Raw genomic sequence first — 288,358 nt, 5'->3', positions numbered from 1 at the left:
ATTTATATATGATGATATCAAGGTAAATACATTGTTTGTTCGCTATTAATATCTTTCATTTGCTAACTACCCCTATCAGTAGTTAGTGCCTTCAGTAGTTTGAATCTTTTATTTAGCTGGCAGTAGTGGCGCTCGCTGTATTGCAATAGCTTGAGCAGCGAAGATTTTTGTGAGGTAAGTGATTTGTGAAAGGTATAGTTTAATGTTAGTCAGGGCCATTCTTTTGTAGGGAATTTTGAAAGTCAGATTGCGTTGCGCTAACAAAGTATTGTGTGTCAGGTTAAGCACAGTCTCGTGTAGAATTGTTCAAAGGGGACGTTTCAGAGTCAAGACACATTTTCTGCTTGTCAAAATGTGAATGTTGCCGGTGCAAATGCAATGCCGAAAAGCGTAGAGAAACAGATTCCAGACACTAATGCGTTGTTATTACAGCTAATGCAACAAATGGAACAAAATCAGAGACAAACACAGCAAAAGCTTCAAAAGTTAGACACAATGGAACAACACCAGAGACAAACACAGCAAAAGCTTCAAAAGTTAGACACAATGGAAAAACACCAGAGACAAACACAGCAACAGTTAGACACAATGGAACAAAATCTTCAAAAGTTAGATACAATGGAACATAATCTTCGGAAGCTAGACACCACACTTGAACAAACACGTGAAGATTTAACTACTGAGTTACATAACATTGAATCGAAATGCCTAAAAGTCTGTAATGACGTAAAAACATAAATTTGTGAGCATTTCCAACCTATTTTTTCGCGTCATGAAAATGCATTACAGAATCACGAAGCAGCCATAAAAGAACTGCATATTATTGTTCATGAAAATCATGAGACCTTGCAAGCCAAAATTGACTCAGTTGCATCTACCGATTCGGTTACGCAACTTGCAAAAACTCAGGAAAACTTAAAGGACACAGTAGATACGATTTCAACACAAATGGACACTCTGAAACTTGGTTCAGAAAAACACACAGAGGAAATAATTTCACTATCGGATAAAGTAGCCGAACTTTCAGATCAGTTCACTAACTTATCTACAAAGGTAGATGATGATCTGAATGACACAAGACCTGTAGCTTTCACTGACACTGAAGAGTATGAACAAATTAGAAAATTCAAACAAAATCAAAATCAAATCAATATATAGTACAAAAGAGAAATCCGAAAAGTACAAGATCAGTTGGCACAAGTAATACAAGAATTACATATTTCAGAGGACACTCGCGCTTCAGTACAGGAAGAGAGACATAGAAATACGGAACAACCACAAAATAATAACACAGGACACTTCGGAAATTATGAAAGAAATTGGCAAGGCGCATTGGATTTTGAGATGGAACCGCCAAAACGAAGTAACAATGACCGAAATGTGACTTGCCGACATGATGATTTTGACTATAAGCTGTTCATTACTATACGTAAATTCAAAACATTCAAGAATTCCGGCAACGACATTCATCCACAAGCGTGGCTTCATCAGTTCACTCATTGTTTTCCTCCCAACTGGTCATTAGAGCACAGATTAGAATTGATGTGTGGCTATTTAGAGAATGAACCAGCTGTAAGAATGCGATCGGTCATTCACGATTGTCACAGTGAAGGAGAATTTTATCATGCCTTCCTCTCAGCATATTGGTCTCAAGCTACACAAGACCGAGTAAAACATAGCATCATAATGATGAAACATTTCGAACAATCTGAATTTTCCAGTCTTGTGAAATATTTTGAAGACATGTTGCACAAGAATCAATATCTTTCAAACCCATACAGCCCTTCAGAACTCATCTGCATTTGCTTAATGAAATTACCTGAACATTTAAGAAATATTATTTTGGCTGGACGTTGCAAAGACGACATTGAAGCTTTTCAGGGACTCTTACAAGAATTACAAATTGACAGTGGCAATCGCGGGACGCGAAAAAAGGAGCACAACAATTACAGGTCACATCCGTCACAATTCCGCTGTGAAATAAATAATAACTGGACACGACAAGGCTATTCTCACAACACAAATCGTGACCAAAACAGACACCATCCGTATGACAACCGTTGGCAGAATAATAGTTAGAGAGAAAGATCGCTTTTCCATAGTAATGAATGTGACAGAGACAACCATAGAATCAGACAATATGGGAACCAAAATAATTATTATCAAGGGAGACAAAATAACTTCAGATGCAACGGTCCACCACGGAGTCACGATTCCGGGAGAAATTCTCCACCACATGACCGACAAACAAGAAACTATGTAAACTACCGACAAAACGACAGACCTGAATTGCATCAGAACTGGCGAGCTTCAAACAGGGCAGGGCCTTCTCGTCAAGGTGAATTTGTAGAAGTTAGGTCTCCTAATCCCAATAACGACGCGTGCCAACAAAGGAACAGACAATGACTCGCACCGCAGGCAGCCGCGTGCGCCGGCTGGCTCAGAGAAAAATAACATAGACGCTAACCTTGAGAAAAATTTTAGCATTCCTCATCGGCGTATACCGCATGATAATTCCGGTCAAGTTGAAACTCTGCGTACTAGGAAGAGTAAAGGTTTACACCACATTTCACATGTAAAACCGTTTATTGAAAGATAATCTGCTTTTTTACTTTGTCTTTGCCATAAAAATTTTCACTTCACATTTCGAGTATGCTTTGTCAGACTTAAGAAATTGTTAACATACAACAATGTTTGAAGTTAAATGTCCAGTCTAGAACCTAGGGAACATTTTTAAACAGAAATTACAAATGCATTGTTATAGTGAACAGACAACACAGTGTTGTTATTTGTACATTCTTGCTTGTTAGTTGCACGATTACATAAAGACTTAAGGCTTACATACTTAGAACATATACTAGTACTGCTAATGAGATTTTAATGCAACATTTTGGTTTACTTGAAAATACATTCTGTATTTGAAGTACATTCTGTGAGATTAAAGATGACTTAGCATTTGGTTTCTTTGACAGCTACACTATTATATCACGACGCTACTAATATGTGACACAATTTACAATGTTGCTTTTGCGGCGTTTCTGTTTCATATCTGCACAGTTTTTCTGAATTATTCTGGAAAGTAAAACATGTTTTAGTAGTAACTTTTGTGGTATAGCTACAATGAGACAGCCTTTTTCATAGCACAACAATACGTTACATTATAGTACTTTCTTGATCACGGTAAGGTACGTAATAACTACGATATCTATACGCAAAGCATTTCACTTTCGTTTATGATGAGGTAAGTACATTGACTTCAGTAGAACTTTGCTTACAGAGGACGATAACTACGACACTTCCACAGAATTATCTTACAACAAGACACACAGTTTAGCGCTACAGTACACATATTTGAGTGGTTAATTTTGTACTTAAAACATTTATTTTGAAAGATATTTGAAGTACAATGATACAAAGGTTTTCCGTGATACATTTCATTCCATTGCTGTAATCTGTAACACCTGAGGGTATAATTACATCAATCCTCAGGGGGGTACATGACTACTTTGTGTACCATGTGTTTGGCAAGCACAAGGAGCCCTAGCTAATATGGTATTTGCTTATACAACTTTACACATTGGTACCATATTTCTCTAACACACAAATTACACAGCTATCTGATCATTTAACTGAGAACAAATATTTATTTTACTACATCAGTGACAGATGTTTACGTAATTACACAATTGGATAACTTCACACTTATGAATTTATATTTTGTCTGTACTTTGTGAAATGTTCATATTTTTTTGGAACCATTGTGATATTACAAGAGGTTTGAATGATGTATTTGGTATGGGATCATGATTTTAAAGTACGTTTGAGGTAGATGACACTATTGAAATGAGCAGAGAATTTTTTTTAGGTTTTGAAATTATTGGAGGAAGCTACGACGATTTTGAGAGTTGACTGAGGTGTTATGATGTTATTATTACGATGACTATGTGTATTATGCTGTTGCGGTATGTTTATGATCAATAAGCTGTTGCTATACGAGTTATTTGATTATGCTACGTATCTGTTATGATGAAATATTGAAGAAGTGTCGACGAATAAGGTAAGAACTAATGAGTAGTGGTTAGGGACTCTGACTTGTGAAAAAGGATGTTGGAAACCAAGAATCGTACTTTAAGAGTTATGAAATGTGTGTAAATGCGTGAATGTATCACAATGGCGGCGAAAATTTTTTGGACACTGTTATATTCATAAGATTTTGTATCTACACATTTGCAACGCAAATTCTCAACCCGTGAAATTTTGTGTATGAGACTGCCACAGTAGTGCAAACTGGTGTTGTAAATATTTCGGTAAGAAAGTTAAGTGACCACCTGCACGTAATGCATCGTGGGCACCCAGATGGGCGACAGTCGCCTGGAAAAAAGCCATTAGTGTGTGCCTTTCAGAGGCACAGGTGAAAAAAAAAAGGGAGGCCATTATCCTCGCTATTGACATTCCTTTGTAGAAAGCATCGCAAATATGACACGCTCAAACTTGAAAACATATGATTATACTGTGGAGCTCTTAATTTATGATATTTACTAAAATGCCTAATGAAACGATGAGAAACATTTCACGGCTATTGTCTTGCTAGTTGAGAGAAATACCTTATGGCTTGCTTTATGTATTTATTAACTCATTTTGTTTAATATCTAGTTTCTAGCTGCACTTCAGCGTTGGTTAAAATAAAATTTTATAGATGTACTAATATAAATATTTTCTGTCTACAGATCGAGTAAATAATAATTTTTTTCAAAAACATGAGGGAGCACAAAAAGACATTTACCTTCACAGGAACTGCATTCGTAATTTCCTTTTCAAGTACTTGGTAATTTTTTGTAGAATTAGTTTTTGTCGTGCACCACTTTAGTTACATAGACATTACGATGTAAATATACATTTCCCTTGTCTGTATTGTTGTCTTTAGTGTAATATTTTTTTCTGCTTGAGCATTGTCATGTTTAGATATAAGTTATTGCATTTGCTGCTGCTGTTTGCCAGGCATAGTGCTACTAAATTTCACTTTACATTACTCTGTTAAGCCAGTTTTACTACTGATTTATTTTTCTTGTTTGCTGCTCATTGCGTTATATTAGTTGTAATATTGCTGCTTGCTTGGCCAATTTGAATATTTTGTCATTGCTGTTTGTGTTAATTGTTTTGTACTGCTGCATTGCCTCGTTCCTTAGTTTAGCATCTGTGCTCAGTAGATTTAAGTTAGCTTAAGATGGGGTAGACTATATAAGAAACTAACTATGATGAATTGGAAGAAATGCATTGAGAAACTATACACAAAAAGTAGAGAAAGCAGGTATAGATAGGACTTTTGGGAATAATGATGAACGAAGAGAGATCTCCAAGGAAAAAAAGGTTTTGTTTGCAAAATACTGCAGTACCAAATGTTGCACTGAAAACAAATCCTGTCCTTTCCCCCTGTGTTATTCTGCTATGTGTTTGTGTACTCTTGTATATTTGTGTTTTTCCTGTCTTTATGTGTTTAGCTAATAAGAGTTATGTTGTAGAATTTTTCTAATAATATGTTATTTACTTTGTAAAGATGTTTAGACATTATTTATTCTGTTTTGTTTTAATGCTCATGTGTGAAGTTGATGTTTCAAAAGTTATTCTGGTCTTTTATGTATTTACTTATGTCATAATTCCTGTAACACTGATGTATATGTTATTTCGATTCCTTTGTAAAGCCTGTACTACAAATGTTATCTGTATTGTTATATCCTTTAATGATGTATTTTGTACCTTTGTAATTGTATTCTTATGTTATAAAATTGTAATTGATACTAGTTCATCATATTATTAACTTGTAAGTTACGTTTCACTGCACGCATTTCTGTTGATCATAGTATATGGACAATATGTGAGAAGCAGGGACTGTTAGTGTTTACACGTGTGTTAATAATTCAGCAAGGGACTGGATAACAGCATTGCTGGTTCTAAGGACTATTCCAAAAACTTTGTGAGTGCACAAGTGGTGGTTATGGACTTGCTATATTATCCGCAAGACTCTTCAATGGTGATTGTGCACCTTCACAGTCACAACAGATGGCTGCTGGCCGTCTCTACAAGGACTACAGTGGGTCTGCATCTTTGATGGCCCACCAATACCATTATTTCTACAAGGACTGCAGTGGGTCTGCACCTTTGGTGGCCCACCAATACCGTAATCTCTACCAGGACTACAGTGGGTCTACTCTGTGATGACCTACCTACCAATATTCTTCAAAACTTCGACTGACTCTGCTGTGAGTTTGCTCTGTTGTGGCCCATTACCTTTCTGCATGTCAAGAGTCAGCACTGTCTTTCCGTTGGAAGGACAACACTACTTCTTCAAGACTGCATGGAAATCCACTACCTCCGTGTGCATTTTCTTCTACTGCTCAGACTTTGAGAAAAACACTGCAATTTTACTGTGATAAATGATCAGGACTGTCTTTATGGACTGTGAGAAAATTTTAGCTTTTGACCAACATCGTATCAATAAGTGTGTGCATTTGATTTCTTTGTTATTGTAATTACGAAAAATTTTTTCAAATCAGTATCGGCCACTGCCCAAAACAATTTGTAAAATTTTTTGTGGGGAGCATGGGGGCTATGTACGTAGGCTGTTTAGGTTTTCTTATTGGTAACGCCACGTATCGCTCTGTATGAAAATCACTGGCTGTGCTGTGTGCAGTCTGTGGCTAGTTTGCATTGTTGTCTGCCATTGTAGTGTTGGGCAGCTGGATGCGAATAGCGCGTAGCATTGCGCAGTTGGAGGTGAGCCGCCACCAGTGGTGGATGTGGGGAAAGAAATGGCGGAGTTTTGGAATTTGTAAGACTGGACGTCATGAACTGCTATGTACATTATGATTTTGCAACACTATTAAGGTAAGTACATTGTTTGTTCTCTATTAAAAATCTTTCATTTGCTAACTATCCCTATCAGTAGTTAGTGCCTTCTGTAGTTTGAATCTTTCATTTAGCTGGCAGTAGTGGCGCTCGCTGTATTGCAGTAGTTCGAGTAACCAAGATTTTTGTGAGGTAAGCGATTTGTGAAACGTATAGGTTAATGTTAGTCAGGGCCATTCTTTTGTAGGGATTATTGAAAGTCAGATTGCGTTGCGCTAAAAATATTGTGTGTCAGTTTAAGCACAGTCATGTATAATTGTTCTAAGTAAGGGGACGCTTCAAGTTATGTTTAATTATGGTTCCGCGCCTTTATAAATATGACTGTGTGCAATTTTCTTAAGGTAACTTGTAAATATTTGTTCCATTATTGTAGCAGCACGTAAGTTTTGATTAGTTGTTACAAAGATCTTTTATGTGAAGTCAACCTAAAGAACAGTACTGAAAACCATGAAGATCGAGTAAAACCTTTCATGACTCGTTTTATGGTTACGTGATATTTCGTTTTATGGTCATATTTATTAATAAGTATAGTGATAACTACACATTCTGTATTCTACAGTGCTTCGTCATAGAAGTGGTACGAAGTTCTCTAGGAATTTTCCGTTTCGCAGGTCTTTTTATTCATTGAAAACTCTGTCTGACTGATGTTTTAGATAGATGTAAATATCAGTTTCTTCCATCACATTTTGATTTTATCTTTCTATGACTTATGTAATATTTGTAATGATTCGTCGATATTAGGTATTTTGTGGCTGGTGTCCTTTCAGTGCGCAGCGAAGGTGGATGGGCTGTTGTCGCTTATTATTATGTGTTCTTGAAATCGTGTGTTAACTTTCCCTCCTGTTTGTCCCATGTAAAGATATAAAAATAAAAAAAATGGAACACTCTCATGGCTTGATGTATCTAACATGTATACAAACATTCCAGTAACAGATGCTATAGAAATGATTAAAAACAACCTTCTAAAATATAAGGAAATCGCATAAGCAGAAGTTATTTTTTATTTATTGGCTTCAGGATGTGCCCATACAGCAATCTCAACAGTGTGATGTCAATTACGGCGATACGAACCGTAAGGCCAACACAACATCCAATCCCCAGGAGGAGAAAATCTCCGACCGGGCCAGGTATCGAACCCGAGCCCCTTCGGTTCGGAATCCGCCCCGTTGATCGCACAGCTACCGAGGCAGACCAAGCAGGGGTTTATGCAACAGTAGAACTTCTACAATTAAGCAATGCTTGCAGTTACTTCTCATTCTATAATAAAATTTACTTTCTAGGCGATTGGGTAGCAATGGGTTCATGTCTAGCGGGTACATTAGCTGATATTTTCGTTAACATTAAAGAATAAATTTTTTTAAATAAGTTTACTCAAACAGCCGAAAAAATTCTTTATTACTAGAGATATGACACTTTAATCCTATTCGATGTCACAAGAGAGAAGAGTAATGTCATGCATTAAAAATGCAGCAGTTTTCATCAGAAATTAAATTCACTATGAAAAGAGAAAAAAATAAGAGCCTCAACTTTTTGGATTTAAAAATCTTAAACTCGATGTTTTTCGTAAAGCAACGACATCATACATAACAATCCACAACTAATTGTGACACCCGAGAGTTCACAAGTTCGCATATTTTCATTCTATGATACACAGACTGATAGCTAACCATTAGAAAAATAAAAAATTGAGAAAGGAGCAGGTCTTCTTCGAAATGTGGCTATAAATAACGGTTATCCTAAAAACTTAATGGAGACATTATTCAAAAATAAAGCCAATCAAACGCACGCCGTGGATGAAATAACTTTAATCAGCGTCGCAAACGAAAAATAGAGTTTTTGTATGGCCATATCTAGGTATTGTTTCCGACAAATTACTCGATGTTTCATCATCATCATCATCATCATTTAAGACTGATTATGCCTTTCAGCGTTCAGTCTGGAGCATAGTCCCCTTTATAAAATTCCTCCATGATCCCCTATTCCGTGCTAACATTGGTGCCTCTTCTGATGTTAAGCCTATTACTTCAAAATCATTCTTAACCGAATCCAGGTACCTTCTCCTTGGTCTGCCCCGACTCCTCCTATCCTCTACTGCTGAACCCATGAGTCTCTTGGGTAACCTTGCTTCTCCCATGCGTGTAACATGACCCCACCGTCTAAGCCTGTTCGCCCTGACTGCTACATCTATAGAGTTCACTCCCAGTTTTTCTTTGATTTCCTCATTGTGGACACCCTCCTGCCATTGTTCCCATCTACTAGTACCTGCAATTATCCTAGCTACTTTCATATCCGTAACCGCAACCTTATTGATAAGGTACCCTGAATCCACCCAGCTTTCGCTCCCATACAACAAAGTTGGTCGAAAGATTGAATGGCGCACAGATAACTTAGTCTTGGTACTGACTTCCTTCTTGCAGAAGAGAGTCGATCGTAGCTGAGCACTCACTGCATTAGCTTTGCTACACCTCGCTTCCAATTCTTTCACTATGTTGCCATCCTGTGAGAATATGCATCCTAAGTACTTGAAACTGTCCACCTGTTCTAACTTTGTTCCTCCCATTTGGCACTCAGTCCGTTTATATCTCTTTCCCACTGACATTACTTTCGTTTTGGAGATGCTAATCTTCATACCATAGTCCTTACATTTCTGACCTAGCTCTGAAATATTACTTTGCAAACTTTCAATCGAATCTGCCATCACAACTAAGTCATCAGCATATGCAAGACTGCTTATTTTGTGTTCACACATCTTAATCTCACCCAGCCAGTCTACTGTTTTCAACATATGATCCATATATAATATGAACAACAGTGGAGACAGGTTGCAGCCTTGTCTTACCCCTGAAACTACTCTGAACCATGAACTCAATTTACCGTCAACTCTAACTGCTGCCTGACTATCCATGTAAAGACCTTTAATTGCTTGCAAAAGTTTGCCTCCTATTCCATAATCTCGTAGAACAGACAATAACTTCCTCCTAGGAACCCGGTCATATGTCTTTTCTGGATCTATAAAGCATAGTTACAATTCCCTGTTCCATTCATAACACTTCTCCATTATTTGCCGTTAGCTTAAGATCTGGTCCTGACAACCTCTAAGAGCCCTAAACCCACACTGATTTTCATCTAATTGGTCCTCAACTAATACTCGCACTTTCCTTTCAACAATACCTGAGAAGATTTTACCCACAACGCTGATTAAAGAGATACCTCTGTAGTTGTTACAATCTTTCCTGTTTCCATGTTTAAAGATTGGTGTGATTACTGCTTTTGTCCAGTCTGATGGAACCTGTCCCGACTCCCAGGCCATTTCAATTATCCTGTGTAGCCATTTAAGACCTGAGATTCCACTGTATTTGATGAGTTGTGACTTAGTTTCATCCACCCCAGCTGCTTTATTGTACTGCAATCTATTGACCATTTTCACCACTTCCTAAAATGTGATCCTATTTCCATCCTCATTCCTATCCCATTGTACATCGAAATCTGAAACATTACTGATCGTATTTTCACCTACATTGAGCAACTCTTCAAAATATTCCCTCCATCTGCCCAAGGAATCCACAGGATTCACAAGCAGTTTTCCCGACCTGTCCAAAATACTTGTCATTTCCTTCTTACCTCCCTTTCGAAGACTGCTAATTACACTCCAGAATGGTTTTCCAGCAGCTTGACCCAAAGTCTCCAACCTGTTTCCAAAGTCTTCCCAAGATTTCTTCTTGGATGCTGCAATTATCTGTTTGGCTTTGTTTCTTTCTTCAACATAACTTTCTCTGTCTACCTGAGTTCTAGTATGTAGCCATTTTTGATACGCCTTCTCTTTCCTTTTACAGGCTGCCTTGACTGTGTCGTTCCACCAAGCTGTTTGCTTCATCCTACCTTTACACACTACTGTTCCAAGACATTCTTTAGCCACTTATAGTACTGTGTCCCTGTACCTTGTCCATTCCTTTTCCAATGACTGTAATTGACTACATTCAACTAACTGGTACCTTTCTGAGATCATTGTTATGTACTTGTGCCTGATTTCCTTATCCTGAAGTTTCTCCACTCTTATCCTCCTACATATGGACCTGACCTCCTGCACTTTTGGTCTCACAATATCAATTTCGCTGCAGATTAAATAATGATCAGTGTCATCAAAGAATCCCCTGAATACACGTGTGTCCCTCACAGCCTTCCTGAATTCCTGATCTGTTATTATATAGTCAATGACAGATCTGCTTCCCCTGCCTTCCCAAGTATACCGGTGAATGTTTTTATGTTTAAAAAAGGAGTTTGTGATTACTAAGCCCATACTGGCACAGAAATCCAAGAGTTGTTTCCCGTTCCTGTTGGCCTCCATATCCTCTCCAAATTTACCCATAACCTTTCCATACCCTTCTGTTCGATTTCCAACCCTGGCGTTAAAATCACCCATGAGCAGAACACTGTCCTTGTCCTTTACTCTAACAACTACATCACTGAGTGCATCATAAAAACTATCCATCTTATCTTGATCTGTCCCTTCACAATGCGAATATACTGACACAATCCTAATTTTCTTACTAGACACTGTCAAATCTATCCACATCAGTCGTTCGTTTACATACTTTATTGCAACTACGCTGGGTTCCATTTCTTTCCTGACGTAAAGCCCTACATCCCATTGTGCTATTCCTGCTTTGAGTCCTGACAGGTAGACCTTGTATTCTCCCACTTCCTCTTCTTTCTCACACCTTACCCGAATGTCACTAACAGCTAAAACATCCAGCCCCATCTTACTTGCAGCCTCTGCCAGCTCTACCTTCTTTCCAGAGGAGCCCCCATTGATAGTAATAGCTCCCCATCTCATTACCATTTGTTTGCCGAGTCGTATCTTAGGAGTCCCTGGTTTGTCAGTTAGAGGTGGGACTCCGTCACCTCCAAAGGTCCGAGGCATTTTGCTCTGATTGTTGCCAGCATCATATTTAAAGTACCGGGGAAGCAGGTTGCTAGCCTTACTTGCCCCGAGTCCCATTGAGTTTTACCCCTAACGGTTGAGAGACTAACCGGTGGATTTGGTAGTCTTTGCCGTATGAGCACAAAGGTGACCACAACTCAGAATATGTCCGAGATGCTCAGCCTTATTCCAAAGTAACTGGTATCCCGACTGTCGGGACCACTTACTTGGCCACTCGATGTTTCAAGTATACAAAATTATACACTAACTATAGGAGCACTAACAATCTGTAATGATTATTGAGACATAAACCACGGAAATCAGAGGCCTTTTCGCAGTCAGGAATCTACAAAATTAACCGTGAACAACGCTCAAATTTTTACTTTGGACATAGGGTAAGGAAGGTTAGCACAAGATTTAAAGAACACATCCATCTTTGTTGAAAACTTAAAAGATACTAACCGCAAAATACCTTATATTGATGAATCACTACAAATATTATATGAGATAGAGAAAGGTAAAGTCATAATGTGAATGAAGAAACTGATATTTACATCCATCTAAAACATCAATCAGGCACAGTTTTCAATGACAAAAAAGATCTGTTAAATGGAAAGTTCCTAGAGAACTTTTTACCAGTTCTATGACGAAGCACTATAGAACATAGAATGTTAGTTATCGCTGTACTCATTAATAAACGTGCCTGTAATGCGAAATATCACGTAACCATAAAGCAAGCCATGAAAGGTTTTACTCGATTTTCACGATTTTCAGTACTGTCTCATTACAATACTGTGATCGACTTTGTAAATAAAAGCTTTGTAACAATTTATAACACTACTGGCTGCTATTACATTAGTGCTATGCCGATATTGTTAGATCTGTGAAAGAATTTTTGTGACCGTGACTGTGTGCAATGGAAACATATCGGACTATTTTTCGATTCTGGAAAGACTGTTACTGGGAGGAAATGATAGCATAACAAAAGGGAATCGAGCAAAGGTTATATTGTTGGATGAAAGGTCCGCCAGTTATGCAAAACACCAGAGACAGTTCTTTGCAGTACGGATAACAGACTGAGCACTACAATGTGACTGAAATGACGCGACAACGTTAAGCGTATTTCAAAGTAGAAGTGCACGGGGCAGTACGATTTTTGTGAGCAAAACGTCGAAATTGCACAGAGTTTCACCCTGAAATTCTGGTGATACACGAACGAAATGCAACAATGTAATGATGCCATCAGTTTGAGCAAGGCCGCACAGACGTTATTGATGCTGATCGGGAAGGTCAGATCTCCAACCATGTGATTTCAATCTTTTCGGCAAGCTGAAAGAACATATGGAAGAAAGGGGATTTTCCATTCGATGAGGACGTTTACAGAGGGGTTCTCTAATGGCCCCGTGACTATGCAGCGGATTAGAACGGAACTATTGGTAGAACGTTCCGACCGTTGTTTACAATTACTTGAAAACTGGTGTTATGTATCTATTTCACTTTGGAGTGTAGGGCGGCATTCAATAAAAGTTGTTTGGCCTTCCAGAATAATGTGTAACTTACTTTATCAAGTTTCGTCCTACCTATTACTGTGGAAGTATCCCCTGCTATGTACACTACAGGGCTTTGTTGGGTACAGATGTAGAACGTTAGTGCGCTAACCTTGAAAGTATATTACGGCCTTGCCGCAGTGGTAACACCGGTTCCAGTCAGATCACCGAAGTTAAGCGCAGTCGGGCTGGGCTAGCACTTGGATGGGTGACCGTCCGGTCTGCCGAGCGCTGTTGGCAAGTAGGGTGCACTCAGCCCTTGCGAGACAAACTGAGGAGCTACTTGACTGAGAAGTAGCGGCTCCGGTCTCGGAAACTGACATACGGCCTGGAGAGCGGTGTGCTGACCACATGCCCATCCATATCCGTATCGAGTGACGCCTATGAGCTGAGGATGACACGGCGGCCGGTCAGTGCCGTTGGGCCTTCATGGACTGTTCGGGAGGAATTTAGTTTTAGTTTTTCAAAGTATGTTGTTGAAAGGTATTCGTAGATTTATTTCTATTTTTAGAGTTTCGTACCACATTTGGTAAAAACGGAACCCTAATAGGATCATTTTGTTGTCCGTCTGTTAAGACCCCTTCTTCTCAGGAACGAGTAGAGATGTCGAGCTGAAATTTATGTCAAATACTTGGATCTGCAGTCCTTTGGCAGCGTACAAAAATTATTTCTAAGTTAGTGTAATCAAAAGATAGACGGCCATTACGTCGAAAATTTTGATGCTTGCAAACTCACTTATCGAAACCTATAGATGAACTGTCTATAGAGTGATTCTTATTAACGTTTCAAAACCCCAACGCTGGGACAAGTACATTAATAACAGACACCTGGGTCCGCAAATGTCGGGTAGTACCCCAAAAGTGGATGACGAAAATAATGTTGAACATGTGACGTCAACTGACGTATCTCGCTACACGTGCAGCGGATGAATGTAACGGTCTGTCGCACCTGGTCCCGACCGAAGAATTCACGTCGGTGTGGCTCCGGGCCCGTGTGCCCGACTTCAGCACGTAGGACTAAGGGTTCGACTCTTGCATCAGGCAGGCAGTATTTTATTCACTGCGTAGAACAGTTATGTGTTTACACTGAGGGAAGATTTACTATTTTATTTACCGGTTTCGTGGTCTTCACTGGTTAATCGCAAAATACAGTACAGCAAACACCTACTGTACTGCATCAGAAGTAAGTTAGGATTAGCTTCAGAATCGCGTCATTACCAGTAAATGACCCACGTTTTCTTTACTAAAGAATGACCGTAAACAAAAAAAGAAGCGAGAGAAGGAAAGAAACACATAATAAAAACAGATTTTGCGTGGTTACAGCGAGGACAATAATTCTGCAATTTGTACGTTTATAACAGGTCAATTCCATAAACTTCTGTATGTCTATCCTTTCAGAGATGGTTGCGGGACTCGGCTGTTCGATACAGAATGTCAAATTAAACACATTTCATCCGTCTAATTTCCAAACTTATTTTATTTGGCTAGTAGTTTCAGCGATTTACTACGCCATATTCATGTGCCGACTGTCGGCAGATGATGGTTCAAGGTATCGCTGTAGCAAGCAGAAATCTACTAATATCAGTATTGCTGGCCCCTGTTTTGATCAGAACTGAAGTGGAATGTTCCTACATGTCGGACAGGGGCCAGAAGATGGCTTAGTAAATCGCCGAAACTGTTAGCAAAATAAAATAAGTTTGGAAACTAGACGGCTGAAAGGTGTTTATCATTCACAAAAGGTTTTCGAAATTGCACCGTGGCTCGAATTGGAGTATTGGATCGCTCAGTCTTCGCTTCACGCCCAAGCACAGCAACTGCACGTGCGCCGAGGTAAGTCATCTGATGGTGTCACATGTTTAACATTTCTCATCCATTTTTGAGATACTTCCCGACATTTGCAGCCTCACGTGTCTCATATTAATTTGCTTGTCTCAGCGTCATCTAAGTCGCCTCGGGGGTTTTTAAACGTTAATATAAATCATCCTGTACCTACATAATCAAGATTGCACAGCATCCACAGAGCGCCTTTTCAGGTTTTTCAACCTAAGGCCCGTTTACATGCAACGATTTATCTGTGCAGGTATCTGCGTGAATGTTTGTGTTTGCAACAAAACGCTGATAATGTGGTGTGTTCAAACGATACAAGTTCCAGTCTATTGCTCGTCTCGAATCTATCTGTGTAGACAAGATATTTCAGCAACAAGCGGCTAGTCTATCGCAATCCCAAAGTTTATTTCATTTAGTCATAAAGTCGTAACGGGGGAAGTTTTATTATCGCCTGTTTTCGCAATCTGTGTTGCAAAAAGGAATGCAGACAAAATGAAAGAAACAGAAATAGCGATCAAAATGATCTAGAGAGTGATTACTTAAGCGAAGGCAATTTTCGCGAGTTGCAGGGCGAACCGAACGACGGGCAGAGTCATCTGCGGATGAATTTAGAAAGATATAATTATTTTTTGACGCCCATAATAATGAATGGCTGATCGTGACGTTAAAGATTCCTGGCAACGGGAAGATACTACAAGGATCTAGAATTTTCTACCGCTGTTTCGAAACAAGCATTGAATGAACTACCCAGCACATGTGAAGCTATTAACGCTGTCCTAAAGGAGGATATCATGAAGACAAGTAAGGCACCTCAGTTCTGTAATATGTCAGTTCTGACAAGTTACAAACACTATTTTTACAGCTTTAAATGTTTTGAAACCTAGTATATTATGAGAGATTATAGGCGTGGTCAATGATCTATAGTTGTTTTCCTTTCTGAGTCGGGATTTTCAGTTCCCTCTTTGAAAACAGAAGATGCCAAAGTACCACCAACTAGGCTTATACACTGACAGAAAATACGTCGCAACACCAAAAAATAATTAATGTGGAGCAATGAAATTTAGGGAATACATTTGCCTAGGAAACATAATTAAGTGATTAACTTTGCAAGACCACAGGTTAATGTAAGCACGAGAAGAGTCATAGCAAATGTGCAATTCTGGTACATTAATAACCGGTGTAACAGGCAGAATGTTGGATGCAAGCATGCAAATGCACGTGCATCGTGTTGTGCAAGTGTCGGATGTTAGTTTGTGGGGTGAAGTTTCATACCTGTTACACTTGGTCGATCAATACAGGGACGTCTAACGCTGTTTTTGGGTGTTGCTGCACTTGTCGTCCGATTGTAACACCGAAATTGCAGGATGCATGGCACCTGCTATCGATATATAACTTTTTTTAATTGTATGTAAATATTTGTAATTTAAATGCTTTCTTTTAATAAGTAAGGACATTGATTTGCTGTATGTGTACATTTAGGTAGAAGTCTGTTGACGTTTCATTGTATTTATCCGTGTTTTACTGTGAAACTTATAAGCTCTGGGAAAAAACCGAAGTAATTGTTAATTGTATCGACTAGCAACGATAATAGCAGTGCTTGTGCGTTGTAAAATCTTTGGGTAGGGGGTTGTTGCGCAGATCGCGCGGAGAGAGCGAGAGACGGATTCCAGCGCTTGTAGTGTGCGGAAGTGTGGTGTTAACGCTCTCGCAGTTGAGGGTACCATTTTCGACGGCATCATGTACGCGCGCTGGCCAGAAGTCTAGAGCAGGAGTACGGATAGTAGACGGGCGGAAGAGACTGTATTAATTACGATTGCCCGTTCCTATAATTAGCCGTGGCTCCACAAGATGCTACCGTCTTCAACAACAGCAGCAGTTCCAGGAACCCAGTTTCGTCGTCGGCTCAGAGTTTCGTCGTATGCACAGCTCTGAAGTAAGACTGTTCATTGGTAGAAAGTATTAACGGCTAACCCAGCAGCACAACTGAATGTGATTAGATTGATAAGATTCATTTCAATAATAATCAGTTAAACTCAGGGCGATTGTGTCCTCATTGCCCCCACACATTGTTACCAAGCAGGATCCTTGTTCCTTTTTTTCCTAATATACTAACCGAGTGTCATAAGAATCAAATTGAATAGTTACAGCCAGTTTATAATGAATAAATTCTCTTTTAAGAATTTTAGCCTCAGTGTACTTTCAATTAACTGTTGTACAACAGAGGGTTCAGTATATAACTGAAGTAAAGCAATTTCATTTTTCAAGTTTGAGAATCAGTCATTGGAAAAAATCCAAATCTAAAGAAATGCACAAATTAAGAGTGCGGAAGTTTTATTTATTTTACATATAGCTTGGAGCACATGGCTGTTTGGTTTGGTACGTATTCTAGTATTTAATTTTGTTCAAGTCAGTAAAAAAAGGCTCAGTTTTTCAGACAATAATATGAAATCCAATTTGCAAATTAAATACGGTAACGTAAAAAGTGCTTGCTTTTTTTCTAAATTTCTTTGATAACGTTATGCTGAGGTTACTGAAAGTCATTGTTCACGTAACGAAGTTCAGTACTAACATACAGTTTAATTGCATATTTTCAAATCATTACTCGATTGCCTTTTTCAAAATTTAATGCCAAACATAACGTAAGAGTGACTTCTCAGTTTTCTTTATCTTTACATACTCACTTGTAATTAGTGTTAAAAAAAAAGTGACAACCTTCAGTTGCCACGTCAGTGTTTAATAATGCATGTTTTTCTTTCCCATCGTCTTGTACAGGATTTTGAATGTAAATTGCCCTAGTGGGCTGGCTGCCGTTAATTGTTTCCTTTTCGTTCATTAGTGTAGCTTTTGGATTCATGATCAGTGGTATCCCTTTTCTGTCCAGTGTTGTCCGTGAGTGAATGCGCAAAATAACATTCATTTTCCAAATTATTGCCCTGTTCCGGTTAATTACTTTTTATTTTTAGTAGACTTTCCATCAGAAGGGTCGGTTGTACACTTTCCTCCTACTTATTGGTATCACTTCTTCGGGAAAGATAGCCTTATCCAATTAGAAAAAAATCCATTAGGCATACACGCGATCCACGGTCATATTTGACATCGCAAGCAGGATAGGTCGATTAGTAAGTAGGGAGGTTACACGATGATGTCCCATATGTGCTCGAGTGGAGACTGATCTGGTGATCAAGAAGACCAAGGCAGCATGTCGATACTCTGTAGGGCACGTTGGCTTACAATAACAGTCTGTGGGCGATAATTATCCTGATGGGAAAAACCCCCTGGAATGCTGCTCATCAATGGCAGCACAATAGGTCGAATCACCAGACTGATGCACAGTTTTGGAGTCAGGGTGCGTGGGATAAACACGAGAATGCTCCTGTGCGTGAGATAATCACGATAGGGCTCCTACTGTCATAAAAAATCGCACCCCAGATCATAACTCCAGTAGTAGGTTCAGTGTGTCTAGCAAGCAGACTGGTTGGTTGCAGGGTCTCATCTGGTCTCCTTGCAACCAACACACGCCCATCGTTAGCACCGAGGCAGAACCGGCTTTCATCTGAAGACACGACAGACCTCCACCCTTCCCTCCAATGAGCTCTCGCTTGAAACCACTGAAGTCGCAAATGGTGGCGGTCTGCGGTCAATGCAATGCACGCTACAGAGCGTCTGGGTCGCAGCGTCCTACAATTAACCGTTTTGTAAGAGTTCGTTTTATGGCCTGTGGTGGGTGCCAACTGCTGCAGATGCAATACGATGGTCGTCCCTCTCGGTAGTTCGCAGTGGTCGTCCGTGGCGCGGTCTTCTTGCGGCCGTACCTTCTCTTGACCACAGCTGCCAGCACTTGCCTACATTACTGCCAAGTCTTTCTGCAATATCGCAGGAGGAATATTCCACTTCTCGTTGCTCTGTTACACGATCCCGTTCAATCTCAGTGACGTCTTGATAATTACATCTTTGCTCTCTTAAAGGAATCTTTGACTAACAGTTCACCACGTCCAGTCTCAAAGGCAATTAACACTCACGACTGTTAACAGCACGTATCGAAGCAAACATGACTTGCATCCTCATAGTGGCTCTACTAGCGCCACTCTGTTATGCGACTGGCGCGAAATTTGAACAGACACCATCTTTCAGATGCAGAAACACGCTTGCCAACTTTCGATTATGACGCACAACTCCTTCTTGGTGCTGTGATTTTTTTTTTCCGTCAGTGTATACTGCGTCTTCTCGGGCACCAGACCGAACAGATTTTGTTACTTTGCGTAGCCCCTTGCGGTAAACGTCTACAACGATTTTTTTCAACACTGTTTCCCTATATGTCAGAAGGTCAACCGCAAGTGATTTCTCTATTAAAGAGTTATAACCAGCTGCCATCAAATTTCGATCGCTGTATTCCTTGCCCCTAATTTTCCAGAAACATGTGTGACTCTTATGGTAAATTCAATAATGGGCTCTCTAGAACACTGACACGTGTCTGCCATTACAGAATTCACTGTGTGCACACAGGCGAGAAAGACGTGACTGAACAAAGGGCTGACTGTAACACGTTTCGCGCACCAGAGTTGAGGTGAACTTCTGTCTACGCGCCACGATTTGTATGCGCAGAAATGGTTGGCGTCCACAGAGCTGAGCAATTTTGCTCGAGCCTCCACCTCCAACTTGCAGGTTTGCGCTCATCTGCCTGCGTAGACATTGGCACTGACAAATCGTTGTGTGTGGACGGGCCTTGAGAACAGTGTTGCCAGCTTAGCCACTTTATGGCTAGATCTAGCCTTCGTGAAGTGGCAAATGGCCACTGTTCTTGAAAAAAAAAACTGCTGGTGGCATGCCTAGTCATTTTTGTGATGTGATCTAGCTATTTCTAGCCATATTTCAAAATGTTCAAATGTGTGTGAGTTCTTAAGGGACCAAACTGCTGAGGTCATCAGTCGCTAGACTTACACACTACTTAAACTAATTTAAACTAATCTATGCTAAGAACAATACACACACACACCCATGCCCGAGGGAGGACTCGAACCTCCGGCGGGAGGGAGCCATTTGTATAAATCGATGATTTTCGGAATAAAAACGGAAAAAATACAACTTTGCATTTTATTATGAATATCTTTATTTTCTTTAAATGATCCTAGTCCTCCTTGGTACAACAGAATTTCTCATGCTACATAGGAAACTCTGCACAGAAACATTGAATTTCTTATCCGTGAAACCAATAAATGATTTTCGTCTTCTTCTCAGAGCCGCTTAGAATATAGACACATATACGGCACAATTAACTGTGAAGAAGGAGAACGCGATCCACAAATTATTCCAAAAATGTACAATATTCACTAGATTTCCAATGAGCCCACTGTCAGTAGAGTTTTGGAACAATATGTGGAACTAACATCACTTTTTGAACTAGACCGCTACAAAGCACATTGTTTTATTGTAGAATTTTTATACAATATTCACAATGATCCAGCCAATACAGATTACCGATGCTCCTTCACAATTTTCTGACTTAAGCACAAAAAACCAATAAACTTTTTGAATCCGACACTGTGGATCCCATCAAGTTGTTAGATAGATTGTATAATAGAGATCGGTCCAGAAAAGCCAGAGTAAAAAATTCCTACACTAAAATTGATCCCCTTAGAAGCAGCATTGATAATGTTATTGATTCACGTCCGTATTTCGACTGCAAAGTCGAAAATGAACTAAAACCCTCCAGCCTGTCTGATAATGTAAAGAAATCTTTAAGGAACAGATGTGTGAATTTCCCATAAGAACCGGTTCAGGAACTTCAAAATAGCCTTCCAGATAATTTTGAAGTACTTGTGATAAGTGTCAAGGAACACTGAAAACAACGTACTACTGATTTGGTGTTAAGTGAGGTTTTTGAGCAAAATGATTTTTTTTTTCGAGTCATCAAACTGGTTTGATGCGGCCCGCCACGAATTCCTCTACTGTGCCAACCTCTTCATCTCAGAGTAGCACTTGCAACCTGTGTCCTCAGTTATTCCAATCTCTGTCTTCCTCTACAGTTTTTACACTTTACACGTCACTCTAGGACTACGGAAGTTATCCGAAGCTATCCCCTGATGCCTTAACAGATGTCCTATCATTCTGTCTCTTCTTCTTGTCAGTGTTTTCCATACGTTCCTTTCCTCGCTGATTCTGCGGAGACCTCCTTCTTACCTTATCAGTCCACTTATTTTTCAACATTCTTCTGTAGCACCACATCTCAAAGGCTTAGATTCTCTCCTATACTTGTTTTCCCATGGTCCATGTCTCACTACCACACAATACTGTGTTCCAAACGTGCATTCTCAGAAATTTGTTCCTCATGATAAGACCTAGGTTTGATACTAGCAGACTTCTCTTGGCCAGGAATGCCTTTTTCGCCAATGCTAGTCTGCGTTTTACGTCCTTCTTGCTCTGTCAGTCATGGTTATTTTGCTGCCTAGATAGCAGAACTTCGTCTACTTCGTGTTTCTCAATTGTAATGTTAAGTTTCTCGCTGTTCGCATTTTTGCTACTTCTTATTATTTTCGCCTTCCTTCGATTTATTCTCAATTCATATTCTGTACTCTTCAGACTGTTCATTCCATTCAGCAGATCATGTAATTCTTCACTTCTACTGAGTATAGCAATGTCATCAGCGAACCGTATCGTTGACATCCCTTTACCTCGAATTTTAATTCCATTCCTGAACCTTTCTTTTATTTCCATCATTGCCTCTTCGGTGTACAGGTTGAACAGCTGGGGCGAAAGACTATATTCCTGTCTTACACCCTTTTGAATCCGCGCACATCGTTCTCGGTCTTCCAGTCTTATTATTCTTTCTTGGTTTTACATACCGTATATTATCCACCTTTCCCTATAGCTTACCCGTATTTCTCTCAGAATTTCGAATATCTTACACCATTTTACACTGTCGAATGCTATTTCCACGTCGACAAATCCTATGAACGTCTCATGATTTTTCTTCAGTCTTGCTTCCATTATGAGACGCAACATCAGAACTGCCTCTCTGGTGCCTTTACCTTTCCTAAAGCCAAACTGGTCGACATGTAACAGATCCTCAATTTTCTTTCCCATCCTTCTGTATACTATTCTTGTCAGCAACTTGGATGCGTGAGCTATTAAGCTGACAGCTTGTCGGCTCTTTCTATCCTCGGAATCCTATGGATGATGCTTTTCCGAAAGTCTGATGGTATATAGCCAGTCTCACACATTCTACACTCTAACGACAATAATGGTTTTGTTGCCACTTCACTCATCAATGATTTTAGAAATACTGATGGACTGATGGAACGTTATCCATCCCTTCTGCTTTATTTGATCTTAAATCTTCCAAAGCTCTTTTAAATTCTGGTTCTAATACTGAATTCCCTATCTCTTCTCTATCGAATCATGTCTCTTCTTATATCGCATCAGACAAGTCTCCTCCATCACAGAGGCCTTCAGTCTACTCTTTCCACCTATCCGCTCTCTCCTCTACATTTAACAGTGGAATTCCCACTGAACTCGTAATGTTACCGTCCCTGCTCTTAATTTCACCGAAGGTTGTTTTGACTTTCCCATATGCTGATCTGGCCTTCCGATAATCATTTTATTTTTCGATTTCTTCTTTTCATGTAGCCATTTTGCCTTAGCCTACCAGCACTTCCTATTTATTTCATTCCTTAATGACTTGTATTTCTGTATTTCCGAAATTCCCTGAACATATTTGTACTTCCTTCTTTCATCGATCAGCTGAAGTATTTCATCTGTTATATATGGTTCCGTCGCAGTTGTCTTCCTTGTACCTACGGTTTTCTTTCCGACTTCTGTGATTGCCCTCTTTAGAGATGTCCATTCTTCAGCTGTACCGGTTGTTTAGCTTTACTTCCATTATCGCAGTGTCTACAGCGTCTGAGAACTTCAAACGTATCTCTTCACTTCTTACTACTTTCGTATTCCACTTCTTTGCAAAGTGATTCTTCCTGACTAGTCTACTCTTCAACATTACTAACTGGTGATCTGAATCTATATCTGCTCCTGGGTAGGCCTTACAACGTAACGTCTGATTTCGGAATCTCTGCTTGACCATGATGTAATCTAACTGTAATCTTCCGGCCGTTCCCATGTATACCTCATTCTCTTGTGATTCTTGAACAAAGTATTCGCTATTACTAACTGAGATTTATTGCAGATCTTTATTAGTCTTTCTCATCTCTCGTTTCTATTACCAAGCCTATATTCTCCCGTAACCATTTCTTCTATGCCGCATTCCAGTCCCGCATGACCATTAGATTTTCATCTCCCTTTAAGCATTGTATAGCTCGTTCAACAGCTTCATACACTTTCTCTGTCTCTTCATATTCAGTCTGCGATGCCGTCGTGTATATCTGAACTATCGTTGTCGGTTTGCTGTCGATTCCTATGAGAACAACCCTATCACTGAACTGTTCACAGTAACTCACATTCTGCCCTACCTTCCAGTTCATAACGAATCCTACTCCAGTTATACCATTCTCTGCTGCTGCTGATATTACCTTATACTCGTCTGACCAAAAATCATTGCCTTTCTCCCATTTCACTTCACTGGCTCCTAGTGTATCTGGACTGAATCTTAGCATTTCCGTTTTCATGTTTTCTATCTTCCTCGCCACATTCAAACTTCTGACATTCCACACCCTGACTCGTAGAACGTTATCCTTTCGTCAGTTGTTCAATCTTTTCCTCATGTTGACCTCTCCCTTGGCATTCCCCTCCGGGAGATCTGAAAGGGGAACTATTCCGTAATCTTTTGCCGATGGAGACATCATCGTGATATTATTTCAACTACAGGGCACATATTCTGTGGATAACAATTATGTGTCTTTAATGGAATGGTTTTCATTGACTTCTGCATCCTCATGCCATTGATCATTGCTGATTCTTCCGCTTCTAGGGACAGATTCCCACCCGAAGAACAAGAGAGTGGCATCCGCTCCTCCGCTCTCTCAAGGTCGTTGGTTGAATGACGGTGACTTCTTATGCTGGAAGTCTTCGGCTGCCATTGCTTACGATGTTTGCTCAAAATTTAAATAGTGGCGGGGTTCGAGACCGAGGCCGAAGACGTATTACTAACCAAAGACGCTTACCCTAGACCACGAGTGCATGTTACAAAATGTCTACATCATTGGAAACAGTGGTGAACCATTTGCTATCGGAAACAAATCAAACACTCACTTGTGAATTCTGGCAAGAAGTTAGTCAGTACAGTGATTCTGGATGCGAAAATCCTCATTCGCATTTTCAGCGTTAAGTCTACCACACTTCAGTGCGGAATTTGAGATAATTTTAGCCAGGTAAACTTGGTGAAAAACACTCTCAGAGACATACTTAATACCAACACACACTCAGCTGTTATGAGTGCAAGGTACGGAGTGAGACTCCACCATAAGTTTTTTTTTTTTTTCACGTGAAGTCTCAGAGGAAATACTAAAGCTTTTTGGTACAAATGTCGCATACACAAGGGATACCAGGGAAATCTTCAGCAGCAGCAAAGAAAATAAGTCAGAGAAGGATGATATTAATTTTTGCTAGTTGAGTGTTTATTTCATGTTTTTAATTTTTTATGTACTAGACATATAAATTATGATGTAGCCATTTCTGGCCTATTTTACGACACTGTTTTGTTATCTTATCGAACAATACAGGGTGACGAGGTAAAAGTAGGCCGTGTAAGTGTAGAGAAAATACAATAAAATTACAGAAACAAAGAACTGAAAATGACTTAAGATTTATTTAAAATAAAAAAATACAGTGAAATATATTTTTATCGAAGATGTTGAAAGTGACCACCTGCAACATCAGTACACAGCTGTGCACGTTTAAGCATATTCAGATACACTCCGCATAAAGTTCGGATATCGACGTTGGCAACTTTAAGACTGATGTTGCCTTTCAGTTCCTGTATTGTGTGTGGATTTCTTTCATAGACATTGTTCTTAAAGTATCCCCACAAGAAATGAAATCAGACATTGTTAGAACCGGCGTACGTGATGGCTATAAATGTTTACTGACGGTTCGTCCTCAGTGAAGACATGATGGACTCGTTCCAGAGGTACATTAGACGTGTTGCACGCTGCCCCACCTTGCTGGAAGAAGCAGTGTTGCCTTTCATATTTAGTTAGTTTGGCACAAGAATTTCCATATATTTTGAGCATAAAATGTATCAAAAGTTTCCATATACGCAACCATGTTGAGGGTAGAGTCAAAAGCCAAAAAATATCGGTCCAATTAAATAACCTTATCCATGACGGGTGTTTTAGAACCCATGTCTGTTTATTCAATTTAAATACGTAAAACTGCAACCAGTCACTTTTTTTTGAAATAGTTAATTGTTCATTCAGTAAACCGGTTTTCTACATCTACATCTACATCTACATTGATACTCCGCAAGCCACCCAACGGTGTGTGGCGGAGGGCACTTTACGTGCCACTGTCATTACCTCCCTTTCCTGTTCCAGTCGCGTATGGTTCGCGGGAAGAACGGCTGTCTGAAAGCCTCCGTGCGCGCTCTAATCTCTCTAATTTTACATTCGTGATCTCCTCGGGAGGTATAAGTAGGGGGAAGCAATATATTCGATACCTCATCCAGAAACGCACCCTCTCGAAACCTGGCGAGCAAGCTACACCGCGATGCAGAGCGCCTCTCTTGCAGAGTCTGCCACTTGAGTTTATTAAACATCTCCGTAACGCTATCACGGTTACCAAATAACCCTGTGACGAAACGCGCCGCTCTTCTTTGGATCTTCTCTATCTCCTCCGTCAGACCGATCTGGTACGGATCCCACACTGATGAGCAATACTCAAGTATAGGTCGAACGAGTGTTTTGTAAGCCACCTCCTTTGTTGATGGACTACATTTTCTAAGCACTCTCCCAATGAATCTCAACCTGGTACCCGCCTTACCAACAATTAATTTTATATGATCATTCCACTTCAAATCGTTCCGCACGCATACTCCCAGATATTTTACTGGTAACTGCTACCAGTGTTCGTTCCGCTATCATATAATCATACAATAAAGGATCCTTCTTTCTATGCATTCGCAATACATTACATTTGTCTATGTTAAGGGTCAGTTGCCACTCCCTGCACCAAGTGCCTATCCGCTGCAGATCTTCCTGCATTTCGCTACAATTTTCTAATGGTGCAACTTCTCTGTATACTACAGCATCATCCGCGAAAAGCCGCATGGAACTTCCGACACTATCTACTAAGTCATTTATATATATTGTGAAAAGCAATGGTCCCATAACACTCCCCTGTGGCACGCCAGAGGTTACTTTAACGTCTGTAGACGTCTCTCCATTGATAACAACATGCTGTGTTCTGTTTGCTAAAAACTCTTCAATCCAGCCACACAGCTGGTCTGATATTCCGTAGGCTCTTACTTTGTTTATCAGGCGACAGTGCGGAACTGTATCGAACGCCTTCCGGAAGTCAAGAAAAATAGCATCTACCTGGGAGCCTGTATCTAATATTTTCTGGGTCTCATGAACAAATAAGACGAGTTGGGTCTCACACGATCGCTGTTTCCGGAATCCATGTTGATTCCTACATAGTAGATTCTGGGTTTCCAGAAATGACATGATACGCGAGCAAAAAACATGTTCTAAAATTCTACAAGAGATCGACGTAAGAGATATGGGTCTATAGTTTTGCGCATCTGCTCGACGACCCTTCTTGAAGACTGGGACTATCTGTGCTCTTTTCCAATCATTTGGAACCCTCCGTTCCTCTAGAGACTTGCGGTACACGGCTGTTAGAAGGGGGGCAAGTTCTTTCGCGTACTCTGTGTAGAATCGAATTGGTATCCCGTCAGGTCCAGTGGACTTTCCTCTATTGAGTGATTCCAGTTGCTTTTCTATTCCTATTTCGAGCCTTTTCAGACTCAGCTTCAGATGGTTTTCCAGAAGTTACATGGCTATTTCAAGCATTATGCCGGGTGCTAGGCTCTTGTCACAGAGCGACACCCAGCATTATGTTTGGAGTAGTTATGTCACTTCCGGAAAACCACCTGAAGATGACCCTGAAAAGGTCTGAAAACCGGTTCATAGAATGAACAAATAACTATCTGAAAAAAAGTGACTGCCTTCAGTTTTATGGATTTACATTTATATCGGCCCAATGATGCATGTTCCTGTTACACCACACCAAACAACAATTTGTTCATCATGGAGTGGTTGCTGACACATAATGATAGGATTCTCAGTTGTCCAGTACTTTGTGTTCTGTGAATTCATATAGCCAGAAAGATGAAACTGTTGGGAATGCAGGCGGATGGCAATTAGTAATACAATGATATTTATTAAGTATGAAGAAATATTCAACTTAAAATATGCGTCTTAAGACGTTTGAAATTATTACAGGTCCTCTTGTAAGTGGGCTGCTTCTGTGTTGGCAGCACTGTGTAGCGCTTTACATTGGATCTCTGACTGCGCTTTCTTCGTAAGAGACTCTGTGGCTGGTTGGACTCGTTATTGGAAGTTAATCGCCAGTAGTGTTGGGCAGTTGGAAGTTAGTCGCCAGCAGTGATGGAATTATTGCTGGGCAGTTGGAGGTGAACAGCCAGCAGTGATAGATGTTAAATGCGAGAAGTTAGCATTGATGGAGGGTAGAGGTCTGAAGTGTTAGCGTAGGCTAACGATCTGTACGTGTTCCAGTTGGAGACTGAATATTATTCATGATTATATATCTTTGTACTGGATGTCAATGACGATTTATATTCGTGTTTGAACTGGATGTCACATTAATAAGGTAAAAAATACATTATTTCGTTTGCAACAAAATCTTTCCTTTGCTACCACATGCCTAATAGTAGTTAGTGGCATTAGTAGTTAGAATATTTTATTTAGCTGGCAGAATTGACGCTCGCTGTATTGCAGTAGTTGGCGTAAGGAAGATTTTTGTGAGGCAAGTGGTTAATGAAATGTATAGGTTATTGTTAGGATTTCTTTTTAGTCAGGGCTATTCTTCTGAATTAATTATTTGAAGTCAGGTTATCTTTTTTTGAGTAGTCAGATTGCGTTGCGCTAGGATATTGTGGGTCTCAGTCATTCAGAAATTTAAGTACAGACACACGCATTTAAATAAAGAAGTTTCACACTGAAGTGTTAAAGTGTTTGAAATTATCACAGGTCCTCTAAAATACTAAAGTCCTGTCACCGTACCTCTGAATGATGCCTACAGAGAGTCCACAGCTGGCCTACGACGCCGACGGAGCCTAAGTCACGGAGACGACGGACCAAAACAGCAGCTTGTAGACTCGGCGGTAACTGGGGACTATATACGACTCGGTGCACTGAAGAGAACTGTTGAAGTGTCGGCAGAAGTGCCAACACCGTGTTGTTTGAGGAAGCCGAAATGCACGCTATAAGCTCACGCAGGATGGCGTGAGGTCTGAAACAGGATACTTAATGAATGCTATAAAGAAAAGTACGTAGCTTCTGGGATACTTAACTTTAATCCACAATTGGTGAACATTGGTCTTGTTACTGTACATGCTTCATTAGATACATAGCAAAGGATAAATGGCGCCTTGCTAGGTCGTAGCAATTGACTCAGCTGAAGGCTATGCTAACTATCGTCTCGGCAAATGAGAGCGTAATTCTCAGTGAACCTTTCCTAGCAACGTCGGCTGTACAACTGGGGCGAGTGCTAGGAAGTCTCTCCAGACCTGCCGTGTGGTGGCGCTCGGTCTGCAATCACTGATAGTGGCAACACGCGGGTCCGACGTATACTAATGGACCGCGGCCGATTTAAAGGCTACCACCTAGCAAGTGTGGTGTCTGGCGGTGACACCACATTCCTCCCCCGCAAATCGGCGAACGATTGTGTTATAAGGCTTCCGCCCGCCGTGGGGAGGACCCCATGTTGACGTATGCGACGAGGTGGGGAGCCTAACAACAGGCGAGGCTGTGCCACCCGCACCCTGCCATTCGGTCCGAGGGGAGCTAGGAAACGCCTGAAAACCTAGTCCAGGGTGCACGCCAACATGCGGGTTATGCGCCCGTAGATAGTCAGGAGGGGCCTAAGGGTCGACCTCCATCGAGTCGGAGCACCCGACGGGCGAAGATGACATCTGGTCCGGAGCGGGCAAGAGTTCCATGTCGGAGGTCAGCTGGTCACGGGAAGCGATCGGCGGCGAGTGACCCAGGGAGGCGCCCGGCGGTTGCAGCGACGCGTCCACTGCGGGCGGCGCAGGCGGGAGAACAGGCGGCGGCGGCGGCGCGTCGCCATGGGGCAAAATGGAAGGCAGCGTCGGTAACACCTGGGGATGAGGCGAGCCAGTAGATAGGTCCCCAGGGCGCTGACCGGACGGCACCGTCGCTGAAAGCAGACGGGGAGCGGCAGAACCCGTGTGACGACAGAGGCGCAGCTGATTGAGATGCCGACGCACCTCACCAGAGGCCCCCAAAACCAAATACATAGCGCGTGCGAGGCAGCGAAGAATGCGCCCTGCGAGCCAATGCTGTGAACCGCGATAGTTGCGATAATAGACAACGTCGCCTGGAGCAAAAGCAGGTGTCTGCCGCTGCACAATAACCTGATGCGGCGGATGCAGCAAAGACATCAAGGTTCGATGAGGACGACCGTGCAACAACTCAGCCGGCGAGCGACCATCTCGGGGCTGAGAGCGATACGAGGACAAGAAGAGCAATAAGCGTCCTCCCGAGAATGCGACTCTTTCAGCTTCAACATCTGTGATTTGAAGGTCCGGACCAATCGTTCAGCGGCACCGTTTGACTGAGGCGAAAACGGCGCGGATGTCAGATGTTGAATACCATTGGCCTTGCAGAATGACTGAAATTCTGCGGACATGAATTGTGGGCCATTGTTGGAAACAATAGTCTGTGGAAGACCTTCAATGCAAAAGATAGCGGATAACGCTTGGATGGTGGCAGATGACGTCGTGGAAGACATCCGGACAACAAAAGGAAAATTACTGAATGAATCGACCAGAACCAACCATCGAGCATTCCAGAATGGACCAGCAAAATCGATGTGCAAGCGTTGCCAAGGGGAAGTGGCTTTCGGCCATACAAAGAATTTCCACGGTGGTGCAGATTGTTGTTCGGCACACGCCATGCAAGAAGAGCACATATTCGTAATCGCAGCATCGATTCCGAACCAAGTACAGTGCTGACGAGCAAGTTCTTTCGTGCGCACTATACCCCAATGTCCTTGGTGGAGAAGCCGTAAGACAGAGGACTGTAACGAATGTGGGACCACGACTCTGGACTGATCATTATCAGAACGCAACAGCAAAACACCACGTCTAACAAAAAGTCTCTCCTTGTGAGCAAAAAATCGGCGAGCCAACGGATACTCGATCCGTGACTTCGACAAGGGCCATTGCATAGCAACAAAACGCAAAACGGTAGCAAGGACAGGGTCAGCAGCTGTGGCTGTAGCTACACGACGAAAATCAATCGGAAACGATTCGACCACGTCATCGGTTTCCGAATCAATGAACATGCAAGCAAGGTCGGAAGAATCGAATGCTCTATCCTCAGCAACAGGCAAACGGGACAACGCATCGGCGTTTCCGTGCTTAGCAGTGGACCGATACAAGATATCGTAGCATTACTGCGAGAGGAAAATAGACCAACAAATGAATTTCTGCGCTGTACGCGGAGGTACAGGCTTGGTCGGATGAAAAAGCGATGTCAAAGGTTTGTGGTCTGTGATGACGGTAAAGTGACGACCATACAAGAAATCATGAAACTTAGTAACACCAAAGACGAGAGCCAAAGCTTCTTTCTCGATCTGTGAATAATTTCTTTGCGCAGACGAGAGCAATTTGGACGCAAAGGCAATAGGGCGATCATGCGATCCATTTTTGTGCGCAAGCACAGCACCGATCCAGAAATCCGATGCATCTACCATCAACAAATGGGTTTCTGGGGATCGAATGGCGTAAGGCAAGTATTTGAAAGCAACGCCGATTTCAACTGGCGAAAGGCGCGTTCGCATTCCGTCGTCCAGACGAACGGAACACCCTTACGGCGTAAGCGATGAAGCGGAGCTGAAATGGAAGAGGCATGGGGAACATGACGATGATAGTAATTCATTTTTCCCAACACACTCTGTAGCTGCTTCAAATTCTGCGGCGAAGGCAAGTCCTGTATGACACGAAGGTGCTCTGGACTCGGATGTATGCCTTGGGCATTGATTACATGTCCCAAATATGGTAAGTCACGAGCAAAAAACACACATTTGTCCTTCCGCAAGCGAAGACCATTTTGTCGCAAGACCTGAAATAATGTTCGGAGGTTGGCTAAATGTTCTTCTTTTGTCTTTCCGGAGATCACAATATCGTCCAGATAGTTTGCTGCAGTAGGGACCGACACACAAACAGTTTGTAGATACTGCTGAAACAATGCAGGGGCGGATGCGCACCCGAATGGCAGTCTCTTGAATCGATACAAACCAAGATGCGTGTTAACCACCAATACGCGCTGGGATTCTTCGTCCACCGGTATTTGCAGGTACGCATCTGCTAGGTCCAACTTCGAAAAATAATTACCCGGGCACAGTTTGTCAAAAAGATCTTCCGGACGGGGTAAAGGAAAAGTTGCAGTCACTAGTTGTGGATTCACTGTTGCCTTGAAGTCCACACAAAGTCTCAATTTTCCGGAAGGTTTTGGCAAAATTACTAAGGGTGAGGCCCAGAGAGAAGCCTGCACATGTTCAAGCACACCTTGTGATTCTAAATCGTATAATGTTCTTGTGACCTCGTCACGCAATGCGTGGGGAACATAGCGTGCTCTGAAAAATTTCGGTTGCGCATTGACTTTCAGTTCCAAATGTGCTTTATAGTTCTTAGCGCAACCAAGGCCCGGTGCAAAAATGTCTGGAAATTCTGCACATAGACTAGAAACACTGGCTGAAGGCACATTCTGGTTCACTGATAGGACCTGATTTACTATAGACAAGTTAAACAACTGAAATAAATCTAAACCAAACAAGTTCACTGCAGAAGAAGAACGAAGTACATAAAATGACACAAGTTTTGTTTGTCCCTTGTATGTTACCAGAAGGCTACACTGTCCTAACACAGGGATAAGCTGTCCGGAATAACTATGTAACTTAACATTTGTGGCATGCAACGGAGGGTTGCCCAGTTGTTTGTACGTGTCTTTATTGATCAATGAAACTGCAGCTCCGGTATCGAGCTGGAATGAGATCACGTTGCCATTAATGTCCAAGTCTACAAAAAGTTTATTGTCCTGCTGACGACAAGAGCGACTGTCTCGTGCAATTTGAACAGACACTGGTACAGAATCACTTGCTAATTGACGTGATTTCCGTCGACGTCGACGCACACTTTTTGTGGGACGCACACAGTCACTTGTAGAGAGAGTGGCACTGGGCGGAGTGGAATTAACTACATGATGTCCATGGGCAAAGGTTCACGAGCCTGAGTATTCTTGGTTCGATCCCGGCGCGAAGCAAAGGGCCTGGAATGGTTTTTAGTGTCCGATCTGAGCTTTTTCTGGCAAACACTCTGAATATGTCCTTTTTTATTACAGAAAAAGCAAATAGCTTGGCGTGATGGGCAATTCTCACGCGAATGTCTAGTAGCACACCGCGGGCATGACTTCACTGCATTTGCACGCTGGCGCGGGACACGTGGCTGCGTGGACGTGCGGGAGGGCTGTTTACAGTTCCGTGCAGCTCGCCCGGCGGGCCGGTTAACGTGACACACGGCTGGCGAAGTTTCAAATGATTCCTGACCAAAGTCAAGTGTGTCTTGCCTATCCAATATGTCTATCACTTGTTGGAGGGAGGGATTGACCAGTTTCAACATCTGCTCCCGTATACGAACATCAGAAACGTTCTGTGCAATTGCATCACGTACCATAGTATCTGAATAAGGGAGTCCACATTCACACTCAAAAGCACAATCCCTCGTAAGGCCTTGCAAAGTCGCAACCCACTCCCGATTAGTTTGACTGGCCGTACGTTTTGTACGAAAGAACGTATACCGTTTTGCAACTACATTAACTGACTCCTTGAAATATGCATCTAATGCCGACAAAATTTCGTCGTAGGACAGAGTTGCTACGTCGCGTCGGGAAAATAATTTCACTATCACACAGTATGTTTGCACCCCTACACACGCCAATAAATGAGGCTGGCGCTCGTTACCTTGAATTCTGTAGGCGGCGAGATGAAATCCAAATTGGCGTGACCACTCCGTCCAGCTTTCCATCGCCGCATTGAATTGTCGAAACGGCGGTGCAACTGCGTGTTGTGGCTGCGGTAGCGGTGGAGCGGCGGCTGCCGCATCGTTTTGCATTGCGCGTTGACCCTGGACGAGCTGTCCAAGGGCATCCAATAAGGCCTGCGTCCGCTGATTCTGCAAGCGATAATATTCGGACAGTACATCTGGAGATTGTGGCGAATCCATGACACAAATAAATTAGAGCAATACGAACGCGAAATCCTCTTTTAAGCCTCGTCGCCAATATGAAGTGTCGGCAGAAGTGCCAACACCGTGTTGTTTGAGGAAGCCGAAATGCACGCTATAAGCTCACGCAGGATGGCGTGAGGTCTGAAACAGGATACGTAATGAATGCTATAAAGAAAAGTACGTAGCTTCTGGGATACTTAACTTTAATCCACAATTGGTGAACATGGTCTTCTTACTGTACATGCTTCATTAGATACATAGCAAAGGATAAATGGCGCCTTGCTAGGTCGTGGCAACTGACTTAGCTGAAGGCTATGCTAACTATCGTCTCGGCAAATGAGAGCGTAATACTCAGTGAACCTTTCCTAGCAACGTCGGCTGTACAACTGGGGCGAGTGCTAGTAAGTCTCTCTAGATCTGCCGTGTGGTGGCGCTCGGTCTGCAATCACTGATAGTGGCGACACGCGGGTCCGACGTATACTAATGGACCGCGGCCGATTTAAAGGCTACTACCTAGCAAGTGTGGTGTCTGGCGGTGACACCACAACTGTCTGCCATAGCTCAGTGCTCCGGTATTTAACGAGGCATCCACCAATTGTTATCCACATACGTGATGCCCATGGGTTGGCAGTTGCGGCGGCTGGCGGACCGCGGTGTAATTCTTACTGCCAACCCAAACAACTGCTGCGCTACGAGTGTTTCGAGCGCGCCTATCGATCGTGGTGCGGCATTCTTTGGAGTCGTGAGTACCGTCACCACAGAAACCATGCTCCATCACTCATGGTGTAATGGTAAGAGTCTAACAAACCATCGTTGATGTTATTCAAAAGCCACTTGCAGTAGTCTACACGTTTGCAACCGTCATCCAACCGTAATTGCTGCACAACCGTCACACGATATGTCTTCGAATTAAGACTTTTAAACATCCGCTGGCAACTGCTCCTACTTATACGAGCCTGTTGGACCAGTTTGCTTATAGACTTCTTTAGGCTCTGAATAATTCTTCGGTGAATGTCTGCAGTAACTTCTGGTGTTGGAGCTGAAGGAATTCTTTGTCGTTTTACATTTTGTACAGATCTGCAGGTGCGCCAGTTTTTATAAAGACTCTGTATTTCCCTCTTTGGTGGTAGTCCTCTATCCTGATACTTGATCCCGAAAATTTTGCTAGTTTCCTTAATTGAACCAGTTTCCATACACAGATGACCATTGTCCGCCGCGAGATTGATTGCCTCCTGGTGGTTTTGCGGGCTCGAGACGCAGTAAGGAAAGAATGTAGGCGGAAGATAGACGACCGGCAGCCATTAAGGCAAAGACATGGCCCGCAAATGCGGAAACCCACTGACATAAGTGGTTTTGACAAAGGGCACATTTTTATGGCCCTGTGGCTGGAAACGAGAATCTTTGAAACGGCGAAGCTGGTCGCCTGTTGGCGCACTTCTGTCTTGAGCATCCGTGGAAAGTGGTTGAAGGGTGGTGAAATAACAAGTAGGCCATATGGTATTGGACGACCACGTCACATCACAAAATGTAGCGGTCGGAGTGTATCCCCCCCCCCCACCCATCCCCCCATTGTGTAACCTAGTATAGAGAGCGATCTGTGGCAGATCTGACGACACGGTATAATGCTGGTGCAGGTACAAGTCTTTCATAGCACACCGTTCAAAAGCCATTGTTCAACGTGAAGCCCCATTATCACACGATCCCTACATGTTCCTCTGTTGACCCAACGAAATCGTCATTTATGACTGTAGTGGGTGCAGCATCATTGAGTTTTCACCGTGGATCAATAGAAACGTATCACCTGTCGAATGAATCGCATTTCTTGTTACACCAAGTCGATGGTTGTGTCCTTACACGCCGCCATCCAGGCGAATGACTGCACGAAACATGCACTGAGCCACAGATGCAGGCCGGTGAGGGCAGAATTATGCTGTGGGGTACATTGACTTGGGCTTCCATGGGATCTGCGGTTGTAATCGAAGGCATCATGACAGCAATAAACTACGTGAACATCATTGCGGGCCACCTGTATTGCTTCTTGCTTAAAGTGTCCCCCTATGGCGATGACATCTTCCACCAGGATAATCGTCCGTGTTGGAGGGTCAGAATTGTGCTGTGGTGCTTTGGGGGGCATTACAGCGAACTAACGTTAATGTTTCTATGTTGTTGTTGTTGTGGTCTTCAGTCCTGAGACTGGTTTGATGCAGCTCTCCATGCTACTCTATCCTGTGCAAGCTTTTTCATCTCCCAGTACTTACTGCAACCCACATCCTTCTGAATCTGCTTAGTGTATTCATCTCTTGGTCCCCCTCTACGATTTTTACCCTCCACGCTGCCCTCCAATGCTAAATTTGTGATCCCTTGATGCCTCAGAACATATCCTACCAACCGGTCCCTTCTTTTTGTCGAGTTGTGCCACATACTCCTCTTCTCCCCAATTCTATTCAATACTTCATCATTAGTTATGTGATCTACCCATCTAATCTTCAGCATTCTTCTGTAGCACCACAATTCGAAAGCTTCTATGCTCATCTTGTCCAAACTATTTATCGTCCATGTTTCACTTCCATACATGGCTACACTCCATACAAATACTTTCAGAAACGACTTCCTGACACTTAAATCTATACTCGATGTTAACAAATTTCTCTTTTTCAGAAACGCTTTCCTTGCCATTGCCAGTCTACATTTAATATCCTCTCTACGTCGACCATCATCAGTTATTTTGCTCCCCAAATAGCAAAACTCCTTTACTACTGTGTCTCATTTCCTAATCTAATTCCCTCAGCATCACCCGACTTAATTCCACCGCATTCCATTATCCTCGCTTTGCTTTTGTTGATGTTCATCTTATATCCTCCTTTCAAGACACTGTCCATTCCGTTCAACTGCTCTTTCAAGTCCTTTGCTGTCTCTGATAGAATTACAATGTCATCGGCGAACCTCAAAGTTTTTATTTCTTGTCCATGGATTTTAATACCTACTCCGAATTTTTCATTTGTTTCCTTTACTGCTTGCTCAATATACAGATTGAATAACATCGGGGAGAGGCTACAACCCTGTCTCACTCCCTTCCCAACCACTGCTTCCCTTTCATGCCCCTCGACTCTTATAACCGCCATCTGGTTTCTGTACAAATTGTAAATAGCCTTTCGTTCCCTGTATTTTACCCCTGCCACCTTTAGAATTTGAAAGAGAGTATTCCAGTCAACATTGTCAAAAGCTTTCTCTAAGTCTACAAATGCTAGAAACGTAGGTTTGCCTTTCCTTAATCTTTCAGTATTGCCTCACGTGTTCCAACATTTCTACGGAATCCAAACTGATCTTCCTCAAGGTCGGCTTCTACCAGTTTTTCCATTCGTCTGTAAAGAATTCGTGTTAGTATTTTGCAGCTGTGACTTATTAAACTGATAGTTCGGTAATTTTCACATCTGTCAACACCTGCTTTCTTTTGGATTGGAATTATTATATTCTTCTTGAAGTCTGAGGGTATTTCGCCTGTCTCATACATCTTGCTCATCAGATGGTAGAGTTTTGGCAGGACTGGCTCTCCCAAGGCCGTCAGTAGTTCTAATGGAATGTTGTCTACTCCCGGGGCTTTGTTTCGACTCAGGTTTTTTAGTGCTCTGTCAAACTCTTCACGCAGTAACGTATCTCCCATTTCATCTTCATCTACATCCTCTTCCATTTCCATAATATTGTCCTCAAGTACATCGCCCTTGTATAGACCCTCTATATACTCTTTCCGCCATTCTGCTTCCCTTCTTTGCTTAGAACTGGGTTTCCATCTGAGCTCTGGATATTCATACAAGTGGTTCCCTTTTCTCCAAAGGTCTCTTTAATTTTTCTGTAGACAGTATCTATCTTACCCCTCGTGAGATAAGCCTCTACATCCTTACATTTGTCCTCTAGCCATCCCTGCTTAGCCATTTTGCACTTTTTGTCGATCTCATTTTTGAGACGTTTGTATTCCTTTTTGCCTACTTCATTTACTGCATTTTTATATTTTCTCCTTTCATCAATTAAATTCAATATTTCTTCTGTTACCCAAGGATTCCTACTAGCCCTCGTCTTTTTACCTACTTGATCCTCTGCTGTTTTCACTACTCAGAGCTACCCATTCTTCTTCTACTGTACTTCTTTCCCCCACTGCTGTCAATTGTTCCCTTATGCTCTCCCTGAAACTCTGTACAACCTCTGATTCTTTCTGTTTACCCAGGTCCCATCTCCTTAAATTCCCACCTTTTTGCAGTTTCTTCAGTTTTAATCTGCACTTCATAACCAATAGATGATGGTCAGAGTCCACATCTGCCCCTAGAAAAGTCTTACAATTTAAAACCTGGTTCCTAAATCTCTGTCTTACCATTATATAATCTATCTGATACCTTTTAGTATCTCCGGGATTCTTCTATGTATACAACCTTCTATTATGATTCGTGAACCAAGTGTTAGCTATGATTAAGTTATGCTCTGTGCAAAATTCTACCAGACGGCTTCCTCTTTCATTTCTTATCCCCATCCATATTCACCTACTATGTTTGCTTCTCTCCCTTTTCCTACACTCGAATTCCAGTCACCCATGGCTATTAAATTTTCGTCTCCCTTCACTATCTGAATAATTTCGTTTATCTCATCATACATTTTATCAATTTCTTCATCATCTGCAGAGCTAGTTGGCATATAAACTTGTACTACTATAGTAGGCGTGGGCTTCGTGTCTATCTTGGCCACAATAATGCGTTTACAATGCTGTTTGTAGTAGCTTACCCGCACTCCTATTTTTTTTTATTCATTATTAAACCTACTCCTGCATTACCCCTATTTGATTTTGTGTTTATAACACTGTATTCACCTGACCAAAAGTCTTGTTCCTCCTGCCACCGAACTTCACTCATTCCCACTATATCTAACTTTAACCTGTCCATTTCCCTTTTTAAATTTTCAAATCTACCTGCCCGGTTAAGGGATCTGACGTTCCACGCTCCGATCCGTAGAACGCCAGTTTTCTTTTTTATGATGATGTTTCTATATCCCGACATAATTGTCGTAAAGGAGTGTGCCTATAATATAAGTTAAATGTTTATTTGACACTACAATAGTGAAGCCATAGTCGCACTACATAAAATATTTCTTTAAAAAAGGGGTTACACTACCGGATTAAACGAACTACGTCGTCATTTTCAAATGTAAAACATCAGTTGGAGAATATATAATGGGAACTGTTACCACACGTCTCACAACCATTACGATTGTTGTCAGATGTATTGTCACAATTCCCATTATACAGTGCGAGTCACGAAGATATGAAAATATTTTATTCTAAAAGTAAAACTAAAGAAAAAAGTTCACATAAATATAGGTCTGCAAATGGTTAGTTACGGAGTTACGGCTAATAAAAGATTTTGCCTAAAATTTAGCAACTTTGCCAATACGAAGCCATCGCAAAACTGTACGAGGTTAAAGTAAAGCACGATTCCCATTTATTTTGTTGTTATTGTTCTGGTGAATGTAATAAAACACGTCCCAGACGTGTATCTGCAGTAGTTTTCGAAAACATCAAGAGAAGCAAAGATTATTATACAAGTAAATTAGTTTAATTTCCATTAAGAATGTAGAAACGTTTACTTCATAGTTGGCAACCGTTAGTGAGCTGTTTCAGTCGTTTCTTAAATTTGAAACGAGTTAGTTTTCTGTAGTGTTCAGTGAAAGAACATAATAAAAACAGTGTATTTAAGTGAAACTACATAGTAACTGTTGTAGTTGGTAGATTATTTATGAAATAGGGATGCCTTTCAAATTTACGCCGGAGGAATACGCCGATATGGTGTTTATTTATGGCAAATGTGATGGTAATGCTACGGCTGCGGTTAACGAATATCGCGTACGTTATTCAACTCGGAGGATACCGAAAGCACGAACCATTAGCGGAGTATTTCGAATGTTATGGGTGACAGGTTCTCTAACTAGCGTTTATAAACTGTACGAGTGCTCGATACGTGAAGACGATGATGATTATTACCACCTTTTTTCTAAAATTAAATTCTCTACAACTTCTGTTGAAAACATTGTTCTATTGTCTGGAATTTAAAAAACAAATTGGGCCAAGTAGTTAATAAATTTAAAAAATTTACGAAATTACGCCTTCTGGAAAACTACTGCAGATACACATCTGGGACAGTATTATTAGATTCACCACATCAATAACAACGAAATAAATGGAAATCGTACTTTACCATCGAACAGTTCTGCGATTTCATTCATATTTGCGAAGTTGTGAAATTTCAGGCAAAATCTTTTATTAGTTGTAACTCTGTAACCAAACATTTGCGGACCTATGTTTAGATGAACTTTTTTCTTTAGTTTGACTTGTAGGATAACATTTTAAAATATTTGCATGTCTTCGTGAATCACCCTGTATGTTCTCCAACTGTTTTACATTTGAAAATGGCGACGTACTTCGTTGAAACCTGTAAAGCAACCCCTTTTTTAAAGAAAAGTTTTATGTGCTGTGACTATGGCTTCATTATTTTAGTGTCAAATAAACATTTAACTCACATTGATGTCATGACCAGCAAATGAACCTGATCTGTACCCACTGGAACAGATATCGATGCCAGCTGCGTACCCGTAATTTGCAGGAACTGCTTGACGTGTTAGTAGGCATCTGGTGCCACACACTTCTGAAAGCCTGTCAAGGACTTGTAGACTGTGTTTGAAAGGTGGAACAACACGCTATAAACCGGTGGTCATAATGTTTTGGCTCATCGATGTACACAGGGTAGTCCATTGATCGTGACCAGGCCAAATATCTCAAGAAAAAAGCGTCAAACGAAAAAACTACAACGAACGAAACTTATCTAGCTTGAAGGGGGTAACCAGATGGCACTATGGTTGCCCCCCTAGACGGCGCTGCCATAGGTCAAACGGATATCAATCACGTTTTTTAAAAAAGGAACCCCCATTTTTTATTACATATTCGTGTAGTAGGTAAAGAAATATGGATGTTGTAATATTAGTAATTTTCGCCTCACAAACATTAATATACGCTCAATAGTAAACGCCTGATGGCCTAAAGTTATCGAACAGTTGTAAAGTAAAAGAAATGAATCATCGCATAGCAGCGACAGAATCTATTATTCTTTATCTTTACCGTTCTTGCGCGGTGCCAGTAAATCTCTATGTACATGTATCGATTAATGGTGTAAAAAAGAATTCTGTTGTTTCAAGACAAATGAGGCTTTTGGCGCCTCACCTTTTACTGATTGTATTCCATGAGAGGCGGACGCGGACTTGCTGCGTTCCGCAACTGTATTTTATATTTTATGTGAAAATATTTAGTGAATATGCTAATTGTTATTTTTTCCAATCAGAAAACATGTAGTTTCTTGTAACTGATATCGAACAGACAGCGTCAAGAGGACATTTTGACTGTTATGTATAAAGTATTTAACCACAATGGTCATCTATTGTAATTTAATATGAAAAGGTACGTAGCATTAAAAAAAAACGTGTGTTAAAGATAAGTGTGCTTATTTTCGTAAATTAACCTTGATGAGTCCATCTCCTTATTTACTTAACTGTTAATTAATTTGTGTTACTTCATCATCAGAAATTACGATCACGCTGATGGGCCGAACGCAGCATGAGGCAGAAGGAACATTATCGTTTTCCTATTATTTCTGAACCAACTTTTTTTTTAATTGTGTAGTGTTGCATTTCTTTTAAAGTCTATAAATCTTCTGGTCCCTTAGTGTTGATCCGGGTATGACTACATCGCGACTATAAAAATGCACAGAAATGATAATGTTTCTTCCGAGCGATCTCAAATATATATATATATCAATATGCTGCTCTTATTCAGGTATTTAATGGTCAACGTATGTTATTATAATAGTGTAATAAATCCCTGATTCTGTTGCCAAGTGGCCCACCAAAATATTCACTTTTTCGACATTAAAAAAAAAAAGAGTAACAATTCTTTTTATTTTTGTCCCCCAAGAGCAACGCTACACTTGGCGCCCGAACAGGGACTTGATCAAAAAATCATTTCATGTATGTGTTTAAAAAAATTTTCTTTGCTTGTTCTAATAACTGTTTCATTTTTTCATGTGGATGCAATTCAACCGAGAAAGAGAAGTGGGAAAATCTTTTAATTAATTCAGAAGAACGATTGATGAAATTACCAAAAAAAGGCGAGTATCCAGCTGTATCATTATCAAGACAGCCATAGTAAGTCAAATTTTTATACGCAGTAGCCAAGCTTTCGTAGTGACGTAGCATCTTTCGAGTTGATCAGAACGTAAACCTGTCTTTCCTTGCCTTGAAACAGCTTTATTTCAATTTGTCCATAGTCCATTCCTATGTAGTTAAATTCAGTGAAAGTGTACCATTGTTGTCAGTGCATAAAAAAAAATTACGATATGGCGGATAACTACGCTCAAAACTGGTAAAACGTGTGATATTTCATTTGTTTGTAATTAGTAGGAACCATCTTGTCTTCTTGGCGTAAATGAACGTCAGTTGTTACCCAGAGTTAAAATTTTATCTTAGGTCCCAGTAAGCCATAGCACTACGTCACAGACAAACGACTGACGGCAGTGACAAACAATATCTGTAGCATTTTGACGTTTGACAAATAATTCATGAACATGGCTGACGGTAAACAGCGGACACAAACAAAACCAGACGACAGCGGTGATGCGAATGGACCTCACTATCCATTACGATCACGCGCGATAGGTACACGAGCGGAGGCAGAAGCAGCCTCGACCGAAGTTTTAGAAACTGGTCCTAGTGTGCAAACTATTCCCGCTTTTGAAAAAAATGACTTGGCTGCAATGATCGAAGCAATAATGGAACGCAAGTTCGAAAGTCAAAGACAGAGAGAGGCGCAAAGACAGGAACGTGAAAAGCAGGAAAAATTAGATGAAAAGGCCCGCGAAGAAAAAGAGAAGGCCGAAAGACGGCATAATAAAAATCAGGTCCTTACAAATCTGTGCAACTCAGTAAAAGAAGACATAAATTCAGTAAAAACAGAAATAAATTCGGTAAAAACAGACATAAATTCAGTAAAAACAGATCTGCAAACGGAGATAAATGACCTAAATACACGGTTAAATTCGGTAAAGGCCGAACTAAAGGCAGACATAACAGCTGATTTAAATACCCTGTTGGGTAATGTCCAAAGCCAAATCAGCAGTCAGATCACGATCATGAGGCTAGAAATTGACACACAAGTAGAGTCAAAAATAGAGGATATTTCAAAACGGTTAGATGAAAAAATCGAAGCAGCCAAGGGGGAGATAAATTCAAAAGTGATAGAATATCAAAAACAAGCTGCGACCTTAAAAGAAGATTATACTGCAATCTCTGATGAGGTCAAAGGAGTTAAAACCGCAGTAGACACGATCGAGAATGTTGTTGATGATCTTTCGAAACAGATTGAGACTCTTAATGTAGAGGACCAAATAAAGAATACTGTTAAGGCACATGCTGAAGCATTGTCTGATCACTACCAAGAGTGGATTAAAAACAAAGACGGATTCATAGAAAACAAGGTCAAGAACGAACTCAGGGAAACTGTCAAAAACATGACCTTTGAAATATTGGCAGCCCCTGGAAAAACAGGAGACACGGTGATGTCAGAATTAGGCCAGATAAGACGAGCGTTAGCTCAAGATTTACCTGAATGGCGTCAACAGATAGTTGATGAAGTTCGTACACTAAAATGTCAAGTTGAAAATTCCCCACCTCCCGTGTCAGGAAACTGGAATAATTCACCACGAAGTAATGAACAACAGCAGGTACATTACCGTTCACCATTTGATAACGCTCAAACTCATAGTTCTATAGAAGCACACGTTAACCAGACTACCAGCCCATCCACTTTTGTCAGTTTGATGCAGGAGGAAAGCGTGATCAAACATCGTATTTTTCCGACCTTTCACCCACAGAAAAGAGAAATTCATCCTATAGTGTTCCTCCGAAATTTTTCAGGAATTTTCCCGAGTAGCTGGAGTGACCGCCAGCGAATTCAATTTGTTAGTGGATTTATCGTAGGCGATGCTGCCTTATGGGGAACCGAAATGGTCGACTCTTGTAAAAGTTACAAAGAGTTTGAACAGATGTTTTTAGCTAAATTCTGGAGTTCTGGTGTGCAGCAGCGCCTGAGAAAAGAGGTTTACAACGCCGAAGTGTTTAACAGTAAGCGCGGTAGTTTGAGAAGATATTTTGAAAAGTATTTAGCGAAAATCAAGTTCTGGGATTCGCCGATCACCGCCCAAGACGTTATTATGATTCTAAAAACTAAGCTACCGATTGCGATCAGAGAAAAGTTAGTAAACGTGTCTGAGGACGATACGGACACTTTCCTATCTGTGTTAGACTCGTTAGATCTGATTTACGAGGACGCTAGAGTTGATGTTGGCAACGCCCACTTCAGTGCAGGCGGCCAGCACAATACAGAATACGCAGGCAACAATGGTGGCCGAGCGAAAGCGCGTCACAGCGACAGCCAGTACCAACCCCACAACGGTTTCAAAAATAAACACACTACGTACTCCAACAGCAAATACAAAAATAAGTACAATAACGGCCAGAGATACAATCCAATATATAATTCGTCACCACCTCAGTACGAAAATACACATTATAGCACACAGCCCCAGCAATATGGAAACACGCAACCGATCAACGGTAATTATCAAAACGATCAGTCTTACGATTCAAATCGTCAGTGGAAAAGAAATAAATGGCATAATCAAGGTAGAGACCAATGTACACCTTTCAGTGACGGTTACAATCAACACAAGCCACAGCAAAATACCTTTCAGCCACAAAATATACACTTCACGCAACAAGCGAACGGACCTTCGGGAACTCTGAAGCCTAAACGCCCGCATAATACGCAAATTTATTATGCGCAAGCGAATACGCCAGGACAACAAGATCCGTTTCCAACCGAGTTCGTACCACAAAACCAACACCAGTTCCAGACGGAAGAAACATTAAGAAATATAAATCAGCAGGAAAGTAAGCGTCGAGCGGAAAATTAAAAGCAGCACCTTTGAGCCTCCTAGAGGATGCTGCAGGTTTGAATGGGGGCACCCTGTCCGTTAGTCCACATGAAATTAAAGCAATTAGGTATGACAAAGAGACAAACTTACGGGATGATCTAGTAGCAGACACTGAGACGAAAGACAATGATGACGTATGGGACGAACAAGTTCAAGCTTCCATAAGGGTATCAATTGCCAACATACCTGTAACAGCTATTGTAGATACAGGAGCTAATATAAATGTCTTATCTTTATGTTTATTTAAGCAAATATCCTCTGTATGCAAAGTTTTATCACTTCCAATTCAAGGTTGCACCATATCGGGAGCAATTGGTCCACTAACACAACGTGTAAATCTTCAGACTCAGCTTCAAATCCAGATAGAGTCTATTTCAGTAACGTGCATTTTTCTTATTGTTAAAAACCTATCAGTGCCATGTATCCTGAGTATGGAATTCTTGAGGCAGACGAAAGCTAAAATTGACATCGAGTGTGGAATCTGTACTCTAGTAGCGAGCCAGCAACAAGTAACTGTAAATTTGTTAAGAAGTAAGGTGAAGACAAACTTTGGGGTGCTTCAAACAGCAGTACGGCCATGGACTAAAAGACAACAGTACAGTCAGACAGAAGACATGACAGATCTTGAAAGTGTTAATGACGATGAGTATAAAGACCTAATTCCCGGTCAGAATGAATTATACGGTAAAGCTAGTGAGTCCATTGAATTATCCAAACAACAGAAGAATGAGCTTTACAATTTGTTAACAGATTACGTTCAAGTATTTTCTAAGAAACCTGGACTAATAAAAGGCTTTGAATATCGAATGGATGTCCTGCCCCATTCAACCTACTGTAGAACAAGCTATTCCATTCCATATGCGAGACGCGAAGCTGTCAAGTGTGAGATCAAGAAAATGTTACGCTGGAATGTGATAGAAGTATCTCATTCACCCTATTCGAGTCCTTTATTGTCTGTGCTAAAATCAGATGGTAGCGTAAGGCTAGTCCTAGATGCAACATTAATCAATAAAATTATAGTACCCATAAGAACGAGACCAGAGGCTCTTGAAGAGCATCTGCAGAAGTTTCTTGGAGTTAGTTATTAGTCAGGACTCACTTTAAACCATCCCTGTTGTTAAAGAAGAATCGTAAGTGGCAACACATTTATGAAGGTCCCTTTGTGATAATGAGGAAACCACACATTGGTAGCTATTTGTTATCTGACCCTGCCACGAATAAAATCAAAGGATTGTTCCACCATCAGGATTTAAGAAAATTTTATAACGCCAGGAATTAAGTTAATTTAAGCTGTAAGAAAATTCTAAGGTATTGGAGATCAGGATTAACCAATGGGTAACAAGAACGGAACTGAACTGACTACGGACGTTAACCGGTGCTGAAAGGAGACCTTATGTATCAAAACAACGTGTCTGGAAAATAAAATACAGAATAAGTTGTAGACAAGTATTTACATGAATAATCTTTATGTAAACAGGAGGACATGTCCTAGAGGCGATTTTCAATTTTAGTTATAAGTTAGTATGTAAGGAAAATGATGTACTCGAGAGGTATTAATTAGCCCCGAGGTACTAAAATGAGGAAAGAGGAAGGAGCGAATAATGCACTTCTCTCGCTAAATAGTAATTTGAGAATGAGCAGGAAGGAGCGAATAATGCACTTCTCTCACTAAATAGTAATATGAAAATGATGATTATATGTGCTTAGTATTAGTAAGTGAAATTTAATCGAGGACAAATTAATTACCTGTTTTAAAAGGAAATACTTAAACGTCCAGACAAAAGAGGAAAGTTGTGAGAAAGATTCGATTCCATGAGGTTATTCCCTATTTTCAAATGTGACGTAAATAAGGCACCACCTGTTAGCGTAAAACAGTCGGTAGATTTAACTTGTAAATTCCAGCACAGTGCTGTGCCAGCGATAAAATAACATCTCTTTGAAGTGAACAGATACCTAGGATTAAGCATGAACAGATTGATGACGCAGTGCAATTGTTCTAAAAAGGCCTGACGTTAACCTTAAGTAAAAGCGTGATGGAATAAAAAGGAAGTTTATTGTATAACGCAAAGTAAGATGAGTCCAGACTATAAACAAGCTGAGTCAAAGAAGATATGAGTAACATGGTTTATTATGCCAACTTCACGGTACTATTGAGCATTAGCGATACTGCAAATTCACAAGCTAGCAGCACATATAATAAGGATCTCGCCCAAGCTTCACAGGTAGCGACAGCAGCAAACAACACTCTAGTGAGAGGCTTATATATACAAATGATAATTAATACCCAAATGCGTAATGCATAAACTTGACTTAGTCTAAGAAATGAGCAAAGAGTAGTAAGCAAGCTGCAGCAAGATACATATTAGATATACATGCTTGAAGTGATAGATTTTATTTTAAGTGTGCACTGCAATATTTATTGTTTTCTCTGTGATTATGTGATTATTGAATCCCTTTCCTAAGTGCAAATCCTTTAAGATCCTTGATCCTATCCACTCCTCAGGATCAAATTGTAAAGATGCACGTGTGCTTAGGAAGTGAGGCACTACTTATAAAAATGAGTAGGTTCGCGACGCGCATATTGCTTTTGTAATGCGCAAGGTAAATTAAATTTTCGACCTGGTTGAGGAGTAATTTAAATTCTGTCGACGATCAGCGAGTAGACCCGCTTTTCCCACCTTTCTTTTTTCGACTGTTTGTATTTCTACACGAAACTCAGAGGCGGAATTGCTATTTTCAAATCTGTCCTCGAACTTTCTTTAAAGACAAGCACATACGAGAAAAACTTTTGACACTAAACAAGACGAGCACTAAAAAAAAAAGTATTGGTCCTACAAAATGAATAAGCAAGCGTGATAAAGATTACTATGAATGAAATTAATTTGTAAAGGAGATTGGAATGGATTTGGTCAAAGAAAAAGTACTTACAATAGCCTACCTGTGACCGTAGGCATAAATAAAAAAAAAGACTAATTAAGAAACAATTGTTTTGATTCAAAGTGGTCAATTAGATTATTTCTCGATTTAAATGAACTCTTGTAAATATTAGTATGTAAATCAACTTGTAAACACCGTGTGATGTTATGACGCGAGAATTTCTGTTAATACACCGTTCACGCAGACGCTCACCACAGTGCAAGTGAAGTTTTAAAGTTCGACGATTGTCAGTGGCAGTATTCTACTGCACCATATGTGTGAACAATTTCGTTGATGTGTGCAGTGTGTAATAATCAGTGTCATTCCACACATGCAGTTGCAGCGGTAGCTACCACTTACCTGTGAATCCGTAACTGGATAGTGGACAGGAAGTGATGTGAGGCAGTTTCGGTGGCAGAAGCTCCCTCCAGCAATCTAAAAAAGCACAAAGCCACGATCCGCCGAACAAAAGCGACGCACGGCACCTCAAGCGCGAAATCAACGCTCTGCAAGAAAGCTCTGGTCACGTGCGCGCGCACAGACTGAATTTCAAGATTGCTCGCAACAGTGGAGGCGGACAGCCACCACGTGACGAAATAATGTAAACGTTCAACCGACAACACAGTTGCTGTGCGCTACATTCTGTAGCAAAAACATTCACACCCAGTACTGAAAACATTTTGTATGTATCATAAACCTTCCGAGAGACTCTAAGATAGAGAAGTTAACGTAATTATTATAATGACTGATTGTACACAGAGACAAGTCACAAGGTCACCTCTGAACACTGTTGAAATGTAAACTTTAACGAAAGGTCACGATACGAATGAAAATAAGCACACGAAAATACGTCAAAGGATCCGATCCTTCCTATATCCCATCCCAATTGTATATAAAATTAGTTTTGTAAGCTATTCTAATATAAGACATTTTATCTGTTTCATATGTGAAATAATTCGGAGAGCCACACTCGAACCCTGAAAGTGAAAGATATGGACTTCCTTTTCGAAGCCATCACCAGTAGCCGCTCTACAATCAAAGTCTATCATAAATAGTGTACGTACGACGAAAATAAATGTATAATTAAGTGCGACGACGGACAAGGCAATCAATCGACAAGACGATGACAATGTAATGAATACTGTCAAAACAGAAAGTTGTGTACCAGTAGTGATAGTCAAATTACTTTTGCAACGATGAAAAATGAAGTGTGACTCTATTTCCTTATAAATTTTGTAAATATGTGTACTTATAGCCTTAATTTTAAGAATCATCAAGATAGAATGAATCCATACAAACACTGATAGAAACACAGAACAAATTCACAATGATCCACCGTCAGTAATTACAAATTGAAACGTTAATTCTTTTATTATGGAATGAATATGAAATGAGACTTTTAATAACCTGTATGTTACACTCGAAAATTACAAATATTCCAATGTGCATGAGGATGAAAGCAATACCTTCGGTATTCCTTCCCTCCTCATGGGAGGCAGTGTAATATTAGTAATTTTCGCCTCACAAACATTAATATACGCTCAATAGTAAACGCCTGATGGCCTAAAGTTATCGAACAGTTGTAAAGTAAAAGAAATGAATCATCGCATAGCAGCGACAGAATCTATTATTCTTTATCTTTACCGTTCTTGCGCGGTGCCAGTAAATCTCTATGTACATGTATCGATTAATGGTGTAAAAAAGAATTCTGTTGTTTCAAGACAAATGAGGCTTTTGGCGCCTCACCTTTTACTGATTGTATTCCATGAGAGGCGGACGCGGACTTGCTGCGTTCCGCAACTGTATTTTATATTTTATGTGAAAATATTTAGTGAATATGCTAATTGTTATTTTTTCCAATCAGAAAACATGTAGTTTCTTGTAACTGATATCGAACAGACAGCGTCAAGAGGACATTTTGACTGTTATGTATAAAGTATTTAACCACAATGGTCATCTATTGTAATTTAATATGAAAAGGTACGTAGCATTAAAAAAAAAACGTGTGTTAAAGATAAGTGTGCTTATTTTCGTAAATTAACCTTGATGAGTCCATCTCCTTATTTACTTAACTGTTAATTATTTTGTGTTACTTCATCATCAGAAATTACGATCACGCTGATGGGCCGAACGCAGCATGAGGCAGAAGGAACATTATCGTTTTCCTATTATTTCTGAACCAACTTTTTTTTTAATTGTGTAGTGTTGCATTTCTTTTAAAGTCTATAAATCTTCTGGTCCCTTAGTGTTGATCCGGGTATGACTACATCGCGACTATAAAAATGCACAGAAATGATAATGTTTCTTCCGAGCGATCTCAAATATATATATATATATCAATATGCTGCTCTTATTCAGGTATTTAATGGTCAACGTATGTTATTATAATAGTGTAATAAATCCCTGATTCTGTTGCCAAGTGGCCCACCAAAATATTCACTTTTTCGACATTAAAAAAAAAAAAGTAACAATTCTTTTTATTTTTGTCCCCCAAGAGCAACGCTACAATGTTTTAGTTGGACCACATTTTAGGATTTGTGATAGATGGCGCTGTAATAGTCACAAACATATTGCTCACAATTTTAGACGAACAGTTGGTAACAGGTAGGTTTTTTAAATTCAAATACAGAACGTAGGTACGTTTGAACATTTTATTTCGGTTGTTCCAATGTGATACATGTACCTTTGTGAACTTATCATTTCTGAGAACGCATGCTGTTAGAGCGTGATTACCTGTAAATAACACATTAATGCAATAAATGCTCAAAATGATGTCCGTCAACCTCAATGCATTTGGCAATACGTATAACGACATTCCTCTCAACAGCGAGTAGTTTGCATTCCGTAATGTTCGCACATGCATTGACAATGCGCTGACGCATGTTGTCAGGCGTTGTCGGTGGATCACGACAGTAAATATCCTTCAACTTTCCCCACAGAAAGTAAGCCGGGGACGTCACATCCGGTGAACGTGCGGGCCATGGTATGGTGCTTCGACGACCAATCCACCTGTCATGAAATATGCTATTCAATACCGCTTCAACCGCACGCGAGCTATGTGCCGGACATCCATCATGTTGGAAGTACATCGCCATTCTGTCATGCAGTGCATTGAAACATCTTGTAGTAACATCGGTAGAACATTACATAGGAAATCAACATACATTGCACCATTTAGATTGCCATCGATAAAATGGGGGCCAATTATCCTTCGTCCCATAATGCCGCACCATACATTAGCGCGCAAAGGTAGCTGATGTTCCACTTGTCGCAGACTTCGTGGATTTTCCGTTGCCCAATTAGTGCGCATTATGCCGGCTTACGTTACCGCTGTTGGTGAATGACGCTTTGTCGCTAAATAGAACGCGTGCAAAAAATCTGTCATCGTCCCGTAATTTCTCTTGTGCGAATCAAATACCGTCCGCACTGGCGGAATGTTACGTGATACCACGTACTTATACGTTTGTGACTATTACAGCGCCATCTATCACAAAGCGAAAAATGTGGTCCAACTAAAACATACATATTTCTTTACGTACTACACGAATATGTAATAAAAAATGGGGGTTTCTTTAAAACAAAAAACGCAGTTGATATCCGTTTGACCTACGACGCCGCCACCTAGCGGGCCAACTATAGCGCCTTCTGGTTTCCCCCTTCAAGCTAGACGAGTTTCGTTCTTAGTAGTTTTTTCGTTTGATGCTGGTTTCGTGAGATATTTGGTCCGGTCACTATCAATGGACCACCATGTATATTTCCATAATTCTAATTCTACCTTCTATCTAGAAAGTCATTTTGTAGACCGCGAAGAGTAACGTCTAACTTCACTGATAAAATAAACTGAAATGCTGACAGAAGAATGCTAACAATGGATTACTGAATAAAACTATGTGTTGTTGTAACTGTTCACTCTATTTCAAAAGTTGAAATATTGCAATTGCATTCAAAGAGGAGGGAGGTGGGGGGGTACTTTTAATGCGCCCCCTATAATATGGCCATCAGTACAAGACGCAGACTGTCCAATATTATAATAGGACAATCTACCATTAGCCAAGTAAGTGCATTTAAATATCCTGGAAGCACAATAACTGAAGACTTGAGATGTCACCAGGAGGTGAAAACTCGAATTGCCATAGCGAAGGAGGCATTCTACAGAAAGAGGAGACTCTTATGTGGCAAATTAGATAAAGGAAAAGGCTTGGCAAGTGTTTTGTCTGGAGTGTGGCACTATATGGGGCAGAAACATGGACGCTGAGACGAGAGGATGAAAAAAGGTTAGAAGCATTTGAGATGTGGACGTGGAGGAGAATGGAGAGAATAAGCTGGATGGAAAGAGTGAGTAATGAAAGAGTATTGGAAAGGGTTGGTGAGAGAAGATGTCTGCTGAAGGTTGTAAGAGAAAGGAAAAAGAACTGGTTGGGACATTCATTGAGGATGGAGTATTTGCTAGCAGATGCTTTGGAAGGAATGGTTTGTGGGACAAGACTGAGAGGAAGGAAATACAAGAGGATAAAGGGAAGAGGAAATTATGCAGACCTGAAGAGGATGGCAGAAGACCGGACAGCCTGGAGAACTACCATGTGACAACCTGCCTTTTGGCAGAACACATGATGATGATGATGATGATGATGATGATACAGTTCGCAGTCCTGCTAGAGGACACCGTTGGTGGAGCTCCGCCGAGTGCTGCAGAGTTGCAGCCAGTGTTGGGACGCGGCGGCGCAGCTGCCCTCCAGCCGCTCATCATCGCCGGCCTTGAGAGTCAACACAATTCGCGGCCGGCAGGTGATGTCACGGCTTCCTCCGCCGCAAAAGGAACAGCGGGGCTCCCCCCACGTAAATACCAAGGCAGGCGGGCGAGGGCCGCGCGTCAGTCGCGCGCTGGCCGCCGTCGAGACCGCCTCGTGAGCCTGCGCTCCTCTGACTTCACACTGTCTCCTTCACCGTAGTAAGTACCGCGAATCGGCGCAGCGCCAGCAGCTCAGTGCGTCACAACGTGCCAACAATGACGTCAGTAGGGCCAGTGATCGTCATATTTACCGTTCGAAATTTTCACGTACAGCCACGTAGCACGCGGGGATCATTAGCAGACATTGAGCAGCTTTCGCTGCGAGGTGGATCGTTGGAAGACACGAGCAGCTTGCCGGACAAATGATTAACGTGTTATTACGAGGGCAAGATCGAGTGTTTCCAAGCCTTCAGGTGAACGGAGTTTATTTGTCGAAGTTATCGTGCCGTCTTCCGTCACAAGACCGGTTTGGTGCAGCGTTCCGTGCTAGTCTTTCCTGTGCAGGCCTCTTCATCTCTTAGCTGCCACCTGCATCAACTTGAACCTGCGTGCGGTAGTCAAGCCTCGCTCTCCCTCTACAGTTTTTACCCTCCGCAGTTCCGTCCACAAAGTGATCATTCCTTTGATCATTCAGGATATATCTTATCAATCGATATTTTCTTTTAGTCAAATAGTGCCGCGAATTCCTTTCTCCCCAGTTTCGATCCAGTAACCTTAACTAATTTATCGATCTAGTTATCTGATCTTCAGCAGTGTTCTGTAGAATCACGTTTCCAAAGTTTCTACCCTTTTTTTGTCTACACTGCTTATCGTCCACGTTTCGTGTAATGTCTCATTCTTCTTTCCAGTTTTTATATGACGGCAAAATTCTCAGGTGATCTAAGTGGTGTGCGGACATTTGCCACGCCGGACATTTGCCACAATTTTACCTGCTCGGAAGGGTTGGGTCCCTTGTCTCCCCCTCCACCTCATCGCTGTCGCGCAGTTAAGGTACTTACTGAGCCTTTCGGCTGGTTTGCTTAACATAGGAGCAGAATCTCTTTGGATTTACTGCCACATTTTTAAAGAGACTTTCGTTGTGGAAACTATTAAATGCATCTCGCATTGAAATCCGCACCAAATTTCGAGCCTCACTAATACTATTTCTTTGAATTTAAACCACATATGGTCTTCACTTACATAGTTTGGAAGGATTGGAGACTGTCTCTTAGAAAGACGTCAACCGAATTTTTAGCTGCTTTTATATGTATTTCGCGTTTAGTTTTGGTGAATTTCTTTGTTACGGAATTGAGCCTCGCTCGACTATGTGTTCACTAATCCCTGTATCCGTCGTGATGGTGAGGATTATTTGTGGCTACGAGGTCAAATGTGTTTTCGTAACCATTTGCAATTTGAATGGCTTCGTGAACTAATTGTTCAAAATAATTTAAAAAAAGCATTTAGAACAATTAGGCAAGTTGATTTCTATCTACAATAGGGTCTGAAAATGTATTTTTGTCAACATACGGAAGGCAGATTGAAGTCACTGCCAACTATAATTGTATGAGTAGCGAACTTATTTGTGATGAGACTCAAGTTTTCTTTGAACTGTTCAACAACTGTTTCATCTGAGGCCGGGGGTCGGTAAAAGGAGCCAGTTATTAATTTATTCCGGTTGTCGAATATAACCTCTGCCCATACTAAGTCACAGGAACTATTTGCTTCAATGTCGCTTGTGAGCTGAAACACACATTACATTATTTTTCCTTAAGTTGTGCTTTTCCTTAAGTTAGTGCAGATCACTACAATTACGGCTTTTCCTTCCGAAATCTAGGATGCTTTCTCTGTGACCCTGTAATTACCAGAGCTAAACAATGTAGAACAGCAACGTACGTTACAAGCATAGCATTCTGTATTACTTCGTTTCCTTATTTCTAGGCCGGCCGGAGTGGCCGAGCGGTTAAAGGCGCTACAGTCTGGAACCGCACGACCGCTACGGTCGCAGGTTCGAATCCTGCCTCGGGCATGGATGTGTGTGATGTCCTTAGGTTAGTTAGGTTTAAGTAGTTCTAAGTTCTAGGGGACTTATGACCACAGCAGTTGAGTCCCATAGTGCTCAGAGCCATTTGAACCATTTTTTTGAGCCTTATTTCTAACATTTTACAATTGTACGTCGACTTTAGATGACATGTCAATCATAGATGTTCTTATCTCTATTTAGTGAACGTATTTTCAGTCATGTTTCGAACATTGTCCCACTACACATTATTAACTATCGTTTCGCCGCAAGGGATATCGGATTTTAGAGAGTAAATTAATATGGAGTATGTCGTTCTTCTTTTCAAACGTTCACATTCCCATTTCTTCTTTCCTTACTGTCTTTTGGGCATGCAGTTGTAATTAAAGTAGGGACAAATGCAGCGATAAAAAAGAAATGATTAGCGTACATTCGCATTCTCTTTACATCGTTCCTTTCTTGTTGCTCCCATGCCGATCGACTGTTTCTATCGCAATCAGTAAGCGTGAAGGAAGCTACCCTACAGACAGAGGGACCTATATTTATACTTGGCAGAACTAATTACATACTGACATAATCGTAGGTATTGCTTTCGTTTCCGAAAAGTTATAAATATTTCGATTTCGGGAAAGAAGCTCTGTATTTGACCAAAACGTCGGAAAAGAAGGTCCCATACGTACTGGTTGTATCGAGTAAGATGTGGAGACGGCGGTTTGAAAACAGGGATTAGGAAGGAAGTATTTTACAGTTTTTCTTTTTACACTGGCGTAACAAATACTGCTACATGGAGTAGTATAGCTCTGCACATTGCGTTTACAACGTTATATTACGCCTTCTTGAAGCCTTTCTCCGTCCTTCGCGTCATTGGTAGATTAAAACTACCTACAAGCGTTTGCCAAAGGGTGTATCCCTAAAACATAATACAGCGAGTGTTTGGTGCAGGGAGAATAAAATAAGCTCTTCAAAGCGAGTGAAAATGTATATAAGCACCAATAAAATCGCACCGTAATATCATCTGGAGACGGTGTGGGCGTGGCCATAAGGAACATTGAACTAGCTAGAGCCCTATGCGAGCAGCCCTGAGGAAAACTACACTGGCCGTGGTATCCGAAAACACAGCGAGATGGCGCTAGAGAAAATGAGGCTAGTGCGCCGAAAGGCGAAGCGTGAAAGAGGGGGAGATGCTGTACATACAATAAATTACACTTTAAATCAGCAGTTGATATAGAAAAAAGACGACGCATGGATATAAAACTATATAGTAAATCTCTCTCCAGTCATTTTGATAGTTCAGTGTATAACGTGTGATGGGTTTCATATGAAATTCCTTTTAACACATGTACATTCCTTTTGTGATCCCATTTGGTGTAACCAGCTGAACGTCTCAAGAATTTGATTTCACAGGCTGTTAACCTTTTCGCGTCTTTTTCCTTCATTGTCCACGTTTCGCTACCACAGCACAGCGCAGGGCTTGCTAACGTTTTACAAAGGCGTATTCTGGAGTGCTTTTGAACTAGGGAAGGTTTTTAATACGTTAGTAATGACTCCCATTGCTTTTGTATAACTGGTGGCTTTTTCGGCCAGGTCCCTGTCTTCCAGAAAGGATAATTTGTAGCCTAAGCATGTGAACATGTTCACTCTTTCTAGAGTTTTCTTTTTCCAACATTTCGTACTTTGTGTTGGGTATTTTTCACAAAATGCCATAATTTGTTTTTCCGGTGTTGATGTCCATGCTGTATTTCACAGACACAATCCGAAAACTGTGTGTAGGTCGCAGCAAGTCATCCTCTGAAGATGCTACAAGAGCTGATTAGGCTGCAAAAATCAAAGTGTTTCTTTTCATTCGTGAAGCCGTGCTGCATTTGTCTCCACTCTTGGATGATTTTATTCATATAAATAATAAACAGTAGTGAAGAAAATATGCATCCATGCCCTACCTTAGTATGGTTGTGCCGTACTCTGACAATTTGCCATCTTTCTTGACACAGTTTAAATTTGTTCAGTAATGTCTGTACGTATTTTCGATAAGTTGCTGGAGAATATGGTCACCTGCCAGAATCTGTATTAATTTATTTCTGTTGACTTTATCAGAAGCTTTTTTTGAAGCCAACCAAGGCAATTTGTGTTTCTAGATTAAATTCTCTGCATTTTTCTGTTAGTAGTTTCAATCAAAAATAGCCATCACAGCACGATTTTCCTTTGCAAAGGCCGTTTTGTTCCACACCCATTATAGGTTCATCGTGACTGCACGATTTATTTTTGATGGTGTAGTCTAGCTCAGTAACCTTATTCCTCGGCAGTTATCACGATTTTTCAGTCTCCTTTTTTGAAGATAGGAATCACAATTCATTTAATCCAGCTCTCGGGTATATTATCTGCTGACCAGATCACTTTTCAGAAGTTTAGGACTCTGCCTATAAATGACTTGCTTTCGTATTTAAATAGCTCTAGATCGATTTAATCTTGTTCTGGGACTTTATTATTTTTTGTTTCGTTTTATATTTCTGTAAGTTCACATTTACAGATGGTTTCTCTTGTACAGTCCCCTGAGGGCTGGACTGTAAGAGGCATTGATGTTGGAGACCATGTAATGTTTAACTCCATGTAATTTCGAAAAAGATTTCCCAGCTTGTAAATTTGTATTCTGTCAGCGATTTTCTCTTTCTCAGAAATGATTTTCATACTACTGGCAGTCTGCGTTTTGTATCCTCTCTATTGCACCTATCAGCAGTTGTTCCCCAAAAGCTTTCTATATAACACTTTTAGTGTCTCATATCCAAATATTAGCCCCTCAATACCGCCTGACTTAATTTAATTACACTCCATTACATGTACTTTGCTTTTATTGTTGTTCATCTTATAACCTCTTTCCAAGGCACTATCAGCTACTTTCAACTAAACTACAACAGTCTACAATTACGAAGTCATATATTCACTTCATAGTTTTTTAACGTCAAAGTTATTATTTAATTCTCCCTGAACGTCAGTGCCATTTCAAGTTTCTCTTTAGTTTCCCAAATTGCTCGCCTATCTTGGCGGATAGCCTATAAGCCTGACTCACACTCCCTTCTCACAATCAGCTACAGCTTCCCTTTCAAGTCCTTCAACTCTTCAACCCTGTCTCATTCTCCCTTCTCAACTTTCACTTCCCTTTCATGTCCTTCAATTCTGTAACTGCTGTCTGGTTTCTGTACAAGCCGTAGATAGCCTTTCTCTCCATCGGCGCTATTTTTAGAATTTTAAAATGTATTCCAGTAAAAGTTTTCTGAAGCTTTTTCTAACTCTTCAGTAGTTGCAAACATACATTTGCGTTTCCATAGCCTATTGTCGAAGAAAAGTCGTAGGGTCAATATAGCCTCGTGTGTTCCTGTATATCTCTGGAACCACACCCCAAGCTCAACTTCCACCATTTCCATTCATCCGTAAATAATTCGTGTTACTATTTTGGAGTCTTTACTTGTTAAACTGATGGTTCGGAAGTACTCACACCTGTCGGTATCTGCCTTTAGAACTGGAACTGATTATAATCTTCCTGAAGTTTGAGAGGGTTTCGCCTAGCCATGTACCTTACATATTAAGTGGAAAGGTTTCAGCATGACTGTATTTCCCAAAGTCGTCAATAATTCTGAGGGACTATCGTCTAATATAGGTGCGTTTGTTTCGACTAGGCCTTTCAGTACTCTGTCAAATTATTTTTTATGTCGAAGAGCTTTTTTCCTACGTTTACCAATTAGCAGAATCGACTCTAAAAGTGACTCTTTGAATTTCTGTGAAATTCCCATCTATGGCCTCAATATCCATTTGACTCAAAACATTTGTCAACGATACCTACAGATGTATTTGCATATTGTAAATAAAAGTCAAAGGATGTCCATTGTTACGAACGCATTGTTTGTCCCAACAATTCGTGCGTGTTTCGTTTTCCGACTGACGCAACACCTTTGTAGACACCTGCAATTTTCTTTATGAAAGATTTTGATTCAAATTTCGTTTTTGCACTCCAGTCCTATAGGTTCATCTAGACGTGTAAAGTGACTTGCACAGTAGCCTATTCTCCGAATACTATTTTGTCTTTTTTGCGCAGTAATTAATTAAATGAATCACGTTTATTTCCTGAAGCACAATGGCCATAGCGCATTCCCAGGGAATGAAGTCGAGTTCGCCATTTTTTGGTTCTTATTCACTAGCTTCGACCCATTTCTTTGATTGATGTTTCGTTTCTGAAGTGGTGAACATCATCTCATCCACAGTAACAAATCGTTACACAAAATAATTTAGAGTCTCTGCGAATATATTTGGTAAATTCATTTGTACATTTCCTTGTGGTAACCATCCAAAAAATGTGGCATTCATTTTGCTGAAAACTATCTTGTAGTCAATCCCTCAAGTAAAATATAGCGTATTCTATCCGGCGTTGTACCTTCAGCCAGCGTTGTGCTGTATTATACCCCTTTAAATGCCGATTGTCTCTTACCATATTCTGATCTGTCTCTGAGTTCTCATCTCCAGTTGCCATTTTGGTACGTCTGTCATGTGGATCACCATCAAGAGACGTACCACTCCGTTCGAGTTGAAAATATAGGGTCAGGCTCACTATAAACGTTTTCCATCTTCAGAGAAAATTCCAATGGTTGTTAATCGTCCAAAATAAAGAATTCTGTAACGATACGGTATAAGTGTTTAACTATTTGCATGAAGTGCACACAACACTAATACTTGCAAAAGTTATCTGAACAAAAGTGTTTGGTAATTAAAGCTGACGCGACTTACGGTAGTACGAAACGCGTAGCAAAAATAAAAATTTATTGAAATCAACGCCTTGTCTATGACAGACTGAGATCCGTTGTCCATGCATTCGTTCAGCTATAAACCACTTGTCCGCAGCTCGTGGTCGTGCGGTAGCGTTCTCATTTCCCGCGCCCGGGTTCCCGGGTTCGATTCCTGGCGGGGTCAGGGATTTTCCCTGCCTCGTGATGACTGGGTGTTGTGTGATGTCCTTAGGAATAAGTAGTTCTAGGGGACTGATGACCGTAGATGTTAAGTCCCATAGTGCTCAGAGCCTATAAACCACTTCCAGTGACATTTACATACGCCATTAATATCACTAGCGAAGCAGCTCATGGTTAGAGTGTGTGCATGCGTACGAAGGAAGGTTGGATGATTTGCATCCACGGTCGGATTTAGGTAGGTCGGGGCGTCGGATGTAGCAAAAATTCTGGGACCCTCACAAAAAGGGGGCTTACATGAGTACATGCTAGTCATATTTTGAATGAAGCTAAATCATCACCTCCAATCTAATCTGAATATGATAAATTTAGTTAATTTGTGTTCTAAGTGCCTTAGCACTTAAAGCAGGTTCTGCATTTCGGTACATTACGGTCCATCTTGTGCGATCTTTAGCTCCTGCATTGGTAACTCCCACAGTGATCATGTCATTGTATAGTGTGCCAAGCCTCTACAGATATAATAAATTCTAGTGTAATAACAATTGCATAGTAAAGAAATAGTAGTTAAACATAAATGCATAGGGTTGCCGAATCCGTAAAGTCTACTTTTCATGAAACTTGAGCCCTTAGGTTCTATTTGCAGTTTATATACACTACTGGCCATTAAAATTGCTACACCAAGAAGAAATGCAGATGATAAACGGGTATTCATTGGACAAATATACCATACTAGAACTGACATGTGATGACATTTTCACGCAATTTGTGTGCATAGATCCAGGGAAATCAGTACCCAGAAGAACCACCTCTGGCTGTAATGACGGCCTTGATACGCCTGGGCATTGAGTCAAACAGAGCTTGGATGGTGTGTACAGGTACAGCAGCCCATGCAGCTTCAGCACGATACCACAGTTCATGAAGAGTAGTGACTGGCATATTGTAACGAGTCAGTTGCTCGGCCACCATTGACAGGCGTTTTCAATTGGTGAGATATCCGGAGAATATGCTGGCCAGGGCAGCAGTCGAACATTTTCTGTATCCGGAAAGGCCCGTACAGGACCTGCAACATGCGGTCGTGCATTATCCTGCTGAAATTTAGGGTTTCGCAGGGATTGAATGAAGGGTAGAGCCACGGGTCGTAACACATCTGAAATGTAACGTCCAATGTTCAAAGTGCCGTCAATGCGAACAAGAGGTGACCGAGACGTGTAACCAATGGCACCCCATACCATCCCGCCGAGTGATACGCCAGTATGGCGATGACGAATACACGCTTCCAATGTGCGTTCACCTCGATGTCGCCAAACACGGATGCGACCATCATGATGCTGTAAACAGAACCTGGATTCATCCGGAAAAATGACGTTTTGGCATTCGTGCACCCAGGTTCGTCGTCGAGTACACCACCGCAGGCGCTCCTGTCTGTGATGCAGCGTCAAGGGTAACCGCAGCCATGGTCTCCGAGCTGATAGTCCATGCTGCTGCAGACGTCGTCGAACTGTTCGTGCATGTGGTTGTTGTCTTGCAAACGTTCCCATCTGATGATTCAGGGATTGAGACGTGGCTGCACGATCCGTTATTTCCATGCGGATAAGATGCCTGTCATCTCGACTGCTAGTGATACGAGGCCGTTGGGATCCAGCACGGCGTTCCGTATTGCCCTACAGAACCCACCGATTCCATATTCTGCTAACAGTCAATGGATCTCGACCAACGCGAGCAGCAGTGTGGCGATACGATAAACCGCAATTGCGATAGTCTACAATCCGACCTTTATCAAAGTCGGAAACGTGATGGTACGCATTTCTCCTCCTTACACGAGGCATCACAATAACGTTTCAGCAGGCAACGCCGGTCAACTGCTGTTTGTGTACGAGAAATCGGTTGGAAACTTTCCTCTGTCAGCAAGTTGTAGGTGTCACCACCGGTGCCAACGTTGTGTGAATGCTCTGAAAAGCTAATCATTTGCATGTCACAGCATCTTCTTCCTGTCGGTTAAATTTCGCTTCTGTAGGACGTCATCTTCGTGGTGTAGCAATTTTAATAGCCAGTAGTGTAGTATACCCTTTTTTGTAACAAAAGAACTATTACTAAACTTATTTTCTCCCCGTGCGGGGGAAGCACAAAGTAAGGTGAAGAATCCAAAATCCATTTCATCCTGAAGTACTGATGCCAAAATCTAATTTATCGAAACTTGCGTCACAGCAACTGCAACGTTTGTCAACCAACAATTTATTAAAATGTTTGTGTAGTTCGGAGCTTGCGCCGGTAGTCCAGCAGAACAGCGATCTGCCTCTGTTTGCCTAGTTTGTATACAACGTTTAGTGTAGTCATTTTTTTTTTTTCGTTCTTCTGTGAAAAGGTGAACAGCAACTGCCTATCTGTATTGAATAGTTTTTCCCCTAAATGTTCGCGTATTTTGCGATCATTTTCATGCTGACTTCGCGGTGCAGTTGTGTAGTCGTCGGCTTGAGCAGTAACAAGCAGCAACGCCAGTGACATTTCTTAGTTTGTGTTAAGTGCCTGGTTTTTGATTACTTCATGACTTACTTCTTCTTCGAAGAGACGTGCATCTGCCTGTGTTAGGTAGGTAGCGCTTTTCATTTGTCTGTTTGAGTATTTTGCAAATGTTAAGAGTAACGTCATCTGGTTTTGTAATGTATTTTCACGACGCCAAAGCGCCACGGTCGCCAGACTCAATTTGAGCTAGTGGCCGTTGTAAACAGTACTGTAGCGTTCTAATGTTTAAAAAGCGAGTCGCAGCTAGGTGCAGTGCAGCAGCGGAATTTAATAGCCGCTGGTGATTGCATAGGTTAGGACTGCACTTGCTGTGTATGCAAGCAGAAGGAATTAGATTTTTTTCTTCGTATTAGTCTTCTTATTGGTTTGGTGCGACCCACCACGAATTCCTCTCCTGCGCCAACCTCTTCATCTCAGAATAGCACTTAACACCAAACGTCCTCAATTATTTGTTAGATGTATTACATTCTCTCTTCCTCCACAGTTTTTACCCTCTACAGCACCCTCTAGTACTATGGAAGTTATTCCCTAATGCCTTAACAAACGTCCTGTCATCCTGTCGCTTCTTCTTGTCATGTTCCTGTCCTAGGCGATTGTGTGTAAAGCCTCCTCGTACCTCACCTTACCAGCCCATCTAATTTTCAACATTCTTCTGTAACACCAAGTCTCAAACGCTTCGGTTCTCTTCTATTCCGGTTTTCTCACAGCCCATGTTTCACTTACAATACAATACTGTGCTCCAAACGTACATTCTCAGAAATTTATTTCTCAAATTAAGGCCTTATGTTTGTTACTAGTAGACATCTTATCGCTAAGAATGGCTTCTTGGCCTGTGTCTAGTCTGCTTTTTATGTCCTCCTTCTTCGTCCGTCTTGTGTTGCTTTCCTTCCTATGTTCCAGGAATCTTTCCATTTTTTTACATTAAATTTATCGCTAATCTCATTCCTAGCACCCCACAAAACTTTCATCTTTCTTCAGTTCACTCTCAGCCCAGACTGTGTGCTTTCATTTTATTGAAAGGATCCTACAGTTCTTCCTCCCTTTCACTGAGGATAGCAATGTTGATGTTGATACCCCTCCACTCTGAATTGTAATCTCAGTCCAGAACGTAATTTTTATTTCCTCACTGCTTCTTGGATGTATAGATCTAATAGTAGGGCCGGCCGAAGTGGCCGTGCGGTTAAAGGCGCTGCAGTCTGGAACCGCAAGACCGCTACGGTCGCAGGTTCGAATCCTGCCTCGGGCATGGATGTTTGTGATGTCCTTAGGTTAGTTAGGTTTAACTAGTTCTAAGTTCTCGGGGACTAATGACCTCAGCAGTTGAGTCCCATAGTGCTCAGAGCCATTTTCTAATAGTAGGGGCGAGAGATTCAATCTCTGTCTTATAACCTTTTTAATCCGAACATTTAGTTCTTGATCTTCCATTCTCATTTTTACTTCGTGATTCTAGTACATATGCTATATTATCCATCTTATACTCTATATTATCTATATTATCCATCTATAAGCTATACCTTACACCTATTTCCCAGAGAATTTTGAACATCTGGTTCCTGAAGTTTTCCCGGTGTAATGAATATTCTATGAGGATTCGGGACTGCAGCTGGATCATGTTGACTTCTTGCCACAATATTTCGGCTCGACCCGTCCAGCCATTTCCTGCCATGGGAAGGGCCGCACTACGAAAGCTACGAGAAGATCCTCACACGGTGGTCTTTACCAGCGGATAAGGGAAACGTCACCACGTTGTTGCCACGTGAGGTTTATGAACAGAAGATTTATAACTTGCTGAGTGAACCAATGTATCGTAAGATTGACAAAGACCCCACAGGGAAATTGGAAAGGAAAACATCAGCACTGCTGAATTCTTCTTCTGTTCCGCAAGAAGTGGCCAAGAGATTAAGATCTCATAGTTCTGTGTCAGCCAGGTTATATCGTCTTCAGAAGATTCATAAAGAAGAAGTTGCGTTACGGCCGATCGCCAGTCATATCGACGCCCCCACCTACGATTTGACGATACATCTCGCCACTCTACTGAGACCTTTTCTGGGGAAGTGTGCGCTTCGTGTTCGCAACTCTGATGACTTTATCAAAAGACTGACGTTCACTTCAACTCAGTGAAACTGATTTACTAGTGAGCTTTGATGTTATCTCACTTTTTACTAAGGTTCCTCTTATGCACTCTTTGTCACTCATCAGCAGTAAGTTCACGGCCGATATAACAGCACTTTTTCATGTCCTTTCCTCAACTTACTTTTTATTTAACAACGAATATTTTGAGCAGACAGTGTGTGTTGCCATGAGCAGTCCTCTCTCCCCTCTGGTAGCAAACTTTTTATGGAAGACTTTGAGGAAAGGACACTTGATTCGGCAGAACTTAAACCGAGAGTCTTTTGCTGATATGTGAATGACACTTTTGTAATGTGGCCCCCTGATGAAGAAGGCTTTTCACGCTTCTTCCAACACCTGAACTCAATCCACTAAAATATACGGTACAGTGGAATAGGGAAGGATGGTTACTTATCGTTTTTTTTTTTTTTTTTTTTTTTTTTTTTTTTTTTTTTTTCACGTCTTGGTTACTAGGAGAGTGAATGGGTCATTAGGGCATTCTATCTACCGTAAGCCCACACATACTGACTTTTATCTGCAAGTGACGAGCTGCCATCACCCTCCACAAACTACTGGCATCCTTTGACGGTTGGTGCACCGCGCCCCTCTTCTTTCTGATGGAGACTGCCTTACAAAGGAGCTAGAACATCCACAGTCGGTGTTCAACAATAACGGTTACTCTCTACATCAGAAAATTGCCGCGCTAAGGAGGAAGAAACGTGACCACCCACAACATCAAGAGGACAAGGAGCTGTTCAGCGAAGGTTGGTGCCCTTCTCGGTTCGGTAAAGGACGATCTGGGTCTGCTGAACGCCGGGATTTGCGAAGTTTGTTGCCGGTATGGCAAAAGGTAATGTGATGCGCGCAGTGCATGAAGGGTGTGGTGAGCGAGAGCGCTACGCTCGCCTTTCGCAGCCCAGTGGGACGGCCATAGCTGAGCATTGTATTTTTTTTCTTTATTGTTATTTCATGCCTTCGCACCATGTGGGCAAGGGGTGGGCTGTCAGTTCGCTGAGCATTTTATTACCACAGGACGCTCTATGAATTATTCTGCCACAAAAATTTGGCCCCGGCGAGATATGTTTGGGATACAGTAATTAAAGAATCTGTGGAAATAGGTCTAACATAAAAGTTTATAAGTCATGACGACGGCTTTCAACTGGACAAGGCTGATCTCTCTAATTTCTTCTGAGAGAAAGCTTTTTATTCATAATGACACATCTGGCGACATCAGACTTTTGTTTTTAGCGCATTCCGACAGAGGGCGGACATGTAGTTTCACCTTTACCATGCGCCTGCGCGCCACAGATGGAACTGTATTTGGAGAGGGCGTGGATTTCGATAGAGGACGCTCCTGTGACGGCCGCCAATGCGCATGCGTTTCCGCGCCAATTTTTGCTATAGAGCCGACATCGTGAACTAGCAGTCTCCAAGCGTTGTTCGATCATATCGAAGCGTTCTTACCGACGCGTGTCCTCGTTAGTCAGTTATCGTGTTATTCGGGTGCTCGCGGACGTAATGTATCTACGCGGTTGTGTTTTTCACGGACGCGTCGGCGAGCGTGTGAAGGCGACTGCAGGCTGCTGTCGGTTCCCCATCTGATGACGACATGGCTCACGCGTCGGACACTTCACTGGGTGACAATGTACCGCAACTACAGCATGACACCGCGAAAGAAAGCCTAAAGGCCACGTCTGTACCAGACACAAAGGCTGAATATCGGGAGGAGAAGTACGAAGAACACCGACGTCATCGCAAAGAAGCTTCGGAAGAAATACGTCGTATCAAACAGCTGCTTCAGGAGGATACAGACGATGATTCTGAGGAAATATCGTCCACTCACTCTAACCACGGAGCGACAGCAACATGTCCTCACAGGACAATCAGTCCAGATGGGACTCTATGGAATGCTGCAGACACTGTGACTACCGAGGGGTTTCAACCAATTCACAGCCACAGTGCTGCTCAGGCATTGGAACGAGCTGCGAAACCCAACCTTGTCACTACAGACAGGTATGACACCCCAGCTGGAGCGTCGGTGCAGGAGACTACAACCACCGACCTGCCACCCCCACCTCTGTAGGTCCCAAATGCGCCGAAGATACCACCCATAGTGATTTACAACTGTACCAGCCATGTTAAGCTATGCTGCGACCTTGAGAAATAGATTTCTCGTGCTTTACGAGCTGCGTATACGGGAGATGGTGTAAAATTCCGTTTTGACATCCTCAAGGATTACCAGAAGGTGTTCACTTTTGCAAGAATCGACAGTTACCACTTAACACGTACCAGCATGTCACCAGCAGGGATATGAAGGTGGTGGTCAAAGATTTGCTACTTTCAGTTACTGTGGAGGAAGTGAGTAACAAGTCTTTACCTTGAAGGATGTACCGAGTGATCAAAAAGTCAGTATAAATTTCAAAACTTAATAAACCACGGAATAATGTAGATAGAGAGGTAAAAATTGACACACATGCTTGGAATGACATGGGGTTTTATTAGAACAAAAAAAAAAAAAAAACGGCAAAGTAGTGCTAGACGCGTGAAAGATCTCTTGCTCGCGTCGTTTGGTGATGATCGTGTGCTCAGCCGCCACTTTCGTCATGCTTGGCCTCCCAGGTTCCCAGACCTCAGTCCGTGCGATTATTAGCTTTGGGGTTACCTGAAGTCGGAAGTGTATCGTGATCGACCGACATTTCTAGGGATGCTGGAAGACAACATCTGACGCCAATGCCTTACCATAACTCCGGACATGCTTTACAGTGCTGTTCACAACATTATTCCTCGACTTCAGCTATTGTTGAGGAATTATGGTGAACATATTGAGCATTTCCTGTAAAGAACATCATCGTTGCTTTGTCTTACTTTTTTATAGTAATTATTGCTATTCTGATCAGATGAAGCGCCATCTGTCGGACATTTTGTGAACGTTTGTATTTTTTTGGTTCTAATAAAACCCCATGTCATTCAAAGCATGTGTGTCAATTTGTACCTCTCTATCTACATTATTCCGTGATTTATTCAGTTTTCAAATTTATACTAACTTTTTGATCACCCGGTACATCTACATCTACATTTGTACTCCGCAAGCCACCCAACAGTGTGTGGCGGAGGGCACTTTACGTGCCACTGTCATTACCTCCCTTTCCTGTCCCAGTCGCGTATGGTTCGTGGGAAGAACGACTGCCGGAAAGCCTCCGTGCACACTCGAATGTCTCTAATTTTACTTTAGTGATCTCCTCGGGAGGTATAGGTAGGGGGAAGCAATGTATTCGATACCTCATCCAGAAACGCGCCCTCTCGAAACCTGGACAGCAAGCTACACCGCGATGCAGAGCGCCTGTCTTGCAGAGTCTGCCACTTGAGTTGGCTGAACATCTCCGCAACGCTATCACGCTTACCAAATAACCCTGTGACGAAACGCGCCGCTCTTCTTTGGATCTTCTGTATCTCCTCCGTCAACCCGACCTGGTACAGATCCCAGTTCAAGCATAAGAAGCAGGGAAAGCTCCACCCATGACCTATGTATGCTGTGATACTACCAAAGGGGGTTACATCTGATACTGTCTATGGAGTTCGCTTTGTGCTGTCGATGAGATTGTGGGTGTAGGAATACGGCTCTTGCAACGAACCAACCCAGTATAAATGTTTTCAAGTTGATCACTCACATCTAATTATCGTTGCCTACCGGCACTCTGTGTTAAATGTGGCATCAGGCATCCCAGTACTGAATGCATATTGCCTCCAGGCTCACCTCCTAAATGCCAGTGCCTGCATGTAACTTCTTGGAAGGGTTGTAGCGAATTTCAGAAAGCTCTAAAGAAGCTCTGGACAAAAGTGGGTACTGGCCGTAGGGCTGTTCTCGTACGCCTTAAAAACATGTTTGAGTTATTCCTCATTGCTGAAAGTACATTTGTGCCACAGCTGCCTCATCTCGACGTGCCGTTGGTCCTGAAAGGTCCGTAGAGGGCGTGTTTGACGGTAATTGAGAACTCAAATGGTTTGTGGGTAATGGAGCCCTTTAGGAACATTTATACACAGGTCGGGAAGGACGGCCATTGTCCACTTGTTTACTTGCCTTCCGGGGATAGGGGGGAGGGGTAGCTTAGGAATTGAGTAAGCAGCTCTGCCGACGGCTACAGAGGGCATTCGGTGCAGCCGGCTGCAAATCATGGCACATGTCTGCACGATAAGTCAGCTGCCGCCTGGGTTCAGAGGCCGTACTCGGTTCTTACACTTACCGTTAGCGACAGCTTGTACCGAAAAAACAATAACCATTGGCATTTCGGGTCGGGTCACTTAACATCGCTCGCATATCGTTTCGGAGACTCGATACTGGATTTCATCGCATTCTCTTGTTTTCTGCATTTTAACTTGCTTGTTATGACCGTATGCCGTTTCAAGTCAATGGCGCAACGAAAATTACAAACATCATTCTTGTTACGATTTATTATAATTAAATGCCTTTACGAGATCCTATATAAACAAAATGACAAGATACTAACTATAGCTTGGTGCTGCGGCTAGAAACGAGTCGTTGTGGTGCGGGAGGGATTATGTTCGTGTCCTGCTACAATAGGGTGACCAAATTATTTTCGGTGAAAACCGGGACACATTCACCCGGGTGCCAATGGACACCTCATTCCACATGTACCCAGGTTTCTTAATTTTAAATATTAATGTTTTGTTGATACATTTTGTTAACTAATAAGAGGATACAAAAGATTGATATAATCTAGATTATCTGTATAATTAATGACATTTAATAAACGTATGCAGTAATAAGGAAATGTATTACGATTTTACAAAATTTTACAGCCATTCAACTTTTAATCAATTAATATTAACATGAGCTTTAACATTACTGAGCACTTTTAGATGGAATTGACTGTCCTTGGAGAAAAGGGTATTCTTCACTGCCTCCAGTCTTCTTGATCATGTCTTTGTTCTTTGAGACACAGTGATAAAACTCGGCACAATCTATTTTGTAGTTGTACAGGATCTGCAGGATTGCTTCAAGAGAGTCCACCTCCATTCTGTTTCTTTCATCAGTCCACTGGATATTTGTGGTGTCACCACCAGTCACCACACTTGCTAGGTGGTAGCGTTTAAATCGGCCGCGGTCCGTTAGTATACGTCGGACCCGCGTGTCGCCACTATTAGTGATTGCAGACCGAGCGCCGCCACACGGCAGGTCTAGAGAGACTTCCTAGCACTCGCCCCAGTTGTACAACCGACTTTGCTAGCGATGGTTCACTGACAAAATACGTTCTCATTTGCCGAGACGATAGTTAGCATAGCCTTCAGCTACGTCATTTGCTACGGCCTAGCAAGGCGTCATTACCAGTTACTATTGATATTATGAATAATGTACCGTCAAGAGCGACGTTCACCATTTATGGATTAAAGTTAAGTATTCCACCAGCTACGTCCGTTTTTTCTCAATTCTAATTTCCTTGTCCTGTTCCAGACCTCACGCCAGCCTGCGTGAGCTAAAATGCGTGCCTTTCGGCTTCCTCTAGTAAAACGGTGTTGGCTCTCCTGCCAACCACAACAATATTCATGAACGAAAATATTCTTTCCACATTGGCATTATGGGCTGGGATCGCAAATAAATACCTTGCAATTATTACCAACTCAGAGTAATTCTGAAGACAGCTTTTAAAAAAACTCACCCACTTCTCATGACATTCCAATGGTGTTTTTTTTTTCATCATTCCACTTGTGAAGACTTTCTTCAACAAAATTTGTCAGTATGCCGAACTGATCAAAGAGAATGGAATCATCGATTTCAATCTCTTTACTCCTCAAATAAGAAACTGTATCTTCAACACTTTCCCATGTTTGCACTCTCTTCAGTAACATCCAATCAAACACCGGCGATGAGGGTAAGTATGAGGCGCTCCACTTGCTGAGATATTCTACACAAGTGTCATAAAACATGTTAACTTCTTCTCTAAAACTCCTTTCCGCTGCTTCTGATACTTCTGCTCTTTTAAGAGCACATTTAACATTAAAAGAAATGAACTGCTGTTCTCTCCTCTTAGTAACAGTTTCCAGAGTATTTTTCAAAACATCATTTACCTCTGTTACACTTTTCGTGCTTCCCTCAATTTCCTTTATCCCATGCTGCAAAGTGCTAAGCTGACTGTGAATGAACCATAAGTAGGCTTCATTTAAAGGGTTACTGAAAAACTGAACCAATGTTTTGGGGGCTTTGTCTTCATTTAGGAAAAAAATCTTTTAACGGTTCAAACAGGCGGATTACTCTTTCAAGTGCTGGAAACAGTGATAACCAGCGAGTTTTCGAGTGACACATTACATTCATATATTCAGTTCCCACATAATCACAGAACTCCTTGAGCCTCTCTGTTCTAACAGTATATATGTAAAAGTGTGAGTATACTTTCATGACGATAGTTTCAACATCACAGCTGAAACTGTCAGCAGATGTCTGCACGCTATTGTGTAAAACATGAGCAGGGCACCCTATGCCTTCAATGTTTTCATGCAATGTTGCCTTTAATTTGGTAAATACGTTGCATTTGCCTTGTCTTCTTAAACCAACAAAGTTTGTGTTGGTGTTGTCTCCACAAAATGCCACACATTTATTTTTCTCAAGATCAAACATTTCGATAGTATTCATACAAACTCTTGAAATTTCGTCAGATGTTTCATTAGGTAGGGAACTCACCTTATAAAGTTTGGTCTGAATTCCCTGATTAATATCGAAAAATTGAACAACAAACGGAAATATTTTAGTAGCCTTATGATTGCTGGCATCAATGGATATCCCGTAGAAAGAAGACTTTTGGATGTATTCAAGGCTTTCCTTTACACTCTGGGGAGCAATAACTCCTTTCACTAAGGCTGACCCTTTAGTTCTTGCTGAACTACACTTTTTTGCAATGGAAGACTCATCAAACACAATGCTGTTAAGCTTATTAGTACAATCACTAGATCTATAAGTTTGGTGATGTTTTACCGTGTGGTATGCTAGTGTAAGCTCGGCTGCTCGAACTTTCGTCTCTTCACTTGACTGATGTTTCTCAAAATAATTTTGTAGATTTTTACTGCAGCTCGGTGCACTGTATCTGTTAACGTGCTTCTTTGACCTGTTGTGATCAACTACGTCGGAACGTCCACCATGACTTATACTAATAAAACAGTTACATACGGAACACTCTGCTTCGTAATCAAAACGACCTTTCTTAATGAAATTCCATTCCTTGGAATAACAGTCACTGAACTTGCAGGCACGTTTCGGCATTGCGTTTCACAGTACTGCAGCAATAATACCACTAATATGAGAAAAAACTATTGCAGTTTGTCTGACAAAACATCAGCTACTACACTGTTCTGACAATGAGTGTGTGAGTAAGTGGCGCGACAGTCGGACGGTTTCATAGCTCTGTTACAATAATACAACTTCTACTTGTTGGCCAAAGTACCGCTCAAAGTAAATTATTGCCTGAGTGTATCAATACTGATACTGTGATTACTAGTGTGGGACAATGGAGGTTTTAGACAAATAAGCTAAAATATATTAATTTCTTGTGTTGTATTTGCTTTAATATAGCGAAATCCCAAAAATTTGAGGAAGTTTGACGAAATGTATTTAAAAACTTAATTCCGGGACTTTTGAGCGTCCCGAAACAAATTTTCGGGACACCGGAACACGGGGATGAAAACCGGGACAATCCCGGTTTTCCGGGACGTTTGATCACCCTATGCTACAAGCTAATACTTCTCTTTGCCTTCTTCGCGTTTGTAACAGATCCTGGTTCTTTCTTATTCATGTAATAAAAGTATGTTCTGCAATATACGATGTTATTTACATCTAAGAACGTGGTATCTCAGGAACGAGTTTCTTAGTTTTATGACTTCAGTCTGATTAAAAAACGAAAGATGAAACTCCGGCAAAGGAAACGACCAGCAAGGATGATATTTTGTACTCTAGGTTGTTACGAATACTTTGCTGTTTATACGTAGGAAGCTAAGAGGACAGCTCAAACTACTACGAGTGGAACGAGCAGCAATGACATTTATATACTTGCTTGTCACAAATATTTAGCTGCGATCGAATCGTTAATAACACTTCCGTAAATTCAGGGACCAGGCCACCAAAGAGTGATAGTGAACTTTGTGCAAAACAGAGAATGTTGATATGTGTCCGACTGTGATCTGTACCATAAATTCCGTACTCCAGGTTTTACGAGTCGCTAAATGCTCATTTAAGGACGAAATATACACTTAATTAGCAAGCAACACTAATCGCCAAGATAATTATTCAGCACTAATTGTGCTACGAATTACAAAAAAAGTTCTCGGTGAATCCCTAAAATACCATTGTTCCAGAAGCAGAAGCAACACTTATTGAAAACAAGTACCATGTTCTATTTCCCTCCCCTTTTTCACAAAAATAACGGTAGTGCTAAAATATAATATTCCGTGAATAATTTGTTGACAAATTGTTTGCGCAATGTTTCAAATGTAAACATTTAGCTTTCGTTAAGCTGTCAAAGTGCCCACAGAACACCAAAGATAAAAATGTCTCCGCCAGACTGCACACAAATTTATCCAAAACGAAGCAATCCTATTGCCTCTTGCTACCCGGAAGTGCAACTGGCTACTCATGTTTCGGGCCGAGCTGTCCCTGACAATAAGTTTTTGTATGCCCATCCTTCTGACTGAAGGTTTGAGGGGCTTCGGCGGTTCACTTACGTAATAAAACCCAAACCTACAGACGTCCTTACGGTGTTATTTATTATATTACTACCGGTTTTGGTGGTTCAGTACGCCATCTTCAGGCCTTAACTGGCGCTGAGGGTGTTAACTCCAGTCCCACGCACACTATTCTATCAGTGGCCAACATCTATGAACTGGTTTTCGCAGACTACCTGTAACAACAATGTCGTGTCTAGTTGATAGTTGGAGACTCAGCACCATTGTTATAGATAAAATATGACCTCTAGCCACCTACGAAGAATGGAAGCTGCGCTAGCGTTTGGCAGCACAGGTCCAAGAACCGATCGTAGTCTTGTGTTGTGGAACTAAGCGGAGAGATCAAACCAACGTCTGAGACGATTCTGTGATGATTTTGGATTCTAATTTCACGACCTCTGTTGTTGTTGGAGAATTGTTTGACGTTATAAAAACGTCTAAAGTGCACTAAACACAAAAAGGGGCTACTAGCATAGTGGAGCGTGTAGGTTATTTAGGACTGAAAAGCGCCTCTACGGGCCCGGTGAACTATTACGTACTGATTCGAGAGGGGAAAAAAAGAAACAGTAAAATGTCAACTGCACGAGTGTCCATGGAAACATAATAGAACTAGTTTCACTTATAAACGGCATTAACGCTCACAGAGGACAAAGAACAAAAAAATAGCTGAACCTAGGTGTGAAAAGCAAGTAAATTTTAAGTTACAGTTGCAACGTATGTCTCAGACATAATGCTGGATGCCGGCTCTGTTTAATGCCGTAAATTTTACGATACTGTTTAAGAGGATTAGCAGACGACCGAAGGTAAAAGTTAAATGTAGATCAAGCATGGTAATGGAATTTTTTATGACCCCTGCCTCTGGAGAATTTGTGGCGGAACATTTAGGGGAAACCTTAGGAAATCTCCCTTATATTTCCTGATCACGTTGTTGTGTTACGGGGAGATTTCAACTTACTAGCTATAGAACGGGAGTCTTATGTGATTAGAGTAAGCAGAAGGGATAGGAATTAGTGTCATTTCACTCTAAATGCCTTAAAGACCTACAGAAGATCGTTGCTTGCAGCTGGGATTGGCAGTTGATTCTCAACATAGAGAAACTACGCAGTCACATAAATAAATGTAACGTATAGCGCATACATAGGTGGAAAGCTACCTTATTGTATAATTACACAATTGTGGAACAATCGCTGCTAACATTCACATCCATTAACCATTTGTATGTATATGTACGGACTGTGTCCGTAGCTCTTGGTCGTGCGGTAGCGTTCTCGCTTCCCGCGCCCGGGTTCGATTCCCGGCGGGGTCAGGGATTTTCTCTGCCTCGTTATCTAATCAACGAGAGAAATACCAAATGAATTACGAATAATTAAACGAAAATTGATACCAAAAAATCCGTTCGATAACGTGTCAATTCTCGTTGACAAAGCAAGAATCTGCAAATAAAAAACCATAATAAACAAAAAAGTTTCATGTGTATGTAACTATATACCGTTGTTGTTGTTGTTGTTGTGGTCTTCAGTCCTGAGACTGGTTTGATGCAGCTCTCCATGCTACTCTATCCTGTGCAAGCTTCTTCATCTCCCAGTACCTACTGCAACCTACATCCTTCTGAATCTGTTTACTGTATTCATCTCTTTGTCTCCCTCTACGATTTTTACCCTTCACGCTGCTCTCCAATACTAAATTGGTGATCCCTTGATACCTCAGAACATTGATTTTATCTTGGAACTCTTCCATTTGGTCCGTGTTTGCGTAGGAAAACATTAATATCAGAAATTGAGTCTGCCTTGATGCAAAACACCTTGTTATTCGTTTATTTCTTTATTATCCCAAACTAGTTTCGGCGACAAATATCACCATCATCAGTGGGGTTTTTAAACCTAAAACATGCAGAAAATAGCATGGTTATACGAACACAGTAAAACATTATTACATTTTTACTATTCGTGTTTTGAAGTATAGTTTTCTATGGATACTTTCATACTATCTTATTTATTGTATGTTACAGCATGTTTTAAGCAGTTATTGGCGCTGTTTGCGACATCTTTTCTGTGCTCTTTTTCTGTTCCGTTTTTTTACTTAGCGAACATCATGTCATCTGCAACCATGTGAGCGGCTGTTAGTAAACAAAATACTAAAAGCTGAACTTCGTATGTCAGCAATATATACTTGGGGTTGTGGTAGTGTTGTGGAAGCCAGTTGTTTGGTGTGTACTGAGCTGTTACTTAGCAGATATACTTGTACTCACGTTCGTTGGATGGTATGTGGCTGCTTTTATACACAGAAAAACAAAACTTTCGCACTTTGTTTCTGATCCGAGATGGCGTATTAAGTGGCGCCACCAAGTCGGGTTAATGGAAAACAACAAAGCAATTCAGCAGCGAGCCGCTAGATTTGTTACCGGTGGGTTCGATCAATACACGAGTGTTGCAGAGATGCTTGGTTAACTCAAATGGGAATCCCTGGGGGAAGGTGACGTTCTTTTTATGAAGCATTATTGAGAAAGTTTGGGAAACCGGAATTTTCGATACACTGCAGAACCATTCTGCAGTCACCAACGTACATATCGCGTAAGGACCGCCAAGCCAAGATAATAGAAATCGGGTCTCATACGGAAACATAACGGTTCTTTTCCTTCGCTTCATTTGGAAGTGGAATGGAAAAGAGAATGACTGGCAGTGGTGCAAGCTGTCCGCCGCCATACACCGTATCGTGGCTTGCGGAGTGTGGATGTAGACGCAGGTGAGTCTGAAGAACAAGTGCATACATTTTCCATAAGAAAGCTTTGCGCACGTTGGTATTGTAGGTGTTGAATACTGACAACGACAAAATCGAAAACAAACCTTTTAGCAAATTTTATACCATTTTAAAAAGAATGCAACTAAAACTCTTCACCGATTTATTTCTGTGTATGAGATGAGTGTCCGGACCTTCACTCCAGAAACAAAACACTTATCAGAACTTACGGTGGAAGCCGATGGCCCGATATAATAATGATTAAGTCGATTACATGTGCCGGAGCGGTAACAGCGTTTGCTAGAAATAGAAAGGTATTCTTCTTACTGATATCCTCGAAAAAGGGCAAAACAATATTTGGTGAATAGTGTGAAAGTCCTCCCGCCAATAGGATGAAAGAACACACAGAAGAGAGGAAAAAATTCTTGCCTCTTTTAGAAGATTTAGATACATTTGTATCTGAAAAATGTTTTAAGTGCAATGAATATGTTATAGCAGTTACAGGTTGGTAACCTACAAACTTCCTTCAATCGCCTCTCTCCGACGGGAAATAGTTGTGCGAAGTGCATCGACCTGAAAGGGCATTACGTCGGAAAGTATATATATTGTTGACGCAAGGCTGGAACTCTCACCTTACCCTCGTGCAGTATCATATTTATATTGTCCACACTGTGAAGGTACCGCCACCAACAAGTACTAGTAGCTTTCGTCAGTCAATGGATGCAGGATGTTTTTCCTTCGTTTATCGTCCGGAACATCAGCTTCCTTCCGCTCGCTTTAACAGGAAACGGTTCTCGCAGGGAAAAAATCACTCCAGTCTTACATACATGGCCGACTTCGCTTATGTGTCACAAATATCCGGTATAGGGGTCTGTGTCAGCATCTTGTGTACGAGGTTGTCTTGCCAGATCTTATCGTAGGCGTTTTGCAAGTCCAGAAAAACGGCAGCTGTCGACTTGGCAGTGTTGAAGCCTTTGCTGTGATCCGTAGGACCTGAAGTTCAGCAGAGATGTGCGAAGTGAATCCAAACTGTCCTCACCAACACAGTTAGACCGCAATAGACCGGTGATGCTGTATTGTAACATATCACTAAAAAAAAATAAAAATAATTATGTGTCACTTCAGACTGCCTACCTACAGCATCCATTTATGTGTGACCCCGTTGTGGTGTAGATCCGTCGGTGCAACGCGTATCACTTCTCACATCCTTGGCACGCAGTGCACCCTAGGTTCCATGTATGTTGTTTTGCGCTATCAAGTTTTCTTAACACTGCCTGTGACGGAAAAGTATGACGTATCGAAACACTAACCTTCAATAACCATCAACATCTAACTGCATCTGTTGAACTGAATAGGTGATCCTTGCCGACGACCAATCGTAAGTAGTACTAATTTGATACAAGTGAATGGTACACTACCGTCCATTAAAATTGCTACACCGAGAAGAAATGAAGATGATAAACGGCTATTCATTGAACAAATATATTATATCAGAACTGACATGTGATTACATTTTCACGCAATTTGGGTGCATAGATCCTGAGAAATCAGTACCCAGAACAACGACCTCCGGCAGTAATAACGGCCTTGATACGCCTGGGCATTGAGCCAAACAGAGCTTGGATGACGTGTACAGGTACAGCTTGCCATGCAGCTTCAACAACATACCATAGTTCATCAAGAGTAGTGACTGGCGTATTGTGACGAGCCAGTTGCATGGCCACCATTGACCAGGTGTTTTCAATTGGTGATAGATCTGGAGAATGTGCTGGCCAGGGCAGCAATCGAACATTTTCTGTATCCAGAAAGGCCCGTACAGGACCTGCGATATGCGGTCGTGCATTATCCTGCTGAAATGTAGGGATTCCCAGGGATCGAATGAAGGGTAGAGCCACGGGTCGTAACACATCTGAAATGTAACGCCCACTGTTCAAAGTGCCGTCAATGCGAACAAGAGGTGACCGAGACGTGTAACCAATGGCACCCCATACCATCACGCCGGGTGATACGCCAGTATGGCGATCACGAATACACGCTTCCAATGAGCGTTCACCGCGATGTCGCCAAACACGTATGCGACCATCATGATGCTGTAAACAGAACCTGGATTCATCCGAAAAAAGTGATGTTTTGCCATTCGTGCACCCAGGTTCGTCGTTGAGTACAGCATCACAGGCGCTCCTCTCTGTGATGCAGCGTCAAGGGTAACCGCAGCCGTGGTCTCCGAACTGATAGTCCATGCTGCTGTAAACGTCGTCGAACTGTTCGTGCAGATGGTTGTTGTCTTGCAAACGTCCCCATCAGTTGACTCACGGATCGAGACGTGGCTGCACGATCCGTTATAGCCATGCGGATAAGATGGCTGTCATCTCGACTGCTAGTGATACGAGGCCGCTGGGATCCAGCACGGCGTTCCGTATTACTCTCCTGATCCCACCGATTCCATATTCTGCTAACAGTCATTGGATCTCGACCAACGCGAACAGTAATGTCGCGATACCACAAACCGCAGTCGCGATAGGCTACAATCCGACCTTTATCAAAGTCGGAAACCTGATGGTACGGAATTCTCCTCCTTACACGAGGCATCACAACAACGTTTCACCGGGCAACGCCGGTCAACTGCTGTTTGTGTATGAGAAATCGGTTGGAAACTTTCCTCAAGGCAAGCACGTTGTTGGTGTGAATGCTCTGAAAAGCTAATCATTTGCATATCACAGCATCTTCTTCCTGTTGGTTAAATTTCGCGTTTGTAGCTCGTCATCTTCGTGGTGTAGCAATTTTAATGGCCAGTAGTGTATAATAGCACCAAATAATATCAATCGAAAGTGTCATCTCTCATAAAATCTTCAAGAGAATTTTCTCTATTTAGCTAACTCAGGAGTTGCCTTTTGCCTAATCATTGATAGTATATTTTAAATCATTCACAATGACTTTTTTTAAAATGATCTGTCATATTCATGGCAGATTATTGATATTGGCAGTATATTTTACTTCTTTCACAATAACTTTTAAAAAAAAATGATATGTCATGTTCAGCGGCATATTTTTGGTCTTTATTATGAAACGCACTGTACTCAGAATCCTGTAGCACATCCCACTTTTCAGCAACCTGTCAATTTAAATTATCCCTATTTTTCTACACTGGAGGAGCATCTTTTTCTATGTGTTTACCTGATACTAAACGAGTGACTGATAAGTTTTTCGGCTAATTCCGTGAAGTTCGAACTCAGCACTGTGAAGTGTTGTTGTTAAATCAGGGAAGATACCGACTATCTCAGGCTTATTGTTTGCCAAAAAGCTATTCTGATCTGCGTGAAAACTGACCACACACAAATCAATGGCGCTTTCACACACGACCACAGCGCTAATGAACACTGAGATGACAAAAGTGATGGATATCATCTAATATCGTGTCGGACCTCTTCCTGACGCGTAGTACAGCAGCTCGACGTGGATTGGACCCAACAAGTCGTTTGGAAGACCTCTGCAGAAATACGGAGCCATGCTGCCTGTCTATTAGTGCAAAAGTGTTGCTGGTGCAAAATTTTATGAACGACTGGCCTCTCTATTATCTCCCATAAATATTCGGGGGGATCCACCTCGGGCGACCTGGGTGGAAAAATCAATCGCTCGAATTGTCCAGAATGTTGTTCAAACCAGTCGCGAAAAATTCTGGCCCGGTGACATGCCGCATTGCCATCCATAAAAGTTCGATCGTTATTTTGGAACAGGGAGTCCATGAAAGGCTGCACGTGATCTCCATGTAGTAGAACGTAACCATTTCCAATCACTGATCGGTTCAATCAGACCTAAGGACCCAGTCCATTACATGTAAACACAGTCCATATAACGGTACTTTGCGGGCAGGCGTGTCAATTAGCATCATGTTAATTAAAATCTGGGAAGAATTAAAAGGGCAAAGTAATACGAAACTTTAATAACTGCACAGTATTACTAAGAAGCAATATAATGAAAAGTAATAAAAAGCAAAGTAGCAAAGACCAAGCAGGACAGAAAGATATATGGGCGCGTTTGTTTTTTAATACATATAAAAGAACATGTAACACATTATTGAGCTCTCTACCTTCAGTTATTGCGATCGGGCTAGTCGATGAAAAAGTGGTACGCGACTGCAAAATTCGTTAAGGAGATTATTTAAAGACTCTTCAAGCACGTTTAAAATACATTACGCGTGACGAAGTGATCAGAGACGTTTATTGTCGGATGGAGTGAAAATGAATCCGACAATATAATTCGAACTTTGTGTTAGATGGGAAAAATACTCGTGGGAAACTACTATGGTTGTGGAACCCACGAAAGTTGTGCGCAACGGAAAGCTATAGTGTACGTAATTCTGCAATAAAAATGGTGAAACGCGGGTGCGCGGAACATTAATAAAATCTTATCCTTGGACGGTTGCGGGGGTAACTGATACAAACAACGCGCCAGCATAAAAATAGTTCGCTTATTAACTACCAGAGATTAATTAACGGGGACCTAAAATACTAAAAAAGAAGGCTAGGATCATCACCTCCAACCCCGATTCATATTTCATATTTAATTAGTGAAAAGAGAAGTGTTAATAAACAAACTACATTTCAATTTTATCCACGATTTTGGCTTCATTACGTAGTCTTGACTACTTGATAAACAATATCTGTGGAAGTTTTATGCAACGTATCGTCATAATATTTAGCCAACCAATATTGTGGGACACCAAAAAATGTAAATGCATGAAATTGTTGTTACAGCGGATGTATAATGTTTGAGTGCGACGAACTATATTGAGAAACTGAACATCCAGTACGTACTTGCATGTTTATCTGCGTAAATGGTCCTTATCGGTACATCAGCATAGAGTTCGAATAGAATCCCTGGAACATTGCAAACCATTCAGATCAATCGAACATCAAAATACGCATAATGCTGGTACCACCAGGATGTGTTCTTTCTCCTCACCTCCGTGGCAGTAATTGAATTAAGAGTCAGCCGGGAAATACATTTAAATCAATTGACGACCATTGAGCTAGCGTCACGAATTTTCAAACGTCCACTGCCATGTAGCGTCACGAATTTTCAAATGTCCACTGCCATGTATGAAGGCGAGTGACGCCACGAGTGTTAACGTCGATCGAGGGTTGTCGTCGTGATCGTATTCAATGGCATTGAGCGGTTACATCCACCCCACTACGGAGCCACCGCCACCTTGCCAGTGCTTTGATGACAACCTGGCTCCATGGCTTCCTGGGATCTGCGCTACACTCGAACCCTACTGTCGGCTCCTACTAACTAAAATCGGGTCGTATCAAAGCAGGCTACGTTTTTACAGTCGTCTAGGATGCAACTGATATGGTCACGAGCCCAGGAGATGCGCAGCAGTCGATGTCGTGGTGTTAGCAAAAGCACTCACGTCGGTCGTCTGTTGCCATAGCCCATTACCGCCAAATTTTGCCGCACTGTCCTACCGGATATGTACGTCGTGCGTCCCACATTGATTTCTGCGGTTATTTTACGCAGTGCTGCTTATCTCGTAGCACTGACAGCTCTACGCAAACGCCGCAGCTTTCGGCCGTTATGTGATGGCCATCGGCCACTGCAATATCCATGCTGAGTGGTAATGTCTGAAATTTGGTATTCTGGCCACACTCTTGACACAGTGCATCTCGGAATATTAAATTGCCTAAGAAAGGGAGTAAGACAGGGTTGTAGCCTCTCCCCAATGTTATTCAATCTGCATATTGAGCAAGCAGTAAACGAAACAAAAGAAAAATTCGGAGTAGGTATTAAAATCGATGGAGAAGAAATAAAAACTTTGAGGTTCGCCGATGACATTGTAATTCTGTCAGAGACAGCAAAGGACTTGGAAGAGCAGTTGCATGGAATGGACAGTGTCTTGAAAGGAGGATATAAGATGAACATCAACAAAAGCAAAACGAGGGTAATGGAATGTAGTCGAATTAAGTCGGGTGATGCTGAGAGAATAAAATTAGGAAATGAGACACTTAAAGTAGTAAAGGAGTTTTGCTATTTGGGGAGCAAAATAACTGATGATGGTCGAAGTAGAGAGGATATAAAATGTAGACTGGCAATGGCAAGGAAAGCGTTTCTGAAGAAGAGAAATTGGTTAACATCGAGTATAGATTTAAGTGTCAGGAAGTCATTTCTGAAAGTATTTGTATGGAGTGTAGCCATGTATGGAAGTGAAATATGGACGATAAATAGTTTAGACAAGAAGAGAACAGAAGCTTTCGAAATGTGGTGCTACAGAAGAATGCTGAAAATTAGATGGGTAGATCACATAACTAATGAGGAAGTATTGAATGGGATTTGGGAGAATAGAAGTTTGTGGCACAACTTGACCAGAAGAAGGGATCGGTTGGTAGGACATGTTCTGAGGCATCAAGGGATCACCAATTTAGTATTGGAGGGCAGCGTGGAGGGTAAGAATCGTAGAGGGAGACCAAGAGATGAATACACTAAGCAGATTCAGAAGGATGTAGGTTGCCGTAGGTACTGGGAGATGAAGAGGCTTGCACAGGATAGAGTAGCATGGAGAGCTGCATCAAACCAGTCTCAGGACTGAAGACCACAACAACAACAACAACAACAGAAAATTCCGAAATGGAATGTCCCATGCGTCTAGCTCTAACTACCATTCTGCATTCAAAGTCTTATAATTCTCGTCGTGCGACCATATTCACGTCTGGAACCTCTCTACATGAATCACCTGAGCACAAATGACAACTCAGCCGATGCACTGCCCTTTTATGCCTTGTGCACACGATACTACACCCGTATACGTGCATACCGCTGTGACTCGACTCTCTTCACCTCGTTGTATAATGCACTGGTCTTCATAAGTCTATTTGAGTTTTATTAAGCGATTCAGTTTTCCCGTTGCTTGTTCCGTGTCGCTATATGATACGGGGCTGAGGCTCCATCCGACTGCTACATCACGAGAAGGAAAGTTGGTGTTTCTTCCTGGTAACAGGGAAAGGTTATTTCTGTTTTTAATAAAAATAACACTCTCTGAGGTATTGGTTTGTATCACGTGTGCGACTGCTGACCGCTCTCTGCATCGTTTTCTCGGGGAGGAAACTACTGCCTTCGTCCCTGCAGCGCCACGAGACCACTCAAACGTTTAGCTGACGCGTACCTTTAAATGTCTCTCTCTAATGGGAGTGTTTTCGTGATAAAGCGCGCGCTATCGTGCTGCGGTTCGCCGTCAAGATGAAACAGAAACAAGACACGTAAGTTTGTTGTCATGCTGTCTGCGTCTGCTCTTAAATAACTGTTGCTCACTGAAGGGTGGTAATGCGAGCTACAACTAATACGTTTAATGTTTCCTTAAATACCTAAATAAATAGCTTTTGCACATATCATCATGAAAAAATGAATGGATTCCGCTTTGTATACTGTGTGCGTTCCAACAGGAGAGTGAACCAATGTACTCTTTCATATGTCAGTGTCCTTGAAACAAATGGTTCTTACGTGTGTTGTACAGATATTTCTCAAACGATGGCGAAGGTCACACGACTTACATGCGAGTTCCGACCAGAAGACAGTGAAGCAAGAAAGGCTTAAATGAGCGTCATTGTTGGCAATGCAAGACTGTATTGAAGAGATACAGGGGGAGGTACAGTGAAAACGATCGAATAGTGAAGAACTCAGCGTTCAGTACGCCGAAGAAATGCCGATATTCTTCTTCATTTCGGGTAACAGGCGTATGTCTGTTGCGGTGCCATTCGCTTGTTCGGTCGCGCTAAATTTTTTCTTCCTCTTGGCTCGTCTTTCATACTTCATTCTCGTTGTATTCAGTGTAATGTCTTTTAATATCTTCAGTTTTCTTTCTGTGCTTATGGGCGTCGAATTCTTTGCTAATGTCACTACTTCAAAGTTTGATATTTACATCATTCACCCTTTCAGAAACATCATCACTGTTGACTACATATGCCGTTCTTATTTACTTGTGACCTGTAATTCGCTTCTCTACAATGGTGTAGAAATTGGCAATCATTTGAGAAATTTCAGCTTTGGTAATTTCTAGGTTTCGTCTGTTTTTATAAGTTTCTGCTACCTGTCACGATTTTCTTTCGTTTATGTTTTGCACGTCGCGTTTCGCGAAATGATTCTCATTTTCAAGTGTGTATTTCTTTGTACTATGCCATTTTTTCGTACTGTTTTCGACGTGTGAGGTTCTGCTTTGTTTTGTTGACTTTACCGCAATACATAAAAAACACGCAACTTTTAGTAGGTTATGGAATTTTGTTCGTAGTTAGTGGCGAAATTTGGAAGAATTTGTACGAGGGCTGTTCAATAAAGAATGATCATAATTTTTTATGGTAATAATTTCTTGCGCTAAAATTTGAAGAGCAGGAAACGTAGTAGGTGAATATGGATTGGGGCTAAGAAATGCAACAGTAAGCCGTCTGGTAGAATTTTGCACAGAGCACAACTTAATCATAGCTAACACTTGGTTCAAGAATCATGAAACAAGGTTGTATACATGGAAGAACCCTGGAGATACTAGAAGGTATCAGATAGATTATATAATGGTAACACAGAGATTTAGGAACCAGATTTTAAATTGTAAGACATTTCCAGGGGCAGATGTGGACTATGACCACAATCTATTGGTTATGAACTGTAGATTAGAACTGAAGAAACTGCAAAAAGATGGGAATTTAAGGAGATGGGACCTGGATAAATTGAAAGAACCAGAGGTTGTACAGAGTGTCAGGGAGAGCATAAGGGAACAATTGACAGGAATGGGGGAAAGAAACACAGTAGAAGAAGAATGGGTAGCTCTGAGGGATGAAGTAGTGAAGGCAGCAGAGGATCAAGTAGGTAAAAAGACGAAGGCTAGTAGAGATCCTTGGGTAACAGAAGAAATATTGAAATTAATTGATGAAAGAAGAAAATATAAAAATGCAGTAAATGAAGCAGGCAAAACGGAATACAAACGTCTCAAAAATGAGATCGACAGGAAGTGCAAAATGGCTAAGCAGGGATAGCTAGAGGACAAATGTAAGGATGTAGAGGCTTATCTCAGTGGGGGTAAGATAGATGCTGCCTACAGGAAAGTTAAAGAGGCCTTTGGAGAAAAGAGAACCACTTGCTTGAATATCAAGAAGGGAAAGCAGAAAGGTGGAAGGAGTATATAGAAGGTCTATACAGGGGCGATGTTCTTGAGGACAATATTATGGAAATGGAAGAGGATGTAGATGAAGATGAAATAGGAGATATGATACTGTGTGAAAGGTTTGACAGAGCACTGAAAGACCTGAGTCGAAACAAGGCCCCGGGAGTAGACAACATTCCATTATAACGACTGACAGCCTTGGGAGAGCCAGTCCTGACAAAACTCTACCATCTGGTGAGCAAGATGTATGAGACAGGCGAAATTCCCTTAGACTTCAAGAAGAATATAATAATTCCAATCCCAAAGAAAGCAGGTGTTGACAGATGTGAAAATTACCGAACTATCAGTTTAATAAGTCACAGCTGCAAAATACTAACGCGAATTCCTTACAGACGGATGGAAAAACTGGTAGAAGCCGACCTCGGGGAAGATCAGTTTGGATTCCGTAGAAATGTTGGAACACGTGAGGCAATACTGACCCTACGACTTATCTTAGAAGAAAGATTAAGGAAAGGCAATCCTACGTTTCTAGCATTTGTAGACTTAGAGAAAGCTTTTGACAATGTTGACTGGAATACTCTCTTTCAAATTCTGAAGGTGGCAGGGGTAAAATACAGGGAGCGAAAGGCTATTTAGAATTTGTACAGAAAGTAGATGGCAGTTATAAGAGTCGAGGGGCATGAAAGGGAAGCAATGGTTGGAAAGGGAGTAAGACACGGTTGTAGCCTCTCCCTGATGCTATTCAATCTGTATATTGAGCAAGCACTAAAGGAAACAAAAGAAAAATTCGGAGTAGGTATTAAAATCCATGGAGAAGAAATAAAAACTTTGAGGTTCGCCGATGACATTGTGATTCTGTCAGAGACAGCAAAGGACTTGGAAGAACAGTTGAACGGAATGGACAGTGTCTTGGAAGGAGGGTATAGGATGAACATCAACAAAAGCAAAACAAGCATAATGGAATGTAGTCGAATTAAGTCGGATGATGCTGAGGGAATTAGATTAGGAAATGAGACACTTAAAGTAGTAAAGGAGTTTTGCTAGTTGGGGAGCAAAATAACTGATGATGGTCGTAGTAGAGAAGATATAAAATGTAGACTGGCAATGGCAAGGAAAGCGTTTCTGAAGAAGAGAAATTTGTTAACATCGAGTATAGATTTAAGTGTCAGGAAGTAGTTTCTGAAAGTATTTGTATGCTGTGTAGCCATGTGTGGAAGTGAAACATGGACGATAAATAGTTTAGACAAGAAGAGAATAGAAGCTTTCGAAATGTGGTGTTACAGAAGAATGCTGAAGATTAGATGGGTAGATCACATAACTAATGAGGAAGTATTGAATAGGATTGGGGAGAAAAGAAGTTTGTGGCACAACTTGACCAGAAGAAGGGATCGGTTGTTAGGACATGTTCTGAGGCATCAAGGGATCACCAATTTAGTATTGGAGGGCAGCGTGGAGGGTAAAAATCGTAGATGGAGAGCAAGAGATGAATACACTAAGCAGATTCAGAAGGATGTAGGCTGCAGTAGGTACTGGGAGATGAAGAAGCTTGCACAGGATAGAGTAGCATGGAGAGGTGCATCAAACCAGTCTCAGGACTGAAGACCACAACAACAACAACAACAAAATTTAATCTTATGATATTCTGTTAGCTTTTTAATGTGCAACAAACACGCCGTAGTAGTTTCATTGTTGGGACTCTTGGTTCCCGCCTCTGAGAGGCAGGCAAGGTCGGAAATGTTCAGTATCGCCTACCGCTGCAATGGGGATAAAACGCGATGACCAATATGCGGATTTGAAATTCTCCTTTCGTCTCAACAAATCTGAGGCCTATACAATGTTACAGGAGGTCTATGGAGAGTCTGTTCTTCCCTACAGCACAGCTCGAAGGTGGTTTAAAATTGTTAAAGAGGGGAGACAATCAATTTCAAAGGAATGTGGACCCGGTGCTCCAGTTACTGCTCTTACGGAAGAAAACATCAACATTGCTGCTGTCATTGTGAGAGAGGATCGACGAATTACATTAAGATCACTTTCTGAAATACTGAACATTTCATTGGGTGCCACCCACACGTTGGTGGCAGAAAAATTACACATGGCACGTATTTGTGCGCGATGGATTCCAAGACTGTTGATTCCCCAGCAAAAGGACATTCGCGTGCACGTCTGCATGCAGTTAAAGTTGATGTTGGAGGAAGATCCGGAGTTAATTTCAAATGAACTCCTGATGAAACTTTGCTACATCATTTCTAGCCTGAGAGCAAACAGCATAGCTCAGTGTGGAAATTCCCTCTTCACCAACCTCCAAAAAAGCAAAAGTGGTTGCTTTTGCTGGGAAAGTTATGGTCATCTCATTCTTTGATATTCATGGAATAGTTTATCAGCATATTGTACCTGCACATACATCAGTAACTGGACAATACTACAGGGATGTCCTCAAAACATTCCAAGTCCATATCAGGCGCAAAAGACCACATTTCCATGAAGCAGGCTGGATGTTACACCATGATAATGCGCCGCCGCATATTGCCAATGTTGTTGCTGAATGTCTTGCAAAAATCAACGTGAAGTGCATTCCTCACCGTCCCTATAGTCTGTATTTAGCCCCATGTGACTTTTTCCTATTCCCTAACGTGAAGATACGCCTTCATGGGAGGCATTATCAATCATGAGAAGTAGTTGTGAAGGCTGCGGAGGCGGTTTTGAAGGACCTCTCAAAAAATGGTTTCCAGTATGTATTTGAAGACTGGCAGTAACGCTGGGACAAGTGCATCGCATTCATGGGAGAGTACTTTGAGAAGGACCATCGAAATTATGATGATGAGTAGAGTTACGTTGTCAAAAAAAATTACGATCATTCTTTATTGAATAGCCCTCGTACTTAATTTTCTTTTGGTCCATTTGTGCAGTCAAACACATGTTAAACATCGCTCACAACTTTTAGTGCACAGTACACATCGAGAGTAACTTATGTAAACAAGCAGTTACAAAGATGTATTTAGATGTAATTGACAGAGATAGTGTTACAGGTCCTCCGCAGATATATTTTTCTACAGAAGGTATTTATCTTAACAATATGGATTTGCTTACATCTATTTTACAATGGTGTTTATTTCTATGTGTTACTACTTTTGTTTAAGTATACTGTCAAAGAATCTGAAGAAATTCTCGAATTCACTTTCAAGTTTTTCGATTTGCGTTTTGTCTTCGTATTTTCTGTAATGTGTATATATCTCTCGTTTTTCTAACAAATCCATTTCACACCCTTTATTAAGTCGGTGAAGTACTTTGACGTTTTGCTCTACTTTTCCAAATGGGTGTACTGTATCGTGTATCAGCTATTGCTGATGTGTGTATAGGCTTTAATGTGCTAAATGTACTTAGTGTTGAAATTTCGGACTGTTTGTCCTAGGTAGAACATGAAGCATTCCTGGCATGTTACTTTGTACATTCCAGAGTCTGAGTATGGGTCATGATTAGACTTTATATTATGTATTAATTTTTGTTGTAGTTTACTTGATGTAGAAAACCCAACTTTTACTTTGTGATTTTTGAGAATATTTGCTATCTCCTGTGATATATTGCCAATACATGGGATGCTAGATATATACATTTGTTTTTGTCTTTTTGTTCCGTGGATGCACTTTGTGTTTGGATCTTTCATCACTTTGGTTAGAACTGTGTCAACCATGGAAGCAATATAATCATTAACAACTGCAATCTGTTTCATTATATTTATTTCTTTTGGCACATTTCCTTGGTTAATAGCTACTTTATTTGTCCTATGTAGCACTGATTTGTATGCTGCCTGTTTATGGATGTCTGGGTGACATGAAGTTGCAGGGATGTGATGTCAGTCGTATTTTTCCTGTAAATCTTGAATCTGCATGTATTGTTGTTTCTTGTAATATTCAGTGCCAGGTAATTTATGCTTTTGTTTTGTTAATGTTCCACTGTAAATGTAATTTTCTCATGTGGATTACTGAAGCAATTCAGAATGTTTGTTATGTCTGTGACACCCCTTTGACTATCAGTAATCTGTCATCTGCATATCTCCTATAAAATTTACTTTCTTTAGACAGGGCTTTTGGCTGCTAAGTAACTTTTGCTCCAAGTGATTTATGTATATGTCAGCTGTGGTACGTGGTATACATGATCTCATTGCTAGCCCATTTGCTTGCTTATAAGCGTTGCCATTTAAGGTAATGTAGTTGTAACTTATAGTTAACTGGAAGAGTACCATAAATTCAGTGATCTCAGTGTATGAAAGTTTCTTATGTTTCATAGGGTTCTTTTGGATTACTGTTAGAGCTTCTTGAACGGGAGCATGGTAGAGTAAAGTTTGGTAATGCCACGTGATAAGAACTGAGCATCTTGGGGGAGTTTTTTGCCTTTTAATTCTTCAGCTAGCATCATGTTAGTTTTTACAGACTATGTTGTTCCATATGTATAATTTTTTCTCAGTGTGTATTCAGTTTCTGTGGTAGTTTTATGCTGGGCTATTTGTAGTGTTTACCGCAGGACGTATCGGATTACCTTCTTTGTGTACCTGTGGCTGTGTGCTTAGGTGTGGTGCCTTTGAATTCAGGCATATAAGATATTTCTTTTCAGTTTCTATGTGTATTATTTAGCGTTCCTTAATTTTACTTTGGAATTCTTTTGTTGGGTCTTTTTAATGTGTTGAATATTATTAGCATAAAAGAATTCATGTGTTTTGTTTTGTCTATGTATTCCTTCTCTTTCATTACAACTAATGTACTGCTTGTAGATGTGAGCAAATCCATTGTTAAGATTAATACTTTTTGTACAAAAGCATATCTGTGGAGGACCTGTAACATTATCTGTGTCAACTACATATAAAAACATCTTCCTGTTTGTTTATGTAAGTTACTCACGATGTGTACTGTGCACTGAAAGTTGTGGAGTCGGTATCATGCGGTTTGTAAAATGAGATCGATGTATATACAGCAATGAAAGATTTACATAGTCTGCAAAATGGTTCAAATGGCTCTGAGCACTATGGGACTTAACATCTGAGGTCATCAGTCCCCTAGAACTTACAACTACTTAAACCTAACTAACCTAAGGACATCACACACATCCATGCCCGAGGCAGGATTCGAACCTGCGACCGTAGCGGTCGCGCGGCTCCAGACTGTAGCGCCTGGAACCGCTCGGCAACTTCGGCCGGCTACATAGTCTGCAGTTTGCTGGATCGGTCGCGGATGAAGGAATTGTAACTCAGAGAAACTAGAAACCAGTATCCGTACCAGAGGATTACATAGTTACGTGGTTGGCCTGCAGTGAACATGAGCAGACTGGCAGAATTCACATTGAGGGTACAGAGCCACTAGGTGCCGCCACAGTACATTCATGCTGGCCACCAGAGCCACCCAAGGAGAACAAGAGCAACACGATTAATTCTGTCAGACTGCTCATGTCCGTTGGAAGTCAGCCACGTTACTGCATAATTCTCTGATTTTTGTCTGAACCAGGGTACGCATCTTCTGTGAAATTTTGGATGTTTCTAGTCTTCGTGTATAATATGGTTCCATTTTGCTACATGTGCAATGCTGTAATTATTTGATTTACCTTCTATGTGCTATATGCTAGCCTTAATTGCTTGCAAACATTTCTATTAAATATGTTATTAAAAATGTATCCATTTTTTATACACAGAGTCTTCTGACGGCTAATGCCGAAACGTGTAAAATGGATTAATAAAAGAAGGGGTACTGGTTTCTAGTTTCTCTGCATCACAATTCCTAATCTGCAAGCAGTTCAGCGAATTTCACCATGGTCGTCTCCCTCATGGGTGCCTTTATGGTACAGCTTTGAAGTACTGGAAGAGCTATAAAACGAGTAAAATCATGAATTCATATTAAAAGTACGTAAAGTTTACAGACACATAAGTACATGGATATCTAATCACAATTAACACGTCATATGGTAAAAATTTAGTGACTTGCCTAATCACTGTAAACAACACCCTTAAAATACGAATGTAACAGGCTCCAGAATCCTAAGTGTAAATTAAAGGTAAAGTACGTACTACAATCGCACATGACTGTACTACCATGCAACTGATGTGTTAATGTGAACATACCTAGCAAGTATTGACATCTTCAAATGAACAAACACACATCAGCACAGACTCCCTACTACACGTAATAAAGGAAATGATAACATAAAAAAAAACTCTTCCCCACACCATCTGGAGACACACACACATCCACGAACACAAAAAAAATTATATAACACCAAAATACACACTCACACACACACACACACACAGCACAAAAAATATATATCACACCAAAAAACACACACACACACACACACACACACACACACACACACACACAAACGCATACACGAACAGACCACAGATACTTCAATAGTTACACTCATAAGTTTGGCAATAACATTCGATCTTTGGCAAAAACATTTGACAGTCGGCAACAGAAACCAAAACATTGCTTTAGAACAAGCGTTCAGTGCATAGTGCTGTGGAATGTGGAAAAAACCGCAAATTGGCGTTCATAAGAAGAAGAACAACACCAAAAACGCAACAGGAGCGTAATATGTAAGAAATTGTCCACGCAACCTGTAAGTACAGTTCAAAACATTACTACTTAATAGGAAATACCAACCACCAGAACTGTTTATAACCTATAGGCACAATGACAAAAATGTAAATAAAATAACTAACATATATACATATTCCAGGCCACTGATGATGCCTTGCAGAAAATAAAGGCGAAACGCGTATGGCACTAAAATTGTGTTTTATTCAGTTGCTGTCAGACGGTCCATAAGTAAAAATTATCAATATACCGTAATATACCTAGCAAGGATTACAAGTAGTTAAAGTGCAAGCAATACGTTATGGTTTGACTGCGAAGCACTGGGTTAGTTCGGTTATAAAGTGAAAAGAGTTGATTACGGAAACTTGGTAGATAACACCGTGCGTCTCACTGTCTGCTAATAATATGGTATCTAACTTTTCTCTGTCCATGAACATAGGACCATCATATCATGGTTCAACGAAACCGAGATGGATTCATTGGATTCGCTTGCTAGAAGCCTTATTCTAAGGCCCACTAAACATCTTTGCAATGAAGAGCGTCGGTAAAAAGAATAAGTCTTCGATATGACGCATAGATCTTTTCGCTCGGATCCAACGGCTTGGCGCAATGACTAAATCACTGGACTCGAACTCAGGAGTGTGCTTCAAAAGTCATCCTACCACCAGGAATTAGGTTGTCCGTGGTTTCCCAATTTCGGAACGGTTTCCATCCAAAAGACACTACCTGTTGTCCTCAGCCTCCTTTTCAAATCCGAATCTGTGTTTCATATCTAACGATATCGTAGACGACAGGAAATTACAACATGAATGGGAAATATTCTACCTTCAGTATAACAGAATATAAGCATTCACAAAGATTAGACAGTGTAATAATCGTGAAAAAATCTGACCGACACTGTGTTGTTTTCAACGTCGTCTTTTGAAGTATCTTAAGTATATGTCCACAAACTTCTCGCCCTTAGCTTTCACTTAAAAGTCTTTCTTTTCTTTTGTAGCGTGTGATGTTTCAGTAACATCTTACTGAAACATCTTGAGATCATGGAAACAAGGATAGACTTACAATAGCCTTTCACAAACAGCTCATTTCCGAGGAATCCTACCTGCTAAAAATATATACGTAATAATTACACGTACTACGTACTAATTATACATAGTACACAAAGTGCTAGACATGGACAACATCAAAAGCATAAATAAATTGAATAAGACAATCTGAAAATGCAAGGGTAATGTAATCAAGTTTAAGTAAGAAAATACTGGTTCAGATAGATTTTCAATCCCAAATACAGAAGAATACTGAAGAACCTTGAAGTAAACAACTGTAAACTAACAATTAGTGAACTGAGCAATAAAATGGAATAGTGTTCTATTGGGACTCTGGGGCTGAACTTTGACTTGAAGGCGAGAAGATCAGACGAGAAAGGTACACTTACGTTTTGCATGGAAGGTCCGAACACGTTTTCTGCAGTATGCGTGCTACTGAGTGACATGAAGATGATCGGAAACTGGTCTGATGAACTGCAGAACGTTTGTTGTCTAAGGACTTTAGAATCATGTTGAAGGAAGGATAGAGTAGTTAAATTACACTGAAGACCACTTTCCTAAAGAGTAAAATGTTGTGGCATCTGTAGTTGCTTTACAGCATGAATAATTAGCGTAGGCTATCTTCTGGTGTCAGCTGCGATTCAACAACGAATGCATCGTTGTCTCTGCTGAAGAGCAGACCAATCATATGAAATGACCACAGGGAGAGGTGCTTAAAGGCCGACTGAGTAACGGAACTAATGAAACTTCCTACGTCAGGGTCGGCCATGGCTTGCCGAACTTCACACGTGCCCGAAGTGCGGGCCGCCAGTCTCGGCTTTGTTCGGTCCTTCTCGGAAGTGTTCGGCGCAGCGCGGCGTTTCATTTAGTATCTCGGTGTGACATTATTCGATCGGCACGACATACTTCAGTTCGGCAGAACCGTGGAATCAGAGCTGTTTACACTTCGCTATTTGTTCATGGTATAAAGTAAGTCACAGGTCCAGTGGCTGTTTGCACAAAAAGGGGTGGCCTAGCGATCTATAATCACAAGCCCTTAAAAATGAATGCAAATGACAAAAGTGAAGGATGACAATTCTCAGTATATATTATACAGTCGCATAATGGACGAGTACCGCAGATTTGCTATGGGACGACATTACATCACAATGCAGGAAAAATTTAAAAATGTAGTTGACGATGAAAGAGCAAAAACTTACAATGACAGACAGAAGGAATTCGTTGTTCTGTACATCAACAAGCATTTTATGCCCAATTTTTAGGCATGTAGCACGTTATGAAATTGAAGGTACGAATAGTACGTTTTCTGAAGTTGCACGCATTATTACACTAGTAGTTGCAACGGTTTTCGATGAATTCGAACGAAGAGCATGGTGACTTCACATATTACTGCATAGTACGTCGATTAAATCAACGGGCACGCCTGAAACGATTTTTCGATTTAAAGCCCAATATTGTTGAATTTATAAAGGAGAAAGGAAAGCAGGAACGAAAATTAGATCATCTGGAATGGATTGCTGACCTTACATTTTCAGTGGACTTGACTGCACACTACCCACAGTAAGACACTACAAAATGAGAAACAATTGATTTCTGATTGGAATGAAGATGTATATAAACAGAAAATCGCCCAAGAAAAACACTGTCCATTTTCTTCAGCTCACCGGTGTAGAATACATTAGGCCCCGAGATAATTACAAGGACAGTTTTCAGAAAGTTTTGACGATACTGACAATATTTCATCTGTTTTCGAGCTGTTTACGAGACCATATTGTTTCAATCGAAAGCGCACCTATGCATGTGCAAATAGAACGGATTGATCTGCAGTGTAATTCCCCGACAACCGACGATATTTCCACAGGAGCACAGCTTGCCATTTTGAATGCATAACTGCAGCAAGTAAAAGCTGTGCAAGGGAATTTAAAACCTTTGTTCTCGGAGAAACTCCCAAAAGATATGACACACACACACACACACACACACACACACACACACACACACACACACACTGTAAACACTAGCGCCATCACAAACCAAAGATGACCGACGCCAGACGTGTGTCCATATGCCGACAGTTTTTGTGCTAGATAAAAACTATCTGTGAACACTAGCGCCATCACAAACCAAAGATGACCGACACCAGACGGTGTCCATATGCCGACAGTTTTTGTCCTAGATAAAAACTACGTCGCGTCTTTAGCGCACAAAAAAACCTGCAAATTATTCTATTCGAGCTCTAAATTTTTGTGAAATATGAAACGAAGCCGTATGTAGTGTGACTGCATTGCCATTTGAATGCGGTACATTTGCAGTTTCTCTTTCTGACGTAGGCCATCTTTGGGTTGTGATAGTGCTAGTGTTTACAGTGTGTATGAGTTTTGTCTTTCCGTAGTTTCTCTGTGAAACAAGGTTCTAAATTCGCTTGCACAGCGTTTACTTGCCTTGAAAATGGCAGGGTGTGCTCCTGTCGAAATGTTGGCGGTTGTCGACGACGTCGGCGGGCTGCATTCCCGTAAGTTATTTGAACATCGTATACGATGGGAGAAACTCACGTCTCACAGCGTGATTCCAATTTAAATGACACATACCCTTACGGTAAAAGTGTCCGGGAAGTCTACATTGTTTTCCACGGAAAGAGTAACAAAGTTGCAAACGTAACAAAAGATTTTGATCAACATATGTGTTTCAAAAGCTTTTTTCGATCACGATACTAAGTAAGTAACAAATTCGTGGCAGCCTGAGTGAGAAAATCTGTGAAACTGTCTACGTCTGCCCACATGCCGACAGATTCTACCAGATAAAAACTATATATGTCTTTAGCGCGCCAAAAATAAATAATACCGCAAATTTGTTTTGGTTCAAAATGATTGAAATGGCTCCGAGCACTATGGGACTTAACTTCTGAGGTCATCAGTCCCCTAGAACTTAGAACTACTTAAACCTAACTAATTTAAAGACATCACACACACCCATGGCCGAGGCAGAATTCGAACCTGCGACCGTAGCGGTCGCGCGGTTCCAAACTGTAGCGCCTAGAACCGCTCGGCCACCCCGGCCGGCCAAATTTGTTTTGTCTATGATCTATCTTTTTGAGAAATCTGAAACCAGGTCGTATGCAGTGTGACTGCATTGCCATTTAAGTGCTGTGCATTTGCAGTTTTTCCTCCTTCCTGCTCGCCGCACCCAGACAGCGTGTGGCGTGGCGGTGGGGGAGTCACGTGACCAAGCTGTTGCACTTACGCCAGCGCACAGCTACTGTGCCGAAATCTTGACTGTCCCTCTCCTAAGTCAATACTTATATGGAGAGTGGTGTCGTAATACAGTTGAGTAAAGCATCAAAACTACAAGAGCAATATAAAAAGTATTGGTAAACAAATTTACACTGCAATGAAGACAGGTTGTGTTGCCCGCCTCATAGCTACCATCGGGCTGCTATACAGCTTTGAGTTTCCTACAGAGAAGAAGAATGGAGGCATCTCAATGACCCGAAAATAGCCCACCCAAATACTAATCTCAAAGAAAATGTGCAGGATATTGTTAAGAGAAAACTGTGGAAAATGTAGGACTTCACATGGAGTGTGGTGTTTTCCAACATTAATGAAATATATTTTAATGATGCAGACTTCAAAAATACGCGGCAAAACATTACAAACTAGATGTACAACCAAACTGTACCGCTTTTTCATTCAAATGCATGGCATATATAAATTAGCTAGGTGTTCGTGCGTTTTGGAAATGTATCTTCATTCTAATAAACTGGCCACACCTGTATGAGTCAGTTGGTCAAGGTTCGATATGTCTGAGAGTTTCGAGAAGGCTGAGCGTCTGCTACGCAGATGGGTCGCAAAGCGTCGGCTGTGTTTGGTCACGCACACAAATGCCTGGCGGCAGTAATGGCCTGAGTGGAAGAAGTTCCAGTCCGGAGACATGGACGGCAGGCAGCGGCCAGACCGAAACGGAAATCCCCGTTACGTCGCTTTCCCTGAAGGAGCCAGCACAGTGCTCGGTTGTGCTGCGGCGTCTTCTCTGAAGCGACAAGTTCGGAAACCTGTATTTATACCGCAGGAAAACACCGCTGACTGGGAGGCTAGAAGTGATTAGTAATGTCTTGAAGGCTGCGATGTCAGAAGTCTGTGGAAGGCGTACATGAAGGGCTGGCGCTTTGTTTCCTAAGATGCAAAACAATACAGAATGAAGGCTATTTTATTACATAATTCGGCCTCAGATCACCCTTGTGGTATCATTACCGTTTTCGACTAATTACCAAGTCATCATCAGATTGTTTGAGTACATTCCACAGTAACTCGTCGGTTCAAGAGGCTCTGAGAGGCACTCACAACGTAATTGTTTACACTGGGTGATCAGTTGAAACCGGTAGCGATACCACTTCTGTGACCTGAAGCTGGAACCTATATACGACTATGAGTTATAACTACCTCACGGCGTTTTTCTGTTTACTCACGTATGGCAACATTTGTTGATACGAAAAATGCTGAGCTACGCTGTAGTTCGGAATCTACGTTAAATCGTAGGTCCCTTTACAACTGCCTAGTCAGTTCAAAGGTCAGAGGAAGGCAACTGAATACCCCCTCCAACACGACCAGCCCGAGAAAAGCATCGTGGTTCAAATGGTTCAAATGGCTCTGAGCACTATGGGACTTAACTTCTGAGGTCATCAGTCCCCTAGTACTTAGAACTAATTAAACCTAACTAACCTAAGGACATCACACACATCAATGCCCGAGACAGGATTCGAACCTGCGACCGTACCGGTCGTGCGGCTCCAGACTGTAGCGCCTAGAGCCGAGCATCGTGGTGTTCAAATCAATATTCGAATTGATTTACCAATCTCGGGGACTGCTTTAGGGTTTTTGTTACGATTTTCGCTAATAGATGGTTTAATGAGGGAGGTTGGTGTATACACTGAGTTGACGAGTCAATGGATAGCGATAGGCACACGGCGACAATATCGGGTACACAAGGTATAAAAGGGCAATGCACTGGTGGAGTAATCATTTGAACTCAGGTGATTCATGTGAAAAGGTTTCGACCTGATTATGCCTACACGACGGAAATTAACAGACTTTGAACGCGGAATGGTAGTTGGGGCTAGACCCATGGAATATTCCAGTTCGGAAATCGTTAGAGAACTCATTATTCCGAGATCCACAGGAGTAAAAAAAAAATACTAAAGTTCAGGCATTACCTCTCACTGTGGACAACACAGTGGCCGCCAGCCTTCACTTAACGATCGGCGGCGTTTGCGTATAGAGTTGTCAGTGTTAACAGACAAGCAACACTGCGTGAAATAACGGCAGAGATCATTGTAGGACGTGCAACGGACGTATCCGTTAGGACAGTGCGGCGAAATGTGGCGTTAATGGGCTGTGGCAGCAGACGACCTACGCGAGTGCCTTTGTTAACAGCATGACATCGCCTGCGGCGCCTCTCCTGGGCTCGGGACTACATCTGTTGGACCCTAGACGACTGGAAAACAGTAGCCTGGTCAGATGAGTCCCGATTTCAGTTGGTAAGGGCTTATGGTAGGGTTCGAGTGTAGCGCAGACCCCACGAAGCCAAGGATCCCCATAATGGTGTTTACATGGGATGTTCTGGGTCCTCTGATCGAGCTGAACCGATCACTGACGGGAAATGGTTATCTTCAGCTACTTGGAGACCCTTTGCAGCCATTCGTGGACTTCATGTACCCGGACAACGGTGGAACTTTTATGGATGGCAATGCGCCATGTCATCGGACATGTTTGTGATTGATTTGAAGAACATTTTGGACAGTTCGAGCGAATGATTTGATCACCCAGATCGCACGACATGAATCCCACCAACGTTTATGGCACGTAATAGAGAGGTCAGTTCGTACATGAAATTCTGCACCGGTAACGCTTTCGCATTCATGGACGGCTACAAAAGGAAGCATAGCTCGATATTTCTGCAGGGAACGACATGCTGCGTTGAGTTTGTGCACTACGCCGAACAAAACGAGGGCCGTCACGATATTAGGAGTTATCCCAAGACTTTTCTCTCCACAGTGAATAATTTATTAAAGTTCAAATGGTTCAAATGGCTCTGAGCGCTATGGGACTTAACTGCTGTGGTCATCAGTCCCCTAGAACTTAGAGCTTCTTAAACCTAACTAACCTAAGGACATCACACACATCCATGCCCGAGACAGGACTCGAACCTGCGACCGTAGCGGTCTCTCGGGGGGGTTTCCACACTGTAGCGCCTAGAACCGCTTGGCCACTCTGGCCGGCATTTATTAAGGGAACACGAGACAAGTCATCTGGCTGTACATGGTTTGTGCACGTATGTGAAGCCGGGGCGAGTCGCTAGCATATAATACTCGTAAGAGAATCTATAAGACGGTCACTGTGTTTCCCAAAGGCTTTATGCTTAGTCCGTATAACACTGAGTGAAGCAAAAGCCACTAAAAACAAAATTGTACAGGTAACTGTTTCAGTAATTTCTTTCTTCATGGGAAAAAAAGACTTATTGCAAAGCACACAGTATCGTTGGTGACAGTGAAATGACAAGTGACAAACTGTCATATATCGGTAGCTGATAATATTTATAAATGCTGTTGGCTGCTAGATCATAAGGCACAATGTCGTTGCTGCATTCTTCAGAGTCGCAGAAAATAATGATAGAGATTATACCACGTGTCCCTCAGAAGAGTCGTAGGGTACCTATTACCCATTTTTTTAAAGATCCTTTTGTTTTTGTAGTGCGTTTGTGGAGTCAGCATTGTGGTAAGATGTTAAAGTCAAGGACATTTATATCGGAGGCTGCTGTAATGGAGTGATTAGACGGTAACTGGGATTATCAGCCGGCCGGTGTGGCCGTGCGGTTCTAAGCGCGACAGTTTGGAACCGCGTGACCGCTACGGTGGCAGGTTCGAATCCTGCCTCGGGCATGGATGTGTGTGATGTCCTTAGGTTAGTTAGGTTGAAGTAGTTCTAAGTTCTAGGGGACTGATGACCTCAGTAGTTAAGTCCCATAGTGCTCAGAGCCATTTGAACCGTTTTGGGATTATCAAGAAGAGAGAAAATATATAACGAATGCTTCGGTTACGGATGCATGTAGGAGGGTCATTAACAACTGACATCGAACAGAAAAAAAATGGTATGGTAATGCTCGAAGGATGGATGAACCCAGGTCCACACTACTTTATATGTAAGGCAATCACAATCGAAATATTCCATGATTTGAATGAACAAGACCGTTGCACCTGTTAGAAATCATTATTGGAGGACACGACCGGTTTGAATTTGCATCTTCAGGTGCTTCAAGTCAAAAGATTAAGGTTATATTTAAACCGGATAACGCCATTCCCAGCATTTATATCCAGGTATTTAAAACTTCTGACTCACGAACGTGCGAGCGTCTGTTAAAATATTGGTTGGTTGGTTGATTTGGGGCAGGGGACCAAACAGCGAGGTTATTGGTCCCATCGGATTAAGCAAGGCTGGGAAAGGAAGTCGGCCGTGCCCTTTCAAGGGAACCATCCCGGAATTTGCCTGAAGCGATTTAGGGAAATCACGGAAAATGTAAATCAGGATGGCCGGACGCGGGTTTGAATCGTCGTCCTCCCGAATGCTAGTCTAGTGTGCTAACCACTGCGTCACTTCGCTCGGTCTATGATAAAATTTATTGGGGGCTAAGGCCATCCCCAACCTTCGTTGTAGACAGCCTATCTGTGGCGGAGGACTACACGGAAAGCCGCGCATGCGCAGTGTCACAAACGTTAAGTAACCAGGCACCGTGACTGAAATCTTGGGGGCTGGCTGCACGTTGTAAATTACCAAACTCCAATAATCGGAAATAATACTGTCTCTTTATGAGTCGCGTAAGTCATAATTATTGTTATAGCTAATTTCAAAAGGCTTCCTGATGTTATGTGGGTTCCTCTATTGTTTAAAAAAATTAAACTCCGCCCGAACAGCCTACGAAGGCCCAAAGGTACCGACCGTCCGCCGTGTCATCCCCAGCCCACAGGTGTTACTGGGTGCGCCCCTTTTACGTTAATAAAAAACAATGGTAGGGCTGGAAAACGCCAGTCACTTAAATAATCAAAATTGGCTAGGACGTTTCTATGACGTAAATCTGTCTGAAAGTTGACGGTATTTTCTGGGTCTCTTTTCAATGCTCGGAAAATCTTCAGTTCTTCTAAAATATTTAGTACATTACCCTTTTTCTCACGATGAAGTATTTTAAGATTGGCGGCAACATCACATACTATGTGTCCCGGCTCCTGCAAGTGAGAACTCAAAGCTGACTTTGCACTGGAATTAGCAGTATGATCCCTAAATCTTACATAAAAACATCTCCCCGTTGGTATATGTATTTTGAAGGGCAACTGTCACAAGGCACACTGTACGGCCCTGGAGCTTTAAATAAGTCCCTTTTTGATTCCTCTCTATGCCTAAGTCTTTGGCCTTATTTTTGGGGATAAAATAGGCTGGTGTTTACCCTTTGCAGCCAGCCGTTTACCTGTTTTCTTGAATATGTTTCCATGGTAAGGAAACCTGTAGTAATCACTTTCTTTAACAACACTATCCCGTAGAAGGATCAGTGTAGTGCACTCGCCATGTAATCTCTGTGCTACTTTTTATAATACGACTACTAATTTTATGGGCGACATCTGCTTCATAGCGTAACTTACGTTCAAAAGCTACGGTGGACAGTGGAGCCCTGTGCAACATGGTGCGAAATGCGCCATCTTATGCTGCCATGGGTGGTTCGAAGAACTATGAATTACTGTGTCTGATGTTGGGGTCTCCTATAAATATCATCCCCCTTGTAGCGGAATTTATAAATCTAGGAACGGCAATGTTCCGAACACACTCTGTTCCATGGTGAACTGAATATTCACATTTTGTTTATTGAGCTCATGAAGAAATTTTTTTAAATCTTGGTGCGACTCATTATACAGCAAGAAGACGTCGTCTACATATCGACACTGTAGTAAGACTTTACTGAAAAAGTGACGTAGATCTTTCATAATACAGGAGTCTAGGCCTGTCGTGTAGATGTTTGCTAAATATTAAGAGAGGGGTGAGCCCATAGCCAAACCTTTCTTTACACTTAATATTTATCTCCGAACCTAACATAGTTAAACTGTAGAACCATTTTCAAGAGATCGATAACGTCATCAGTCTCGTCCTGTGGCGTGTTACTGAGTCTTCTGAGATGATCACTTACTGTGTCTTGCGGGGATGCTTGTATAGAACATTTTTACATAAAAGGAACCATACATGTGTTTCAGAAAACTGACACGTCGGAAAGTCTTAAATAAGCTCATCTCTGTTTGAAATGTTAAGCAGTACGGGATGCATAAAATTCTTATTTAAATAATCTGCTAGCATTTTTTTCAACCAAATAACCTGGTCTACTCTCTCGTGAGTCAGAAGTTTTAAATACCTGGATAGAAATGTTGGAAATGGCCGTTACCGATTTAAATAGAACCTTAATCTTTTGAGCTGAAGCACCTGAAAACGCAAATTTGATTTGGAAAACCGGTCGTGTTCTCGAATGAAGATTTCTAACAGTCGCAGCGGTATTGTTTATTCAAATCATGAAGCCAGATTACCTAAGTAGATTATGCTGTGGATGCCACCGAGCCGCAGAAAACGTAGAAGGCAGAGGAAACCTTGGAAAGACGGAATTGTAAAAGTAATGAGATGAGTAGAATTAAGAGAAGATCAGCTGGATGACAGAGAATCATGCAAAATGAGCGACGGATGACGCTGGAAGGTTTTCCAAATCCGATAAAATAATAACAGCATTTATTTGACGAAGACAGCAAAGCTCACAGACTGGCCAGTATTTCCAGCATTGCCGGAGTGCGAGAAGTAGCATACAGCCGCTGAGTCACGCCGCGCTGACAATTCTTCGTGATTTGCTGTAACGGGGGGTGAAACTCGTATAACCACACTTCTCTGTCGACTGAGCATACTGGCGGGTGTATAGTTCTCTCTCTACAACTTGATGGCTTGTCCTCATTCACGTCGACTACCGCTTGGAAATGGTATAACAGCCGAAACTGACTAACAGTGGATAATAACTTCGTTCCGCCTCTGAAAATCTTTATGCACTACTGGTCATTAAAATTGCTACACCACGAGGATGACGTGCTACGGGCGTGAAATTTAACCGACAGGAAGAAGATGCTGTGATATGCAAATGATTAGCTTTTCAGAGCATTCACACAAGGCTGGCGCCGGTGGCGACACCAACAACGTGCTGACACGAGGAAAGTTTCCAACCGATTTCTCATACAAAAACAGCAGTTGACCGGCGTTGCCTGGTGAAACGATGTTGTGATGCCTCGTGTAAGGAGGAGAAATGCGTACCATCACGTTTCCGACATTGATAAAGGTCGGATTGTAGCCTATCGCGATTGCGGTTTATCGTATCGCGACATTGCTGCTGGCGTTGGTCGAGATCCAATGACTGTTAGCAGAATATGGAATCGGTGTGTTCAGGAGGGTAATACGGAACGCCGTGCTGGATACCAATGGCATCGTATCACTAGTAGTCGAGATGACAGGATTCTTATCCGCATGGCTGTAACGGATCGTGCAGCCACGTCTCGATCCCTGAGTCAACAGATGGGAACGTTTGCAAGGCAAAAACCATCTGCACGAACAGTTCGACGACGTTTGCAGCAGCATGAACTGTCAGCTCGGAGACCATGGCAGCGGTTACCCTTGACGCTGCAGCACAGACAGGAGCACCTGCGATGGTTTTCTCAACGACGAACCTGGGTGCACGAATGGCAAAACGTCATTTTTTCGGATGAATCCAGCTTCTGTTTACAGCATCATGATGGTCGCATCCGTGTTTGGCGACATCGCGGTGAACGAACATTAGAAGCGTGTATTCGTCAACGCCATACTGGCGTATCACCCGGCGTGATGGTATGGGGTGCCATTGGTTACACGTCTCGGTCACCTCTTGTTCGCATTGACGGCACTTTGAACAGTGGACGTTACGTTTCAGATGTGTTACGACCGGTGGCTCTACCTTTCATTCGATCCCTGCGAAACCCAACATTTCAGCAGGATAATGCACGACCGCATGTTGCAGGTCCTGTACGGGATTCAGAAAATGTTCGACTGCTGCCCAGGCCAGCACATTCTCCAGATCTCTCACCAATTGAAAACGTCTGGTCAGTGGTGGCCGAGCAACTGGCTCGTCACAATACGCCAGTCGCTACTCTTGATGGACTGTGGTATCGTGTTGAAGCTGCATGGGCAGCTGTACCTGTACACGCCATCTGTTTGACTCAATGCCCAGGCGTATCAAGGCTGTTATTACGGCCAGAGGTGTTTGTTCTGGGTACTGATTTCTCAGGATCTATGCAACCAAATTGCGTGTAAATGTAATAACATGTCGGTTCTAGTATAATATATTTGTCCAATGAATACGCTTTTATCATCTGCATTTCTTCTTGGTGTAGCAATTTTAATGTCCAGTAGTGTATGTTATAGCTGACCTGGCAAACGTTGTTTTGCCATATAAATTATCTCTAATCTATAAGAATAATGTATACGTGTAACGCAATGTATACGTGTAACACAATAGCCGTTGTTGGCGGGAGCTCGTGACGCAAACAACAATAATGGCCGAAAACTGTCTATGGAGTGAGAAAAAGCTGAGTGGAAAGTCCGGCAGTATCGGCCACTATTAGTTCTAGCGTTTCTACGGTAGACCGCGCGGATTTAACAATTTCAGCTGATACACGACTCGTCCATGAGCAGACAATCATAGCGGCAATTTCGTGTCGAAACGTGTTCGCCAGTATTATGAATAAGGCCACGCGCACACGCAACGATTTTTATCGTACGGAAAAATATTGTACGATTAAATTATGTTAAAGGAACAAAGGAGAGCATAGGAACTTCTTTGTTCCACTAAAAGAATTTGATCGTACGATATATTTCCGTACGATAAAAATTGATGCGTGTGCGCTAGGCCTAAATGTCGGTTTGGTGATTGACGCATGCTACCTAGTTAAACTTCTCGGTCTAGTTACGTCGATTCAAAGAGGGATATTCGAGTCGTTGCTTTTGGTACGTTTTCTTCAGTTACCTATCGATCAAATAGTGGAAGACTATCACCGGTAGACACCTGGCGGGGATAACTGATCAAATGATAATTGATCAGTTATCGACCGGGGTTGCAAATTATTAAATTACTAAAATCGGTATTAAAAAATAGGGGTTGGTGGTAGGAGGGCGAAAATTTAGGGTTGTGTGTATTTTTTAATGCCACATCATAAAAAAATAAAAATAAAAAGTTTTGTCCAAAAAATAAGAAATTTTTTTTTTGGGGTGGACCTCCCTTATCACTCAGGGGTATGAAAAATAGATTACGACCGATTCTCAGACCTACCGAATTTACATGTAAAATTTCATCAGAATCGATCGAGCCGTTTTGGAGGAGTATGGCAACTAACACTGTGACACGAGAAATTTTTGTATAAGGATTACCGTAGAGAGCGAAAACATTGTCATTTACGACTGTGTTAAATGTAAAAAAAAGTGACAAAAAAGAATGTGGACATGACAAGGGACCATTGTGGCTATGAGTCCCCGTCCAGACACACTGGAGAGCGAACTTGAGGTTCGGTTAAAGCAGCCACACGTGTCACGCCTCTGCTATCGCCGTGTCGAGCTTTCCACCTACAGATTGGGGGAGCACAGTTTAACAGCCGGAACCCGTCGCAACTACAGACGTCACTACTAGCGCCAGAGAAACTTGTTATGGGTTCGTTTTCCGTACTATCGTGCACTCCATAATACCTTGGTGGCTGGGAATAACCAAGAACTTCGTATACCAAGCCTGAATTCCTTACTTTCCTGCTTTCTCATTTGGTTTTCAACTAATTACGCGAGGCAGCAACTCAGTACGGATAATTTCCTCCTTCCCAACCACCGCGGAGCGAACTCTCGTTTCGGCAACCCTTTTACCGATGTCTGATAGACCGAAACTCCAAGCAAATCGATGACATTGTAAGTAAAATGTGTGTGTGACTTACAAGACGTAGCGTAAAGACTTCGTTCCGTAGCCGGCCGGAGTGGCCGTACACTTCTAGGCGCTGCAATCTGGAACCGAGCGACCGCTACGGTCGCTGGTTCAAATCCTGCCTCGGGCATGGATGTGTGTTATGTCCTTTGGTTAGTTAGGTTTAATTAGTTCTAAGTTCTAGGCGACTGATGACCTCACAAGTTAAGTCGCATAGTGCTCAGAGCCACTTCGTTCCGATTGAAAATGCCCCTTTAAATTTCTTCGCCAACGGTATATAGTTATATACACATGAAACTTTTTTGTTTATTATGGTTTTTTATTTGTAGATTCTTGCTTTGTCAATGAGAATAGACACGTTATCGAACGGATTTTTTGGTATCAATTTTCGTAATTCATTTGGTATTTCTCTCGTTGATTAGATAACCAACGTTGTTATATTACAGCCTCGCAGCAACTTGTCTTACTCTCTCGATACAGACCAATTATTTTCAAATAAATTCGTTATTTTAAATATTAGTTCTCACCATGATTACTGTCCAGTACTGTCCAGGTAATTACCACAGTATCCACTGAGAAACAACTTATAGCCGGCCGGCGTGGCCGAGCGGTTCTAGGCGCTACAGTCAGGAACTGCGCGACCGCTACGGTCGCAGGTTCGAATCCTGCCTCGGGCATGGATGTGTGTGATGTCCTTAGGTTAGTTAGGTTTAAGTAGTACTAAGTTCTAGGGGACTGATGACCTCAGAAGTTAAGTCCCATAGTGCTGAGAGCCATTTTTGAAACAACTTATAGCTCCTTTCCTTTCAGAAATATGAAAACAATCTGTCATTAATTCACTTTTTCGTACAAGACCAAGAGACAATATACGGGGTGTTACAAAAAGGTACGGCCAAACTTTCAGGAAACATTCCTCACACACAAAGAAAGAAAATATGTCAAGTGGACATGTATCCGGAAACGCTTACTTTCCATGTTAGAGCTCATTTTATTACTTCTCTTCAAATCACATTAATCATGGAATGGAAACACACAGCAACAGAACGTACGAGCGTGACTTCAAACACTTTGTACAGGAAATGTTCAAAATGTCCTCCGTTAGCGAGGATACATGCATCCACCCTCCGTCGCATGGAATCCCTGATGCGCTGATGCAGCCCTGGAGAATGGCGTATTGTATCACAGCCGTTCACAATACGAGCACGAAGAGTCTCTACATTTGGTACCGGGGTTGCGTACACAAGAGCTTTCAAATGCCCCCATAAACGAGAGTCAAGAGGGTTGAGGTCAGGAGAGCGTGGAGGCCATGGAATTGGTCCGCCTCTAGCAATCCATCGGTCGCCGAATATGTTATTGAGAAGCGTACGAACACTTCGACTGAAATGTGCAGGAGCTCCATCGCGCATGAACCACATGTTGTGTCGTACTTGTAAAGGCACATGTTCTAGCAGCACAGGTAGAGTATCCCGTATGAAATCATGATAACGTGCTCCATTGAGCGTAGGTGGAAGAAACTAAAACGAGTTCTAGCATGGAAATTAAGTGTTTCCGGACACATGTCCACATAACATCTTTTCTTTATTTGTGTGTGAGGAATGTTTCCTGAAAGTTTGGCCGTACCTTTTTGTAACACCCTGTATTGATATACTTTGGGTTGTCGTCTGACCATTGGTGGGCTTAGTACTGGACGTTACGGAATCCAGTTGATTTTAACTCCGCTGCACTTGAGCTTGTTGGTGCGTATGCTGGCGTCACATGCTCAATAAGATGTACTGTTTCCATTTGAAGACTTCGTTGATGTTTGTCATTGTCACTCGTACGTTGATGTCAGATTACGCTTGGAGCCTGAATATGGCGCTTTTTCACGTCAAAACTTGTGGCATGTTTTGAATAAACCACGTTGAATTACAATACAGCTGCTGGTTTCAATTTTCATTATTCAAGCACTTCATGTCTGGCTGCTGCCCCACCGTCCTCGATGGATTACCAGATAAATAGTTTTAGATCTTAATTGCTTTTCAGTTTTAATTCTGGATGACTATTACTTCCTGAGTTAAAGTTCCCGTAGAAGTAGTGCAAAATAATTTCAAGGTGAACAACTGCAATAAAATTCACCGTGCGTACGAATTTTACCTCCAGCATTCAAGTAAATATATTGCACATCACAGTATACAAGTACCTGCCAAGTAATAAAACGTTACAGTGCTCAGCATATGTGTGAAAGCAATCATGGCGACATGAGAATTGAATAAACCATAAACATCAACTTTTCTTTTTACAAATTCTTTTTTTCGTTTTATAAATAGTCACCGCAGATTACGCTGCGTAGCCTCGGGCTTCTTCTTTCGGTAGATGGCCGTCGACCAAATGAAAATTTTATTCCAGTGCCGTGCGAAGAACAGACGTCAGCTGTCGCCCGATCTTTGGTTGGCTCATACAACTAAGAAAACACAAAATAAACCCCTCTGTAGTTACTATTAAATTGTTACTACTGTAAAAACAATAACCATGCATATATAACATCATTATACACCATATATGGTGAGGCGGAAAATTCCACAGTGGTAGACACCAAATCCTCTATCACTACGTAAGACATAAATGACCAACATGGATGACTATACAAATAAGTACAGTTATTCGATGTTGTCAGTGTGCATCACTATACGCACACTGTTGTCCAAAATTAAAGCAGCAAACGGCAATTTCCCCGCCCTGTGTCTGATTCACGATGTAATCATACCAACTGTCAACGGATGTCAGTACAATCATGTTCTGCACCGAAGATGGGATTTCGGGGCGGCCGCTGAGGTCGAGCGGTTCTAGGCGCTTCAGTCCGGAACCACGCGGCTGCTACGGTCGCAAATTCGAATCCTGCCTCGAGCATGGATGTGTGTGATGTCTTTAGGTTAGTTAGGTTTAAGTAGTTCTAAGTCTAGGGGACTGATAACCTCAGATGTTGAGTCCCATAGTGCTTAGAGCCATTTGAACCATTTTTTGGCGTTTGGGTCAACCGAAAAACACGCCAACGATTATGTCAGGGCACCTATCAAAGGGAGTAGTGTTTGCTAGGTAGTCCCACATCCACGACTGCTGTGTACACGGTCACAGACAGTGCGAAATGGCACATAAAAGACGCCTACCAGACCCTCTGCGGTGGAGAGCCATAGGAATAATGGAAGTGGGACAGTCGCAAACTCAGATGGCCCGATATCGTTCTCTTGTTTCTCGGATGTAGCGACAGTTTGTTATAAGAGGCCGAAACTGTATCACGAAGACTAGAGTAGGGCCGAACGTGTGTGACATCAGAAAGAAAGGACCGTTATTTGGCTGTAAGGGCACGACAGAACTGCCTTACTGCCACACGGCAACTGGCATCTGTCCTCGCGGCATCCACTGGACGTGTTTTATCGAGGCAAACGGTTTAGAGAAGGTTTCGACAGAGTGGCCTTTATTGGTGGAGACCTGCTGTACGTGTGCCTCAGATTCGTTTTCACCAAAGGGGGCATCAAATCAACATAATGGTTGGACAGTCGAAGAGTGGACCGATGTTCTTTTCACAGATGAGTCCCTATTTGGTTTGGAGAGTGGTTCTCGACGGTTTCGCGTTTGAAGGGAATGTGGAAGACGATTTCGAGACGCAAACATTGTGAAAAGAGACCGATTTCAAGGAGCATCGCTAATGGTGTGGACAGGAATTATATTCATTACTCGAACATCTCTTCATGAACCTACTGGTGAATCGGAAAGGTATAACTGCTGACAGGCATCGTGACGAGGTCTTGGGGCTGTGCACGGTTGCTGGGAGGTGCTGTGTGCTCAGACTTTGTACTGATGGATGATAATTATCGACTTCATAGAGCAGGAGTGGTTGATGTTTTCTTGGAAACGGAAGATACTGCACGCATGACGTGGCCTGCTCGTTCTCCCGATTTGAATCCCATAGAGCATATCTGGGATGTACTAGGGAGTCGGGTTGCATCACGTCAGCATCCACCAATGACTCTCCAAAACTTGCGAGCAGCTCCGCGGGAAGAATGGGCGTCATTGCCTCAACATGATTAACAGTATGCTCCGTTGTTGTCAGGCCTGTATTGCTGCCAGAGATGGTCACACTCCATGGTGAGCACATTAACCAATTGTCGGAATGTGTGCGCAAACCTGTTAAGTTGGGAAAAAAACGAAGAAATTTTCGTCTACTGTTATGAATTTTGCAGCTGTTTTTGTGGTGTCACCGCCAGACACCACACTTGCTAGGTGGTAGCCTTTAAATCGGCCGCGATCCGTTACTATACGTTACTATACGTCGGACCCGCGTGTCGCCATCAGTGATTGCAGACCGAACGCCGCCACACGGCAGGTCTAGTCTAGAGAGACTCCCTAGCACTCGCCCCAGTTGTACAGCCGACTTTGCTAGCCTTCAGCTACGTCATTTGCTACGACCTAGCAAGGCGCCATATTCAGTTACTATGTCTTCTGAACAGATAAAATTGTGACTCATGTACCGTCAAGAGCGACGTTCATCATTAATGGATTAAAGTTAAGTATCAAACTAATTACGTCGGCTTTCTGAATTCTAATTCCTTGTCATGTTCCAGACCTCACGTCAGTATAGCTCTTCCCTCCTCACGCCAGCCTGCGTGAGCTAAAACGCGTGCAATTCGGCCTCCTCTAGTAACACGGTGTTGGCTCTTCTGCCAACACAACAGTTAGCGTTCTGTGTTCTTTATATTGTTTCTACTTTGCTATCACCTGTTTATGCTGTTTTGTGGCAAAGTAAACGCCACCTTGCAAAATTTCCGTTTGTTGCTGTAATATTGAACACCAGTGAAGTGACGACTTCTGCCGGATTCAGAGTTTGTTCCAAAACAATATGTCGATTTCTCGAGTTCTAGGAAGCAAAAGTGTTATGTATGAAGGTAGACTTTCAAGCTTTCAAGGCCGGTGTTAGTACGAATAAAAGTTCTTCTGGGATCTCAAACATACGTACGGTTGGAGCAACACAAGCCATGGCTACTAATCACGTAAAAAGATCCGAAATGTCACATAAACTGCGCCGAAGCCTGCGTGACAACAAAACAACCAGCAATATTTCCACGCGAAAAATTACTCATCAAGTGGATGAGTAACGAGAATAGAGAGAAGACGGCTTTTGACTCTCGCTTTCGTGACCTCCGGCAGTTCCTGTCAGCCCTTCGCAAACCACAATGAGGCAGCAAGACCGCAACTAGCGTAAACAAGTGACACGACGGCCAAGTATTAGTCGACCACAATATTATTGCACCTGGGAGTGAGCGCGCTTCGGTCGGCTTATCGCGAGTTTTTATGATGATATTTCACCAGCACGCGCTGAACAATGTAATAGTATATGGCGCAATTGTCTTGACATCATTCACAGTGCGATGCGCTTTCCTTAGTCACCACTGTACTTGTTTACTCTAACGTCACTGCGTGTTTCTGGTAACGGCCATGGGAGGCAAAGTGCAATAATAGCTTGGTCGGCTGATACTGTCGCTGTATTTGCCAAATACACTGTATTACCCCTAACTGGGGATACTTTTCGTATGTCTCTGTCAACGCAAACGACACTGACGTACCAGTTACGGTCTATTAGGAGTTCTTGTCTTCGTTTCCCTTTTATTCCTCAGTTGTCATAATGCCAATGAATTTTGTAACACAGGTCTTTATGGTGGTTATGATTCTATGACGTTTTTAGAACCCAGAGGAATTTCATTCGTAAATTGGAATTTCTTTACATGTGCTGGTAGTTTGAAAGCGGCAAAGTCCGACTAATTACATACCTATATGTATCCATAGCCGCGCAAATTATAAAAAAAAGATGTTAGTATATACGTCTGTATGTACGTACGATCGTTTCTGTGCAAATATCTCTGGAAAAACAACAGACATTCAAAAACGACTTCCACGGGTGTGAATGTAAGGCAGGGGCTCATGAAAATAAATACTATGAGTCGTTTTGAAACGTAAGCAAATTTTTTTAATGGTCACCCACTAGTATTTTCTACGCAATCAATAGCGTAAAAAATCACAAAAAGAATGGCGTCGGTAGCGTCGCAATACGAGAATTACATCGCGAGAAATTGCAAAGCGAAACTTCCTGGCAGATTAAAACTGTGTGCCCGAGCGGGACTCGAACTCGGGACCTTTGCCTTTCGCGGGCAAGTGGTAGGCCACTTGCCCGCGAAAGGCAAAGGTCCCGAGTTCGAGTCTCGGACGGGCACACAGTTTTAATCTGCCAGGAAGTTTCATATCAGCGCACACTCCGCCTGCAGAGTGAAAATCTCATTCTTGCAAAGCGAAGTTGACGCTTGAAAGAAACGAAACGCGCTGGTATAGCACATCCCGAGATGCAAGAGCAAACCTCAAGTTGCTCCTAATCATGATGTGATTGATGTACTACCATGGAACAAACACTGTACTTATTGCTATTTACACTGTTATTATGCGGGCTACTGACGTCGTCTCACACAATGAGCAATTTGGAAAGGGTTTACTCTTCCACGCGTTATTGATCTTTGCTACTACTAGAATGGACACCACTCTAATGAAATATCGAATATCGTCGACCAGGGTGAACATCATTAATTACTGACAAAAGATCTAACAGATGGGTAAATGCTTGTTGTACGTAGTTGTACATCAATTACTTAATGGGACATGACATGTACAGGACATGTCACTCAACATTTTAATGACTACGTTACAAATGAACTTCTGCACATGGTAACATGATTACATAAACTTACAATAGTACCTATAAAACAAACACACGTCCGCCGGCCGGCGTGGCCGTGCGGTTAAAGGCGCTTCAGTCTGGAACCGCGTGACCGCTACGGTCGCAGGTTCGAATCCTGCCTCGGGCATGGATGTGTGTGATGTCCTTAGGTTAGTTAGGTTTAATTAGTTCTAAGTTCTAGGCGACTGTTGACCTCAGAAGTTAAGTCGCATAGTGCTCAGAGCCATTTTTTGAAACACACGTCCACGTCAATCACGTAGCGATTACGACGAACGTGGGATTCACTCTTGCATCTCAGGATGTACAACACCGGCGCGGTTCGTTTATTTCAAACGTGAACTTCGCTTTGCGATTTCTCTGGATGTAAATGACGTATTGCGATGCAACTAACACCATTATTTTTCTGGTTTTTCATGTTACTGATTGGGTAAGAAATAATACGTGTTCGGTTAAAAACAGAAGTTTGTGTTGAAAATAACATTTGCTTTCGTTTTAGAACGTCTCATAGTATTTAATTTAATGAGCCCTTGCCTTACATTCTTACCCATGAAAGTCGTTTTTCAGTATCCGTTGTTGTTACAGCGATATTTGCGCTGAAACGGTTAAGTGGGTCACCCTCTATACAGGGTGGTCCATTGATCGTGACCGGGCCAAATATCTCACGAAATAAGCGTCAAACGAAAAAAATTACAAAGAACGAAACTTGTCTAGCCTGAAGGGGGAAACCAGATGGCGCTATGGTTGGCCCGCTAGATGGCGCTGCCATAGATCAAACGGATATCAACTCCGTTTTTTAAAAATAGGAACCGCCGTTTTTTATTACATATTCGTGTAGTACGTAAAGAAATATGAATGTTATAATAGTTGGACCACTTTTTCGCTTTGTGATGGATGGCGCTGTAATAGTCACAAACATATGGCTCACAATTTTAGACGAACAGTTGGTAACAGGTAGGTTTTTTAAATTAAAATACAGAACGTAGGTACGTTTGAACATATTATTTCGGTTGTTCCAATGTGATACATGTACCTTTGTGAACTTATCATTTCTGAGAACGCATGCTGTTACAGCGTGATTATCTGTAAATACCACATTAATGCAATAAATGCTCAAAATGATGTCCGTCAATCTCAATGCATTTCGCAATACGTGTAACGAAATTCCTCTCAACAGCGAGTAGTTCGCCTTCCGTAATGTTTGCAATGCGCTGACGCATGTTGTCAGGCGTTGTCGGTGGATCACGATAGCAAATATCCTGCAACTTTCCCCACAGAAAGAAATCCGGGGAAGTCAGATCCGGTGAACGTGCGGGCCATGGTATGGTGCATCGACGACCAATCCACCTTTCATGAAATATGCTGTTCAATACCGCTTCAACCGCACGCGAGCTATGTGCCGGACATCCATCATGTTGGAAGTACGTCGCCATTCTATCATGCAGTGAAACATCTTGTAATAACATCGGTAGAAAATTACGTGGGAAATCAGCATACACTGCACCATTTAGATTGCCATCGATAAAATGGGGGCCAATTTTCCTTCCTCCCATATGGCCGCACCATACATTAACCCGCCAAGGTCGCTGATGTTCCACTTGTCGCAGCCATCGTGGATTTTCCGTTGCCCAATAGTGCATATTATGCCGGTTTATGTTACCGCTGTTGATGAATGACGCTTCGTCGCTAAATAGAAAGCGTGCAAACATCTGTCATCGTCCCGTAATTTCCCTTGTGCTCAGTGGTAGAACTGTACACGACGTTCAAAGTCGTCGCCATGTAATTCCTGGTGCATAGAAATATGGTACGGGTGCAATCGATGTTGATGTAGCATTCTCAACACCAATGTTTTTGAGATTCCCGATTCTCGCGCAATTTGTCTGTTACTGATGTGCGGATTAGCCGCGACAGCAGCTAAAACACCTACTTTGGCATCATTATTTGTTGCAGGTCGTGATTGACGTTTAACATGTGGCTGAACACTTCCTGTTTCCTTAAATAACGTAACTATCCGGCGAACGGTCCGGACATTTGGATGATGTCGTCCAGGATACCGAACAGCTTACATAGCACACGCCCGTAGGGCATTTTAATCACAATCGACCTTTTCCGCAATTGGTAAACGGTCCATTTTAACACGGGTAATGTATCACGAAGCAAACACCGTCCGCACTGTCGGAATGTTACGTGATACCACGTACTCATACGTTTGAGACTATTACAGCGCCATCTATCACAAAACGAAAAAAATTGGTCCAACTAGAACATTCAAATTTCTTTACGTACTACACGAATATGTAATAAAAAATGGGGGTTCCTATTTTAAAAAAACGCAGTCGGTATCCGTTTGACCAATAACAGCGCCATTTAGCGGGTCAACCATAGCACCATCTGGTTTCCCCCTTCAAGCTAGACAAGTTTCGTTCTTTGTAGTTTTTTCGTTTGACGCTTATTTCGTGAGATATTTGGCCCGGTCACCATCAATGGACCACCCTGTATATGCATCTCCTCCTAATTCTACCAAACGTGGTACACATATCTCAAACTATCTGGAAATGATCGGTGTGGGGATAAGAACCACCAAGCAATCAAAAGGGTGGGGGTGGGAGTGAAGAAGCAGTGTAGCCCACGACCCGTAAATACCCATACGTTGGTGAACCAGTATTTCAGAACGAGAGCACTTAGAGACTTGCAATAAACTTAACACATAATGTCAGCCCTTGGGAAATTTTTCTCGTTGATGGCCCCCACAAAATGATAAATGCACTCTCGTTGTTCATGAAGTAAAACTCTCGTATGAAGAATGACGTTTTAATTTGTTATTTCTTTAATACGAACTGTAATCGTGACAGAATTTGCAGACTATTTACATATAATGTACCTGAAAAATTGCGTTATACGACGTCATAAATACTTATGCAGTAGATACGGGGAAAACTGAACATCATGCAAGACATTTAAATTTGTTACTTCCTTGCTACTATCTCTATTCGCAAAAATTTTTGCAGCCAGTATCCGCTGGATGTGCCTACAAAAATACATGGTGTACTTAAAGTCCGGGAACACTTTCAATTATTTATTGCACAAGAACTAAACATTGTACAGATGTCATACATATTGTAATTTGAAGAGAAACTCTGAAAGTTTTTTCTTTTTTTCAAACATTCGGTATGCGAACCATGAGTGACCCGACAGACGACAATACGGTAATCGAATTCTAGCCATACCAGTCCCAGCATGGCATCGTCGAGTCGCTTCCCGTATTCTCTCCCGGAGCTCTGCTACGTCACATGGTAGAGGCGCTACATACACCAGGTCTTTAATGTGTCCCCACAGAAAAAAGTCACACGGAGTGAGATCTGGTGATCAGGGAGGCCATGTCATGAAACAGCTGTCCCCTTCTGCAGCACGTCTGATCTATCGAGGCGGCAGCTCCGTGTTCAGGTACCCACGAATGCTTTTGTCGTAAGTCTTTCCACACTGTCATTGGAACCATTTCGAGTTCACGGGATGCACGACGCACCGATTTCTTTGGACTCCTTATGAATGTCTCTCGTTCGCGCTCCGCATTCACTTCGCTCACACTGGGACGTCCGCTTCTCTTTGCCGGGCACAAACAACCAGTCGTAACGAATTTGTTGTGCCAGTGGTAAATGGCCTTCGTTGTTGGTGGATTCTTACCGTACTTGGTTCGAAACATCCGTTGAACAGCTGTAGCACACTGGCTTCTGTCGAACTCCAACACACAAAAAACTCGCTACTCACCTGAACTCGCCACGTTTGCGATTAGCGCTAGCGGCAAATTACCAAACTGCACTGTGGCGGTATACATGAAAAGAAAACTTTCGGGATTTCTCTTCAAAATGACATATGTACGATATCTTTACAAGGTTTGGTTCTTGTGCAATAAATTGGTTCAAATGGCTCTGAGCACTATGGGACTTAACATCTGTGGTCATTAGTCCCCTAGAACTTAGAACTACTTAAACCTAACTAACCTAAGGACATCACACACATCCATGCCCGAGGCAGGATTCGAACCTGCGACCGTAGCAGTCACGCGCTTCCGGACTGCGCGCCTAGAACCGCTAGACCACCGCGGCCGGCTTCTTGTGCAATAAATAATTACAAGTGTTCCCTGACTGTATGTCACTGTATGACAAACAGTTCTGGAGCTACGACGTTAAATACAGAGATGCGTGAAAGACTGCAGCATCATGCATGACGTTTTAATTTATTACTTCCTCACTACAAACTCTATTCACAACCCATATCGCAGATAGTACCCACGTATAACACTGGATGTAGCTGCAAAATTATATCATTGTACATCTCATAGTTCAGGAAATGCGACGTCATAAACATAGAGCTGCGTCAAAATGAAACTGCAAGGTGAAATCACTAGACATACATGTGAAGAAGCCTAGAGATACTGGAAGGTCTCAGATTATATAATGGTAAGATAGAGATTCGGGAAACAGGTTTTAAATTGTAAGATATTTCCAGGGGCAGATGTGAACTCTGACCATCATCTATTGGTTATGAACTGTAGATTAAAACTGAAGAAACCGCAAAAAGGTGGGAATTGAGGAGATGGGACCTGGATAAACTGAAAGAACCAGAGGTTGTACAGAATTTCAGGGAGAGCATAAGGGAACAATTTACAGGAATGGGGGAAAGAAACATAGTAGAAGAAGAATGGGTAGCTTTGAGAGATGAAATAGTGAAGGTAGCAGAGGACCAAGTAGGTAAAAAGACGATGGCTAGTAGAAATCCTTGGGTAACAGAAGAAATATTGAATTTAATTGATGAAAGGAGAAAATATAAAAATGCAGTAAATGAAGCAGGCAAAAAGGAATACAAACGTTTCAAAAATGAAATCGACAGGAAGTGCAAAATGGCTAAGCAGGGATAGTTAGAGGACAAATGTAAGGATGTAGAGGTGCATATCAATAGTGGTATCACTACCTACAGGTAAATTAAAGATGCCTTTGGAGAAAAGAGAACCACTTGCATGAATATCAAGAGCTCAGATGGAAACCCAATTCTAACCAAAGAAGGGAATGCAGAAAGGTGGAAGGAGTATACAGATGGTCTATACAAGGGCGATGTTCTTGAGGACAATATTATAGGAATGGAAGAGAATGTAGATGAAGATGAAATGGGAGATATGATACTGCGTGAAGAGTTTGACAGAGCACTAAAAGACCTAAGTCGAAACAAGGCCCCGGGAGTAGACAACATTCCATTAGAACTACTGACGGCCTTGCGAGAGCCAGTCCTAACAAAACTGTACCATCTGGTGAGCAAGATGTATGAGACAGGCGAAATACCCTCAGACTTCAAGAAGAATATAATAATTCCAATCCCAAAGAAAGCAGGTGTAGACAGATGTGAAAATTAACGAACTATCAGTTTAATAAGCCACGGCTGCAAAATACTGACACGAATTTCTTACAGACGAATGGAAAAACTGGTAGAAGCCGACCTCGGGGAAGACCAGTTTGGATTCCGTAGAAATGTTGGAACACGTGAGGCAATACTGACCCTACGACTTATCTTAGAAAATAGATTAAGAAAAGGCAAACCTACGTTTCTAGCATTTGTAGACTTAAAGAAAGCTTTGACAATGTTGACTGGAATACTCTTTCAAATTCTGAAGGTGGCGGGGGTAAAATACAGGGAGCGAAAGGCTATTTACAATTTGTACAGAAACTAGAAGGCAGTTATAAGAGTCGAGGGGCATGAAAGGGAAGCAGTGGTTGGGAAGGGAGTGAGACAGGGTTGTAGCCTATCCCCAATGTTATTCAATCTGTATATTGAACAAGCACGACAGGGAACAAAAGGAAAATTCGGAGTAGGAATTAAAATCCATGGAGAAGAAATAAAACTTTGAGGTTCGCCGATGACATTGTAATTCTGTCAGAGACAGCAAAGGACCTGGAAGAGCAGTTGAACGGAATGGACAGTGTCTTGAAAGGAGGATATAAGATGAACATCAACAAAATCAAAACGAGGATAATGGAATGTAGTCGAATTAAATCGGGTGATGCTGAGGGAATTAGATTAGGAAATGAGAGGCGTAAAGTAGTAAATGAGGTTTGCTATTTGGGGAGCAAAATAACTGATAATGGTCGAAGTAGAGAGGATATAAAATGCAGACTGGCAATAGCAAGGAAAGCGTTTCTGAAGGAGATAAATTTGTTAACATCGAGTATAGATTTAAGTGTCAGGAAGTCGTTTCTGAAAGTATGTGTATGGAGTGTAGCCATATATGGAAGTGAAACGTGGACGATAAATAGTTTAGACAAGAAGAGAATAGAAGCTTTTGAAATGTGGGCTACAGAAGAATGCTGAAGATTAGATGGGTAGATCACGTAACTAATGAGGAGGTATAGAATTGGAGAGAAGAGAAATTTGTGGCACAACATGACTAGGAGAATGGATCGGTTGGTGGGGCATATTCTGAGGCATCAAGGTATCACCAATTTAGAATTGGAGGGCAGCGTGGAGGGTAAAATCGTAGAGGGAGACCAAGAGATGAATACACTAAACAGATTCAGAAGGATGTAGGTTGCAGTAAGTACTGGGAGATGAAGAAGCTTGCACAGGATAGAGTAGCAAAGAGAGCTTCATCAAACCAGTCTCAGGACTGAAGACCACAACAACAAACAACATGTGAAGTATGTGTAAAAATACCTGTAAAATACGTTACATGTATGTGAGATATATTTTACATGTGCATATGCGGATTAAAAGCTCATACTAAACCCCTGGAACGATTTCAGGCAAATCTGGTTCACATTCAAATTCCAGTCTGAAAAGAAATACTGTAGGGGAAAGAACCATCAGCCTCCTATTGGGGGTGAGTCTGATACTGTGGAGAGAGAAGAGGAGATTAGAAAATGGACAGATAGTGAGGGTGAATGAGGAGACAGGCACAGGAGGAAGAGGAGATGGATAGAGATAGGAGAGGGGGAAATGGACAGAGAGAGCAGAGCAGAGGTGAAGGAAAGAAGGATATATGGAGAGATGGGTAGAGAGAGAGGGGAGGAGATTAATTGGTAAGGGAAGAGGATGATATGGACAGAGAGAGAATCGAGGAGAAGATGGACAGAGAGAGGGAAAAGAGGTGGTGGATTTAGAGGTGGAAGGAGGAGACAAACACTGGGGGAAGAAGCAGATGGACAGAGGGGGGGGGGGGGGAGGAGCAGATTGACGGAGAAAGGGGCAGGTGGGGATGAACATATAAGGCTCACGAGGAGGCGTACAGAAAGTGTGGGGGGGGGGGGGTGAAGGAAGAGACGGACAGAGAGAGGGGGAAGGAGGAGGCAGTCTACTAGAAGATTGGAATCAATACATACCTGGGCAATACCGAGTAAGCAGCTCGTCAGGTTATAAAATACTAGCGTCCTATGAGGATCACCTATGTAAAACCCGACCACCATACGCAGAACGTACACCTTGAAGTGGTGTTCGTGAGATATCCGTTACATATCTTCTTGGTGCACCTTAAGCTGCATTAATGATTATACTTTCCTTATCAAACCAGTATAGGCCATGGCCTATGTGCAAAGTTATCCAGTACAGAGAACGGGAAAACAGATACTTTATTCGGTTAAGCAACTAAATCAGTATACTACAAAAAGTTGCTATCACACAACATTTAACATAAAGGTGATGTCTTACGTAAACACGAAGGTCTACGCTAACCTTGTCCTTTCGCATTATAAGTGTCCCAGGGTTTTGTTTTAGTTCTGTACGAGAGTGACAGTTCTTCAAAAGTCTTGGTATTTTTATGTTATTACATACTACCACTGTATATGCACCACTGTATATGCACCACCCCGTTTTTTGTTTATCTATTTCGTACTGGTACCATTGTTGTCTGTACACAGGCCTCATGATGGAGAAGTAAATCGCCGAAACTGGTAGCCAAATAAAATAATTTTGGAAAGTAGACGGCTGAAAGATGTTTGATTTCACATCCTGTAGCGAACAGCTGAGTCCACGACCATCTCTGTAAAGTTGGACATACAGAGACCTTCAATTTCAAGTTATGCGGAAGAGTGGAGGTGGAAGTTTTACAACTTAGTTAGTACTTCTCTGGCACTGCTTGAAGTCATGCATTTTTTACCTACGGTGCAACTCTTTTTTTCTTAGGGATATACCGTTGCTAACCACTAGCTTACAATGGCTTTGCAACTCTTTGATTCCCAATTCCATTCCAGTTGTGTACTCTGTTGATGTCATGATGATTTGATTCCTTTTCTATCATGGTTGAAATTGTTACTTGTATGCCCATAAATTTTGTGGTCACCATTTCAATCAACTTGCCCTATGTAATGCTGGTGGTGAACCTTTATAAATAATTACTCAGAATTTAGTTATACCGTATTAATAATAACATATGCGAAAACGGAATATATTGAGCACATACAAAACTGGGAAAATGCACTAAGAGCCAAATAAACTGGTACACCTATTTAATATCGCGAAGGGCCCCCATGAGCACGCAGAAGTGCCGCAACCCGACCTGGCATGGACTCGACTAAAGTCTGCAGTAGTTCTGGTGAGAATTGACACCATGAATCCTGCAGCGCTGTCCATAAATCCGTATGAGTAAGGGGGGGGGGGGGGGGGGAGATCTCTTCTCAACAGCACGTGGCAAGGCATCCCAGATATGCACAATAATGTTCATGTCTGGCGAGTCTCGTGGGCAGCGGAAGTGTTTAAACTCAGAAGGGTGTTCTGGAGCCACTCTGTAGCAATTCTGGACGTTTAGGGTGTCGCATTGTTCTGCTGGAATTGTCTAAGTCCGCCGGAAGCACAATGGACATGAATAGATGCAGGTGATCAGACAGGGCGCTTACGTATGTGTCACCTGTCAAGAGTCGTATCTAGACATACCGGGGGTGCCATATCACTCCAATTGCACACGCCGCACACCATTACAGAGCGTCCACCAGCTTGAACAGTCTGATTTACGAAGTGAACCGATATCAGTATAAAATAATCGTCGCATCAACACAATACTTTAACGGAGTATTGTGAATATGGCAGCGATGGAGATAATCCTGTATGTAACCTGGAACTGTTGGTCAGAAAAACTGTAGGCACTCATGTTCACATCAGACGAAAAAATCCGTTTAGAACCTAGTTAAGCAGATTATATACAGGGTTTTCGGAAATTCCCGTTACAAACTTCTAGGACTTGTAGAACAGGGTGAGTACATAATATTTTGAATTCGAACCCATGTCTGGAAATGTATCGTCTCCGCTTTACGACGGTTTCAGTTCAGATGTGTATCGCGCCCACGTCTGCTGACAGAAAAGCCTCAGAGTTACTTGTGCTGGTATGCTGTAGAGTAGATACGATGATGAGCCCTAGGTCAGACCGTCACCTGATTCACTCAACTTGTGCCTCTGTGGGACTCCTGTAGAGACAGAGGAAGGTCTGCTGGCACGGGTTCTGGCCGGAGCACTAGAAACTCACGAGACATCAGGTGCGACGGAGAGAGTGAACCAGAGTATGCTTCGTAGGCACAGTGTCTGTAACAACGTTGGTTGTCGCCTCACCGAGCCGCGGTTGCAGTTCATCAGTACTCTTTTGTACTTACAGTTTGCTGGGTTCTTTTTCTGTTTTGGAATAATACAAAAACGTAATGTTTAACTGTTAATAGAAATACATGCGCTTAAGTGGCAAATGGATGCTTCGTTATGTTTCCTTTTGAATTGTTACCTAATGATTATACTACTGAATACAATTCCTCAAGCGGAAGTGGATGAGATAGAACTACGAATTGAAATCGTCGTAGAACGGAAACGTTTCCAAACATGGGTTCCTATTCAAAACATTATGTACTCATTCCCCTCTACGAGTCCCAGAAGCTTGTAACGGGAATTTCCGAACACACTGTATATTCCCACTACATGTTTTATCTGTCTTACACAAACTTCTTTGTTCATTACTTATTTTTACGTTCAAAGCGTTCCTCCATTTCCTTTACACTCCGATACATCTTTCTACAGAACTCGTAGAGAAATGAAGCCACATACTTGCAATCGCATCGTGAATATCGAGGACCTCAAAGCACACGGTCTGTTGCTGAGCCTTCTCTGATTTCTTCCCACAGACTTCTTCTTCATCCACATTCCAGTAAAAGAAATTCGTTCAAGAGAACTACGGTGATTTCTCAATAAGAAAAGCATTCTGTCGCTCTTTTGGTTGAAGTCATTGTACTACGAAACATCTCTTACACAATCAGCGGGAGATCGATCGTGCTGGAAATGTGATTATTCTTAAGTTGTCAGTATGCATCATAATACCTCACGTTGTCTAAGTATTCAAGAACAGATTTCCAGAGATGGTGTGTATAAATTTCAGCATCCTTGTATTATACATTGATTGTCAGCAAAATTAAAATGCACTCCCTTTTACAAGGAAAGACTCGAAGCAGCGACCTCCTCTATACGAGACTTTGATGCTAGTCCAAGACCATAGGTGCTGACACTAAGGGAGGAGAAATTTTACTAATAAACGAGCTACAAAAGTGTAGCCAGTATTGTCTGACATGAATGGAGAAGACATATCGTACGGTTTCTCCTGCATTCTACTATCGCACTATTTATGGGTTAGTTAAAACAAAAACTGAAGCAAAAGGAAGTGTTACCGACGCACCGCGTAGTGCGCAACGGACGACAGCATAGTCGTATACTGAGAAATGTCAACTACTATATCATTTCAACACAGTCCAAACATACCTGCAAGGCAAACGTGCAGAATATTCCATCTCAAATCGGCCTATCAATTGGGTATGAAAATCTTGTAAGCTGTGTACTCACATTAATCATTATTTAAACTTTATTTACCAAGCCGGTTCAGTGCTATTTAAGACAGAGGGAAGGAAACCAGAAACATTATCTGGTAAATAAACTACGTCAATGTTCCATAAAACACCGTTACAGCATTACTGTCGTCCGGTCTTCAGTAACAAGACTGCTATTCAGTACTTTTATCTCTGCATAAACAGTGCAACCTACATTAATTTGTACATGCTAGCTGCACTCGAACGTTGGTCTCCCTCTACAATGTTTACCGCCCCCCCCCAATTTCCTCCATAACCAAACTGACAATTTCTTTATACCTCAGGATGAATGGTATAAATCGATCCCTTCACTGTAAATATTGGTGGGTATCTACACTATGTGGTAAAAAGTATCCAGACACCCCCAAAAACATATGTTTTTAATATTTGGTGCGTTGTGCTGCCACGACCAACTAGTGCAGGAAATTACATGAAGTTACAGACGAATTAAGCAATAAAATAAGAGAGCAATTGCACTCTGTATTAACATAAAGCAATGAGCAAAGTATATACATCATATAATCGTAAAAAAGGAACCTACTAAACGGAGGTCAATTATTCATGCTATGCATAGATAATGCTAATGCAATGCCCGTGAAGTAACTGGAGTAAAACAATATAGTTGAGATTGTCGCGCATCACAATTCACAGTCTTGCCGTGGCCGCGTAATCGTCGCGGAAGGTGATGGCGCTCGCCCGGCTAGCCGCGCGGTCTAACGCGCTGCCTCCGGGGCGGGAAGGCGTGCCGCTCCCCGGCACGAATCCGCCCGGCGGATTAGTGTCGAGGTCCGGTGTGCCGGCCAGCCTGTGGATGGTTTTGAGGCGGTTTTCCATCTGCCTCGGTGAATGCGGGATGGTTCCCCATATTCCGCCTCAGTTACACTGTGTAGGCGATTGCTGCGCAAACACTGTCTCCATGTATGTGTACACCATAATTACTCTACCACGCAGACATTTGGGGTTAAACTCGTCTGGTGTGAGACGTTTCCGGGGGGGGGGGGGGGGTGTCCACGGGGGGCCGTACCGCACAATAACCCTGGGTTCGGTGTAGGGCGGCGGTGGGATGGGTGGACTGCTGTAGCCTGTTGTGGGATTGTGAATCACTGAGGGCTGCGACGGGACGAAGTCTCTCCGTCGTTTCTAGGTCCCCGGTTTAATACACACACAATACACAAGGTGGTGGCGCCGACCGCTGAGGCGTTAAGAGCTGCTAATGGAGAATGCGGCTGGCTGTAGCAGGACTGCCTGAAGCCGAAAACATCGTCTTGTCGATACCGACGCGGTTGAATAATCTTAAAATCACGAAAAGGTTAAAGTATGACTCCAGAATAACTTGGCAGAAGGCCAAAGTCCAACCATGTTCACTTAACTGGAGACGAACTTGACTGAACTGACTCTGGCACTTAAGACCTTCCTCGTCACCGTGGAACACCATGAAACCCCTCTCTGGCCAGCCAGTCAGCGAAAGGGCTTACGCGAACCGCAAGTCCCAGACGTGGCAGTTGGTTCCCTGTTTCCCACCATATAATTTAATATTCATCAGCCAATGAAAACTGTTGCTTCACCAGCCGGCAGGGACTGCGCGAAGATTCCCACATGCGGTTCTACACGATGGAAAGTTCCGAAAATCTTAGGAAGGCTACTAGCTTCGTTCCCAGGGAAGGAGCGCTGGGGGGGTTTCGAAATGAAAGTGTGGCAACATTCATGGTTGAGAAAAAAAAAAACAAAAAAAAAAAAAAAAAAAAAGTTCAAATGGCTCTGAGCACTATGATGGGACTTAACTGCTGTGGTCATCAGTCCCCTAGAACTTAGAACTACTTAAACCTAACTAACCTAAGGACATCACACACATCCATGCCCTAGGCAGGATTCGAACCTGCGACGTAGCGGTCGCGCGGTTCCAGACTAGCGCCTAGAACCGCTCAACAAGGCAGCACCACGCGAACAAACGTAGTAGGCAGTTTCGCTGTGGACAGCCGTTCGTCGATGGCTTTTAACGAGGGCCGGGTCTCAGCCTGACCGCCCTTGAGGTACCGGATGCTATTCTCCGAGCGCCTTCGGGTCTGTCTCCAATAACCAGAGGTGGCAAACGGATAATCCCCGCGCCTCCGTTCGCCACAGATCTGTCCTCTCGCGGCAGGGAAAAACTTCACTGACGTGTCGTTCTGCATTGCGTGGGGAGGTTGCTGTTCCACAGTAAGAGGCGATCCCCCGTGCCAAACCACGATGTTGTTGTTGTTGTGGTCTTCAGTCCTGAGACTGGTTTGATGCACCTCTCCATGCTACTCTATCCTGTGCAAGCTTCTTCATCTCCCAGTACCTACTGCAGCCTACACCCTTCTGAATCTGCTTAGTGTATTCATCTCTTGCTCTCCATCTACGATTTTTACCCTCCACGCTGCCCTCCAGTGCTAAATTGGTGAACCCTTGATGCCTCATAACATATCCTACCAACCGATCCCTTCTTCTAGTCAAGTTGTGCCACAAACTCCTACCCAATTCTATTCAATACTTCCTCATTAGTTATGTGATCTACCCATCTAACCTTCAGCATTCTTCTGTAGCGCCACATTTCGAAAGCTTCTATTCTCTTCTTGTCTAAACTATTTATCGTCCATGTTTCACTTCCATACATGGCTACTCTCCATACAAATACTTTCAGAAACGACTTCTTGACACTTAAATCAATACCCGATGTTAACAAATTTCTCTTCTTCAGAAACGCTTTCCTTGCCGTTTCCAGTCTACATTTTATATCCTCTACTTCGACCATCATCAGTTATTTTGCTCCCCAAATAGCAAAACTCCTTTACTAATTTAAGTGTCACATTTCCTAATCTAATTCCCTCAGCATCGCCCGACTTAATTCGACTACATTCCAATATCCTCGTTTTGCTTTTGTTGATGTTCATGTTATACCCTCCTTTCTAGACGCTGTCCATTCCGTTCAACTGCTCTTGCAAGTCCTTTGCTGTCTCTGACAGAATTACGATGTCATCGGCGTACCTCAAAGTTTTTATTTCTTCTCCATGGATTTTAATGCATACTCCGAACTTTTCTTTTGTTTCCTTTACTGCTTGCTCAATATACAGATTGAATAGCATCGGGAAGAGGATACAACCATGTCTTACTCCCTTCCCAACCACTGCTTCCCTTTCATGTCACTCGACTCTTATAACTGCCATCTGGTTTCTGTACAAATTGTAAATAGCGTTTCGCTCCCTGTATTTTCCCCTGCCACCTTCAGAAGTTGAAAGAGTATTCCAGTCAACATTGTCAAAAGCTTTCTCTAAGTCTACAAATCCTAGAAACATAGGTTTGCCTTTCCTTAATCTTTCTTCTAAGATAAGTCGTAGGGTCAGTATTGCCTCACGTGTTCCAACATTTCTACAGAATCCAAACTGATCTTCCCCGAGGTCTGCTTCTACCAGTTTTTCCATTCGTCTGCAAAGAATTCGCGTTAGTATTTTGCAGCTGTGACTTATTAAACTGATAGTTCGGTAATTTACACATCTGTCAACACCTGCTTTCTTTGGGACTGGAATTATTATATTCTTCACGATGTGAACAGAGAACTCTGAATGTCACCAGAAGCGAGCTTGATATTAAAATCCTGTATGATAACATATCTACAGTACTAGCAACTATAACCTAATCCCACTCACTAGTTACATGCGTGCAGTTGCGAATAAAACAGGTAAACACAGAACGATTCGGAAAAGAAAATGAAGAAATGAAAGTTTGGTATGCTAATCGAGTATGCAAAGGAGGATACTATGTGAAGTAAGGCGTGGAGCAGGCCGCTACCTCACAAGTCTTCTCAACGTGTAAGAAAGAAAAAGTAGACTGCTGAACACGAAACTTTTAATTATATTCGGAGACCACCATTTGCACACTCAGTGAGGCTTGTAATCTCTGATTACCAAGTTTTAAAGTTCTTTTATTATCACACGACCGGTTTCGGGCTCTTATAAGCCCATCTTCAGGTGTCGTAACTGGCTTCTGTGACTCCAGAGCGCCGCGGTGGACGTGTAGCAGGCGCGGTGTGCTACCTGATCTCTTTTTGTTGTAAATCAAACAATGTTAAATTCAGTATCAGTTATTTTGGTCTAAAATAAGACCAAACAGGCCTTGAAGGCCGGCCGGCCGAAGTGGCCGTGCGGCTAAAGGCGCTGCAGTCTGGAACCGCAAGACCGCTACGGTCGCAGGTTCGAATCCTGCCTCGGGCATGGATGTTTGTGATGTCCTTAGGTTAGTTAGGTTTAACTAGTTCTAAGTTCTAGGGGACTAATGACCTCAGCAGTTGAGTCCCATAGTACTCAGAGCCATTTGAACCATTTTGAACCTTGAAGGCCCAACATACCGACCGGCCGCCGTGTCATCCTCAGACCTTAGGCGTCACCGAATGCGAATGAGCATATGGTCAGCACATCGCTCTCCCGGCCATCGTCATCAGTTTTCGTGACCGGTGCCGCTACTTCTCCATCAAGTAGCTCCTCAGTTGGCCTCACAAGGACTGAGTGCACCCCGCTTGCCAGCAGCACCCGGTAGACCCGGACGTTGGCCGTTCAAGCCTGACAGCGCTTACATTCGGTTATATGGCGGGAACCGGTGTTACCACTGCCGGCAAGGCCTTTGATCTGGCGCAGCTAAAAGCATTACTTCAGTCATATATGAATACGATGCTAAGATTTACGTTATCAGTTTATTAAAAAATCTTCCTTAGCTCGCTGACAGTTTTTCAAGTTCTGTGCTGCGAGAATGATTATGGTCGAGCGAGGTGGCTCTGTGGTTAGCACAGTGTAATGACAGTTCAGACCCTCTTTCGGCCATCGTTATTTAGGTTTTCCGTGATAGCCCTAAATTGCTTAAGCAAATGACACGATGGTTTCTTTGAAAAGCACTGTTGTGTACATGGTTCCGCGTAGTCAGCGCGTACACAACTTTCCCACTAGAGCGCGCCCCGCTAAGCACAACAGCGCAGGCGCAGCGTTCGTCCGTCTCCGCACTACGAGATGGCGCTGTTTTAGAGACGGACCAAATTCTGCTTCCGCCGATCCGCGTATTAATATGTCACGCACTCAATGAGATTTCTGCTAACGTAGAACCTTTTCTCCTCGCGGATCGCACGCGCGCAGTGATACCTGAACGCTCGAGGTATTATAACGAGTGTACAGACCTCCGATTAGTCAGTCTGCATCAGTCTGTACCAGTCTGCATTAGTCTGTACCAGTCTATAGTCAAGTTTCAGTCTGCGCCTAATAAGATTATCATATTCCTGTACATTGCCATGAACATAAATGTATAGACATTTTGTCAAGTATCAGAGATATGTGAGAATAAGATAAACGTACCAAGACCAAAGGAACTTCAGATTGTCAGTTGTAAACAGCATCCAGAATCAAGTTACGTAATGTCTATGCTTTTTATTATTTTAATAAATGTGTGTGAAAATTAATCAAGTTCTGTTTAAAGTTGGTCATCGTCAATCTGGTACTCTAAGCGTGCAAGTGGCATTTCTATCGTCTGCCCTAACGGCAGAAGATAAACACGCCACGATAAGACCACGAGACATATTGCTGACACTCGCCTACTTCGTTAGAGCGACAAGTCAAATAATCTGATGGTGTGTGTACCGAAGGTCTTACAGTACGCACACCACAACCACACTGCCGATTTTCTTCCTCATCCTTTTCTACCCGAGCTTGTGCTACGTGTCTAATGACCTCGTCGTCGACGGGAGCTAAATTCTAATCTTTCGTCATCATCATCTTCTTTTTCTTCTTTTTATTCCGTGTCATTATTGTGTTGATGTCACCACTCACGTCCCCTCCTTTCCATGAAGGATTGAAACGTTGAAATACTGCTTGGTGGCTCCTGTCTGGACAAGAAACAGATTCTTAAAAGAATTAATAAAATGATTTTCTCCCACTTGCAGCCCTAATTCCGTCACTCAGAAAATACCTTTACTGCACCGATCTAGCTTTACTACATAAAGAGGGAAATAATAATGCTTACGTGCGGCTGATGCATTGTGAACTTTACGCTTTCAGCGTAAAATCACGTTAGTTTTCTCTGTTAAGTCAGTAGAGTCATATTACGAGAGTTAAGTCAATTATTATCGACAAAGTAGTTATAAAATTTTATTGTAATCAAATAGGAAACTTACAAGAACATCATTTTTCGACATAGTGTCCTTGTGTTACAACGCAGTTGGTCCATCGTTGTACAGGCTTCCTGATGTCCTCATAAAAGAAGGTTCTCGGTTGAGCTGCGAGCCAGGAATGCACCGCTTCTTTCGTCCGAGGCAAATCGACGGCCCCTTAATGTCTGTTTGAGTGGACGAAACAAGTGATAGTCAGAAGGGGCAAGATCGGGACTATATGGAGAATGACCCATTACTTCAAATTTGAATTTCTGTAGCGTTTCAGCAGTGTGGGTAACAGTATGCGAACGGGCATTGTCGTGCAACAACACAACATCTTTTGGCAGCAATCATCGGCGTTTGCTTCGAATTCCAGGCTTTAGCCTGGCAGTAAGCCTCTCACTGTAACGTACACTGTTTATTGTTGTGCCCCTGTCTCCATAATGTTCCAGTGCTGGACCTTGTGCGTCCCAAAAAACCCTACGATTCAGTTTTCCTGTGGACGGTTGGGTGTTGGACTCTTTCTTGTACTACGAATTTGGATGTCTCCATTCCATACTCTGCCGTTTACTCTCCGGCTCATAATGATGGATTCATGTTTCGTCACCAGTAATATCCTGTCTAAGAATTTGCCCCCTTCGTTACCATACCGATCGAAACATTTTTTGCAGATGCCCAAGCGCGTTTGTTTGTACAACTGTGTGAGTTGTTTTGGGGCCCATCTTGCACAAACTTTATGAAACCCAAGTCTGTTGTGGATGATTTCGTAGGCAGAACCGTGACTTATTTGCAGACGATGTGCCACTTCGTCAAAAGTTAATCGGCTGTCTAAGAGAATCATTTCACGTGAACGCTCAATGGCTTCTTCATTTGTGGCGGTAAACGGCCGTCCGGCTCCTTCATCGTGCGTAACACTTGTGCGACCATTTCGGAATTTCTCAATCCGTTCGTAGACACTCTGTTGTGGCAAAACACTGTTCGCGTACTATACCGAAAGTCTTTGATGAATTTCGGCCCCTGATACGCCTTCCAACCACAAAAAACGGATCACTGAATGTTTCTTCTTTGTTGCAAATAGACAGCGGAGCAGCCATTATTAACAGCACGGCAGCGATAACGAAACGAACATAGCAGCTTGAAAATTGCAGAGATATAACAACGAATAAACAAAGCATGCGTCATCAACATAAAACGAGAGTATTACCAAAATAAACAGAAATATAACTAAATTGCGGATAATAATTGACTTACCCTCGTATTACTATCATCGTCTGTCTGTAATGTCTACAGCGAAATTCTCGTCCTATGCTAGTTGCTGTGCGCTGGGCAAGTTGATCCACTACGACGTGTCCCTAAATTTTAGAATCAACGTTTTGCAGATGATAAATAGTCCTAAACCGAAAACTTTCAGATTGTGAACTAACAGCCTAAAGCGAATACATGAACTTCCACCTTGCAGTGACCACTCAAATTCATAACAGTTTATCAAAATGGCAACCGTTAGTTTAGGTGCAAGCCTTACAACAATCCACTGACAGAACTGAAATCTGGGTTTAAAAATCATTTGGTCCGATAGAACGATCCAACAGCATTTCGTGCGAACAGTTTTTTGTCGAGAACCGTGGCCAGCTCTCTGCGGCTTCATCATTACAGTTCCTCGAAAGTTTCTATTCATGGAGATGAATTTCTTCCAACTAGGACCACGCCTGTTGCGAAACTTTTTTCTGAACACATGAACACTAGGTCCAGCTGCACCACGCATTAAATTGCGTCTTAAGGTTCCTGTAGCGAGTAATGCTCCATTTTTAACAATTGCAAGCAATAGTGAACACTGCAGTGCACACTTCACAGACGTTTGTGTATTGTTTTGAAAGGTAGCGCCGCCAACGACGATGCGACAGGCGGTTGTTTGTTATGAAACATAACCAGTTTACAAATACGAAAATCAGACGAATTGCTCATTCGAGACACCGTATCCCCTGAAACATACATTTCCGACTGTTGGTTTCTTGTTTCCTACTACTTCTTCAGGCTCCTCTACAGCCCGTATTACTTTATGCCAAAGGGTTTCGGCATCATGTAGAAGTCGTCCCACTGGTTGTGTATGAACTTTTTCTTACCAGTGTCAAGAGTAAATACAGTGATTTTTCTACGTAGCAAGTAGTCCTGGTTCATTGCCTATCAACATAAGGCGGACAGTGTTTATGTACGGTGAAGTACGCAATTATAGAAAAATCACGTGGTAAATTCTACAGGGTTCAATTTTCGACCCACTGCTAATTCTTATGGACGTGAATTTTCTTCCGCTTAACATATATAAAAGAGAATAGGAAATTTTTCTTGCAGACGTCGTAAAAGAATCACGTAGGAGACACCATAACAAAAAATGGTTAAGTTTTTCGAAGAATTTTCAGTTAGTTCATTGCAGTCTGTCGAAGAATTGTATTGTATTCGGTTCTGTAGAACAGAAATAACGACAACGATCAGTGTAGCACATGGGCGGACGAGTTGTGAAAGTTTTTACGAGAAGAAACATGTTACGTAGTTTCCCAAATTTTCAGTCTCTGGTTTCTGAATCGGATACATGAACATCTTAATACACTTTGCGTATTTATGCTGTTGGTCGCTTTGGCACACATTTAAGGGTTCGCATTAACTAGAGAGAAATTATTAATTCCACAAAAATCGAGGAGAGAGAACAATATCTGGTGTTCATCTACTTTAAGCAGCTATGCGGGGAGTTTCTAGTGGGGTAATGCAGAGGCAGAAGACGAAAAGCTGGAACTGTGTGGAACGTTACGACGAGAGGACGCTGTTAGGCGACTGATAAACTCGGGAAGGTTTCCCCTTAGTCAGTAGACGCAACTTACAGCGGTCAGATAAGCAATGTTTTCTGACTTAAGTGTTTCCTGAGTTCTGTCTCCGTTTCGAGTTACGTCCGATATGACAGTACTTATCATTGGTACTGACAAGAGCATGAATGTCACTAAATGGTAGCACAGTGTCAGCGAGAAAACTATCTTTACACTACCAATGCTCCTCGTACATAACGTGAAAACTGACAATGGTATCATGCTTCGTTACAGGTCATTTAAGAATATTTAATACTCATTAAACTCACTTACGGCAGAAAAATACGTTTATCTACTTAAGGCTTTAATATTCTGCTAGAATTATAGCTAAAATCCCTCTCTGATACTATATTTGATCTGCATAGGTTCTCTCACATCTAACCAGTTATACATCAGATTTCATCTTTATATTCATTGTGACACATGTGTTCCAATATTTCCTAGTATGGAATCTAACTTTGAGAAAAAAGAATTCACAGAAAGACTAAAGACAGTAACGGCTAAAAAAATTCATTTCTTTGTGAAGTGCAGAACATGAAGACAATTTACTGGTAGGTAGAGTTAGACTTATAACCTTAACCAGCGATGGAAATAGGAGGGGGGGGGGGGGGGGAAATAACGTGAGGAAGCAAGTGGAGTATAGCACTGAACAGAGAAGGAAAACAGAGACGAATTTAAGGCAACTGGAAGAAAAATTGTGCGCTTGTTTTGCTGTTGCCAGAAGAATATTGTTGCAGTACAAAGCTTGTCGTGAACAGCACTTTGTTCATTAAAATTTGCAAGAACTGACCAGTATGTATATTACTTACCCAATAGCGCAATCGGTACGGGATGTATTGGGCAGTGTAGGTCAGAGGCTCAACTTCAAATAAAGAAAAATGCGAATGAAATTGATTATATCGTTTCTTGAGAATTCATTATGCTAGGACAACTAGCAGTACTAAACATCAAACAGTACGCAAAGTTATTTAATGTAACCAATGTTATTACTCTCAGCTTACTTAATTTTTTAAGTTACAATTATGTTGTTTTAATTCTCATTGTTACATCCTCCTTTTGTCTGCAGGATCGCGGAAAATGGCCGAAGAAGAAGCTGCTCTCGCACTGAACTCAATAACCCAGGCGAACAATCAGTTCACATTCGATCTCTACAATGTTGGTATTGTACATAATAAATCTGATTGCATGATTGATTTCATGTAAATATCTTTGTCATTAAAAGTTGTTACCCAGTAGCTCTCTCTCCGTCTTTCACACACACACACACACACACACACATACGCATAATCTTTTGACCACAGACATCACTTAAATGGATAGCGTCTATAAATTAGTTACACAGAAGTGACCTTTAATTGTGAAAAGGATAAATAACTTACAGAAACGTTTGACTAAGCACTGAATGCAGTATATTTCACGTTTTATTCCATCCTAACACTGTTAGTTCCTGACGTTCCCGCCAGGTGGGATGCGTGATTGCGTTATTCCAACAGTCATCATGGAGTCACATAACGGTGCAGAGTGAGGGCTGTGTTGTTTATGGTTTCATGAATCCAGATCCGCTACCACAGTACAGAGACAATTCAGGGCTAAATATCGCAAGCCACTACCTCAGAGACAAACTGTTATCATTTGGTACAATCGTTTCACAGAATCTGCCTGTGCATCACATAGGACGCCGGGTCAAGGTCGGCCAGCAGTCTCTGACGCAGCAACTGAACAAGTTTGGCAGTCATACGTTTATAACCCGAGTAAATCATTGAGACATGATAGCTAAGAATTGAATATCCCTACTGTTACAGTGCGGAAGGTATTACGGAAACGCTTGTCACTCAAACAGTACAAATTGGAATTGTTGCAAGATTTAAGAGAAAGTGATAAAGGAAAACGGTCTGACTTTTTTGTGTAGAAATGTTCGACAAACTGCATACATAAGATTTTTTCAGTGACGAAGCCACCTTCCACATCCGCGATAAAGTGAACCGCATAACACTCGCATTTTGGGTAATCTGAAACCATGTCACGTAATCGAACATGTACGGGACACACGTAAGGTTTGTGCTGTAAGCCGTAACAATATTGACGGTCCTTTCTTTTCTGCCGAGATAGCAATAACTGGCGTATAGTACCTGGACATGGTAGGAAATTATCTTTTACTTCAATTAGAATAGGATATGCACATAGAATTTATTTTCGAGCAAGATGGCGCCTCACCACATTATCAAATGGTTCAAATGGCTCTGAGCACTATGGGACTTAACTTCTGAGGACATCAGTCCCCTAGAACTGAGAACTATTTAAACCTGACTAACCTAAGGACATCATACACATCCATGCCAGAGGCAGGATTCGAACCTGCGACCGTAGTGGTCGCGCGGTTCCAGACTGTAGCGCCTAGAACCGCTCGACCACTCCGGCCGATACCACATTATCATCGTGAAATTGTCGCGAATCTCCGTAGAAATACGCCGACTCGAATTTAACGAGCTGTAATAATATGCTGGCCACCTCTCACACATGATTTAACTCCTACAGACTTCTGTGTTTGGGATTACATTAAAGACAAGAGTGTTTGTTTCTCCGCTTCCGGGAAATAGGAAGGAGCTGCAATAAGGAATAACAAAAACGGCCGCCACCATACTTCAAGATTTGCTTCGTAGAATTTGGCAGGAAACTGATTACAGATGGAAAATTTGTCGTGTTACAAAAACTAGCCAAACGGAAAATTTCTGAATAAAGCTTGAAGATGTACCGCTTTCAATGCTGCATCAAACATTTCTGTAAGTTATTTACCTTTTTCACAATTAAAATTTACTTTTGTATAAGTAATCCATAAACATCCTGTACATATGTATGCGCATTAGTTCGACCATTACGTGCTCTACAGTCAGTTGCGTGGTTCGAATTGATTAATAGTTGCACTCATGATAGTGTCTAAATCACACGCAACTCAAGGTGTGTTACTATTTCCACAAATGACTCCACTATTTTGTTTCCTGCTATCCTGTTGTTTGTTCACACGAATGGCTGTCCCTTAATGGCGATAGCTCAACGGTTCATTTCTGACTACGGTTATTTGGAAAATTTTTGGCACGTCCCTCTAACCTGCTCTGGCTTTATTATCAAATTATTTTTTTCCCACTTTTTACATTTTCATACGTGAAAACTTAACATTCAAAGTATATTTCTAATAATCTGAAATCTGGAATGTGCAATATAGTCTCTGGAACACATTCCCTATATTGTCTTCCATGATGACAAAGGTGTCCTAAAAGGTTCTTTTGTTTTTCGAAATATATATTACATACATTTATTTCTTCTACTTTAGTTTCTAATACATCTTAATTTGTGATTACTGTACTTATAATTCTGAATAGGTCAAAATATGTATCAATCTCCCTGTTTGATTATTCATGTAAAGTATATGTGATTAGTATGCTGGACGGACTTCTGCCTAATTTTAGTTGCAGTTGGTAAAATGTTCACTAGTTTCTTTGTAAACAATGCATGAAGTTACCATGCAACGGTAGTTTAGTATAATTTAAGATTAAACTCCGATTCTACGTTGGGTGCGACTGTAAATCTATCTTGTTCACGTTTGGCAAAAGAAACATGGGAAAGTGAGAACTTAATGATGTCGTCATACATTAAAAATTGAGAAGGTTCTGCCGGCCGCGGTGGTCTCGCGGTTCTAGGCGCGCAGTCCGGAACCGCGCGACTGCTACGGTCGCAGGTTCGAATCCTGCCTCGGGCATGGATGTGTGTGATGTCCTTAGGTTAGTTAGGTTTAAGTAGTTCTAAGTTCTAGGGGACTGATGACCACAGCTGTTAAGTCCCATAGTGCTCAGAGCCATTTTTTTGAGAAGGTTCTTGGCTGAAGGGCGACTGTGGCCTGTCGAAGGGTCAGTGAATTTTTTTTGTCTAGTTCATCACTCGTAAGCAGCGAGACCCGCTACTATATACAACTGGTATTCCCGATATGATTTTCTGCTATGATTTAGCAAATATATGTAGCCTGTGAGCTTGTACCCCATTCTTCTTTTCGTTAGTGTTTACCTCGTCTAAGTACGAGGTCTGTTGCAGTCAAATTTTGGTAAATTTGTTTTATTTGCTGATGCAGACGGATGCCACGAACGCGTACCCTCTGCGCTGAAAAATATCCATATCACGCAGATCATGTATTAAGCTGAACCTTCCTGGCAGATTAATACGGCAGGATGTTTCAAAACAGCGCATGTCACTGCAGAGTGAAAATTCATTCTGGAAATACCTGTTAAGTTTTTCGGCCGATTTTTTCTAAAATCTTAGGGACGCAGGTTCTCTATTACCCCAAAAAGTAAACAGTAAAAGTCCTTGCGCAAGCTGTACACCTGAGATGGAGAAGCTCATGCTACATTTAACTGATGAAGAACTAAAGAACAGCTCAACTCGAACCAAACAACTGACTGCAGACTAAGTAATCCCATTTTTGCACCAACTGCTTGAAATTTTTGCCTCCAACTTCGACGAAGAAATGATGGCGCATCCTTTCGGAAATTTCTAACGTGTTGCCAATGATTGTCACGGTTTCAAAAATGTCTGCAAACCGTTCTTCATGGGTGTTTGGTATATGTGCTCTTTCATAAAACCCTAAAAAAAAAAGGAAAAGAAAAAAAAGAAAGCCAAGCTATCCTTGAGGTTGGAGACCACCACGCCCAGCCCACGTGCGCCAAAACACTTTATCCAAATGTCACCTGACTACCCGACTGGAACGCGTCGGAGCACTATTCTGTTGAAACAACATCGTTCGGTGTATGCGGAGAAGAAAGTTTCCAAGTAGTATCGAAAATTCCACTTTCAAACGTTGTAAATCAAGCAACCATTTAATTCGAAAGGTAGACTGAAATGTCCAATCAAGTTGTCACCGACAGTTCATATCCAGACATTCACGTAAAGCGTTTCCTGGTGACCATGTTCTTGAATGTAACAGGAATTCTCATATGCGCACTAGTGAGAGTTGTGAATGTTAAATACTGTTTCTGGTAGATAGGACCAAGCAGGAAAAATACACGTTTTTGGGACGCTGGTGCTGGTGTAACGCCCAGGCACAAACTTGGAACTTTTATGCGTGGTAAGGGGGTAAACTGTTTTTCTTTGCCACATTCCAAACAAGCTGATTAATGACATTGATTTCGTGAGCTGTTGCTCTGATGCTGGTTGAAGGTGTCGTTTCGAAACACTGGAGTTCCTCGTTTTCAAATTCCAGAGTCCTCACTGTTCTTCGCCTAACTTTATTGGCCTCTTTGAACGCAAACATGTCCGTTTTCTCAACATGCCCATTTTCTTAACATGTGTCTTTCTCTTTCATCCACAGCAGTAAAGGTGCTTGGGAAATCTTCAGCACCCACAGCTCTGCATCCCACTGTTCCATAAGCAATATGGATATGGGTAGCTCGTTGCATGTGCAACTTTTCATGGTGACTCCAGCGGCAACAAATGGAGTGTAGCGAAGAGGCTATGTCTGATACGTCTCCAGAGGTACACTGACATTTAAGGTCTCCTCCCAGACGACCAGTTAGATTCTCGACCTGGCCACGCCACCATTCATCAGCTCCTGCGCCCAGCAGAATAAGCTATGCAAGCCATGGAACGCCTGGAGTATTGTGGCGATATCTTTCTTAATCACAGAATGCATTTTCCACTCCGCGCTGATTTGGAACTCCGTTGATTTTTCGTCGTCCTTGATATTTTATATTGTTATATTTAATGCACTTTATGGTTTTATAGACAAAATTAGTATGTATTCTTGGTTTTCAAATGGTATATTGAAAAGTCCATTGAAACTAAAACTCTCTGTCTATATTTTGCCGTGTTGCAATACGTTGGTAAAGAGCTATGGCAGTGTGGCGTCTTCTGTCATCGTCCAGCGCCGTGACATGCTGCGAAACTTTCCCGCTGGACGCCAGAGACGCTATACACAAGCAACATTTGTTCTATGTTTTATTCTTTGATTGTTGATTTCGGTTCCACGTTCTACTCCGTGGCGAAAGCGTGAATCCAAGTGTGTTAGATACGGAATAATTTACCGTACTGAACTTTTCTCACGCCTTCGCACGAGTTATCGGTTGCAGTGTAATATTTTCTGTTTCGACCGCAGGGTTTCGTAAATAAATTATTCCATCAAGCTGAGACAAGCCTACTTCCCTTATTCAGCCTACAAGTACACGCAGATGTTAAACCGTCGATCGCGGTAATTCAAACCGGTACCGACAGGCAGATTTGTTGTTGCGTGTTTGAAAGTCGCCGTGTTTATTTGATGGTTCGTTCGCCAATCACCCCAGCGTCTCTCCATCTCCACGTCGACGTAGTGTAGTTGCGACTTTCTATAGTAATGAGAATGACTAGAAAGAGCAATATTTACGTTAGAGTCTCACCTAATTATTTTTCAGAGATTATCATTCGTTCATCTCTTCCTTAAATACAACTTTTGCTCTTACTATCTAGTTGTAAGACGTAACATTCACAATTATAACTTCCCTTCGCCTGTATCAGAGCAAGAACAAAATCGGAGTCATTAACATTACATTCGACAACAGACAATAAAAATCAGAGATAACGCTTTTCTTATGCAAGGAGTAATGTCTTTGGTTTCTACAAACAATACAGTATCTGACACAGCTATATCCGTAATAAAATGTGTTATTACAATTTCACGAGCTTCCGATGCTGTATGGCACTAGGACCACTGACATAAATTACTCGTGGAAGGAGATTCCGCGTCACATGTCAAGATACCACAGAGTAACGTCCCATTCATACAGGTGTTCCCCAGGGGTCTGTTCTCGGCCCGCTGTTATACAGACTCTACACTGGAAACTTTCCTCAGACCTAGCGGCTGGAACTCGCCTTTTATGCTGACGACACTGTTGCGTTCAGGCGCAGTGTGAACGTCAAGTTGCGCTGACGACTGCAGCAAGCGACCGACATCCTCGCCGAGTGGGCAAGGAACTGGCGACTGTCACATAACGCCTCAGAAACCCGAAAGTGGCTCCCAAACAGTTACAAAAAGTAATGGTGCGGGGCAAACCTGTCGAATCACGTAAGTCAGGAGATGATACCCTAGTTCCGCTCGGAACTCCTCGGTACAGTTCGGAAGTTTTCGTGACGCTTGTCACTGCTGCCACTCCTTACGCGCTGACATCGAGTGGCACTGCCGTAATCACTGTGCGGAGAACTGCTTATTGTTTGTTTGGCCTTGATCTGTGGCCTCAGCTTCATTTCATATACATTGCTGAAGGTCGTTGTAACGCGCTTTCACGAAACCGTCTTACTTCCGTGCGTCATTACACCATAGCAAGTGGCCAGAATGTAGCACGAGATGCATATGGTATCAGTACAGTGCGATAGCTTCCCATCGCGACATTCGTCTCCACGCGCCGGCAATAGGGATTACTTGTTCGTTCCCTGCGATCACCGCTGACATGTTTCAATAAAAGTTGGACAGACTGTAGTTCATCGTACCAATATACCGAAGTGTTCAATTACGAGGAAATTTTCGTTTTAGGACTAGACGGTAATTGAGATGTCTATGGCACAGGGAACGGGGGTAGACTCCACTCCTTAGTTTCTGTTGCCACTTAATGGGCAAGTGTCCATGTCATTTCAGTGCTGCGGTGATAGCCGATGCAAGTTCGTGTTGATACGACTTCTTCTGGCAATGCTAAATCTTCAGTAATGACGTCTCCCAGAGACTAGAGAAGTTCTGTAGTACAGCACCATCCTGCGGATAGCGGCAACGTGTGCAATCTGAAAAACCGTGGGGCTGGCGTGTTTCGTGACTACAGTTTCTTATTGAAGATGCAGCATGTTTATCAGTGAGCATTTCGTTTAATGAAAATTGCCTTAAATATAACTCCAGTGCAATTCTTTACTTAGAACCGTTGCCCTTAATATTATTAATTGGCATCATTTTGATTTGCATTTACATCCGTTTTGTGTGGCTTTGTGTAAGTATTGAAAAGAAACGGGAGATAGATAGTGAGTGCAGAAATTTTAAAGAGCAATGGGAGCATAAATATTTCGCGATTCAGTTAAGTAATACAATTTACAATGAAATAATAGCACTTCTCAAAGAATACAGTGTAAGACGTCATTATGAGGCTAAACATTCTCAGAATTATTCAAAATTTACCGGAAACCAACGGTTAGAAATATACCTGTCTTTGAAACGCGATCTGAACTCTCAGCAAATGTTGTTTAAGAAAGGGAATGCTGAACAAGAAGAAGCAACTCGTACTAGTTTCCGCGTGGCTCACTCTATAGCAGAACATGGAAAACCATTTATTGACAGCAAATTAATAAAGGATTGCATGATTGGAGCATTGAAGAAATGTATTCCGAAAAAGCCTATTTATTTTTAAAAAAATCTGTTTCTCGGCAAACACTGTGGCTGAAGGAGTAAATGATACTGCTGAAAATATATTAACTCAATTGTACTAGAAAACTCGACACTTATGTGTCAACAGATGTTTCAGATACTGCACAGTGTTAATTTTTATTTGAGGGATAAACAGAAAGTGTATGAATAGCTTCTTGAAGATCATAGCATTCATGCACGGCCACGGAAGAAGAAATTATCTTCAATGGAAAAACTGACGGATGTGTCGCAACTGATGGTGTCAACAACATGTGTGGAAAAACAAAGATGTCGTTGCTCTCGTGTCAAAGGCGGTAGAAAATGAAGATGGATCAAAACCATTAATCACACAGTGCGTGATTTATCAACAGTATTTGTCAGGAAAATGCTTCAATGTGTCGGAAGTTTTGAAGCCTGTCATGTCAGCTGTTAATTAGATGAGAACACACGCTCTCAGTCCACCAGTTTATTGAAAATGATTGCAGAAAATGACTTAGCGTATTATAGAGCAGTAGTGAAGAAGCTATGACGTGATTTTTTGAGCTCAGAATAACAGTCGAAACTTTCTTCGACGAAAGGAATCATCCTCTGGCTGACTTACAAAACAATGATTGGTTATGGACATTATTATACAAATGTAACTAAACATATGAATGACCTTACTTTAAAATTACAAGGAGAAAACCAGCTACTGCCTGATTTGTACGGTCGTATTAAATCCTTTCACATAATTTTTTTTTATTTCAGTCTCAATTAAACAAAACATTTTTCACGTATTTTAATACGTACATGCCAATTATTCAGTCATTAATAGGAGACTCCATTGCCGGTGGATTTCGCAATTGAAACTTTGAGTGCCTTCAATCTAAATTTTGAGTCTCTCTTTCAGATTTCGACGCAATTCCACACGATATTAAGAGTTTTCAAAATTCTGTTAACGTCGAAACTCGTCCTCCGGAACTTCGAATCAAAATTGTGGATTTGGAATGTAGCGATTTTTGTAAAGAATATTTAAATACATCATTGCTGGAATTCTGTAACAGTCTTCCATTTACACAGTTTGGTCAGTTGCATTAGTTTTCTCGTTGCTTTTTTCCACTTTTGGCGCTACTATTCTCTCTAAGTGTCTTGGCAGGAGGATACAAGATGAACATCAACACAAGCAAAACGAGGATAATGGAATGTAGTCGAATTAAATCGGATGATGCTGAGAGAATTACACTACTGGCCATTAAAATTGCTACACCAAGAAAAAATGCAGATGATAACCGGGTATTCATTGAACAAAAATATTATACTAGAACTGACATGTGCTTACATTTTCACGCGATTTGGGTGCATAGATCCTGAGAAATCAGTACACAGAACAACCACCTCTGGCCGTAATAACGGCCTTGATACGCCTGCGCATTGAGTCAAACAGAGCTTGGATGGCGTATACAGGTACAGCTGCCCATGCAGCTTCAACATGATACCACAGTTCATCAAGAGTAGTGACTGGCGTATTGTGACGACAAGTTGCTCGGCCATCATTGACCAGACGTTTTCAATTGGTGAGAGATCTGGAGAATGTGCTGGCCAGGGCAGCAGTCGAACATTTTCTGATCCAGAAAGGCCCGTGCAGGACCTGCAACATGCGGTCGTGCATTATCCTGCTGAAATGTTGGGTTTCGGAGGGATCGAGTGAAGGGTAGAGCCACGGGTCGTAACACATCTGAAATGTAACGTCCACTGTTCAAAGTGCCGTTAATGCGAACAAGAGGTGACAGAGACGTGTAACCAATGGCACCCCACACCATCACGCCGGGTGATACGACAGTATGGCGATGACGAATACACGCTTTCAATGTGCATTCACCGCGATGTCGCCTAACACGGATGCGACTATCATGATGCTGTAAACAGAACCTGGATTCATCCGAAAAAAATGATGTTTTGCCATTCGTGCACCCAGGTTCGTCGTTGAGTACAGCATCACAGGCGCTCCTGACTGTGATGCAGCGTCAAGGGTAACCGCACCCATGGTCTCCGAGATGATAGTCCATGCTGCTGCAAACGTCGTCGAACTGTTCGTGCAGATGGTTTTTGTCTTGCAAACGTCCCCATCTGTTGACTCAGGGATCGAGACGTGGCTGCACGATCCGTTACAGCCATGCGGATAAGATGTCTGTCATCTCGACTACTAGTGATACGATGCCCTTGGGATTCAGCACGGCGTTCCGTATTACCCTCCTGAACCCACCCATTCCATATTATGCTAACAGTCATTGGATCTCAACCAACGCGAGCAGCAATGTCGCGATACGATAAACCGCAATCGCGGTAGGCTGCAATCCAACCTTTATCAAGGATGGAAACGTGATGGTACGCATTTCTCCTCCTTACACGAGGCATCACAACAACGTTTCACCAGGCAACGCCGGTCAACTGCTGTTTTTGTATGAGAAATCGGTTGGAAACTTTCCTCATGTCAGCATGTTGTAGGTGTCGCTACCGGCGCCAGCCTTGTGTGAATGCTCTGAAGAGCTAATCATTTGCATATCACAGCATCTTATTCCTGTCGGTTAAATTTCTCGTCTGTAGCACGTCATCTTCGCGGTGTAGCAATTTTAGTGGCCAGTAGTGTAGATTAGAAAATGAGACGCTTAAAGCAGTAAATGAGTTTTGCTATTTGGGGAGCAGAATAACTAATGATGGTCGAAGTAGAGAGGATATAAAATGTTGACTAGCAATGGCAAGGAAAGCGTTTCTGAAGAAGAGAAATTTGCTAATATCGAGTATAGATTTAAGTGTCAGGAAGTCGTTTCTGAAAGTGTTTGTATGGAGTATAGCCATGTATGGAAGTGAAACGTGGACGATAAATAGTTTAGACAAGAACGGTGCTGAAGATCGGATGGGTAGATCCCATAACTAATGAGGAGGTATTGAATAGAATTGGGGAGAAGAGAGATTTGTGGCACGTCTCGCCCAGAAGGGATCGGTTGGTCGGACATATTCTGAGGCATCAAGGGATCACCAGTTTAGGGCAGCGTGGAGGGTAAAAGTCGTAGAGGGAGACCAAGAGATGAATACGCCAAACAGATTCAGAAGGATGTAGGTTGCAATAGGTACTGGGAGATGAAGAAGCTTGCACGGGATAGAATAGCATGGAAAGCTGCATCAAACCTCTCTCTGGACTGAAGATCACAACAACAACAAAAACAATTCTCTGTAAAAAAAAAAAAAATTCTTTAAACTGAAATATACAAAGATTACTGACATATCGAAATTAACTGATGAGTAGCTTCTGATAAATTTCACTAGTAAAATTTATCCACAACTGCAAACAGTTGTAAGTGGAAAGTTACAGCTACGTAAATCTTATTTGTTATAATTACAATGCCTAATTACTTTATGTGAATTGCCTACAAAAGTGACTTAGGTACAATAAATTTTCAAGAAGTCTCATGTAATTAATTGAAGTTAAAACGTTGAGTTATATTATATATGCCAGTTAATGTGTATTTTAATTAGGCATAAAAGAAAAACAACTGATTATTGTACATATTTTGTATGGTGTATGAGATTTGTACATTTTACACTGGACAGTGTTACTTCGTTTAATAAGTATTCATTCCTGAATCTTACTTGCATTAACAACTCGTTAAGCGAAACACATTTTTCCGTAGGAATCCATGTAGAATATGTCAATGTGTTCCATCCCGCAAAAAACAGGTACTCGAACAAATTTATTACACAGTATTGTAATTTTTATTTATAGTACAGTACATACTAGTTTAGAAGAAAGTTATCTAAGGGTATTTGTTTATGCCTGTGTTTCAAAACTTGTCGAGAAAGAATCATAGCATTACCAATGGTTAAATTCGTAGTGTGCGTGGCTGCTGCCTTACCTGCATATTTAATGAAATCGTGTTAGTTAACGACGACAAATCAGAATTGTAATTCATAAACACATACTACAAGGGAAAGGGTTATCATGCGCCGGCGAAGATAAAGATCCTGCAACAATGTCGGGGAGGCCCGAGTTGTGGTACAGGTGACTACAATTGCGGCCCGAGGCGCAATGCGATCAGTACAGCTGACTGAATACACCATTGTCAGAGCTTCTACTTTGCAGAGCGGCAGTTTATAGGGGACCACGTGCCTTACTGTTCATTTATAGTAGCCAGAGACCGATCCAGTCCAGAAGGTGGATTTTGAACTGGTTGTCAAAGATTGAACTTTTTATGCGGAACGTCGTTCCTTACACGAGTCAGTTTCTTACAATTTCCTCTACTCGGGCGAATCACTCGTTATGAGTGGTGCTCGACGAGCAAGATTCGACTGTAAGAACAGAATTACGGTGGGCCATTCATGTCTGACCCGTTACCGTGGCCCGGATTGCTGGTGTTCGCAGACTGGTGTTGCCCCGCGAGCCGTAGTTCAGAAACACCTGCCTTATATAAAATTATGGCGTTGCCATTATTGGAATACGAAGAATGGAATTACGGATCCTGTAGACAGTGCAAAACCGCTCATTAAATCGTGCACTGGAAGTACCTTCGTTGTTATCCTACTAGAACAGTGGTCCCCAACCTTTTTTAGGACATTACCCCTGAGTGCAATCAGACATTAGCTAGTACCCCCGCCCTCGTCCTTCCTCTGCTGTCTGTTGCCTGCCCCCTCTCCCGCATTATTGCCAACTTTTAACACCTAACTAAAGAATTTTCTTGGAACAGTTATTTTTATAATGATGAAAGACGAATGCTGTTTAGTATACATGTGTGTGTGTGTGTGTGTGTGTGTGTGTGTGTGTGTGTGTGTGTGCGTGCGTACGTGCGTGCGGGAGGGAGAAGGGGTGTTAGAATGGATGACGAAGGATTTCGTGGTGCATCGCAAGTGCTACCGACAACACCTCAGATAAGTGACCATAGACACTTGTTACATACTGCCGGCCGGGGTGGCCAAGCGGTTCTAGGCGCTACAGTCTGGAACTGCGCGACCGCTACGGTCGCAGGTTCGAATCCTGCCTCGGGCATGGATGTGTGTGATGTCCTTAGGTTACTTAGATTTAGGGCTAAGTAGTTCTAAGTGCTAGGGGACTGATGACCTCAGCAGTTAAGTCCCATAGTGCTCAGAGCCATTTGAACCAATTTTGTTACATACTTCCCCTGCGTTACACTTCTACACTGCGGCGCTTTTTTGACCTGTACACTGCAACACCCTTTGTAATAAACCAAGTTAAAATGTGTGCACTATACCTACAGTTCATAAATCACTTGACTGATAGACTCCTTACTTCTAAAGTGGCAGATATTGGATGACTGCATGTTTTAATGCTTTCTATCTGACCACAGCCACTAATAATAATAGTAATTATTATTATTATTATTATTATTATACTGTGTACAGCTCTATAGTAGTCCTTATGTAATTGCTGCTGTGATGTGTTATCAATTAGTTCATTTATCTGAGTAATGGAGCAATTTCTAGATTACAGCAGGTACTACCTACAACCTGGAGAAAACATTTTCTTGAGACATTTAGCTTTTGTTACTTACGTATCTCAGTTTTATCATCAGCAAAGTATAAGACAAAGCACAACATATATATGTAGTGGGTGGACTATGTGAGGAACCCGTAACCTCCACCGCATTAATGCTACCAATCGAGAAAAAGTAATTATTGATAACTTATAAAATCAACATTAGAGTCTTACAGAATTGTGATAATACTAATGACACTTTGAAAATAATTTAGTTTCGTGACTGAAACAGAATCGAATCGTTATTTTTTACCCCTCAGAAAATTTTACCTCTCAGAGAGTAATTACCCCCCAGTTTGGGAAGCACTGTACTACAATAATTCACGAAATACTTGGGATGCCGCTCCCCACGAGAGCTTCAAGAGCCCGACCGACAATTCCAAGAAAAAGTTGCCCACGCTAGCGTTGTAAAAATTCGCGTTCTGGGTCACAAGGTCCACCCAAGCCAGATAACGAAATGGCCGCGGGGCGGCGCACGTAGAGCATTACTGCGCTACGTGCTCAGCCCTAAATGAAGGCGCCGACGGATAACATTAATGCCCACCAAAGCAGCTACTCCTGTTTTTCTGTAGTTATAGTTGCGATTAGAGGAACAGCACGACGCACTTGGCCTCTGTCCCACCTTGAAGTCTTGGAAATTTATGGTAAGTGCCTATGGGATCAAATTGTTGACGTCATCGGTCTCTAGGCTTACACACTACTTGATCTAACTTTAACTAACTTACGCTAAGGACAACACACACACCCATGCCCGAGGCCCGAGGGAGGACTCGTACCTCCGACGGAGGGGGGTGAGGGTGGTGGTGGTTGGGGGGGGGGGGGAGGAGCCCCGCGAACCGGGCCGGGGCGCCTAAGACGGTGCGGCTATCCCGCTCAGCCCCACCTGTAAGTTTAGCTTTTCCAGTCATGTTAGTCAGCAACAATGGAGCACAGCAATCACAGCGTAACACAGCAGCAGTTTAGTCGGACAGAACCGTACTACTAGGCACATCACAACTCGTTTTGTTAACCGAAACACTCCCATGCGCTCGTCGCAGATTGGCCGTCATTTTTATAGCATCAGTGACGCATTTCCGACATACAGTTATTAGGAAAATGTTGCTGTTCGTCCCCCCTTACCCTGTGCTGACTTTATTATCAGGTTGTTTTTCCACTTTTTATAGTCTCACAGTCATGCTTCACAACATTCTTAGTATGTCCCAACTAATCTGAAGTCTGTAATGCGCAAAATATCTGGAACCCATCCTCTATAATCTTCCCTTTCATGACAAAAGGTGTCCCAAAAACTTCTTTCACTGTCCGAAATATATATTACACACACTTATTTCTTCTACTTTTCTTTCTAATTTGTGATTACTGTACTTACAATTATGAACAGGCCAAGAGATGTATCAGTGTCGCTCTTTGAATATTTTTGTAAAGTATATGTGATCAACACGCTGGACGGCCTTCTGCTTAATTTTAGTTGCTGTTCGTAAAGAAGTGTTCACTAGTCTCTTTGAAAACAAGGCATAAAGTTATCACGCAACGGTAGTTTAGTGTAATTTAAATTTAAGCTGGGACTCTCGATATTTACGTCGTGTGCGACTGTAACTCTCTCTTGCTCCACGGTTGACCGCAAGGAATATGGGAGAGTTACACCTTAATAATGTCGTAAATGTAAAGTTCGTTAAAACGGAGAAGGTTGTTGGAGGAAGGGCTAGTGGCGTGTCGAAGCGACAAATCTATCCATAGTGCGTTTGGATCGCTGCAGTCTCTTTTTCCACCGTAACGTCTGCTTGATGCAGAAACCTAGACGTAGGTAGTTAATCACTTGAAAGGTCGAAGCGTGCATTTGAAGATGGAAAGATGCTACGCAGTTTTCACAATACGATTTTTCAATTCTGAGAATGACGTGAATGTAGGTTCACGTCCACACACACATACGCTGAGAAAGAGAGAGGATTAAGGGATAGAGGTTTTTTTTAGCACGGAGGAGGGGGGGGGGAGGAAAAAAGGTTAGTGGCCTATATACATGCAATCAGTCTGTACAGTAGCGTCCGACGTATATCTTGAGAGTCGTTTGTTCAATGTTTAGAAGTACTCAAGCTATTGCCTGAAAGATCTTTCTTTGTTTCCAGGTATTGGCACAAGACTCGGGCAATCTGTTTTTCTCTCCTGTCAGTATACACGTAATACTTGCGCTCATATTTCTTGGAGCGAGAGGTGATACAGCCAAGCAGATTGCGAAGGGACTTCACCTGCCTGAGGAAAGGAATCTAACTGAATATGGTGTCAACGCCTTGATGCACCGCTTGAAGGTTAGTGTACAGGAAACAAAAATCTCTATAATAACATAGTCCAGTGTCAAATAAACTCAACGGCCAGAAGCCAAGGGGAGAGTTGTCTCATTTGAAGAAGTTGACGTGTATAACGTCCGAATGTATCGCGTTGTATAGACACTGTATCTGAGCTGTCTATCACAAAGAGGCGTGGAATGTCTTGTGTTTAACGAGTCTGAATAGTTACTTGTTTAATGTTCCATGGGTCATTTTGTACGATAAATGGTAATGATGTTGAACGAGTCATTTTACATTCACATCGCAAATTGATTTGTAAATGTGCCACATGCTGAACATTTATAAGTTCTTTTTCTAAAAAGAAAATTAAGATATACAGATCTTGTGAGTTCTACCCACCAGCTCTTTTACATTACAGTAATAGAAATTCTTCTACGGAATAGACCTGAGAAAATTATTCCATATAACATTATTGAATGAAAATATGCAAAATATCAACTTATTAATTTGTCTTTCCCCAAGATTTGCAATGATTGTAAATGCAAATGTGTTTTACGAGTTCCAAAATGTGCTTCTTCCAGTTTAAATTCTCGTCAATGCTGACACCTAAAATTTTCAAGTTTCCTCCCTGTTTACTATTTCCTCGCTTTATGTTATACTTAACTTTGGTGTAGTACCCCTAGAAGTGCAGAACTGAATTATTTTGTGCTTCTTCTTCTTCTTTTTTTTAATTTGAGGGCGAGGCAATTAGCAGAAAACTAGTGAACGATACTTTTAAGAACTTTTTTACCATTTCTTCTATTTCTGTATGTATGCGTGGATTGGGTACAGCACTAATGTCATCCGCAAAAAGAGCTAATTCTGCTTAGTGTTTGTTACATGGAAGATTGTTTACATATTTGAGGACCAATAGTGGATCTAAGACTGAGCATTGGAGAACCCCCTATGTGATTTCTCCCCAATCTGAATTAAGTCCCCAGAGTATATTGGTTGAATTACTAAACATAAATTTCTGCATTCTTTTGGTTAGATGTAGCATTATCCATTGGTTATCTATCCCATCTATCCGATAAAACTTCAATTATCTAGGAGAGAATACTGTGATTCACGCAGTCATATGCCTTAGATAGGCCGCAGAAAATACCAACTGGCGCTATTTTATTATTTAATGTTTGTAAAATGTGATGAGTGAACATGTGAACTGCATTCCCAGTAGCGCAGCACTTCTGAAACCCAAAGTGTGATTTGCTAACTTTATTGTTGTTGCTTAGGTGAGATACTATTCTAGAATATATCACCTTGTGAAAATTTTTGGAAAATGACGTGAGCAATGAAACAGGTAGGTAGTTGTTGACATCTTTTTTAAAGAGGAGTTTAACAACAGCATATTTCATGATGCATTATGTATTTCAGATAAGATTGGGTATATTATATGGGAACAGATCTTTAGTGCTTTATTGGAAACACCATCAAAACCCGATGAGCTTTTACTTTTGAGAGCATTCATAATTTTCCTAATTTCAGAAGAAGAAGTTGGTATACATTCATATGATTGAATTTTATGAGAGTTGCTTTTTCAACATACTACTCTAATTTTTCTCTTCAACTTTTTGTCCCTATGCATTATACTGTATATAAAAATGATTGTTAAATATATTTATAACCCTTCCAGTCATTTCAATAGTGATGTTATCTTGCTGTGTGGCTGGTTGTCCTATCTCTCGTTTCAGTGCATTCTATATAGGCTTAAGTCTGTTGTCAAAATTACTGATTTCTGACATTACGTGTGTGTTCCTTGGTTATTTAATAAACTTTCGTAGTAATTCTGAGTGGTTACTGTAGTGCGCAACTACTGCAGGATACCTACTTGTTCTTGGCAAGAAATGTGCTTCCCTTTTCCCTTCACAAAATACCTTAAATCAAGTGATTCATGTCACTCAGTGCAGTGCTGATTACAAAAATTTCCCTAACTAGATACAATTACCTCAAGTGTTAACGCTTCGAACGCCGTTGTTAGCATTTGTAGTCATTCAGTCTTGTACTAAGACCATGCTTGCAGTTTCGTTTCTGTTATTTATTTGATTGAATCTGTAACAATAAGTGGTTCAACCACAGTGGGAACAAGATCATGGTTTCAGTTTCGTTTCTGTTATTTATTTGATTGAATCTGTAACAATAAGTGGTTCAACCACAGTGGAAACTGAACCTAATCTTATAAACTATTTAGTCAACAGTCTGCTCATTTTGTTGCCTGTTGCATCCACCTTAGATTCTCTGTATGCAATCTGATCTGTGTGTTTCCTTGTGTGTCACTTCTTTTACAGAGACTATAACATCATGACCGTGGTATATTTTATTTGTAATTAGCAATTTAGTTCTAATATTATTTCCCAATTTGTCTCCACGGAGCATAATACTGAATAGCAGTTAAAAATGTTCCTTAAATTTCTGTCAATGTGCACTCAGTTTCTAAATTTCATTTGCATTTAATATTTAAATCACGTTTTCAAAATTCTCTTTTCATCTTTGTACACAGTCCTAGTATGATATTTGTGACAAATCACGCAACTGAACAGTTATAATTTACTAACTGAACACCGATAAACTGCAGTTTAATTCTAGATCAGATTTTTATCCGCTTTACCAATGACAGTGCCTTTGTATATCAATATATAGCATAAGTAAATAACGATAAAATATTCATACGTTATGTGTGATTCTTGAATGTGAACGTTTTTCAGCAGCGAGCAAAGAACTGAGTCTATGTAATAAACTAATCGATTTTGCATCGATCACAAAAAGATGAATATAGAATTCTGCTAATCCTATAAAATTAACTGTTTATTTCGGTTTTAGATCGATAATTGGAGGCGTTTTGCCTCAAATGATGATTGCAGTCTTCCTGAGAATAAAGGTGGGGACCAGCTTGAAACTCTCAAAATTCGGAGGGTTCGTTTCCGGTTTCATGGCGTTTAGTCCTACTCTTCGCAGAACAAGGCAGTCCGCGTCACGTATGTTGCTTTGTTCAGATCTTTCCTGGTTAATTTTTCTTCTTCATCCTGAAAATTTTCACACTGAATCTCGTTCCATCAGAAGAAACCCACACCGTATCACGTTGACAACCTAGTGCTATACAGCAGGCGCCGACCGAGGTTCATGTCTGGCTATATTTTGGGGAAGCAAGTGACAGGCAGTTTAAACTGTATTGTGGGAAACTACATGCGTTGGTCAAACGGCAAACACGTAAAAAAGTAGTCTGTGTAACGAGTAGTACGGTCACAGTGAAAGCATTAGGTCGCTAGCGTGTGCAGAGGAAAGAGGAATCACATGTTCAGTAGAAGAGATGAGCTTCACAACAGTGGAGATGAACAAATCTTCATAGCTCTTAAGGTATGCACTTTAGATCCCATATTCAGTTGACACTTTTTTTTATTTTGGTGCATACTACCATCTCTCAAAACTTCGAAAGCAAAGGCCTTGTTGTAGAAGAGATTTGTTCCACAGTCTCGAAGATGAAGAAGTGTTTGCAGCTCTTAAGGTTTGCATTTTATTACCCATATTCACTAGACGTTTTTGCTTCGAATGAGCGTTCCTGTAATATCCGTGAATATCGACCATTCCTCCTGGGCCACCTTGCGTTTACCATTAGTTTCACCTTCTCTTAGTATTATAAATACAGGGTTATTACAAATTATTGAAGCGATTTCACAGCTCTACAATAACTTTATTATTTGAGATATTTTCACAATGCCTTGCAAACACATACAAAACTCAAAAAGTTTTTTTAGGCGTTCACAAATGTTCGATATGTGCCCCTTTAGTGATTCGGCAGGCATCAAGCCGATAATCAAGTTTCTCCCACACTCGTCGCAGCATGTCCCCATCAATGAGTTCGAAAGCATCGTTGATGCGAGCTCGCAGTTATGGCACGTTTCTTGGTAGAGGAGGTTTAAACACTGAATCTTTCACATAACCTCACAGAAAGAAATCGCATGGGGTTAAGTCGGGAGAGCGTGGAGGCCATGACATGAATTGCTGATCATGATCTCCACCACGACCGATCCATCGGTTTTCCAATCTCCTGTTTAAGAAATGCCGAACATCATGACAGAAGTGCGGTGGAGCACCATCCTGTTGAAAGATGAAGTCGGCACTGTCGGTCTCCAGTTGTGGCGTGAGCCAATTTTCCAGCATGTCCAGATACACGTGTCCTGTAACATTTTTTTCGCAGAAGAAAAAGGGGCCGTAAACTTTAAACCGTGAGATTGCACAAAACACGTTAACTTTTGGTGAATTGCGAATTTGCTGCACGAATGCGTGAGGATTCTCTACCGCCCAGATTTGCACATTGTGTCTGTTCACTTCACCATTAAGAAAAAATGTTGCTTCATCACTGAAAACAAGTTTCGCACTGAACGCATCCTCTTCCATGAGCTGTTGCAACCGCGCCGAAAATTCAAAGCGTTTGACTTTGTCATCGGTTGTCAGGGCTTGTAGCAATTGTAAACGGTAAGGCTTCTACTTTAGCCTTTTCCGTAAGATTTTCCAAACCGTCGGCTGTGGTACGTTTAGCTCCCTGCTTGCTTTATTCGTCGACTTCCGAGGGCTACGCGTGAAACTTGCCCGCACGCGTTCAACGGTTTCTTCGCTCACTGCAGGCCGACCCGTTGACTTCCCCTTACAGAGGCATCCAGAAGCTTTAAACTGCGCATACCATCGCCGAATGGAGTTAGCAGTTGGTGGATCTTTGTTGAACTTGGTCCTGAAGTGTCGTTGCACTGTTATGACTGACTGATGTGAGTGCATTTCAAGCACGACATACGCTTTCTCGGCTCCTGTCGCCATTTTGTCTCACTGCGCTCTCGAGCGCTCTGGCGGCAGAAACCTGAAGTGCGGCTTCAGCCGAACAAAACTTTATGAGTTTTTCTACGTATCTGTAGTGTGTCGTGACCATATGTCAATGAATGGAGCTACAGTGAATTTATGAAATCGCTTCAATCATTTGTAATAGCCCTGTATTATTGTAAGGTTTAAAGCCAATGTAAGCTGGAACTGACAGTAAAAAAAGCATTCCGTCTTCAGGCCACGAGTGGCCCACTGGGACCATCCGACCGCCGTATCATCCTCGGTGGAGGATGCAGTACACATTCATAATAGGAGAATAATCAGTAAAGTAACAAAAAAAAATATCTTGGAGATTTTGCGTTCGTTTAAATTTGGCATGTTTTGTTTCGTTGCTTCTGCAACAGTGTTCTGACTCGTTTTGATAGCAAGTTAACATGCGATGCAGTCATCATTTGGAAAAGGCGGGGCTTTCTCTCTGCGGCTTTCTCTCTCACTCTTTGTTGCAGCACAGAGGAGGCGGGCCCTGTGTGCTGGACGCATCCGCACTTCAGAGGAAACCGGTTGACGCCTGAGGCCTTTTTTAGGTGTACAGTTCTGTAGAGCTCTTCGTCAGTTTTGATGAGGATGAAATGGGCAATACTGTACTTGTTTCTAACAGACAGAGCGTCGAAAAAGAAAAGTCTCTACAGTTTTCGTAACCCACAAAAGGGTGCTGTTTGACCTATCATTCATATCCAGGCAGCTACCGAGTTCATGTCTGTTATCGGAGTCTCGTGTCACAAATACATTTATAGCTACATTCATCTTTACATGGCAGGTATCCCTCTTAGTTTGGCGAAACCTGCAGATACAGGTGAATGTCTCTTTGAGGAAGAAGCATTTGTTCTTTGTCACGTGTCATCACTGTAAATTTGACGTTGTTCCTGGATCTCCGGGAACAGGATAACGTAGTTCTTTTTCTTATCTCGTTTCATTGAGTAACTAGCCACCTGTTGGAAGTATGCTGGTAAAACCTTGTAGTCTGCTGATTTTGCTATCCTACTATACCTTCGTTATTTGTATAGAAACCGAATCTCCTGTCTGCTAAGATACCATTCTTTCGTTTTCCAACTGTTCAGCTATTATATGCCATTTAACAGCGCACCGTATTCTTTTATCACGTATCTGCTGATAGCTGCCAGTTCTTTCTCTCTTGGCTACCATAGTGACTTTCAACGATTTTTAACGAATTGCAATTCAGAGTTATAGGCACCATTTGCTGCCAGTTGTCTGACAACAATAACAATGACAGTCTTTAATACAGTTCACTGCTCTTTATGAACAAATGGTACCACAGTGACCCGGCCGGGGTGGCCGAGTGGTTCTAGGCGCTACAGTCTGGAACCGATGATCATGGTGACACACAATGTTAACGGAGAGATGTAAGCAAATATTGGAGTGAACTGTCCAAAGCCGGTCATCAATAAATGAATGTCTTTCCCATGACACTTAAGACGGTTTTCGTAATGGTTACTGCAATATTAAATTTGAGTGTTTTCTGAAATTACGTAGCTGAGTGTAGCCTTATATGGAAACGAAACGTCTGCGATAAGCAGTACAGAAACAACACGGAAGAAGCTTCTCAAATGTGTTGTTGCAGAAGAATGTTGAGGTTTAGACGGACAGAAGTAGAAGTAGATCGAATAATTGAAGAATAGGTACTCATTCGAATCGGGGAGGATAACTGATGAAGAGGTACCTCAATCGAATCGGAGACAAAATAAAATTCTGAATCCAGCTGACTAAAAGAAAGAGTATGTTAATAGGATACGGCCTGAGACATCAACTAATAGTTAATTTGCTAATAGAGAGCTTTGGGAGGAGAGCGGGAGTGGGGGGGGGGGGGGGGGGGGAACAATTGTAGAATGAGACAAAGGCTCGACAGCTAACAAACTGCTTCAAATGGGTGTAGGATGGAGCAGCTACGAAATGAATTGACTTGCACAGGATGCCTAGATGCCTAGCGTGGAGAGTTTCATCAACCAAGTCTTTGGCTTGACAGCAACTACAACAGCGACGACGACGACAGCGGTAGACAGCTATATGCACCCATGTTTTCTAATATAACTTACCCATCTTCCATCAGATCGTCATCTCAATCTTTTATTTCTTAAAATCCAACAAAGAATTTCCTTGGTCCATCTTTCATCCATTCACCTGGTTACATGGTCCGCCCACCAACATTCACCACCCCTTAGTCCTGTAAGGGATGCCCTGGATCATGCGTGGCATCCATTTTCACTATGGACATAATTACATCTTCCAGCCAAACTTGTTAGCTATTGCGTCTTTCATTTTCTTTTTTTCTAGTAATTCACAACATGCGTCGCTCTCTGAACAGTTTTCACATTAAAAAATCTCGTGTCTAACAGTCATGTCTCGAAACTGCTAATAAACACTAATATGTATTTTAAGTACTTGAAGAACGTTATGATCTACCAGCAGGAGCTGTTGATAAAATTTCGTTATTGAGCAACCCGTTTCAATTCGTAGACCACCATCAGGTTCACTTAAAACATCATTTTATGATGGACGATATCATTTTTTACTACGCACATCAAAAAAAGTTTTGCATCACCCCGGTTCCCAGAACTCCTGAAGATAGACGTTGACTATGGATATTGTATCACAGACACAGTCCCTCTGATTGTTCAGAGATGTCACTAAACCCACCCACAGATGTAAACAACCACTATTAGACGGTGGGGTTCCGACAGCCGATCAGTTCCAGTCATTCCACCAAGAAGGAGGTACACGGCTCGTGTTGTCTGTAGTTCAACCATGCCTAGACAGTCAATACCGCGGTTCGACTGCGTCCGCATTTTTACTTAATGCCAGGAAGAGCTCTCAACAAGGCAAGTGGCCAGGCGTCTCGGAGTGAACCAAAGCGATGTTCTTCGGACATGGAGGAGAAACAGAGAGACAGGAACTGTCGATGACATGCCTCGCTCAGGCCGCCCAAGGGCTACTACTGCAGTGGATGACCGCTACCTACGGCTTATGGCTCGGAGGAACCCTGACACCAACGCCACCATGTTGCATAATGCTTTTCGTGCAGCCACAGGACGTCATGTTACGACGCAAACTGTGCGCAATAGGCTGCATGATGCGCAACTTCACTCCCGACGTCCATGGCGAGGTGCATCTTTGCGACCACGACACCATGCAGCGCGGTACAGATGGGCCCAATAACATGCCGAATGGACCGCTCAGGATAGGCATCACGTTCTCTTCACGGAGGAGTGTCGCCTATGCCTTCAATCAGACAATCGTCGGAGACGTGTTTGGAGGCAACCCGGCCAGGGTGAACGCCTTAGACACTCTGTCCAGCAAGTGCAGCAAGGTGGAGGTTCCCTGTTGTTCTGGGGTGACACATTATGTGGGGCCGACGTACGCAGCTGGTGGTCATGGGAGGCGCCGTAACGGCTGTACGATACGGGAATACCATCCTCCGACGGATAGTGCAACCATATCGGCAACAAATTGGGGAGGCATTCGTCTTCATGGACGACAATTCGCGCCTACATCGTGCACATATTGTGAATGACCTCCTTCAGGATAACGACATCGCTCGACTAGAGTGGCCAGCATGTTCTACAGACATGAACCCTATCGAACATGCATGGGATAGATTGAAAAGGGTTGTTTATGGACGACGTGACCCACCAACCACTCTGAGGGATCTACGCCGAATCGCCGTTAAGGAGTGAAACAATCTGGACCAACACTGCCTTGATGAACTTGTGGATAGTATGCCATGACGAATACAGGTATGTATCAATGCAAGAGGACGTACTACTGGGTATTTGGGGTTCCCGTGTGTGTAAAGCAATCTGGACCACCGCCTCTGAAGGTCTCGCTGTATGGTGGTACAACACGCAGTGTGTGGTTTTCATGAGCAATAAAAAGGGCGGGCATGATATTTATGTTGAAATCTACTCCAATTTTCTGTACAGGTTCCTGAACTCTCGGAACCGAGGCGAGGCAAAACTGTTTTTGGTGTGTGTATTTGACAACAGTGTCGAATTTATGGGTCTTATTATTTGACGCCATTGATTTTATCGCCTAGTGTCTTGCAGATGGTTTTATGAAACTGACGGTCGTATGTGGACCGAAACTGTTTGTTGAGTAAAGAAATTTTATCAGCAGCTCTTGCCGGTAATTCAAGAATTTCTTCACTGATAATATACTTTTCATTTCAGAAAGGCTGGTATCTTCGCTTTGGAAACGCTATTTAGTGTATCATAAACACTCTAGGCCATTTCACTCTTCTGTTTACTTCTTTTGTTGTCCATCCTGTCATTGTTTGCTACTGCCCCAAGTACAAAAACTCACCACCTGATTCTACGACTACATTGTTAATTTGTGCTCTTTTCTTTTCGAATTGTTGGTCATACGTTTATTTTAGTCTTATTGACTCTTCTACATGATTTCAAAATTTCTCTGACACATTATTTTACTTGTTTATCTGCAATGGAGGCGAACAATTTAGTATCATCAGCAAGACGAAGGTTGGTCGAGTGTTTTCTGTTAACCCGTACTCCTTTATTTTTCCTCTTTTAAAGATTTGTCTTGGGCTGCCGACAACTGGGTTGGTGATGTGTAATCTCTCTGTTTCTCTTCTCTAATTCTGAATTTCTCGCCATCGTGACGAAGTCTAGAAAACTTTAACATTGACGTATAAAGGGTGATTTTTGATAAATCGCAGTGATCTCCGCTGTTTTATTGCAAAGAAGAGTGCAACAAAAACCTACCGGATTGCGTCACAGATAAATGAGTTTAAGCTTCGGAACTGCGGTGTTACCAGTAAATGATCTACATTTTGTTTACTAAAAAATGCCTGTGAACAAATCGCGCTGTACAAGAGTGGAATAGTGAAAGTGATTCGATGCAGGGGGCAGGGGATTGTCGAGATTGGGCAGTGAATCAATAGATACCGTGTCGCCTCACCGGGTGACTCACATTTCTAGTTGCACTTTGCGGCAGGGAATGTTGGTCTCTTACTGTTCATTAAACAATCTGTCCACCTGCCTGGATAGGCTTCAGGTTGTCTGCCCCTTCACTTTGCGATCGTAGATACGGGTTTAGCCGACAAAAGCAGCATTGACGGAAATTCGACTAAATACCTACCACGCAAGGGCCACGTAACTGCAGTCCATGGGTAGTCGTTGAAAGTTAGTTAAACTACCGAGCGCTCGGGATTCTTGCACAAACCGTATGAAAAAAGGTCAAAAATTTTCTTTTAGTTGGTTTATCGTCTTTAAAGCAAGGAAAATGGCAATCAAGTCCATATTTAATATCCCGACATCAATTATGCAATGTAACTCACTGTCTGTGTAACAAGTTCACACCCAACAGCAGCCAGAATACATTTAGTCCGACCTAATACACTCCTGGAAATGGAAAAAAGAACACATTGACACCGGTGTGTCAGACCCACCATACTTGCTCCGGACACTGCGGGAGGGCTGTACAAGCAATGATCACACGCACGGCACAGCGGACACACCAGGAACTGCGGTGTTGGCCATCGAATGGCGCTAGCTGCGCAGCATTTGTGCACCGCCGCCATCAGTGTCAGCCAGTTTGCCGTGGCATACGGAGCTCCATCGCAGTCTTTAACACTGGTAGCATGCCGCGACAGCATGGACGTGAACCGTATGTGCAGTTGACGGACTTTGAGCGAGGGCGTATAGTGGGCATGCGGGAGGCCGGCTGGACGTACCGCCGAATTGCTCAACACGTGGGGCGTGAGGTCTCCACAGTACATCGATGTTGTCGCCAGTGGTCGGCGGAAGGTGCACGTGCCAGTCGACCTGGGACCGGACCACAGCGACGCACGGATGCACGCCAAGACAGTAGGATCCTACGCAGTGCCGTAGGGGTCCGCACCGCCACTTCCCAGCAAATTAGGGACACTGTTGCTCCTGGGGTATCGGCGAGGACCATTCGCAACCGTCTCCATGAAGCTGGGCTACGGTCCCGCACACCGTTAGGCCGTCTTCCGCTCACGCCCCAACATCGTGCAGCCCGCCTCCAGTGGTGCCGCGACAGGCGTGAATGGAGGGACGAATGGAGACGTGTCGTCTTCAGCGATGAGATTCGCTTCTGCCTTGGTGCCAATGAGGGTCGTATGCGTGTTTGGCGCCGTGCAGGTGAGCGCCACAATCAGGACTGCATACGACCGAGGCACACAGGGCCAACACCCGGCATCATGGTGTGGGGAGCGATCTCCTACACTGGCCGTACACCACTGGTGATCGTCGAGGGGACACTGAATAGTGCACGGTACATCCAAACCGTCATCGAACCCATCGTTCTACCATTCCTAGACCGGCAAGGGAACTTGCTGTTCCAACAGGACAATGCATGTCCGCATGTATCCCGTGCCACCCAACGTGCTCTAGAAGGTGTAAGTCAACTACCCTGGCCAGCAAGATCTCCGGATCTGTCTCCCATTGAGCATGTTTGGGACTGGATGAAGCGTCGTCTCACGCGGTCTGCACGTCCAGCACGAACGCTGGTCCAACTGAGGCGCCAGGTGGAAATGGCATGGCAAGCCGTTCCACAGGACTACATCCAGCATCTCTACGATCGTCTCCATGGGAGAATAGCAGCCTGCATTGCTGCGAAAGGTGGATATACACTGTACTAGTGCCGACATTGTGCATGCTCTGTTGCCTGTGTCTATGTGCCTGTGGTTCTGTCAGTGTGATCATGTGATGTATCTGACCCCAGGAATGTGTCAATAAAGTTTCCCCTTCCTGGGACAATGAATTCACGGTGTTCTTATTTCAATTTCCAGGAGTGTATTTTAAACTTCTTAATCAGTCACTGACCCACGACTTCTTGCGAGTTAAAACACTCAGTCGTTCAGTAGGCTTCTTGTACAGACGCTCTTGCCATAATGTCTCGTAATCTGCACGAAACACGCCACGCGGAGTTTATGTACGACATGAAATGTTCACATGCGAATATCTCCTCAAATAACCCACTTTCAAGGCCCTAACTTTCACAAAATACTCACTGCTGCAGTCGCTTTTCGTCAACGACACGAGAGAAGATCAAGCGCACAAATTTCTTCATTTGGGTTCAAATTTGGTCCGCGAGGTTTAACATAGATATTTAACAGAAGACGGCCCCCGAGCGATTATCTTGACTCAAAGAGCGGACGCACAAAGCCCTACTCGAACGCGCGGGAAATGCTGAATTCCTATTGGCTAGCATGTTAAAGCAGCCAATCAGATCGTCTGGAGCACTTCTATACTCGCGGTATCTCTAATGTCAGCCAGTCAGATCACCACAATAAATTTAAACTACAAAATTCCGTAATTCCGAAACTAAATAAAATTTCCTGTCCATAAAATAAACTGCTAATAAATTTGAGACTTGAAACCCCTTCTGGCTGCCTTTTACAAAATAATGCTCACTCGGCAATACGTCAGAAATTCCCATATTGTACAAGAACTTTCTCAAGCATATATTTACATATTTTTAACGCAATATCACATTCCAATTTTACGGCCCTCCATTCACACTCTGTCTCTCCAAAACACTCACACAACCGCTATAAGACTTAACAGTTTATTTTTATATAGTTTTTTGATGTTTCTATATTTGATGATAATGTTTTGTTGGGATGACATGAAGAATAAATAAACTCTTCATTGTTATATCACTGATTTATGCTTGTTGTTTTGATAATAATAAGATGAAGTTACCTCAGACAACCAGAACACGATGAAATAATAATTGTCCAAAGCACTTTTAATTACGTCAGAAATTTGTGGTAATGAAACTAGAGAAAATTCCAGATAATTATTAATTTTATGAACCTGCGCTCTTGATTGTAGTTTCAATTGATGCTATAGATGAATACATTACAGCCCCTAATCCCGTTTCACAATGCCAGTACACTTATTATGTGTTTTTAGGTAAAATTTTTATCTCCGAAAGTACTGAAGTTATTGATTTGAAATTTTAACGGTGTGGTTGTGTTATCCATAGAATTTGGTATACTAAGTATGACAAGGATCAATTAATATTTAATAGTACTTATTCAGATTCATAGAGAGTATGTGTAACTTATTACAAGCACCCCAAGACAAGTAGACACCTCGCTCGGCCTAGTAGCCAGCGTTACGTGTGTAAAAAATAAAATAAAATAAAAGTTCAAATGTCTCTGAGCACTATGGGACTTAACATCTGAGGTCATCAGTCCCATAGAACTTAGAACTACACTACTGGTCATTAAAATTGCTACACCAAGAAGAAATGCAGTTAATAAACGGGTATTCATTGGACAAGCATATTATACTAGTACTGGCATGTGATTACGTTTTCACGCAATTTGGGTGCATAGATCCTGAGAAATCAGTACCCAGAACAACTACCTCTGGCCGTAATAACGGCGTTCATACGCCTGGGCATAGAGTCAAACAGAGCTTGGATGGCTTGTACAGGTACAGCTGCCCATGTAGCTGCACACGAGTTTATCAAGAGTAGTGATTGGCGTATTGTGACGAGCCAGTTGCTCGGACACCATTGACAAGACGTTTTCAGTTGGTGAGAGATCTGGGTCGTACCACATCTGAAATGTAACGTCCACTGTTCAAAGTGCCGTCAGTGCGAACAAGAGGTGACCGAGACGTGTAACCAATGGCACCCCATACCATCACGCCGGGTGATACGCCAGTATGGTGGCGACGAATACACGCTTCCAATGTGCGTTCACCGCGATGTCGACAAACACGGATGCGACCATTATGATGCTGTAAACAGAACCTGGATTCATAAAAAAAAATGACGTTTTGCTATTCGTGCACCCAGGTTCGTCGTTGAGTACACCATCGCAGGCGCTCCTGTCTGTGATGCAGCGTCAAGGGTAACAGCAGCCATGGTCTCCGAACTGATAGTCCATGCTGCTGCAAACGTCGTCGAACTCTTCGTGCAGATGGCAAACGTCCCCATCTACGGACTCAGCGATGGAGACGTGGCTGCACGATCTGTTACAGCCATGCGGATAAGATGTCTGTCATCTCGACTGCTAGTGATACGAGGCCGTTGGGATCCAGCACGGCGTTCCGTATTAACCTCCTGAACCCACCGATTCTATATTCTGCTAACAGTCATTGGATCTCGACTAATGCGAGCAGCAATGTCGCGATACGATAAACCGCAATCGCGATAGGCTGCAATCCGACCTTTAGCAAAGTCGGAAACGTGATGGTACGCATTCCTGCTCCTTACACGAGGCATCACAACACCGTTTCACCAGGCAACGGCGATCAAGTGCTGTTCGTGTATGAGAAATCAGTTGGAAACTTTCCTCATGTCAGGACGTTGTAGGTGTCGCCACCGGCGCCAACCTTGTGTGAATGCTCTGAAAAGCTAGTCGTTTGCATAAGCATCTTCTTTCTGCTGGTTAAATTTCGCGTCTGTAGCACGTCATCTTCGTGGTGTAGCAATTTCAATAGCCAGTAGTGTATTATGTGTTTTAGGTAAAATTTATATCTCCGAAAGTACTGAAGTTATTGATTTGAAATTTAACGGTGTGGTTGTGTTATCCATAGAATTTGGTATACTAAGGGAAAAAGGAATACAAACGTCTCAAAAGTGATATCGACAGGAACTGCAAAATGGCTAAGCAAGGATGGCTAGAGGATAAATGTAAGTATGTAGAGGCTATCTCACTAGGGGTAAGATAGATACTGCCTACAGGAAAATTAAAGAGACCTTTGAAGAAAAGAGAACCACTTGTATGAATATCAAGAGCTCAGATGGAAACCCAGTTCTAAGCAAAGAAGGGGAAGCAGAAAGGTGGAAGGCGTATATAGAGGATCTATACAAGGGCGATGTACTTGCAGACAATATTACGGAAATGGAAGAGGATGTAGATGAAGATGCAATGGGAGATATGATACTGTGTCAAGAGTTCGACAGAGCACTGAAAGACCAGAGTCGAAACAAGGCCCCTGGAGTAGACAACATTCCATTAGAACTACTGACGTCCTTGGGGGAGCCAGTCCTGACAAAACTCTACCATCTGGCGAGCAAGATGTATGAGACAGGCGAAATACCCTCCGACTTCAAGAAGAATATAATAATGCCAATCCCAAAGAAAGCAGGTGTTGACAGATGTGAAAATTACCGAACTATCAGTGTAATAAGTCACGGCTGCAAAATACTAACGCGAATTCTTTACAGACGAATGGAAAAACTAGTAGAAGCCGACCTCTGGGAAGATCAGTTTGGATTTCGTAGAAATATTGGAACACGTGAGGCAATACTGACCCTACGGCTTACGTTAGAAGCTAGATTAAGGAGAGGCAAACCTACGTTTCTAGCATTTGTATGTTGACTGGAATACTCTCTTTCAAATTCTGAAGGTGGCAGGGGTAAAATACAGGGAGCGAAAGGCTATTTACAATTTGTACAGAAAGAAGATGGCAGTTATAAGAGTCGAGGGACATGAAAGGGAAGCAGTGGTTGGAAAGGGAGTGAGACAGGGTTGTATTCCCTCCACGATGTTATTCAATCTGTATATTGAGCAAGCAGTGAAGGAAACAATAGAAAAATTCGGATTAGGTATTAAAATCCATGGAGAAGAAATAAAAACTTTGAGGTTTGCAGATGACATTGTAATTCTGTCAGAGACAGCAAAAGGACTTGGAAGAGCAGTTGAACGGAATGGATGGTGTCTTGAAAGGAGGATATAAGATGAACATCAACAAAAGCAAAACGAAGGTAATGGAATGTAGTCGAATTACGTCGGGTGATGCTGCGGGAATTAGATTAGGAAATGAGACACTTAAAGTAGTAACGGAGTTTTGCTATTTGGGGAGCAAAATAACTGATGATGGCCGAAGTAGAGAGGATATAAAATGTAGACTGGCAATGGCAAGGAAAGCGTTTCTGAAGAAGAGAAATTTGTTAACATCGAGTATAGAGTTAAGTGTCAGGAAGTCATTTTTGAAAGTATTTGTACGGAGTGTAGCCATATATGGAAGTGAAACATGGACGATAAATAGTTTGGACAAGAAGAGAATGGAAGCTATCGAAATGTGGTGCTACAGAAGAATGCTGAAGGTTAGATGGGTAGATCACATAACTAATGAGGAGGTGTTGAATAGGATTGGGGAGAAGAGAGGTTTGTGGCACAACTTGATAAGAAGAAGGGATCGGTTGGTAGGACATGTTCTGAGGCATCAAGGGATCACCAATTTAGTATTGGAGGGCAGCGTGGAGGGTAAAAATCGTAGAGGGAGACCAAGAGATGAATACACCAAGCAGATTCAGAAGGATGTAGGTTGCAGTAGGTACTGGGAGATGAAGAAGCTTGCACAGGATAGAGTAGCATGGAGAGCTGCATCAAACCAGTCTCAGGACTGAAGACCACAACAACAACAAGTATGACAAGGATCAATTAATACTTAATTAGTCTTATTCATATTCATGGAGAGTTTGTGTAACTTATTACAAGCAGCGTAAGACAAGTAGACGCCTCGCTCGGCCCAGTAGTCAGCATCAGCTGTGCCACCGTGAGAGAGAAAATCTGCTCTTCTCCCGGTTCCGCGGCAAGCTACACTTTCAATGCAAGATGACAACATGTAATAATTTGCTGCGTTACAACTTGGTCGATTGTCCTGTCTGGGTACTCCGTCACCCAGCCGAAAGGATGCTCGAAACACTGCCACGGATGCGGCCGGTGGGACCAATATTACGCTATGGAGGACATTCACCTGTACTTCCATCAGAAATGTGGCAGTAATAGAAGGTATCATAATACCTACGACCACGTGTACGTTTAGCGTACCACTTGCATCCTTTCATGCTTGATGGCTTCGCCCAAAGGTGATGGCATATTCCAGCACGATAACTGTCTGTGTCACAAGGCCAGAATCACGCTACTGCTGTTTGAAGAGCATGATACATACCTCGTGTTAATGTCGCGGCCACCAAATTCACACAGTGTGTACCATTCCTGTTAGGACTGTGGTTATGAAAAATAAAAGTCACGGATTACATTCTCAAAATCAACTTATCTGATCCCTATGGAATATATCAGCGGCGCTACCGAGCGGCAGGTTCGAGCCCACAAAGCACCGGCCCTTAATTTACGGAAATTACGTGACCTGGGCGTAGATATCTGTACCACATACCGGAAATCTACCAGGGACTTCTCGGACCAATTTCAAAAAGAATCGCTGCTGTGTTTCGTTTCAGAGGAGGAGCAACACGTTATTAAGCAGGTTGTCGTAACGTAATGGCATATCATGTGAACTGGGTGTAAACCTATCTCAAAATCTGTTTCCCATGAAACGGTAGTTCATGAACATTGATTGTTCGAAAATTTTGATCACGACTTGAAAATAGACCACTGCGCTGCAGCGATTTCCAAAGCCACTTTGTCCCTTAGCCTGACTGAATCGTAATGACTTCTCTGTGCGTTAGGTAATGGTTTTGGTTTTTATCTTGTACATTACAGTTAGGCAGATAATAACTCTACACTTTTTTTGACATGTTTATCTCAATTTTAGTGAGGGATTGTTTCGTTTAAGAGGAATTGTCTTCTTTTGTAAACCACTGCAAAATATTTTAAAATTTCGTAATGTTATGGACAACATCGTAAGCCCCAAAACACACACTGTTATGTACAACAGGACTGAAATAACGCCGCTTATTCGCTGTTAATATTGTAAAGAGCTTACCTCGCTGTGGTTGTTGTTGTTGTGGTCTTCAGTCCTGAGACTGGTTTGATGCGGCTCTCCATGCTACTCTATCCTGTGCAAGCTTCTTCATCTCCCAGTACCTACTGCAACCTTCATCCTTCTGAATCTGCTCAGTGTATTCATCTCTTGGTCTCCCTCTACGATTATTACCCTCCACGCGCCCTCAAATACTAAATTGGTGACCCCTTGGTGCCTCAGAATATGTCCTACCAACCTTCTAGTCAAGTTGTGCCACAAACTCCTCTTCTCCCCAATTCTATTCATTACTTCCTCATTAGATATGTGGTCTACCCACCTAATCTTGAGCATTCTTCTGTAGCACCACATTTTGAAAGCTTCTGTTATCGTCTTGTCCAAACTATTTATCGTCCATGTTTCACTTCCATACATGTCTACACTCCATACAAATACTTTCAGAAACGACTTCCTGACACTTAAATCTATGCACGATGTTAACAAATTTTTCTTCTTCAGAAACGCTTTCCTTGCCATTGCGAGTCTACATTTTATATCCTCTCTACTTCGACCATCATCAGTTACATTGCTCTCCAAATAGCAAAACTTCTTTACTACTTTAAGTGTCTCATTCCCTAATCTAATTCCCTCAGCATCACCCGTTACAGTTACGCAGATAATAAGTCTACACTTTTCATGCCAAGTTTATCTCAGTTTTTGTGAGGGATTGTTTCATTTAAGGGGAATTATCTTCTTTTGCAGACCACTGTAAATTATTTTAGCAGTTCATAATGTAATGGACAACAGAACTGAAATAACGCCTCCTATTCTCTGTCAATATTGTAAAGAGCTTACCTCGATTTGGTTACTGATCGATGAAATGTACGACTTGAGTTGTACCAAAGTCATCAACGCCTGGAATTTTCGTTTATACGTTTCCCATTTGCGTTTACTCTTTTAATCTTATAAATAATTTTTAAGGGCGGAGCCTATTTAGTAACTACTATCTATCACTGAAATCATAAATCACACTGCGTAAATTGCTATTAATACCCAGTGTGCACCATTTCCGTTAGGACTGTGGCTATGAAAAATAGAAGTCCTGGATTATTTTCACAGAATGACTGTATTTATTCGAAACAGTCTTCTTCTGAATCAGCACACAGCTAAAATCGTTTTAAAAGTGTTTTGAAACAGTCGCTGTAGTCCTTTTGTTGAATTGCATTCTATACTGTAGCACAATTTTCTCGCATCTCTTTAATTGCGCCTTGACGGTGTCCTTTCACTTCCAACTTTAATTCAGGGAACAGTCAGGAATCGGCTTGGGCAAAATCCGACGAATACAGCACGTGATCTAAGCCGGCGATCCATCTGCTGGCCAAAACTCGTGAACGGCCTTCGCTTTGTGGGCTGAGACATTGTCATGGAGGACCAACCAGGGATCTGCATCTCGATATTCGTGTCGAATTCGACGAATTCTCGCCCACAAACGGTGGAGGACTCAAAAAACTTGAAGTTGCCTCGCTGCTCCACCATCATTTTCAGACGAGTGTCACACACATACTGTTACGTTCGCACCCAGGACGGCTGCTAACACTTTGACCTTCTACATGGCTGATTCTGAAACTTCAAGGATTCTAACGTCGCTACTCACCATGAGATAGCAATGCAGTCTGTAATTTCGCATAAGCAGTCCTAACGGAACTGGACACACCGGGTAATTTCAACTTTCATGTTTCTTGTGTTTAATTTCGTTTGGGACTGTAAAACAGAATCACAGAACAGTATGTTATGTAATTGTTGTAACTGATAATGGATATACGGAAAAGGTGTTTTATGTTGTTAAGACAGTGTGTGAGTTATAAACAAAACTGTATTGTGTATCGCAAAGTTTGTGTCTAATGTAAACCAGATTTCGTACTTCAGAAAGAAGTGTTTTATTTAATGTTCAAACGAAACATTTATACTGATTTATACATAATGATAGCTCACAATTTGTGATTTATTGTTCTCCTAGGATTCTAGCTACGTAACACTTGACATAGCCAACAAGGTATATCTGAAACCAGGTTTCAATATTAAAGATGAGTTCAATCAGTCCTCAATCAATTTCATGGCTGGTTTGGAAGAAGTGGATTTTTCAAATGAAGACGAGGCCAGAAAAATAATAAACGGCTGGGTGGAAGAAGCGACACACCAAAAGATAAAGGATATGATTCCAAAAGGTAAGAATGAATTACATGGCGCTTCAAATTCCTGTGATGCGCAATAGATTGTTAATCCATTTGTTGTACAAACAGCAGAGAAGTTTATTACTCCTTGCCAGAAAATGACATCAAATTTCATTATTTACGTTATGATAATGTTTTGTAACGCTCTAACAATATATTACACTGCTATGCGTTTCATAAGATACTTCATTAAATCTAAGTGCACAAGACAGAAACGATATACAAAAAAATTGTCTACGAATTATCGGAGGCCGCTGAAAGTACAGCTGGCCATATGTGGATATCAAAAAGAGGAATTTTTTAAAATGTTTATATTAGATTCTCTTCCATTCACTGAGGATGTCGAATGTGATCCCGTTATGTATCAGATATGGGTGGAATATTGCCACCATGTGTTGCCCTCAGTGAGCATTAATGTTGCTTCGCGGCGTATATTTTCAACATAACTTTGCTGCTCAGTCATTTTGACACTGGCCATCCATGCTATGCATGATTACGTGTCACAAAAAAGGTATAAAAATCTGGATTTCAGTGCAAAGTTGTCTTAGATGCTACTCTGTACTTAATAAAAGAGAAAAATTAACTAACTACCTTTATTGTTCACAACACTTCCCTCACATATCTGAGGTCCACACTTGTGTGAATGTGTGTGAAATCTTATAGGACTCAACTGCTAAAGTCATCAGTCCCTAGGCTTACGCACTATTTAACCTAAATTGTTGTTGTTGTTGTGGTCTTCAGTCCTGAGACTGGTTTGATGCAGCTCTCCATGCTACTCTATCCTGTGCAAGCTTTTTCATCTCCCAGTACCTACTGCAACCTACATCCTTCTGAATCTGCTTAGTGTATTCATCTCTTGGTCTCCCTCTACGATTTTTACCCTCCACGCAGCCCTCCATTACTAAATTGGTGATCCCTTGATGCCTCAGAACATGTCCTACCAACCGATCCCTTCTTCTCGTCAAGTTGTGCCACAAACTTCTCTTCTCCCCAATCCTATTCAATACTTCCTCATTAGTTATGTGATCTACCCATCTAATCTTCAGCATTCTTCTGTAGCACCACGTTTCGAAAGCTTCTATTCTCTTCTTGTCCAAACTATTTATCGTCCATGTTTCACTTCCATACATGGCTACACTCCATACAAATACTTTCAGAAATGACTTCCTGACACTTAAATCTATACTCGATGTTAACAAATTTCTCTTCTTCAGAAACGCTTTCCTTGCCATTGCCAGTCTACATTTAATATCCTCTCTACTTCGTCCATCATCAGTTACATTGCTCCCCAAATAGCAAAACTCCTTTACTACTTTAAGTGTCACATTTCCTAATCTAATTCCCTCAGCATCACCCGACCTAATTCTTAATTCGACTTCATTCCATTATCCTCGTTTTGCTTTTGTTGATGTTCATCTTATATCATTCAAGACACCATCCATTCAGTTCAACTGCTCTTCCAAGTCCTTTGCTGTCTCTGACAGAATTACAATGTCATCGGCGAACCTCAAAGTTTTTATTTCTTCTCCATGAATTTTAATACCTACTCCGAATTTTTCTTTTGTTTCCTTTACTGCTTGCTCAATATAAAGATTGAACAACATCGGGGAGAGGCTACAACCCTGTCTTACTCCCTTCCCAACCACTGCTTCCCTTTCATGTCCCTCGACTCTTATAACTGCCATCTGGTTTCTGTACAAATTGTAAGTAGCCTTTCGCTCCCTGTATTTTACCCCTGCCACCTTTAGAATTTGAAAGAGAGTATTCCAGTCAACATTGTCAAAAGCTTTCTCCAAGTCTACAAATGCTAGAAACGTAGGTTTGCCTTTCCTTAATCTTTCTTCTAAGATAAGTCGTAAGGTCAGTATTGCCTCACGTGTTCCAGTGTTTCTACGGAATCCAAACTGATCTTCCCCGAGGTTGGCTTCTACTAGTTTTTCCATTCGTCTGTAAAGAATTCGTGTTAGTATTTTGCAGCTGTGACTTATTAAACTGATAGTTCGGTAATTTTCAAATATGTCAACACCTGCTTTCTTTGGGATTGGGATTATTATATTCTTCTTGAATTCTGAGGCTATTTCGCCTGTTTCATACATCTTGCTCACCAGATGGTAGAGTTTTGTCAGGATTGGCTCTCCCAAGGCCGTCAGTAGTTCCAATGGAATGTTGTCTACTCCGGGGGCCTTGTTTCGACTGAGGTCTTTCAGTGCTCTGTCAAACTCTTCACGCAGTATCATATCTCCCATTTCATCTTCATCTACATCCTCTTCCATTTCCATAATATTGTCCTCAAGTACATCGCCCCTGTATAGACCCTCTATATACTCCTTTCACCTTTCTGCTTTCCCTTCTTTGCTTAGAACTGGGTTTCCATCTGAGGTTTTGATATTCAATCAAGTCGTTCTCTTATCTCCAAAGGTCTCTTTAATTTTCCTGTAGGCAGTATCTATCTTACCCCTAGTGAGATAAGCCTCTACATCCTTACATTTCTCCTCTAGCCATCCCTGCTTAGCCATTTTACACTTCCTGTCGATCTCATTTTTGAGACGTTTGTATTCCTTTTTGCCTGCTTCATTTACTGCATTTTTATATTTTCTCCTTTCATCAATTAAATTCAATATTTCTTCTGTTACCCAAGGATTTCTACTAGCCCTCGTCTTTTTACCTACTTGATCCTCTGCTGCCTTCGTTACTTCATAGCCAAGATGGCCGCCGAGTAAGTGACGCCAGAAACCATTTCCAGAAAGTTAAGTGATTTAGACAGGAATATAATTTAGTTTAACGCCGACAACAAATTAAATACGTGCATTAGTGTATCGTTTAGTCTTGCCATTAAAGGTTTGACTTTTCTCTGCGTATTTTTTCAGAAAACACGAAAAGATCGTAACTTCGCGAAGTCGCGCATAGACTTAAATTTTGTAAACGTGTTTGTTTCTTGTTTCACGGTAATCTAACTAGTTTCTCGGTAACAAATAAGTAAACTACCGTAAATAGCGTATAACTTCATTGTTTTAATACAGATTTCAGATAAACAGCGTAACTTTATATCAGAAACTTGCCTATATACATTTGTTTATAGGCCTAATTCTCGTAACGTTTTTGGAGAATCAAAGTTAAATTATCTCGTTTAATTGTCCTTTTTTTCATTCCATCGAGTGAAATATATAATAAATAGCGTATACCTTCATTGTTTTAATACAGATCTCAGAAAAACAGCGGAATTTTAAATCAGAAACTTGCTTATATACATATGTGAATAGGCTTTATTCTTGTAACGTCTTTTTTGATTCTCGGTATTTTAATTGATTTATTCTAGCTAAAGTATTATTTTTGCCATGAGTGAGAAGTGCCTGACTTGCCGTAGAATTGTTAGTTCCGGGGTTTGGTGTGATGGATGTAGTAGTTTTTTTCACTGGGGGGACTGCAGTGGCGTGGGTGTTGGGAAAGTGGATCAGGCTCATCAGTGGTTATGTAGGATTTGCAGCAGAGATAGGAAGATAGTGGAACAGGAGGGGAAAATTGCTGCCCTTCAGGCTGAGCTAGATCAGGCTAGGGAAGATGTGGACAGGTTAAGGAGGGAGAAGGGCAAAGAGAGGTGGGAAGTGGCAACAGGTAGCAGAAGGAACAGGCCTAGAACTAAGTCTGACAGTTTTGTGGTGAATGTCGAAAATAAGTTTGACCTGTTGCTTCAGTTAGAAACTGATGAGCCTCAAGCAGAGGTAGGTGTAGACAGGACACAACAAACTTTCAATAGGAAATTGAAAAAGAATGTAGGAAAGTCATCGAAAAGGAAGAAAGTTTTGTTGTTAGGCAGTTCTCATGCCAGAGGTGTAGGCCAACTTCTGCAGGAGGAATTAGGACCAGAATATCAGGTCACAAATTTTTTCAAACCAAGTGCTAGTCTGGATCAGGTGACAGAGGATTTAGGTTCACTCTGTAAAGGATTTACCAGGGAAGACACCGTGGTTATTGTGGGAGGGCCAGGGAACAGCATCGACAGAGATCCTGGGTACAGTATAGAGTGTGACCTGGTAAAGATTGCGTCGGCATCGAGACACACCAATGTTGAATTTGTATCTGTCCTGAGACGCCATGACCGGCCTCATTTGAACTCTTCTGTTGGGAGAGTTAATTTGGAGTTGGAACAGCTGCTTGGGTCGGGTGCGGGGGTCATATTGGTGTGGTTCCTGTTGATTATCTCAGTAGGTGGGACTATACCAGGCATGGCCTACATCTCAACAGGAAAGGGAAGGGGAAACTGGCTGGGGTAATAGCAGGAAATTTAAGGGAGGGAGGCACTGCCATGAATGGTAAAATACCATTGGTTACAGGTGTTGGAGCAGCACCTTTTTTAGGATAGGTAAGACAGAAAGATGTCAAGTTCTACGAGAGGTCAGGATTGAAACAAATCTTCAGTTTAGGAAAGAAATTAAACAGCACAATTCTAGCACATTTGATCACCAATCACAGCTATCAATTATAAATTTTCACCAATCACCAGAAATTTTATCTCCGCCAAGTTATATCTCAGTCCTAGGTAATTGCATTGATGAATTAAAGTCACCCAACCCAGTTGACATAATCTGCCTCTCTGAACACCATGTGACCACTGGTATAGGAACTAGGCCTAAGCACAATGAGAAACTCAGACAGGAGAGTACTGCAAATGTTAGAATAAGGAAAGGTTCTCATAAAAGTATAATTAAAAATAATGTAAGTATATTTCATCAAAATATTGGGAGTTTAAAGAATAAAGTAGATGAGCTTCTGGTTTGTTTAGAAGATTTAGAAGCTGAGAATGAAATAGATATACTATGCCTGTCTGAGCATCACATTGTTACTGATATGGATAAGGTAAATGTAAGTGGATATAAGCTCTCTGCACATGTAATGAGAGAAAATATGGAGAAAGGAGGAGTTGCCATATATGTCAAAAGTTATCATTGTGCAAAAAGTATAGAAACAAAAAAGTTTTGTGTAGAGAAACATATAGAAGCATATGCCTGTGAGCTTAAATTAAATAAAGGCACATTTATAATTGTAACTGTATATAGGTCCCCATCAGGAAATTTTCATCTATTTCTGAAAAATTTCGACTCCTTGTTGTGCTATCTGTCAGACAGGGGGAAGCAAATTATTATTTGTGGGGACTTCAATGTAGATTCTCTGAAAGAGGGTAATAGGAAAAAATGACCTTGAAGTATTACTCGGTTCTTTCAATTAGACACCTGTTATTGATTTTCCTACTCGGGTGGTAAAGGATAGCAGCTCACTGATAGATAACTTCTTTATAGACCAAGATAAGTTTAACCAGATAAATGCTCAGCCTGTTGAGAATGGTCTTTCTGATCATGGTGCACAGCTAGTTACAATATATGACATAGCTCCATTCAGCAATACTAAACAGTCCTCCAAAGTAGTACATTCAGTCAACGATTTAACAATTGCAAATTTCAGGGAAAGCCTACAGCAGTTAGACTGGGATGAGGTGTACCGTGAACCTGATGCCAATTTAAAATATAATTTATTTCATGACATTTTTGTAAATGCATTTGAAAACTGCTTCCCCAAGAAAATAGTTAAATATACTCGTAAGAAACCTTGTAACAAACCATGGCTTACTAAGGGTATAAAAATATCTTGTAACCGGAAAAGGGAAATGTATCTGACAGCAAGAAAAAGTAGTGACCCAGAAACTATCAAAAATTATAAAAACTACTGTGTTATATTAAGAAAAGTTATTAAAAAATCCAGGAGTATGTGTATCATGTCTGAAATCAGCAATTCTGATAATAAAATTAAAACAAAAAAAAAATGGTTCAAATGGCTCTGATCACTATGGGACTCAACTGCTGTTGTCATAAGTCCCCTAGAACTTAGAACTACTTAAACCTAACTAACCTAAGGACAGCACACAACACCCAGCCATCACAAGGCAGAGAAAATCCCTGATCCCGAAAATTAAAACAATTTGGAATATTATTAAAAGAGAAACAGGTCAACCAAGAGCAGAGGAAGACAGTATCACCATCAAATTGAATGAAAACTTTACGAACAAAAAGTCAGAAGTTGAAAATATTTTTAATAATCATTTTCTAAATGTTGTGGATATAGTAGGATCCAGGTGTTCATTAGAAGATGCTAGGCTGTTAATGGAAGAGGCCATACCTATGCAATTTGATACAATTGAAATCTCACCCACTTCTCCCTCTGAAATTAGGAAAATAATAAACTTGCTTAAAAGCAAAAACTCACATGGAATTGATGGCATTTCCAGCAAAATACTAAAAGCTTGTTCTCAACAGATAAGTAAGATTCTCAGCCACCTGTGTAATAGCTCTCTGGAACAGGGCATTTTCCCTGATAGACTGAAATATGCTATTGTTATACCTTTGCATAAAAAGGGGGATAGATCTGATGTCAACAATTACCATTCAATCTCCCTTCTAACAGGTTTATCCAAAATTTTTGAGAAAGTAATGTATTCAAGAGTAGCTTCACATATCTGTAGAAATGAAGTACTAACAAAATGTCAGTTTGGTTTCCAGAAAGGTTTTTCAACAGAAAATGCCATATATGCTTTCACCAGTCAAATTTTGAATGATCTGAATAACCGAACACCACCCATTGGGATTTTTTGTGATCTCTCAAAGGCTTTTGATTGTGTAAATCATGAAATTCTGCTAGACAAGCTCAAGTATTGTGGCATGAGTGGGATAGTGCACAAATGGTTTAATTCGTACCTAACTGGAAGAGTGCAGAAAGTTGAAATAAGTAGTTCTTGTAACATGCAAAGATCAGCACATTCCTCAAACTGGGGAACTATCAAGAATGGGGTTCCACAAGGGTCAGTCTTGGGTCCTTTGTTGTTCTTATTATATATTAATGACTTGCCATTCTATATTCATGAAGAGGCAAAGTTAGTTCTCTTTGCTGATGATACAAGTATAGTAATCACACCTGAGAAACAAGAATTAACTGAGGAAATTGTCAATACTGTCTTTCAGAAAATTACTAAGTGGTTCCTTGTAAATGGACTCTCACTGAATTTTGAGAAGACACAGTACATACAGTTCCGTACAGTAAATGGTATGACGCCATTAATAAATATAGACCTTAATCAGAAGCATATAGCTAAGGTAGAATATTCCAAATTTTTAGGTATGTCCATTGATGAGAGATTAAATTGGAAGAAACACATTGATGATCTGCTGAAACGTTTGAGTTCAGCTACTTATGCAATAAGGGTCATTGCAAATTTTGGTGATAAACATCTTAGTAAATTAGCTTACTACGCCTATTTTCACTCATTGCTTTCATATGGCATCGTATTTTGGGGTAATTCATCACTGAGGAATAAAGTATTTATTGCACAAAAGCGTGTAATCAGAATAATAGCTGGAGTCCACCCAAGATCATCCTGCAGACATTTATTTAAGGATCTAGGGATATTCACAGTAGCTTCTCAGTATATAGACTCTCTTATGAAATTTGTTATTAACAACCAAACCCAATTCAAAAGTCATAGCAGTGTGCATAACTACAATACTAGGAGAAAGGACGATCTTCACTATTCAAGATTAAATCTAACTTTGGCACAGAAAGGGGTGAATTATACTGGCACTAAAGTCTTTGGTCACTTACCAAATAGTATCAAAAGTCTGACAGATAACCAACAAGTATTTAAGAAGAAATTAAAAGAATTTCTGAATGACAACTCCTTCTACTCCATAGAGGAATTTGTAGATATAAATTAAGAAAAAAAAGAAAAAAAATATAAAAAAAATAAAATAAAAAATAAAGAAAAACAAAAACACAAAAAAATAAAGTTGTTATATTAACTTAAGTATGTTGCTAAATTAACGTAATTATGTCATGTATTAAAAAATTCGACTCGTTCCACATCATTATGAAATATCGTATTCATGATCCATGGAACTAGTATTAATCTAATCTAATCATCCCTCAAAGCTGCCCATTCTTCTACTGTATTTCTTTCCCCCATTCCTGTCAATTGTTCCCTTATGCTCTCCCTGAAACTCTCTACAACCTCTGGTTCTTTCAGTTTATCCAGGTCCCATCTCCTTAAATTGCCGCCTTTTTGCAGTTTCTTCAGTTTTAATCTACAGGTCATAACCAATAGATTGTGGTCACAGTCCACATCTGCCCCTGGAAATGTCTTACAATTTAAAACCTGGTTCCTAAATCTCTGTCTTATCATTATGTAATCTATCTGATGTCTTTTAGTATCTCCAGGGTTCTTCCATGTATACAACCTTCTTTCATGATTCTTAAACCAAGTGTTAGCTATGATTATGTTGTGCTCTGTGCAAAATTCTACCAGGCGGCTTCCTCTTTCATTTCTTAGCCCCAATCCATATTCACCTACTATGTTTCCTTCTCTCCCTTTTCCTACACTCGAATTCCAGCCACCCATTACTATTAAATTTTCGTCTCCCTTCACAATCTCAATAATTTCTTTTATTTCATCATACATTTCTTCAATTTCTTCGTCATCTGCAGAGCTAGTTGGCATATAAACTTGTACTACTGTAGTAGGTGTGAGCTTCGTATCTATCTTGGCCACAATAATGCGTTCACTATGCTGTTTGTAGTAGCTTACCCGCATTCCTATTTTCCTATTCATTATTAAACCTACTCCTGCATTACCCCTATTTGATTTTGTGTTTATAACCCTGTAGTCACCTGACCAAGTCTTGTTCCTCCTGCCACCGAACTTCACTAATTCCCACTATATCTAACTTCAACCTATCCATTTCCCTTTTTAAATTTTCTAACCTACCTGCCCGATTAAGGGATCTGACATTCCACGCTCCGATCCTAAATTATCCTAAGGAAAAACACACACACCCATGCCCGAGGGATGACTTGAACCTCCGCCGGGACCAGCCACACAGTCCATGACTGCAGCGCCTTAGACCGCTCGGCTAATCCACACTTGTATTCACGAAGTTAATATAAGGAAAATGGGCCATGCAAAAAACTTTTTGCTAATAGACTTCTTCAGTTGCAATCTGCCATCAGTGGCCTGCAGTCATCTGACATATGCTATTTGTTGTGATGGGAATAGAAGGCAGGAGAAATGTAGTCAGATTTATTCTTTATAAATGAAACGTTTACAGTTTATATTTACAATACGAGAGAAGGAAAGTTGCTACTCACCATATAGCGGAGATGCTGAGCCGCGATAGACACAATAAAAAGATTCACACAAACATAGCTTTCGGCCATTAAGGCCTTTGTCAGCAGTAGACACACATACACACACGCGCACACCCACACCCACACACACACTCACGCAAGCGCAACTTGCACATACATCTGCAGTCTCAGAGAGCTGGCAGTGTTGTTTCAGCTCTCTGAGACTGCAGATGTGTGTGCAAGTTGCGCTTGTGTGAGTGTGTGTGTGTGTGTGTGTGTGTGTGTGTGTGTGTGTGTGTGTCTACTGCTGACAAAGGCCTTAATGGCCGAAAGCTATGTTTGTGTGAATCTTTTTATTGTGTCTATCGCGGCTCAGCATCTCCGCTATATGGTGAGTAGCAACTTTCCTTCACTCGTATTGTTATATTCCATCCTGGATTTTCCATTGTTTGATAATTTATATTTAGGGTGATTTATGTTGCGAGAGGATGTAATGCAATTGCTGAAAAACTGGCAGGCACTCGATTAAAGATGTCTTAATATCCTACCGCAATATACTTATAAAATTACAAGAACCGGTTCTTCATGGCCGCATCAACGAAAATGTGCCCTGTGTGAGCCCGCACACATCACTAACGTATAAATTAGGGTGATACCAAGTCGCACAAGTCAGGAAATCACTCTTTCAACGCCCCATCTTTTAACGAAGTGCGCTGTTTCACGACATCACTGACAAACTCGGAGGGATCACAAACAGCAATAGTCTCATTCACTGATAAGGCGCATGTTCTAATTAACTCGTCGTTTGTTAGTTGTCTGCATGAGTCGTCCATAAAGTTTGGAATAAATAACAACAATTGTACACAAATTAAAATTTATTGAAGGCGTCCAGAACGAATTTTTCACTCTGCAGCGGAATGTGCGCTGCTATGAAACTTCTTCTGTGCCGGGCTGGGAATCGAACCCAGTCCTGGCACACAGTGCTAATTATTGGTGTCAGGCTACCTTCCATTCAGAAAGCTGTTGCAATCTATAATTTACAAGTCAAATTATTGGTGTGTTCGAATTAGTTTTACCTTTGCAGTAATGACCTTCCAAGCCATGACAGGGTTTTGATTCAGGGGGAATGACAACTTGATGGACGAAAATATTGCTCAAATTGGGGAAAAAATTGCTCAGATTTAGGACTTTTTCCTCATTACTAGAAAGTAGTAGAGAATAAGGCATTCAATGAAGTTTTTATTGGTTTTTTGTTCAAAAATATTAAGATCTTCACTGTGTATTTGGGATTTTCCTGAGGCAGCTGTGAAAGGAGGTCGATCGATGGTTGACGTTGTAAAGCTGGTTGTGGTTATCTCAAAAACGAAATTAACATATCACCCTGATCCTTACAAATGTAATTTTAGTTCATCGTAGGGATTTGAAAAAAAATTTTTTTTGGGCGAAATTATAGATATTTGAAAAAATGGCCGTTTTTGGACCCCTCTTTTTCGGCCGAAAAAATGCTAAATATCAACATAAAAATCGGCCACGACGAACTGAAGAGAATTCGATTTGTTTCATGGGAGACCAAAAATCATTAAAATCGGATGAAAATTGTAGCGTGGCTGACGACAACCATGCCGAAAAACATGGTTTTGAGAAAAAAGCGTTTTAAGTTTGACAGATATTTATCATATACAAAAGGGTCAAAGCTTGAAACATACGGCCTATCATCGATGCATAGTCCATAATAACTATCGCCCAGCTAGCGGATGGCCGCTTTCTGCTACTTTGACCAGATAAGCCCGCATTTTCGTCCTCAAAGCTCTTTTCGTTGCTGAGCGCATAGGCGCATTTCATCGCCGATTTCGATTTTAAGGGCATTTGCCACGTGCATTAACGCAATATGGCCTGGCCTGAATAGACATATGGTCAAATTTGAAGCAATGTTGACGATTTCGCATCGGCTGGATGTTCTTTTTGGAGCGCATCTCCGATTGAGACTATTGAAACTTCCCTTCACATTTTGAGTAAAACCGTCCAAACAGCTCTCCAGCAAATCGTGTTTACTGAAATCTGTATAAGTAGGGGTGGTGGCATCGACAACGACTTAAGGCAATGGTGTTTTGTGTTATGCACGCTCGGCTTCAAACGCTCAAGAATCGTTACTTTTTGGAGTTCGCGCATAATATTTTGTGGAACAATTCTTCAATGTATATACATTCTAATTTCATAATAAAAAAAATCGAGTTTTTCGACCGTCATCCTCTCGTTCCCCCTCAATGTTGTAAAATTCTTAACTGGTTTGGTAAATCAGCTATGCAATTATAATTTTTAAAATAGCTAAATAGAACCTCGAAATGTTGGAAGTTTATTATGCAATATTCTTTTCTTCCATTCCCCAAGTACGTTCATAAATTATCGCTATCGGGAATCCATTCGTGGCAAACAATAGCTAACTGCCCTAAGATTAAAAAAATGTACAGGACAATACACAAGAAAATCGTGTCTGATTTTTGTCATCATTCTAGGGTTGTTTGGAAAAGCAAAATAGATGAATGCTGTGTAACTAAAAAAGAACCATTTATGACCAGTTTACCTTCCACTGCCAAAAGCCGTAAGCCACTTTTGAGTGCCACTCGTATAATCGTGTTCTTCTCTTAATGCGTTTCTTCAAATATCCTCAATGAGATGGCGGCTGTAGATATGACTGCTGTTTAAGTGACTTCCAGACTGTTTTCGTTCCCACAGAACGTTCTTAAATGGATGGTCCTTTTAAGGACCTAGAGCAGTGGTCGTTAGATTTTTCTACTCTGGAGCCAATGCTGACATTGTGGAGTGGCACCAAGGGCCGCATTTGTACCGATCTTATTATTAGTTGGTAACTTGTGTAAGTAGCCTGTTTAGGTTTTTATGTTGGTAACGCCATGTAGCGCTCTATATGAAAACCACAGACTGTGCTGTGTGCAGTCTGAGGGTGGTCGGCATTGTTGCAATATTCACTATTGTAGTGTTGGGCAGCTGGATGTGAACAGCGTGTAGCGTTGTGCAGTTGGAGGTGAGCCGCCAGCAGTGGTGGATGTGGGGAGAGAGATGGCGGAGTTTTGAGAGCGGATGATCTGGACGTGTGTCCATCAGAGACAGTAAATTTGTAAGACTGGATGTCATGAAATAATGACTTTTGAGCACTATTAAGGTAAATACATTGTTTGTTCTTTACCAAAATCTTTCATTTGCTATGTCTTATCAGTAGTTACTGCCTTCAGTAGTTAGAATCTTTTACTTAGCTGGCAGTAGTGGCGCTCGCTGTATTGCAGTAGTTCGAGTAACGAAGATTTTTGTGAGGTAAGTGATTTATGAAAGGTATATGTTATTGTTAGTCAGGGCCATTCTTTTGTAGGGATTATTGAAAGTCAGATTGCGTTGCGCTAAAAATATTGTGTGTCAGTTTAGTGATGATCAGAATAAGTAAAGAGAGTACGTTCAGTTTTGCTCAGCTGTTTGAAAATCAAATAACGTGAGGGGTTTACCAGCACAAACATTCACTAATTTTTCTAAGGGGACGTTTCACCTTTATAAATTAGCATGTTAGGAGCCCCAAGTGGACTAGCTGCCGTCTCCCAAGTACTGATCGTTAAAAGTCGGTACCTCTCGCAATACTTCGTGACGACTGTTGCCTGTTTCAGATTGCTGTCACCGTCAGCGACCCCAAAGTTGTGACATTGCAATTCGCTGACGAAGTCTTGGTGCGTGGTCTGTGTGAGCGGATGATTAAGTGATTAATAACAGTAACAGTGTAGGTGTCGGAATGGGTTAAGGAGCGTAAGTGGGCATCCAGGACCGATACTGTTCACTTTAGCACGTGAAATGAAAAAGAGAATCGCCGAAGAATGGAGATTTATTCTCCTCCTCCTATTCTACGGGGTACATTTGATCTGTCGTCTGCTACGGCCGCTGAGGGAACCATGCGTAGTGGCGGAGAGCATTTCGCCCTCAATGGGAGGAGCACGAGGATGCGTCCGTAGGACAGGAGCGCTGGTGGACAAGAGAGCGATCCGCTGCTGCAGCCAGTCTCGCCGGCCAGCCTGGATATCCCACGTGACCGGTCTCTGCTCTCCCACTGGCTGGCTTTGAACCTTCTGAAAGCGTTACTTGCTCAGCAGCCCCATGGATAGCGTCCCACTCAGTCCACGAGACTCAGAGGGCCATAGACACAGGTTCCCAGGTAGATGCCGTCTTTCTTGACTTCCGCAAGGCGTTCGATAGTGTTCCCCACAGTCGTTTAATGAACAAAGTAAGAGGATATGGACTATCAGACCAATTGTGTGATTGGATTGAAGAGTTCCTAGGTAACAGAACGCAGCATGTCATTCTCAATGGAGAGAAGTCTTCCGGAGTAAGAGTGATTTCAGTTGTGCCGCAGGGGAGTGTCGTAGGACCGTTGCTATTCACAATATACATAAATGACCTTGTGGATGACATCGGAAGTTCACTGAGGCTTTTTGCAGATGATGCTGTGGTGTATTGAGAGGTTGTAACAATGGAAAATTCTACTGAAATGCAGGAGGATCTGCAGCGAATTGACGCATGGTGCAGGGAATGGCAATTAGTCTCAATGTAGACAAGTGTAATGTGCTGCGAATACATAGAAATAAAGATCCCTTATCATTTAGCTACAATATAGCAGGTCAGCAACTGGAAGCAATTAATTCCTTAAATTATCTGGGAGTAGGCATTAGGAGTGATTTAAAATGGAATGATCATATAAAGTTGATCTTCGGTAAAGCAGATGCCAGACTGAGATTCATTGGAAGAATCCTAAGGAAATGCAATCCGAAAAAGAAGGAAGTAGGTTACAGTACGCTTGTTCGCCCACTGCTTGAATACTGCTCAGCAGTGTGGGATCCGTACCAGATAGGGTTGATAGAAGAGATAGAGCAGATCCAACGGAGAGCAGCGCGCTTCGTTACAGGATGATTCAGTAATCGCGAAAGCATTACGGAGATGATAGATAAACTCAAGTGGAAGATTCTGCAGGAGAGACGCTCAGTAGCTCGGTACGGGCTTTTGTTGAAGTGTCGAGAACATACCTTCACCGACGAGTCAAGCAGTATATAGCTCCCCCCTACGTATATCTCGCGAAGAGACCATGAGGATAAAATTAGAGAGATTAGAGCCCACACAGAGGCATACCGACAATTCTTCTTTCCACGAACAATACGAGACTGGAATAGAAGGGAGAACCGATAGACGGACTCAAGGTATCCGCCGCCACATACCGTCAGGTCGCTTGCGGAGTATGGATGTAGATGTAGATGTAGAAACGAGCATGCGATCCATCCCTGGTATTGCGGAGCTACTTATGTACCCTATATCATGCCACTTAGGCTCAGTGGTAGTCGCAAGAAAGATATTGCAGAATTTGGAGAAGAAAATAATGCTTTTTCCTCCTTAACACCACTTCGTGCTGCACAACTGTATTCGTAATTCATTGCGTTATGTAATACACTATGTGATCAAAAGCATCCGGACACCTGGCTGAAAATGACTTACAAGTTCGTGGCGCCCTCCATCGGTAACGTTGGAATTCAATATGGTGTCGGTCCACCCTTAGCCTTGATGACAGCTTCCACTCTCGCAGCCATACGTTCAATCAGGTGCTGGAAGGTTTCTTGGGGAATGGCAGCCCATTCTTCACAGGGTGCTGCACTTAGGAGAGGTATCGATGTCGGTTGATGAGGCCTGGCATGAACTCGGCGTTCCAAAACACCCCAAACGTGTTCAGGACTCTGTGGAGGTCAGTCCATTCATCATCATCAGTTATCTGCTATATTAGCAGGTCCTTTGCCTCTCCATTTTATGCGATCCATTGCTTCCTTCTTAAGGCTGCTGTATGTTGTACCGTCCATCATGTCATCCAGTATCTGGAATCTCTTCCTTCCTCGCTTCCTTTTCCCTTCTACATAACCTTCTAAAACTGTTTTTATCAGTCCGTCATTCTTTCTTAATATATGCCCAATCCAGTTTCTTTTTCTTCTCTTTATTACATCTAGTAACTGCCTTTTCTCTCCCACTCTTCTCAGTACCTCTTCATTTTTTACTCTGTCCATCCAACTTATTCCTTCCATCTTCCGCCATGTCCAGATCTCAAAAGCCTCCAGCCTTTCTCTGTCTTTTTTCCTCATAGTCCATGTTTCAGCGCCATATAGAAGAACACTCCATACAAGACATTTTATGAGTCTCTTTCTGAGTTCTCTGTCCATACCGCTGCAGAAGATTCTCCTTTTCTTATAAAACGCCTCTTTTGCCATTGCTATCCTTGTTTTAATTTCTGTGGTGCACTTCCAGTCGGTGTCTATCCTGCTTCCAAGATACTTAAAATTTTGCACCTGTTCTAGTTTTTCTCCATTCAGCACAATTTTTAGTTCCTTATTTCCTCCTATTGCCAATACTTTTGTTTTATTTGTGTTAATTTTCATTCCATATTTTTTTCCGTTAGTTGCAATGGTGTCCACCAAATCCTGTAATTCTTTTTCCCCTGTGGCTAGAAGGACCATGTCATCAGCAAATATCAAGCACCCTACTCTTCTTCCTCCAATTTCTACTCCTTTGTCATCTAATGAGCATTGGTCAATCATATTTTCCAAGTACAGGTTGAAAAGAGTAGGTGATAAACAGCATCCTTGTCTTACTCCTTTCCCTAGTCCGATCCAGTTTGTACTTTCTCCTCTCACTTTAACTGAAACTTTTTGATTAAGGTACAATGAGTTTATAAGTCTTCTGGCTTTCCAGTCCACTCTCTTTTCCCTCATAATAGTCGCCAGCTTGTCCCAAACCACATTGTCAAATGCCTTTTCTAAATCGATGAAGCACATATATAGGTCTCTTCCTTTTTCAATAAACCTTTCTCCTAAGATTCGTAGGAGCCCTATTGCATCTCTGGTGCCCGTATTCCGTCTAAAGCCAAACTGCTCCTCGCCGAGATTCTCCTCTATTACTTTTTCAAGTCCATTACAGGCATGTTATTGTCGTGTAACCACTCCGCCACAGGCCGCGCATTATGACGAGGTGCTCGATCGTGTTGAAAGATGCAATCGCCATCCCCGAGTTGCTCCTCAATAGTGGGAAGCAAGAAGCTGCTTAAAACATCAATGTAGGCCTGTGCTGTGATAGTGCCACGCAAAACAACAAGGGGTGCAAGCCTCCTGCATGAAAAACACCACACCATAACACCATCGCCTCCGAATTTTCCTGTTGGCACTGCACACGCTGGCAGATGACGTTCACCGGGCATTCACCATACCCACACCCAGCCATCGGATCGCCACATTGCGTACCGTGATTCGTCATTCCACACAACGTTTCTCCACTGTTCAATCGTCCATTGTTTACGCTCCATACATAAAACGAGGCGTCATTTGGCATTTACCGGCGTGATGTGTGGCTTATGAGCAGCCGCTCGACCGTGATATCCAAGTTTTCTCACCTCCTGCCTAAATGTCATAGTAGTTGCAGTGGATCCTGATGCAGTTTGGAATTCCTGTGTGATGGTCTGGATAGATGTCTGCCTATTGCACATTACGACCTTCTTCAACTGTTGGCGGTCTCTGTCAGTCAACATATGAGGTCGGCCTGTGTGCTTTTGTGCTGTACGTGTCCGTTTACGTTCTCACTTCACTATCACATCGGAAACAGTGGAGCTAGGGATGTTTAGGCGTGTGGAAATCTCGCGTACAGACATTTGTTACAAGTGACACCCAATCACCTGACCACGTTCGTAGTCCGTGAGTTCTGCAGAGCGTCCCATTCTGCTCTCTCACGAGGTCGCTGACATGGAGTAACTGGCAGTAGGTGGCACACAATGAGCCTAATATGAGAAACGTATGTTTTTGGGAGTGACCGGATGCCTTTGGTCACATAGTGTATGTGACGTGATCACAAATGTTTAGTACCTCTGCCAATGAGGTAAGCGGCTAAGTTTAGTTTGCTCATAGCCGAATCTACCAACCATCATATCTTGATATATTACTATCTGTATAAGCATTTTTATTTCTTGCTGGGCAGGAAAACTATACTCTTAAGAAGAACCTAACATTAGCTGACTTTTTTTGATTCGACTGTTAGTGTCTTGATTCATTTTACAAAAAATACGCTTGAAAACCGCGGACCACACGACCACTTATTTCAGGTTGACGACCACTGACCTAGCGGAAGATTATTAACGTACATAATGTCTCAAGACTTTCCTCGAAAATGAATGTGCTAAAGTATTCCTGTGAAATTGTTCGTTGAGAGTGCTACTATGGAAATTTCAGATTTATAATTATTGAGTAATGAAAACAGCCAAATAATTAGCACAGTTCTTACTGAATGACATTATTAATGTTAGTTACTGCAATAACAAATTGCGCAATGTTCGCAGAGATCTGATCATATATAACGCTTTTGTGTGATATCTAAGAAGAATAATCAACTTATTTTATCTGGTGTCTGCAACGAAATATCGGTGCAAGTTTTCCGCGGTGGTTGTTTTCTTGAATATTACAATATCATAATTATCAGGTTAACAAACTGAGAGTGTAGCCAAATTTGGATCGTTTTCCTATACCTTTTCTAATATGCTTCCGGTGGCTCAGAGGAAATTAAGTGACCTTAATCTCATAATAGATAACGTTGGCATTTTCGTATGAATATAATTTATAATGTACGTTTTGAAACTCTTTTCAGGTTACCTGGATGATCGTACTCTGATGGTGTTAATCAACGCCATTTATTTCAAGGGTGACTGGGCCAAGCAGTTTAACAAAGTTCGCACGAGACGGATGCCTTTCCACTTACTTTCAAGTGCAACAAAACAAGTGGACATGATGTACACTGAGGGCGATTTCAACTACGTGTATTTGAAAGAGTTGGACTCGCAAGCTCTTCTGCTTCCTTACAAGGTACTACAACAAATGCCTTTACTATCAAAGCACTTGTCTCAACGAGAAAAAGAAAACTGAAACTTGTCTTTTTGAAGGACATCATCTTTACGCCAGTGACTGTTATTAGTTTTTATTACACACTGTTGCGATTTCGACCTTAGGCCATTATCAAGTGCTGACTGTGTATCCCAGCTACAACAAGTACATTGATTGTTTGCCTGGGCAGGTATACGGGATGTTGCTGATCTTTCAAGGAACGAAGACGTGACTTAAAGCCGTAATATCGGCAGTTGATAATGGCCTAAGGCCGAAATTGCACTAGTGCGTAATAAAAATTTGTAACAGTCACTGGCGTAAAGATGATGTCCTTCAAAAAGTCTTTGATGACTGTGAATCCCAGCTACAACAAGTGAAACTTGTCTGACGTCTCTGAAATCAGTCTATCAATAATATTATCATTGTCACCATTACCAGTACCACTCTCTTTAGTTGTTAACTTCTACTAACGCCTGCTGACGTACTGCAGCAATAGAATTATGACATCAGCACTTCGCCAACATTCGGCTGTCTGCTGCCAAAGCCTATTAGTATGACATGTACTTGACCAAGAGGGAGCCAAGTATAATCCTTGTGGTGGAATGAATTTTCACTACCGGTATATCGCCAATAATGGGAGGAAAGGTGAAGAAGAGTACCCGATCAGTATACGACGCGCAAATATCCTGAGTTAAACCACAAATCATTCTGCAGTGTCTCATGGAGGATATGGAACACACTTGATGCTGATCCAATCGCCAGATAGGGATGGTAATACTGGAAGTTCACCCAATTCGATCCGATTGGAAAGTATGGCGGTAAGAAGTTTAACTTTCTGTCCTTGCAGTCACATACCCTCATACGTAATGCGTACGCTATTTTTTCTTGTAGCGTATTATGACTTTTGTGGAGACCAAAAATCTCCTGTGTAAGAATCAACAATGATGCTGCAAACAACGACAGTGTGAAACCCTACTCCCTCTGTTAGTCGGCGATCAGGTTGACGCTGGATTCCTTGACTGCCGCATGGCGTTGGACTGTCCCACACATCACCTAATGAGGGAAATACGAACTTGTACAATATCAGACGAGCTTTCTGATTGAATTAAAGAGTTACTGGCGAATAGAATACAACATGCAGTTGTTAACGGAGATAAATCTTGAGAAGTAAAAGTTACTTCCGGTATTGCCCAAGGGAGTGTTATATATTACTGCTAGTGTTCACAAAGCCTCGGCCACAATGCTGAAAGCTCCACGAGACTGTTTGCAGATAATGCTGTTGCATACTTAAAAGCTGTGTGCAATTTTTCATCTTCAATATTGTGAGGCGAATCTTTCCTACTGCAAACTCTTTGCCTTCCATGTTTCTAGACGTGATAGTATGGACCAAAATAAGAAAAAAAGTCAGTTTGCGTCTGCTATAAAGTGCATACCCTAAGAGTTATGAGCACTTGTTCACCTCCGCTACTATAGAACATATTTCTTTTACTAAACAAGTGCATTTTAGAGTACGTACTTACCGAAATTTTTTCTTGTTTTGTCCACATTACCTCCTACCAAAATATGGAAAGAAAAGAGCTTGCAGTAAGAGAGATTTGTTTCAGAGTATCGAAGACGAAAAAGTGCTCATAGCTCGTAAGGTATGCGTTTCAGAGCCCATGTTTACTTACTAGACTTTTTTTGCTTCGAATAATCGTTCCTCTCGTATCCACGAATACTGGCCATTCTTCTAGGGGCGCCCTGTATAGAGGACTCGCAACGCTAGAAAACGGTAGCGAAATGCAGGAATGTCTGCAAAGTATTGGCGCAATTATCGGCAGTTGATGGATAACAAAAATATATATAATGTAAATAGGTGGAAGGAACCATTATTGTATGATTATACGAATGTCGAACAATCACTGAAAACAGTCACATCTATTAAATATTTGGGAGCTGAAGTGGAACGACCACATGAAACTAAAGGCAAGGTAAGCCAGACGCCAGACTAAGATTCAGTGGAAGAAACCAAATGAAGTACAGTCCACCAACGAAGGAGGTAGCTTACGGAACCACCATTCGACCGCTATCTGAATCTTACCAGGTTCAAAGAAGAGAAGCGTCTTTCGTCACCGGTTCGTTTAGTAAGCGCGAACACGTCACAGAGGTGCTCAACCAACGCCCCCCCCCCCCCCCCCCCTCCATCCGTGGTAGACGCTACAACAGAAGTTTTGTGGATCACGATGTGTTTTAGTGTTGAAATTCCGAGGGCGTACACATTCTACGACGGAAAATACTGACGCCGGCCGTTGTCGCCGAGCGGTTCTATGCGCTTCAGTCTGGAACCGGGCGACCGCTACGGTCGCAGGTGCAAATCCTGCTTCGGGCATGGATGTATGTGATGTCCTTAGGTTAGTTAGGTTTAAGTAGTTCTAAATTGTAGGGGACTCATGACCTCAGATGTTAAGACGGATAGTGCTCAGAGCCATTTAAACCATTTGAAAAAACTGACGCACGACGAAGAAAACATCCAAATACGACTGAAATCGGTAGATGTGATGTACATGTACAGACAAACAAGGGACTAGAATTTCAGAAAGATTGGATGATTTATTCAAAAGAAAGAACTTCGTAAACAGAGCAAGCTGGTCCTCCTCTAGCCCTATGCAAGCAGTTATTCGGCTTCGCATTGACTGATAAGAGTCGTTGGATGTCTTCCTGAGGGATACCATGCAAATTTCGTCCAGTTGGCGCGTGAGATCGTTAAATTCCCGAGGTGTTGGGAGGGCCCTGTCCGTAATACTGTAGACCATCGCAATTGGAGAGAAACCCGGCGACCGTGCTGGCCAAGGTAGAGTATTGCAAGCATGAAGACAAGCAGGAGAAACTCTTCCTGTGTACAGGCGGGCATTACCTTGCTGACATGTAAGCCCTGGGTGGCTTGCCATGAAGGGGAACATAACGGATCGCAGAATATCGTTGACGGACTGCTGTGCGGTTAGTGTGTCGCGGATGACAACCAAAGAGGTCCTGCCGTGAAATGAAATGGGAGCTCAGTCCGTCACTCCCGATTGTTGGGCCGTATGGTGGGCGACAGCCACTTTGTATCCCACTGATGTCCGCGGTGTCTCCGGACACGTCTTCGGCCTGGATTCCCATTCACTGGAGTAGAATTGTCTTCAATTGCTGCTAGGCTGAATACCGTAACACCTACAACCATCAAAAAGAAACGCAAAGTGTAGTGGACTGACCCGACAGCCAATCCACTAGGACGGGTAGCCGAAAGGCACGCGTTTAAGCTCACGCAGGCTGGCGTGAGGTCTGGAAAATGACAAGGAATTATAGTAACCAAAAATAGTACATAGCTTCTGGAATACCTAACTTTAATTCATAATTGTAGAACATAGGTCTGACGGTACAGGCTTTATAAGATAACCAGCAAAAGATAAATGGCGCCTTGCTAGGTCGTAGCAATTGACGTAGCTGAAGGCTATGCTAACTATAGTCTGCCGTGTGGTGGCGCTCGGTCTGCTATCACTGACAGTGGCGACACGCGGGTCCGACGTATACTAATGGACCGCGGCCGATTTAAAAGCTACCACCTAGCAAGTGTGGTGTCTGGCCGTGACACCACACAAAGTATATCTATTTAGAAAAGCTGCCAAAATGCTCTTAACGCCATTTTAAGAGACAGTCTTCACTCCTTCCGATCTGATCATGTAAGTGTAGAAAAGTTGTGGAATGTTTTCAAAGAGATAGTACGGACAGCAATTGAGAGATATATACCAAATAAATTAATAAGTGACGGTACTGATCCCCCATGGTACACAAAACGGGTCAGATAGCTGTTGCAGAAGCAACAAAAAAAGCATGCCAAATTTAAAAGAACGCAAAATCCGCAAGATTGGCAAAGTTTTACAGAAGTTCGAAATATAGTGCATACTTCAATGCGAGATGCTTTCAGTAATTTCCACAACTAAATTCTGTCTCGAAATCTGGCAGAAAACCCAAAGAGATTCTGGTCATACATAAAGCACACCAGTGGCAAGACGCAGTCAATACTTTCACTGCGCGATAACAACGGTGAAGTCACTCATGACAGTGCCACTAAAGCAGAGTTCTTAAATACGGTTTTCCGAAACTCCTTCACCAAAGAAGACGAAGTAAATATTCCTGAACTGCAATCAAGAACAACTGCCAAGATGAGAAACATAGATGTAGATATCCTCGCCGGTCGGAGTGGCCGTGCGGTTCTAGGCGCTACAGTCTGGAACCGAGCAACCGCTACGGTCGCAGGTTCGAATCCTGCCTCGGGCATGGATGTGTGTGATGTCTTTAGGTTAGTTAGGTTTAATTAGTTCTAAGTTCTAGGCGACTGATGACCTCAGAAGTTAAGTCGCATAGTGCTCAGAGCCATTTGAACCATTTGAACCAGATATCCTCGGTGTAGCAAAGCAGCTTAAATCACTTAATAAAGGCAAGGCCTCCGGTCTAGGTTGTATACCAGTCAGGTTCCTCTTAGAGTATGCTGATAAAATAGCTCCGTGTTTAGTATTTATATACAACCACTCGCTCACAGAAAGATCCGTACTGGACAACTGCTCAAGTCACACCAATACCCAAGAAGGGAAGTAGGAGTAATCCGCTGAATTACAGGCCTATATGACTGACGTCGATTTGCGTAGTTACACCAATACCCAAGAAGGGAAGTAGGAGTAATCCGCTGAATTACAGGCCTATATCACTGACGTCGATTTGCATCAGGGTTTTGGAACATATACTGTATTCGAACATTATGAAGTACCTCGAAGAAAACGATTTATTGACACACGGTCAGCACGGATTCAGAAAGTATCGTTCTTGTGAAACACAACTAGCTCTTTATACTCATGAAGTAATAAGTACTATCGACAGGGGATGTCAAATTGATTCCATATTTTTTGATTTCCAGAAGGCTTTCGACACCGTTCCTCACAAGCGTCTTCTAACCAAACTGCGTGCCTACAGAGTATCGCCTCAGTTGTGCGACTGGATTCGTGATTTCCTGTCAGAATGGCCACAGTTCGTAGTAACACACGGAAAGTCATCGAGTAAAACAGAAGTTATATCCGGCGTTCCCCAAGGAAGTGTTATAGGCCCTCTATTGTTCCTGATCTATATTAACGACATAGGAGACAATCTGAGTAGCCGTCTTAGATTGTTTGCAGATGATGCTGTCATTTACCGTCTTGTAAAGTCATCAGACCCTGACCCTGAATAAAGAAAAGTGTGAAGTTATTCACATGAATACTAAAAGATATCAGCTAAATTCTGAAGGCTGTAAATTCAACTAAATACATAGGGATTACAATTACAAATAACTTAAATTGGAACGATCACGTAGATAATATTGTGGGTAGAGCAAACCATAGACTGCGATTCATTGGCAGAACACTTAGAAGGTGCAACAGGTCTACTAAAGAGACTGCTTACACCACGCTTGTCCGCCCTGTTCTGGAGTATTGCTGTGCGGTGTGGGATCCGCTTCAGGTGGGACTGACGGATGACATGGAAAAAGTACAAAGAAGTGCAGCTCATTTCGTATTATCGCGAAATAGGGGAGATAGTGTCACAGATGTGATACGTGAAATGGAGTGACAATCATTAAAACAAGGGCGTTTTTCGTTGCAACGGGATCTTCTCGTGAAATTTCAATCACCAGTTTTCTCCTCCGATTGCGAAAACATTCTGTTGACACCCACCTATATAGGGAGAAATGATCATCACGATAAAATAAGAGAAATCAGGGCTCGCACGGAAAAATTCAAGTGCTCGTTTTTTCCCGCGTGCCGTTCGAGAATGGAACGGTAGAGATACAGCTTGAAGGTGGTTCATTGAACCCTCTGCCAGGCACTTTATTATCAATACCAGAGTAATCACGTAGATGTAGATGTAGATGCAGATGAATGACGAGTCTCACTTCCCGATAATCAGCGAAGAGGTGTCTAGAGATGCCCTGGGCAGTTGTAGGATAAAAACCTGTGACCCGCTATACGACCGACAGCCAGGGGCGTCATTTAATTTCATTTCATAGCAGGACCCCTTTGGTTGCCATCTGTGGCACCCTTACAGAACAGCGGTACGTCGACTATACTCTACCATGCCCGTCATGGCAAGCCATCCTGGGATTACGTTTCAGGAAGACAATGCACGTCCGCATACGGCAAGAGAATCTGTGCTTGTCTTCATACTCGCCAAACCCTACGCTGGCCAGCTAGGTTGCCAGATCTGTCGCCAGTTGAGAACGTTCAGAGCATTATGGGCAGGGCCGTCCGACCAGCTCGGAAGTTTGACGATCTAACGCGTCAGATGGACAGAATTTGGCATGGTATTCCTCAGGAGGGCATCCAACAAACATATCAATCAGTGCCAGGCGGAATAACTGCTTGCATAAGGGCCAGAGGGGAACTAACGTGTTATTGACTTGCTCGATTTGTGAAGCTCTTCCTCTTGAGTAAATCATCCAGTCTTTCTGAAATTGTAAACATCTACCGATTTCCGTCCCCTTCGGATAATTGCTTCTTGCTGCGCGTCTTTTTTTGTCTTAGAATGCAATACAGGGTGTTTATAAATGAATAGCGGGGTTTTAACGCTTTATAATATGTATTATACGAAACTTACAGTTATAAATGAGTGTCAAATGAAAGAGCAACTCAAACAGTTTTACCAAGAACCTTATAAATGTTCAGTGTGAGCACCATTTGTCACAGGGCACACATAAAGTCCATATACATAGAAAGAAGGACCCTTTATTGTACGATTATATGATAGCGGAACAAACACTGGTAGCAGTTACTTCTGTAAAATATCTGGGAGTATTCGTACGGAACGATTTGAAGTGGAATGATCATATAAAATTAATTGTTGGTAAGGCAGGTGCCAGGTTGAGATTCATTGGGAGAGTCCTTAGAAAATGTAGTCCATCAACAAAGGAGGTGGCTTACAAAACACTCGTTCGACCTATACTCGAGTATTGCTCATCAGTGTGGGATCCGTACCAGGTCGGGTTGACAGAGGAGATAGAGAAGATCCAAAGAAGAGCGGCGCGTTTCGTCACATGGTTATTTGGTAAGCGTGATAGCGTTACGGAGATGTTTAGCAAACTCAAGTGGCAGACTCTGCAGGAGAGGCGCTCTGCATCGCGGTGTAGCTTGCTGTCCAGGTTTCGAGAGGGTGCGTTTCTGGATGAGGTATCGAATATATTGCTTCCCCCTACTTATACCTCCCGAGGAGATCACGAATGTAAAATCAGAGAGATTCGAGCGCGCACGGAGGCTTTCCGGCAGTCGTTCTTCCCGCGAACCATACGTGACTGGAACAGGAAAGAGAGGTAATGACAGTGGCACGTAATGTGCCCTCCGCCACACACCGTTGGGTGGCTTGCGTAGTAAAATGTAGATGTAGATGTAGATGAGTTCTTCCCAAACGTTGATAAGTGTGTCTTCAGTGATTGTAGCAACAGCTGCTTCAATCCGGTTTCTTAATTCAGGGAGGTCTGCTGGTAGCGGAGGCACGTACACACGATCCTTGATGAAGCCCCAAAGGAAAAATCGCATGGCGTTAGGTCGAGTGAACGTGGAGGCCATGCAAAGCAAGCCCTGTCATTGGGCCCCTTGCTATAGACTTGATGTGTGCCGTGCGACAAATGGTGCTCACAGTGAACATTCATAAGGTTCTTGGTAAAACTGTGTGAGTTGCTCTTTCATTTGACACATCATTTATAACTGTAAGTTTAATATAATACATATTGTAAAATGTTAAAACCCCGATATTCATTTATAAACACTCAGTATTTGGCTTTCTTCTTTGCATTTCTTGTGAGAAGACAATTAAGGTAAAATTAGACAGACTGGGATTCACACTGAGGGTTAGCAACAGTCGTTCTTCCCACATAGCATTCGCGGTTTAAACAGGAAAGGGGTAAGTGACAGTGGCACACGAAATACGTACTCACCGCCACTCACCGTATTCAACATAGGGTCCATGGACCCAAAGCGACTGGTTATCAGTTACAGATCTTGTACGTTCAATGACGTGGACTATATCGAAATTAGATGCTAGATTATGAACTTATCTCAGAAACGATGTTATAGCTGTTGTTCAGCAGATAGATTATGGAGCTGCTAAAAATGTTTCCTGAAACCTACCCAAAATATTCTCCTTTCTAGTATTTGATCACAAATGAATAAAATTCATTAAAAGAAATGCTTACTCATGCGCAAAATTTTAGTTTATATGTGGCAAACAACAACAGAACGACGAGCGTACAATTTCATGTTATCTACATCTACATCTATACACTGCATACCAGTGTCATTCCCCCGCTTTGCTGTTCTACGAGGGTCACTCCAAAAGAAATGCACACTATTTTTTTTAAATCCATCTTTTATTCTACATGTTTGAAAGTTTTAGTGTGTAGATACATCCCTTAGGAACAATATTTCCATTTCTCCACATAATTTCCATCCCTCTCAATTGCCTTACGCCATCTTGGAACCAGCGCCTGTATACACGCACGGTAAAATTCTGGACCAAGCTGTTGGAGCCACTGTTTGGCGGCGTGCACAAGGGAGTCATCATCTTCAAACCTTGTTCCACGAAGAGAGTCTTTCAGTTTCCCAAAGAGATGATAGTCACATGGAGCCTGGTCAGGGCTGTGAGGCGGGTGTTTCAGTGTTGTCCATCCGAGTTTTGTGATCGTTTCCATGGTTTTTTGACTGACATGTGGCCGTGCATTGTCGTGCAACAGCAAAACATCCTGCTTTTGCCGATATGGCAGTCGAGCTTGAAGTTTCTTGAGTGTCGTCACATATGCATCAGAATTTATGGTGGTTCCACTTGGCATGATGTCCACAAGCAGGAGTCCTTCGGAATCAAAAAACAACGTAGCCATAACTTTTCCAGCAGAAGGTGTGGTTTTGAATTTTTTTTTCTTGGGTGAATTTGCATGATGCCACTCCATTGACTGCCTCTTCGTCTCTGGTGAAAAATGGTGGAAACTGTCACAATTCTTCCAAGAAATTCATCCCCACCATTCTCGTACTGTTCCAAACGTTCGCTGCATACTGTTTTTCTTGTTTCTTTGTGATCCACTGTCAACATCCTGGGAACCCACCTGGCACAAACCTTTTTTAACGCCAACACTTTCAGTATTCTGCAAACACTTCCTTCCCCTATCCCAACGTAGCGTGACAATTGTAACGGCGCCACTCACGGGAATAGGTTGAACGAAGTTTGAAAACAAGCGGGAAGGATGTATCTACACACTGTAAAACTTTCACACATGCAGAATGAAAACTGTATCTTTACAAAAATAGTGTGCATTTGTTTTAGAGTGACCCTCGTAGTTGCCATCGGTTCTTGGGGAAGAGCGAATGTTGGTAGGCAAGTATATGAGCTTTAATATCTCTAATTTTTTTTCACGGTCTCTGTGCGAGGTATGCGCAGGGCGAAACAGTATATTGGTCGATTTTTCTATGTAGTCCGCTCTCAGAGTTGTAACAGGAAACCACATCGTGATGTAGATCGCCTCTTTTGCAGCGCCTGCCATTGCAGTCGGCTGAGCATCTCTGTGACGCCTTAGCGCTTACTGAATGAACCTGTAACGAAACGCGGTGCTTATCTGGGGATCTTCTATGTTTCCTCTGTCAGTCCTGTTTGTTACGGGTTCCACACTGACAAGCAGTATTCAAGTATCACTCGAGAAAAGGATTTATAAGCTACTTCCTTTGTTGATGGACTACATTTCTTGAAGATTCTTCCAATGAATCTCAGTCTGGTATCTGCCTTAAGCGCGATTAATTTTATGTGGTTTTTACGCCTTCGAATCGCCCCGTACGTATGTTCCTAAACATGTTATGGACGCAGCTGCTTCCAGTGCTTGGTCTGCAAATATGTAATCACACAATAAAGGGTCTTGCCGTCCGTGTATTCGCAAATTCGTTACAATATTTATAGTGAAGGTAAAAGGCCAATCCCTACACGAAAGGTCGATCCTCTACAGGTATTCCTGCATTTCGCTGCAGTTTTCTAGCGTTACAACTTCTCTATGTACGACAACATCGGTCGCTAAAATAATCAGGGAACTTCGAGCGCTATCCACGATATATACTGTGAAAAGTATTGTATATTGTAAAAAGTAATTGCCTTTTAACAATTCCTTGGAGTACACCCGATTTTACTTTTACATCAACACGTTATAGTGGAAGGGAAAAACGCAATAAATGAAAACACAACACTTTGCAACAACACACTCTTTATCGCTCTAAGAGAACTGACAAAGGACACATAACAGGAAAACACCCCCCCCCCCCCCCCCCCGCCCCCCCCCTCCCATCCCACACATACATTTCTCGCCACAGACGGGACAGCAATATGGCGTAATGTTTTAGATTACGAACAAGGTGCGCAAGTTATGTTTTTCTGTGTCTAAAAATAGCTGCAAGCCGTCCAACGAACGAGAGTACATGACAGACTACGTAACAACTTAGAACACACCAAAACTGTAACCAAAACAATCCCAATTGTGTAACGCTGGCATACTTGAGTTCCCGTTTTTGTATATGTCTGCCAACAGCCACTCTTACGGTTAGAGATGATATGATGTACGCCGAGAAAAACAGCAACAAAAAACCGTAGGAAATATCCCGGAAACAGCGGCAAAAATCGTAAAACGATGCTTTGACGTGTAGTAAATGAGATATAATGAAATTATTCACAGAGAACATTATTTGGAACCAAACAGTACACATGTAATAACGTTTTACAATGTTTTATAAGTACGCTATTTCTGCATGTTTTAGGATCAAGGAATCCACTGATGGCGATACCTATCGCTGAAACTAGTTTGGGCATAAATAAATAGCAAAAGCGTTTTGCATCAAGGCGGGCCCGCAATCCCATATTGCTGTTTTTGTATGCAAACACTGACCACTTTAAAAATAAAATTATTATTTACTTTTACATCTGAAGATTAACCTCCGTTGAGTACAACATGTCTGCTGTCTGCTGGAAACGCTTCAACCCAGTCGCATAACTGTTCTGATTGATATTCTCTAAGCTTGCGGCAGTGCGTAACTGTATAGATCTCCTTCTGGAAGTCAAGGAACACGCCATCAACCTGCGTGACGATATCTGCCGCTTTCTGGGTCTCGTGGTCGAACAGAGCGATCTAAGTTTCCCACGATCGTTGTTTTTGGAACTCATGTTCAACTCTACAGAGGACATTTTCGGTCTCTAGAAATCTGATAATACGCGAGCAGTGTTCTACGAGGGTCATTCAGTAATTGAAGAGACAAATTGGTCTGGGAAGAAAACTGTTAGTAGGGCGTGTTTGGTACTTTTATGGTTTTAAGTTGGAATCGTAGGGATGAGCCCTGATCAGCTGATATATCAACATTGTTTTGTTTATAACCTCAGAAATACGTTTCGAGATGACGAGTCAGCTTCAAAAGTCCACATTAATCTCACGAAATAAGCGCAAAAGAAAAGACTACAAAGAACGAAACTTGTCTAGCTTGAAGGGGAAAACCAGATGGCGCTATGGTTGGCCCTCTAGATGGCGCTGCTATAGGTCAAACGGATATCAACTGCTTTTATTTTTTTTTAAATAGGAACCCCAATTTATTACATATTCGTGTAGTACGTAAAGAAATATGAATATTTTACTTGGACCACTTTTTTCGCTTTGTGATACATGGCGCTCTAATAGTCACAAACATATGGCTCACAGTTTCAGACGAACAGATAGTAACAGGTAGGTTTTTTAAATTAAAAATACAGAACGTAGGTACGTTTGAACATTTTGTTTCGGTTGTTCCAATGTGATACATGAACCTTTGTGAACTTATCATTTCTGAGAACGCATGCTGTTACAGCGTGATTACCTGTAAATACCACATTAATGCAGTAAATGCTCAAAATGATATCCGTCAACCTCAATTCATTTGGCAATGCGTGTAACAACATTCCTCACAACAGCTAGTAGTTCGCCTTCCGTAATGTTCGCACATGCATTGACAATGCGCTGACGCATGTTGTAGGCGTTGTCGCTTCAACTTTCCCCACAGAAATAAATCCGGGGACGTCAGATCCGGTGAACGTGCGAGCCATGGTATGGTACTTCGACGACCAATCCACCTGTCTTGAAATACGCTATTCAATTTTGCTTCAACCGCACGCAAGCTATGTGCCGGACATCCATCATGTTGGAAGTACATCGCCATTTTGTGACGCAGTGAAACATCTTGTAGTAACATCGGTAGAATATTACGTAGGAAATCAGCATACATTGCACCATTTAGATTGCCATCAATAAAGTGGGGGCCAGTTATCCTTCCTCCCATAATGCCGCACCATACATTAACCTGCCAAGGTCGCTGTTGCTCCACTTCATTCTCGCTTCCCACGCCCGGTTCCCGGGTTCGATTCCCGGCGGGGTAAGGGATTTTCTCTGCCTCGTGATGACTGGGTGTTGTGTGATGTCCTTAGGTTAGGTAGGTTTAAGTAGTTCTAAGTTCTAGGGGACTGATGACCATAGATGTTAAGTCGCATAGTGCTCAGAGCCATTTGAACCATTTTTGATGCTCCACTTGTCGCAGCCATCGTGGATTTTCCGTTGCCCAATAGTGCATATTATGCCGGTTTACGTTACCGCTGTTGGTGAATGACGCTTCGTCGCTAAACAGAACGCGTGCAAAAAATCTGTCATCGTCCCGTAACTTCTTTTATCCCCAGTGGCAGAACTGCACGCGACGTTTAAAGTCGTCGCCATGCAATTCCTGGTGCATAGAAATATGGTACGGGTGCAATCGATGTTGATGTAGCATTCTCAACACCGGCGTTTTTGAGATTCCCAATTTTCACTCAATTTGTCTGCAACTGATGTGCGGATTAACTGCGACAGCATCTAAAACACCTACTTGGGCATCATCATTTGTTGCAGGTCGTGGTTGACGTTTCACATGTGGCTGAACACTTCCTGTGTTCCTTAAAGAACCTAAATATCCGTCGAAAGGTCCGGACACTTGGATGATGTCGTCCAGGATACCGAGCAGCATACAAAGCACACGCACGTTGGGCATTTTGATCGCAATAGCCATACATCAACACGATATCGACTATTTCCGCGATTGGGAAACGGTCCATTTTAAGCGGTCCACTTTAACACGGGTAATGTATCACGAAGCAAATACCGTCCGCACTGGCGGAATGTTACGTGATACCATGTACTTAAACGTTTGTGACTATTACTGCGCCATCTATCACAAAGCGAAAAAAGTGGTCTAACTAAAACATCCATACTTTTTTACGTACTACACGAATATGTAATAAAAAATAGGGGTTCCTATTTAAAGAAACGCAGGTGATATCCGTTTGACCTATGGCAGCGCCATCCAACCGTCCAACCATAGCGCCATCTGCTTTCCCTTTTCAAGCTAGAAGAGTTTCGTTATTTGTTGTTGTTTTTCGTTTGATGCTTATTTCGTGAGATATTTGGCCCAGTCACTAACAAATAGATCACCCTGCATACTGTAGAATGTCAGAAGTTTATGGTGAATGTTTTATGAATCGTGCAAATTTTTATAAACGGGTGGAGCAGTTGAAAAATGGTCGCGACTCAGTGACTGACGAGCACCATTCTGGCCGACTAGTTGCAGTTTCAACTCCCTCACTTGAAAGTCGAACTGATGACATTATTCGTGCCGACCGCCGTGTGACAGTCCATAACATTGTCTGTAGCAAGCTGAAGTACCGCAAAACATGTGCAAGATGGGTCCCAAAGAAGTTGACGCGACTACACAAGGAAACAAGATTGAGAGTGTGCACAGAGCTAAAGGAACGTTATGATAGAGAAAGTGAGCACTTCCTCAACAAAATTTTAATGTGTGATGAAACTTGGGTTCACTATTATGACCCAGCATCAAAAAGATAAAGCATAAAGTGGAAGCACACCAGCTCACCTGTCAAGAAAGAATTCAAAACCCAAGCATCTGCAGGGAAAGTAATGTCGACGGCGTTTGGGATGCTGAAGATCCAGTTTTTTGTGATTATCTCGAAGAGCAGCGTACAATGAACAGCCAATACTACTCGTATTTGCTCTTAAACAAGGTGAAGCCAGCCATGAGAAGGAGACGTCGTGAATCTCAGAGGAGAGGTGTGATACTTCAGCAATACAACACACGTCCTCATATTGCTCAACTAGCCCGTCAAATCATCGAAAAAAAGGACTGGGAAGTACTGCCTCATCTCCCTTACAGTCCTGATTTAGCACCTAGTTATTTCCATTTGTTTGGTGGACTGAAGTAGGCATTACGTGGGAAAAGGTTCCAGGACAACGAGGACATGAAAAGTTTGTTGGAAATTGGTTAGAACATCAAGATAAAGAGTTCTTTGCAGCGTGAATAAAAAAGCTTGTAGCCCGTTGGAACAAGCTTATAAATATTCAAGGGGATTATGTCGAAAAGTAGAAAAAGTATTGTTTTGTAAAAATAAACGCTTTTTTTCAGACCAATTTGTTTCTTTAATTACTAAATGACCCTCGTAGATGGGAAGATGTAGATAAGGATAGTCCCGACAGGCTCGTAACCACATCTATGTGTGTGCTTTTTTGCTTTTTTCTAACTTTTCCTCCATATCTGTTTTCCTTTATATTGCATAATAATGATAATGCGGTTATGCGGTTTTCTTTTTAGTCGTGCGCGTATTTTCTTTCTATCCTATGGCCATATGTAGGGAATTATCGTGCAGGAGAGTGAGCTTGACTTTTACCTATCCTTTTTTCAGTGCTGTTGTTGAATTTTACCTTTCAGGAAGTTGATTACTCCGGGTGGGAGCGAGCTACCACTGATGAGAAACGCGAGTTGGAGCCCACTGTCGAGACATTACTACTATGTGGTGGGATGATACGACGTAATCACTAAATTTTACGAAGAAATCAACTTTGGTCGTAATGGCCTGCAGATTAATTCGAAAAAGCTAACACTGACACGAGTAGAGGGAAAAATCTGTACGTCAGTTTAGCTATACTGGAAGAAGCCAATCGTTTGACGCCAAATAAATAAAACAAATATCGAAGGAATATTGTAGTTTAACGTCTACTCGACGGAAAGGACGCAAGAAACGGATACAAGTTGCGACAGGACGTAAATACGGAAGGGAATCGACTCTGAAGGACTATTATTTTTAAAGTTTTTGCTGATGCTGGAAAGGCTACTGCTAACTTCCTCCTATGCGCATTGCGTATAAATGATAAGCTCACCGAACAAATTTGTCATCCCCTTCAAAGAGCTCACTGGTCTTTGGAGAGCTGTTGATGGTGGTCATGTGACCCTTAAGTAAGTCATGGCAGCGAAGTATATGTGCCTGTCAGTTTTGTGGAAACAGTGCAGTAACATGAGTCAACGTGGAGATGTGACAAAGTGAAAGAAGGGAGCTATCGCTTTTGGACGTGCCGATAATCGCACAGTGAAAAAATTTGAATGATTTGTTGGTTTATGTAAGCGGATTGCCCAGTTTCTTTGCGAGGAACATTACAGTATTTGCAGTGGTCGACAGGGAGCAGAGATGAACGTCACACATTATTGGTGGCATCCGATTTCAAAATTGACAGGAATTGCTGCAGTCAGCGAATATAGGCCAAACTCGACCAATTTTCGAGCGAACATTGCTAAGAGAACCGCATATAAAGGACATATGGAGCTGGGTAGCTCGCAGAAGGCCATTTCTCACAGCGTCCAATGACCCAAAAAGACATGTAGGCAGCAGCATAGTGGACAGTAGCTGAATGGAAGTATGTTCACCGAGTTACTGTTTACTTTTTTCTTTTCAAATCATGCAAGCCGTGGAATGCGCCGACTAGTCAATGAAACTTTAACATGCAGTGTGTGAAAGATGTCGTCCGGGCTGGGAGTAGTTCACGTTACCGTTAACATGAACCGGAGCGTGTATTTCAACGTTCTCACAGTCCATCTGTTGTCATTTCTCCTGGATCCTCCCGGTGAGTAGGCTGTGGACATTCCCGTTTTCCAAGAGGATAGCAGCCGTATTCAAAGGACTGCAAACGTACAGTCTTGCTTTGACGGGTACTCACTATCCCTGTTGCAGATATCCAAATCTTAATCTTGTACAAAATATCTGGGAGTATTTGCAACAGCAGGAGAAACGTGACAATCAACATTCCTGCAATTAGGCAGTGGTACAGGATCAAATCATCAATCAGTCACTTCAGTTGCACACTGCACACCTGAAAAAAAAAAAAAAATCTTTTGGAGTCCCTTTCTCTCCGAATTGAGGCCTGTATCAAGGCTAGAGACGGTGTTACATGGTATAAGCGTGATGTCTTCTGGAATGACTAATTCTTTGTCCGATGTCAGTATTTCGTGAAAATTTCATAGCACCTTATCACCTACTATTTTATTTTGCGTTTATTAGCTTTCTGGATATGTTGGTTGCCGTCCCGCCATCCAGGCTTACGTCTTCAGTGGTTTCCTTGATTAAGGCGAACACTGGGATTGTTACTTGCAAAAAAAAAAAAAAAAAAAAAAAAAAAAAAAAAAAAAAAAAAAAAATCTGCCCTGTTAAATTGTTTCCCCTCTTCTTTCTTTCTGCTTTTATGGCTCAGTTCATGGGACTCGCCATCCGCGATACTAGAATTAAAATAATCTTCATTACTGCTAATTAAAATCGCCTTCGAGCCAGAAAGGAAAAACAGGATCAATAAGCTTTTAATGTGACCACCAATAAAGTGAACTAAAAGAATTGTCACATAGCACGTATATTGTTACTAGAAAGCTAACATTGTTCCTTCTCAACAAATAAGTCAGTTTCGTGTATATACCTTAACTTAAATCGTAATATATAAGTTATAATTGACTACTGTGTTTATATCTAATACTAAGCTGAGAGATCTCATTGCTGATTTCTTTGCAATGATCTTATGCCTAAGCAGCCCTAATTATCTGTGCTCTACGCTATAGTATTTATAGGGGACAACCATAAGAAATCCTCTATTGAATATGCTCATATACAATGTTTCTGCATTACTAGAAAACCCAGTATTAGAAAATACTGCTTATTAACTTGACTAGTTACGCCAAAATCTGCATTATGAATTACTTGTGGAGACTATTGATAACTTAAGCAATTATAGATCAAGTACAGCGCTTATAGAATCTTGATTTCCATATGTTTTTGTTAAAAAACCTTGTTCTAATATCTCTGACCCATTTCTTTCCTAGTATTGTGATACTAACAGAACTGAAACTATTATTAGCTACTGATGAAAACTGATCAAACTATTTTAAATATGACTGTGATCTTACTCTGTTCGTACTATCACTTCTTATTGTTTTCTATGTCTAGGATTGCCTTTCTTTTTCTTTTTAGTTTTGGTTGGAATGTCTTTTCTGTGATATTTGATAACTTTTTTTCTTCCTTATATAGCATCCAGACACATGAACCATGGACTAAATCCACTTTCCTGTATTCTCGGCTCACTCTTCAACATAGGAAAAATGAAACAAAAAAACTGTTTGCAACCGGAACTTAATTTTACTAAAAACATACTTCATTGCTAGATGGTTTAGCTTTCTAATTACCCAGATTTCTAACCTACATAATGCAATACGTTGGTGACTTCACAAGCTACTTATTAAAAGTGATGAAATGGCTGTGTAAGAGGTGCATCACCTCAATTATAACTTCTAAATTGTATTCTGTCAGCTAATAAATTTTTCCTGTTTCGAGCTACAGGTGCGGAATTAACTGAGCATTAATAGTTATGTTTATTAATGAATATCACTACGCAATTTCAAACTCTGAACCAAATTACATCAATATTGTTTTCTTACTCTTCTGAATCTTTTTAAATTTTTATACCTACTGTTCCGAATCCTATCAGAACTATATAAACATGAAATGAAAGTTGTCAAATAATCATCTGCCCAACAGTAGATATGAAGTTCTCACTGAAAAAGGTTACTTATTTAAACTACATTTCAAACTGCTCCAGACAAGCTCTCAGTATCAAGCAACTAAAATGCCATTCCTTGCAAAATGAACAACGCTTCCATTGTCCTGTAACATTATTGCGTAAATGCAGGTAATTAAGTATACTGATTCCAGGCGCCAGTTTTTTCTGTTTATTAAAAATTCAGTAAAATAGTCTGGATGACAACAGGCATTTATTTTGGTTAGCAACCAGTTTTGGTCTATGATTTAGATCATCTTCAGGCCATAAGCGCTGCAATACAACAGTAACACATATCCAGAGAGATCTATGTAGTAAACGCTACAGTAATTAAAAAATAAAATGACATATCTATGACGGTGGCTGGTGGTGGTGAACAGATAGTAATGTGGATAAAAACATAAAAAATAAAAGTCAGAGTAATTATAAAATAAAATGTTATACCCATGATGGCAGTTGGTGGTGGTGAACAGAGAACCAGCCGCTATCATGGGTATAACATTTTATTTTGTTATTATTGTAGCTTTTATTTTAGATGTTTTTAGCCATGCTACCATTCCTTTTTATAGCAATCGCTCTGAATATATATTACTACCATATTGCAATGATTGCAGCCTGAAGATGGTCTAAATCATAGACTGAAACTGTTTGCCACCCAAAGCAAACATCTGGTGCAGCCAAGATTGTTTTACTGAATTTTAATATTTTACACTGATTGCTGTTTACTTTCGATTGAATGAATTCTTTCAAAAATTTTAAATTCTTTTGTATCTATTATGATGCCAGCTCCATTTCTCTGTAGAACTGAGAGCTGATTATACTTTTCTTAGCACAATGCAGGTAGTCTGTAAGTTATCGAAGGCACCACCCTTCTTCCAACACATTGACATACCAGTACAATTTTCAATAAATATTACAATACAATAATGCAAGAATTGACATTATGACATTCTATGTTAGCCTATGCATGTAAGATAGTGCAACTCATAAACCCACGATTTGCTCTGGAATTTTTTGGAGTGTCACAGTCTGCTACACATAACATAGTATTTCTTAACATGTTGCCAATAATCTGTGACACTAAATAGTAAAATAGTTTTTGGTAATAAAATCTGTCAGTGATGGCAGAACTTCTCATATTTCTACAGAAATTAAAGTAAGAGGATTAAATATTGTGCACTCATTTTCTTTATTAATAATGAAAAATGAATTCGTTAAAATATCATTGGCTGGTCTTTTAGTTATTTCTCAATATGATACATTAGTAAAAACTTAAGATGTTTCTTTTTGGTTGTTTGCAGTTATTTATTGTTCTTTTTTAGTACAAAACCGAAGGTAAATGTAATCTCATGTCTTGACTATTTCATATGTTGTGTCTCAGTAAATTACTTAGATGTTTGTCTCACTGTTCCTTATGTGTCACTGTTCCTTTAGTTACCTCTGATAATAATAAGCTAAGTTCAGATGTCAGGCAGTTTCCATAGGGTCAGAGAACGTGACAAAAGCATTGATTAGTAAGTGCATTTGTACATGTTTTTCTTGGGTAATTACAAGACTTTCACTATGCCAAATGCCTACATGTGACTATTGGTTGTAATATGTTTTTACTGAACAGGGACAGAGAATCAGTATGATGATACTGTTACCCAAAGAAGTAAATGGCTTGCCAAATCTGGAAAAAAACCTTCTTAGTATAGATCTGCATCATATTCTGCGTCAAGTGTACGAAACAGAAGTACATGTCTATTTGCCGAAATTCAAGCTAGAATACGAGAAGGAGCTTCAGGAAACGCTAAGGAAAGTAAGTGAAATGAAAACTATTTAGTTCATAAAAATTGACACAATTTGTAGATTAGTTTTAGTACTTAGCTTCTGTTAAACAATCTTAGAAACTGTTTGATAACTATTTATACTGGACAAATGAGCTGTGCATCCTGGTTTTAGTTTTTATCCTTCGCTTTTATCAGCCATTACACACTGCTATATAGGCAATTCGATATTGTCATTGTATTGATAAACTAAAAAAAGTCATTTTTGGTAACTGAGTTAATAACGAGCATCAAAACCGATTCAGGGGTTAGTGAACACAGGGTTGTCATAGCGAGATTGAATACTGTAATCCCCAAATCCTCGAAAAATAAGCGAAAAGTATACCTATTCAAAAAAGCAGATAAAAATTCACTTGACGCCTTCCTGAGAGACAATCTCCACTCACTCCAAATTAATAATATAAGTGTATACCAGATGTGGCTTAAATTCAGAGAAATAGTATCGGCAGCAATTGAGAGATTTATACCAAATAAATTAACAAACGACGGAGCTGATTCTCCTTGGTACACAAGACAGGTTAGAACACTGCTGCAGAAACAACGAAACAAACATGCCAAATTTAAACAGACTCAAAATCCCCAAGATTGGCTATCTTTTACAGAAGCTCGAAATTTAGCACGGACTTCAATGCGAGATGCCCATAACAGTTTCCACAACGAACCGTGTCTCGAAACCTGGCAGAAAATCCAAAGAGATTCTGGTCGTATGTGAAGTATATTCGCGGCAAGAAACAATCAATGCCTATCGAAGATAGTGTTGCCAAAGCAGAGTTACTAAACACAGTTTTCCGAAATGCCTTCACAAAAGAAAACGAAGTAAATATCCCAGAATTCGAATCAAGAACAGCTGCCAACAAGAGTAACGTAGAAGTAAATATCCGCGGAGTAGTGAAGCAACTTAAGCAAGTCTTCTGGTCCAGACAGTATACCATTCAGGTTCGTTTCGGAGTATGCTGATGCATTAGCTCCATACTTAACAATCATACACAACCGTTTGCTCGACGAAAGATCCGTACCCAAAGACTGGAAAGTTGCACAGGTCACAACAATATTCAAGAAAGGTAGTAGGAGTAAATTACAGGCCCATATCGTTAACGTCGATATGCAGCAGGATTTTAGAACATATATTGTGTTCGAACATTATGAATTACCTCGAAGAAAACTGTCTATTGACACACAGTCAACACGGGTTTAGAAAACATCATTCCTGTGAAACACAACTAGCTCTTTATTCACAAGAAGTGTTGAGTGCTATTGACAAGGGATTTCAGATCGATTCCGTATTTCTGGATTTCCGGAAGGCTTTTGACACTGTACTACACAAGCGACTCGTAGTGAAATTGTGTGCTTATGGAATATCGTCTCAGTTATGTGACTGGATTTGTGATTTCCAATCAGAGAGGTCACAGTTCGTTGTAACTGACGGAAAGTCATCGAGTAAAACAGAAGTGATTTCTGGCGTTCCCCAAGGTAGTGTTATAGGCCCTTTGCTGTTCCTTATCTATATAAACGATTTTGGAGACAATCTGAGCAGTCGTCTTCGGTTGTCTGCAGATGACGCTGTCGTTTATCGACTAATAAAGTCATCAGAAGATCAAAACAAGCTGCAAAACAATTCAGAAAAAATATCTGAATGGTGCGAAAAGTGGCAGTTGACCCTCAATAACGAAAAGTGTGAGGTCATCCACATGAGTGCTAAAAGGAACTCGTTAAACTTCGGTTACACGATAAATCAGTCTAATCTAAAAGCCGTAAATTCAACTAAATACGTAGGTATTACAATTACGAACAACTTAAATTGGAAGAAACACATAGAAAATGTTGTGGGGAAGGCTTTGGTTTATTGGCAGGACACTTAGAAAATGTAACAGACCTACTAAGGAGACTGCCAACATTACGCTTGTCCGCCCTCTTTTAGAATACTGCTGCGCGGTGTGGGATCCTTACCAGATAGGACTGACGGAGTACATCGAAAAAGTTCAAAGAAAGGCAGCACGTTTTGTATTATCGCGAAATATGGGAGAGAATGTCACAGAAATGATACAGGATTTGGGCTGGAGATCGTTAAAAGAAAGGCGTTTTTCGCTGCGACGGAATCTTCTCACGAAATTCCAATCACCAACTTTCTCATCCGAATGCGAAAATATTTTGTTGACACCGACCTACATAGGGAGGAATGATCACCACGATAAAATAAGAGAAATCAGAGCTCGTACGGAAAGGTCTAGATGTTCATTATTTCTGCGCGCTATGCGAGATTGGAATAACAGAGAATTGTGAAGGTGGTTGGATGAACCCTCTGCCAGGCACTTGAATGTGATTTGCAGAGTATCCATGTAGATGTAGATGAAGAAAACTTCACAAGCCATACATTGCAGATCGCCCCCATTACAGACAATGTCAGGATTATACAAAAGCAATCTTTGTACCTTCTCAAGTTTTTACACGACGTTCCCTAAGATTTCCATGTCTATAGTTGAAAATTTCCACCTTACAGTCAATATGTGCTGTTTTGTTGTATCACATGCAGAAGCCCAGTCGGTTAACTTGTTCAGTGATATTCTAGGACTTAATTTATATGACACTGCTAACGATTTTACTGTGGTTTTAGATATGTATATTTTTAGTATTACATTTTAAAATCTCTTGTAATTTGCTGTAAAATTTCTTACTGGTCTAATAAACGGAATTAGCTATCTTCAAATAATGGAGGATACAATAAAATTATTACAGAAATTTGTCTTGAAGGCATAATCTTCGTTCTGTAATGGTAATGACAAGATACACTATACATATTTCCACCCTCATGCTAATTTTTGTTGTTAATAATGTTTTATTTCCTCTCTGGATAGATATTCCTGTGTTCCCATGTCTGCATCCCACAATTCCTCAATCCAGCTTACATAACTGTTACCTTCATTACTTGTTATATTTTTCAGTCCACTCTGACAAATGTCTTCAAATAATCTACGAAAATGATATACGTTTACCACTGCAGTGTTCAGCAGCTATTGTCATCTCCACTAAAACTTTTCTGCTTACGTGACTGAGTTTTTATGTTTTCAGCTAGTGCAGGAACCTTCTATTATGCTTCGAACTGTAGTCATTATCCACAAATATACCAGTGGAAGATACTGTCAGGGTTTAACAAGAATGTGTGGCACCTGTCGTTTGTGAGCCATTGCATCGCCTTCTTCAGCTGAAAATGAAAATTCAACGAATATATTTATAGCTTAGCTATAGGGTTCCCAATGCCACTCTTTAGAACAGAAGTCTTTAAGGAAATCGTAGCTACAGTACAGTACAGTTGTTTTCCAAACACTGCCTCCGCTACGTAGATGACACCATTGTCTTCTGGCCCCACGATGAAGAAGAACTGCATAACTTCCATTACAGTCCTAATCAGCAATATACTAACATCCGACAGTTTAAACTGGAAACATTGATGTACGATCGTTGGTATATGTAAAAACATACAGCCAATCGTAGATGGTACACGGGATCTACCAGCACACATACGTACTTGTGCACCACTTGCCACTGTCACTTTAAGCTCAGGAATTTCGTCCTATACGCGTTAACGAAGTGTACACACCAGATCTATGACGCAGGACACTGAAGCAGAACTGCATAAACTGCGATCGTCTTTCAGAGTAAATGGCTCGATGTACGGACAGTACATTATGACAACGCAAAATAACGTCAAAAGGAAGGAGGAAATAGATAGAGAACACAAGTGTTGGGCAAAGTTCTGTACTGAGAGCGCATTGTACTGATCTACCGAAGTAGGAGCAAAATCAGAGTTGTGCTTCGCTCTACGAAGGATACTTAAGACTGACGTCACGCTTCTGGAGTCTATGACGTCCGCTGAAAGTGCTGGATGGTACACATTGGTGAGAAAGGGCGACCTATTAGCACTCTCTTACAAGGGAACTTCCCCATCGCACCCCCCTCAGATTTAGTTATAAGTTGGCACAGTGGATAGGCCTTGAAAAGCTGAACACAGATCAATCGAGAAAACAGGAAGAAGTTGTGTGGAAGTATGAAAAAAATAAGCAAAATATACTAACTGAGTAGTCCATGTGCAAGATAGGCAACAACAGGCAGCGTGTGAGCTCAGGAGCGCCGTGGTCCCGTGGTTAGCGTGAGCAGCTGCGGAACGAGAGGTTCTTGTTTCAAGTCCTCCCTCGAGTGAAAAGTTTACTTTCTCTATTTTCGCAAAGTTATGATCTGTCCGTTCGTTCATTGACGTCTCTGTTCACTGTAATAAGTTTAGTGTCTGTTTCGCGAAACCGTGCGATTAGTAGACGAAAGGACGTGCCTCTCCAATGGGAACCGGAAACATTTGATCGCAAAGTCATAGGTCAACCGATTCCTCCACAGGAAAACACGTCTGATATATTCTATACGACACTGGTGACGGCATGTGCGTCACATGACAGGAATATGTTGTCGACCCACCTAACTTGTACACTTGGCGAATGGGTAAAAAGATTCTTCTACCTTGCCTGATTTAGGTTTTCTTGTAGATGTGATAATCACTCCGAAAAAAGTGATGAAAACATAAGAGTTTGTCACATAAACTGCAACAAATGACTGCAACAGTTTCACAGTCGAACAGTTTTCCCTGTGCTCTGTCAAAACATATGTTTTTATCTCGCATCGGACGCACGGACGGACAGATAATAATTGTCTGAAAATAAAAAATTAAACTTTTCACTCGAGAGAAGGCTTGAACTAAGGACCTCTCGTTCAGCAGCTGCTCACGCTAACCACGGGACCACGGCGCTCCTTAGCTCACACGCTCCTTGATGTTGCCTATCTTGCACATGGACTACTCAGTTTGTATAATTTGCTTATTTTTTCATGCTTCCACACAACTTCTTCCTGTTTTCTCGATTGATCTGTGTTCAGTTTTTCAAGGCCTATCCACTGTGCCAACTTGTAACTAAATCTGAGGAGGGTGCGATGGGGAGGTTCCCTTGTTAGCAGAGCACGGGAGAAACATAGGAAGTTAGCGGCGGCAGAACTTGGCGACAACTGAGACTAAAAAACTATACGGTTCTGGGAAGTTTGCGTACTAGCTTGGCAGCAACTTACCTCCAAGAGAAAGACACGGGAAGTGGTTGGGGGTGTGAAGCAGCTAGGTGACACGAGTCTCGAAGATGGACACAGTCTCATATAGACTTGGCTACCAGCAACAGGTAGCCCACATATGGCTGATAGCGATTGCCCATCCGGCGAGGCAGTTAACAACGGCACGTCATGCACAGAGTTGTCTCTGCCGCCATCCGGCCACCGCGGGCGCAATACTAAACCATGGGTTGCTCCACATTCGTCAATACCCGCTAATAGAAACACAAACAAAAAAGTTGCAAAAGGAGGACGCTAGTACAGTTTCGATGGAATTGCCATACGCGCTTATCAAAAGTTCGTTCTTTTTTGGTGTAAGGAAATCCAATTCAGTTTCAGGAGAAAAACTTTTGTTTTTCCAAGAGGCTGTATTTAACTGCATGGATAATACAGGGTGTATTAAGAAGAATCATCCGATTTGGCACGTCTATATTTCTGAAACTAATAAACATATACGATGACTTTTATTGTTTGATGAAAGGTAAACTGAAGAAGTTTTTTTCACACCTTCTCATACATGCTCAATATGCCCCCCCCTTGAGATGCACAGCATATGTCAATGTGGTATTCAAATTGTTACCACACTGCAGCGAGCTTGTCTTGAGCTACAGCTTCCACAGCTGCTGTTATTCGATGTCTCAATTCATTCACTGCTGCTGGTAACGGAGGCACATAAACAGCGTTTTTCATAAATCCCCACAAGAAATAATCACATACAGTCAGGTCCGGTAACCTTGCAGGCCAGTAATGTAAGGCTGAATCATTTGACTCACTACGACCCATCCATCGTTCAGTAATCCTTTGATTTAAAAATTCCCGCACTTCCAGATTCCAGTGTGGCGGTGCCCCATTCCGTTGGTAAATGAAGTCGTTCGAATCAGTCTCCAACTGTGGGTAAAGAAAGCTCTCAAGCATACCGAGATTTGTGCTTCCTGTAACACTGGTAAAGAAAAATGGACCATACACCTTTTCCCGTGAAACTACACGAAATACATTAAATTTTGGAGAGTTCCTCTCATGTAGTACAACTTCCTGTAGCTGTTCCGTACCCCATATACTCACATTACGACGGTTCACCTTTCCATTGGAATGGATGTTGCCTCGTCACTAAACACTAAGCGTGGAAGGAAACTGCCGTCCTCCATCTTGCCAAGAAAGAAATCACAGGACTCCACACGTTGTTGTTTGTCACCTTCACGAAGAGCTTGCAGTAGCTGAATTTTGTGTGGTTTCATGTGTAAACGTCGACGCAACACGTGCCAGACGGACAATGGGGGCACGTTGAGCTGTCGAACTGAACGGCGAACGGATTTCTGCGGACTCCTTGTGAGACGTCTGTGTCAGACACTTGGGGACAGTCTGGCGATTTGTCTTTACGCAAACAACCTTTTTCTCGCAATTGTTCATGTCATTGATTAATTCTCTGTTCTGTAGGAGGATCCACACCATACGTAGTAAGAAAGTCACGTTGAACAGTTATTACTGACACGCACTGCGCAAAACATAGAACAGAAAACGTTTTCTGTTGTCCCGATACCATTTTTATTAGAACTGAAGTGGGCGCACGCTGCTGCTACCTGGCGGGAACCACGTAATATTCGAGAGTTTGCTCTTTCCAACGGTGCGTTGTTCACGCACATATCTCAAATAACATAACAAAACTTACGTTGGAAGGCCTCTGGAAAGTATGGGGTGGGCTGCAATCTCAAAGGGTGCATGGCAAATACAGGACGTGCGTGGATCAAGGAACAGTCGGAATTGTAGTTGTAAATTGTTGTAATTGTGCTGGGAAAGACCCCGAGCTTCAAGCGCTAATAGAAAGCACAGAAGCTGAAGTCGTTATAGGTACAGAAAGCTGGCTAAAGCCTGAAATAAGTTCTGCAGAAATTTTTACGAAGTTTCAGACGGTGTTCAGGAAAGATAGATTAGGCAGAATTGGTGGTGGAGTGTTTGTGTCTGTCAGTAGTGGTTTATCTTGCAGTGAAGTCGAAGTAGATACTCCGCGCGAATTGGTATGGGTGGAGGTTATACTTAACAGCCGAATTAAGTTAATAATTGGGTCCTTCTACCGACCCCCAGACTCCGATGATATAGTTGCTGAACAATTAAGAGAAAATTTGAGTCTCGTAACAAATAAATACCCTACTCATACGGTTATAGTTGGTGGGGACTTCAACCTTCCCTCGATATGCTGGCAAAAATACTTGTTCAAAACCGGTGGTAGGCAGAAAACATCTTCCGAGATTGTCTTAAATGCTTTCTCCGAAAATTATTTCGAGCAGTTAGTCCACGAACCCACGCGAATTGTAAATGGTTGCGAAAACACACTTGACCTCTTAGCCACAAACAATCCAGAGCTAATAGAGAGCATCATGACTGATACAGGGATTAGTGATCACAAGGTCGTTGTAGCTAGGCTCAATACCGTTTCTTCCAAATCCACCAGAAACAAACGCAAAATAATTTTATTTAAAAAAGCGGATAAAGTGTCACTAGAAGCCTTCCTAAGAGACAATCTCCATTCCTTCCGAACTGACTATGCAAATGTAGACGAGAAGTGGCTCAATCAAATTCAAAGATGTAGTAGCAACAGCAATTGTGATATTCATACCTCATAAATTGGTAAGAGATGGAACTGATCCCCCATGGTACACAAAACAGGCCCGAACGCTGTTGCAGAGGCAACGGAAAAAGCATGCGAAGTTCAGAAGAACGTGAAATCCCGAAAATTGGCTAAAATTTACAGACGCGCGAAATTTGGCATGGACTACAATGCGAGATGCCTTTAATAGGTTCCACAACGAAACATTGTCTCGAAATTTGGTAGAAAATCCGAAGAAATTTTGGGCGTATGTAAAGTACACAAGCGGCAAGACGCAGTCAATACCTTCGCTGCACAGTGCCGATGGTACTGTTACCGACGACTGTGCCACTAAAGCGGACTTATTGAACGCAGTTTTCCGAAATTCCTTCACCAGGGACGACGAATGGAATATTCCAGAATTTGAGACACGAACAGCTGGTAGCATGAGTTTCCTAGAAGTAGATACCTTAGGGGTTGCGAAGCAAATCAAATCGCTTGATACGGGCAAGTCTTGAGGTCCAGATTGTATACCGATTAGGTTCCTTTCAGATTACGCTGATACAATAGCTCCCTACTTAGCAATCATATATAACCGCTCGCTCACCGATAGATCTGTACCTACAGATTGGAAAATTGCGCAGGTCGCACCAGTGTTTAAGAAGGGTAGTAAGAGTAATCCATCGAACTACAGGCCTATATCATTGACGTCGGTTTGCAGTAGGGTTTTGGAGCATATATTGTATTCAAACATTATGAATCACCTCGAAGGGAACGATCTATTGATACGTAATCAGCATGGTTTCAGAAAACATCGTTCTTGTGCAACGCAGCTAGCTCTTTATTCGCACGAAGTAATGGCCGCTATCGACAGGAGATCTCAAGTTGATTCCGTATTTCTAGATTTCCGGAAAGCTTTTGACACCGTTCCTCACAAGCGACTTCTAATCAAGCTGCGGGCCTATGGGGTATAGTCTCAGTTGTGCTACTGGATTCGTGATTTCCTGTCAGGAAGGTCGCAGTTCGTAGTAATAGACGGCAAATCATCGAGTAAAACTGAAGTGATATCAGGTGTTCCCCAGGGAAGCGTCCTGGGACCTCTGCTGTTCCTGATCTATATAAATGACCTGGGTGACAATCTGAGCAGTTCTCTTAGGTTGTTCGCAGATGATGCTGTAATTTACCGTCTAGTAAGGTCATCCGAAGACCAGTATCAATTGCAAAGCGATTTAGAGAAGATTGCTGCATGGTGTGGCAAGTGGCAGCTGACGCTGAATAACGAAAATTGTGAGGTGATCCACATAAGTTCCAAAAGAAATCCGTTGGAATTCGATTACTCGATAAATAGTACAATTCTCAAGGCTGTCAATTCAACTAAGTACCTGGGTGTTAGAATGACGAACAACTTCAGTTGGAAAGACCATATAGATAATATTGTGGGGAAGGCGAGCCAAAGGTTGCGTTTCATTGGCAGAACACTTAGAAGATGCAACAAGTCCACTAGAGAGACAGCTTACACTACACTCGTTCGTCCTCTGTTAGAATATTGCTGCGCAGAGTGGGATCCTTACCAGGTGGGATTGACGGAGGACGTCGAAAGGGTGCAAAAAAGGGCAGTTCGTTTTGTATTATCACGTAATAGGGGAGAGAGTGTGGCAGGTATGATACGCGAGTTGGGATGGAAGTCATTAGAGCAAAGATGTTTTTCGTCGCGGCGAGATCTATTTAGGAAATTTCAGTCACCAACTTTCTCTTCCGAATGCGACAATATTTTGTTGTGCCCAACCTACATAGGTAGGAATGATCATCAAAATAAAATAAGAGAAATCAGAGCTCGAACAGAAAGGTTTAGGTATTCGTTTTTCCCGCGCGCTGTTCGGGAGTGGAATGGTAGAGAGATAGTATGATTGTGGTTCGATGAACCTTCTGCCAATCACTTAAATGTGAATTGCGGATAATCATGTAGATGTAGATGTTAAGATTTTTTTAAAAATTTGATGATTCTTTTTGATGCACCTTGTAGTTTACAGACCTTTTATGTACTACCTGTTGCAATCCTATTTGTGTTTACGACCGGTTTCTGTGTGTCAAACGGTTATCTTTAGATGAATATGCTGCACTGTGGTCTTTATCATTGTCAGCAATGAAGTTTTTGACAAATAAGGCAGTCATGAGTGACTCCTTACGGTTACAGTGTTGTTCGTAATAAAGCAATAGGTCTGCTAATGTGCAGCTCTTATCATTTGGCATATCAGATATGTGTTGCTCCTCGAGGAAAGAAATTTACCCCTTGAATCAACTGTCGGCGACTTTTTCTCTCTAGAAATGGCTTGTTCTAATAGTACAGATTCGTTCGGCAATCCTAGTTGGACGGCCTCATCGTTGTTTGAAATGTTACCGATACGGGTTCCCAATAGCTGAAACAAAAACTTGTCCGCTGTGAGCTCCTTCAACGACGAACGCAGTTCAGAGCATTTACGAACAACTTACAGCAGGCTCTAAGCTGCCAGAGAAAGTAATGATGTTCGGAAGGCTTTTAAGATAGTCCCTACGAGCGATCGGAAACAGCCCTGGCGGTTTGTCTGGAAAAAATGACTCCAGGAGCTTTCCCGACAGTATATGCAGTACATTGGGAAACATCTCTGTTTAATTTTATGTGTGTCAAGCACTATGCCTATGGCTAGAGGACACTGAGTTTCCGAAATGATTCACTACAGTGATATTGTTACCTTCTCTGAGACACATGCGCGAACGGGAGTACAGTTTTATTGCAATGACAAGGACATGGCTTCGCGCAGTAGAAGAGGAGTCAGAATAAACGAACAAGCATCTCAGCTTATCCGTAGATACCCACCGTTCCTGAAAAAAAGGTGGTCAAAGTTTTCAACGTAATTTAGATGACTTTTAGCGCACGAAAGTGTCAGCCGTAGTTGCGGCGCAGTGGTTAGCGTTTGTGGCCTCTTACTTTTGCACCCAATGTTCGAAACCCGTATATTGTTTTATATATTTTATTTTATTTTGCATTTATCTACCTATGTGCATAGAAGATTACTACAGAGAATCTCTTTTCAAGTTAGGGGATACAAGGGTAGTGTATTAATTGTAAAAGTACAAGTGCATTTCACAATAAATGTCATAATTTATTAAAAAATGTGTGTGTCCGTGTGTGTGTGTGTGTGTGTGTGTGTGTGTGTGTGTGTGGTATTTTGAAGGATAACAATCTCATTAAATTGTCATTTTCTTTTATTTAATTCTTATATCAATTCTTATATTCATTATGTTAACAGAATCTGAAAAACACCAGTCTGCTTTTGTTCTACAATATTAATTTTATTGTGTTAACCGGTTTTCGGCTTACAAGGCCGTCTTCAGGCATTTACTGAGTATTGTTATCAAAGAAGTTACAATGTTTGCAAACAACATTGGAAGAGAAGTAACATGCCTAGACTGAAGCAGAAACATACAGTAAGTAACATCTTTGACAGTGTGGTGGTAATGCAATGAAAACTTTTTCTTTTGCTTTAACTTTTTCTTTTTCTTTTACTTTTTCATTTCGACTTACAAGGCCATCTTCTGACATTTACTGAGTATTGTTACCAAAGAAGTTACAACGTTTGCAAACAACACTGGAAGAGAAGTAACACGTCTAGACTGCAGCAGAAACATACAGTAACATCTTTGAGAGTGTGGTGGTAATGCAATGAAAACTTTTACTTTTACTTTTTCTTTTTTCTTTTACTTTTTCATTGCATTACCACCACACTGTTAAAGATGTTACATACTGTATGTTTCTGCTGCAGTCTAGGCGTGTTACTTCTCTTCCTAGTGTTGTTTGCAAACGCTGTAACTTCTTTCGTAACAATACTCAGTAAATGTCTGAAGATGACCTTGTACGCCGAAAACTGGTTAACACAATAAAAGTAATATTGTAGAACAAAAGCAGACTGGTGCTTTCATTTATTATTCTTATATTCATTGATATATTTTATTCTTATTTTTATTCTTCAGGAAGATTTGGTGCATTTCCACGGATTATACCGATCGTAGGAACATTCGAATCACACATGTTTCCACCGAGCGAGGTGACGCGCTGGTTAGCACACTGGACTTGCATTCGAGAGGACAATGGTTCAAACCCCCATCTGGTCAACCTGATTTAGGTTTTCCGTGATTTTCCCAAATCGCTTCAGGCTAATGCCAGAATGGCTCCTTTGAAAGGGCACGGCCGACTTCCTTCCCTAATCCGACGGGATCGATGATCTCGCTGTTTGGTCCCTTTCCCCCCCCCCCCCCCCCCCCCCACACACACACACACACACTCACCACATCAACCAACCAACACAAGTTTTGAACACGACGAGCATCGCGTGAAGGCAGGTTTGCCACCGAGACATTTCTTCATAAGGATATATCACTCGGGACTGAAACGTCGTTCAGAGTGCTGAAGATTTCACGCATTGGCAATAATGTCGCTGCAAATCACACATAACGAATCACTTTACAAAATACTGGCGCTTGCAATTGTTTATGAACCGAGGAACTTAACTGAAAAAATTTCAAACAATTTTCTCATATATTTAGTGATTTTTAAAATTTTCTTTTAACTTGTTCATTAGGAGGACAACTACTAGACGAATGAGGACAATGTTCCATAAAATTTCAGGCGTGCAGCCGCATAAATTCAGTTTCTTCTGAATTTATGCGGCTGCACGCCCGAAATTTTATGGAACTGTCTTTACGCCGCGAAAACATGAAGATGCACAGCAAGGACAACGTTATTTCAATATGCATTGGAAAACATTAGTGTAGTGAACTTCAACGGACATGGGTAGAGGAATGAAAAACTAAAATAAAAATTTAATTTTATACATATTTCGCAGTTTGAAACGTGACTGTATTCAATACACTGGAAGTATGAATTAAAATACGCCTTCAGTCACAACTTTTTGTGTTTTATAAAGTACACGATACATTTCGGACCCTGTGGATCCATCATCAGGTGTAATTTGTCTTAATACATGCTTTATTTTTTTTCTCTTGAATGAGGTGAAGTGCATATTCCTGTCACGAAAAGGTTTGATGTTAGGTTATGAATTTCGCAAGTCAAACGCGGAAATATTTGACAAGTATTTGAAAAAGTGAACAGTCTAAACTTACCACATAATCCAAGTTTACACTGTTCATCTTTCCCAATATTACGCACATATTTCCGCGATAGACTTGCGAAATTCATAACCTAACATCAAACCTTTTCGTGACAGGAATATGCATTTCACCTCATTCAAGAGAAAAAATAAATCAAGTATTTAGACAAATTACACCTGATGATGGACCCACAGGGTCCGAAATGCATCGTGTACTTAATAAAACACGAAAAGTTATGACTGAAGGCGTTTTGAAATTAATACCTCCAGTGTATAACATAAAAATAATAATCGGGTTTCGAACACGGGGCCAAAGTGTGAAGCCTGGATGCTAGCCAATGTGCCACCGTTTCGGATGAATTGTGCTCTCGCCAAAAGGCACTGCAGTAATCTCAAAACTTCGAACGTCGTTTTCTCTGAAACACGTGTTCACTTATTTTTATCCCGTCTTACGCTGACCGAAGTTTCTGAGAAATCGGCTTATGGCGTTAGTCATGTTCTCGCCGTGAGAGTAGTCAGAAACAATGCATTGACCGTAGCACACTTCTACAGCAACGTGATGTGAAAAACTCTGTTAACACTAACATAAGATTTGGATGACTATTAAATTTAAAATAAGACATGATGATGATGATGATGATTAGTGTTTTAGGGCGCACAAAAATAAGACATCACGTAAGAACACAATCTTCATCGGAACCGTAACATGTTCTTCTCTGTGTAATACACGAGGTGTGGCTAGAAAAAAACCGGACTAGTACTGGTGAAACAATAAAACGAATGCAATAAGGCTGAAAGTCGCGTGGTCTGTCACGTGACTCTCGCTCCGCCTACTGCTCGAGTTTCATCTGCCTCCTGCACTCAGTCTGCCCGTGGCGTCTGTTTTAAGTAGTTGACGTTTTGTCTGTGCGTCGGAAAATGTTGAGTGTACAGAAAGAACAGCGTGTTAACATCAAATTTTGTTTCAAACTAGGAAAATCTGCAAGTGAAACGTTTGTAATGTTACAACAAGTGTACGGCGATGATTGTTTATCGCGAACACAAGTGTTTGAGTGGTTTAAACGATTTAAAGATGGCCGCGAAGACACCAGTGATGACACTCGCACTGGCAGACCATTGTCAGCAAAAACTGATGCAAACATTGAAAAAATCGGTAAACTTGTTCGAGAAGATCGCCGTTTAACAATCAGAGCAGTGTCTGAGTTAACAGGAGTTGACAAGGAAAGTGTTAGGCAGATTCTTCATGAAAGTTTCAACATGAACAAAGTGTGTTCAAAAGTGGTTCCAAAGTGTCTCACAATTGAACAGAAGGAACGCCGAAGAATGATTTGTTCTGACATCCTGGAAAACATTGAAAGTGATCCCACCTTCATACAAAATGTTATTACTTGCGATGAATCGTGGTTTTTTATTTACGATCCCGAAACTAAACGCCAATCGATGCATTGGAAAACTCCTGGTTCTCCACGACAAAAAAAAGCACGAATCTCAAAATCGAAATTCAAGGCAATGATGATTGATTTTTTTTTTGACATCAAAGGGATTGTGCACATTGATTGGGTACCAGAGGGACAAACAGGGAATCAGCATTACTACATTAGCGTCCTGGCTACCCAACGTGAGCGAGTACGGAGAAAACGGAACGATTTGTGGAGAAAAAAGTCATAGATCCTTCACCAAGACAATGACCCAGCTCACAGTGCGTTGTCAGTGAAGACGTTTTTGGCAAAACACAACATATCCATCTTAGATCATCCACCCTACTCACCTGATTTGGCCCCCTGTGACTTTTTTCTTTTCCCTAAAGTCAAGTCAGCTTTGAAAGGAACTAGATTTGAGACTGTTGAAGCAATAAAAGAAAAAGCGACGGAAGTAATGTATGCACTTACCGAAAATGATCTGCAGCATTGCTATGAACAGTGGAAAATTCGTATGGAGCGGTGTAGAGACCGAGGAGGAGAGTACATTGAAGGAGATAACATGATATTGTAAATAATTGTAAATAAATGTTTTTTCCAGCATCAGTCCGGTTTTTTTCTAGCCGCACCTCGTAGAGCAACTGCAATGGCTCCGCGGGGTAGCCTCGCGGTCTTGGACGCCTTGCCACGGTTCGCGGGCATCGGTGTGTGTTTCGTCCTTAGCGTAAAGTTAGATTAAGTAGTGTGTAAGCCTAGTGACCGATGACCTCAGGAGTTTGCTTCCATAGGAACTTACCACAAAAAAAAGCCTGTAGTGCATGGTGTTAGCTGTACTCTTTTCCTGTTTAAGTTTTTCTTTATTCGTTTGTTTTCTTTTTTTGAAAGCTGTTACAATGACTTTGTTTATTATTAATTAATTTGTTGATCTATATTCCGCTGATCTGGCGAAACGAGAAGTGATAATTGGACTACCTTTCACATGCTTTAGCGCTCAAAGTCTGTAGCGTGGTATGTCAGCTTTCATTTTCACTCTTTTGCAGCTTGGCATAACGTCCGTCTTCGAACCTACGGCAGACCTGGGTGGTATCAGTGATTTGCCCCTAGAAGTGAGCAAAGCTCTGCACAAGGCGTTTATTGAGGTTAACGAAGAAGGCACAGAAGCAGCAGCTGCAACAGGCAAGTATTTACAGTCAGACGAGGCAGCAACTCGTTGTCCACAAGTCATCAGACAGTGGCCGGTGAGCAATAAGTCGCTGCCAGGGGCACCTGGGCCGTCTGCTATCACCTATCATTTACTACTAGAAACGGATGAATATGAAACTTTTAGCTTCTGAAATTACTTGCTTGGCAAAATCTACGCAATTTTAGTGTATTCGGATTTATCTTCACCCAGCATCAAGCAATATCAAAAGTTTACTTTTAATATGGTGAATGCAACCAAGCATGAGCTCTATGAATATTCTTGCTGTAAAAGTTTTCGTAGCCACTGTAAATTTGAGATGACACATTAGCTGGAGCGGACGAGTCAGCAGCATTTATTGAGTTGCGTGGTTGTTCTGCCGTATGCATTCACGTATAATCATGTTTTGAGCTAAACAGTGTAACCTTTCATGATAAACGAGTACTATGGTGCTCTTCTGGGAATTTGTCATCTTATCAACGACTAGCAGAGAAACCTCGGGTTGACCACGTATTTATTTATAGCTGGGCATCCACGTCCATACTACGCAGCGTCTGGCTTTGTGCGTAATGGTTATGACGTCATATCTCCTGAAACGAGGCCCACAAGAAAGACAAGGCCGCGGCGCGTACGTCACGGAGGTAGGCCTGAACTCGCTCGTTCGCTCAACTTAGCAGACAAAATGAGTTTCTACACCTGTTAACTCGCAGCTGGGCGTGTACATACTAACGAGAATTACATCTTCTACTGAAATCTTAGAGAAAGCTTTTGACAACGTTAACTGGAATACTCTCTTTCAAATTCTGAAGGTGGCAGGGGTAAAATACAGGGAGCGAAAGGCTATTTACAATTTGTACAGAAACCAGATGGCAGTTGTAAGAGTCGAGGGGCATGAAAAGGAAGCAGTGGTTAGGAAAGGAGTGAGACAGGGTTGTAGCCTCTCCCCGATGTTATTCAATCTGTATATTGAGCAAGCAGTAAAGGAAACAAAAGAAAATTCATGGAGAAGAAAAAAACTTAAAGGTTCGCCGATGACATTGTAATTCTGTCAGAGACAGCAAAGGACTTGGAAGAGCAGTTGAACGGAATGGACAGTGTCTTGAAAGGAGGATATAAGATGAACATCAACAAAAGCAAAACGAGGATAATGGAATGTAGTCAAATTAAATCGGGTGATGCTGGGGGGATTAGATTAGGAAATGAGACACTTAAAGTAGTAAAGGAGTTTTGCTATTTAGGGAGCAAAATGACTGATGATGGTCGAAGTAGAGAGGATATAAAATGTAGACTGGCAATGGCAAGGAAATCGTTTCTGAAGAAGAGAAATTTGTTAACATCGAGTATAGATTTAAGTGTCAGGAAGTCGTTTCTGAAAGTATTTGTATGGAGTGTAGCCATGTACGGAAGTGAAACATGGACGATAACCAGTTTGGACAAGAGGAGAATAGAAGCTTTCGAAATGTGGTGCTACAGAAGAATGCTGAAGATAAGGTGGGTAGATCACGTAACTAATGAGGAGGTATTGAATAGGATTGGGGAGAAGAGAAGTTTGTGGCACAACTTGACTAGGAAGAAGGGATCGGTTGGTAGGACATGTTTTGAGGCATCAAGGGATCACAAATTTAGCATTGGAGGGCAGCGTGAAGGGTAAAAATCGTAGAGGGAGACCAAGAGATGAATACACTAAGCAGATTCAGAAGGATGTAGGTTGCAGTAGGTACTGGGAGATGAAGAAGCTTGCACAGGATATAGTAGCATGGAGAGCTGCATCAAACCAGTCTCAGGACTGAAGACCACAACAACAACAACAACAACAACAACAACAACTGAAATCTGGTATTATGAAGTCTTATCGATTAACAGGACTACAACAAAATTTAATTTAAAATCAATACTCGATAAAAATGCTGTAATGGCTTGTTTATAGCATTTAGTTTCTTATGCTTAACATTCGTCACTTCATACAAGAAGTGGTGCCTTACGCAACTGATAATCATTTCGGCATGATTTTAATTTTATTGTACCCCAGCACAGCCGTAACAAATTATAGGTGGGGCTATGGACTCCCAATCAAATAACAGTCCATAATAGAGGATACCAGTAGAAGATGAAATTCTCGTTTGTACGTACACACCTAGTTACGAGTTAACAGGTCTAGAAACTTAGTTTGTCTTCTGAGTTGAGCGAGCGAGTGCAGGCCTTACCTTCGTGACGTACGCGCCGTGGCCTGTCTTTCCCGTAGGCCTCGTCCTGAAATATGTGTCGTACAATGATATAATTTTGGAGGTACATTCAGCGCTATACGTGGATGCTGTCTGCAAACTGCGTACGGAAAGAGTCCGTAGCAACAAAGTAATAAATTCAAACGTCATGCATGATGCTGCAGTTTTTCACGCATTTCATTGTTTATGACGTCTTATGTCCTTAACTATGTGTCATACAGTGATATAATTTTGCAGTTAGATTCAGTGCTATATGTGCACACTGAGTCCAAAATGTGTCGTGAATAAAGTTACTATAAAGAAGTAATACAATGGTGTCCAAAGTTAAAGCAACAAACGGAACGCGACCGCTACGGTCGCAGTTTCGAATCCTGCCTCGGACATGGATGTGTGTGATTCCCTTAGGGCCGGCCGGAGTGGCTGTGCAGTTCTAGGCGCTAAACTCTGGAACCGAGCGACCGCTACGGTCGCAGGTTCGAATCCTGCCTCGGGCATGGATGTGTGTGATGTCCTTAGGTTAGTTACGTTTAAGTAGTTCTAAGTTCTAGGGGACTGATGACCTCAGATGTTAAGTCGCATAGTGCTCAGAGCCATTTGAACCATTTGATGTCCTTAGGTTAGTTACGTTTAAGTAGTTCTAAGTTCTAGGGGACTGATGACCTCAGAAGTTAAGTCCCATAGTGGCTCTGAGCACTATGGGACTTAACATCTGAGGTCATCAGTCCCCTAGAACTTAGAACTACTGAAATCTAACTAACCTAAGGATGTCAGACACATCCATGCCCGAGGTAGGATTCGAACCTGCGACCGTAGGGTCCCACAGTGCTCAGCGTTATTTGAACCATTTTGAACAAACGGAAATTTTGCAATATTCCGTTTAATTCGCCGCACAACAGTATAAACAGGTGGTAGTATTTAAGTAGAAACAATGTAAAGAAAGTACGTAAAGAACTGCGATATGCATAGCCGTAGACAATCATGTGACAATCACGTTCTTCGTTTCTTTTCCGACTTGGCGGATTTGCACACTCATTCTGACAACTGGTTAACATGCTTAGTATGGGCTGTGACTACATGTGGCAGCAATACAGACCTGACAGCGGCGGGGCATGGTGCAAATGATGTCGTCGTCTCATGTTGAGGCAATAGTGACCAAGACATCTTGGGTTGTCGGATGTTCTGCCGGATATCAGCGTCGTACTTGCACGATATTTCGGTAGCATAGCTCGTTACCTTCATCAGGGGCGAACTGAGACTACTCCTCGAGTGTACCTGGTCCAGTATTTATGCCTGTGTCCTTCCCCCTTCACCAGGCGCTGCCTCTGCGGTCCGCGCCCGCTCGCTGCAATCTTCTGGAGCATCCGGGCGAGAACACCCAGGACTGCAGCGGACGGGAAAGGGAACGGCAGTGCTCCAGAAGATCCAGGGTCGGACGATATCACCGGCAGAGTACTGGAGCAACTATCTTGGTCGGCGATCTGGATACTTACGACAGCCACGTTTCCTGCTGCATTGTTGCAGTACCAAAACCGGGCAAGAATAAGAAGTATCCCAACAGTTGTCGACCGATCAGTTTGCTTCCTCACGTTAGCAAACTCTTTGAGAGACTTCTTCTCCAACGCCTTAAACATCTGGCCGCGCAACTCGACATCGTACCACCGGAGCAATTCGATTTTCGAAGTGGACATTCAACTACTCAACAAATCCTTTGAGCAGTAGAATATATTAAGGACGCCTTCAATCGACGAGAATTCTGCGGTGCAGTCCTGCTCGACGTCACAAAAGCGTTCGACAGCGTCTGGCACTACGGACTAGTATTGAAACTGCGCACCCTTCGACTGCCAAGAGTGTACGTGAAGCTAATCGCCTCCTACCTGAAGAATCTGACGTTCGTGGTACGACTTGACAAAGCACTCTCTCGCGCACGCAACATCAACGCCGGAGTACCCCAAGGATCGGTCCTTGGACCGGTTCTGTACATAATGTACACTTCGGACATGCCTACAGTACCAAGGGTGGAGAAGGCAATCTATGCCGACGATACTATGCTGTATTCCAGTAGCCGATGGAGAGAAGTTCTTGTACCAAGATTGCAGAGTGCCCTTAATAGATTAGAAGACTGGGCAGCTCGCTGGAGGATCGGCTTTAATCCCACGAAGACGCAGACCATCATCTTCACATGGAAGAGAACCATGCCAAAACGTCAACTGCGCCTCCACGGAACGCAACTTCCTTGGCTGTCATCAGTACGATACCTGGGAGTTATCATGGACAAAAAGCCCACGTGGTACCAGCACATTAAAGACCTTCGCAAGAAGATCCACCAGCGTCTAGGAGCCTTATATCCTACTATACTCAATGAGCGGTCCGAGTTATCCATCGCAAATGGCCTCCTTATTCATCGCATGTATCTTCACCCTCTGTTTGACTACGCTTGCGAAGTCTGGGGCGTTGCTGCCGAGACCCATATTCAGCGATTGGAATCGCTACAAAATAAAATACTCCCCAGGGTCTACCATGTACACTGCCAGTTTCCGTATCAGTACGTCCATGAAGCCGCCGAAGAGTTGGAAGCTCTAGAAAGACGTAAGAAGATCGCAAGACACTTTTATGAGAAGACACAGACGTCCACCAATCATCTCATCAGGGGCCTAGGAGCACCACCACGGCCACGGGAACGACACAGACGACCTGTTGCAATGCTCGACCGATAAAGCACTGCAGCCTTAAGAAACCAACGCAGTGAAGTAAGAAGAAACCAAAACAAATTAAGTTCCTAACCCCGCCCACGCCCTTGCCGTAAAACACACAAAAATAAAGATAAACAAATTTCCGCACAAACCTTAAGATAAAGGCAATGCCTAAAGGTAAATACTTCGAAAATAGCTGTCATCAGCCTTCAGAAGTGGAAGTAACTCGAGGAGCAGTCTCAGGTCGCACCTGATGAAGGTAACGAGTTACGCTACCGAAATATCGTGCAAGCACTACCCTGATATCCGGCAGAACACCCGACAACCCAAGATGTCCTTAGATCGCCGGGAAAGCCTGAAGAATTACAATAATGCCCATTCTTCCTGCAGAGCTGTTCGCAAGTCTTGAGGAGTGGTTGGTGGATGCTGACGTGCTGCAATCCGCCTCCCTAGTGCATTCCAGCCATGCTCTGTGGGATTCAAATTGGGAGAGCGAGCAGGTCACACGGTCTGTGCAATATCTTCCCTTCCCAAGGGGAGCATCAGCCACCTGTGCTGTATGAGGTCGAGCATTATTGTCCATCAGTAGTCTGGGCCCACAGCTTCTTGCAACAACCACACATGAGGTTCCAAGATCCCGTCACGATATCTGATAGCAGTTAAGCCTTGCTGTATTACCCGTACAGTTTCATGGAGAGGTGTTCGACTGGTCAACGTAATCTCTACCCATACCATTAGGGATCCTCTTCGATATCGGTCTGTTACTGTGACCGTACAGGTGGCATGTTGACGGCTCCACTCTAGACGTTCCTCTCTGTGAAGACGCGGCAGAGGTACACATACAGCAACTCTCCGACAATAAAGGGTACTCTGTCGAAGCTTTCTGTACGCCTTTTGTCTCGATACAACACGTCGAGTAGATACTGCGAGGTCAGATGCCGGTTGCCATGCAGTACTAAGGCGGTACCATCGTGTCCTTACAGTCAGAAATGGCCCTTTCTCTCTGACGTACACACGTGGTCGGACCTGTCCTGGTCCTTGAGGTACAGATTCGGTCTCTATAAATTCTCTCCACGCCCGAGAAACAACAGAATGATTCGTATTAAGCCATAGGGCAACACCAAATGGTTCAAATGCCTCTGAGCACTATGGGACTTAACATCTGAGGTCATCAGTCCCCTAGAACTTAGAACCACTTAAACCTAACTAACCTAAGGACATCACACACATCCAGGCCCAAGGCAGGATTCGAACCTGCTACCGTAGCGGTCGCGCGGTTCCAGACTGAAGCGCCTAGAACCGCTCGGTCACTCCGGCCGTAAGCCACCGGGCAACATAAGTTGGCGACTGTCCTGCTTCCATTCTTCCTGTGGCCCTCCACCACAGAGAGTCTGAAGGCGTCTTCTCTGTGCCATACTGCACCGTTTGTGACTGTGAACACTGATATTGTGGATGTGGGACTACCAAGCAAACACTAACCCTTTTGAGATGTGCCCTAACGCCGTTGCTGACGTGGTTGTCCGTTGACTGGGATGCCGTCCTCCGTGCAGAACACAATTGTAAGGACACCTGTTGAGAGTTTGTATGATTGTATCGTGAATTAAATATAGGACGGGGAAATGGCGGTTTGTTGCTTTAATTTTGGACACCAGTGTAAACTGTAACATCATGCCTCATGCTGTACTTTTACTGCATGAAAAGCGGGAAAGTAAGGAAAGGATAAACGTTTTTCCTTTCACCATTTTTCAGGGGTTGTCAGTGAGAAAAAATTTGTGTAGGTTGAAATTATGTGTAAAGTTTGTTGCAAGTCTCTAAGTGCTCATTCTCAAATGCGGGCAGAACGAATTCTTTGAATTCACGCCTCGCGGGCTACGTTTCTTTTTCAATCCCACCCTCATCCCTTTGATAGGAAGGAAGGTGATTCTAACCCCCCATTCGATAGTTGCGTGACAGTAAGGTATATGTGTACGGAGTTTGATTGAAATCGCTCCAGTGGTTTAGGAGGTGATGTGAAATGCGCGTGCACACACACACACACACACACACACACACACACACACACACACACACATTTTTATAACATGTATGGTTGTTCCTTTAATACTGATTTAGTAGCAGTTGTTCAGTAGGCTGCTGGGTATGTTGTTATTTGTTAAATGACATGGCTGTCAACAACTAAATCGCAATAGGTAAAGGAATATATCAAAATTCGGACCCCCATTCTGTTTTTGATTTTAAAAAAATTTAACATAGTAAAAAATTATAATTTAAAAACATGTAATATTTACTTTTACTGTTACACGGCATTTCAATTCAACTCTTACAAAATATAATTAAAATTTATTATGAAAACTATTATTTTAAAAATCTTACTTGTGGAAAATGGTTGCCAAAATGGGACCTCTTGTAAAAATAACAAAAATAACATTAAGCTAAATTAGAAGACTTAAATCAGGGAAGTCATAATCTTCTTCCATAAGGACATAGCATTTTTCAGTGTTTTCTTTGCTGGACCCAAAATCCTTGCAATGGGGCACTCCTGCATGTTTTATTTGTAACTGTTCGTCTTTGTCCCGTTTAAGAAAAAGACTAACTCACTTTCCCAGCAATTTCGTCTCCTAAAGAGTGTTGGATGTTATTCCTCTTTGCCAATTGTACGGCCGTTCTTTACAAGTAATTACGATTAGGGGCAAAGAAACGAACTTCCTTAGTAAGACAGTACCAAACCAGCTCTTCTGCAAGAACGTTACCCAAAATTGTGGTTCTGTCTCTTTTTGATTTTGCTGCTTCCTGAGGTGTACCGTACTTCACATTGGACAACCTTATCAATGGCAAGTTTATAGGACAGCCTCAAGGCGCAATTAATGTTTTTTATTGGCCGCTTTCGCTAATTCTAACAAGAGGTCACATTAAACTGTGCGAAACTGGCCAATAAAAATATTAACTGCGACTTGTGGCTGCCCTACAAACTTAATATCAACAGTCGCCGTTTCCTCTGCAAGCAACGCCTGCTCTCACTCACAAACGCTGTTTTTGGAACATTAAAACTGATTACTGGCTTTCTTCCAATCCATCTTCTTCTTCCAAACTGTATCAGTAGCTTTAGTCACTTCAGAAGGACCCAATTTTATTTCCTCAACTTTCTTCGTTTTCCTCTTGGAAATTTCAAGAGAAAATGGGACCAAATATAGGCAGATTTTAAAAATGAAAAAGTAAGGGGTCTGGTTCAAGCAACTAACAGAGGTACAGTTCACACAACTACAGCCCACATTTGTCAATCCATGAGAAATCTTTTACATTGTCAAAATATGTAAAGTCGAACTGAAAAGTGACAAATGAAGCTGGCGCCATGTGTATTCTGCTAGAGCATGGTAGGAGCCTAAACTATTATTGACCCATTTACACTTGATGCCACTAGACTTCAGGAGCATGTAGAGCCAAGAGACCAGAGGGTCTACTTAAGGGAGCGGGTGGTGGAGGGTAGGGGGGGGGGGGGAGGAGTCCAGTTAAGGGCACATTCTATTAATTGCAAGTGCCTAACATCAACTACTACCACGTTACATATGAAGTAGATATTTTACTTTTCAAACAACAGAAAATCCAGGATGGAATGTAACAATATTATGAATGAGTGGTCAGCGTGACAGACTGTCAATCCTAAGGGCCCGGGTTCGATTCCCGGCTGGGTCGGAGATTTTCTCTGCTCAGGGACTGGGTGTTGTGTTGTCCTAATCATCATCATTTCATCCCCATCGACGCGCAGGTCGCCGAAGTGGCGTCAAATTGAAAGACCTGTACCAGGCGAACGGTCTACCCGACGGGAGGCCTTAGCCACACGACATTTCCATTTATGAAGACGAAAGTTGCTACTCACCATATAGTGGAGGTGCTGAGTCGCAGATAGGCACAACAAAGAGACTGTCACAAATAAGCTATCGACCATTAAGGTCTTCGTCAACAACAGACGACAGACACACACACACACACACACACACACACACACACACACACACACACACACACACACACATTCACGTAAATGCAACTCACACACGACTGCAGTCCCAGGCAACTCAGACCCTGAATTTCAATTGCCTGAGACTGCTGTCGTGTGTGTGTGTTCCGTTTGTGTGTGTGTGTGTGTGTGTGTGTGTGTGTGTGTGTGTGTGTGTGTGTGTGTCGTCTGTTGTTGACGAAGACCTTAATGGCCGATAGCTTATTTGTGACAGTCTCTTGTTGTGCCTATCTGCGACTCAGCACCTCCACTATATGGTGAGTAGCAACTTTCGTCTTCATAATATTTTACTTTTCCCTGAACACCATAATTATTAGTTATACATTTGAAATTATGGTAAAATATTGTGTATTATATTCATGTGCAACATTTCGTCCGTTCTTGTACCTAGATAAGAGACTAAAAGAAAATATCAAATAAATAAATAATTCTACCACTGTTAGCAGTTATCATTTCGTCAACATAATACAATTGAGCACACTCCATCTACAGTCAGCATAAGAAATTAGCATATATTACAAACACATTAGATCATATAGAGAGGTACTTGCAAAAGTAAAGTTATGAGGGCGGCTTGTGAGTCGGGCTTTGATACCTGAGATGGTAGAGTACTTGCCTGCAAAAGGCAAAGATCTCAAGTTTGAGTCTCGGTGCAGCAGAAAGAGTTAATCTGTCAGTAATTTTGATAAACAGGTAGCCCCAGAATTAAACATAATAGAAGACGCACAAATAGATGTCAAAATTTATGAGTCAAGAAGTTCGCGTCATTGTTTGCTTTATTTAAACTGTTCCTACAGTAAATAGCACAAATGTTGATATCTACATGCAGTTCTACGTAAAGGTAATACACTTAAAATTAGTGCAGTTAAATCCATATTTAGACACTAGGCGCTAGATGAGCTGGTCTAGTTTTGTTAACAAAAGAATTACCAAGGTGACAGAGACCAGAGACTGAAAGTAATAATTTGGACTCGGTATCGATTGTGAACTGGTGTGCCCTATTGAATAATAACAAAAGACGCAGCAGTCCCGTGATAAACAGTGATTAAGTGAACGCTAGCTATAATAGCAGTGAAAAAGAGTAATATTCCTAGAAGAATATCGTAGATATTATGTAGTGCATCATGAAAAGTAATGCTGCAGCGTAAAATTTGATGAGACATGCACGTCGACATCAGCAGAGTCTGTACAAATGAAGACCAAAAGGCTGTCTCATTTCCCCTTGTCCCCTCCCTCTACTGCTAGACCAAGCTCAATACATAATCACAGCATTCATTAAATGTACGATTAAACACAAAAGGGTTACAGACATTGCTGTAAGTGGGCATTGATGTAAACCAATGGCGAATATTGAAAATTTGTGCTAGACTGGGATTCGAACGCAAGTCTTTTGTTTACCAAGCAGACGCTGTGACCACTTAGCACACCTCCCGTCAGACCCAAATTCTCAACGACAGCGTGGTCCATTGATAGTGAACGGGCCAAATATCTCACGAAATAAGGCATCAAACGTAAAAACTGCAAAGAACGAAACTCGTCTTGCTTGAAGGGGGAAACCAGATGGCGCTATGGTTGGCCCGCTAGATGGCGCTGCCATAGATCAAACGGATATCAACTGCGTTTTTTAAATAGGAACCCCCATTTTTTATTACAAATTCGTGTAGTACGTAAAGAAATATGAATGTTTTAGCTGGACCACTTTTCTCGCTTTGTGATAGATGACGCTGTAATAGTTGCAAACGTATAAGTACGTGGTATCACGTAACATTCCGGCAGTGCGGACGGTATTTGCTTCGTGATACATTACCCGTGTTAAAATGGATCGTTTACCAATTGCGGAAAAGGTCGAGATCGTGTTGATGTATGGCTATTGTCATCAAAATGCCCAATGGACGGACGTGTGCTATGTATGCTGCTCGGTATCCTGGACGACATCATCCAAGTGTCCGGACCGTTCGCCGGATAGTTAACGTTATTTAAGGAAACAGGAAATGTTCAGCCACATGTGAAACGTCAACCACGACCTATGGCGAAGTACGTGTTTTAGCTGCTATCGCGGCTAATCCGCACTTTAGTAGCAGACAAATTGCGCGAGAATCGGGAATCTCAAAAACGTCGGTGTTGAGAATGCTACATCAACATCGATTGCACCCGTACCATATTTCTATGCACCAGGAATTGCATGGTGACGACTTTGAACGTCGTGTACAGTTCTGCCACTGGGCACAAGAGAAATTACGGGACGATGACAGATTTTTTGCACGCATTCTATTTAGCGACGAAGCGTCATTCACCAACAGCGGTAACGTAAACCTGCATAATATGCGCTATTGGGCAACGGAAAATCCACGATGGTTGCGACAAGTGGAACATCAGCGACCTTGGCGGATTAATGCGTGGTGCGGCATTATGGGAGGAAGGATAATTGGCCCCCATTTATCGAAGGCATTCTAAATGGTGCAGTGTATGCTGATTTCCTATGTAATGTTCTACCGATGTTACTACAAAATGTTTCAGTGCATGACAGAATGGCGATGTACTTCCAACATGATGGATGTCTTGCACATAGATCACGTGCGGTTGAAGCGGCATTGAATTGTATATGTCATGACAGGTGGATTGGTCGTCGAAGCACCATACCATGGACCGCAGGTTCACCGGATCTGACGTCCCCGTATTTCTTTTTGTGGAGAAAGTTGAAGGATATTTGCTATCGTGATCCAGCAACAACACCTCTCAACATGCGTCAGCGCATGTCAATGCGTGTGCGAACATTACGGAAGGCGAACTACTCGCTGTTGAGAGGAATGTCGTTTCACGTATTGCCAAATGCACTGAGGTTGACGGACATCATTTTGAGCATTTATTGCATTAGTGTGGTATTTACAGGTAATCACGCTGTAACAGCATGCGTTCTCAGAAATGATAAGTTTAAAAAAGTACATGTATCACATTGGAACAACCGAAATAAAATGTTCTAACGTACCTACGTTCTGTATATTAATTTAAAAAACCTACCTGTTACCAACTGTTCATCTGAAATTGTGAGCCATGTTTGTGACTGTTACAGCGCCATCTATCACAAAGCGAAAAAAGTGGTCCAACTAAAACATTCATATTTCTTTCCGTACTACACGAATGTGTAATAAAAATGGGGGTTCCTATTTAAAAAAAACGCAGTTGATATCCGTTTGACCTATGGCAGCGACATCTAGCGGGCCACCCATAGCGCCTTCTGGTTTCCCCCTTCAAGCTAGACAAGTTTCGGTCTTTGTAGTTTTTTTCGTTTGACGCTTATTTCGTGAGATATTTGGCCCGGTCACCATCAATGGACCACCGTTCGAGTCTGGAGTGCATTCGCGCTGAACAGATCATTGACTTTCTTCGCCTTATATATACACACCAGACTCAAATTCTTACGGGAATTAGCATAATGCTGCAAGTAATGAGATTATGAGCAACGGGCACTACATTCTTGTAGTGTGTGGATAGGGTAGACGGTGCAGTTGTGATGACATTTGTGACCAGATGTCGTAGTGGTCAGAGCATCTGCTTAGTGAGCAGGAGACCTGGGTTCACATTCCGCTCCGGCACATATTTTCAATTTTCCCTGTCAATTAAAATGAAAGCCCACTTGCAGCAAACGTGCGTAATTCCTTTGTGTTTAATTCATGGTTTATACTGGGTCAAAATGGTGCCTGTTCTTTCGGACATGTCCGAAAGAACAGATACCATATACACTGATAAGCCAAAACATTATGACCACTGTCCAACGTTGGATGCCTCCTAATGGCGTTGCGGGCAGGTGACGCGGTAACAAACGTATGTAAGCAGAGCGACACGGATGGGATCACCCTAGAGAAGGAAGGTATGGGCTGTAAATCGGGAAATGCATTGAGAAAAGCGACTTTTACAAAGAGCAGATTATTGCTGCCCAGAGACTGTGAACGAGTATCTCGAAAATGGCGAAAGTTGTCGAATGTTCACGTGCTACTGTCGTGAGCATCTACGGAAAGAGGTAGAAGGATAGTGAATTACCGTTAGGCGGTAAACGGTTGGACGTCCATGACTCTTCACAGAACGTGGGCTTCGGAGGCTTGTCTGCCCTGTAAAGTAGGGTAGATGGTAATCTTTGGCATCCGTGCCGAAAGAGTACTGTTCTTGTGCACGCATAAATGTTCCGGAGCACACCGTTTCTCGTACATTGTTGAACATGGAGTTACCATTTCGTGTTCGCATGTTGACCCAGTGCATCGTGAATTACTATTGCAGTGGGCACGGGACCATCGGTATTCAAGCATCGATCATTGGAAACATGTCAGCTCTTCAGATCAATCACATTTTTGCTACACTACGTCGCTGATCGTCTTCTAAAACGCCATCATCGAGATGAACGGCGGCTTGAAACGTGCAGCGCGCCACGAACGCTGGCTGGTAAGAGCAGTCTTATGCTATGAGAGACATTTTCCGACGCTTGCGTGCGACTTGTGGCGGTAGTCGAAGACACGCTGATAGTTGCGAACGCCTGTATCCTTTCATGCTTGATGCCTCCCCGACGGCGATGTCACCTTTCAGCAATATAATTCCGTGGTTTGAGGAGCATTATAATGAACTCACGTCGATGTCTTGGCGACCAAATTCAGCTGGTGTAAATCCTATGGAACCCATCTGGGTCACTATCGGTCCCCATCACCACGTACTTAAATCAGCGGCCCGTTATTTACATGAGCTCTACGTAGACATCTAATGCCACATACCTCCACAGACCTACCAACAAAGCGTCGGATCCCTGGTGCGCAGAATCAGTGATGTATTTCGTTTTAAAGACGGACGACTAAGGCATTAAGCAGCAGGTCATATTGTTTTGGCTCATCAAGTGTATAAATGTTCTGATATATCTCTAACAGTGACATGCACAGGCTCATTACGGGAAGGCTGCAATACAAAATTTTATAAATTCATGTCTGTGACTGTCAGTGAATTATTTATGTACTAATTCATACATCTATTTTGTCTGTCAAGATTGTACATATGAAGTATTCAATATACTTTACCCCCATTATCCCAGAAAGGAAATTATGTAACGTAAATTACATAATGTTATTATTGTGAATTTCAGTGCATCACTCCATACCAATCATAGAGCGATAATGCTATTACATGTCAGCAGAAAGGAAATCAGCTAACATTAACGAAACTAAACAATTGGCAACAAATATTCCAGTTCAGAATTTCATGAACAAGCGATGAAATGCTTTTTTACTTAGTGAAGTGTCGTGGCAAAAATCATTTTTATGGAATGGGGTTTGACATGGAGTCACTGGCACTTCGTTGGAAATTTTATTCCAACTGAGCCATGTGGGATTACCCGGTGAACTCATTAGTCGCAAGATGAACCGTTCTCTGCGTCTGTGGGGTGACTAGATAATTACTTTTAAATCCACTTCTTCCAAGTGTATCAAAGTCAGAAAGGCAATTGCTGTATAGTTTTAGTAACGTTTTAGATAATCTCTGTACAGAGATTTTAAAAAAATCGAAACTCAGTTCACAACTGCATTTCAAAATCAGCCCAGATCCCCAGGTCTTCAGATTCGTGGTTTCAGTTCCACATTCTTTAAGAAAATTATCTTGAGACTGTTTTTCTAGGGTGAATGCAATTGTGCCCGAAGGTTAAGTATGATGAAAATATGTGTAGGAGAGGCTACAGAACAAGGTAAACTTCAGTTACAAGACATTTAGCATACAACAAAAAATATAGGGTTGACAAGTAAGAGCTCATTGTTTCTCTCGGCGAGTTGAATGGAAATAAAACTCTCGGGTTTTCAGATGAGTGAGTGCGTCAAAATGGCGCCCTTTCGATGAACTCACTCTAAAGGAAATCTGCGAGCTTTGTGTTAGTAGCTAGAAAGGTTTAAGTTTAGATGCCATAGAGTAATATTTTGGAAAATCTAATAAAACAGCAAAAGAAGAGAATCGAATGTTTGAAATGTGCAGTTACAGAAGGGTGCTGAAAATTAAGTGGATCGATTAGAAATGAGTTGCTTCTCCGCAGAATCAATGGGGAAAGTAGAAGAAAGGACAGGATGATGAGATGTGTGTTAAGATGTGGCAAAATCGCAGGGGAAGATGTAGACACGACAACACACAGCAAATAACAGAAAAAGTTTGGTGCACCAGCTATTTTGAGATAAAGAGAGGGAAGGAAATAGTGGTTGGACGCGTCAAACCAGTCAGACGAACGATTACCGAAAAAAAAATAAGGTTGCAAAATTTGACGATCAAAGAGGGGCGCTGATAGCAGCTTGACTTTCATGTGGGACGAATAAGGATAAAACCTCTGTCTGTGTATCCTGATGTAGTTTTCCATTGTTTCTGTAAATACAAACTTTAAGTCATCATCCACCTTCGAGAGTGAATCACAACTTCAAAATTAATGTTATGTTTATTTCTTCTTCTGTATTGCCTCAGCCATCAATTTCTGTAATGCCATTTCCCAGTTTTCGTCAATAATTATTTCTTATGTCAGTCCTCACTGGAAACTACAATGTTATTCTAGCCTCAATTGAAATCTCACCCACTTCTCCCTCTGAAATTAGGAAAATAATAAACTTCTTTAAAACGAAAAACTCACATGGAATTGATGGCATTTCCAGCAAAATACTAAAAGCTTGTTCTCAACAGATAAGTAAGATTCTCAGCCACCTGTGTAATAGCTCAGGAGCAGGGCATTTTCCCTGATAGACTGAAATATGCTACTGTTATACCTTTGCATAAAAAAGGGGATAGATCTGATGTCAACAATTACCGTCCAATCTCCCTTCTAACAGCTTTATCCAAAATTTTTGAGAAAGTAATGTATTCAAGAGTAGCTTCACATATCTGTAAAAATGTAGTACTAACAAAATGTCAGTTTGGTTTCCAGAAAGGTTTTTCAACAGAAAATGCCATATATGCTTTCACCAATCAAGTTTTGAATGATCTGAATAACCGAACACCACCCATTGGGATTTTTTGTGATCTCTCAAAGGCTTTTGATTGTGTAGATCATGAAATTCTGCTAGACAAGCTCAAGTATTGTGGCATGAGTGGGACAGTGCACAAATGGTTTAATTCGCACCTAACTGGAAGAGTGCAGAAAGTTGAAATAAGCGGTTCTCATAATATGCAAAGATCAGCACATTCCTCAAACTGGGGAACTATCAAGAATGGGGTTCCACAAGGGTCGGTCTTGGGTGCTTTGTTGTTCTTAATATATATTAATGACTTGCCATTCTATATTCATGAAGAGGCAAAGTTAGTTCTCTTTGCTGATGATATAAGTATAGTAATCACACCTGACAAACAAGAATTAACTGATGAAATTGTCAATAATGTCTTTCAGAAAATTACTAAGTGGTTCCTTGTAAACGGACTCTCACTGAATTTAGATAAGACACAGTACATACAGTTCCGTACAGTAAATGGTATGACGCCATTAATAAATATAGACCTTAATCAGAAGCATATAGCTAAGGTAGAATATTCAAAACTTTTAGGTGTGTCCATTGATGAGAGATTAAATTGGAAGAAACACATTGTAGATCTGCTGAAACATTTGAGTTCAGCTACTTATGCAATAAGGGTCATTGCAAATTTTGGTGATAAACATCTTAGTAAATTAGCTTACTACGCCTAGTTTCACTCATTGCTTGCATATGGCATCATATTTTGGGGTAATTCATCACTGAGGAATAAAGTATTTATTGCACAAAAGCGTGTAATCAGAATAATAGCTGGAGTCCACCCAAGATCTTCCTGCAGACATTTATTTAAGGATCTAGGGATATTCACAGTAGCTTCTCAGTATATATACTCTCTTATGAAATTTGTTATTAACAACCAAACCCAATTCAAAAGTAATAGCAGTGTGCATAACTACAGTACTAGGAGAAAGGATGATCTTCACTATTCAAGATTAAATCTAACTTTGGCCCAGAAAGGGGTGAATTATATTGCCACTAAAGTCTTTGGTCACTTACCAAATAGTGTCAAAAGTCTGACAGATAACCAACAAGTATTTAAGAAGAAATTAAAAGAATTCCTAATGACAACTCCCAACTGCATAGAGGAATTTTTAGATATAAATTAAGAAAAAAAGAAAAAAACAAACAAACAAATATAAAAAAAATTAAAAAAACAAGAAAATAAAAAAATTGTTATATTAACTTAATTATGTTGTTAAATTAATATAATTATGTCATGTATTGGAAAATTTGACTCGTTCCACATCATTACGAAATATCGTATTCATAATCCATGGAACTAGTATTAATCTAATTTAATCCAATCTAACCTAATCACTAGCTGACAATTCATCGAACAATATTTCCGCAAATATCGTATGACTAGGGCCTCACATCACGTAGTCCGTTTGCCGGGTGCAAGTCTTTCGATTTGACGCCACTTCGGCGACTTGAGCGTCGATGGGGATGAAATGATGATGATTAGGACAACACAACACTCAGTCCCTGAGCGGAGAAAATCTCCGACCCAACCGGGAACCGGACCCGGATCCTTAGGATTGACATTCTGTCGCGCTGACCACTTTTTTTAATTTTTTATTGTTATAATTTTGTTCGTTGCATTTGTTCGCTGCGGATGTCCCATGACACCCGTTCAAGTTCAGTGTTGAGCCGTTGACTCAGTTTTTTATTACAGAGGGCAGTTAACCCTCTGGCCAAACACGCTGAGCTACCATGCCAGCTATTACTTAGCTACCGGGGTGGACAATATTTCCGTAGCAGAGTGAAACAGCTCTCTCAAAATTCTAAATATATGAGGGGCAGTCACATGAAAACGAGGCAGATGGAAAAAAAGTAAGTAAACTGTTTATTATTTCTGAAGTAATCGGTATAACTGTTAATATATTTACGGTATTGCAGTGCCGATGTTATTCTGAATTATGATTGAATGTTTCTTTGGACATGCACGGATGTCCAAAGGAACAGGCACCGTAGCGACTACAGCCACTATGGAACAAATGAAATGTTTTCGCAGTTGCGAACACGGGCGACCATCAGATGTAGAATGGAATGGCAACAACGAAAATTTGTGCCGGAACGGGACGCGAAGACGGATTTCCCGTTTAATTGTGAGCGGTCGCCTTACCATTTGGCTGTCTATGCACAACTCATGGCCAAACCCAAAGTTGCACATGTCGTCAACCATGCTAATGCTACCTGTACTGGAACATTCACTATGTAGATTCCCGTATAGGTGAGACATTTTACATGAAAGGGACTTGGCATTTTAATGTAAATGTTCACAATGATCACGCATGGGCCGTTGAGAATCCTCATGAAATTGTGCAGTCACTTGTCAATATAGATTTTCTGTCAACGTTTGGGCCGACATTTTTGTCGACTGTTTGTTAGGGCGTCTGTTCTTCCTCCCAGGCTCAGCGGAGAAACATACCATGCTTTGTTAGAGAAGGATCTACTTGTTTTGCTAGAGTATGTCTTCACGAGTGCGACAAAACATGTACTTCGTGCAGAATGGAGCTCCTCATTTCAGTGTTAACATTTGTAGGCTTCAGAATAATAGATTTCGTGACGGACGGATGGGTAGAAGTGGAACAATTCCTTGGCCATGCTCTCCGGACCTTATTCGTGGGAGCAATTAGAATTTCTTATGTACGGCACGCCGGTACAATCAATGGAACGGTAGGTTGATGCATGTATCCTTTCTAATCAATGACATTCTGAACATTTTATTAAGGGAAGAGTGTCATATTATGCTGATACGTTCATTTCCTGTGTTTCCCATGGTTAATATGTAGAAGAGTTCTAGGAACTGACCTCTAAGAAGAAAATAAATCGTTTTCGGATCCATGTCCATGTAACATTTTTTCTTCCTCTTCGTTTGATGCACGTTTCCTGAAAGTTTGGACACACCTTGTAATTCCATTTTCGTAGTTCCCCAGGGAGCCGACATGCGTGGGCAGTGATAATGTGACGTAGTACTGCCGCTTGTGGAGCAGCAAAGAAACATACAATATGTGATCAAAAGTATCCAGACACCTCAAAAAACATACGTTTTTCACATTAGGTGTATTGTGCTACCACTTACTGCTAGGTACTCCATATCAGCGACCTCAGTAGTCATTAGACATCGTGAGAGAGCAGAATGCGACGCTCCGCGGAACTCAACCCCATCAAACGTGGTCAGGTGTCACATGTGTCATACGTTTGTACGCAAGATTTCCACACTCCTAAACATCCCTAGGTCCCCTGTTTCTGATGTGATAGTGAAGTTGAAACGTGAAGGGATGCGTACAGCACAAAAGCGTACAGGACGATCACGTCTGTTGACTGACAGAGACCGTCGACAGTTGAAGAGGATCGTAATGTTTAATAGGCAGACATCTATCCAGACCATCACACACCGATTCCAAACTGCATCAGGATCCACTGCAAGTACTTTGACAGTTAGGTGAGAGGTGATAAAATTTGGATTTCATTGTCGAGCAGCTGCTCATAAGCCACACATCACGCCGGTAAATGTCAAACGACGCCTCGCTTGGTATAAGGAGCGTAAACATAAGACGATTGAACAGTCGAAAAACATTGTGTGGAGTTACGAATCATGGTACACAATGTGGCGATCCGATGGCAGGGTGTGGGTGTGGCGAATGCCCGGTGACCGTCATCTGCCAGCGTGTGTAGTGCCAACAATAAAATTCGGAGGCGGTGGTGTTATGGTGTGGTCATGTTTTTCACGGAGAGGGCCCGCACTCCTTGTTGTTTTGCGTGGCACTATCACAGCACAGGCCTACATTGATGTTTGAAGTACCTTATTGCTTCCCATTGTCGAAGAGAAATTCGGGGACGGCGATTGCATCTTTCAACACGATCGAGCACCTGTTCCCAATGCATGGCCTGTGGCGGTGGGGTTACACGACAACATCCCTGTTATGGACTGGCCTGCACAGAGTCCTGAGCTGAATCCTATAGAACACCTTTGGGATGTTTTGAAACGTCGACTTCGTGCCAGGCCTCATCGACAGACATCGATACCTCTCGTCAGTGCAGCACTCCGTGAAGAATGGGCTGCCATTTCCCGAAGAAACCTTCCAGCACCTGACTGAACGTATGCCTGCGAGAGTGGAAGCTGTCATCAAGGCTAGGGGTGGGACAACACCATACTGAATTCCAGCATTACCGATGGAGGGCGCCACGAACTTGTAAGTCATTTTCAGCCAGATGTCCGAATACTTTTGCCGCGCGTGATTAGCCGAGCGGTCTCAGGCGCTGCAGGCATGGATTGTGCGGCTGGTACCGGCGGAGGTTCGAGTCCTCCCTCGGGCCTGGGTGTGTGTTTGTCCTTAGGATAATTTAGGTTAAGTAGTGTGTAAGCTTAGGGACTGATGACCTTCGCAGTTAAGTCCCATATGATTTTACACACATTTGAACATTTTTGATACTTTTGATTACATAGTGCATGATGTCTGTGGTCCCTGGCTTTGCTGTGTCTTCGTCCATTGATGGCAAAGATATAAGATTTTACCTAACGCCTTGTCCAGGTCATTCACCTCGTCATTATATTCAACAATAGTAGTCGGGTACACACGTTCAACTACCCGCCTGTCAACAACGCGCCCTCGTTGAGCCAGGATGGGTTCTCATTTACCTAACTCGCTCGTCTAGCCAGTTGCGTTGTCGAATACTCAACCCTGCTAATGGGCTATTGAAGACTAACTCCATAACAAGCAGAAACAACTGCCTCTGTGCACAAATGTTACTGCCATACATATGCGCTGTATTCTGGAAAATGTGTTTTCATAATTTCTATCAACATTTCTACAAATTTGAAAGTTGCCTCCAACGTCTTTCCTGAATATGTAAAGTGAGTCTCTCCCCAATAAGAGACTGTATGAGAGGGACTCTATTTGATGCTCTTTGTCAGACAGTGTTAAATGTAGTTTTCACATGAACGAAAAGTGCTAAGTTGCTGGGTAACTTTCTTTGCAGCTGTTCTTTCGGAGAAGATCGACTCTGTTGATGAAAAGCCACCGCGCCCAGTCATTTTCAAGGCCGACCGTCAGTTCATGTTCTTCATAGTGGACCACCAGTCTTCGGCAGTACTCTTCGCTGGACGTTTTGCTGGTCCTCCCGCTCCTACACCATCCGAAGCGGCTGCATTTGCACAACAATTCCCCGAACATCAATTGTGAGTTCTTCTTTTGTACCTTGCATTGCAGCGGTTGTCGCTGCGACATCACACGCTCTGACTTCAATCATATTACTCACCTGTACCTCTCCCAAGAAAATGTTTCGTACATTTTACAAATAGAGTCACGGTACTAAGATGGTGAATTGTACAAAAGAGAAGCTGACAGTATAGCAGTAGCTGTGTATGATTTTCAAATTTTCCCCTTGTAAAAAAGTATAAAAGTAAAACATTTTAATGTCGTAACTATTTTTGGCTAAAGAATCCAGAAGGTTTGTTTAATTGCTTACTGTTCTTCACGTATGTTAGCAAATTTACTTGTCGAAATGCCATTACTGTGTTGTGTTACTGAGAAATGCCATCACATAGTCAATACATCTCGAACAGCATCAGGTGCCTGTTTTACCATAGGATGGAGGGATCTCCATGAACGAAGTAAGACATCCACAGTTCATGAGTCGCTGCACATTGATTTGGGATGTAACTGAACACACAGCTCACAGTGCCCTCTTCACCACAACCTCTCATACTCTTGTCCCAAAAGTCTGGTAATGTCATTTTCTTCCTTCAGGACGAGTCAATCATCTACCTCTACATCTGCATTAACACTCTGTAATACACTGCTGTGAAGTGCGCAGCAGAGGTTGTTTCCATTGTACCGCATATTAGGGCTACTTCTCCTCCATTCGTGTGTGGAGAACAGTAACAATGAAACTTCCTGGCAGATTAAAACTGTGTACCGGACCGAGACTCGAACTCGGGACCTTTGCCTTTCGCGGGCAAGTGCTCTACCACTGAGCTACCCAAGCACGACTCATACCCCCTCCTCACAGCTTTACTTCCTCCAGTACCTCGTCTCCTACCTTCCAAACTTTACAGAAGCTCTCCTGTGAACCTTGCAGGACTAGCACTCCTGAAAGAAAGGATATTGCGAAGACATGGCTTAGCCACAGCCTTGGGGATGTTTCCAGAATGAGATTTCTACTCTGCAGCGGAGTGTGCGCTGATATGAAACTTCATGGCAGATTAAAACTGTGTGCTGGACCGATACTCGAACTCGGGACCTTTGCCTTTCGTGGGCAAGTGCTCTACCAACTGAGCTACCCAAGCACGACTCACGCCCCGTCCTCATAGCTTTACTTGCCCGTGAAAGGCAAAGGTCCCGAGTTCGAGTCTCGGTCCGGCACACAGTTTTAATCTGCCAGAAAGTTTCATATCAGCGCACACTCCGCTGCAGAGTGGAAATCTCATTCTGGAAACATCCCCCAGGCTGTGACTAAGCCATGTCTCTGCAATATCCTTTCTTTCAGGAGTGCTAGTTCTGCAAGGTTCGCAGGAGAGCTTCTGTTAAGTTTGGAAGGTAGGAGACAAGGTACTGGCAGAAGTAAATCTGTGAGGACGGGGTGTGAGTCGTGCTTGGGTAGCTCAGTTGGTAGAGCACTTGCCCGCGAAAGGCAAAGGTCCCGAGTTTGAGTCTCGGTCTGGCACACAGTTTTAATCTGCCAGGAAGTTTCATATCAGCACACACTCCACTGCAGAGTGGAAATCTCATTCTGGAAACAGTAATAATATTTGCTTAAATGTGTATCTGCACCCTCTAATTGGTCTAACTTTGTCTCTGCCGTCACTATGGGACTGATGTGTAGTGGGTTCTTCGATTTGTTACTTGATACTCATTCTTGAAACTAGTTGCATATCAGTGTGTCAGTTCAGGTTTGTGTCATTGCAGTGACATTCTCCTGTTCGAGAAACAAACATGGGACCATTCGCTCTTCCCTATTACTCTCATTTGATATGGGTCCCACACAGTTCAGCTATATTCTAGGATGGGTGGCATGAAATTTTTTAAGGAGTTTCCTTTGTAAACTAACTGTATTTTTCCAGTACCTCACAAATGAACCGAAGTTAGCCATCTTGTAATGGTATTAACTTAGTTACAGTCTCTAATTCTTCTTTTCCTTGTTCTTCTCCTTCCCGGTAGCGCAAAAGTTAGCAGTCTCGGTACTGAAAACTTATTGGGTAGTGAATGATATTAAACAATGATGAGTGCAACGTCACTGCTTTTAGGTTCTTTTCACACATTATTGACGTTTTTGGAATGATACCAGTTTCTTAGCTCCACTGTGTACAAAACACCTGGATAGTCCATACGTGCAGTGACAGTTCCATTGACAACACTCGTCACACACTCCATCCTTTCATAAATCACAGTTGTTGAAAACGCAGTCACTTGAGCACAGTTCCTTTTGAAGTCATAATTACATGCTTAACATGACATAGGTAAAAAAGACATCTACAAATTGCAGCCTGATAAACAGAGTTTTACGCTCGCAACAAGAAAAGAAATGCGTACAGTTATTTCACACAGCCCTGTTATTGACAAGAGAAATGTTACAGAAACGTTGACGGTGCATATATGATGGCGGGCAGGCTTTCATATCTTTCACTGTGTATCCTGATTCGACAGAGCACAATGTTGCATCGAAATTGTCAACTGAGTGCTTTACAGGCACCAGCTTTATTATATGATTGCAGGTATTGCCACAGAGATGTTAAGCATGTTCAGACATCAACATGAACCTTATTAAGTGATGGGAACTGAGTGGTTACTGGGAGTGGGTTTGTTACCTAGGAGTTACCTGTGCAAATACTAGCGGAGGACTGCTGATTTTGGAGATGTGGTTGATATATAAAAACTGGCGTGTGAATACTTTGGAATTTTGGAAATTACATATGTATATATGAAACTGTATCATTTAAATTTACTGGAGGTGTTCAGCTAAAAATTCTATTTACGTTATAAGTAGTTGGTTAATAAATAACAAAAGGTTACAGAACTATTTTATGTGTCTGCACTGGGACTTACCTAATTACAAGTACAGTTACCATATTTGAAATTATGAGAATTTATGAAAATTCATAGTTAGTGACTTAATTCGTTAATGAAGGGTGTCATTTTCTCCAGAAAAATTCGGGTACCAAACATATAGTGATAAACTTGCAAATTAAACAGGTATCTGGGCACAAATGGCAACATCTAAATTATGAACTTGCATGAAATATTGTCTGAAAAGCATTTGGCGCACCTGGACATAAACTAAGTACACGCAACTATATTCTAATGAAAAGTGAGGAAAAGAAAACATTATTTGTGGATAAGAGTGCAATAATATAAGGTAAGTTGGTTCCAGGCTGCTATGTTACACAGACAGAAATAGCTGAGTGGATGACTCAGTGCCAGACAATCAATTATAAGGGTCTTCTGTCTAAAGTGATCATGTGCCTCCCAGTCCTTAGCTTCAATTTTCCTGAAATTTGCTGTGGGTGTAGACCTACCCTAAAAATTAATCTGTGAAAAATTTTAAATCTTGAGCTTAAGTATGTGAGAAACAGAGGCCTTCTATTTGGATGGCTTTTTGATGAATGTGTGTGAAAACGAACAAAACCAAATGTTTGAAACTATTTTATTACAAGACAAAAGCAAGTAGGAGACTCTCACTCTCAGGTCAGATAACTTTTGGCTGTGAATCAGAAAAATACAGTATGACAGAATGTAAAGCATTTTGTGAGCCAGTATAATGCATTAAAGTGACTCAAAAAACATGGAGAGAAAAATGCATAGATTTTTTTGATCCTATTTGGGGTTTGATATCTCAGGAAAAAAAATGCAAAGCAACTACAACTTCACACATTTGTTGTCAATGCCTGGGACATGATTCTGTAGGCATCCCAACCTACTTAGCCAGTAATTTTTATTATACTCAATTGCAATTGTGGTGTCTAATTTAAAATTACAGTAGACGAGCCAAGTTCAGATGTAAATATTACAAAAGGGTCATTTCAGAAATTCTTCTTTTCAGCACCACTTGCAGCATCCTGTTGAATCTTAGAGTCAGTTCGGCAAAGGGACCAAATATGGTGTTGAACTTCAATAAAAGTCATGTGTAATATACCGGGTGATCAAAAAGTCAGTATAAATTTGAAAATTGAACAAATCACGGAATAATGTAGATAGAGAGGTACAAATTGACACACATGCTTGGAATGACATGGGGTTTTATTAGAACCAAAAAAATACAAAAGTTCAAAAAATGTCCGACAGATGGCGCTTCATCTAATCAGAATAGCAATAATTAGCATGTCAAAGTAAGACAAAGCAAAGATGATGTTCTTTACAGGAAATGCTCAATATGTCCACCATCTTTCCTCAACAATAGCTGTAGTCAAGGAATAATATTGTGAACAGCACTGTAAAGCATGTCCGGAGTTATGGTGAGGGATTGGCGTCAGATGTTGTCTTTCGGCATCCCTAGAGATGTCGGTCGATCACGATACACTTGCGACTTCAGGTAACCCCAAAGCCAATAATCGCACGGACTGAGGTCTGGGGACCTGGGAGGCCAAGCATGACGAAAGTGGCGGCTAAGCACACGATCATCACCAAACGACGCGAGCAAGAGATCTTTCATGCGTCTAGAAATACTTTTTTTTGTTCTAATAAAACCCCATGTCATTCCAAGCATGTGTGTCAATTTTTACCTCTCTATCTACATTATTACGTGGTTTATTAAGTTTTCAAATTTATACTGACTTTTTGATCACCCGGTATTACGATCACAACACGATACCAGTTGCTGAACCTTTAACTTCAAGTCGAGCGAGAATGGAAACAAGTAGACACTGTGCAAAATATGGAAATTTGATGACTGAGCCAGTTCAAAACCATCAGTTGAGTCAGTTTCTGTCTCAATCCTTACAGTGAGCATGTAGGCTTGAGAAGGCAGGATGGGCATGATGTTATCAAACATTGATTATCCTGTTACATATAGATGGCCAAGTTTGATGGTTTCTTCATTGAGGTTCCAAAGCTTCAGTTGGGTTTCTTCCCTTGGTTCCCAAAATGTGTTTGTTGGTTTCTTTATTGATGTTCTAAAACCTCAGTTGGTTTTCTAGCCATGGTTCCCAAGATGTGTTTGTTGGTTTCTTTATTGATGTTCCAAAGCCTCAGTTGGGTTTCTTGCCATGGTTCCCAAGTTGATATGTAGGTCTCTTGATAGTGGTTCACAAACTTGTGCTATTTAAAATTACTGCTTCATAGTATTAAATTTTTCTTCAGTACTGTTTAATGTGGCTTCTGGAAAATTATACTGACGTCCTGTTTTGCTAGCTGAAGGTGCTGGAATATTCATGATGATGTGCTGTTCGTGCTGTTCAGGAACTCAACATTTATTTTCTCTTCCAGGCCAACAGAATGAGCAGCTGGACCAAAAGGGTGCAGGAATTTGACCAGGGCATCACATTCTTCAATATCAAATTGACAAATGTTACCAATCTGCTAATGATTTTCATAGTTGCTGGCGATGTATTGGCAGGAATAAGGCTTAAAACTGACACAAAGCCACACTGGTGTAAACGGATTGATAACCAGAGAAGTAGTTTTATCACGTGACACCTGGTAACTTGAATGTATCTCAAATTCATTGGTAAAAATTAGTTACTTTCTCAAGTTCCAGCTAAAGCATGGCCATTTGAAAATCGTTCTTCTTATAGCTCCCTTTTGTCTTCTATTTCTTGGCATTAATGTGCCAATCACCCCTGGTGCCTGGCATGTCACTGTGCATTTAGCGAGCTGTACCATCTTGCGATGGTAACATGTTGCACATGATTTTTGTTGAAGGTCAGCCTTGTTTTTCATGCGTTTCCTGAATCAACTCTAAGATACAAGTTGTTTCTTTTGGAGAAAAGTGTACTCTTTCTGGTGGCGCTGGGAAAAAGAACTTCTGAAGTGACCTTTTGCAATATTTACACTTGAACTTGACTCATGTTCTGCAGTTGTATATTTACCACGATGTTTCTGATTGAGTACGATCCACAATAAGTGCCTAGACAGGATGACGTACTGTTAGAATCCTGCTCCAGTACTATCAATATACGTGCCAAGTTGTTCTTTTCCGTTTCTTCTTTCAGAGATGTTGGACTCCAAAGTAGGCCAAAAAATTCGAGTGATGTTCTCTGCCGCTATTTTTGGGTACTTTGGTGCATTATACTGGCTCACAAAATGTTTTACACACTGTCACACTGTGTTTTTCTGATTCAGGGCCAAAAGTTATATAGGATCTGAAAACAAGAGGTTTTTGGTTGGTATTTTAAACAAAGAAATTAATTTTCAAATTTGAATCATTACACAATACATGACAGAATGCACTTCACAAATCTGGTCACCCACTTTACGGTCGAGTTTTTGAACACATATTTCTGTTTTGAGTCCAACCCCAGTTTCCAGTGCTTCAGGCAGGGGAGTGTATCTCACATTCGGTTTTATCTGTGCCACAACTGCAACAGTATTCAGTGTGCAATTATATGGAATAATATATAAAATATTCATAGTAGAAAAATAAGAAAATTTATTCATAGACCTGAAATAAAGTGGATTAACCCCTTTCGTAGGTAAAATATGGATTACAAGCATACAGAGTTTTTTACTTATGAATTTATTCATTTAAGGGGATGGAATCCTTGTTTAAGCACTCATTTCTCTTGAAAGAAAAATCAACCTTGCTAAAATTCTCAATCTGTACTTAACTGTTTCAAAAATGAAAGGTATATTCCTCTCAAAACACCACATATTTAATTCCTTTGTTGAAATTTGTTAATTACCAGTACTTTTTCTCAAAGCATGATTGCTTGCAAGCATTCAAATACAATCATATACATACAAGTGTTAATCCATTTATGAGTTAAGCATTCTGGTACTCTGAACACAGAATGAGCAGCAGTATGCATTTGATTAGCTGTCAAATAGGCTATGTTTCCATTCAACCTTTTACTTACAGTGTCATAAGCTCGTGTGTATTTTATTTCGATGATTTTCCCATTAGATCCTTTGCTCACAAAGCAAAGGCTGAAGAAGTGCATTAACGAAATAAACTACTATAAGACAGTGTCCCTAGTCGTTGCCTCTCCATGTAAATAATCCTTATTACCATCATCATGCCATATATTTCACAATTAGTTCATCACATTCCTACTCCATTATACTTTGTTAATTCAATACCTCATTATCATTAATCCATATCATCAAAAGATAGATTCCTTCATTACATAGTCATTAAACACAAACATCCCTGCCTTGCCTTCCTTACACAACATGGCCATTAAATGTCACTTCACAGCACCAAAACTACTACAGACTGGTGGCATCTCTTTATGAAACAGGTACATTACTGCACCAAACTGGTTTTAATTTCATTTTAATACAAACAAGTAACTTTAAATTTATCCTCATACATTTACACAAATGAAATTGCCTTAATTGTTCCCCAGCATTTTTCATCTACTGTTGCTACACAACTTATGTATTGATTTCTGAATTCTTAATTTTACAAATCATTGAATGGGTAAATGTTTTGTAATTTGGAGTAACTCCAAGGGACAAGCAGGTTTCAAGAAACAGAATGTGGGATCTTAGTTTTGATAGTTCAAAGGCATGTTTTAGAAAAGAACGGATGTAATATGAGATAGGATTCATCATGGCAAGAGAGGACAGTTTGGAAAGTTAGAAATCGTGGGAGTGGTAAAAAAATAAAGACCTAAGATTGAAAGTCCCTGTTTCTGGACACAATCCTACGCAACACCAGGCTCTTTTACATTTTCAAATACAGCATTCTCTTGCTCTTACCAGGCTAATCTGTGACCTATATGCCTCATCAGTAGATTTCCACTCTACCAGACTTCTCTCCTTGTACAAAATCCTGCCGTTATCTGCCCCTCATGTTTCTTTGACTGGTATCATCTGCCAAGCCAACTTAAAACTGCAACAACAAGCCAGACTTCACCTCAAAAAGCTATCCCACCTCTTCCTAAACTACCTGAATAGTGGTATTTCCCTTCCTGTCCCTCTGCAGCTTCCTAAACAGCCACACCATCAGCCACCACTCCTCTCCTACAAACTGAGCTTGATCAACCTACTTAATACCCCACAGCCTTCGCCATTGCCTCCCAGACCAAGATTAACCCAAAATCCCAAGAACCAGTCACAACAGTACAGTGTCCTTAACCTCTCATCTAAAGCACTCGCTCCTCCAGAATTATCTGTATTATCTAAGAGGCTCACTTTCAGCCCTAAATCTTCATTTGATCATGCTGCTTTGAAGCGTCTACTTTCCTTCACATTTAATATCCATTGGAAACATCACTTTGCAACCCAATCCCAAACCATTTCCAACAGCAAACCTGACATTGAACCCTGCCTTGAACAGTTCAGACCACAATTCCAACTTGATTTACCACCACTACTTCAAAATAATCCCTTCCAACCCTTCCAAGAATTCCTCACATCTAGCATTGCTTCACAACCCTCCCTCAGGTCCCTGCAACATGACCCTAACCTGTCCGCAGCAGAACTCCAGGCTCTATGTTTCCTAAAAGCTGATGACTCCATCATTATCCTCCCAGCAGACAAAGGATCTACCACTATAGTACTTGACCAAAAGGAGTATGTTAGTGAAGGTCTACGCCAGCTGTCTGACACCTCTAAACACAGCATCTACCACCAAGATCCCATCCCTGTGATTCAATCTGACCTACAGTCCCTCCTTAAAACCTCAGGTCCCTCACAAAGACTAACACTTCAGTCCATAGAACTTCTCACTCGACCCAAATCATGCACTCCCACCTCTTACCATCTTCCTAAGATCCACAAACCCAATCATTGTGGCCATCCTATAGTTTCTGGCTTAAAAGCACCCACTGAACATATATCTGCCTTAGTTGATCAACACCTGCAATTCATAGTAAAGAGACTTCCCTCCTATATTAGGGAGACCAACCATTTCCTAGCTCACCTGAAATCCATGCCTGTCCCACTCCCACCACACACCTTGCTTGTCACCATTGATGCCACCTGCCTCTATACCAACATCCCCACATACATGGTCTGTCTTCTGCTGAACATTTCCTCAGTCACCTGATTCCAAACATATGACATCCTTCCTACTCACCTTAATCAACTTTATACTTACCAACAACTACTTCACATTTGAGAGGCAGACATACAAACAGATCAGGGGTATGGCCATGGGAACCAGGTGGCTCTTTCCTATGCCAACCTTTTCAAGCATCGCTTGGAGGGTGCTTTCCTCAGATCCATAAGTCTTCAGCCCCTGGTTTGATCGAGATATATTAATAACGTCTTTACCATATGGCCTCATGGTGAGGCTGACCTGCTAAAATTCCTGGAATCTCTGAATACCTTCTCCTAAATTTCAAATGGTCCTATTCTGAATCCATGCCACTTTCCTTGATGTCGATCTCATCCTCACCGAAGGCCAGCTACACACTTCCCCCCAAATAAACCTATCAACAAACAGCAGTACTTACATTTTGACAGTTGCCATCCTTTCCATGTCAGATGTTCCCTCCCATACAGCCTTGGTGTCTGCCTTGTTCAGATGCAGACTCTTCCCAGCAATACACCAACATTCTCACCTCAGTCTTCACTGCATGTGATTACCCCACCAGCCTAGTTAAAAAGCAGATTTTGCAGGCCATCACATCCAATCCTGGTACTGCTAATCCCACCACAAAACAGCTTTGGAGCACACTGTTGGTGACTCAGTATTATCCTGGTCTGGAATGTGTTAATCAGCTACTTCGATAGGGCCATGACATTCTAAAGTCGTGCCCTGAAACGAGACCCACTCTTTCTGAAATTTTGCCCACCACGCCTAGAATAGTTTTCCGTTGCCCTCCCAATCTCTGCAATATTCTTTTCAGACCCTATGCTCCTTCTGCACCCATCTCCCTACCCTATGGTTCCTGCCCCTGTGACCATCCCCACTGCCAGACTTGCCCTATGCACCCTCCTACCACTTCTAAGTAGAAGGTGCTTACTTTTCTGCTTACAGTCTGTGGGTAGGATAGAAAGGGGAATAAACCAAGAAGAGAAGAATAGAATCGCCTTATTGGGGAAGCCAACATTCGACACTTGTGTATTCACTAAAGTTAACTTTATTTTCTGAAATGATTTCAGTTCTTTTTGCAAAGTGAATAGCTCCCAATTATTTCAGGAGTACCTCAAGGTTGGAACAGTAAAATTTCAAATTTTTGCTGATAGGATATATGATTTCAAGTGAGTTATGCTTTTCAAGCCAAGTATTTTATAGAATCTAGGATAGAGTAGTTCATAACCGTTGTAATGAGTAGTTCTGACTACCTTAGATGGACTATGATGCATATGTAAGAATTTCTGTATGTCTTCAGTTATCCTACTGAACTGTTCTTTTGTTTTTATCAATATTAACTCATCTATTTTGAAAGTTTTTTTTACATTATTGTCATGCTTCCTCTTCCTTTCCATTACTTTTTCTTCATTATTTGTTTTGCTAACCTAATTTGTTCATCCTACACTATTTCACTCCAGGTAGTAAACTCAATCTCTTCTCAAATAATCCTGGTTGTTCATATCCCAGACGTTAGCTCACAGGGAGAAAGATCAATAAATTGATTTGTCAGGTTGTTGATTATTGTCTTGAAATTTTGTACATGACTGGCCTAAGCAATATGCTTCTTTCTGTAATTTGTCTGTCTATTCTATTGATTCCCTTCATTACTCTCTTGCTCATATTTCCATCTGGAAAATAGATGTAAATTTTTATGTGATTAATTTTGTACATCTCCATGCATTGCATAAATCAAAATAAATTGAGGCCCATGGTCTGACATATGTGATTTAGTATTTCCACATTGTAAAAATAATCTGTTTCTAATTTTTCTACAGTAGTTTTAGTGTTCGCTTTCTATATAGGTTAGAATATTAAATGTTTTGAAAAGGCATTCAGAACTATCAAAATATCTTTACATCCCCCTCTAAAAGTTGGCAATGGCCCAAGCAAATCAAAAGCCATTAAATATTTTGGAGTACAAGGAATGACAGAATGCATTAAGCTATTTGAGGGTACAATGGTGGTTTTTGCTCTGTTGAATATTACTGTTTCCTGAATTTTACACCACTGTTCTGGTCCCATGATGACCATAAGCCTCATTTAGGCAATGAATAATTTATCAACAGGTTGCCTAAAGGAACACAACTTTGGGTCTTGTTTATTCAAATATTTCCTCATGAATAACAGACCCTTGTGTATTGTAACATGTTTTTCTTTTGTTACCATCTTAATTGCAATAGTGTTTAACTAATTTCTCATGTATTTACAAATGTGCTTAATCAGTCTTTCATCTCTTTTTAGTCCCAGTAAATATAATAATTTTATCTGAACCCCTTTTGCATCATGATCACCATCATCCCTGTTTCTTACTGGCATTGCAGAAAGAACATCTGCAGTTATATGGTGCTTACTTTTTATGTTTCCAATTGCCAGATCAAACTGCTGTACATATAGGACCCATATGGTCAGTCTAGAGTGTTTTAACTTATTCAAGGCTTTGTGGCCAGTATAAACTATTGTCTTATGACTAAATAAATATCCCTCAAACTTCTGGAATCCCAATACAATGCCAAGTTCCTCCAGTTTTGACATAAAATAGTTTTTCTTCTGTGCTTGTAAAGTTTTGCTGGTGAAAGTAATGGTCTGATGTTCCACACCTTTATTTCTATTAACAGAAAGATTTCAACCTTCAAACCACTGAAACTTGAATCAGGGCAAAGAAAATCATCGAGTTCACACTTTCATTTTTGAAAAGCTGCTTAACATTCAATGTCCAGTTAAACACATTTTCCTGTAACAAATTATTAGGCTAAAAAGGTTGAGGATGATTATATGATGGGTCTGTCACGAATTTTCTATATTATCCAAATAAACTGAACATTAAATTTTGAGAACCTTTCTCTAGGAGAACAGCAGTCTGGCAAAAAAGTACACCAATAATGAACACAAGCAATCTTGACTGGAAAACACTTGTTTTATGGCCAGTCAATTTTTGACCATCTTCAGACAGCATAGTAAAATAAGAACATAGAATGGAGTTAGAGGGGTGTCTGAAAATAGTAGTAACATATAAAATGTACCTTATACTACAAATTTTAAAAAAAGAAATTGCACCAATGACAGTAGGCAGTGGCGGTGAACAGAACACGTGTTATGACTCCACCAAAAATGTCAACTGCTAAGGAGAACAACACAGCTTTTACTTAAATACATGATGCTTCGCCCACTGCATAGTGAATTATGTCAGTGGTAGCCCATCAGGCGTACAGGACATAAAACAGGTATTACAATAGGGTATGTACAGAATGGTTACATGAAAGCTAATAACAAATGAAAAAACAGATGTTTTACATTATGTAAAGTAACGAAGAAATTGAAGAAATGTATGATGAGATAAAAGAAATTATTCAGATAGTGAAGGGAGATGAAAATTTAATAGTCATGGGTGACTGGAATTCGACAGTAGGAAAAGGGAGAGAAGGAAACATAGTAGGTGAATATGGATTGGGGCTAAGAAATGAAAGAGGAAGCCGGCTGGTAGAATTTTGCACAGAGCATAACTTAATCATAGCTAACACTTGGTTCAAGAATCGTGAAAGAAGGTTGTACACATGGATGCACCCTGGAGATACTAAAAGGTATCAGATAGATTATATAATGGTAAGACAGAGATTTAGGAACCAGGTTTTAAATTGTAAGACATTTCCAGGGGCAGATGTGGACATCTGCCCACAATCTATTGGTTATGAACTGTAGATTAAAACTGAAGAAACTGCAAAAAGGTGGGAATTTAAGTAGATGGTACCTGGATAAACTGACTAAACCAGAGGTTGTACAGAGTTTCAGGGAGGGCATAAGGGAACAATTGACAAGAATGGGGGAAAGAAATACAGTAGAAGAAGAATGGGTAGTTTTGAGGGATGAACTAGTGAAGGCAGCAGAGGATCAAGTAGGTAAAAAGACGAGGGCTAGTAGAAATCCTTGGGTGACAGAAGAAATATTGAATTTAATTGACAAAAGGAGAAAATATAAAAATGCAGTAAATGAAGCAGCCAAAAAGGAATACAAACATCTCAAAAATGAGATCGACAGGAAGTGCAAAATGGCTAAGCAGGCATGGCTAGAGGACAAATGTAAGAAGGTAGAGGCTTATCTCATGAGGGGTAAGATAGATACTGCCTACAGGAAAATTAAAAGAGACCTTTGGAGAACAGAGAACCACTTGTATGAATATCAAGAGCTCAGATGGATACCCAGTACTAAGCAAAGAAGGGAAAGCAGAAAGGTGGAAGGAGTATATAGAGGGTCTATATAAGGGCGATGTACTTGAGGGCAATGTTATAGAAATGGAAGAGGATGTAGATGAAGATGAAATGGGAGATATGATACTGTGTGAAGAGTTTGATAGAGCACTGAAAGACCTGAGTCGAAACAAGGCCCCGGGAGTAGACAACATTCCATTAGAACTACTGACAGCCTTGGGAGAGCCAGTCCTGACAAAACTCTACCATCTGGTGAGCAAAATGTATGAGACTGGCGAAATACCCTCAGACTTCAAGAAGAATATAATAATTCCAATACCAAAGAAAGTAGGCGTTGACAGATGTGAAAATTACTGAACTATCAGTTTAATAAGTCACGGCTGCAAAATACTAATGCGAATTCTTTACAGTCGATTGGAAAAACTGGTCGAAGCCGACCTCAGGGAAGATCAGTTTGGATTCCGTAGAAATGTTGGAATACGTGAGGCAATACTAACCTTAAGACTTATCTTAGAAGCTAGATTAAGAAAAGGCAAACCTACATTTCTAGCATTTGTAGACTTAGAGAAAGCTTTTGACAATGTTGACTGGAATACTCTCTTTCAAATTCTAAAGGTGGCAGGGGTAAAATACAGGGAGCGAAAGATTATTTACAATTTGTACAGAAATCAGATGTCAGTTATAAGATTTGAGGGGCATGAAAGGGAAGCAGTGGTTGAGAAGGGAGTGAGACAGGGTTGTAGCCTCTCCCCAATGTTGTTCAATCTGTATATTGAGCAAGCACTAATGGAAACAAAAGAAAAATTCGGAGTAGGTATTAAAATCCATGGAGAAGAAATAAAAACTTTAAGGTTCGCCAATGACATTGTAATTTTGTCAGAGACAGCAAAGGACTTGGAAGAGCAGTTGGACGGAATGGACAGAGCCATGTATGGAAGTGAAACATGGACGATAAATAGTTTAGACAAGAAGAGAATAGAAGCTTTCGAAATATGGTGCTACAGAAGAATGCTGAAGATTAGATGGGTAAATCACATAACTAGTGAGGAGGTACTGAATAGGGTTGGGGAGAAGAGGAGTTTGTGGCACAACTTGACCAGAAGAAGGGATCAGTTGGCAGGGCATGTTCTAAGGCATCAAGGGATCACCAATTTAGTATTGGAGGGCAGCGTGGAGGGTAAAAATCATAGAGGGAGACCGAGAGATGAATACACTAAGCAGATTCAGAAGGATGTAGGCTGCAGTACGTACTGGGAGATGAAGAAGCTTGCACAGGATAGAGTAGTATGGAGAGCTGCAACAAACCAGTCTGAGGACTGAAGACCACAACAACAACTCTTTATAAACAGAATTTTCTTAAAACTTCATGGCCAATTAAAACTGTGCGCTGGACTGAGACTCAAACTTTGCCTTTTGCAGGCAAGTACTCTACTGGCTGAGCTGCCCAAGTACGACTCACGACCCATCCTCACAGCATTGAAGTGGCGTGGAGGTGTCGATGTGCATGTTTGAATACAAGATGATTTAAAGTTGTGACAGTGACTAGTTGTTGCAAAATACTGGTGTGCAAGTAAGATGACTGTCGTAATACATGTCAGATCCCACAGGTGACACTGACCAAGTAACTAACAAGATAACAGGCAAAGTAGGGTAAATAATACCTAAAGCTTGAGGAAAAAAAAAAAGTTACAACAAAGTATTGCAGCACTGCGGCACAAAATCTCATTGACCCATTGAGGTAGTCCAAGGCATGAAACAATGAACATACGAAACTGAAGTTTAAAAGAATTGTGAACATAACTGTTTACAGTCACAAATGTTCCACAAAATTCCAGTGTACATGGCTACAGCACTAGGAGAAAAGATGATCTTCACTACTCAAGGTTAAATCTAACTTTGGCTCAGAAGGGGGTAAATTATGCTGCCACAAAAGTCTTTGGTCACTTACCTAGTAGCATCAAAAGTCTGTCAGATAGCCATATAGCGTTTAGAAGGAAATTAAAAGAATTTCTTAATGGCAACTCCTTCTACTCATTAGATGAAAAAAAAATATTGAGTGTCATGTAATATTTTGTCTATTGTAATATCTTGTATAGACACCTTTTATTAACCTGACACGTTCCACATCATTACGAAGTGTTGTATTCATGATCTATGGAACAAGTACTAATCTAATCTAATCTAATCCATAAAATAGCTGTACTCAGTGTCAGATGTACAAAAATGTATGTTATGTCACTATGATGTAATACATCAGGGGCCCATCTAAGTAGTCATAATTGCAAGACTAACACATAAGCTGTCAAAAGTTAAAAGATACTGTGAATGTAGTCGTTCACAGTAAAAAAAAGTCTATAAAATAGCAATAAGCATGAGGTTACAAATATTATTTGAAGAAATAAAAGAGGAATAAAAATGAACAGAAGTAAAATAGTGTTAATTAGTTAGGCCAGAGCAAAATCATCATAGTGCATCAAGGGAGGAACTCCACAATAATTGTCATAAAACAAACTGCGTCAATTAAGATAGTCATGAATATAAAGCTAACACATAAGCAGCCAAGAGATTAAAATAAAGGGCACAACACTTTGTTCAATTATGAAAACATTCCATAAAATACAAAAACAGAATAAAAGAGGAACAGAAGAGCAGGTACCTTCTATAGTAAGTCTTCAAAAAGATCATACAAATATTTTTTTCTGAAGTCTAATTACTTGCTGAGTATAGACAAGGGTTTATTTTGGTAGTGAGCACAAATTTCTATCTCTTATAATGTGTTAAGTAATAATGAATTAGGTGCATTGTGAAGAACTTTTAGGTTATTCATTATAGATCCTCGTAAGTGGTTGTAACGTATTAGGTGTCAGCCAAATACTGATTTATTATGAGACATACCTAAAGTGTGTTCCTTTTTTACTCTGATTTACTCAAATGGGAATGTTTTGACGAAACTTGAACATCAGCTATTATGCATTTAATGTTTACATCATTTAGAGTAGAAGTTGAATTTTATTTTATCCATTTGTTTAAAAGGGCTGTTTCAGCAGGTGTAAAATGAATATTAGTGAGATTGGAAACCCTTGGACTGAATGTATGCTCATTAATGAAAGAGTTCTGTGCAATTTTATGTTACTAGCTAATAATAGTATCTATTTTCATCTCATGATTATTCACAATTGTTTTCCATACAAAATTAATTTTCTCATCAGTAACAGAGAAAAGTATAGAGAATATCAAAGGAGGTACCTGCTTACTTAAAACCAAGCTCAACTTATACATTTCATATTATAGCTCATCCTTTTGCTTAAAGGTGTTCCTAATTTTGAACTTCTTATGTGTGAGTTTTACATTTATGACTGCTTAGATGGGTTCATGATGTATTATATTGTAGTGATGTAACCTATGTTTCTGTACATCTGACGTTGTGTACTTCTATTTTATGGAATTTTGTGGAGTATTTGTAACTGAGAGCAACTATGTTCACAGTTCTTTTAAAATTCAGTTTCTTGTGCTCATTGTTTTATATCTTTGATTACCTCAATGGGTTGATGAGATTTTGTGCTCTAGTTGTTTTGATGTAAGTTACATTTTTTTCAAGCTTTAGGTATTATGTTCTCTACTTTACTCATTATCTTGTTAGTTACTTGAACAGTGTCATCTGTGGGAGCTGACACACATTGCAACAGTTGTCTTGCTTGTATGCCAGTATTTTGTAACAACTAGTCACTGTCGTAACTTTGAAATCATCTTCTATTGAAACATCTGTGTTGACACTTCCACACCTCTTCGATGCTAAATAACACAGTATTTTCTTTGGCCTATGATCTAGGAGCAATAGGAAATAACTGACAAGCATTTTTACGTGTCGACTTGCATGTCAGCTGCTGTCACAGCTCTGAAATCTTCTTCTGCTGGATGACACATATCGATATGACCAAGCTGCCTCCATTGAAACCATTAGTGTTGCTTAACCACCATCTTTGGTGGTATATGATCTATGAGATTGTAATAAATCCCCACAAATGGCTATCAATGTTCTCACAACTGATTGGGGCTGGTTGTCTTTTTCATATGTCTTTTTATCACAGACTAACACAGTGCAGTTTATAGCAGTTACTTTATGTAATGTATGACACCTGTTTTATTCATTTTTTATTAGCTTGCATGTAACCATTATGTATATATCTTACTGTAATAAATGTTTTACATCCTGTATGAGTGGTTGGCTACTGCCAACGTAAGTCAGCATGCAGTGGGCAGATATTGCTCTCCTTGTTCATTGAGTCATAACACCTCATTCGCTGCTAGCACCTACTATTATGTGTATAATTTCTTCCTTTAAAATTTGTTGTACAATATATATTTTATGCTCATATTTCAGTATGAGGTATGAAGATGGCCAAAAACTGACTGAAACAATTTACCGCAAAGTAAAGTTTTTTTTTTGAGATGGTATGTATTCATTTAAAAAAAAAACTGAACGTTACCCTCAACTTTTTTCTGTTTTTAGGTCCTAGGAAGTCTGTGATTGCTTTCAATATTCCTGGGTCCTGTTGTATTACTCTTTCATTAATTATGTGGCTTAAAAATGAAATTTCTTTCTTTGCCTACTGAGACTTACTCAGTTTCAGTTCCACACCCCCTTTGTAAATAGCTTTGAATACTTTGTCTAAAACTCCACAATGTCCACCCCCGGTAGCCGAGTGGTCAGCGCGACAGAATGTCAATCCCAAGGGCCCAGGTTTGATTCTCGGCTGGGTTGGAGATTTTCTCCGCTCAGGGACTTAGTGGTGTGTTGTCCTAATCATCATCATTTCATCCCCATCGACGCGCAAGTCACTGAAGTGGCGTCAGATCGAAAGACTTGCACCTGGCGAACGGTCTACCCGACGGGAAGCCCTAGTCACACGACATTATTATTATTATTAACTCCACAATGTTCATGCCAATCTGAACAAGTATGTTATCTGCATAAACTTTCACTTTATGAAATAATTAAGTAGTTTATAGCAAACAGATAGATCTAGCCTAAAAGGTGCCACACAGTATTGGTAACACTTAGCTCCATGCAAAAATGCTGCATAGATACTGGATTTTTCATATGAGCTTATGTTCCAGTAAACACAGGCTACATCATAAGAAGTAAGACATTTATAGGCATGTAAGCTTTACAATGTTCCGTCAGTGTCAGCTGGTCTGCTCTTTTCCCCTAGAACGACTACATTTAATTTTCTAGCATCCAGGACTAATCTGATGCCTCCAGTCTTTTTGCTAACAAGTGTTGAGGGGTTGTTGTAACTACTGTTGGCTCTTCCAATTATTCCCAGTTCCAGCATTTTCTTAATTTCCTTCCTTACAGCCTGTTTCTTAGAAAATGGAACAGCACAGGTCTTCATGAAAAAAGGCTCATATTCTGTTAATTTTAATTTACACTCAGTCTTCCACTTCCAAAAATATATTACTGTTTTGCTTTGGAACTTCCTCCAAATAATCTTTTTGACTAGATGTTATACCTTGATTCTTTTAAATTTTTTCTTTTATTTGTAACTTATCTTGGTGCCCATTAGATTCATTTATTTCATGGCTAAGTATCTCAAAAGGAAAATGTAATTAATCATGTATTTCTGTCCACATTTTTTCAAGAAGTCATTTTACATCAGTTTTCATTGCACACAAATCTAAATATTCCAGGTGCAAAATCAATGTTAACATTCCACTTACTTAAAAATTCTGTTCCTAAAATCACATATATGATTGATTGTCTGTAATCGATTGAAAAAATGTTTGGGATATCTGATTTGTCCATTTTTACTTATCATATTTCCTTTCTACATTACAACTCAACACTTCACTATCTTATTCACTATTAATACTACTACTAATGTCAGTGTGGCTATCTTCGAACTCTTTGGTGATCAGTTACTATTTATTTTCCTCAGCTTTATGCTTTTTTGTAGCATGCTGGAAATCCTTCTGATAACATTTTTGCAGCAAATAGTTGTTAATTTCTCTGTTTCATCAATCTGACTGTTTATTTCTGTTCCCAATTCACAAAGGTTCTTCTGACTACAAACAGTTTTGTTTAGCACTAGATGTGATTTAGGTTTTCATATTCCCTACTGTATGTGACCACTCTTAGACAATTTACTGTTGGATTTGACTTGTTTATTAGTGGCTCTTTTTTAGATCTTGCCAAAGTGTCAGCCACAGCTGGAACAAACTTCAGTTTCCCTAGTCATTTCTAGAAGTTTTGCTCCCTACAAATGATTTGGGTTCCTTCTATCCTCTCTAATTGCATTTGATCCATTTGCAACAATATTCCTGGGATTTCCATTATTACTCTCAGAACCTGCCACACTCTGTTTACTTGGTAATCTGTTCAGGTTAGTTCCTTGGTGCAAAAGTTCTCACATTGTCTTCTGCTGATGGCTTAAACCTATCTGCCTTTCCCACACAGTTAAAAAAAATTTTTTTTGAATAGTATTTTTGAGAGCTGGCAAATGTAATGTGCTAATTCTTTGGAGAAATTTATTTTAACTTCATTACAGATTTACTTCCCAAAAATTTATCTGAACACTTTGTACCTTCTGGCACCCCTTGAATTTCTTCCTGCAACTCATGTTTACCATCAGTCTTTTCTACTGTCTCAGAACTATCATCTTTGCCCCTCATATTACCTTACTCAGAATGGGGAAGCCCATGATATTCGTCAGTCATTTGACTGTCATTCACTTCCTCAAAAAGGGTTGACTCTAACTCTGATTTAAATCTGCTGTTCTCAAAATATTCAGTTTTAAATGTTACTTTGTCTCTGCTAATTTTTACCACCTGTCTGTCAATCTCTGGCACACTGTCATTTACATCCCAGTCTCTAATTCTGACAAAGTTGAGAACAACACTGAGCAACAGGGACACTTACCCTTAATTCTTGTTTATCAGAAGATGATTCCACATTGTTACTCCTGTCAACTCAATCATACTACCCAGTCAGGTTGCAGTGTAGACATTGGGACACTAAGCTGTCTCTTCATTGGCGGTGTATTGAATATGACTGCACTATTCCTGGTCTTCTATTGGCTAAAATCGCTTTTGAAGATGGCGACTGCTTCCTTATTTTTCCATTGGTTGACTTTCAATTTGGCATCTCCTTCTCTGTTGTCTGCACATTTTACAGTTAACTTCATCTCTTCAATTAGTATCCTGTGCACTGTTAGGTTCACTGACCCAATACGTTTTGTCACTGCTATTCTACATGAAAAATGATTGACACATTGTCGACTTCCACCTTTCATAGTCTCTTTTAACCTTGGTGCCACTGATCGTTTAACTAGTGTCTTGTCAGTTCTTGCCAAGGTGGGGCTGATTCTCACCTGGTTACGGACTCTTATTATTTTTTTTCTCTCAATTGCAACAAGTTTATAAACTCGAAACTGAAAAACTTTCTTATGTAGAAAATAGTGTTAAATAACAGTGAATGGAACACCATTGTTTTTAGATTCACTTATTCCCTTATTTATTATGCATGAACTGCCTTTTTCGGGGCGATAACCTCTTCCTTACCTCTGTTGTTCGACGTAAGACAAAAACCATCGTAGTTCGCACTTACAGTGACAGGTTCAGTGGAAACCCTCGTCATGCACTTCCTCATTTCATTAGCCACAGTTTATACACTGAAGAGCCAAACAAACTGGTACACCTACCTAATATCGTGTAGGGCCCCTGCGAGCACGCAAAAGTGCCGCAAACGACGAGGCGTGGACTCGAATACTGTCTGAAGTTGTGCTGGAAGGAACTGACACCATGAAACTTGCAGTTCTGTCCATAAATCCGTAAAAGTACGAGGGGGTGGAGATCTCTTCCGAACAGCACGTTGCAAGTCAACCCAAATATGCTCAATAATGTTCATGTCTGGGGAGTTTGGTGGCCAGCGGAAGTGTTTTAACTCAGGAGAGTGTTTCAGAGCCACTCTGTAGCAATTCTGGATGCGTGAGGTGTAGCATTGTCCTACTGGAATTGCCAAGCCCGTCGGAAAGCACACTGTACAGGAATGGATGCAGGTGATCAGACAGGATGCTTGCGTACGTGTCACCTGTCAGAGTCGTATCTAGACGTATCAGGGGTCCCACATGAGTCAAACTGCACAAGCCCTACACCATTATGGAGCCTCCACCAGTGTGAACAGTCCCCTGCTGGCATGCAGGGTTCATGGATTGATGAGGCTGTCTCCATACCAGTACACGTCCATCCGCTCGATCCAATCTGAAACGAGGTTACAGGTCAGTCAAAAACATTTTGAAAATATTGTAAGGGCGTTGCAGCGTGGGCTGTGCTGAGAAATAACTGTTAAGAAAAAAATTCGATATGTTAAACGCCTTTCAGAGTTACTTAGCATTTAAGTTAGCCGACCAGGATGTTGAGGGCGCAATTTCAAGTGGCCCGCCAGAGACGGTGTCGTCAAATATGTCTCTCTATTGGTTTCCTAAAATCGAAAAGGGAGTGATACAGAAACTGGACACAGGATGGTAGTAAGAGCCGAACACGAGCCAAAGGCTGAGAGATCTCGTGCGCTATCATCTACACTATGGGAACAAGCGACATTAATTGTATCTGGCGGACCACTTTGATTTGCGTGCGCAATGGTAATTAACTTGGAAAAGCAACAACGCATCGAGTTTTTTTCTTAATTATTTCTCAGCATAACCAACCCTGCAGAACTCTTACAAGCTTTTCAGACTGTTTCTGACCACAGGTGTGGTACAGGATTCGAACCCGCGACCGTAGCGGCCGCACGGTTCCAGACTGAAGCGCCTAGAACCGCTCGGTCACACCGGCCAGCAACACATCTGCAAATTTCAGTTGTTGGACACAATTTTACTCTCGCAACAAGCAAAGAACTTCGTACAGTTTTCTCGTATACCCTATACCCATGTTATTAATAATGAAACGATACAAAAATAGCTATGCCATATGTGGCGGCAGATAACCCTTCATATGTTTCACTGCATAACTGTGTACTTTCTAGACACCAGCTTTACTATACGATAGCAGATACCGACACAGAGATGTTAGTACGTATGTTCAGGCTACAACACGAATTTTACTACATGATGTGAACCGTTTGGTTACAGGTAGGGGATTCATTAACTATGTCTTACTGGTTCTAATGCTAGAAGTGGACTGCCTATTTTATGGGTGGGGTTGGTATTTAGAAACTAGCGTATGAACGATTTGGAATTTTGGAAACTACATATTTGTTTATGAAAGTATATGTTTGAAATTTACTGTAGTGGATGAACTTTAAATTCAGGCAGTAATTCGTTATATATAATAAGTAATTAGTTAGTAAATTGCAGAAGGCTACAGATCTCTTTTGTCTGTTTACTCTGGGAATTACCTATGTACAAGTCCAGTTGCCACATTTGACAGTGAGATAATTTGTTTAAATTCTTAATTGGCCTCTTAATTGATTAATAAAGGGTGTCGTTTGCTCCAATAAAATTTGGAAAACAATAGTATAGTCATAAAGGAAGTCTGAACTGAAGTTTTCTTTATTATTTCTTAAGTTAGTTTCTGTAAAATTAAAAAAAAAAAAACTATTACTGCAGAGTCTGTATTTCTTAATGTAGATAATATTAAATGGGACGAGAGCATTACTGCTCTTAAATTTGTTCGTTAGATACTACTTGTAATTGTGAATTTTCTGATGAAGTCACCCTTAGTGTGTAAACAAGATAAAAGTAAAATTTTGGTGCAACTAGTTGGCTGTTTTGTACCTATCGTAAGCATGACTAATGAGCATCATAAAGGTGGTACAGATGAATATTTTAATGATTAATACACTCGTGTTCAGAAAAAGCAGAACATCTTGAACGAATACACACAGGACACGTACACTAGTATTTTCTGCAGAAACGCTTAACATTTCAGTCAGCTCAGTTCAGCGTGTCTCCTGGTTGCCTAGTAGGCACAGGGCCCGCCATGTGCCCTGATAATTTGTTCCATGCATGATGGCATTGGCGTATATAAGGCGTGAATGGTGTCCTGTGGTATAGCCATACATACTGCTTTCACTTTGCTCCAAAGTTCTTCTGTGATGACTGGCGCTGAGTCACAGTGCTACACACATTGTTTCACGATATCCCACACATTTTCGACTGGCGACAAGTCTGGTGATCTGGCGGCCAGGGCAAAAGGCTGACATCGTGTGACACCAAGAGGGCACGTGGTCATGCAGCAACATGTGGTCGTGCATTGCCTTGCTGAAAAATAGCGTCTGGTGTCTTGTGCAGAAAGGATATGGCGACGGGTCACAGGATGTCATTTACGTATCTCAAACCAGTCTCAGTGTCCTGGGAATGCACTAACTGTGATTTGTGTTTGTACCCAATACTACCCCACAACATGAGGTCTTGAGTTGGAGTGTATGTCTTGTGCGAATGCAGCCACCGTGATGCCACTTTTCCTGTCTATTGTGAACCAAAATGCAGCCATCGTTTTCAATTAAACAGAACCTGTATTCATCCGAAAACACTATCCGATGCCATTTCTGTCGCCAGTGACATTGTGTCATATACTGTCCATCATGTTCCTGCATATTCGCCAAAGGTAGGCGGAGAAGTGGATCGTGTGCACATAACCTGTTGTTGTTGTGGTCTTCAGTCCAGAGACTGGTGTGATGCAGCTCTCCATTCTACTCTATCCTTCTGAATCTACTTAGTGTATTCATCTCTTGGTCTCCCTCTACGATTTTTACCCTCCACGCTGCCCTCCAATACTAAATTGGTGATCCCTTGATGCCTCAGAACATGTCCTACCAATCGATCCCTTCTAGTCAAGTTGTGTCTCAAATTCCTCTTCTCCCCATTTCTATTCAATACCTCCTCATTAGTTATGTGATCTACCCACCTAATCTTCAGCATTCTTCTGTAGCACCACATTTCGAAAGCTTCTATTCTCTTCTTGTCTAAACTATTTATCATCCACGTTTCATTTTCATACGTGGCTGCACTCCATACAAATACTTTCAGAAACGCCTTCCTCACACTTAAATCTATACTCGATGTTAACAAATTTCTCTTCTTCAGAAACGGTATCCTTGCCTTTGCCAGTCTACATTTTATATCCTCTCTACTTCGACCAACATCAGTTATTTTGCTCCCCAAATAGCAAAACTCATCTACTACATTAAGTGTCTCATTTCCTAACCTAATACCCCTCAGCATCACCTGATTTAATTTGACTCCATTCCATTATTCTCGTTTTGCTTTTGTTGATGTTCATTTTGTATCCTCCTTTCAAGACACTGTCCATTCCATTCAACTGCTCTTCCAAGTCCTTTGCTGTCCCTGACAGAATTACAATGTCATCGGCGAATCTCAAAGTTTTTATTTCTTCTCTATGGATTTTAATACCTACTCCGAATTTTTCTTTTGTTTCCTTTACTGTTTGCTCAATATACAGATTGAATAACATCGGGGATAGGCTACAACCTTGTCTCACTCCCTTCCGAACCACTGCTTCCTTTCATGTCCGTAGGCTCTTATAACTGCCATCTGGTTTCTGTACAAATTGTTAATAGACTTTCGCTCCCTGTATTTTACCCCTGCCATCTTCAGAATTTGAAAGAGAGTATACCAGTCAACATTGTCAAAAGCTTTCACCAAATCTACAAAGCTAGAAACGTAGGTTTGCCTTTCCTTAATCTATCTTCTAAGATAAGTCGTAGGGTCAGTATTGCCTCACGTGTTCCAACATTTCTACGGAATCCAAACTGATCTTCCCTGAGGTCAACTTCTACCAGTTTTTCCATTCGTCTGTAGAGTCTTCGCATTATTATTTTGCAGCCGTGACTTATTAAACTGATAGTTCGGTAATTTTCACATTTGTCAACACCTGCTTTCTTTGTGATTGGAATTATTATAGTCTTCTTGAAGTCTGAGGGTATTACGCCGGTCTCTTACATCTTGTTCACCAGATGGTAGAGTTTTGTCAGGGCTGGGTCTCCCAAGGCCATCAGTAGCTCTAATGGAATGTTGTCTACTCCTGGGTCCTTGTTTCGACTTAGGTCTTTCAGTGCTCTGTCAAACTCTTCGCGCAATATCATATCTCCCATTTCATCTTCATCTACATCCTCCTCCATTTCCATAATATTGCCCTCAAGTAAATCGCCCTTGTATGGGCCCTCTAGATACTCCTTCCATCTTTCTGCTTTCCTTTGTTTGCTTAGAACTGGGTTTCCATCTGAGCTCTTGATATTCATACAAGTGGTTCTCTTTTCTCCAAAAGTCTCTTTAATTTTCCTGTAGGCAGTATCTATCTTACCCCTAGTGAGATATGCCTATACATCCTTACATTTGTCCTGTAGGCATCCCTGCTTAGCCGTTTTGCACTTCCTGTCGATCTAGTTTTTGAGACGTTTGTATTCCTTTTTGCGTGCTTCATTTACCGCATTTTCTCCTTTCATCAATTAAATTCAATATATCTTCAGTTATCCAAGGATTTCTACTAGCCCTCGTCATTTTACCTACTTCATCTTCTGCTGCCTTCATTATTTCATCTTTCAAAGCTACCCACTCTTCGTCTACTGTATCTCTTTCCCCCATTCCTGTCAATCGTTCCCTAATGCTCTCCCTGAAACTCTCTACAACCTCTGGTCGTGTCAGTTTATCCAGGTCCCATCTCCTTAATTTCCCACCTTTTTGCACTTTCTTCAGTTTTAATCTGTAGTTCATAACCAATAGATTGTGGTCAGAGTCCACATCTGCTCCTGGAAATGTCTTACAATTTAAAACCTGGTTCCTAAATCTCTGTCTTACCATTATATAATCTATCTGAAACCTTCCAGTATCTCCAGGCCATAATAAACGGCGACGGGTTGTCAGCCATTATAGTGTACGATGTGTTGCACTGTTCCACTGTTGCCCCAGAGCCGAGGAGGACACAGATCTGTCCTGCAACGACAGTTGGATGAGGTGTTGATCTTCTCCAGGGCTCGTCTGGGTGGTGCGACCTGACCCACGACGTCGTGTTCTGTGACCTTCTGTGAACCATTCTGCACACACTCGTTGTACTTCCGAAACACTTCGTCCCACCTGACCTGCAATTTCCTCGATGAATGCATCAAATTCTCTCATGCCAATAATGCGCCCTCTTTCAAACGCACTGATTTGAGGATACGGTTCTCGCATAGACCTGCGAGGCATCCTGCACGTCTGCTCAACTCACACTGATCCACTACCTTCAGTTCATAGAGACAACGAGAGCTGCAGCCACATTTTACCAGTAGGTGGTGTTGCGCAGCGATATCGATGATGACCTTGAACCCGCAGGCCGACATGGTTCAAATGGTAATCATTTCTGCAGAACATACTAATGTACATGTCGTTCAAGGTGTTCTGTTCTTGTAAACATGAAATGTGAATGAGATGGATGTATTCTGTAACGGTGCTCGGAGTATGCATACACACACTTGACATTAAAACAACAACATAGAGGAGAAAAGCAAATAATAAAATTTTACCTATGCGTGTGTAGAGTATAATAGCAAGATACCTGATTATATTGGTAAGTTATTTGGAGGTATACGGGTAGTGAAATTTAGTACCTAGGGCTGCCTCTCTAACCTATTTATATATCAAGTCTGAGCCCGAAAGTCAGGTATGGTTATGTCATTCCATACTGCTTCAAGTCTTTGCCGTAGTGCATCAGTGAAACCGGCTTTGGAGTGTGGAGTGCCAGTCTCTTGGTAACTCACGACCAAATGTTTTCAATGGATGAGAGATCTGTAGAAGGTGGTGCGATGGCCATTAGTTGAACAGCGTCGACATCAAGGTAGATCAGGGCAACGTGGCCAACTTGCTATCTTACATTGCTGTGTTGAAAACTAACGTCACGGTGACCTCGCAGGTAGGGCACAGCCACTGGCCTTAACAGGACAGAATTTAACACCTACTGTCCAAGATACTGGCTAAGCAAATCAGAAGTGATCATGTTGTGTAGCCAATGATTACGCACACCATCATGCCAAGTACAAGGCCTATATGACAGCGACTCATCTGAAACGACGACGAAAGCACTTCAAAGTGTCTAGTTTATAAACTGAGGCGCCATTACAGTCGCACATGATGATGACGCGTGTAGTCAAAATGTTATGCAGAATACACAGTGCCATCTAACATTACACCCAAGAACCAATGAACTAACACAAAAGTAGTTCAAACATAGCGGTAAAACTGGAAAAACCTTAACGAAGGGATGTCCCCAGGGTTCCGTATTAGGTCCCCTATTCCACATGGAGCCACTTCAGGAAAACCTGTAACAGAGTGAAGAGGTGCTAGAGGTGAAAGCCTACGCTGATGACCTCCTCCTGTTGGTTGGCGGCCGGAGCCTCGTAGACATTTAGCCGAAAATAGAGAGGGCCATGGAAAAATTGCAACTGTGGTGCCGAAATACCAAGATATCAATTTCACCAATTTCTGGTAAAAGGACAGCTAGCGAGAAATCCTACTGTGAGAATTGAGGGCTTACCAGTCCTTAGGCGACGTGAGGCACGCTACTTGGGAATTATCATCGATGTAAGGTGGAACTTCGGAAGGCACATTGAACCCGTGACCCAGAGAGAATTACAAGTACTTAATAACCTCATCTCTATAGGTCATAAAAGATTTCACCTTCCCCCTCACCTGATAAAATTGTACCACAATAGCATAATGACGTCAATAGTGGGTTACGGCTAGGGAGTCTGGGCACGCTGGCTCACGAGGGTGGCGCCCGCCATGACAGTGAGAAGATTACAGAGGAACACGTTGTTAAGGTCTGTGGGGTCTTACAGGACATCTCCAGGGGGGACCCTATTAGTGATAATGGGGCTCTGTCCTCTGGACATCAAAATCAGGGAACAAGCCGCATGGTATTGGGCTAAGAAAGATGATGATATGAAAATAGAAGACATTTTGGGAGTTCGGGTTAGGGACAAGGGTGAGATAAGGAAAAGAGGCGAAGAACTATGGCAGGAACCATGCGGACCGGACGAATTTGGCAGAAGAACTTTCCAACTCTTACCAAATGTAAAGGAAAGGCTAGATATGGGGTATTTTAAGCCAGCCTGGGGTTTGTTCCATTTTCTCACTGGTCATGGGCTCTGTCCGACATATCTATGCCGGTCTGGGAAGAGGTGACTGTGGCGTATCGGAGGGTACTCCCGACCATGTGGTTTACGAGTGCCCCCTTTTCGATGATGTAGGAGCTATATTACGACAGAAACTACCAAACAACGACACATACGACTTGCTGAGACACGAGGAGGCATCCCAAACCTTGAATAATCTGGCTAACGAGGTACCAAGAAAAGTTCTGACAGCATTCGTGATCAATAGCAAACTGTCCTAGTATCCTAATCCTGTACCGCCTGTACGTGGACAGGTCGACTTGTAAGCTGGAATCCGCCACGTGCAGGGCTAGGGGGAGTGGGCTACATTAACTTCACAACAACGACATGCACCAGACTTGACGTAGGTTAGTTAATAGTTAGTAGGATTTAGAAATAGAAACCGGAATAGGAACCTGTAGCGATTAGTAATTTTGGCCTACCTAGTGTCAGGGGCACGCTCATCGGCCTTTGCTCGATGAGCAAGGCATTGCAGTAGGTTTATATCCACACTGACACACCTGTGACGCTGCAGACAGTTGAGACTAGCTATAAGTAGGTATTAGTGTGTATAGCTTAACATAGAACTTAACTTTGCCCATTAGCCTGTACTGTCTACAGTTGACAAGTAAAAATATAATTAGCTGCAAATAACAACATTGTAACACTTAGGACCCACTAATCATCAAGGTGGTGGGTTACATTTGTATAATTATAATGTACTGTGAATAAAGATTTTTTTTTAAAAAAAGTAGTTCAAAATGAAAAGCTTAGGCACCACTGTTCAACTGTGTCAGAACGAAGTAGAACTAGGCCATGAGGTGGTGTCGATGGAGCTAAACTCACTGGACAAGATATTGGTCACCCCATTAATAGAACATAGTGGTCGCCTTGGAGCATTGCAGATGGTGTAGAAGTCATAGGGTATGATTCACCTCAGCTGACATCAGTCATGACAGCGAATTGGTATGTACGTAGCAGGCGGTTCTGTGGAATCGGTGCATTTAAGACGAGTTAACTTGGAGACCTGACAGAATGTCAGAAAGAAGTTGTAGTGTTTGGGTGTACGTATGACCACATGATGAACGTTTTTTTTCTGATTTGCTGGTGTGCCAACGTGGACTGTCCAGCCTTTCTACAAGAAATGGCGTACACCTGCAGCCATGTAACACAGCATAAGAACAGTGGTCATGGAAGGATCATAACCATCAGTGGTGGTGGTGGTTAGTGTTTAACGTCCCGTCGACAACGAGGTCATTAGAGACGGAGCGCAAGCTCGGGTTAGGGAAGGATTGGGAAGGAAATCGGCCGTGCCCTTTCAGAGGAACCATCCCGGCATTTGCCTGAAACGATTTAGGGATATCACGGAAAACCTAAATCAGGATGGCCGGAGACGGGATTGAACCGTCGTTCTCCCGAATGCGAGTCCAGTGTGCTAACCACTGCGCCACCTCGCTCGGTAACCATCAGTGACTCGGTACGAGTATCATCCCTTGTCAATGACAATCCGTTTCAGACTCGACAGGAAATGAAATTTCCTGTGTTCCGGACCGAGACTCGAACTCTGGACATTTTCCTATTGCGGCCAAGTGTTTTGTCACCTAAGCTACCCAAGCACGACTCACGACCCGTCCTCACAGATTTACTTCTGCCAGTACCTCGTCTCCTACCTTCCAAACTTCACAGAAGCTCTTCTGCGAACCTTGCAGAACTAGCAGAATTACGTAGGGATCCAAATGGAACGGTGATGGACCTTAGGTATGGAAGAGACTGGAACAGCACATTACGTCCACATGCTAACACCTTTTTATTGGTCTTTTTCACTGACGCACATGTACATTACCATGAGGGTTGAGATACACGTTCGACGGGCGTTTCATAGGACGTGGAGGACGCATACATTGGCCAGCCCGTTCTCCTGATCTTACACCTCTAGACTTCTTTCTGTGGGGTACGTTAAAGGAGAATGTGTACCGTGATGTGCCTACAACCCCAGAGGATATGAAACAACGTATTGTGGCAGCCTGCGGCGACATTACACCAGATGTACTGCGGCGTGTTCGACATTCATTACGCCAGAGATTGCAATTGTGTGCAGCAAATGATGGCCACCACATTGAACATCTATTGGCCTGACATGTCAGGACACACTCTATTCCACTCCGTAATTGAAAACGGAAACCACGTGTGTACGTGTATCTCAACCTCATGGTAATGTACATGTGCGTCAGTGAAAAAGACCAATAAAAAGGTGTTAGCATGTGGACGTAGTGTGCTGTTCCAGTCTCTTCCATACCTAAGGTCCATCACCGTTCCATTTGGATCCCTACGTAATTCGGTGCTCTCCGATACACACGATCGAACAGCGGAGGAGTGGTACTCAAGCGTCAACTTTAGGTTACAGTATCTCCGGATGTAATTAACATTTTACAATGCAACAAACGGCACTGATTACGTATTTGTTTATATGTTCAGATGTGCTAACAAAACTAACGGGGTTCCATTTAAAAAAACGTAGGTTTATGTTAAAAAACATACTTCCGTGCGTTTTTTTATGGTTTTTATTAACCAATGACACTAGCCCCTCTCCTCACGTTCAGTCTGTGGAATCGATTCGTCAGTATTTGATGTGGTTTACGAAATATATCCAGCGGTAATGTTAGGTGACTCACCCTGTATATGACGATGCCACTATGGCTGCAGCACCGTAGGTCACGATTTTATAAAACAGATCTGAAGATGGTCATTATAGACCGAAACCGGTAGTCTGATGACAAAAACATTTGTGACCATAGACGTAAAGTAAAAGAAATTTGTTCTGTATTCGGGTCACTGTTCTATTCGCGACCATGTCGCAGCTTGGTAAATTCATTGGTTCCAACTAACAAACCGTTTATTTCTTTACAGCGCTTGGGGTCCATTACCTGTCGCTGCCAATAACAGTAAGCCACACCGTCTTCAGGGCTGATCATCCATTCGTATTCCTCATTCTGGATACTCAGACGAAGACTGTGCTCTTCGCAGGACGGTATTCCGAGCCTGCATCATAACCTAAAATGAAATATTTCATATTTTGGGACATTTACGTTCCGCAGCCTGATGGATGTCGATGGAAGAACATTTGCCGACAGTTGGATTTTTAATTGACGGACTCTATGCAAGTTTGTTTAAAAGAATGTGAAAAAGTAATAAATGTTTATGATTTGTTTCATTTAATGAATGTCATGTGAATCAAATATGAATTTATAATATATATTATATTTTGAAAATAGTCACGTAACTGCAAAAGATTTCTTTTCAGAAGAAACCTGCAAGATCATGTTCACCTGAGTTGGGGTGATCTCAGGAATGCCAACGGATCGGAAACACCACACGTACATAACATTACTTCCACATTGAGAGATACCACACATTCCAGTCAAACTTTTTTTCCGGCATCCTGCTCCTTTCGAACCAAGAACAATTATTTCATAATCTTACAATTATATCTTCACGACCTCAGAGACGTCTTCGTAATCTACAGATTTCCTGAAAACACTCCCACTGTCAGGCTAACACTTTAGCCTACAAAACCCGAGTGCACATTTTTCTACGCACATAAAAAAAAAGTTTTGCGTCATCTCGGTTCCGGTAGTTCCATAACCTGTACAGAAAATTGGAATAGAGATCAGCATAAACATCATTTCTACCCTTTTTATTGCTCATGGAAACCATACATTGCGTGTTGTACCATCATACAGCGAGACTTTCAGAGGTGCTGGTCCAAATTGCTGTACACACCGGTACCTCTAATATCCAGTAGCACGTCCTCTTACATGCCTGTACTCGTCGTGGCATACTATCTACAAATTCATCAAGGCACTGTTGGTCCATATTGTCCCACTCCTCAACGGTGATTGGGCGTAGAGCCCTCAGAGTCGTTGGTGGGACCTGTGGTCCATAAACAGGCCTTTCCAATCTATCCCAGGCATGTTCGATAAAGTTCATGTCTGGAGAACATGCTGGCCACTCTAGTCGAGCGATGTCGTTGTCCTGAAGGAAGTCATTCACAAGATGTGTACGATGGGGGCGTGAATTGTCGTCCATGAAGACGAATGCCTCGCCAATATGCTGCCGATATGGTTGCACTATCGGTCGGAGGATGGCGTTGACGTATCGTACAGCCGTTACGGCGCCTTCCGTGACCACAACTGGCTTACGTCGGCCCCACATAATGCCAACCCAAAACAGCAGGAAACCTCCACCTTGCTGCAATCGCTGGTCAGTGTGTCTAAGGTGTTCAGCCTGACCGGGTTGCCTCCAAACACGTCTCCGACGATTGTCGGGTTGAAGGCATGAGACACTCATCGGTGAAGAGAACGTGATGCCAACCCTGAGCGGTCCATTCGGCATGTTGCTGGGCCCACCTGTACCGCTCTGTATGGTGCCGTGGTTGCAAAGATGGACCTCTTCATGGACGTCGGGAGTGAAGTTGCGCATCACGCAGCCTATTGCGCACAGTTTGAGTCGTAACACGACTTTCTGTGGGTGCGCGACAAGCATTATTCAACATGGTGGCGTTGCTGTCAGGGTTTCTCCGATCCGTAATCCGTAGGTAACGGTCATCCACTGCAGTAATAGCCCGTTGGCGGCCTGAGCGAGGCATGTCAGCGACAGTTCCTGTCTCTCTGTATCTCCTCCATGTCCGAACAATATCGCTTTGGTTCACTGCGAGACGCCTGGACACTTCCCTTGCTGAGAACCCTTCCTGACACAAAGTGGGCGGGTTTAGTGGCATCTCTGAACAGTCAAAAGGGACTGTGTCTGTGATATAATATCCACAGGTAACGTCTATCTTCAGGATTTCTGGGAACTGGGGTGATGGAAAACTTTTTTAATCATGGCACGGTTCTAGGATAAATGCGACAGGAAAACAACTCGGAGCTCAAAAGTTTCGGCTGGTTGCTTAGCCTGATTAGTGTCAATTTATCAGGTTAATGAATAATTTGGTCTGACTGCACCGGTAAGCAGCAGTAATTTTATCACAGCCTATACTCGAAAAAGAGTCCAACAGCTTTAGGGTTTGTATTGTCTAAGACTTGTTTCGATTCTGTAGCATGTAGATGAGTGCAGATAGTGCCATACCAACCCATAAGTTCTGCGATACCATTTATTGCCACCACATTACCAAACTGCTGTGTGTATAGAGACTATACCGGGTGGTTATAATTAAATTGGAGGTATTCACGGAGGACAAGTGTGGTTTGTAATCATCGCGTGGCAGCGAAACTTGGTACACATACTGATGCATTAATGCGGAACCGATTTACACTGGAAAAACAATTAGTTCCAATTGTGGCCACCAGGTGCAAGTCCGTAGGTGTAAACTGTTGTGCGCAGCTCGTGGTCGTGCGGTCGCGTTCTCGCTTCCCACGCCCGGGTTCCCGGGTTCGATTCCCGGCGGGGTCAGGGATTTTCTCTGCGTCGTGATGACTGGATGTTGTGTGATGTTCTTAGGTTAGTTAGGTTTAAGTAGTTCTAAGTTCTAGGGGACTGATGACCATAGATGTTAAGTCCCATAGTGCTCAGAGCTATTTGCACCATTTTTTTTGTAAACTGTTCGTAAGACGGGTTGGCATCCACGATGCCATTTGACAAGCAATGACATGAGTGAACAGTATGGCTGTTGAGAAGAGATGCTGTAGGCTGTTAGTGAAACTGCTTTATTTCAACGCTAGCAATTACAGTGCTGCATTGAGAGACTATCGCCAGCTAAAAGATCTGAGGAGAGGCCCGAACCATTAAATGGTGGGCCGGCCGCTGTTGCCGAGCGGTTCTAGGCGCTTCAGTCTGGAACCGCGCGACCGCTATGGTGGCAGGTTCGAATCCTGCCTCGGGCATGGATGTGTGTGTTGTCCTTAGTTATATTTTAAGTTCTAGGGGACCGATGACCTCAGATGTTAAGTCCCATAGTGCTCAGAGCCATTTGAACCATTAAATGGTTTAAAGAAGATGGAAATGCCGTGTGGCTATGGCCTCCCGTCGGGTAGACCATTCGCCTGGTGTAAGTCTTTCGAGTTAACGCCACTTCGGCAACTGAAGTGTCGATGGGGATGAAATGATGATGATAAGGAAAAAACAACACCTAGTCCCTGAGCGGAGATAATCTCTGACCCAGCCGGGAATCGAACCAGGACCGTTAGGTATGACATTCCATCGTGCTGACCATTCTTATACCAGGGGCGTAAATCTGAAGAAGATGACATTGGAAGACACCGCTGAGCTTGGTGTGGCACCTGGAAGAGGAAGGCGTCCTATCCCGGTGGAACTTGTTGACGAGGCTGCTGTTGCTGCAGCTGACTATACAGCACATGCCTCGGGTTGTGTTAGTGGTCGTGCAGTGGTATGAGTAGTTTCCTTCCCATGGTCAACAGTACGAAACGTTCTGCAGTCTATTTTATACTGGTACCTGTACAACGTCCAGGCGGTGCAGCAATCGAAACTTCGTGATTACCTTACAGGCTGCAGTGAATACATAGAGCTGCCGAATCTGGGGTACTGTTAAATTGCGTGTATGTACGAATAGCCTTTCTAGTCACAGTATATGACTGTGTCGAGTCACAGACACATTTATTCTCGATCCATTCATCGAGGAGAACACATCCATAGGGCCTATCAGGTGCACCGTGACGGCTGCACGAGACGGAGACCTCCTCGAACAGCATGTGGTTCTTTCGACATAAACGTTTTCTGGCTACTGAAATCTGGCTTCGCAGGGCAAAGCAGATCAGGTTGTGTAAAGGGGCCAAGGCCAATTACTGTTAGTTATACGAGAACACACACAACTTTATTCCTCAAATCAATGCACACTTTCCTCTTTAAAACAACAAAGATCAATTCACGGCTGAGGGATCAAAAACTTCTCCAGAATAAGTTTAAATGATTGCCTTTAAAAGAGCAGGATTTAGAGTAACGGCTGAAGGCCTTAATTAAGTAAAATTACAACATCTTCTCGGCTAAAGGCCGAAATAATATTTCAGATCAGCTAAGGAAATCCTTCAAAACCCAAGCATTTACAGATTCCGGTTAAAGGCCATATTAAGGAAAATTCAAGTTAATTCTTCGGCCGAAAGCCCAATAAAAATTTTTTTCTTTACATAATAAAAAAGAGGCTTTAAAGATAAGCTTTTACACAGTACAACTTGAAGTATGTTGTCGGCTGAAGGCCCAAACAATTACTCAAGAATAATTAAAGACAACCTTAAGATAAACATTTGCAGAACACGGTTGAAGGCCGTTTCAAGAATCGGGGATAAGTAAAGAAAAACCTTCGGACAAGAATTTACATATTAAAGCCACAGATTCAGAAACAAACTCGGCTGAAGGCCTAAATATAGAGCAACAGGAATTTTAAATGAGACATGGCTGAAGGCCTAATCTTAAAATACACTGCTGGCCATTAAAATTGCTACACCACGAAGATGAAGTGCTACAGACTAGAAACTTAACCGACAAGAAGAAGATGCTGTGATATGCAAATGATTAGCTTTTCAGAGCATTCACACAAGGTTGGCACCGGTGGCGACACCTACAACGTGCTGACATGAGGAAAGTTTCCAACCGATTTCTCATACACAAACAGCAGTTGACCGGCGTTGCCTGGTGAAACGTTGTTATGGTGCCTCGTGTAAGGAGGAGAAATGCGTAACATCACGTTTCTTTGATAAAGGTCGGATTGTAGCCTATCGCGATTGCGGTTTATCGTATCGCGACATTGCTGCTCGCGTTGGTCGATATCCAATGACTGTTAGCAGAATATGGAATCGGTGGCTTCAGGAGGGTAATATGGAACGCCGTGCTGGATCCCAACGGCCTCGTATCACTACCAGTCGAGATGACAGGCATCTTATCCGCATGGCTGTAACGGATCGTGCAGCCACGTCTCGATCCCTGAGTCGACAGATGGGGACGTATGCAAGACAACAACCATCTGCAGGAAAAGTTCGACAACGTTTGCAGCAGAATGGACTATCAACTCGGAGACCATGGCTGCGGTTACCCTTGACTCTCCATCACAAACAGGAGCGCCTGTGACGGTGTACTCAACGACGTACCTGGGTGCACGAATGGCAAAAGTCATTTTTTCGAATGAATCCAGGTTCTGTTTACAGCATCATGATGGTCGCATCCGTGTTTGGCGACATCGCGGTGAACGCACATTGGAAGCGTGTATTCGTCATCGCCATACTGGCGTATCACCCGGCGTGATGGTATGGGGTGCCATTGGTTACACGTCTGTCACCTCTTGTTCGCAATGACAGCACTTTGAACAGTGGACGTTACATTTCAGATGTGTTACGACCCGTGGCTCTACCCTTCATTCGATCCCTGCGAAACCCTACATTTCAGCAGGATAATGCACGACCGCACGTTGCAGGTCCTGTACGGGCCTTTCTGGATACATAAAATGTTCGACTGCTGCCCTGGCCAGCACATTCTCCAGATCTCTCACCAACTGAAAACGTCTGGTCAATGGTGGCCGAGCAACTGGCTCGTCACAATACGCCAGTCACTACTCTTGATGAACTGTGGTATCGTGTTGAAGCTGCATGGGCAGCTGTACCTGTACGCGCCATCCAAGCTCGTTTGACTCAATGCCCAGGCGTATCAAGGCCGTTATTAAGGCCAAAGGTGGCTGTTCTGGGTGCTGATTTCTCAGGACCGATGCACCCAAATTGCGTGAAAATGTAATCACACGTCAGTTCTAGTATAATATATCTGTCAAATGAATACCCGTTTATCATCTGCATTTCTTCTTGGTGTAGCACTTTTAATGGCTAGTAGTGTAATTGACATGAAGTTCGGCTGAAGGCCATATTCTAAACATACAACAGACAATATTAATACACGGCTGAAGGCCTGGCATAGTACCGGCGCCCAAATAAAATGACAAATAGTGGTGCTCAAGAGTGTTCCAAGGGTCGGCCTGGGTGAGACAGGCAGACAAGCGTAACACTGAACAATCGGGTGGCAACACGACCCAGGGACGGCTGAAGAACCAACCAACAACCTAGTGAATTCCCTTCCACCCGACACGTTCTCTGCTCTATTTAAACCGAGCGACTGACTACTCCAGTACGCAGACAGCATTGATCTGCTCAGTAGAAATCACAGAAGGTACACACGGTTCCACGTAAACACACTTGCGCAAGAACTCGAACAATCGTAAAAGCAATCACTGAGAAACAATAAGGACGAATCAATTCGACACACAGAGCGTTTCCACAAGCGGTCAGCGACCAAATGCACGTCGTCCGATGAGGTGACCGACCGAACGACCAACCCAGGTCGTTCCCACTGAAGTTAGGTGTGTCGGCAACGGTCGGGCGAGTCTTGGCTGTCCCAAGCTGACTGCAGCTCCAACCCGACTCAAGCCGATGTCCGTTCGGAATTCGGAAACGCGGCGACCCAACCATGCAGAGGTAACTCTTGCCGATTGACCACGAAATCTCTGCACAAGGAAGGAACCGACCCACGTCCGGCAAGGTGAGCAACTGACGAGGCCCAGAAACGGTCAAAAGACCAAATACACGTCGCCTGATGAAACTACTAACCAAAGGTCGTCCCGCTCCAATCTCCTTCTTTCTGACAGTTCATGTGTGTCGCCAGTGGTCGGCGAGCACTGGCTGTCCACACCTCACTGGCGCTCCGTCCCCGACTGATGTTCTGTGCCCACTGGCCTGCAGGCACACGACGACCCGGAAATACTAGCAGTCGCTCCAGAGATAGTACGACAGTGCACTTATCGACAACCGCTGCTGCTGCCACTCACGGGCAAGCAAACCAGCAACCTAGTGACACCAGTAAATCCAATTAAAAGAAAATAAACGAGGCGACGGAACCACAAAAACAAGATGACGAGCAATAAACAGCATGACCGCTAGCCGCGCACGGTTTAGCTATGGTTCAAACGCCTCTGAGCACTATGGGACTTAACATCTGTGGTCATCAGTCCCCTAGAACTTAGAACTACTTAAACCTAACTAACCTAAGGACACCACACACATCCATGCCCGAGGCAGGATTCGAACCTGCGACCGTAGCGGTCACGCGGTTCCAGACTGAAGCGCCTAGAACCGCACGGCCACACCGGCCGGCGGTTTAGCTATGGTACCGCGTTATATTGTATAAAACTAATGCTGGAGAAAACCAACGTTTCAGCCAGGTTGCACAGGTTGCAGCGGCCTTCTTCTGGGTCTACTGCCAGATGCAGGTAATTCCTGCTTCGAAAGAGTATAACTGTGTGAAAACCACTATTTTCTAGCAAGATGGGGCAACCCTTCATGTCGAAGGCCCAGTGAAAGATCTGCTTAATGCAACCTTCCACGAACGTGTTATCTCCAGACGTTTACCGGATGCATGGCCTCCGAGATCACCTGATCTTAATCCATGTGACTTTTGGTTCTGGAGATATCTAAATAAACCCTGTACCCATGGACGCCTCCGGTGCATTTGCAACTTGAAGCCACTTGCAACACTCATGTACAAGAAGTTGTAAAAATTTTAAAGCATAAGATCACATAATGACAGTATAGTTCTGTCGGTCATCCAAAAAATTGCTTTTCTAGCGATTTTGGCTCGCGAAGCTTTCTTCGATTTCTATACACTGCAGATCGCTCCCGTGTCAGGAACGTGCTTCTGTGCGTCTTTCTTGCATTCATACCGCCAGATTTCACCTGGTGGTCAAAATTCGAACAATTTTTATGCAGCGAAAGTTGCTTCCGCATTAACGAATTAGAATAGCTACCAAATTTGGCTGCCATACAATAATTACAGCCCATACTGGATCTCTGTGAATAGCTGCACTTTAATTATAACCACCCACTACGTCTATTTTAGGTTTTTTTGTGTCAACTATTTCACTGTTTTTATTCATTTGTGAACTGTTCAAAAACATCACATTTGTTTCTACGTCACGTTTTCACGTATTTTTGCATTAAAATAGTTCGTATACATAAGCATTTAACAATCTAGGAAATCTTGGACATATAACAAGAAATAATTTACACAAAAATAAATTTTTAATGTAAATCAATTTTACATCGTACTAAAAAGAATAAAATAATTTCTTCTAATCCCATTCGCAATCCTAAACCCATACAGAGTCTTCTGAAATTTGTGATTGTGAGTTTTTAATAGCTCTGAAAATCTTATAAGATTTATAGCGAAAAATTTGGGGGAATCGAATAGATAAAAATTTGATGAAATATTCATGCATCAGTTATGTACTGCATGTGTCCCACGTTTTTCATTATAAATCTTACAAGTTTTTTCATAACTACTAAAATTTCAATGTCACAAATTTTCAGAGTTACCTGTGTAGGGTTAGGAATCTGTATAGGTGTAGGCGAGATCATTTTATACTTTTTAGTCCGATATAAAAATGCGTTACATTAACATTCATTTTTATTTAAATAATTATTTTCTGCTTTTTAGTCTTGTGAGTGTAAAATTTTTCAATCGATTTCCAAGATCTTCATGAGATTACAACGGAGACATGCGGTATATTTCAGGTTTATTCCAGTTTCTCGTCATCTCAGTCAACCAATATATTTCTCCTACATATATATCAGCCGAAGAGACCGTGAAAGTAGCAGTGAGATTCGAGCTGACACAGAGGTTTACGAGCAACTGTTCTTCCTGCAAACCATTTACGACTGGAGTAAGAGAAGTGGGAAATGGCAGCGGCACACAAAGTACCTTCTGTAGCAAATAACAAAGCGAGTTAATATCACGTTGCCATCCAGTCCTGAGCTATGTTCAAAGTTTCAAGTCTGTAGCTCATCGGGAAGTTAGTTTAAGGCCAACTGCAAAATTTGTACCGAGCAGCCAGCCAGCCAGACAAAAGAGCGAGCAAATAAAACGGTGGTAAAACGAATCTTATATACGAGGGTAATCCCAAAAGTAAGGTCTCCTATTTTTTTATAAGTACATAACTCTGTTTGTGTGGCAGTTGGTCACACTGTTATGAAGAGTGCTTCACGCGCTGTGTGTAAACATGTGCACCAAGGTATACAGAAAAAGCAGGTAGGCCATTCTGGCCCCAAGCGAGTAAAAAACTCCCAGACGCCCTTGTGCGCCTTGACGTCACGGAGAGGACGCTGCAGTGCTGTGCATTCAGTGGAACATGGAAGTGGTAGTGTACATCCAATGAAAGTACTATGTTTTGAGGCAGTCATGAGTAAGGGTCACTGTACCTGTGCCGTGGCAAATTGCATTAATACTGCTCGAACGACGACGGACGTTATTTATCACGTTTTTCCTAAGGATGAGCACTTGCAACGTGAATGGATAGTTCGATGCAAACGCAAGGACAAAGTGAATGTGAAAACTGCACGTGTGTGTTCAGCTCATTTTCGGCCTGAAGATTATGAACGGGATCTGAGAAATGAGCTTCTAGGGTTACCTTCAAGAAAGAAGTTATTACCAACCGCAATCTCCTGCATAAACATTCCGAACTGGCAGGGAGAAGAAATTGCGGAAAGCGGTGATGCAAAGAAAGGGTAAGACGTCTGCACATACATAACACTTCAAAAAATTGAAACTGAAAAATTACCGTAATATAAACGAATTCACATAAATGCAGCGCTTTTTGACTCATTACTATATTGCTTTACGGGAGTGAATGACGCTATATTGTACAGGCAATAAAGAATGTTGCTCAGGTGTATTCCCTTTTCCTCCTGGATATAATAGCTTCATTTGTCATAGAAATAGCCGTTATTTTTACGTATTCTCGATATGTTAACTATTTTAAAGCTAGTATGTAGTTCAAATGACAAAATCAGCATATTTCGCATAATTTGTTTGGATTTAGTTCTGTAAGAATAGCTGATCCTGACTAGTTGACTTCGTAGCGTAGTGGTATGGTTTCTGAATCCCATATTGGAGGTTATGGATTTGTATACCTGTATTCCCTCTTAAATTTTTACATTTACATTTTATCAAATTAAGCTATTGTAGCCGCTTATGCCACTGATATTTAATCGCTTTTGTCAATTTATCTGATTTTTTAGTGAGAAATTAATACAGTTGCATAGTACTTAGTAAAAAAAATTTAGGAATAGTAGGCCTAATCGCTAAATAATTTTAGGAATAATAAAATTAAAATTAAATTCATTCCTTAGGGATCCGGAAGTAGTGCACAACGCTGTGGAGCAACAAGTTTGCAAAAGCGAGCTTTGACGGCTTTAGAAAGTGTATCACCGTAAAAGAAAGTCGACCGAACCACATGTACAGATTGCGTTCATGATCTCACTGAAGTAGTGAATAAGGATTTGGAAATTAAGGAACTGAGGGCCGAGATTAAACTTTAAAAAAAAAACTGAATGCACAGAAAAAAGCGGCACTAAAATATGTGATGCAGCCCTACGAAGTAAAACGAACGATCTCCGACGTGTTCTTTCGTTGAAGCGGGCAGAAAAGTCATCTGACGCGAAAGAAAAAGTTAAATTGCACAAAAGTGTAACTAGTGAATTGTCAAAGTGTTTTACACCGGTGCAAATAAGATGCCTATTAAACGAAAATAAAAGGGTAAAGTGGAATTCAGAGGACATTGCCCATGCATTGACTTTAAGAGCTCTGTCACCTAAAGCATACACTTATTTGCAAAAGCGAAAAATTTCTTTGCCGTGCAGGGCAACCCTTCCGAAATGGACGAAGGAATTTAAATGCAAACGTGGTATTCTTGAAGATATCCTGCGTTTATTTAAAGCCAGGTCACACACTTTTACTGCTCAAGAGAGACTAGCAGTTCTGACATTTGACGAAATGAATGTTGATGGTTACATATTTTACGATTCGTCTGAAGACGTAGTAGTCGGACCACATTCCAATGTACAAGTTTGCATGATACGTGGGTTGTGTAAGCCATGGAAACAACCAGTTTATTATGATTTCGACACTGTGATGACTAGTAATTTGCTTCAGAGCATCATTAAGGCAGCTGAGGAATCAGGAATCAGTGTTGTTGCTGTGACGTGTGATATGGGCGGAAAAAAATAAAAGTTTGGAAGGAACTGTCTGTCGATACAGAAAGAACTTATTTCGTAAATCCAGCAGACGACACCAGGAATGTATGGATTTTCTTCGATGTACCACATCTGGTCAAGTTATTACGGAACCATTTCTTGGATACATGCATTACACTACCTGATGGATCCAAAATATATTAGGCAGCTATACAGGAACTTTTAAAGCATCAAAAGAGTGACTTAACGATAACACACCACTTTACTGAAGCGCACTTAAACGTAACCCGACAAGCAAGGCAGAATGTACAGATGGCAGCGCGCCTATTTTCACGACGAACAGCTCAGGCTCTGAAGTATGTTCTTCATAAAGATGTTGAAAGTAATTTTATTGAACTCGTAAACGACGTCTTTGATGTCTTGAACTCTAGAGTTCCAAAAGATGAATGCTCGCCCCTGCGTAGTGGGTTTGGAATGAATCTCACAATTCAAGAAAATACTTTGAAGAGATTCTTAGATATCTGTTCAGCAATGCGCGATGGTGACAGAGAAAGAATGTTGCCTTTCCAAAAAGGTTTCATAACTTCTATAAAATCTCACTTTGGTCTTTTCGAAAGCCTGAAAAGTATGAAAGTTAGCTAAATATTAACTTGTAGACTGAATCAAGATTGCCTGGAAAACTTTTTTTCTAGGGTATGAGGATTAGGTATATTTTATAACAATCCTACACCTTTTGAAGTAAGGATCAGGATACGTCTCCTTATACTGACCGGTAATGCAAGTGATATTTCTTTCTCTGGGAACACGCCAGTTACTAAAGATTTAAACACAGAGTCTTCCCAGTGTGACGTCGAACCTGATTCTGCATCCCTAAGTTTCATTACCAGTGAGCCCTGTGTAAATGTTGTTGACGAAGCGCCGCTACGAGAAATCCCAGAAACTGTGAATGTGGAAGAAAATTTACTGACAGATGTGGTAACAGTGGGGGATGACTCTGTAATCTCAGATGTTCTTCCAGATGCGGTAAAATACATTGCAGGCTATATTGCATTTAAGTGCCACAACATTGATAAATCACTAGGCTTTCAAGCAGCAAAAAGTGAAGGAGATCACGCTGCAGACTGGATATCAGTTATATCTCATTTATTTATTTATTTATTTGTATATTTAACCTGATCAGATTAGGGCCATCAGGCCCTCTCTTACATCGGACCAGTGTTCCACACATGCAGCATTTCACACATCAGAGTTACATCATGACAATAGTTTAAATGAGAAAATTAGATTACTCTAGTGACAATATGAATAGAGTAGTGATTAAGACCTAATAAAGTAAATGCGGCAGTATTTTTACAACAGGCGCTATACATACAGATTATGATAAAAGCAATAATAATAACAGTAAAAAAAATCAAATAATAATGATAAACATGAGTAAGACCTAATAAAGTAAATGCTGGCAGTATTTTTACATCAGGTGCTATACATACAGATTATGGTTAAAGCAATAATAATAACAGTTAAAAAAAATCAAATAATAATGACAAACATGAGAAAGATTGGCAATAGTAATGAAGGTTTGTGCAGATGTACATTAATATCTTGGTGTGTAAAGTAGATGTTTACTAGTATAGCGAGTTTTGGGTAAGGGAGATTTAAGGAGGGGGAAAGAGGGAAGTAATGAGGTGAAGTGCACTCATGTACAGAGGAAGGCATTACTGTTGCTTAAGTAGATACGTCATTAACTGTTTTTTGAAGCCGGTCATGTTTCTAAGTTCTCTAACATAACGAGGGAGGTTATTCCAGAGTCGGGTTCCCGCTACTGTAAAGGACTTGGAGAAGGTGACTGAGCGATGCAGTGGAACAGAGAGGATTTTATTATGATGGGAACGTGTGTTTCTGTCATGTTGTTCCGACATGAGCGTTAGGGACGAGGAGAGATATGATGGACAGTGTACATTTATAAGGCAGTAGATGAGACAGAGTGTATGGAAATCTCCCGTTTGTCTGCACGCAGCCAGGACAATTTTGCATATGCTGGTGAAATGTGATCAAAAAGTCGAACGTCACAGATATACCGGACGCAGGCATTCGTGACCAGTTCTAGACGTCGGGAATTTTCCTGAGAGAGGCCTTGTAGGATAATATCGCTGTAGTCAATGATTGGGAGTATAAGCGTTTGTACTAATTTCTTTTTCATATCGAAAGGGAAGAGTTTTTTATATTTTTGTAGGACATGAAGGGATGCTGATGCTTTTTTGCACACTGCAGTTACGTGCTCTGTCCAATTTAGATTTTCATCTATTATTACTCCCAAACTCTTTGCTGAGGGAGAGAAGTTAATATTTGTTCCATTTAGGATAAGAGATGGCACGGATTCCCGATGTTTTGGGCTAATGAGCTTAGAGTGATCAACAAGTACCGCTTGGGTTTTAGATGGGTTTAGTTTTAGACCTATGTCCTGTGCCCATTCTGACAGTGCATCGAGGTCAGTATTGAAATTTTCAATAGCTTTCTTGAGCTCTCATGGTGATCTTTACACTCCAACGCCAGCATGGGAAAACAGAGTGTTGCAGTTTGAAGACGAATTTGCTGCTTTTCACGGAAATGGTGTGTGTAAACAAAATAAATGTCGTAAAGTCTCAGTGCTCTATTTTAAAACAAAAGTTTCCTGAGGTTCATGAAGCAGTTATTACTCTTTACGTAAAAACGAGAACATTCATAAGGATTAGGCATCTCAATCAAGAAGCAAAGTTGGAAGCAATGAAGAAATATGCCGCAAAGAGGAAGTAGTTATGGATTGCATCATCGTCTGGTAAGCGGCAGTAGAAACAGACTACATTTACATTTGCTTCTTCATCAAACGAGTGAGTTATTTTCCATCTTAATTATCATTTATTTACACTTAATGTGTACAAAATATGTCATGCCCCTTGTTTTGACTTGTACAGATGTGTATCGAACGAAACCGAAAGTAAAATGAGCGAGTAACATGGCACTGAGTCCGTGGTGCGGTGCATTTGCCGTGTAAGCATACGGCTGTGCTGCACTAGGGTCCTCGTCGTAACGTCACGGAGCTCCACCCAATAGCAAGCGTTTTCGCCTGAGTGCCCCCCCCCCCCCTCCCGATGTGCACGCCACGTTGAGGCGCTCAGTCGCTTGGCAGCCGTTGAGAATGGAGCTCCCGTTCGGTGTTACCGCCAAGTGCGAATTGCGCGCAGTTATTCGGTTTTTGAACGCAAAGGACACTGCGCCATTGGAAATTCATCGCCAATTGACAGAAGTGTATGGTGAGTCGTGCATGGATGTCAAAAATGTTCGTAAGTGGTGTAGAGAGCTTGCAGCTGGTCGGACCGAAATTCACGACGAACAAAGGAGCGGGAGACCGTCAATTTCTGAGGAGACAGTGTTGAACGTTGAGCAAAGCATGCGTGAAGATCAGCGGATCACCCTGGATGATCTCTGCATGTTGATTCCTGAGGTTTCCCGAAGCACCGCTCACAGAATTTTAACAGAAACATTGAACTCTACAAGAAGGTGTGCGCAAGATGGGTGCCACGTATGCTGACTGAGGACTATATGCGGCAACGAGTTGATGCTTCTC

At 41.7% G+C, this 288,358-nt stretch overlaps 1 protein-coding gene across 2 annotated transcripts; it reads left to right on the top strand.

Annotated features, from left to right (window-relative positions):
- The first annotated feature begins 52,437 nt into the window (after nucleotides 1-52,437).
- On the top strand, nucleotides 52,438-273,961 carry LOC126458541 (leukocyte elastase inhibitor-like). 2 transcript variants are annotated; one of them, XM_050095657.1, is made up of 9 exons: nucleotides 52,438-52,575; nucleotides 132,955-133,043; nucleotides 147,928-148,107; nucleotides 167,674-167,881; nucleotides 185,759-185,973; nucleotides 205,593-205,778; nucleotides 221,123-221,258; nucleotides 242,198-242,396; nucleotides 273,653-273,961. In XM_050095657.1, the coding sequence occupies exons 2-9, from the start codon at nucleotides 132,966-132,968 to the stop codon at nucleotides 273,711-273,713; spliced, it is 1,263 nt and encodes a 420-aa protein (XP_049951614.1). In that variant the 5' UTR covers nucleotides 52,438-52,575; nucleotides 132,955-132,965; the 3' UTR covers nucleotides 273,714-273,961. The 2 variants fall into 2 exon arrangements, with proteins under 2 accessions (XP_049951614.1, XP_049951615.1); XM_050095658.1 differs by lacking the exon at nucleotides 242,198-242,396.
- Nucleotides 273,962-288,358: the final 14,397 nt, after the last annotated feature.

This window comes from Schistocerca serialis, chromosome 2 (assembly GCF_023864345.2).
Source record: "Schistocerca serialis cubense isolate TAMUIC-IGC-003099 chromosome 2, iqSchSeri2.2, whole genome shotgun sequence".
NCBI classification, from domain to species: Eukaryota; Metazoa; Arthropoda; class Insecta; order Orthoptera; family Acrididae; genus Schistocerca; species Schistocerca serialis.
Note: the sequence above shows the minus strand (reverse complement) of the source record. Positions and strands in the feature narration are given on the sequence as shown.

Coding starts and splice junctions, on each gene's coding strand:
- LOC126458541 (XM_050095657.1), top strand. CDS start 132,966: ATGGCCGAAGAAGAAGCTGCTCTCGCACTGAACTCAATAACCCAGGCG. Junction 133,044..147,927: donor TCACATTCGATCTCTACAAT/GTTGGTATTGTA, acceptor CTTTGTTTCCAG/GTATTGGCACAAGACTCGGG. Junction 167,882..185,758: donor AAAGGATATGATTCCAAAAG/GTAAGAATGAAT, acceptor AACTCTTTTCAG/GTTACCTGGATGATCGTACT.